Source organism: Tursiops truncatus, chromosome 17 (genome assembly GCF_011762595.2).
Source record: "Tursiops truncatus isolate mTurTru1 chromosome 17, mTurTru1.mat.Y, whole genome shotgun sequence".
NCBI lineage: Eukaryota > Metazoa > Chordata > Mammalia > Artiodactyla > Delphinidae > Tursiops > Tursiops truncatus.
In genome coordinates, this window is record NC_047050.1 from 23,636,974 (window position 1) to 23,925,331 (window position 288,358).

General features: G+C 41.6%; 1 protein-coding gene and 1 long non-coding RNA gene across 7 annotated transcripts; one reads left to right on the plus strand and one right to left on the minus strand.

Annotated features, from left to right (window-relative positions):
- Nucleotides 1-17,328: 17,328 nt before the first annotated feature.
- ZNF704 (zinc finger protein 704) lies at nucleotides 17,329-237,274 on the minus strand. Of its 6 annotated transcripts, none has more exons than XM_073794552.1 (11): nucleotides 236,202-237,109; nucleotides 196,602-196,649; nucleotides 191,859-192,100; nucleotides 175,260-175,325; nucleotides 67,194-67,297; nucleotides 62,174-62,406; nucleotides 48,856-48,956; nucleotides 41,022-41,289; nucleotides 38,742-38,846; nucleotides 31,039-31,136; nucleotides 17,329-30,326 (listed from the first exon to the last, which is right to left on the minus strand). In XM_073794552.1, exons 1-11 carry the CDS (start codon nucleotides 236,703-236,705, stop codon nucleotides 30,215-30,217), a joined length of 1,881 nt encoding a protein of 626 aa, XP_073650653.1. In that variant the 5' UTR covers nucleotides 236,706-237,109; the 3' UTR covers nucleotides 17,329-30,214. The 6 variants fall into 6 exon arrangements, with proteins under 6 accessions (XP_073650653.1, XP_073650652.1, XP_073650654.1 ...); XM_073794551.1 differs by lacking the exon at nucleotides 196,602-196,649 and adding an exon at nucleotides 235,884-235,967; XM_073794553.1 differs by lacking the exons at nucleotides 175,260-175,325; nucleotides 196,602-196,649 and adding an exon at nucleotides 235,884-235,967 and having other exon boundaries at nucleotides 236,202-237,106.
- An 8,711-nt stretch (nucleotides 237,275-245,985) lies between these two features.
- LOC141276901 (uncharacterized) lies at nucleotides 245,986-251,638 on the plus strand. The gene is made up of 3 exons (XR_012327229.1): nucleotides 245,986-246,560; nucleotides 248,224-248,459; nucleotides 250,466-251,638. It is a non-coding gene; the product is annotated as an uncharacterized lncRNA (long non-coding RNA).
- The last annotated feature ends 36,720 nt before the right edge of the window (nucleotides 251,639-288,358 follow it).

Genomic DNA, 288,358 nt, shown 5'->3' on the forward strand with positions numbered 1-288,358 from the left:
TGGTTTCAACATGGGGTAAATGGTTCTTAAAGCAACATATCTTAGGTTGAAGAGGGTGTGTTTGTTTTGTAGTTTTCAAGATGAAAAAGCAATCAAAGGAACTAAAAACAATTTAGGTGGTACTTTACAAGGGCTGGATTGATCCCATTGGCTTGCTAAAAAGGAGTTTGGTTGTTTTAACTCAAACTCCAACACACTATTTACCCTCCCTGGGAAACCATCCAAATTTGGCTGCATTCCATATGCTAGAAAAAGCGCGGAGCCGAAGCCAACTGTGGGTTTGACTGAGGTGGCAGAATAGTGCAAGGAGAGGTTGCAGCCTGCTTCCCAGGGGCCAGAAACATCAGAGCCACACCCCTGGGATAGTAGTGACTGGGAGGTGGCTAGGAGGTATGCCTGGCTCATAGACATTAGTCAGTGAAAGTTGGTTTTTCTTTTATTCACGTGCTATGCAATTGTATCTGTCTTGTGGTGCTGCTTAACTTATTACAATTTTAAAAATTAAAGAAACTCACGCACATGGTAAACAAACAGTATAAGATGGTGCATGATTAAAAATGTATTTCTAGTTTCCCTGGTGGCGCAGTGATTGAGAGTCCGCCTACCGATGCAGGGGACGCGGGGTCGTGCCCCGGTCCGGGAAGATCCCACATGCCGCGGAGCGGCTGGGCCCGTGAGCCATGGCCGCGAGCCTGTGCGTCCGGAGCCTGTGCTCCGCAACGGGAGAGGCCACAACAGTGAGAGGCCCGCGTACCGAAAAAAAAAAAAAAAAATGTATTTCTGACCCCACAGACCAGATCCATGCTCCAGAGGTAACCACCAGCAATGATTTTTTGGTATAGAAAATGTTCGTGCAGAAAGATGCTTACATAGGCATATGTATATGTCATACAAATAGGAGCAAATTATATAGACATTAGTCTATACCTTGTTTTTTATGTTCAATAATGCATCTTGGAAATCTTTCATATCTTATGGCTTAGCTTTTTGAATTTTATTTCCCCAGTGACATACTTCTCAATGGCAGGAACTTCATTTTTTTTTTCCCTTTTCCTTTTTGCCTCATAGTGTCAGAGGGAGTACATCAACATTCTAGGTGTTTAATAACTATTCTGGGGATAAAGAAGATGTGGGGTATATATATATATATATATATATATATATATATACACAATGGAATATTACTCAGCCATAAAAAGGGAAGAAATACTGCCATTTGCAGCAACATTGATGGACCCAGAGATTATCATATTAGGCAGAGAAAGACAAATATCATATGATATCACTTATATGTAGAATCTAAAGAAATGAACTTATTTACAAAACAGAAATAGACTCAACAGACATAGAAAACAAACTTATGGCTACCAAAGGGGAAAGGGGTGGGGAGGGATAAATTAGGAAGCTGGGATCAACAGATACACACTACTATATATAAAATAGATAAAAAACAAAGACCTACTGTATAGCACAAGGAGCTGTATTCAATATCTTGTAATAACCTATAATGGAAAAGAATGTGAAACAGAATATATGTGTGTGTGTGTGTGTGTGTGCGTATAAATGAATCACTTTGCTATGCACCTGAAACAAATATCAGCTATACTTCAATTTAAAAAATTTAAAACAAAACAAAACAAAAAGTAACCATTCTGGGATTGATTGGCTGGAATGTTAGTCTGCTCCTGGTGAGGAAGGAGAAGGAAGGATTATAATCACATTGAGGAATTTGTTTTATTCATTTCCAGAAAACAAGAAATGGAAAGAGTACATTGGGTCAACTTGTCTAGTACTTTTCTCAGCTTCTAATACTTGAAACTGACCTCAAAAGCCTTGTATTATTTTGGCCTGTGGGTTGTCCCAGCTCCTTTCATTTGTCACTCAACAGTGAGCTGTGCCTTCGAATTGGCAGGTGTTCATAATCTCATTATTATGACTGGATGCCCTGTGATGACAGGGTATAAAGGGATCCTCAGAAGTCAAAGATGACATTCATGTGGGTCTAGCATTTCCGTGCTATAGAGCACTGATGATGGTCCTTCACCTTAAAGATTGTGTTTTAGGATTTCAATACATTTGCATGTATTGAAATCACATGCAAAAATTGTAGTATTTACTTTTTACATTTTATCCTTTGTTTAGCTTTTATAGCATTGACTTGAGGAATCTTTTTTTTTGTTCCCAAAATATCTATGAATTTTATCATTTAGAACTAATCTTACCTAGAGACTTGATTGTGGTATAACCTCTCAATTTTTTTTAAGTCCTTGCATAGGTAACTAGAGGGTGTTGTGCTAAGTGAAATAAGTCAGAGAAAGACAAATACTGTATTATGTCACTTATATGTGGAATCTAAAATACAAAACAAATGAACAAACATAAAAAAAACAGAAATAAAGACACAGAACAAAGAGGTGGTTGCCAGAGCGGAGGGGGGTGAGGGAAGATTTCGAGGTACAAACTTCCAGTTGCAGAATAAAGGAGCCATGGGTATGAAATGTACAGTGTGGGCAATGTCGTCAATAACTATGCAGTATCTCTGTATGGTGACAGATCATACACTTACCATGGTGATCATTTTGAGATATAGAGAAATGCTAAATCGCTATGCTGTGTAACAGGAACAAATATAGTGTTGTGGGTCAATAATACTTCAAAAACAAATGAATAAACAAACAAACTCATAGAAAAACAGATCAGACTTGTGGTTACCAGAGACGGGGGAGGGGGGATTGGATGAAGGCAGTCAAAAGGTACAAACTTCCAGGTATAAGATAAATGTGTACTAGGGATGTCACGTACAACCTGATAAAGGTAATTAGCCCTGTGGTATATTGTAAGTGAAAGTTGTTAAGAGAGTATATCCTAAGAGTTCTCATCACAAAGAAAAAGAGTTTTTCTATTTCTTTAATTTGGTATCTATATGAGATGATGGAAGATCACTAAACTTTTGTGACTGTCATTTCATGATGCATGTAAGTCAAATCTCTGTGCTGTACACCTTAAACTTATTCAGTGCTGTATGCCAATTCTATCCCAATAAAACAGAGGAAAAAATAAATTAAAGTATTCTGATACCACTTCAAAAATAAAAACAGTGAGCCACAAACACTTCCTACTGGATGAAGACAAAGTCTCTTGGTTGGGGCGGGATCCTGCTGAATTTGAAACGTCTATTTTCTTCCAAGGACCCATGTGTCAGAAAACTGGACTATTTCCTAAATGCGCTCCCACTTTCTTGCTTCTGGGCCTTTTTCTGCTTGTTTGTCCTCAGAAGTTCTACTAGTTTCTTAAGGCACAGCTTCAGTGCTACCATTTGCATTAGAGCCAGCAGACTTTGAGGGTCCTCTGTGTGCAGGGAAGCACCCATGGAGGCCTGGCCCTGGGGTGGACAATACAGATAAGGCTCAGTTTCTTCCCTGAGCAGCTCTGTAGGTGATGGGGACCACGTGGCCAGTGCTGCAAGGGAGGCTGCGAATGCGCTTCAGGAAGAGAGAGAGGAGAAGACCAGTTCATACCGGGGATGACACTGTGGTTTCGCTGACAGGATGCTTAAGTTGGTTTTTCAAGGGTTTGAAGGGCTTGGTTGACCAGCTGCAGTCAGTGGAAGGATCTTCCAGGTCTGGACAAAGGCTGTTGGTATTTTCTAACCATGGCACGTGGGAGAATGACTAACAGTCTGTGTCTAGAGGGTCGGGTGTGTGGAAGAGGCCGGAGGCCAACCACGTCTAGATTCGGAAGAACTCTCATTGTTATGCTCAGGAATTGGGGATGGAAACCATGGAAGAATGCCGTGCAGGGGGTGATTGGATGGATGATGACTGTTAATCAAAACCGGGAACATAGGGACTTCCCTGGCGGTCCAGTGGTTAAGACTCAGCACTTTCCCTGCCATGGACCCAGATTCGATCCCTGGTCGAAGAGCTAAGATCCTGCAAGCTGTGCAGTGTGGCCGGAAAAAAAAAAAAAAAAAGGTGTCCAGGGAGGGAGACAGGAGAGAATTACGTGGATGGGTCTTGTACATATTGAGTTTAGGGTGCATCAGAGACTTCTCATTCGTGGTTTCTGATAAGATTTGGGGAGCTCAGAGGGGCCAAGAATGGGGGTGAGTGAGTAAAAGGTTAACAAAGCATGTTCTTCTTTATGAAAAAAATGACCTTGGGTTACCTTTCTAGCTGTTTGCCGGGAAGTCTGACAGAAGTGAATGCTAGCTGTGTTACCAGGCAACACCGCTTCTGGTAAGAATGACCCATGGTTGGTGAGCTGCATATAGACTGGGAAGTCTGCAAATGAATATAACTGCCTGGTGAGAGGGCACAGTTCTGGGCTTCTCCTCACTGGGACCGGGAAGCTGTGGCTCTAGGACTGTTACAGTGGAAATGGTTCCTTATGTATATGGGGCTTCTGCACCCACCCGCATGTTCTTAGGCTCTCATCTCTGACCTGTGAAGTACACCCTTAAAACCAGCCCCTGGTCAGCTGGGAGCATCCCTACCAGTACGCTGCTTCCTGCGCAGGGACCCCTACTGAAGCCAGCATCAGGTGAGGCTTCCTGGGTTCTGTTTTAAGTTCCCTTAGCTGAGCCTAAGACTACAAAGAATGGACACTGCAGGAAGCAAAGACTGGATTTATTTATACGTGACATGCAAAAAATGTAATCTCTTCTTTTTGTCCCTAAAAGAATATTCTGCCTTTGTGTGAGCAACATTTTCTTCCACTGAACCCCAACAGTGACCCGGGTATATGTCCTTAACATCTAGCACAGTCAGTGCTGGTCTCATGGCAGTTGCTCGGTCAATAATTGTTGCATAACTGACATCAATACTTGCTAATCATTGTCATCTTCCTCCTCTACATAGTTCGCACTTACTGAGCACGTATCTGCCAGGACCTGTGCTTGGGGCTTCATGCAGATTATCTAACTGGATCCTCATAGCAGCCCTATAAGGTAATTACTAAAAATATCCCCATTTTACAGATGAGAAAACTAAGTTGGTCAACCAGGATTCAAAACCCGAAGTCTGACTCCAGAGCCCAGCTTCTTTTTTTTTTTTAATCCATTAAAAAAAAATTCAGGTATACTTGATTTACAATGTTGTGTTCGTTTCTGGTGTACAGCAAGGTGATTTAGTTACATACGTGTAGATATATATGTATATATAAATATTCTTTTTCAGATTCTTTTCCATTATAGGTTATTACAAGATATTGAATATAGTTCCCTGTGCTATACAATAGGTCCTTGTTGGTTATCTATTTTATATATACTAGTGTGTATCTGATAATCCCAAACTCCTAATTTGTCCTCTCCCTTCCTCCTTTAGTAACCATAAGTTTGTTTTCTATGTCTGTGAGTCTGTTTCTGTTTTGTAAATAAGTTCATTTGCATCATTTTTTTTTTTAGATTCCACATATAAGTGATATCATATATTTGTCTTTCTCTGTCTGACTTACTTCACTTAGTATGATAATCTCTAGGTCCAACCACGTTTCTGCAAATGGCATCATTTCATTTTTTTTTATGGTAGATCCCACCTTAATCACTCCACCATTCTGCTTCTTGCTGCCATCACTTCAGTGATATCTCAGTGAAATATACTTTAGGCATTTATCTGCTTGGGCCATAAAAAGGACAAAACCACATCTTGCGTATGTCTAGAAGTAAAGTAAAGCCAATTATTCTTCAAATGTTTCATATGTACAGTGGATTTAGGACCGATGTAGTGAAAAGGTCTAGTTCTCATTTACAAAACTGCTAAGTGGGAAATCACTTAAAATCCTGTGTAGGGCTTTAAAAACACACACAAAGCAAAAAACCACAAATAATCCAATTTTAAAATGGGCAGAGGACCTGAATAGACATTTTTCAAAAGAAGATATACAAATGGCTAATAGACATTTTTCAAAAGAAGATATACAAATGGCTAACAGGTATATGAAAAGGTGCTCAATGTCACTAATCATCAAGGAAATGTAAGTCAAAACCATAATGAGACATTACCTCACACCTCAAAAGATGAAAAATAGAAGTACCGTATGATTCAGCAATCCCACTTCTGAGTATGTATCAGAAGTAAATGAAATCTGTATCTCAGAGAGATATCTGCAATCCCAAGTTCATTGCAGCTTTATTCATGACAGCCAAGATACGAAAAGAACTTAAAAGGGTCCATGGATGGATGAATGGATAAAGGTGTGGTAAGTATATACAAGGGGATATTGTTTAGCCGCAAGAAAGAAGGAAATTCTGCCATTTGTGACAACCTGGATGAAGCTGGAGGACAGTCCGCTAAGTGAATAAGCCAGACAAAGACAAATACCGCATGATCTCAGTTAAAAGAAGAAGGCAGAAAAGGAAGAAGAGGAGGAAGGAGAAGGACAAGGGGGAGAAGAAATTTGCTAAGGGAGTAGATCTTAAGCCTTCTCACCACACACACACGCACACACACACACACACGCGCGCGCGCACGCACGTGCGACAAAAATACACAAGAATAAACAAAATGTTGTATCCAAAGTTAGAAATTAATGACTAACTTTTATATTTCAGAGAAAAGCTCAGGATTTAGGACTTTTCAGTTTCACCTTATCTTCCACGTGCTAGTTTGGTTTTATTATATACTGGTGGAAATCTCAGATGATTTTATTCTAAACTTTAATTATGCCTTGAAGAATTTTACAAGCGCTGTTATGGGCTTAACTGCAGTAGAGCATTCTGCATACTAATACTGCATTTTATCAAGCACAGGAAACTGGAAAGATTTTAATCAGTCCAATTTTTATTAGTAATGCTTGAAAATGCCAGAAAAACTCGAGTTCTCTTTCCTTTTTTGTAACCGGCTCTCTCCCACCTCTTCTGTCTCGCCTCTTTCACCCTCCTCTAGTGTACTTGGGAAAGACAGTTTGATCTCGCTTCTGTCCTGGCCAGGCCCATGTGAAGGCTCTACCATGTTCTTTGGCTGCTCTGCTCCTGGCTCTGTGCCACCCCCCACTCCCCCAGCTCTTGTACGAGGCTGCTGGGGAGAGGCGACAGGAAGTCCGAGCTTCTCTGCACATTCCTCTCCTTAAATCTCTATGGTACTGTGACTACAAGGCTGTGTGCTTAGGTGGGGCGTCCAAGTGGGACACTTTTGAGAGTGAAGCAGGGCCTCTTACCAGTTACACCAGGGCATCACACAAAGTGGCAGTCCCAGGCCAGCTGAGATGAATGGTTACCTTAGTATAGGAGGCATTTCCTGAAGGTTTGTGGACAACAGGAGGGAAACACAGGGCAAGCAACAACTTAAACTCGACTCTCACTCACTCATGGGCTTCCTGAAAATCCTTTAGCATCCCTACCCTGGGAGCTTTCTGGTTTCCTCAGGTCATACACTGCTGTTCATGGCTCAAGTTTGGGGAAGGGGAGGGATTGATGTGAAGGGGCCTCTTTTCTGCCATGTCCAATAGGGTGGCCATTAGCCACATGTGGAAATTTAAATTTAAAATAAATAAAAAAAAATTCAGTTCCCTGGTAATATCATCACATTTCAAGTTCTCAGTGGCTACATGTGGCTAGTGGCCACCATGTTGGATGGCAGAGATACAGAACATTTTCTTTGTTTTTTAGATGTAGAACATTTTTCATCATCTCAGAAAGTTCTGTTGGACAGCACTGTTCTCTCCTCATATCTCCCTACTTCCATTCCTAGTCCCAGGTCTCCACTCACTTACACACACACACACACACACACACACACACACACAGCTCAACTGTGCAGATTCCATTCGTTTATTATGTAGAAAACTTGGCCATTCAGGCTTGCCCAAAGGGCCTCTTTTCTTTCTACTAAAAAGAACTATCAATGCACTCTGAGGTGTTTTTCTCAAAACCAAAGACCTACCTACCTAGAGATGAATGACCCCTCTCTCCCAGAGGGCAGAAATATCTACAGACGTTCTGGTTTCTCTAAAGTTATGACACTGATTTTCGAATGTGGCGTTTGGAAGCAATTTTATTACTTTATCATTGTATGGTGAATAGAGACGTAGAAGAAGTTCTAAAAGTCAGATCCTTTGTTTATTTAGCTATAAAAAGCAAAGAAAAGAAAATGAAAAAAGAAATACAGCTCAGGCTTCGGCACAACATCAACTTTTAAATAGAAAATATTTGACTTGTACAGGGGAAGCGTCTGCACTGTGTTAAATAATCTTGCCAGATGGCCATCCAAACAAATGAAGTGAAGCAAAACAGGCCAGAATTATAGTTTCATTGCAGTCAAAAATAACTTTCCTATTATTAAAATAAGTAATTTCGTGTTAAGGTACCGTGGTTTACGTAAAAATTTGGGGTCATGAGATATGCTAGAAAATATAGTGCAGAAGATGGCAAATATTTGCCTGAGAAAAGAGGCTATTCCTTTCCTCTAGGCAATGCCAAGGGTGTATGCTGATAATGCAGTTTTTCCAAATGATTTTCAGATTGTAAAAGTTCTAGGCTTTAAGCTTCTGTTCAGAAACATCTGTTGCTTGAGTTTTCTCAGGAAATCATCTTCCTTCCATTGCTATCCCCTCAAAAAAACTTAGAGGGGAGAAGCTGCTCTTCATGTTTTCTTTTTTTGTAACCCATTTTTTCGAGGGAAGATCAGACTCCATGTGACTGAAGTAGCCTTGCAGTTTTATTCTATTTATTCATTTAATAAACTTTCAAGTGCATTTTGATGTCTCTTCCTCCCAAGTTTCTTTGGAATTTACACGTCCATTTCTGCTTTTGGTAGAGTAGGTAGACAGAAGTTATGACATTATGTCCACAAGGCAAGACATATGCCCAATTCACCACTAGAAATTTTGATCAACCACCAGCTGAGTGTCATAAGTTAAGGTGCTGATTTGGGAAAATAACATATAAGAACGGATGATCGGATATTGACTAGAGACAAACACTTCAGGTATTTAAGACTTAATTCATGTTTCCCACCTGGATCTCCTGCATCCTTCCTTTGCATTCATTCATTCATTCATGACCCATTGTATGCTACCTACCAGAGAAGTACCAAGTAAGGTCAGCATAGTTGCTGCCTCCACAGAGCTCTTAGGCAGTGACTAAGAGAGACCTAACCTCTGGCATGAGCGGAAGGCTTCCCTGAGGAGATGGTGAGGAATTAGCCAGATGAAAGGGTGTGGGTGGAGGTGAGGGCAGGGAAAAGGACAGTAAGCCTAGGGGAAGCTCTCTAGGCAGAGAGAAGAACAAGGGCAAAGGCGCTGGAATGGGAGACAGGATGTGTGTGTAAGGGGCTGGAGGGCCAGCAGGTAGGCGGGGTGCCTTTGAATACGGCTGAAGTGGGCAGGGACTCACATGCGCCAGCCCAGGCAAGATCTGGAGTTGTATCGTGAGGGCAAAGGAAATTTGCCAAAGTGCACAAAGGAGGAGTTACACGATCAGATTTGTGTTTTTAAGATCTCAGTGGCTTATGCGAGGAGAATGCATTGAAAGGATGTAAAAGTGGCCGAGGGAGATCTGAGCAAGTACAGGTGATAGAGGATGGAGGCTTCCACCTGGGTGAGAACAGTGGAAACAGAATTGAGTATATTTATGAGATATTTATGAGGTAAAATCCAATGGACTTGGGAACAGATTTGCCACAAGGAGTAAAGGAGAGGGTGGTGTCAAAGATGACACTGGGCTGGGAGAAGCATATGACACTATAAGGTAGAGTCTAACTGGGGGAGGGGAAGAGGAAGAGTTCCAAAGAGGCAGAAAGGAGAGTGAGAAACAAAGCTCTGGTGCAGTCTCACCAGAAGTCCTATAGGAGTGGGAGGTGTGAGCAACACCAAATACATTTAGGGAGATTTCAAAGTAGAGTGGGCCTGTGCCCTGCTCTCTAGAGGATGCTGCAGACAGACAGCAGCCATCATGGCACCAGAGAGGCTATGTAAGGGAGGTAGTGTGGCATGCCAAGGCCTGGGCTAGCTTAAGACAGCCCTCCAGTCTCCCAGGACCCCAGGAGAGAGGGAGAGGGGTTGTAACAAGGCCAGGAGGCTGGAAGGGTCCTGGAAGGAGTGACATGGGGAACTGTCAGTAGATGAACCGTGGACTGTGTCAACTAGAGTCCACAGCAGAGTCATGATGGGATGATGAGTCAGGAGTGGATGATGGTCAAAAAGAATGAAATCATGCCACTTGCAGCTACACGGATGGACATAGAGATCATCATACTAAGTGAAGTAAGTCAGAAAGAGAAAGACAAATGCCATATGATATCACTTCTATATGGAATCTAAAATATGATACACATCAAAGTATCTACAAAACAAAAACAGACTCACAGACATAGAGAACAGACTTGTGGTTGCCAGGGAGGAAGGGAGGTGGGGGAGGGAAGGACTGGGAGGTTGGGATTAGCAGAGGCAAACTATTGTATATAGGATGGGTAAATAACAAGGTCCTACTGTATAGCACAGAGAACTATATTCAATATCCTGTGACAAACCATGATGGGAAAGAATATGAAAAAGAATATATGTATTAAAAAAAAAAACAGAGCGATGATGGGATGGTAGAGACAGGAGTCCAAAGACCAGACGGAATTAGCAGAAAACAGCACATGACTTTCCAGGACCAGAAACTGTCCACCTCACCATCTTCATGCCTGATCATGTGCAAATGTCCAAAGAGAAAGGAGGCAGGGATAACTTGGGTTAACTGAGTTTAATCAGGAACAGAAGAGCCTTGAGAAGATCCATGATTTTATAACAATTCTGTAGCTAATGATAATCAGATCTGGAGAATGGATGGGTTAATTATAAATGAGATTGGGATAATTAGCCAGCTATTTGGGAAGAAAAAAATACATTTTAACCTTTACCTATACCCAAATAATTCTAGATAGCAAGGGAAAAAATAGCACAAATAAAACCTGAAAGAAAATATAAGGGAGTATTTCCTGATACTTGAACGTGAGGGCCCCATCTAAGCTATAAGCAAGAGGTAAAATTTTAAAGAAAAACATTGACAGACTTAATGATATAAAGATTTAAAATTTGCAAGCAAAAATGTCTGAATTGAAAATGCACAGAAATTTGATATTACTCAGCCATAAAAAAGAATGAAATACCGCCATTTTCAGCAATGTGGGTGGACCTAGAGAACATTATGCTTAGTGAAATAAGTCAAAGAAAGACAAATACTATATATCACTTACATGTGGAATCTAAAAAATACTACTACTCAATGTAAATGCAAAACAGAAACAGATACACAGACATAGAAAACAAACATGGTTACTGAAGGGAGGAAAGAAGGGGGAGGGACAAATTAGGGGTATGGGATTAACAGATACAAACTACTGTATATAAAATAGATAAGCAAAAAGGATATACTGTATGGCACAGAGAATTATACCCATTATCTTGTAATAACCTATAACAGAATATAATCTGCAAAAATACTGAATCCCTATGCACTACATTTGAAATTAACACAATATTGTAAAACAACTATAAATCAATCAAAAATGCACATAAATGGAGAAAACTATTATAGCAAATAAGACAGAAGTTTACAGCCTAACAATCTAAAGAATGCCACTACATAAGGAAAGGGTAAGATTTCAAATGATAAATAAGGAAAGGACATGAACTAACATGTTGTAAATAGAAAATGTAAAGGGTTGACTTAGAAAAAATGTTTAATATCATCAGCTGGTATTCAAGAAATATAATTTATTTTTTTAGTTTAATTTTATTTTTATTATTTTTTAATTTTTTTTAATTTTATTTTTTTAATTGAAAAAAAATTTTTGGGGGCCTCGCCGTGGGGCATGCAGGATCTTACTTCCCCGACCAGGGATCAAACCTGCGCCCTTTCAGTAGAAGTGCGGAGTCTTAACCACTGGACCCTCAGGGAAGTCCAAGAAATATAACTTAAAACAACAATGACATGCCTTTTAATATCTGTTAACTTAGGAAAGATTTAAATAATGATAATACTCATTTCAGTTGAGCATACAGGAAAACATTCATTTTGCTGATGGGAGAGAAAATTGAGCCAGATCATTTGGAGAGCAATTTGACAATCTGGATTAAGGGTTTCAAAGAGTTTAAAATTGGAAATAACTTATGTTTTCCAAATAGGGGACTATTTTAGGAAACCAGTATATATCTACATGCTGTACTATTACCCAGCCATTAAAATACAGGCATTTGAAAATATTTAATGACATGGGAAAATGCATATGCTATAATGTTAAGCGGTTAAGAGCAACATGTTAAATTATATATACAGTGTGATCACAACTATGCAAATAAATATGCATGGAAATAGTTTGAAAAAAATGCAGCAATCTACCCATGCTTATTTTTCTTTTTTTTTTTTTGGCGGTACGCGGGCTTCTCACTGTTGTGGCCTCTCCCGTTGCAGAGCACAGGCTCCGGACGCGCAGGCTCAGCGGCCATGGCTCACGGGCACAGCCGCCCCGCGGCATGTGGGATCCTCCCGGACCGGGGCACGAACCCACGTCCCCTGCATCGGCAGGCGGACTCTCAACCACTGCGCCACCAGGGAAACCCTGAACCTCACAGTTTTTTATTAGAGACCCTCCCACCTGACCCCTGACACCACTCCTCCCCCAAGCCTAGCTGATGGGAGCAGGGGAAGATATCTCGCCCAAGCCTGGCCAATGATTCCTGAATTCGGGACTGGTGCTCCAAGAATCTAGCCCACTCGACCACATGTGCTGCAAGTTCAATGTGGGCCTCTCGTGGCCATTTTTCACCATGTGCTAGAGAAGCAAAGAAGGCAGCTATGTAGAGAGAGAAGAAAAGAGACCTGTTACAGAGAAGAGAGGAATCCTGATTCTGCCACCCCAAGGAGGCTGGGTGAGGGGACGGGCCTGACAAGGTGGAGAGTGTGGCTTTCTTGTTTCCCAATGGCTTTCTTGATCTTGATTCTAGGACTCCACGAGATCTGGCAACACTGTCTGACCTTGGATCCTATGAGAGACCTTGTCTCAATAAATCCTCCACTTGTGTTTGCTTAATATAGTTCGAATGGGATTATTACTTGCTTCCAGCCATGTGAGACACATGTGTGCAGCTGGTCCCCGAGCCCTTTTGCAAAATCTGACTTGACATGTTTTCCTGTGATGATCTGGGCATTATCATGAAATCAACCAGAATAAGGAACATACTGAGAGCCAGAAGTGGCAGTGAAGATGGTATTAAAAGAGATGGCAAGGGATCCACTAGCCAGCTTGTTGGCTGAAGGTTTTGGTCAGGGGTCCAAGGCTAGTTTGCAGGTTTAACTTGGAGCCGAGGACTCTTTGTTGTTTTCAGGTTACCCAGGGCTCACCATGCTTTGGGGGGGTTGATTCATGGCCATCTCGTGAGAGATCCCTGGATCATCCAGTAGGGCAGCGTCTTGGTGCCCAGGAAGAGAGAAGTATGTGTTACTCAGAACTTTACATCGCAACTGAGCCCTGTGCAGAGACCCCCTCGGAGCAGAGGCACTGACCTGTGCCGGGCACTTTGCCAGTCCCTGTGCCTCCTGCAGCATCATGCCAGGCCTTGTCTCTCTTGCTTCTGATACCGTTGCTGCCTCGGCCTGGGCTGGTCTTTCTGTTTGCCCGGCAGCACTTGCATATAATTCAGAAAAAATAGAATCAAGTTAAATGAGTTAGAAGTGGCTGCTTTTGGGAGTGTGATGAAGGGGTGGAAAGGGGCAGAGCAGCAGGGCTTGCTTTCAATACAAGCAGTTTACTGCCCTGACTTTTTTTTTTTTTTTTACTGTGTACATATATTACCTGGATACAAGCAATCACTATCATACCCAGATCCCAATCATAAAAATAGTGTTTATTTTTTAGTGCCAGCCTAGATTCTCTCTCCTGTGTTATTGACTCAAATCCTATTGGCCTTGTTCCGTTTACTCTGCATGATTTTAATGGCACAGACCTATGCTGCAATTTATTTCGTTTAGAAGCATTCATTTCTTTTTCACTTACCCGTTTATTGAATTCTTGCTATGTGCAAGGAACTTCTACATAAAAATAGTGTATGTTAACTGGACACTTTGTCCTATATGAGCTAATTACTAGGTAATCAATAGAGTCATTTGGAGTTGGTGATTTTGAGAATGTACATCTTCTAAAGAAACTTTAAAAATGCCACTTAAGACCAAATAAATGTCTATGCCAGGCTTCAGAATGTTCACTTCTTGCCTCTGTGCTTTGTTCAGGCAATGGTAGATGGAAAGCAGAGAGTGTATCTACAGCCTGAAGAAATGATCCATCTGAACAGTTTTTCATTCATTCACTTAAAAATTTACTGAGCAGGGCTTCCCTGGTGGCGCAGTGGCTAAGAATCTGCCTGCCAATGCAGGGGACACGGGTTCAAGCCCTAGTCCGGGAGGATCCCACATGCCGCGGAGCAACTAAGCCCACGAGCCACAACTACTGAGCCCACGCGACACAACTACTGAAGCCCGCGTGCCTAGAGCCCGTGCTCCGCAACAAGAGAAGCCACCGCAATGAGAAGCCCGCGCACCGCAATGATGAATAGCCCCAGCTCGCCGCAACTAGAGAAAGCCTGTGCACAGCAACGAAGACCCAACGCAGCCAAAAAAATAAATCAATAAGTAAGTAAATTTATTCTTAAAAAGTTATTGAGCACATACTACATGCCGGTGTAAGAAGTGTAAGATCTTGGAGGGTATTTTTTTGCGGGGAAGGTAGCTTTCATTTTTTTACATTAAAAGAATCGATTACTGGAACTTCCCTGGTGGTCCAGTGGTTAAGACTCCGTGCTTCCACTGGAGGGGGCACGGGTTTGATCCCTGGTCGGGGGACTAACATCCCACACGCTGCGAGGTGTGGCCAAAAAAAAAAAAAAAAAAATCCATTATAGGGCTTCCCTGGTGGCGCAGTGGTTGAGAGTCCGCCTGCCGATACAGGGGACACGGGTTCGTGCCCCGGTCTGGGAAGATCCCACGTGCCGCGGAGCGGCTGGGCCCGTGAGCCGTGGCCGCTGAGCCTGCGCGTCCGGAGCCTGTGCTCCACAACGGGGGAGGCCACAACAGTGAGAGTCCCATGTACTGCAAAAAGAAAAAAAAAAATCCATTACTTCATTAGATGTTTGCTGCAGCGTCTCTTCAGATAGCAGGCATTTGGTCAAAACTTGTTTTGCAAATATGACTGATACACAACTTTGCAGGACAACATCACCAGTCCAGATTCCCAATATCTTCTTCTGCTCCCTACCCCTAAGGGCCATGCAGCTTCCTGGGTGACTCTCCGAGGAGCTGAACTTCCTGGGACCTTGGCAGGAAGGCCTGGAAGAAGCTGGAATGTGCAGTTTGAACACCATTCATAGAGGTTGTTACGTCCATCCTCCTTCCTGGCAAACATGTGGGCACTAAAAGTCAACTGTCCAGCAATCATCTTTAAGAACCCTCAGGCCTGAGGATGACAGTGCTTTGTGGGGAAGGATGAGGCATCTGATGTGGTCGCAGGCTTGGCAGACATGCCGGGGGAAGAACAGGGAGAAAGAACTCTTACTGATGGATATGAATACAGGGCCGTGCTTTCCCTGCTTGTGGGCAGAAACCGGCCAAAGAAGTGATAAGAATGGACAGCGGCAAAGAGGCAGGAGGACAGGATGGAGAGGGAAGGCGGCCTGGGGTGAAGAGCAGCCCTCACCTGGTTCAAAGGTGGAGGAAACCAACGAGCAGCGGGAACAGAGAGGAGAGCTGCCTTTGATCACGCGCAGCAGACCCACAGGTGATAGCCCCTCGAAACACAGAACGTCTACTGGGCGGTGTCCTGGGGGATGTCCACTTCCATCCTAAGCTCTGTGGCCTTGGCCTAAGCTCTGCATAAAATGGGGATAGTGGTTTCCCCACACAGAGCTGCTGTGAGCGTAAATGATATGATCACATGGAAGCATCCGGCACATCGCCTGGCACTGTGCTGTAGGAGCAAAGCAAGTCCTATCTCCCATCCCACTGCATCTCAGGAAAGGTCAAAGGGCTCAGGGACCCTGTGCCGAATACAAGGGAATCACAGATGTTCAATGATGGGGAGATGGGCTGGGGCTGGGGTTGGCGTGGAAGAAAGCAGCGGGTGTCCAACTGCACAATCTTCTAGTTCTTGAATAGGCTGGGCTGTGAAACTGTCTCCACTGCCCAGTCTATTAATTGATGAAATAATGGTGTAACCAAGAAATCATTCAGATGTAGTATGTAAGCTACTTACTAAGGCCGGACATTTTTATCTTAAAGAATCTGCTTAAGAAATTGAAAAAATTCTGAAGGCGCTCATGAGTTTGAAAGCACTCATCCTGGATCTCTGAGAATTCCAGTATTTGAGTATTTTGGCTTCCATTTGGGGAATTCTTCTCTGTGAGTGACGACATGTTATTTCAAGTAATTCTCACAATAGCCGCATGAGGTAGGAACTTCTTGGAAGCAGGCAGTAGACCATGAGTCATAGCTCTCCTAACCCCAGCTAAGGCAGATTGGACTAGGATATTGTCCAAGCCCGACTAATTAGTTTTCATCTCTTGTATTATCATTCCTAATATAAAAACAAGACTTAAAAAAGGTTAAATCAAATGTCCAGTTATCTATCTTGCAAGAGGCAAAACTCGGATTTGTGTCCAAGACTGTTGAACTCCAAAGCCTGCTGCCTTGCTACACAAATACATATGCTTGGTCTTTGCAGGTGAATAGGTCAAGTTCTAGTGGACATGGCCTTGGCCTAGAGGAGGGTCTCCAGGCTGGCTTGGCATCAGAATAGACATTGCCTTTCCTCTGTTTGCCAGCTTGTGTTTACATGACCCAGGCAACAGGACCAGCGGCGTTGCATGAGCAGCTAATGCATCTGGGCAGTCGTTGCCAAGGGAATGGGTTTGAGTTGTAATTATCAGGGCTGAACTCTAGACCGGGGGTCTCCGATCCCTGGGCCTTGGACCGGTGCCGGTCTGCGGCCTGTTAGGAACCGGGCTGCACAGAAGGAGGTGAGTGGCGGGGTCCAGCAAAGCTTCATCTGCCGCTCCCCATCGCTCGCATTACCTCCTGAACCAACCCCCTCCCTCTGCAACCCTGTCTGTGGAAAAATTGTCTTCCATGAAACCGGTCCCTGGTGCCAAAAAGGTTGGGGACCACTGCTCTAGATGAGAGATGTACCTACAACCGGTTTCTAAAAACAGCCTTCATGGCGAGCAGTTGACATGGGGAAGATATCCCTTTGGTTTTAAATTATTTTTACAACTGTAGGTAAAGCCTCAAACCCTCTAACCCCTGTGAACCTTTCTTGGATACCAGTTAGTTATCCTTTACTCAAATAAACAGCCCCCAAGTAGAAGCAGATACACAAAAACTTTTATTAAGTGGAAGTCAGACTTCATGGTAATTAACCAGTTACAAGTGCATTTAAATGCATGTGTGTGGACACCGTAGAAGTCAGAATGGTCTTCCTGAAAGTCCAGTGTTCTGGCTCGGCACGTGCCAGTGCAACCCAAGGTAGAACCATACACGCAGGAAATACAGGGCAACGATGACGTCAGACTAGATTGCAACACCATATTCATTGTTACAGCTAAGCATTACAGAACATGAAAGTCCAAAGACCAGAAGACTATTACTAAAGTGATTCTTACTACAGACTTTTACCTCTACTTAAATGCTTCCATAGGACCGACGTAGCAAATCCTCAACTCTGGGGGGACAGCACCATTTCTATATTTTATGCTTAAATGGGCCACAGAAACTGTAAACATTCAGTGGTCCTCGTGATGCCCACTGCAGGTAGATGCCAGCTGTCCCCTTGGGAAAGTGCAGTTTAGTTTAACTGGTGTCAACATTTTATATTGTCAATCTTCCATCTGAACTTTTTCTTCTCTTTCAATTAGCACCAGTTTATTTGAAATAGTTTTCCTGGTGTTAAATATTTAGGAAACATTTTTTTGTTTAACCAACACACAAAGTCCCAAACAATGGAAAGCAAAAAACATTCAAAAAGTTGTTTTAGAGAACAGCATTTAGAAAAACAACATCATTTAAACATTCGACAAATCTATGTACAAGGTGCCCAGAGCTGGCAAGGAGCATGGCTAAGAACAGTCACATGAAAGGTTTATTAACCTGAACCTCGTCAGGCTGTATTTACAGTCGGATAGGTATTCAGAAACGTAGTATCAGAACATCTGAATTTGGCTAAAAATCATATAAAAAGACACATCCCCACCCCCAATAACTTCTAAATAGGTAGCGAACATATCCAGTATAACCACAAGTACCAGGTGTAGAAGTGTGTTTTTCCATATTTTACATACAAACAGCTGAGAAAATATCTCAGTGGACACAGAAGAGATCCGGAATGGCAGGGAAATGGAGTTCTTTATTTCAACATTGCCAGATGAAGGAAGGAATTTTTTTCATGCTGAGTAATGTAGGAAAGTACTGATTAAGGAGCAAAGATAAATTATTAGCGAAAAAGTTTTCATGGAAATACAAAATCTAAAAGAGGGCTGAAGAAATGTGTGTATGTTTTATATGGACTTTCCAAAAAATACAAGTAATGATCTCCAAATAATTTTGAAAAAAAGACCAATGATTTTGCTTTGCTGGACAATATTTTGATGTTTTGTTCTTCAAAACTATATAATCCAAACCCTTTGGAGAATAGTTTTTTCCCTTAGGTCGCGACTTAAAACACAATAGACACAACCTATGCTATATTCATCCAAGGCAATACTCATTAACTTCATGTAGTTTTGTTTGCTTGTTAATCCAGTGTTACTAGAACAGTCACCTCTAAAAGAACTGGGCCCATTTTTGTAACAGCCCACATTTCCCATTTCTGCTGAAGAAGTAAAGTATAAACCGTTTCTCCTTTATTCACCTTCATGGCTGAATTTGTTTAGAGCCTGAAATTTCAATGCACTGTCTTTAAAAACATCAGTTAGAACTATATAGATGGAAGTCCTACAACCCCATAATGATATGCATTCAAGTGTGTTTTGAACAATTTTCAGTTGTGGTAAGTCTCTATGAAAAAAACTGACTTGGATTGGATACAAAATAACATTACTCTTTGAAAATGCATAGTTTGTAACTTTTTACATTCATTCACTAATATTAAAGTCTTTTGTTAAGCCAGTACTTACCTCCAAATGGTGGTAAGATTGCATTTTGAAAGATCTCTAAAAATTGGAGAGCATTGTCTCATTGCTTTTGAATTAGTGCCCGATTCCGAGTTAATGCCGGTCATGTTAACACCCGCATCGTACAGGAAGGGCTGCTGCTTCTGTCTTTCTCTTTTTTGTTTAGCAGGCACTAAAAAGCAACGCTTTCTACTCTCAGCAATTTCCATTAAATACCCCATTTTAGCTATTTTATAATTTCATTTTAATAGGTTAGATTTGGTGTAGAAGACAATTTGAAAGATGGCTTAATTCTTAAAAGTAGAATGTTTTTAAACCCTATCATGGATGAAGGGCAACAGAGGTTTTGTATTGACTGTGGTTCTCTCACTCCCCGGCTCCCTCGTTTGAAAAAGATGACCGCTGGCCACTCGGCTGTTGTATTTGATGATAGTCACAAACCCTTTGGGACCTAGCGATTTTTTCTTATCCTGAGTTCTTCCTCTAAGTATATAGATTTTGATATATGAAACACTTTGGAAACTACACTAGTGTCTGGTTATTCCAGAGAGCTTATGTTTCAATGGCTGACTATCGCCCAACCATTCATTATAAAAATAGGAATTTAAGGTCATGTTGTAGGAAAATACTGATTAATGGCATTTTTAAAAAACGTGTATGATCCGCACGCCTGGGTTATTTTACACCCAGGACATTTTCAGTTATTGAAGTCACAGAATTAGTATATTTGGGGGGGGTCTTGAGTTCTTCCCTAAAAATCTAAATCTTTTCTAAAGCTTTCTACCAGTGATCACAGAGGTTCCCCCAAACAGTCGGGATACTTTGGAAGAAGAAGCTTTGCTATCATCACAGGGCTTGGTCAATTCACAGTCATTGCTTTCCAATTAGCAGAGTGTAGGGGAAAAGGCATAAGCAAAGCAAGCATTTGTAATCTGCAAAGTGATGCACCTTTTTCTTTTGGCCGCACTGCACGGCACACAGGATCTTAGTTCTCCAACTGGGGACCAGGGATCGAACACATGTCTCATTGGAAGAGCAGAGTCTTAACCACTGGACCGCCAGGGAAGTACACCCCGTGATGCATCCGTTTTTTTTTTTTTTTTTTTTTTAATTTCCCTTGGGTGGGAGTAGTTTATGGATTATGCTACACTGTATATCCCTGAGGGGTAATCCCATCTCTGGAGCCACTGGCCCCCAAAGCTCTGCCTCTTTCCTTTCTGTCTTGGCCATCTGTGCCCAAAACACGGGAAGGGGGCTCCACCAGGGTGAGAGACACGTGCTTCACAACACGAGCAGATTGGATGAGTTTTCTCTTTGCATAAATATAAACGTAAAACAATTATACCCTGCAGGAGCCACTACCTTTTCACATAATAAAGGTCAATTCCATTTTCATGCTCTGTAATCCTGGGCAGAGGTCAGGGCCTAGAGCCATGAATGTGAAGCTCTCTTCCTCTGCCCTGATCACTCCATTGGTTTTGCTCTGGAGGGGACTGGTGGGGTGGGGGACTTGGGAGGGGGGCTTTGAGTCAAAGTGAAAGGATTAGGTATCTGCCTTGTCATTCTTTATCAGTTAGTCTGACCAAATCTTTTGTGATGAGTGTGGCAGGTTGCCTGCTGACCGACCTGCTCTCTGAATGATCACCCAAAACTGTTCAGACAAATGGAAGCATTTCCTGGAAGGAAGGGAATAGCCTCATAGGCTACGCCTAACATACCGGTCCCGGTAATATTTATTCCCTTGGACCTTAATGAAGAGTGAGAAATCGGGAACACAGAAGCGAAAACGTTTCATCCAGCGCTTCTGGAAGCAAACATACATAACAGCATGGCCTCTGGCTTGGGTGGATAAAAGCAAAGAGGAGAGGGTAACATTTTACTAGCGAATTCGAGGTGGATGCCAAGATGGGAAAACAAGACTAGTAACTAGAACGGGAACTGTCCTTTCTCTCCCTTAACGCTCAATTTCTTCTTCTGAATGCTGGTTTCTCCTCTTAATCGGAGACGTAAAGAGAATTCAGAAGAACATAAATGAGCCACTTTTTAATTTTTTAATAAAATTATGTTCTTTCATGATAGTGCCCTTGCCTTTTTCAGGAGTTGTTACTTGCTCCCCTGGCTAATTTTTCTGAATTAAAAATTGAGAGAATTGCCCCTAGTAAGTATGTAAATGTAACGGTTAATCAGACTTGAGAATTAATTTTTTAACACTTTCATAATATAAGTAAAGGGGATCTTTCCTTTGGAAGCTCGCAGTTAATAATTATGTGGACGGTGCTCAATAGGAAAGAATATTTTTAAGAAACAAGGACTACAGTTTAAGTGTTGAATTCATCATCTCCACCTTCTTTCAAAAATCTATAGTTTGTTTTTTTTTTGAGTGGTAGCTTCTTTCTTCTTCCCTAGACCTTGGGTCCTTTGAAGTCCTGCGGCTGTCATGGCATTGGTGCTTACCACTGCAAAACGGGCTTCTTTTCCAGCCGAGGAGGAAAGCTCACTGCTCCTTCCTCTAGTACTGTATTGCTTCCGAAACGTAATAAAAGTATCTTTTATCAAAAAGCCTGTTAATGAAGCAGGTGATGGGCCAAAAAGGTTTAGGCCCCATGACTAAACTTGGGAGGGACTTTACCCTAAACTCAGGATGTGACACCTGGGAGCTGATGGGAGAAGGGGAAGATGAAATACGTTCATGGACTGGTCAACCTTTTAATCACTCACAACGACAGAAATCTCAGGCACTGCCCATGTTGTTGAAACTGTATCCATATTTAAACTTGACCTAACCATATTACCGGGTGTTTCCAACATTGAGCTGACAGTAGTTTGCAATGTGATCATTACAAATTGTAAATCTGAGCTGTTTTCAAATTTGGGGGCATCAGTGTAAGTTTACATGGATAACAAATGTCGAATGCTAGTGGCAAAATAACTTTCTTCCAAGGAGTCAAAAGTTTTACTCAGAACATGGCACCAGCTAATCAACTCGTATAATTAATTACTTAGATAGTTGGAATTTAGGGAATAGGGGTCTGGTAGGTACGCTGAAGGGATAAATTCGGGGGTGATTGAGTGTGCATTTGACAATGCGAAGGAGTGGGCTTTATTTCTATGCTGAAGTACCTGGATTGTAAGGATGGGTGAAGAACATGGGTCCCTGGGTCTTCTCAGGTCTAGAATCATTCTGGAAGACTGAGGTCTGAGCGAGGTCTTTCACACGCCCTTTCCCTCCTCCCTCCAGGCAGTAATGGGGCCGAGTCACAGGTTGAAGACCACTTGAACCAGGTTGGCCTTGGAGGTGGTGATGGTAATCTTAAATATTCTTATTTTACACTGGGTTCTAGGGAAGGTCAAATGAAGTCATGTATCTGAAAGAGACATACTGTCTTTTATATGTGAAAGGGTTAGTGATTATCCCAACACCGTCAGGACTCTGGTGTAAGACACAGTCTAAAATAACTTAGTTCATCCAAATGAAGGAAGCAACGTCTAATTTTTTTCCATGACACATTTATTCCCATTTTGTCTTTGCCCTCAGGGAAAGGTGTTAAGGTTTTCTACGTGGAAAAACTCCATTTCGAGGTTACTGGACACTCTAAAATACCTAAGTACCTACCAGTTCTGAAGCAAGGATTTTGCCACGTCAGAGGTGAAACAAAGGAACTTTTATCCTGGGATGCAAACTCACGAGGCAGGATGGAGTGGGAGAGGGTGTGGAAGGGTTGGCGACGGGCTTTGGCACAAGGAGGCAATGTGCGCTATCTTAAACTGCAGGGGCTCCTGGCTGCCTTCTCCAAAGGCACAAGGCTGTTCTTTGCCAGCCCTCATCACAGTGGTCACGGCAGTGAAAACAGTAAGCAAGTTAGGATTACAGTCATTCCATGCTTTGGGGCCTGGCCTGGGCACGCCAGGAGGCAGAGTGACAGCTGAATAATGTTTCCGTATATTTTGATCAGAGGCAAGGCTAGTTTAAGGATATTGTATTTTTATCTTCAAGTCTTCCATGAGAATGATTTCTGGGGAGAACTGGCCTCTTTCCCTTCTTTGATTTTAGTTGCCCAGATGGTACCCATGGGTGAGTTTGTAGGGCTGATGGAAGAACTTGGCCTGATGGCTCTGGAAGGTGAAATCTGCTTTTCCCAACAGTTGAAACTGGTGGCCAAAGGCTGCATCTGCCCACATACACGTTCTCTTTGGTCTGCACACGGTTGGCCAAGAATTTGAGTTTAGCTTAAGTGTCAGGTAACATTATATTTCCAAGTCAGAAGATCTAGCAGCCCCAGGCCTGATTTCTGCATGGTTCTGATTGTCTAGAGCTGGGATGCCCCTTTACAGGGGGTGTGTGTCCTCTGGTTCACCATGATCTCCGTCATTCTTTAGGGTCCTTCTTCTGCCTGATCTGAATCGCTCATTTACAGAATCTGCCTGTTCTTTCCAAGGCATCTGCTTAGAAAGGATTAGGAAGCTTCTATTTAAATAGGAAGCAAGACTCATTTGGTTCAAAACCATGCAGCAATAAACACTTCTTGGGAACTTTTAATGCCAACATTAGAGATATTCCAAGAGAATGAAGATAGAGATTTGGGCTGCTTCATCTCAAAGATGAGGCTGTATACATCTTCCCCTAACTCCGTGCATTTCTAGTCCTCATGTGTGCAGATTCTAAAGCCTATTAGAAAGCAAAGTCAGAGTGACCCTCTGACCACCTTATAGGGGCTGCCCAACGGGGGGACGACCATTCTATCCCAGCTTTTCTTCTGATGCTATCTGCATACTTGACTAATTAGTCTAGCTTTTGAATTACCAAAATCTTAGAAAGAAAAGATGCTTTCTTGCTTTAACAGTGAGTGGGCTAGAAAAAACTGTAGAGCATTATGAAATGGTTTTGGCAAAGCTCAAAATTATTTGTATGGTTAATCAACTCTCCACGGCTGCCTTTCTTGTTTCCCGACTCTTGGGAATACAGTGACTTTCTGATCTCAGACTTGCCTGTCTGAATTCTTCATGTGAAAAATCAAGCACTTGTTCTGGTAAGGAATTTCAAGTTATTTAGTTAGTGCTGAGGACAAAATTATTTTAAACATCGCTGATCACCTAAGAATTCTATCTTTGGGCTTTACACACCATGATTTTAGAAATTTCCATCAAATGATACTTGCCGGTTAAAAGCAGCTTTGTGGTTCTGGTTAGGTTGAGGAATAAGTTTGTCCTTGTGACAGGAATCTATCATTTTATACTAAAGAATTTACAAGTACATTTCTCCCATTGCCTATAAGCATATCTATTAACATTTTAAATATTTAAGATACATAAGATGATTCTTAAAGTTTTTTTTTCCCCCCTAAGTACTTTGAAAACACACTGGTAAAGATAAAAGGAGTAGCTGTTGCCATCTTGATTCTCTTGTAATAATCTTCCAACTGATCTGCATTTCTACCCTTGCTGCAGAGGGTTAATTGAAAAGATATGCATCAGAACACTTGCTTAAAAGAGGCATAGCCCTTTGTTTGGAGAGCAGGAATTGCTTATAATATTAACACTTCCTGTCTGGTAAACTACTGTATTTTAAAAAATAAGCTACAATGTATAAAACCAAGGTCATTTCCCACAAAATGTTCATGTTCTTTGTGATTACAAAACACTGCATCTTGTAAAATATTTCCAGTTCTGTTAACTTGAGAAGTACTAATGCTTATTTATAAAAGTGTCACATCTCTCAGAATTGTAGAAGCCTATGCAGTATATTTCTTGTCTTATTTGGAACATTACGTTATAATTATTATGGTATTTAAGATTACATTTTGACATAACACATTACCATTGTGATTCTCAGACTCACAAGAAAAGTTATAAAACATGAGATTGTCTTAAAAAAAAAAAAAAGGAACTATTTACAAAAACAGGACCAAAAGTAAAATTCCCATTTTGATTTCTGGTCCTATGATAGATACACCTTTTAAAGCATGTATATCATTGATTGGATCTGGACTTTTTCAAAGTCAGTCAAAATAAGCAAACCCGTCGGTTTTAAATGCATTTTACACTTTCTTGCTCTAGTGGTGTGCATGACTTAGTGATACAATTGGTGCCTAAAAGTGCTAAGCTCGTTTTTATGTACTGACTTTCGGTTTGACTAGTTACAATGCAAAAGACACAAGGAAGCAGTTCCACTCTGGAGGAATTCCCACAGGTATGGGGAACAGGGAAAGCGTGTATGCTGCTGGTTGGGTTATTTTCTTAGAGAAATGAAATTTCCAGTTGACCCGTGTGCCCAGCGCTTTCTCCAAAATGATTCACATCCTCATCCATATTCATGAATCGTGCTCTGTTTCTACTCATTTGTATGCACAAATTCTTCCCTGCGTTCGTACAGGTCAGAGCTACAGTTGATGTGGTTGACAGAAATTCTACAGGGTCATGAGAAAAAGCAGCACCTTGTCCACAAAAGTCCACGGAAGTTTGCTCCTTAACCTGCTGTTAAAGTAAAATGCACGTCCTTCACGTCCCTCACCTATAGAATTCTGTGTACAGCTAATAACCGGTCATCCAACCGGCTGATTATAAAAGGGAACACCAAGGTGTCATATTCATAATGACATTCACAAACAGCCTTGACATGAGTCTGTAAAAACCCACCAGGGACTGTGCTGTGGTTCAGATGTCAGCCTTAGAACGCAGGTCTAAGAAACAAAGAAACTGTTCTGCTTCAAAGAGCATTCCTCCACACCTCAAAAAGTCGGTACTGTCCAGTTCATGGCAATTTGCCTTGAAATGGTATCACGTTCATTAAAAGACAAACAAACAAACAAAAACTGTTCTGACTAGAAAAGATGCTGGAGATCATAAAAACCTTTCTAGTCTTAGGATCCTCCAGATCTATTTTTCACATACCCTTTAGTTTTCCCTGAGGAAAAGAATATTTTTTACAGTATTTTGCTACTATTCTCAAGGTATTCTCTCCCATATGTACAGGTTCTGTCACTTTTCTCTAACCATTCACAAGTGAATGCTGCGCTTTCCTTTTCTATTGAAGTCGGACGAAGGCGGAAATGGGTTTTAGCAGTGCCGGCTAATTCAGAACCCAGGGCTGCTTTCAAGTGTGGCTAAGTGTGACACCGGCGACAGTGGACTTCAACTTAAGTGATCTTGAAATTTGATAGAGGGCATGTCAGTTTCAGAAATCTTTTGCAACATACACGTAACTATTTTTGTAAAAGTTTTGTTGGAAAGCCCAAGAACTGTAACACACATCGTATTGAAAGTTTTCATCTGCAACACAGTTATGTCTGGACAAAGAATCGTCTCATAAAGGGCACCCACCCTGTTGGTGCACAGAGCTGCTGACAGGCATGCACATTCTTGCCCACTGCCCTCTTCCTGACACTGGCTTTTGCCAAACAAGGGAGGAAACTTCCCAGCAAGTGAGGAGGAGAGCAGTCTGTGCCCACCCGAGATGCGCACAGCAGTCCTGCATCCCTGGCCTGAGTGCTTCCCGCAAAGGAGCTCTCTCCTTGCTTCAATCAGCTGCTCCCAGAGCGGGAACCTGGCAGCTCCCTCGGAGGTGCCCAGGGACAGTCACCACCAGCTGATCGGCTCTAGGATGGGGAGCCCGAGCCAGGTGTCCACAGCCCTCCTGTATCTCCTCTGTGGCTCCCCACCCACTTGCTACCCGGGTGTTTCCTCCCGGTTGTCACACTGCCTCCCATAAACTGGTTGCACGTTCTCTGGGAAGAACTAAGGCTTAAAATGACTGTTCTCTGCTGTGCAGCTATCTGGAGAAGCCTGTCCATCACCAGGAAATGCCTTCTTTGGAGAGAGATGAGAAACAGGAAAGGGTAACGGGGAGAGAAAAGTCAAAGGCTACCACATGCCTTCTTCAGAAAGACTCTGGGACCAGAACCCACTGCGTTGCCGTTCCTTTTGCACAGACAGGTGCCCGTGATGGGTGAGGCTTCGGTTAAGCAGCCACATGCCCTGGGGCTTCCCTTCCCACCCATACTCCCCTCCCCCTGCCAAATGAACACAGAAAAGAACGTGGTACCACAGAGAAGGCATAAAACAGGGACTTCCCTGGTGGTCCAGTGGTTAAGAAAGACTTTGCCTTCCAATGCAGGGGGTGTGGCTTCAATCCCTGGTTGGGGAGCTAAAATCCCACATGCCTTGGGGCCAAAAAACCAAAACATAAAACAGAAGCAATACTGAACAAATTAAATAAAGACTTTAAAAATGGTCCACATCAGAAAATCTTTAAAAAAAAAAAGAGGAGGCATAAAACAAATCTTGGACTTAACTTTGCACTTCATTTAGTTCCAAAATGTAACAAAATAGCTCTACATTTTTTTTTAATTTTAGCATTTATAATCAGTGCTTTATATTGCAATTTGTAGCTTTCTGGGTGGCTTAAAAGAAGTTTCATCCCTTTTCTTCAAGGCCAGGCAGGTGAAGCCTGGTAGTTCCTTAGTCATTACATGCCTTGGTACAGGGAATCAGTGTCTGTGTGCAGAAAGTACTGAGGGTCTGTGCCCACCTCAGAGCTAGAAAAGAGGACACAGAGAGCCCCGGGCTGGCCAGCAGAAAGGAGCCCCGCATGAGTGTGAGATGCAGAGAGTGTGTGTGAAGAAGGCTTTAGAAAGGAGAAGAAATCCCAAGGAAGCTGCATCCAGTTCTACCCTTTGCTTGTATCGGTGCATTGGCTAATACCCAGGCAACCAGGCCAGAGCCTAGCACTAGTCATGGGCTGTACCTCTGGGGTCAGAGCCACAGAGCCTCACTCTAGGACTGCTCCACAGCCTCCATCTCTCCCTCCTTGTGTCCCAAAGTTCGGGGAGTAGGGGATGGATTGAGCCCCTCGTCACTTTAACCTCTTTTGATTAGTGACTTAATCCAAGGATCAAGGGCCATGGAACTTTGCTGAAGAGAAAACCCTCTGCTCCACTACTGCACCTCAACCATCACTGAAGTCCACGGTGAGCCTGCTGAAATGGCTGACCAGCCTTGGACTCACTGTGGCCACTGGGCAATCCAGCCACAGTGCAGGGCCATCTGGACCAGGCCAGAGCATCACCTCCCAGCAGAGACGCTTGTGGGTGAAGCTACAAGACACCAGGGAGGAGAAAAGACAGGCTGGGGTAGAGGATGCAAATACGTTTCTGCACTTAAAAAACCCTTTCCTGGCTGACTTTTAGTGCTCAAACATACATTATAGCTGGTGCTGTATTGATCGGTAATCACGATGTGATATTAAATGAAGCTCTTTCTCTGCTCTTAAAATAAGCGTTTTTAAAGAAAAAAATAAATGAAGGAGGGAAACAGGATCTCTTTCAAGGAATAATGCTTCAAATGTCACGTGAGAGTTTAAAAAATAAAATCGCCAAAATATACGAATGCACAGATTGCAGATGTTACACTGTAGAACCTCCTTCTTTTTCCCTTGCTTATTAAAAAAAAAAAGAGGACAGTTCTTATGACTAGATGACTTCTTTCTACTCTTTCCAAAAAAGCATATGTACAATCTCTAAATATATTAAACTTTGCTCTGTGCAATTTCATTTAACATTCCTATGGCTAATCCTAGGCCCCCGTCCCGACACAGTGCATCCTATAAGGTGCTCTTACTTCTTTGCATAGGTATAGGAGGAATAACTTTAGCAGGGCAATCAAGAGTAGGGTAGACAGAGAATGAGCTTATTCATAGGGCTTGACAACTACTCCCCTGTCCCCGCACCACTACCACCAAGACAGACAAACAAACAAATACCACGCTAGAAAGTCTAATAAATGGAACACAGTGCAAGCCCTGGTCCTATTAAATTGAGAGATTCCTATACCAACACGCATTTTCCTTTTGGTGTTCTGTATCTTCCCTTCTGAGCAAATTCTTAATGAATAGCTCCAATATTTTGATAAGAAAAATAAAGGTTTGGACCTTCCTTTTCCCCATATAATCTTTATATTGTTCATTAACCCATCTCCCAGACATGCTAAAGCATAAAACCTATAAAAGTGCACTCAGAATGGATGCTGACCTCACATAACTTTCTGAACACATAGGTACGTGGAGGCTGTGCTCTGCTGTGTGAATAAAGCACGCCCGCCGGGATGGTCTGGAGTTCTCTACCTTTTCTGAAAACAGTCAGTGGTGGCGTTTTGAGGGAAGGAAGGCCTGATGAGCCACTGACCTGGCAACAACTGTCAGATAAGCAGTGATGAAGAGATCCGAGCTGTGGTTGGCGTCGCATCCCTGAAGGAAGCTTTGAGGCTTACCCAGATGGCAATGCGTGCCAGGTCTTGAGTGCATTGTGGCCGGGAGAGAGTGGGCCAGGCCACCCCTCAGGGAAGGCTTCCGAGGAAGACTCCCAGACGTTTCCCAACAGTGACAGCGGGATGTCCTGAACTCAGCTGGGGCTGAAGTCTGCTGGTGATGTCCATTGTCAGTCTCTTTTCAAGCTTATGCCCTCCTGGGCCCTTCAAGCTAACGGCTCTACCGTGGTTCCGTTTGGGGCCATTCTTTAAAACAAAACAAACAAACAAAAAAAGACATAGAAAAGATACCCAGAGTGCTGCCGTTTCCTGGCAACACATCGTGATGTGTACTGCTCCCAGAAGTCCGATGGAGAACAGGCAAAAGACTATTCACAATGAAAACAGGTATCGCTCTTTGTACAAATGCTACTGGATAACATGTAGCTTTTTTTTTTAAGTGTCAAAAAAAAACACCAAAAAACCTCAGAAACGGCATTATCCAGAAAGGTTATCAAAATAGGCCTCCTTTCCAGGAAAAATGGGCTTGGTTGGTTTGACTGCTACAGAAGTCCATAGTTTTCAGAGCTAGACATACAGCAAAAAAAAAAAAAAAGTTGATTTTTTAAGGAAAAAAGTAGTTACAGCTGCTCTCGGCTGGGTTCTCAGCAAGAACAGTGAGGGTGGTGACCTTTTTTTGTTTTTTGCTGTGATTTCACCAAGGTTCCCGGAAGTGCTTTCCCTGGGTTTCAAGTGTGTTTTATTCAGAAGGAAAAGCGCTTTCCAACACCCTCAGCACAAGTCAAGGGCAGGAGTGTCTGGGCGACGATCAGGGGTCTGTGCATTAGTCAATGAACCGCTGGCAGGCCTTCTTCCAGCGGCAGGCCGTGCACCACATGTCACGGTTCTCCATGCCGTACACCTTCCGGCACTTCTTGCCCTCTCCCCGGGGCTTCCTGTAAGACAGGCCAGGAAACAGTATTCAGTGTGAGGGATTCAATGGGCATCCTTTGCGGGGCTCAAAATCCCTGGAAAAATCTAGAAAAAGTTAGGAAACATAGTAGGGGGTCTCTCTAGGTTCAGCCGTTAACCTGTGTGGGATGTTTTCACAGCCACGACACCGAACTGTTAAAATTTGCTACTTATAGTACTTCCAGTACTCTTCAGCTTCTATTTGTCCATTTGTAGACATGTCCATTTGGGCATCTTCATAACACTGAATTAAATAAGTAAATATAAGAAATACCAGTAGAGAGCATAATTCTTTCAAGTTTTTAAATATGTACTTTCAAATGCTCTCTTGCTTCTCAAATTTCTAGTCTTCTGGTTAAGGGAATCCTGGCGAGGACCTCCTTGATCTGGATTAAAAACTCGTATTTTGTACTTCATTTCATACAGACATTAATGCAACACGGCTTTAAAGAGACCCTGTAATCAGCATTACCTATTCTGCAAGAAAATTTACTGTAAACTGTGACCCCAGAAAAATAACAAATCTTTATCAAGAGTTAATAGATGGGGAAAACCATGGGAACAAAAGAAAGGGTGTTTCATCCATTTCAGGGGAATTTTATGAAGATTGTATCTCTGGTTTCTCTTTTCCTCGCTGTTCTATTTTTCAGCTAATTCCCTGGAGAGGAGGCATTGTGGGGTTTCAAGCAGTCATACCTTAGGCTGACCGTCCCTCTGGGTGGGGAGGACAAGACGGTGTGAGTGTGCTGTCTCTGCTCTCCTGTGCCCACTGGGTGACTGTGGGTTGGTGACACCTAGTAAGCACATGGAAAACAAAGTTAACAGGGCAGGCTCTCCTCACCATGCATTTCGTTAGCCTTTGCCACGTGGGCAGGGGTACCCAACCATCAGACACGGAGAGGCTGTGCTTCCTTCACAGAGACCACATGTTAAAATGGATGGGGTGATGCTCATGGTGGAATTTAAAGGCATCCCCCAACAGAAAAGACCCAGCAACAATGAATACTTTACAAATCTTCATGACTTCACAACATCTCTGCATTCCCAGTTGCCCATTTTCACTTGAATATTTTAAACCTTAAAGCAAATTCCTATTCCAAGCCTCATCCGTCTCTCTTTTAAAGAAGAAAAGAAGTTAAGAGAATTCTCTGAGATTATACAGCTAGTCAGTGGCAACACACAATGTGGATCTCCGCCTTCTGTTTATTCAGTTAGATCATTCGCAGCCAGTAAATAAATGGCTTCTTGCATAAGACGTCCATATAGCAAACTCTGGGGTCTGAACAGGGATAATGGCAAGAAGCAAAGATCCCGAGCAAATCAAGAATGAATGTCAACCTTGCAGTACTTAGTGAGCATCCACTATGTGCCAGGGTCACTGACAACAGCTTTACTTTTACATCTACTCCACCTGATAAGTACTCACTGTTCCTATTTTATAGACGAGGAAACCAAGCACAGGGAGGTTAAATAACTTGCCCCAGGCCATGGAACTTGCAATGGCCAGGGCTGCAGTGAGTTCTCCCTGATGCCAGAGCATGTGTTTAACCCCCTTATGCCCCACCTCTCAGTCATAATGATGGGAGGGTCCCCTTTGTTCTCCATTCCTCTTGCATTTCTCACTTACTCTCTTTGTATCACGTGCTCACCTAGCACTAAATATCTTCCCAGCAAATGGGATTCTCAAAAGCTACACAAAACTAATTTTATAACAAAAGATAAATGATGTTTCAAGTAAATATACAATATTGCCATATACAAAAGAGCAAACATCTAATAAATTGATCAACTTAATCACTTAGAAGCCAACATGACCACAGAAATACCAGTACCAACCAACAGTCATGGGAACATTCCATAGAAATGATTTTCTCTAGTACAGGGACCAGTATTTTCTATTTTCTTTCAATGTAAAGGAATGTACATAAGTGTTATTTTCCTAGTCATTAATTAAAAAAAAATTAAACACGTAAGAAAAAAAAACCCTAACATTTTAAACCATTATTGCCATGAGTCTCATTTATTCTGTACCATTGGTCTTTACTTTTTGCTAAAGTTAGGTGGATTGAGGGCCAGCAGAGGTGAGTGACATACATAATTTTTTAAAAACCAAAGCTTTGGAGTTCAGTGTCTGCATTTGATGTGGGTTCTTCCAGAAGCAGAATCCCCACCTCCCACTCGCATCCCCCATCCCATCGGGACCAGGATGCATATTAGCACAGTAGAGGGCGTGAACGCTTCAGAGTTTACTACCACTGTAGATGATCTAGAATATCCTCATATGACTTGTTTTTAAGTGCTCAGGACAATGAAAAAAATTTTTGTTCTAAAAATTATTGTAGAACTTGTAGAATCCCAAGAGTACCTCTTTATTCAGTCAGAGAACTGGAAATGTTTAGGTGACACGACAGTGACACTGTTTCCATCAGCCAGGGATAACGTGGAAGGTTCTAAGGTTGCATATGTCAATTTTGTGTGGGGTGATATGAGATTATAAAATGCTCTTCATTCAACAAATATTTATTAAATACTTACTATGCCCCAGGCACTGTTCTAGATTGTGGGGATACAGCACTGAACAAGACAAAGTCTCTGCCCTCATGGAGTGTACATTCTAGTGGGGAGATAGACAATAACTACAAAAACAAGTAAGGGCATTTTAGTGGTAAGTGCCTGAAGAAAATAAAATAGGCTACCAGGCCAAGCGTGATGGAAGGAGAGGACATATTTGTTCAGGGTGGTGAGGGAAGGCTTCTTGGGGAAGTTACCTTTGATCTACAGAGCACTCCGGGGAAAGGGGGCGGGCAAGGGCCAAGGCCTCCCAGGTGCAGAGTGCCAGTGGGGCCGGGAGACAATGCGTGGGAGGCAGGAGGAAGGCGGGAGGACGGGAGGTGGTGGGTTCAGGTCATGTCTTGGAGCTGTGATGAGGAATTTGAAGGTGATTCTAAGTGCAAAGGAAGCCAGTGGAGCGTTTTAAGAAAGTGAGACATCTGGTTAACACTTTACAAAGATCGTTCTGGCTCCCTGGAGAATGGGTTAGCAAGAGCCTGGACAGGAACCCCGAGGACCGCTTAAGAGCCTTTTGCACTGTTTCAGGAGAAAAACGTACTGGTGATTTAGATGAGAGTGTGGCAGTGGTGGAGATAAGGGGCTGGATTCGTATCCTGTAGAGGCAGAGTCCGGGACTTGCTGATAGATGGGATATAGGACAGAAAATAAGAGGACAAATCTTTCGATGAATCAAGGATGCCTCCTAGGTCCTGGCCTGAGAGGCTGGAGGGATGAGGGTGCCACTTAACTGAAATTAGAAAACTGGTGACCTCATAGGTTTAGGGGAGGAATAAGGGGCAGGTTTGGACCCACTGCAGGAAGAACCCTTCTCTACCTTCTTCATTTCTGCTAACGGCTTTCTTAAGTCTGGAGTTGAGGGCACACGTGTTTCGTGTCTAGTCCTGTCTGATGGCAGCCCCTCCCGTTCTACAACAGACCTGGGTTTCTACAGGCTGCAGCATAGTGGAAGCCAGGACCCTGTTCACACACCAGCGTACGGCTTAGTTCTGTGGGAGGATCAATATCCTCCGGCTATTGATCGGGAGCTTTCCTGGATATTTTTTTTTTTTTTTGCAGTACGCGGGCCTCTCACTGCTGTGGCCTCTCCCGTTGCGGAGCACAGGCTCCGGACGCGCAGGCTCAGCGGCCATGGCTCACGGGCCCAGCCGCTCCGCGGCATGTGGGATCTTCCCGGAGCGGGGCACGAACCCGCGTCCCCTGCATCGGCAGGCGGACCCTCAACCACTGCGCCACCAGGGAAGCCCTCACTTCCACTTTATGGATGAGGAAATGGAGAAGTTAAGGAAGTTGCTGAGGCCACGCAAAAAGTAAATGGCGGACCCGGGATTTGAATATGGGCTGTCTGACACCAGCCGACCTTGGAACTTGGTTCTGAATGGTGTCAAAGCCCTGCTTTTTCTCTCTTCCATCCTGCCTCGTAACTGATGGCAGTATTGTGTGCCCTGGAATAAAGCCCTGGAAAACATGATTCGGCTCTTTCTCCCACTGGCCTCCACATTCCAGAGTTATTTGTTTTACATCTTAACCATTTTTAAGTTCTATTTGGGGACATGGTTTATAAGGCATATAATACACTTAGAGAGAGTGCTGTATGGTATTATTTCTAAATAACTAAAATGCGCTATATGCCTGTAATTTGTCTCCTGATTAGGTGTGACCTCAGAAGAGTTTAAGGAATTCTAAATCATAGTCTGCAAAAATCGTGGCTAATTTTTCCCATATGTTGAGTATATTTGTGTTATATGAGTCAACCCCAGATAGGGAGAATCCACTTTCTCTGCCCCCGGTTTTACAGTAATGAGACATGTCACAGATAACAACACTAGGAAGTACAACATAATGTCAGCCAGTGCCGGGCACTGTGTTCAACAATACAACGATACAAGGTGGTTGTCGTAGAGCTGAGTCGAGGGCATTGCTTGAAAGAGGTCCTGTGACCGGCTAGAGGTCACGGCTTGTAAATCCCAGTCAGGACTTGCCTCACACCAGAGCAGTAATACAGAGGTTGTGTCCTTCTGTAACGATGTTGGAGAAATTTCTTTTCTTTGTGATGTTCTATCTCCCAAATGGGGAAAAAAAAGAAAAAGAGCCCCTTGTCTTGCTTTTAATCTCTTCTAACATAATATTCTGAACCCTCCATCAAAGTGTTAATAAAAAACAAACCAGCTAAAGAGCTAACAATTAAGCACTACTATTTTAGGTCTGGAGACTGTCTTTCTGGCCTGAAGCCTCTTGGAATGGCCCTTGGATAGCAGGTTGATTAGCTCCTATTTGCTTGCATGGGGCCTATTACGGACTGGATTTTGTGTCCGCTCCACCCCCCTTCACATGTTGAAGCCCTAATTCTCAGTGTGGTTGTATTTGGAGATGGGGTCTCTAAGGAAGTAATTAAAGACAAATGAGGTCCAAAGGGTGGGACCCTGATCCAATAGGATTAGTGCCCTTAGAAGAAGAGACACCAAAGGGCTCTCTCTCTGTCTCCCTACCCCCCAAAAGAAAAGGCCATGTGAGGACATATCAAAAAGTTGGCCCCTGACAAGGCAGCAGGAGAGCCCTCACCAAGAACTGAATCAGCTAGCACACTGATCTGAGACTTTTGGCCTCCAGAATTGTGAGAAAATAAATGTGGGATGCTTAAGCCACCCAGTCTATTATGGTAGACTAACACACAAGGGCCAAGAGCTCTCAGCTTTCTGCCATGAAAAGAGAGGGAAAGAAATGGAGATAATTAGGGGTCATTGGGGGAAAACAGGTCAAAGAAAGCAGTAATTAACCATGGTCTTCTCCCTACCCCTAGGTCCATAGCCTTGGGCTAGTAAAGACTGAAACATTCCATTGGTGAATATGCAGATCGACCTTCTGGGCTATACACCTCTGGGAAGAGGTCTTACCCAGGGAACTTATTAAAGCCCCAAATTCAGGAAGTCCAGTGTAGGCAAATGAATAAATAAAATTCTTCAAACCTTGGGATTTCGCAGAAGGAGATTATTTCTACTTTCTAGGAAGCATACAAAAGCATCCCCTCTTCAATACCAGGTCTCAAAGACATGGGAGAAAAGGAAACCTTAAATGGGGTTGACAACCTCAGAGTACTTGCTTTGGAGTACAACAAGAAATGTGTTCTTTAATGAGGATTTAATAAAATGGCAACTGCTCTGTTCTTCAGTTGGGATAAAGTTGAAGCCACCACGGATACTAGTACCTTATCATTTAAAACTTTTAGAGGTTCTGTCTGAAAATCCTATTACACGAATTTAGGAGGTGGGGATTCACATGTTCTCAGAGTCAGCCTGGCTCCCTGTCTTCTAGAGGCGGGACTAGCACCCCTGGAGAATTCAGGGATGGTTGCTGGCACCCAGCCAGTGGACATGTGACAGTCCTATGCCTGGGTGGTGTGGAGTTGCGAGATCCAGCCCCTGTAGAAGGGGGCGGACAGCAAACAGCCAGTTTTTTTTTTTCTTTTAAAAAAAGCATTGATAGAGAGTAGGGCAACATGAAGAACATTTTTAGTAGTAAGCCTCCTTGTCTTCTTTCTAGAATTAAACAAAAGCCTTCGAAAATGGCAGCTCCCTCCATCCCCTTACCTTTATTTTTAGATAGCGATGGCAAGCTTAACTGCTGAAACAGTCTAAAACCAGATAGATTGGGAATTCTCTGGCGAAAGGATAAATTAGAAGCTCACATAGGATTTTAGTGGGATACCTAGTTAACTCAGTTACTCTATGTACTTTCTGTCAAAGCTCTAGTCCAGAACATCCCTGGTAACCAATCGATAGCAAAATGAGGGACTCTGTCCACAGTGTCCACAGAGAGAAGAGTTTTAAAATTTCACTGTTAAAAAAACTAACAAGAGGAGGTATCCTGGCTGGTATCCTACTGTGTAAGACATTTAGGAACTTTGGAGGACATGGAACTAGTGAAATGTCAGAGAGAGAAAAACAAACATCGTATATTAACACATATATGTGGAATCTAGAAAAATGGTAGAGATGAACCGGTTTACAAGGCAGAAATAGAGACACAGACGTAGAGAACAAATGTATGGACACCAAGGGGGGAAAGCAGGGGTGGTGGTGGGATGAACTGGGAGATTGGGACTGACATGTATACACTAATATGTATAAAATAGATAAGTAATGAGAACCTGCTGTATAGCACAGGGAACTCCACTTCACTGTACAGTAGAAACGAATACAACATTGTAAAGCAACTATACCCCAGTTTAAAAAAAAAACAACCACACGGCGTGATGTCACACTATACTTCAGAAGGAGATGATTTAATTAATAGAACAAAGGGGAAAATACTCCATTTGGGCTGGTCATAGAGGTAATTTGAAAGGAAGTCTGAACTGGGCTGTTCTGTCTACACACTATACTTGTTTTTAAACCAGACGAGCTTTAGGGAGATGCTCTTGAAAATTCTGCTCAAATCGAAGAAGGGAAGGAACAGAATTCAGAATAGCAGGTCTCTGTCGTTCTGTGATTGTAGCTGCCTTGCTGGCTTAGAAGGGTTGTCTCAAATGTCATGTCCAGAGCCACTCTGGGTCTTTTTATGTCTATCCAAAAAAAAAAAAAAAAAAGTCGCCAAAAGGGCTGACTGTTTACCTCTGACACCCACCTTAGGGGATCACTGTTCCTGCCAGAAACAAAACTAATACCTACATGTCTAAGCTATTCTTTTTAAATGTTGACTAACAGGGCATTCATCGTATTCTTGCTTTTTGAGAACAACCAGCACTTCCACTCTTTGTGAAGGAGGCACCTTTCATAATTATTCCAGATCCATGATCCTGTTTAAAAATCCTATTCTAGGAGTATTTTCTGGAAGCCACAAATTCTCGAATTGCTGCCAGCAGGATGCTTTTTATTGTTGACTATTCCTCTAGGGAATTTAATAAATATTCATTGACAGAGCACAGCGTAATTGACTGAGCCACTTTCATTTTTATCAGCTCCACAGGAGGCCTTGGTATTTGCTGGAAACCTCTGGGAGTTGCCAGTGGTTGCAATAAGCAGCTTTTGTGAGGTCCATAGGGAGAGGGGTGGAGAGGAGAAAATAAGGTTAATGTCTATCATCATAAGCCACTTTCCTGAACCTTATCAGGAGTTATAAACCCCCTTGAGCATCAGCGGTATGGGGGTCTATGGATATTCTGTGATAAGCTATAAAAGACCCGATATCTTTTGAAATGAATAGTTAAGAATCAAGCACATTCATGCTGAGTTTTCAGACAGTAATCATTTACCATATCAAATCAATTCTTATATACTACTTAAACCCGATGGCATATTTCAGCACTCATTTATTTGCAAATTACCCCTCAGCATGGGATATTCAGGCTTTGGAAGAAAAAAAGTGATTTCAATTTTTACTATTTGAACTTGCAAAATGACATACCCACAAACAATAATTTCAAAGTCAAATCTTATAAAGTTACTCATAATGATAAATGCCATTTACGTATAGGATCTCTTTCTTTTATGTTCAGGGTCTGAGTTCAGTTATTAATTTTATAAAGCCTTTTGGAAACATACAAATACGCCACCCACACAAAATATCTTGATATATTTCCAACAAGTTGTTTATCAACAGATGAAACTGTCTTTTAGTTTCTAAAATTCCAGTCAAAACACCTTTTTACAAAGAAGTTGGGCCTGTCTGGACCACGAGACACCTCGCTGAGTTTACAAATATCATTTAAAAAAAAAAAAAAGCATTCTTCTGGCATTCCAATTTTCATCTTTTTCTTGCATGTTTCTACAATTTGTTCTCTAAATATACGTTTGGCTTTGACCAGATTTCTGGCTTTTTGCTTTTCTACTTACTGGAATGCCTGTGAAGGTAACTGGAGGAGACTGCCAAGAAATGCTGAAGCTGCTGCCATTGGGGGTGAACTTGGCCGATCCTGGAATGTTCACAGGGGGCGTGGCCTGTTAAATAGAAAACAGAGGAAGTTGTTATGAAAGAACATTTCACCTCAGAGTCTTAAGCTGTCATTTCCAAAGTAGGGCCTCAGAACTAATCTCAGCTATATTAATGACTAAATTATAATAGGAGGAAATTAAACACAGTCAAAGAGAGTAGCTAGAGATAAACTTTTTATCTATCTAAGCAAATGAAGGTATAAAAGGAGAAAGTTTTTGACTACTGATTTCTGAAAAGAAATTTGCTTATACAAACATATACCTATTTTAGGACATCTGTGGTATACCATTCCTCACTATCAAGTTGGGGAGTCACTTTTTTATGCAGTGATGGTAGGTTGTAAATTACAACACTTTGGGAGGGTAATTTGGCAATACATATAAAAATTCTTAGCGTTCTGTATGTTAGCTATTCCACTTCTAGAATTTATCCTCAGGAAATGGATATAAGGATGTTCATTGCAGAACTATGTATTATATTTAACAAAACTGGAAACACATGTCCAATAATAGGGAAAAGGGTAGATATATCATGATATAGCCACGGAGCCATTAAAAATGATGTTGTTGAAGAATACTCATTGGCGTGGGAAAATGTTCATGGGATATTAAGTGGAAAAAACAAAGCACAGTGAAAACAGTACTACAATAGATTCCATTTTTTTTAAAAAATGAGTATACATACACACATAGAATACTTTTGAAGGACATACCAAAAATATGAACCAAGGGGCTTTCTTGTTGTTGGGACTAAGGATGGATTTTCTTTCTTTGCTTATGTTTCTAATATTTTTATGCTGAGCATTTATAATATCTGTAAACAGAAAAATCCCAATACTGTGAATATATGGTTTGGGAAGGAACTTCTAGACCCCTTAGTGTGTGTTCCAACTCTCATTATATAGATAAGCAAAATAATTTAATTAAGTTGGTTCAAGCCCACGATTTCGGACCTAAATGCAACACTGACAAACAAGAACAAAGGAATGAATAATTCTTTTGACCGCCGTTAAGAAGAGTCAGGAATGAAAGCTATTGCATCAACTAATTTAATAAGTAGCTCTATTCCATTGCTCTTGAGTTGAAGTCTACTACATAAATGGCTGAATTCTTCCTCTACAGCTTTAGTTTTTCTACTTTTATACGTACAGCTGCTAGTGACAGTGGTTTTGTAACTGGCACCACTGGAAAGTATTTTGGCAATACATAGCTGTTCATGTTATAGCCTAAGATTCAATAATTACTCTTCTGGAAATCTAAGGAAAAAATAAAGCTACTGGCACAGAGGTATCCTCTGTAGATTTACTAATGACAATTAAAAAGCTGGATAGACTAAAAAGTAGATCCCTAACAAAAGAATGATTAAAACCATTTAATGTTTTTATTTAATTGAATTCGGTTATATATTCAGTTCTATGGAAAGTGTTTATAAAACAAGGGTGGGAGAACACAATTACAAATATGTACAGGAGATTTTTCTTCTAAAAAGTTACATAAGGTGGTTGATAATTATGGGAAAATTTTCTAAAAAATCTGAGTGTATTGAAATCTTACTAAATCAACACTTAAAAGAGTTCATAATTGCTGGGGGAAAAGGCGCTTTAGCCGTGTCCTGTATTTGCAGGATTTGTCTCTAAGGTCTTATGAGACTTTGGAGTGAAGGAGAATCCCCTAGAAGGTCTGTTAAACACAGACTGCTCAGCCCCACCCCTCCTTCTGGTCCCACAGGTCTGGGGCAAACCCAAGAAATATACATTTCTAACAAGTTTCCAGGTGATGCTGACACTGTTGGTTTGGGGAACACTGACAACCACAGCTCCAGTCTGAGAGAGTGAGTTACCAATTCAGAAGGGAGTGCACTAAGTCCCAGACTGGGGTGCAGGACGAAAGTGGCATTGTGTCAGCACTTTTCAATGCTCATCTTTTCACTTATTTTATTTTTTATTTAACAGGCACTTATATCATGTGCCAGGCTCCCTTCTGAGAGTTTTACAGTATTAAGGATTTTAATTCTCATAACAGCGTCTCAGGGATCAGATCTTCAATCAGTACTGCAAAGTCCAAGGACCTACAGGGTTTCATCTGTGCGAGATTCTGGCTTTAAAAGGAGAAAAAGAGTCAGAATGCTACTGCTTTTGGTCAGGAGTAAAGTGATTACTCTCACGGTCCCTTGCCAGTCACCTGGTAAGCGTGGTCGGTGTGCACGAGGTAGAGGGTGGTGGGAGCAGAGCGGCTCAAGGGTGTCATCAATTTTGTCTCAGTTTTGGCACAAGGAGTTTCTGTTCTGCTGGAATCTGGGATGGGGAAAGTAGGAGGCGAAGCCAGGGACTGGGAGGGCGAAACCGGGGCCAGGCTGCTCAGTCCGTCTGCCACCGAGTCTGTGTTGAGCTTGATTTCAGTGTAGTAAAAGTCTTCTTCTCCATCACTGTAGTCAGACTCCCCAACACGCCTAATGCAAAAGAGAGCAGAACAATCCTACTCACCCAAGCCATTTTCTTGCCTTGAAATCTGGCACATCACATGCTGGTCCTTCTGTCTGGAATGCTTTTCCTCTGTTCTGTCTGCCTGGCAAACTCTTACCTATCCTGCAACACTCAACTGTCCACTTCCAGGGCAGCCTTCCTTAACTTCCTAAAGCAATTAACCAACCAATCAATCAATTATTCAACAACAATTCACTGAGAGTCTACTATGTCCTGGCTCTTTTTTTAGAGTCCCACTATTACAGTGAACAAAACATAAATAGACTCTGCCCTGATGGAACATACAGTCTAGGGGGAGAGGCAGACAAGAAACCCATAATGGAACACATCAAAAAGAACAAAATACGTAGGAATAAACTACTTAAAGAGGTAAAAGACCTGTACTCAAAAAACTGTATGACACTGATGAAAGAAATTGAAGACAACACAAACAGATGGAAAAATATACCGTGTTCTTGGATTGGAAGAATTAATATTGTTAAAATGACCACACTCTCCAAGGCCATCTACAGATTCAATGTAATCCCTGTCAAAATACCAATGGTATTTTTCACTGAACTAGAACAGATAATTTTAAAATTTGTATGAAAACACAGAAGATTCCCAATAGCTAAAACAATCTTCAGAAAGAACAGAGCTGGAAGAATCATGCTCCCTGACTTCAGTATAAAGCTATAGTAATCAAAATAGTATGGCACTGGCACAAAAGCAGACACATAGATCAACGGAAAAGAATAGAGAGTCCAGAAATAGACTCACACACTTGTGGTCAATTAACCTGCGACAAAGGAGGCAAGAATATACAATGGAGAAAAGGCAGTCTCTTCCATAAGTGGTGCTGGGAAAACTGGACAGCAACATGTAAAAGAATGAAATAAGAACACTCCCTGATACCATACACAAAAATAAACTAAAAATGGATTAAAGACCTAAATGTAAGACATGACACCATAAAACTGCTAGAGGAAAACATAGGCAGAACACTCTTTGACATAAATTGTAGCAATAAGTTTTGGATATGTCTCCAAGCAAAGGAAATATAAGTAAAAAATAAAGAAATGGGACCTAATTAAACTTGAAAACTTTTGCATAGCAAAGGAATCCACTGACAAAACAAAAAGACAACCTATTGAATGGGAGAAAATATTTGCAAGTGATATGACCGATAAGGGGTTACTATCCAAAATATATAAATAGCTCATTAACTCAACATTAAAAAAAAAAACAACCCTATTAAAAAGTGGGCAGAAAATCTGAATAGATGTTTTTCCAAAGAGGACATGAAGATGGCCAACAGGCACATGAAAAGATGCTCAACATCACTAATCATCAGGGAAATGCAAATCAAAACCACAATGAGTTATCACCTTAAACCTGTCAGAATGACTATCATCAAAAAGAACAAAAATAACAAATGTTGGCGAGAATATGGAGAAAAGGGAACACTTGTACACTGTTGGTGGGAATGTAAATTGGTGTAGTCACTGTGGAAAATAGTATGGAGGTTTCTCAAAAAACTAAAAATAGAACTACCATATGACCCAGCAATTCCACTCCTGGGTATATATCTAAAAAAAAAAAAAACAAAACAGTAATTCAAAAAGATATATGCACCCCAATGTTCATAGCAGCATTATGTACAACTGCTAAGATATGGAAGCAACCTAAGTGTCCATCAACAGATGAAGGATATAGAAGATGTGAGACACACACACACACACACACACACACACACACACACAATGGAATACTACTCAGGCATTAAGAAAGAATGAAGTTTTTGCTATTTGTAACAACATGAATGGACTTGGAGGGTATTACGCTAAGTGAAATAAGTCAGATTGAGAAAGACAAATACTGTATGATGTTACTTATATATGGAATCTAAAACACACAACAAACTAGTGAATATAACAAAAAAGAAGCAGACTCACAGATATAGAGAACAAACCAGTAGTTATCAGTGGGGAGAGGGGAGGGAGGAGGGGCAGTATATGGGTAGAGGATTAAGAGGTACAAACAATTATGTATAAAATAAGCTACAAGGATATATTACTGTACAATACAGGGAACATAGCCAATATTTTGTAACAACTATAAATGGAGTATAACCTTAAAAAATTGTGAATTACCAGAATGTACATCTGTAACTTATAAAATATTGTACATTGACTATAACTCATAAAAAAAGTAAACCCATAAGGAAATAGACATTTAATACATCAGGTAGTGATACATCCCAGAAAGAAAAATTAAGCAGCATTAAGAGCGTCCTTAATCAGCTTAAATGACGGGGGCATTATTTTAAATAGTGTGTTCAGAGGAAGACTCTCCGAGGAGGTAATATTTGAGCAGACGTCTATATGAAGTGAGGGAGAAACCCATGTGGGAACCATGTGGGAAGAATGCAGAGTCCTGGGGTGGGCCGTCCTGGCACTTTCCAAGAAGGGCAGAGAGGCAGGTGGCTGGTGTTCGGGGCACCAGGCAGAGAGTAAGGAGAGAAGCGTGGCAAGGAAGGCAGAGGCAAGATCGCACAGGGCCTTGTAGCCCTGGGGAAAGACGGGATTTTGTCCTGAATGTGATGGAAGCTTCCAGGGATTTTGAGGACTCTGAGTTACTTTTTATTATTTTTTTATTTTTTAAAATTGAAGTATAGTTAATTCACAATGTTGTGTTAGTTTCAGGTGTACAGCAAAGTAATTACATACATATATTTTTATTATATATATATATATATATATATATATAAAGCATATATATATTCTTTTTCAGACTCTTTTCCATTATAGGTTATTACAAGAGATTGAGCATAGTTCCCTGTGCTATACAGTAAGTCCTTGTTGTTTATCTGTTTTATATACAGTACTGTGTATTTGTTAATCCTAAGCTCCTAATTTATCTCTCCGCAGTTCACCCCCTCTCATGCTATGCCCTGTGGTAGCCATAAGTTTGTTTTCTAATGCCATCTAATGCCATTTGTAACAACATGGATGGACCTACAGATTTTCATATTAAGTGAAGTAAGATAGACAAAGACAAATATCATATGCTACCACTTATATATGGAATCTAAAAAAATGATACCAATGAACTTATTTACAAAACAGAAATAGACTCATAAGTTACTTTTTTTTTTTTTTTTTTTTTTTTTTTTGCGGTACGCGGGCCTGTCACTGTTGTGGCCTCTCCCGTTGCGGAGCACAGTCTCTGGACGCGCAGGCTCAGCGGCCATGGCTCACGGGCCCAGCCGCTCCGCAGCGTGTGGGATCTTCCCAGACCGGGGCACGAACCCGTGTCCCCTGCATCAGCAGGCGGACTCTCAACCACTGCGCCACCAGGGAAGCCCTCATAAGTGACTTTTTAAAAGGATCACTCTGGCAATTGTCTGGAGAGAGAATAGAGGAGAGGAGGGCAAGAGGGGTGGGAGGCCAGCAAGCAGACTGTGGAGCAGTTGACAGTGGCCGGGCGAGAGGTGGGAGGCGGAAGTGACCTGAGCTCTCAAATCGGGGAAGTATTTTGCACGTTAGGTGTTAGGACTTAATTCCGAACTGTTAGATCCTCTGAGCTCCCTGTGAGGTGCGTTCAGTTTCTTTAATTCACTTTATGTAATGACATTTCTGCAATTTTTTTTAAAACCCCTGTCGCCTCCCTAAGACTGATTCTCTAGGGCTATGTCTTGTTCATCTTTGTGTCACACTACACATATCAACGCATCTGGCCTACAGTAGGTGCCTATTAAATGTTGAATGAATGAACGAAGGAAGCTGATGTTATAGCACAGTGATTCCCAGCATGAATTCTGGAGTCGGATCTCCTGGGTTCAAATCCTGACAGCTTCTAGCTGTGTGTGTGATTTTGGCAGCCTGCACCCTTATATAAAATGACATACCGGTCCGGGAGGATCCCACATGCCGCAGAGCGGCTGGGCCCGTGAGCCATGGCCGCTGAGCCTGCGCGTCCGGAGCCTGTGCTCCGCAACGGGAGAGGCCGCAATAGTGAGAGGCCCGCGTACAGCAAACAAACAAACAACCAAAAAAAATGACATAGCACAGCTGGCCCACCATATCTGTGGGTTCCGCAGCTGCAGGTATGGAGGCCTACTGCATACGTGCTTAGAAGTGTACCGCACACATAATAAGCACTGAGTGCGTATTAAATAAAAATAAGGCTGATGTTAAAAGGCCTCAATGTTGTGACTTCCCTGGTGGTGCAGTGGTTAAGAATCCGCCTGCCAACGCAGGGGACGCAGGTTCAGTCCCTGGTCCGGGAAGATCCCACATGCCGTGGAGCAACTAAGCCCGTGAGCCACAACTACTGAGCCTGCGTGCCACAGCTACTGGAGCCCACGCGCCTAGAGCCCGTGCTCTGTAACAAGAGAAGCCACCGCAATGAGAAGCCTGCGCACCGCAATGAAGAGCAGCCCCCGCTCGCTGCAACTAGAGAAAGACCACAGGCAGCAACGAAGACCCAAGGCAGCCAAAAATTAATAAATAAATTTATATGTATAAAAAAAAGCCTCAATGTTTACTATCACCAGGAAAAATATCTTCTAGTACTTCCGCAGTTTTTCTCCCTGAGACATGGAAAATTGTACTTTTCCACAGAAAGCTTTGCATAAAATAACTGTCGAGTAAATAATAACATTCATTGGATTTATGAATTTCTAGGGAAATGGTGCACATCTGGCCACTTGGTTTTATGGGATAGCCTCTGCACATCTCCCTTCCCTGGGGCATCCCCAAATTTCATGACCACATCCAGCAGGCGCAGGACACTGACTCGGAATAAACTTTTTTCCCACTTACAATCCCTGTATAGAACTTAAAACACAAGTCTCCCCTTCTCCTCGGCCTTTCGGTGTAGCCACATCGGGGGCTTCTCCCAGCCTCGTTCCGTTTCCCCTGAGGTCTCAGGCGGAGGCGTCTAGGGAGGTGTCTGCACTGTACCAGGTCAGGCTGGGCTTGGCTTTCCTACAAGCAGAGCACGGAAGACCCCAGAGAGTGGGCTGAAGAATGTGCGCCTGTTCTATTCCTGTCCCCACTTCCTCTCCAGTAAAGGGCAGGCCGAGTTGCTACTGGCTGCCTGAGTGCCACTAATAGACACACAGGCCTGGGGGAAACTGTGTGTCCTACACGGGGATAAATCAGGCTCAGCCCCTGGTGTATAAGAGTGGAGTGAGACTTAAGAGAAAAACAGTGTACTTTTTATACTGACATGGTGTGCACTGCAGCTACATCAGATGCAAGACACATATTTGGGGGTCTGGAATGCCCCCTTCTTCCCCTAGGTCCCACAGCCAACACTCATTAAAAATGCCCCATCCTCCTACAGTCACATCATGGAGGACATGGGTTAAGGCAAAGGCGGTCCCCTTCCGAACCCTACCCGGGTCCATGAGAGCTTCACATACAGACAGAGCAGCCTTGGAGTCCTGCTAACGCAGGCCCATTCCTGGGCGATGGCTGGCAGGGATGTGAATCCTAATTCACCAAGGCGATGTGAAGCACACAGAGTAAAAAGGGAATCCCAGGGCAGTGAATACAGCAGCTGCACGCTGAATTTCACCCACCACGAGAGCACCCCAGAAGCTCAAAGGAAAATCCTGTGATGCCGTTTTTAGTCTATAAATACATACATGTGGCATGTGTTTCTGTGTAGTGCTGAATAGGATTCGAATCATTGGGCAGAGGGACCTTAAAACAAATACCCCAAGTCCTGATTATAGCTTCCAGATTATAGCTAAACCTTTAAAGAACTCTGAGCTATTTACTCTGTGAGCTGTGCTGACAGTGAGGTTTGAGGGGAGAAGCTGCAGGATCTCCTTCTCCGAAGCCTTTAGGAATAGGAGGGCATTCTGCCGCGCAGTGTTTCAGTGTGGTGTTTCCTGGAGGATGAAGTGGACCCTCAGGCTAGCGGAGCAGACTCCCTGCTTTGCTGGGCCACACCCACGGCGCTTGGTGACTTTCCACGTGCTGTGCCCTGGAAGGGTCTGGCTGTGTCTCCAGCATCCCAAGCCTACAGGTTAGGGAGATAGATCTCTGCTTCTCTCCAGTCACTGAAGGGGCCGAGCCACACCAATCAGCAAAATCACCTTAGAACCAGTTCTTGTTTTCTTTTTCTACCACTTTTTTTTTTTTGCGGTACGCGGGCCTCTCACTGTTGTGGCCTCTCCCGCTGTGGAGCACAGGCTCCGGACGCGCAGGCTCAGGGCCATGGCTCACGGGCCCAGCCGCTTCGCGGCATGTGGGATCTTCCCAGACCGGGGCACGAACCCGTGTCCCCTGCATCGGCAGGCGGACTCTCAACCACTGCGCCACCAGGGAAGCCCTCTACCACTTTTTTTAATGGATGATGCATTCCCTAAATTTATCCCTTGCTGGGCAAAGTGACTGTCGTGTTGATTTCTCAACACGCATCTTTTTGAAAGGGCTCCTCTGTGTCCAAGCATTTTGGGGGCTGGTTATGTATTTGGATTTGCCTTATACACACTGGTTATGACTTACAGCTTCTCAAGGTCTCTTCTCAGTCCCAGATTCCTGGACAAGAAAAACCCAGAGACTAGAGCACAAGGCAACTGAACTACCATTGCCCCTCTGGAGTGGCCCCCTAATCCCTGTTGCTAGAAACTTAGTTTCATCTTTCCTTAGAATGGTTTCTATGTAACACAAGGAAGTGTCAGTTGTACAAATAAAGGACTTATTTGGGCAACAGAAAATGATAGAGCAGGTCATCAGGCATCATAAGAATAGCAACAGCAGGACTGATTGTCACTGTGGTTCTTAAACCCTTTTCAGGTTATATCTGCCTTTGAGGCTCAAAGTCACGAATACACTCCACTGGGAAAAAAGTGCACATCTAACTTTACAGACAATTTCAGGGGGTTCAAGGACCCCTTACCCTACCCTACCCTACCCTACCCTAGTGGTCCATCTTTTACAAATTATTCTAACATACATTTTAGTTTTGACCCTCACACATGCCGCTGCAGGGCTGATATAATTAGCCTTATTTTCAGAAGGACCTGAGGCTCCAATCAGTGACGTGTTTAATGTCACTTAGTGCAGCGGTCCCCAGCCTTTTCGGCACCAGGGACCAAAGTTTCTGGAAGACAATTTTTCCACAGAGCGGGTGGTGGAGGAGGATGGTCCAGGCAGTAATGCGAGCAATGGGGAACGGCTGTAAATGCAGGTGAAGCTTCGCTCACTTGCCCGCCGCTCACCTCCTGCTGTGCGGCCCAGTTCCTAACAGGCCACGGACGGGTACCGATCCTCGGTCCTGGGATTGGGGACCCCTGACTTAGTGAGTATATTAGGGAGGCTTTACAAATGTGAGTCACCTTCTTTCCACTTGCCATACTGGCCTATGTTATCTGCAGTGGGCATCTCCATGGTGATTAGGAAGATCCAGCTGGCTGAGTCCCTAGTCCTGTGTTCAGAATTTTTAAGGCACAGTGTGGTGTGTAAATCTGAGTGCAAGTGACCTGGATCGAACTGATGGAGACACGCCAAGCTCTGAAGGGAGGGCTGCCTTACCCAAGATGAATGGTCCGGATGTGCTTCTGCATACCCACTGCAGTGCTCAGAACCTTCCCACAGTTTTTCCAGAGGCATTTGAACATCACCTTCATGGAGTTCTATACATGGGAGAGAAAGTTACATTAAAATGAAAACTAACCCAACAATTTTAATTTTTTCCCTCATTAGAAAAGGAGCTGCGTCCCATTCTCTTGACTATAACTCAGCACACCATTCTAGGAAACCCCCTGGCTGGGGAGGATCTTGGTGACCTCAGAGATTTTCTTGCATCCTTCATGAATACTGAGTCCTGCTGGAACATTTAGTTCACTTTCATTGAGGTGGTCACAGTGTCATTTAGGCATCAATGACAGTGTCTAACGTTCACTGAGCACTTACCACGTGCCAGGTGCTAGTCTAAGAATTTATCTCACTTAATCCTAAAAGATGGATGCTATTATTATCACCATTTTACAGATTCATGGAAAGCTTTCAGGAAAACTTGCGCTGGCTATGAGCCAGCTTCCAGAAAAGCTGGTATATGAAGTTTGGGAGTCTGGTTCCAGGAACCACTCTCTCCACCAGGATACGGTTCCATCTTCTCTTACAAGGATCTCAGAAGTTTTCCAAAACAGTCCAGCACAGGGATTGAGAGCACCAATTCTGGACTGCCTTTCTCAAGTCCTGGTTTCCTTATTTATCAAGTAGGAACAATAGTACCTGTCTCATAAGGTTATTATGAGGATTAAATGAGGTCATGAAAGTGAATCATTTAGCGCAATACTGACGGGAGTAATTATTCAACCAATGGCAGCTATTATGGTCTTATTATGATTATACTTCCCGGAGTGAATTTGACAGGGAGTGAGTTTTCTCCAGGGAGGGTGCTTGTCGTTGGACTGCTGTCTCTTTGCTACTTGTTTCCATGGGCACGGTGACAATCACTTCCATGTACTCACCAAGCCCCATCCCGTTTTCGCCTGGGAACAGACTAGACTTCACTTCCCAGCCTCCCTTGCAGTTAGGTGGGGTCAGGGCCAGGGGAACATGGGCAGAAGTGACACACATTCCTTCTAAGCCTCGTCCCTAAACTACTTCTCAATGTCACCCAAGCCCCCTCTGCTGACTAGAGGTAGGGGATACCCAAGGACTTAGGGGACAGTAGAACCACTAGATCAGAGATTTTTAAATTTTCAATATTTTTAAAATTGAAGTATAGTTGATTTACAATGTCGTGTTTACTTCTGCTGTATAACAAAGTGATTCAGTTTTATACACACACACACACACACACACACACACATTCTTTTTCTAAATATTCTTTTCCATTATGGTTTATCATAGGATATTGAATATAGTTCCCTGTGCTATATAGTCAGACCTTGTTGTTTAGATCAGGGATTTTTAATCTTTTGTTTGCCATGAACCCTTCTGGCAGTCTGTTAAATTCCATGGCCCCCTTCTTGAATAATGTTTTTTAATGTTTAAAATAAAATACATAGGATTACGAAAAACTGCAAGAGTACTGAAACAGCTATCAAAATATTTAAAAATTTTGTGAAATGGTAATATATGTACTCTTTAACCCATTAAATAACAAGATCTTTAAGTGAGTCTAGTAACTACCATAATTTCAAAGTAGTGTTAAGCATAAATGATATTTCATGATATCTGCTAAAATTGAAAGGTGATTTGAAAATATCCATGATTTCTATTGATACTAAAGTCACAGGTGGCATTAACTTTGTTGTGGTTTGATGTCTTCGATCATAATTGCAGGAAATGCTATATTATAGTTAAAAGGTTCATGACAATAAAGATATACTTCTTCTCCCATCCAAGTTCACAGACTCCCTGAATTCTGTCCACCCCCTTTCCGGGACCTGTGGACTCCAGGTTAAGAACCTCTGTACCAGGAGGAAGGAGCCTGGGTCCCTGGAGGATTGTGTGGGGCAGAGACACCCCTTCACCACCCCCGCTGACCTGACTGGATTGTGACACGAGAAGTCCTTTACGGGGTTAAGCCACTGACGTTTGGGAATGGGTTATTTCAACCGTAAGCCTACCCTGACCAATCAACATAGTAGTCATGACACCTTCCTTGAACTGACAACGGAACTGATGTAGCTTTGTTTACAAGTCTAGTAGGATTTCTGCCCTCAAGCCCTGTTCTAGAAAGCAATCATTTACACATTTAGAGGATGATTCATCAGCTATTATGATGGGATTAATATCCTGATCCAGCCAGCCACCCACCCGCACCCAAGTCTTTCTCTAGGTTTCTCAGTTGAAACAAGGTACCTGGCAACTTCCCGGAGTGAGGATACCCTGCGTGTTGGGAATGGTCACTTACAGCGTGGCAAGTGGAGGACAGAGCGTGGTGGCACATGGCCACAGTCTGCTGGGAAAGATTAGTGACAGCAGAAGGAGCCCATGCCTCCTGTGGGCTTCATGAGCCCAGTGGCCTAGGGGTCCCAGGGGCTCTGGCCAGGTGGCCGGCATTCCTGACACAGCAACCTAGCCATTCCCACTGTAGCTCCCGGGCATCTCAGACAGCCTGCCTGTGCTCCCCGCTGCGATGGGCAGTACTGAGCCCTAGGAGCTGCAGCAGCAAAGAGAGGGAGCAGAAGGTGAGAGAGGGATATGAGGGGAGCTGAGAAGCAGAGACAGAATTAGGAGACTTTAAAGTACATGATCCTGATGCGTCGGTGTTTATTCTAAGGAGACAGTTCACAGATTTCAGGCTCCCTGATTTCCTTGAGCCACTGATCCAAATGCCTGAGATGTAAGATAAACCAAAGGGGGAGAGTTTAAATCTTGCCCTGCCCCCCACCCCAACCCCAAGGTTCACAAAAAAGAATTCTGCTTGGTGTTTTTTATTCAAAGCATATGACAACTTAACAGTATGAATGAACAAATCCTCACCCTAGGAATGCTTTCTGCCCGTTTTTGAAACAATGAAGCTATACTATTAAAAATTATCCTCCACTTAAGGGAATTAATGACTCGAACCAAAATTACAGGTATCTGAGAGTCCAAATATCCTTCTGGAAGTGAAGTCATGATAGATGAAAACACTTTCTGATTCATTCCAAGCCTTTTTGCTGATGGTAGTCCTTTATTCATTAAACCAGGTAGCTATTTAGCAAGGAATAGTCCAGTGGCTGGTGACAGAAAGAAATCTAAGAAGCTGTGTGCCAGGAACTTAGATCCTAGTGGGAGAGACAGAGAAATGATAATAAATGACGATGGTTTCAGGTATGGTAAGGTCACTGGAAATGGGGGTGGGCTGCGTTAGGTCAGACAAAGCCTCTAGAAAGTGACTTCTGAGCTGGGACCTGAAGGTTGGAGAAGAAGCAAGTCATGCTATGAGCTAGAGTTTTCCAGGCAGAGGGAAGAGTTAATGCAAAGGTGTGAAGATGGGGCAGAGCTTGACATATTGTAGGGCTAGAAAGGACAGTGAATTTAGAGGGAAAGGAGAGAGGCTGTGACCTGTTTGAAATAATGTGGAGAGACAAGGAGGGCCAGATCATGCAGGGTCTTGCAGGAGAAGGTAAGGAATTTGGATTTTATTCTGAAATAAAGAAGCTACTGAAGGGGTTTAAGGAGGGGAACGACATTATATGATTTAGGCTTTAAGAAAACATCACTCTCTTCCGGGGAGAGAACATTAAGGTCCCCAGTGTGATGCTCCCACAGGTCAGAGAAGAGGGCGGCTGAAGGGGTTTAGGCAGTGAGAATGGAGAAAAGTAGACACATTCAAGATCCATTCTGGTGCTCTGTAATGGCCTATACGGGAAAAGAATCTAAAAAAGAGTGGATATATGTATATGTATAACTGATTCACCTTGCTGTACACCTGAAACTGACACAACATTGTAAATCAACTCTCCTCCAATAAAAATAAAAAAAAAAAAGATCAATTTTTGAGGCAGATCACACAGTACTTGCTGTTGGGCTGAGCGTGAGGAATGTTAAAAGGGGTGGTGTTAAGGATGACTTCTACAGCTTTGTGAGTCGTGGTTCTGTTTGGGATATGCTAATTTTGAGATACCTGTTATTGATCAAGAGGAGCTGGCAAGTAGGACCGTGGATCTATGAGCCTGGAACTGAGGGGAAGTCAGGGCGAGAGATGTACATTTGGAGTCAGGAGCTGAAGGATTTCTTAGAACAGACCTGGATGAGACCCTCTAGGGAAAAAAATGCAGCTAGAGATGATGAGAAGGCCCAGGATCCAATATTTCATGTAGGAGATGAAAGGGCAGCCAGAGAGAGAGAGGGTGGGGAAAGTGGTAGTAATCCAGACAGTGTAGTATTACCAGCACAAACAGAAGAAAGTGGTGTAAGAAGGGATATGTGACTTATCCAGTATCACTTGATGATTCCTACCAATTAGTCAGTTAGATAAAGTCTTTGGAAATGAATATAATAGTATTACACAACATATAGAACCAAATTCATTCTACATCTTCGGAATTTTGTAAAGGGTCACACTGCTGATCGTTTTAGGAACTGACAATCACAGTGGTATTTTTGTGCCATAACAAGTATTATGTGTAACATTCTGTTCCTAGTCTTTGCAATAATACGTCAAGCATTTGCTTCTTGAATTGATTACTAAAGCTTGGTACTGATTATAGAAAAATAAATGTCATTGGTATAACTCCTTTCCTTAGTTAGGAGGAAATAGCTGGTATAGAGGTATTGAATTCCCAAAATACGATGAAGCTGGGCCAACATCCTCTCTAAATCCCTTGGAATTTGGAGACCTACCAATTGCAAGTGTTTGTGTGTCATCTCCTCAATTACGCCCACACTTTTTTGGGCCCCTGCTAAGGGCTCCAAAGAAATCTGTTGCCCAAAGAAAAGTAGGTAATGGAAATGAAGAAAAATGATCAACTTTGCTTCCTCCCTGCTTTTCTCCTTTGCCCGTGGGGCACCACACCATCCCTTCTGATTCCTTCTAGCCCTATCGACACCTTTACAAAGAGCCTCTTCATTAAACTCTTCTCAATCACCCCACTTGAGAACACCACCAGCTGCCCCCAGGACCTTGATTGAAATGGGGAAAAAGTAGGTTATAAAAGAATATAAACATTATATATTTGGGAGGGTATGTAATACAAATAATTACGTGGTAGAAATTGCATGGTAGAAATATTGGGGAAGGGTATCTTATTTTGACATTAATTTGCAAACATAAAAATGACCCTATTTTAAATTTAAAATGAAAGTCACCCTGTAACACTTGCTTGATTCATTTTTGGAGAATGAAAGTATACTAACATGAGCACCTTGACTTTAATGAAATCAAGTGACTTCTCTCTACCTAGGTGAAGAATGCTCTGGGTGGAACCAGAGGCCCCTTAAACGGTGCTTAAGTACTTTTCAAAGTCCCCTGACTACATCCAATGGAGACAAATCCTTTGTCTACAGACTACTCACTGTTATGCTAAAGGAAAGCCAGCCATGGGAGGAGGAGAACAGGGAGAAAATAGCTAAATAAACACCCAGAGTGCCACATGGATCCAAGCTTGCCCAAAGAGCCAAACCAAGCAAAGCTGCCGGGGGAGCTGCAGCCTCCAAGTCTGAACGTGCCCCTCTGTGCTTCAGTCCTGGCTTCTCCTCTCAGCTCGAACAGACGTTCACAAAGCTGGGATGTCCGAGGGAGAGAGAGGTCACTGTCGGTTGGGAAGCACAGCGTGCTAGGGTCCTCCACACATCTGCCTGATTAAGCTGAGGTTCCTGGCAGTTTACAAGCAGACTCGCGGAATCTCACACATGCCCAATGCGATATTCACAGCATCACCCAGGAAAGCTCTTTAGAACCACCCAACTTTGGCCTCGTGGGCTACGATGGTTGGAAAGAACTTCCTGGGGACTCATCACTTTTGCAGCAGCTTCCAGAATGTCTCTCATACCGACTGCTTTGGGGCTCTAGGTTTCCTTCTTTGGCCAAGAAAGATCTTTGACCAAGGCTTCCTTCTTCATCTTCTCTCTGCTTCCCTTTCCATGGCAAACATCCATGCTGGTTTTGAATTATTTCATACTCAGGGTACGTGGAGTAGTTTCTATTTTCCTGATAGAACCCAGACTGGTACACAGGACTGACAAGATGACTGCTGAAGGTCACCTTCAGTTCCAAGGGTGCAAACACAGCTGGATTTTGGAGTGTTATATGACACGTCCAGGGATAAGTTCAATTATAGCTATATTCCAGGAGGTACATAAGCATGGCTTTGAGCATCACATGACCAGTTTACCAGACAGCTGCCTGGAGTTAACGTCAAGTTGCCTTTTCTAAGGCAACTGAGAAGATCCTGATGTGTTTTGTTTTTTTTTTTTTCCGTACACGGGCCTCTCACTGCTGTGGCCTCTCCCGTTGCGGAGCACAGTCCCCGGACGCACAGGCTCAGCGGCCATGGCTCACGGGCCCAACCGCTCCACGGCACGTGGGATCTTCCCGGACCGGGGCACGAACCCGTGTCCCCTGCATCGGCAGGCGGACTCTCAACCACTGCGCCACCAGGGAAGCCCCTGATGTATGTTTTATTTGGCAATTGGGGTGTGTGTGTGTGTGTGTGTGTGTGTGTGTGTGTGTGTGTGTGTGTGTGTGTGTGTGTGTTGGGATGGGCGAGGGGTGGACACTCATGCATCCAGGCTTCCCAGAGAGAAGAGGGTCCAATTATTCTGCACAGGTGAGTGTGCTGCCTCACACATGCTTCCTCAGCCTGACTTATGGGAAGCCACGCCCCTGGCAGAGGCTGCAATGGCTCTTTCAGAACCAACACCTCTACTCAGACCTTCAGCAGGTTCCAAAGGCTGATAAATGCTGTCCTAAAAAAATCAGTAACTGTTAGAAGTTGTAGGGATTCCAATTCTTTTCTTTACTGGGAGAGCAGCCTTATACATGTCACCTCACCACCTTGGGACTTTCTTTATTCGTAAAACAAGAGGACTGAACAAGATTAGTGATTTTGGATCTGTGAGGTGTGTGGGTAAATTCCATTGTGCACCAAGCAGGGATCAAACATCTCTCACCTGTATGTGCCATTTATAGATTCTGTGGTAATAAAATTTAAAAATAACAAAAAGAGTTTTGTAAATGGAATAATAACAGAATGTATCCCCTTGTATCTGGCTTCTATACCTTAGCTTAATTTTTTTTGAGATTCACCCACTGCTCCTTATGTCAGTCATTAGTTGCCTTTTATCGTGGTGTAGTATTCCATTTTATAACATACCACAGGTTTCCAGTTTGGGGTGGCAATGAATAAAACTGCTATGAAATTTGTCTACACGTGTTTTTGTGGACATCCTTTCTTATCTCTTAGGTAAATATCTAAGAGTGGAATTACTGGGTCATATGGTGAATATATATTTACCTTTTTAAAAATTTTTTTAATTTTTATGTATTTATTTTTATATTTACCTTTATAAGAAAGTGCCAGACTGCTTTACAAAGTGGTTGTACCATTTTACATTCTCAAGAGCAATGAATGAGGGTTCCTGTTGCCAACATCTGGTATTCTGTACACCAAAAAGTGCACACCGTATGATTCCATTTTCAACAGGCAAAATTAATCTCTAGTGACAGAAGTCAGGGCAGTGGCTGCCTGTCTGGGGTGGGGGGTGGCATCTGACTGCAGAGGACACAAGGATTGCTGGCCTGGATCACAGTGGTGGTTACTCAGGTGGAGACATTAGTCAAAACTCACTGAACTATATACATTTAAAGCGAGTTCATTTTATCACGTGGAAATGATACCTAAATATAGAGTAGATTTAAAACGATTTCTAAAACCACATCAAAAGTATTCCTGAATTAATAGAAATCCCTAGTCATTATATATTTTCTCGATCAGTGATTTCTAAAAGTGCATCTCACCTTTGGGGACATCTGTACATTTCCAGACATGATCAAGCGGTCCTGTAACTTGGAAAGGTTGAGCCTGGGCTCGATGATTTCTGAAGTCCTTCGAGCTCCTGGACCACACACTGCCCGGCAGACTATTCTAAGATGCTGTCATTAAATTGCCTAGATCTCTCTTCTTTACCCTGATCCTCCCTGAGGTTAATCAGCTCCTGGGCTCTGGCTGGCAATGCTGTGTCATCACCGTGAAACCCCGTACAGTGGGACCCTGAGCTGCTTTTCTTAGCACCACCCTCCCCAGCAGTTCTAACAGACGGGTCTATTTCTGGAGCAGCAGTTCTTCTCACAGAAGGCACCTCTCTACTCAAAATTAGTGGGTTAGGAATTAAGTCCGTGCAGAGACTGGCAACAGGTGTATTCGTGAGGGCCTTGAGGGTCTGTTTTCTTTCCGGAGCAGTCATTCACAATTTAAAGTGATTCGCTGCTCTCTGATTCTGAAAGACGGAACACGTAGAATGGAGCAAATGATTAATTCTACTGTTTACTGTTTACTACTGTACAACTATGACCGAAGCAGCTTATGTGAAATGAGCTGTTTTTTCTCTGACTCGAGATTCTCTCCAGTCCACAGGTAAAGTGGTTCATGGTCAAGACACCTGTGAAATAAATGAAAATGACAAAGGCTGGAATGTTGTGATGGCTTTTGATTTGTGCTGATGTTCTGAAATGCAGGGTCCTGAGTCAGATTTCCTCACAGGGCCCTGATTTCTGCCACTGTCATTGCTTCCTTCGCCCCTCACCTGACGTCGTCTGGCCTCTTCCATTAACCCTAAATAAGCCCAAGGTGGCTGAGATGGCCGAAGGGCTGCAGCGGCCCTGACCTGGTCAGGATGGGTCAGGATGGAGGACGGAGGCAGGCAGCCTTCTCTCTCCACACCCACAGTTCTCAAATTCCATTCGGTCTGTTGTCAAACGGGTAAAAAGGAAAGCAAAATATTAGCAGCCGGCATTTACTGCTCACACAGTCCTCACAACAACATGATCAATATGGTGCTATCATTCTCCATATTGTACAGATGAGGAAACTGAGGCTTAGAGAGGTCAAGGGATTTGCTAAGGTCACACGAGTACGGCAGCTGGGGTGCTAATTCCAGAGCCCGAACTGTTTTATCCTGTTTAGCAGTGGACAAATCCAAAATCTGACTGAATTAGGAATCTGACATGGAAAGAAGCACGTTAGTAATTAGCTATCAGCCCCTCTTGATTTTTCCAGAGGTCGTCAGGAATTGATGGTTAACTCTTGGCCTTCCAGAGAATTGTTTCCTCCCAGACGCCTGGAACGGCTGTATTTAGGGCCATTGCACCACCTTGTGGTCATGATGGGAACTGCACCTTCCCCGTAGTCCCAGAATCCTGGCTCATACTACCAGGCTTTTCTCCGAGCAGCCTCGAAGTACTGTCAGTCTGAAATTCCAGAGGAAAAATTCTTCTAGAACGGGGCTTGACGCAGTTGACTGGCTGATCTCCAGAGCCGGGAGAAAGAAGCCTTTCATTTCCCCTCCTCGCACCCCACGCACCTTGGCTGAAGGGCCTGTTAAGAGCGATGGGCGCTTCCTGCGGGAAGTCGCGCCCCCCACCAGACAGCCTGGAGTGCCTCTCTCTGTCTTCAATTTCTTTGCGAACCCTTTGCACCCCGCTCCCGCCCTGCCATGTAATGTTGGCTGTAGCTGGGTCTGTTTTCTTTCCATGTTGTTTTCTTCTGGGCGGCAGAGGGATATGTGGATTCCTTCAATTAATTTGCCTCCAGAGTCATCTTCGCTCTTTCAGCGAAACTGATCTTATTTCTAACACATTTAAGATACAGGATTTGGGGCAAATCACATAACCTCAGCGAGACTCTTCTGCACAATAGGGATATGACTAGGCCAAGGATTTTTGTGATGATTAAATGACATGCTGCGCTTAAAAGCATTTTGTAAACTGTAACAAAATATGCAAATGTAGTTATTGTCAGCAATTGTTGCTTGCTTACTACTGAGAGTAGGAGATAACGCCTTGTCTAGGCAACGGGTCTCTCTTCCTCTTTACACAAGTGGAACACGGATCACGTAAGAGGTGACAGTGAGGAAAAGCGATAAGGAGTTTCTATAATGTGGAGGAAGATGAGGGTCATTGCTTCATAATCAGTATAGGGTATGCCTCCTCCCCCTTTGTTCTGGGGTCCTAAAATGTCCATTACAAAGTTGCTACATTCCTTCCAGTACATGGGGTTTTAGGGCTTGTAAGCCCTTTCTACTTATGGTTGGTCACACTTAATCTTCGTGATTGTCTTGAGAGAGGTTTGATAATGCCTGTTTGCCTGTTTGACAGATTAAGAAGCTGATGATGAGAGGGATGAAGTGTTTTCCTTAAGTTCTCAGGGTAGCAAAGTTGAGTTGAGAATGTGGATCTTTGGATTTCCGATCAGGGCTCCTTCATTTACCACTTATATGTTCCCTCTTTTTTTTTTTTTTTTTTTTTGCGGTACGCGGGCCTCTCACTGTTGTGGCCTCTCCCGTTGCGGAGCACAGGCTCCGGACGCGCAGGCTCAGCGGCCATGGCTCACGGGCCCAGCCGCTCCGCGGCATGTGGGATCTTCCCGGACGGGGGCACGAACCCGCGTCCCCTGCATCGGCAGGCGGACTCTCAACCACTGCGCCACCAGGGAAGCCCTAGGTTCCCTCTTTATAATAAGGAACAGGGGCTTCCAAACTTTTTTGACCAGGAGCCACAGTAAGAGATACATTTTGTACAGTAGACATGTAAGTGTACAACTGAACCAAAGCGTCAAGAAACAGTACTTATCCTGACTATGTACGTTGCACCCTATTCTGTCCTATTCATTAAAGATGTGCTGTTCACGGCTCATTAAACCGATTCACAACCCACTAGTGGATTGAGACCTGCAGTTTGGAAAATACTGATCTAGAAGGTTCTCAAACAATCCCCACAGGATACGTGACCATCACAACTGCCCATGGTCTCAAATGGATATTATGAATCTGAGGGAATGAAGAGGAAAATAAAATGAATTCAGAAAGTTTCACCAACTAGAACATATTGCCTAATGGATTACACAATTAACTCTCAGAAATCTTGTGAAATATAATTTTTAAAACTCTAAAATAGCTGCATTACAGTTACTGTGTTTCTACCACATCGTGAGCACAGCATTTATCACTCATAATTATTATTGCCTCTTTACACATTAGTGTCCACCCACCCAACTTTCAACCTTGAAGGAAGGGGCTACGCCTTAATCTCAGGGCATTGAGCACTGTGCTTGCTGGGTGCTCAATAAATATTGGTTCACCTAACACATTAAAAAAAATGAATTGCAACCATCCTACTTTCCTGTTACGCTCACTATTCAAAGTACCATTAAGTTCAAAAGGCAACGACTAAAGCGGCAGGGGGGCGGGTGTGATGAATTGGGCGATTGGGATTGACATGTATACACTGCTGTGTATAAAACTGATGACTAATAAGAACCTGCTGTATATATATATATATTAAAAAAAGGAAACGGCTTGGTCTATGTAAAATCCTCTCGTTAAAAATTAGAGTCTATTAGCTTCATCCTGTTGGTATTACGGGGTGGGGGTGGGGGGCGGAAATCCAGAGGGAGAAGTCGTAAAGAAAGGAGGAACTTGGTTTTCACTCGTTCATGTATCCCTGCTATCCCGACTCCTGCAGAGTGGGTCTGTGCCTTTCAAATAAATGCCACTAGGTAATGATTTTTTTTTTTTGTCTTTTCCCTTGGTGACTTGACTATCCCCTAATTGAGTTGAAGCCTACAGACCTTAAATACGAGTCTGACTAATGCAACCTAATTGCGGTGCAAGAGTATGAATGTTGGCTCGTGGCTAGAGTAGAAAGGAAAGGCTGTGATGGGCCTTCAGCAGCGCATCTTCCAAGCATTGGGGGTTCCCTGTGCTGTGAGTCCTTGCCACAAGGCTGGGCCACGCTTGCTGAGAGCCAAGGCCACACACTCTGAAGGCCCCAGAGAGAAAGTCTGTGCAGCCTGAAGCAACACAACAAGACTCCAGGTCCACGCAGCCGTCTCGCCTATGGGTTCCCACTGATAAAAGTGCTAGCCTCTCTCCCCGTCTAGTCAAGCGAAGACGCAGTGTCTGTGGGGACCCACGGGATGCCGGAACAACTCCAGGCCCCCTGCCCCATGGACTGGAGTGTAAAACAGCAACTCTTCATGCCACTGCCTCCGGGAAGGATAGCAGACTACATTAATGCCCTGTTCTCTGGGCAGAGAGAGTGCGTACACCACCTCCCCTGCTACACAAGCTGCGTGATGCTAAGAGAGACGCAGGGAGGGACGGTGTTGGATCAGTGCCATCTCTTTGTTTTTCTCTTTGAAATGAACTGGGGGAAAAAAAGGTTGCACTGCAGTCCTCGGGGTTTTCTTTGGATTTTTGTTTGTGAATAGTCATTAATAATGAAGCTGCCAATTGCAAATTAAAAGAGTAATAGATAATAACAGTTTCATATTTACACGGAGATTTAAAAAATATTGTTAAAATGTTTTCTAGATAGAGCAGTAGAACTTCTTTATTCAATGAAACAGAAATGCTTTTTAAAATTGTGAGTGAACATAATGATTTAAATGTATGTGAAGAGAATGAAAAGAATATGAGTTTTCGCTTAAGGCAGACCTGGTTTGAATGGCGGCTCTGGCCCTTCCTAACCTGCAGGACAGGAGAGACTTAAACGTATAGTCTCCCTGGTCCTCAATCTCCTCCTCTCAAGACAGGAAAATAATACTTACCGTACAGGACTGCTGTGAGGATTAAATAAAAGTGTAATCAGTTAATTTATTAAATCAATTAATTAGACCTCCTTTTTCACTTCTAATTTAATAAATGTATAATTTGGGGTATATTACTTATATACTACCTACGTTTATATGTTAGGTTTCATGTATGTTTCACACCTGGTTTTATAAAAATAAGATGCAAAATATTCTTTCCAACAACGCTTCAGGGCTCAGTGAAGCGGAAAAGAGAAAAACATATTACTTTTATTTTACAGATGAAGAAGTTAAGTGCCAGGAAGAGAGTGAGTTAATTACCAAACCAAGCCTGAAGTCCAATTTTCTGACTTCCAAATACTGGTAAGTCCCAGGTTATCTGATGTTAACTCTTAACCAGTGCAGCAACTTACAACCAGGGGAGAGCATGGGGATGGGATGGGGGGAATGCGTCCTTGGAAGAAACATATTAATATTTTAGTCGTTTCTATCTGTCTTTAGCCACGACCCTTAATTTATTTTGAAACTTCAAGAACATTAGAGGGGAAGAGAGGAAGGGGCGTGGGTTGGAGAAGTAGCAAAATCGCCACCCCAGGATCAAACCCGCCCTTAGCGGGCGGAGGGAAAGCACCGTCCCGCAACTGAAACCCGAAACCAACCTTTCGTTTCCTGGGAATGGGCTCGTCAAAGAGAAGGTTGCTGGCCTCCGCCTCGTCGATGCCATCGTCCGGGGGCGCGGGGCTGCGGAAGGGCTTGAAGCTGTCGGCGGACAGCGGCGGCGACGGCGTGGACGGGTTGGACTGGTCGCTGGGGGCGCTCCAGCTCCAGTAGCCGCTGCTGCTCGTGCTGGAAGGCACGCCGCCTCCCTCCTTCCACGATCCGCTCAGGCCCTCTGTCCGTTCACACAAGCACAGCGTCAGTACCCAGTCCCGGACCCCGGGGAGCCCAGGCATGGGTAAGAGGGGAAACGGGGGCCCGGATTCCATGACGGTGAAGGCACCTGCAGCCCACTTGGCAATTTGCAACAGCTGCGCATGTATGTTTTACTCTATTTATACTTCCAAAAAAAAAACCCATTATAATTTATAAACATTTATTTTAGCCACACGATAACAGGTTTCTCTAAGAGTTTTCTGATGGGTGTTGCTTTGTGCAACACTAGTTCTTTCGGATGAGAGTGGAGATTACATAAAAACGAGGGGAAAAAAAGATGTTCTGGTTCCGTAAGTTTGGGAAGACCGGCGTTTATGGACTGTATCCCTAAGGGAGAAGTCATTTGCGGTATTTCCCCACACGCCACACCTCCACATTTTAACACTTTAAAAGGAATTTCTTACAGGACTGTGATTCTTGGAATACATTTTTAGAAAGAGTTAGTCTAAGATTTAAGAACCTAAGAGAACGAATTTCTGATTAGTTACCTAAAGCCATTTACCATCCTGCTTTTTCTAAGAAATAATCGTGCCTTACGTTTGGTGTGTGTTTTACATCTTACAAAGCTTATTCACACAATCTCCTGCATTCTCACAATATCTTTCAGGGTAAGGATTATCATGCCCCTTTTACAGACAAGGACCCTGAGTCACCAGGAATTTAAGTGATTTGCCATTTCACCATGATTAGTATATAACTTGGACGGGCCAGGGCCCCAAACCCTGGTATACCAGTTGGCCTTCTTTCTCCTTCAGGGCATGCAGGCCCTGTGTTGTGAGCATCCTCCCTTCTCTCTGGCAAAGCTGATATCGTAAAAGAAGTTATTGGTAATAATTACTGATAAGACTGGTGTTGAATTTTACCTTTCCACTTGTGGGGGAAAACATGAAATGCTTGCTAATATAGAGAGATCTTTCCTCAGTTTAATGTCTTCAGGGGGCTATTTTAATCACAGAAGATGTGCTTTACTTTTCAAAATGCCCAATCTTAATTAGCATTTGTATAAATTTGACTTTCTTTTTGGATAATTTCTTCTCCATATTAATGCACATTTTGAATATATTAAACTATATTTTAACTCCAAGGAGGAAAAAAATCCCAAAATGACTCATTAAAAAAATGCTGTTAACATCTGTGTAATTAGTAATGAAGAGAAGACAAATAGCAGACTAGCATTCATGGAAAAATTTCTCAACTACCTTCACCTAATTATAGGCTTCCAGAATATTCCACAACTTATATCAAGCAAAAATTTCAGTTAGATGAATGAAGTTTTAAGTTGAATAGCAGAAGTAAGTTGACCATCTCCTTAAAGCCAGGCTCTAACAGAATTACATGGTCATTTATGCAGGCTCACACCTTGACAGCAGCAACAAAACCAAATCAGCATCTCAGTCCCTGTAGTCTCCACAGAGACTGATATACTCCCTGGACCCAAGTTGCCTCTGATAGCTCCATTCAATACAACATGAATTCAAGAGGAGCCCAGTGTAAGGCCTTAGGTAATACTACCTGGTGTGACCAACTCACGTGGCAGGCCCAGGAGGCTTACAAATATATCACAGCATGCACTTGTAAATAAAACAAGTGCATAGTGCAAGATCTGTAATCATGTCAAGTATGAGGAACTGAAATTATTTTGAGAACCAACAATTGTTACAGTGTGGTTACACTGCTTCATGCCAATGCCAAAAGTTAATTTGTTTGTTTACCCGTGAGTGACATTTCCTTTAGAAACACTATTTAGGGACCTCCCTGGTGGTCCAGTGCTTAAGAATCCGCCTTCCAATGAAAGGGACTCGGATTCAATCCCTGGTTGGGGAACTAAGATCCCACGTGCCATGGGGCAACTAGCCCGCATGCTGCAACTACTGAGCCCACGCGCTCTGAAGCCCGCGCACCACAACTAGAGAGCCCACGTGCCAAAACTACTGCGCCCATGCGCTGCAACGAAATATCCCGCGTGCCGAACTGAAGATCCCAAGTGCCACAACTAAGACCCGATGCAGCCAAATAAATATTTAAAAAACAAACACTATTTAATCAGAAGGACAATGGAATCTAGAAATATATTTTTCAGAAAATTCTTCAGAAAAAAGTCAGAACCAATTCATAATATTTTTCAGGGAGCAGTGTCTCCTTATCTTAAACATGTGTTTGCTAAAAATGCAGACAGGCATTTCGCTGAATCTCACCCTCTTTGCCGACCCACATCCTAACAAAATGATCCTTTTCCAGCACAGCAAAGGATCACAACAGTTTCCAAAAATTCACTGATATACAATCATTCTGGAGATAATTTTTATTTCTAAAAAAAAAAAAGCCTTCATTATCATAAATTGCTTCCCCTTTTTAAGAATTTCCTCCCCTTTGCAGAATAAATGAGAGATATCAGAAATCTGGGATTACTATTTGGATAGTTATTTTTTAAGTCATAATGAACACTTTCTTTATAACTATGCTAAGAAAACTTTGTATTGAAGAAGCAAAAGGTTTATTTTGATTCTAACATTTCAATACAAAGAAATATTAAAAATGTTCTCAAATTAAAAATATTCAATGGTAAAAAGAACGATTACATCAAAATTACTGTTTTCCCCTGAGGATTCCGTGAAATTCTGTAATTCCTTTTTCCTAGAATAGGTTTTGGGGATGACTTCACTTTTGCTTTTCCTATCATCTTTCTTTAGCAGCTCTGCCACGCTGAGAGGGACATCAGGAGAAATCTTGCTCATCTCAAGAGCACGGTGTCTACTCTGTGTGAGGAGGTGACATCACCCCAGCTTGAGGTGAATAATGACGGTGGGCCCTCCTGATTTCTGGTATTCATCTGAATTCCCAGTATCTTGACCATTCTTCCCACTTACAAATGGATTGGAGTAAGTTTTGGTGAGGATTCAGTGGACGTTCCACAAATTTATTTTAACACCTCTTGCTTACAACCAGATTACGGGTGAACCCTAGCGCTAGCTCATCATTGACTAGGCTGGTCTTTGAGAGAAGGTCTTCCCCGACAGTTAAGTTCCATCCGGTGGTCTCAGTACATTACATTCACTGGAGTGCAGTATGGCTTCTGCCATGGGCCATCCACTGTGAATGCTCTTGCCAAAGCCACAAAATTCTTTGTGAGGCAGAACTGAGTCCTTCTCATGCTTAACCTTCTGAAGCATCAGAGGTTGCTCCCTGAAACAAGCTTTTCCCTTGACTTTCAGGAAGTCACACTCTCCTAATCTCTGCTTCTCCAGTTACCCCTCCCTCCGCCTCTCCCTGGGTTCTTTTCCTTCCATGATGAGAAGGCTCACGACTTCCCTCTTAGCCACCTTCTCTTCTCCCTCCACTTCTCTACAACCCTCTCAGGGTCATTTCATCTGTGCTCATGGCTTCAAAATGTTGCCTTCCAATTCCACATCAGCCCAGACCTCTCTACCAGGCTGCGCCCAGATCCCCATCAGATGCTGCCTCTTGAATGAATGATCCTCAGGTACTCCGCACTAAACGTGTTTCAAGCTGGACCTATCATCTTCTTCAGCAACCCCACTTCTTGCTCCAAACATTCACTAACAGGTGTCTTCTTCTGCCTTTGTTCCCCATCTCAGGGAATGCGCTTCTTTGCGGAAGCACAGCAACTTCACAGAAGTCACCCTTATCACTCCCCCTCCTTCATCCTCTCTGTCCATCACCAACTCCTGTTGATTCTGCCTTTTTCACATTTCTCAGTTATGCCCTATATGTATCCACACTGTGACCACCAAGATTCAGGACACCCACATGTGATTTTCTTGTTTATTTTTTGTTTTGCCCTGTAAATCCAGTTATAACTTTCTAGTGCCTAAATCATTTAATAGCTCTCCTATGGCCTCAGATTAATGTCTAAACTCATAACCAGGCATACACGGCCCCCTGATTTCCTGCCAGGCTCTCCAACTTCATCTCCTACTGCCCTCCTGATTCATCATATTGAATTATGCAAGTCAATATTATATCATGACTAAGGAGATCTGGAATCAGGAAGATAGAATAGAATTTCAGCTCTGCTCTTTACAAGTTAATTAATCCCCAAGTGCCTCAGTTCACTCATCTGTAAAACAGTGATAACATCTCATAGAATTGTTGTGAGAATTACATGAGATAAAGCAAACTTAGTACTTGGCACATAGTAAGTGCTCAATAAATGCTAGCCATTAATACAGCTGTGATCATCTTTCCCGCCCCCCCCCCCCCCCCCCGCAAAGAGACTGTACACTACCTGGGAGTATGGACACTGTTTCAGTGATGTATTCAAACCATCTATTATGGTACCTAATAAATATATACTGAATGAAAGAACAGATTAAGAAGCCTAGGATAATGCTTTTTCAAAATATTTAATCTTCAGAGCTCTTTGGTCCAACTCCCTCTCCAACCAAACAGAAAGAAAAAGCTGGGGAAGTAACTTCATTAGACCAGTCTCCATTTACCTGGGGGGAAAAGGAACACAGGTTCTCAAAGACGTGTTCTGGAAAGGTGATGGGGATCAATAAATGGGTAGTGAAAGGATGGACGCATGAATGAGATGCAGTGGGGTCTTTGGGATGACGGAGAGGAGGCTGATAGCTCTGGGGTCCACTTCTTCCGCATTTCTCCTCACTTCCTACGGACGGGTGAGCGTTAATTGTTCACTGCGTGTGGCGGGAATGAGACCCCTCAAAGAGAAGCTCTGCTCTCGGGGTCAGAGGGTCCTCCCTGTGCCCCATACCCCAGCCTCACCGTTCTGCCGCACAGGAGGGCTCCGAACCAAAGGGCTGGTGGACAAGCTGGTTAGTACCATCGCTGCTGTCACCTTGTCCATGTCCAGTTCCTCTGAGGATTTCCTGGAAAACAGGGAGGGGCGTTGTTAACTGTGCTCATTCTGCACCTACCACGCCAAGGACCACAGGCTACCATACACATTTACTCCTTTAGCTTGTCCCAATGAAAACCCAGTGTTTTGTTAGTTTTATTGTACGGGTAAGGAAGCCGAACTCCATAAGTCAAAATCGTGTAGTATCAGGGGACTTCCGTGGCGGTCCCGTGGTTAAGACTCTGCGCTTCCACCGCAAGGGGCGCAGGCGCAATCCCTGGTCAGGGAACTAAGATCCCACATGCTGCGCGGCGTGGCAAAAAAAAAAATTAAATTAAATTAAAAAAATCTGATTTATTAAAAAAATCCTACAGTATTAGGAAGTGATGGTTTCATTCACTGGTCATTCATCTAACAGGTGTTTACTGAGAGTACAGTACCGGGCTAGGCACTTCTAGGCATAGGTGATGCATGGTAAACCACACACAAGGCTGGTGGGAAGAGACACAGTGATCAGTAAACAACCAAAAAGGAACAGAATAATTTCTGAGAGTGACAAGTGCTATGTAGGGCACAGACATTTTGACATGACGATGGCTGTGGGCAGCTGCACTTATTGGGGTCAGGAAAGGTTCTCCGAGAAGGTGATGTCTGAGGTGAAGTGTGAAGGGAGGAGGGGAAGGGGAAATGGACCCCAAGCAGCAGAGACAGCTGTGTGAAGGCGAGGCAGCAGGAATCAGCACCGGAGATCTCAAGAGAGACCCACTGGTGTGAGAAGGAGAGAGTGGTGGTCTTGTGGGGTTGTGTGGCCATTGAAGGTGTTTCGGTTTTATTCCAGGTGCAACAGGAAGTCCCTAGAAGGCTTGAATCAGGTCTAGTGACATAAAATGATTAATATTTTTAAGTTCATGGCCCAAGCTGCTACACGGAGAGCGGATTTTAGGGAAGGCAGAATAGAAGCAGGGAGGCCAGTTAGGACATGATTGCTAGGAGTCCAGACAAGAGGAAACAGTGGCAGGGACTAGGTTGGGGGCAGTAGCAGGTGGTCTGGCAGGACCGGCTGCTGTACTTGGTGTGCGGGGTGAGAAGAAGGGCAGGCACCCAGGTCTTTGGCTTGAGCATTAACTAGAGCCATTTACCGAGATGGAGAGAGTGGAGGAAAATGCAGTTAGGGGTGTATAAACTCCAGTGCTCTGCTTCACAACACTCTACTAAAGAAAGGCTAGGTCAGGGGGTAGTTACCGTGTGGTTAAAGTGAAGAGCCGCTGAGAAGCAGAGGTTACTCTGGTTCATTAATCTTGGCCAGTTAACCCCGAATAAAGGTTCATCAGATAATGATCACAGTGAACTGAAGCCAGCTGGAGTTGATTTCAGTAAAGAAGTTAATATCGAGAGGCAAAAATGTATGCAGTACCTTGACATCAGATAAATTGTACCATTTCCTGAGAGATGAACATTTCGAATAAGGGAACAGTTGAAGAAGCCCCAGAGGATTAATGAGGCATATCGACAAAGGAATTGACACTTTGACAAATGTGGCTTTCATTCACAGGTGTGCTGTACAATTTGTAAAAGCGACGAACCCTCAGAGAAACTTTATGGCCTTGCTTCACAACAACAATGGGAAAAGAGATTCCCGAATCGGAGAAAAATCAAATGGTTCCCAGTTTAGGTGGGTTGGATTAATTTCAACATGAAGTTACAAGAATTATTACGGTTTGGCTCTCGGATGTTCACCAAGGTGCTGAATTACTAAGCAAAGCATACTCTTTCAATCTAAGGTACCAAACATGGGAATCTTTGAAATTTTCTTCTAGAGTTCTTCTCAAAGTAACTTATGCTCGCTCTTGGCCAACGGATCCATCAAAAGACAAATTACTTGTTTCAGAGAAAAATACTTCTAGAAAGCGAGCTTGGGAGCACACAATGAAATTTATTGCACAGAAGTTTTCAAGACAGTTTCATACACTTAGGGAAGAAACTAGTCACTCATTTGGCATACCATGAAAGGATGTTACAGTACCCACAATTTATAAGATCCTTGGACTTGGGAGTAAAAGTGATGCCATTTCCCCCCTGCCCCCAGAAATGAGGGCTCCTGAAACAGCCAGGGAAAGAACTTAAAGCACCTTAAGGTAACTTGGAGTGTTTTATGGCTCAACCTTCCCAGGTAGTCATGGTCACAGGGGGACTGAGTTACTTGGGGGCCTTGAAGGAGAAAGGCTTGCTACAGAGACTGTTCTGTAGATGGTGGGGCTCCTCTGACCGGCCACCGGCCCAGAGCCCAGCTGTCAGGATCACTCCAGGCTGGCGGCGGGGGGGGGGGACGCACCTGAACAGGCTGTCCTGCCATCTCTTCAAAGACTGAATTACAGGAGCTGCTGACTTCTCTTTCCCACTGCCAGTCTTCTCCTTCTCTTTTGTTAACAAAAGGTGTAAGAACCTGGGAAAGAGGCCCATGAGCCTGGCACAGGGAAATGGCATGACTCTGTAGGGAGAAGGTCCCCTTGCCACCTGCCCCGATCCCTAATGGGACCTGCTATGCAGTCATGGTTTTCCTCTCTTGGTTTCAGGGACCTTCATTTTTCCTTCCTCAATCTGCTCTGTAGCTTTTTTGATTTTTCCCATCTAACATGCACATTTTGTTTTAGACTCACTGATAATTAACTTAAAAGCTGATTTGTGTGTTCTTTAAATATGGAGATCAATAGAGCACATAGCATTACAAAATATGCATTTTTATTTCGCATTTCCAAAAGCTGGAGTTTCAAAATAATTATTGCCTGTCATAGAGCGTATTTCTGATGAAGAGCAGAAAGGGGAGGGCTTCCCTGGTGGCGCAGTGGTTGAGAGTCCGCCTGCCGATGCGGGGGACACGGGTTCGTGCCCCGGTCTGGGAAGATCCCACATGCCGTGGAGCGGCTGGGCCCGTGAGCCATGGCCACTGGGCCTGCGCGTCCGGAGCCTGTGCTCCGCAACGGGAGAGGCCCGCGTACAGCAAAAAAAAAAAAAAAAAAAAAAAAAAAAGAGTAGAAAGGGGAATAAACATTAGTATAATCAGAGTGTTTCTGAATTTGGATTACCTTTAAGTTTCCCATTGGCATTGGAGTTTATTACCAACAACAACAAATCAAAGGAATACATTGCTAATGATTCAGTTAACTTGTCTTTCTCAGGAAGTATTTTTATCCTGCTACATGAAACATTACCGGATGATATGGCCTTGTGCTGAGCTGTGTTTTTGTTTTTATCTTTAATTTCTTTTGGTACAGTACTATCTAATTACTGATTCATTGGTGCTGTAAATTCAAATCCTTATAATTGAACACAAATAGATGATATACAAAGTAGAATTTGTTACACTTTGAGAGAATCGCTACAAAGGCCTTCTGGTAGATTTAGAGTTGTTGAGGCTGGAAAAAAAAAAATCACTGGAGGTGATACTACATATTCTCTCCTAATTTGAAACTGAATCTACTGTTGAAAACCTTACTAATCACGTGTTTACAAAAGGTTGAGACCTTTTTCAATTAATCTTTTCTCTCAGACTTAGTTGAGTAATATGGGACTTAATAACATTTAGAATTTTTTTTTAAAAATAGTAATATTCATTGTTACTCTATATGTGATTTGCCCCTCAGGCTGACCTGGCTTCGATGGATGAATAGGATTTCAAGAAGGGAGAATCACATTTCAGGCAAGGAATTAGGCAAGTCCTTGCCTTGTAATCCACTTAGGAGTCCTATTTGAAGGATGGGAGATGAGAACACAGAGCCTGGGCCAGTTCATGGGGCCTCATGTGCCAGGCTAAGTGGCTTGTCGTATTCTTGTAAGCAGAGGGAAGCCATTGAACCTTCATGAAACTGGCGGAGAGACAGATGATCAATCTGTATTTTAGAGAAGGGTCAAAATGGAAAATGTAATGGAAAGGGAAGAAGCTAAAGGTAGGCTGTTTAGCTATTTTTAGTTAAACCGTAATTCAAACCCAAAGTAATAGACTAAGAGACATCTGTTGCTCGATGAACAGATAGCATTTAGTCTTTGAGGACAGACTCCCTACATATCTGCTAAAGAGGTGTCCTGGGCCTCTCTGGGAGAGGCAGTAATGGTAATGGTGAAGAGCACAGACTTTGGAATGAGTTAGATCATGTGGCTTCAAATCCACTCTGCCATTACTAGCTGTGTGACCTTGGGTAAATTACTTAACATCTCAGAGTCTCTGTTTCTTTATTAGAAAGAGGAAGATAAAAATAGATCTGTCGAGAAGGTTAAATGAGAAAACGTATGCAAGCACAAGCACACAGCCTCACTACAGTAAGGGTTCCGTGGATGTTAGCTATTATTAACCTTCAAGTTCATGAACACGCCCATAGCACATAACCCCACAGCAAAGAGGAAAGTGTTAGGTTACTTCACTTGCTCTTCCTATTCACCACCAACACTAGCAGTTATTACTTTTCTTTTCTTTTCTTTTCTTTTTTTTTTTTTTTTTTTTTTTTTTTTGCGGTACGCGGGCCTCTCACTGTTGTGGCCTCTCCCGTTGCGGAGCACAGGCTCCGGACGCGCAGTCTCAGCGGCCATGGCTCACGGGCCCAGCCGCTCCGCGGCATGTGGGATCTTCCCGGACCGGGGCACAAACCCACGTCCCCTGCATCGGCAGGCAGACTCTCAACCACTGCGCCACCAGGGAAGGCCTACTTTTCTTTTTTTGCGGGGGTAGGGTAGGGTGGCTTGTGCTGGTGGTGTTATTTTTCATAAAGACACAAACTTCACAAGAGTAAGAGGTGGTAACACTGGCGCGGGGAAGAGCAGCTGCTGGGTCCCTCGCTAGAGCTTCACACTGGAGCCTTGGCAAGGATACAGCTCATGACATCATGGCTCTTGAGGACGGTCCACAAGTTGCCAAAGCCTTGAGTGCCCGTTTGGATTTAATTTTGAAAAACTTTCTGCTTTCAACCCTCACTCCTGCGGTAGTAGCTGTGTGCTCAGAGCTCCTTTAGTTCCTGGAAAGACAGTCTCAAGAAAATTCGGCAGAGTCTCTGCCCTCCGGAGCTCTAGTCTGTTGAAGAACCAGACTTTCATCGGATACACACAAATAAATGTAAACTTACAGACGTGACAAATGCCAGGAAGGAGTGGATGGATTCGGTGCTCCTGGCTAAGGGGAGAACTCCCGGCTCAGGGGGGCTCGTAGGGGCATTGGTGTTGCCTTGCTGAGGCCGTGGACGAGCCCGGGGCTGGGCAGTGCGAGAGTGCAGGCCAGGCTGCCGTCAAAGGAATGACAAGGCCGAGCGGGGTGGCCCTTGCACAGGTAGGGCCTGTGAAGTTGTGTAAGGCCCTTATCTTAAAGGCCCTGGGAAGCACTGAATTGTTTCAAGTGGGGTGGGGTTGGGAGAGGTCAGGTCAGCTTGGGGTGATGCTATCAGATGTGCTTTTCAAAAAGCTCACTCTGGTTGCCATGTGGAAAATGAGTTTCTGGGGTTTGACAACCGATCTTTTATCGGAAGAATTGATTGCCTGGTGACTGTGGCAGCAGGTTGGAGAAGGACATCACTTGTGACATAAAGAGGCAGTTGCGGGGGTGTGCAGCAGCAGGGGACACGGCCCCGGGCCCGGGGTCTCCCGCGTGGGTGGGCGCTGCCGGTGTGGCCCCGAGCGCTCGGCCGTGGCCTGCGCCGAGAAGCCCGGCTATTGTTCACGCCACAAGAAGCATTTTTCTTCTTTTGATAACACTTCATGCCTGAATGCCATCTGCTTGCAGGGTGCATACAAATATGGTCTCCCCTGGCTAACCCACCAGCTAAGAGAGAAGTGTTTTACACCCAAGAGAGCCATAAAAGACATTTAACTGCAATTAAAGCGTGGTAGTAATAAACGGAAATAAAAATGAAGAATACATTTCTTAGATTAGCACCGATCCAGCTCCTTAGCAACTGCCAAAATCTGCTGTCTAGACCGAGTTCAACTACTTTTAAAACTTGTGGTAACCTTCAAACAAGGAATAAAGTCTGAAAATAAAGTCTCTCTCCCTGGAAAGGCCACAGTGACATCCCCAATCTTGGAATTCTGGGAAAGCTTTTCCTGAGAGTTTGGAAAACTGGATTCAGTAACTGTTAAACGTGATTAAGCACAAAAACTTCATTTTCTTTCTAAAGGGATCTTGTAGCAAAAGTGGTCAGTGTTACCTCCTCCAATTTCATTTCAGCTTTTGTTTCCTTTAAGACTATAGGGAAGATCAGAGAAGCTGCCTCCAGTGCACTAAAGTGTCCAGCGGCCTTGATTAAACAAGACGGAAAAATGAGAGCAAACACATCATAATAGGTAAGGCAACACAGGCCAGTACTTCTGAGACGACCTGGGGGGAAGGATCATTTTTAAGAAATTTCTAATCTGTCATGGATCAATACTTTCGTAAAATACAAGGGAAAAAATGGGCTGTGGAAGATGTGGCCACGTTAAATTTCTATGTACATTTCTAAACTGCTGCTTCCTCTCGATTTCCGTACCCAGCTCACTGCGGGCTGGTAACGGAGTGCAGACCGGCACCGGTCCATGGACTGCACGTTGAGTACGTGGAACTAGGCAATTGCTTTGATGTCCATCTCACTTTGCCTGAAAAGACGGCATCCAGTCCTGTCCCTCTGTCCCCCACTTGCCGCTCTGCTCCTCTTGGGCCCCTCCCACCACTGACTTCTCTCTCTCGGCCGTTGTCACTCTGCACCCTGGGCCCCTCATCCCATTGTCGATGATCCCTCACCCTCTCCCCTGTACTGTACGTGGGCTCTCCTCTGAAGTTACTCCTCTTTTCCGTTGGGGTTACTTCTCCTGTCACCCCCCACTGATGTCAGGAGAGGATGCTGGCTTTTGCCCTGCCTCCTAGGAGACCATCCCTCTTTACCCTCATGCAAAAACTCCTGGGTTTCTGAGGCTCGGCTGTGCAGTTCTCTCTCCCTCTTCCTATTTTAGCCATCACCAGCCTTTCCATCGGCACCTCTCTCGCCTAATAGTCATTGAATATTTTGGCACATAAATTATAGCCATTATTTTTACCTTGCCTAGGAGATCCTAGGAGATCTACTGAAAGCACCCACTATCCTAATTTCTGGCCCCTTAGCCCCCAAAACATGCAGCAGAGTGCTGGCTGAACTTGAGGGAAAGACACTGCAGTCAGAGAGACTGAGGTTTAATCCCCAGAAACTCCATTTACTAGCTGAGTGATTTTAGGCAAATCTCGTAGCTTTGTGTAGCTTCATTCCTCATGTATAAGATGGGAATGATAATAATACTGACCTCACAGGGTTTTGGAAGAATTAAATAACTTATGTAAAATACCTGACATATACTAAACACTCAGTGAATAATAATTATTATTATCATTATCCTTTATCCAAACTCTTATTTCAGTGAACTTTTCTCAGGTTAAAAACCTGAATTATACCTACTGAAGTATTTATAGGTGAAATAACACGGAAACTAGGATTTGCTTTAATATACTACAGCCTCCCTCTCCCCCATCCCCAAAAGTGATATAAGATGGGCAAAATGTTAGTACTTGTTGAGGCTATGAGATGGGTATTGAGGGATTCATTAGACCATTCGCTCTACTTCTATGCATATTTGAAACTTCCACAATACAAATCAAAAACAAGAACACAAACCTGGATTTGGGCCACGATTTGTTATTTCTCTCCCCCAGCCTCACACTCCCCTGCTCTCTAGCTCACACTGCCTTACTGCCACCGCACCTGCTCTTCTGCCCCCAGAGACAGCCGGTCTCTTGCTTCTTCCGATTTCCCCCAGGTTACCAGCTTGCCGCTGTCTACCCCTTCCCTACGGTTGGGTTCACTAGTTGATGCCCTGGACGTGTCTTTTATCAGCATCCTTGAATCCCTGGCCTTTCTAGCCTTTTGCTTCACTGGCCCAGAAGAACCAAACCCTGGTGGGATCCTCCCTGGCTGCTTTTTACTCCCTCGCTGGGGCAGCCAAGTGCTGATGGAAACCACCAGAGACCCTGCTGAGTGGGTCCAGCCTCAGCATAGATCCCACCTGTGCTTCTCCTCAACAGGCCCTTCATCTGTCCTTGGTCAGCACACGCTCCATCTACACCCAGGATTATCCTCTATCTTTACCTCTCTCTTCAAGGTTCAACTCCTGCAAACCCATATAGCAGATACTCTTTTTTCTGCCAATACTACACGGTTTAAAAAGTTTTTAAAAATTTTTATATAATTTTTAAAGGTTACACTCCATTTACAGTTATTACAAAATATTGTCTATATTCCCCATGCTCTATAATACATCCTTGAGCCTAACTTTTTTTCCTTTTTTTTTTTTTTTTTTTTTGCGGTACATGGGCCTTTCACTGTTGTGGCCTCTCCCGTTGCGGAGCACAGGCTCCGGACACACAGGCTCAGTGGCCATGGCTCACAGGCCCAGCCGCTCCGCAGCATGTGGGATCTTCCTGGACTGGGGCATGAACCCGCGTCCCCTGCATCTCAACCACTGCGCCACCAGGGAAGCCCCTTGAGCCTATCTTACACCCAACAGTTTGTACCTCCCACTCCTCCACCTGTATATTGCCCCTTCCCCCTCCCCACTGGTAATCACTAGTTTGCTCTCCATATCTGAGTCTGCTCTTTTTTTCGGTTATATTCACTCGTTTGTTGTATTTTTTAGATTCTACATATAAATGATATCGTGCAGTATTTGTCTTTCTCTGTCTGATTTACTTCATTTAGCATAATGCCCTCCAAGCCCATCCATGTTGCTGCGAATGGCAAAGTCTCATTCTTTTTTATGGCTGAGTATATTCCGTCATATCTATGTACCACATCTTCTCTATCCATTCATCTCCTGATGGTCCGTTAGGTTGCTCCCATATCTCGGCTATGGTAAATAATGCTGCCATGAATACTGGGCTTCATGTATCTTTTTGAATTAGTGTTTTTAGTAAACAGCAGATACTCTAACCTCCTACATTTTAGAGCAAATTGAGGCCTACAGGCAGGACCTCTCTCACACTTTGCCTCTTCACCTCCTTTCCTCGGCCTCACAGGTGGTTCAAGTGTTGCTTTTCCTGCTTGAAGCCATGCCTCCATCTGTACCAACTTCATCCCCCTCTTCATCCTGCCCCTTCTCCTGTGCCCACTTTGCTTTTTCTCAGTCCCCTAACATGCTTAAGTGTTTCTTCCCACCTGCGCTCAGGGACACTGAACAGGAATTGACAGGGGTAGAACAGGAGTGAGGGCAGTGGTTGGAGAACACAAGAGACAAGAGACTCTCAAGGAGGGACAGGTTCACAGTATCAAAGGAGGTGGACACCAAGCCCATCAGGACCAGCGGGTCGCCGGGCAGTAGCAGAAACTTTAGCAGGAAAGGAAGTGGCATTGCTGTGGGTTGAGGAGTGAATGGTTACTAGGAGGTGAGAAATTGGAGGCAGGGATCGTAATCGACTTTTTAAAGAAGCTTGGCCATGATGGAAAGAAGACTGCATTTCCTGGAGGAAGTTAGACGGTCTTTGTTTTTTCTTCAAATGAATGGGACTCTAGTACATTGAGATGCTGACAGGAAAGAGCCAGTGGCATGGAGAGGTTTAAGATCCAGGAGAGGATGGACAATAAGCGGACAAGGTCTTTACTGAGGCTGCCCAGAGCGGGGTCCTGGGCTCAGGTGGAATTCACTTTACACAGAAGGAGGGGCATCAGTCCCCTATAACTGGAACGACGAGAACAGAGGTGGCCTGGGCGTAGGCACATGAGTAGGCGTGGGGCTCGGGCACTTGACGATGTCTCTTTTTGGAGGTTTCTGCTTTAATTCCTTCCTCAGAAGCAGACACGTTTCTCCGTGGGGAGTGGGGGAGGGGACCCTGGAGGGCGGAAGGTTTGACATCACTGTTAGGGGTAACGGGAGAGAAAACTGAACGGGACACCCAAAGACAGGCAGCAGGGAAGGCTCTGCTGAGGTTGGAAACTTTAATCCTCTCATGATGGTGACTGGAGGTGGGGTGGGGGGCTGAGAGCTGGAGCTGGGATGCGTGGGAGCAGCCGCTGGCTTTTCCTGGGGGGACAACGAAGAGGTGTGGGAGGTTTTGGTAAAACTGCATTTGGAGAGAGTGTCGTGGATCTTGGCTGGCTTAGGAAATGAGTGAAGGCTGGAGGGGACCAAAAGATGGGAGAGCAAATGAAGAGAAACCAGAGATCTTAATGAGGTCTGAACACAAGTGTGGTGGGAGCAAAAGAGAGAAAGAGCTGGAAGAACAGGAGGTTCTGAGCAGGAAGGGAATCCCAGAGATGGAATTCCAGAGACAGAAAAATCCTGGGAGATGGCAGGGCCAAGGCTCAGCCGCAGGAGGAGAGGGCAGAGGCGGGGGAGGGGTGGAGGTCACTGCATCGTGCATGGTGAGGCCACGTATGTAATGGTCACTCATGTCATCCAGGATAGGAAAGCTGTGAGCAGGTGGCTCAAGCTTTTAATAAAGGGTGAATGACCAGGATGTCTGGAGAGTCAAGGAAGGGGATAGGTGGAGGGGCAGCAGGAGGTTCACAAGAGAGTTCAGGAGGTAACAGCTTGCGGACAGCAGTGGCGACGTGGAGACATACGCTCTTGGGAGGTTCCCACAGCCTTCAGGATAAGATTCAAAGCCCTGTACAGGAAGCACGTGGCCCTCTCTAGCGGAGTCTCCCCATCTTGCCCCCATTTCAGCACAGGTGCGCTGCAGAGCAGCTCCCCACTCGTAGCAGCTCTCCACAAGAAGACGCACCTTCCTCTCCGTACCTGTGCACAAGCTACGCCCTCTGCTTTTGGATCAAGCTTCCTCCCCTTTCCACCTGGCCTGTTTCTCCTCACCCTGCCGTCAGCAGCTCCGTCCCACTCCCGGGGAGCCTGCTGATACCCACCCAGCCATGCCAGGTGCCCCGCTGTGTCGTCTGAGTTGCTTGTGCTCGCTCCTCCCCCGTGCATCACGACTCAGTCTGGCATCTGTTTCCAACATCTAGCATGAAACCTTGCTTAAAGTAAATTCTTTTTTTTTTTTTTTTTTTCAGAGGCCTCTCACTGTTGCGGCCTCTCCCGTTGCGGAGCACAGACTCCGGACGCGCAGGCTCAGCGGCCATGGCTCATGGGCCCAGCTGCTCCACGGCATGTGGGATCCTCCCGGACCGGGGCACGAACCCGTGTCCCCTGCATCGGCAGGCGGACTCTCAACCACTGCGCCACCAGGGAAGCCCTAAAGTAAATTCTTGAAGGGTTTTGGGACAAACTGGCGTTAAGCAGTGGCGGTCGGCAGCGGCTGAGGGTTGGCAGGGGGCAGCACAGAAAGCAGATCTGAAGAACTTCTGCAGATTTCTTCTGTCCGCTCTCCCTCAGCTCATTAGACCTGGTAATGCATTCAGTTCCTCGTGTGGAAAACAATTTCTCAAAAATTCAGCTATTAAATAAATCATTCACATGAATTTTCTTTTTTTTTTTTTTTTTACTGGTCCTAACAAGATATTGGCCTATCTCTGCAGAACTGATGTGGTTCCAGTGTCTGGGCTCATTCTCCTGTATTCACCAAGGCTCACAGACCCATCTGTGAACTCTGGAACGGCAGCAATAACATTATTAAATAATAAGTTCCAAATCCCCTGAAAACAATTCTGTGGGATTAGCTGGACTTCTGGATGTGAGTAAGCTGCGGAGTGTAGCTCTGTGAAGCGTCGTGAACATCCCTGGCTGGCCTTCTTTCTGTGTAGATTTGGCGCTTTTGATCGCAGCCAACATGTTCTCCCGGGAGCCACGAGTCTGGTCTTAAATCCACGCAGTTTTCTCCGAACACAAAGCCTTGTGTGAACATGGAAGTGCCCTTCTGGGATGGCCCTTTAGGCAGCAGATGATAGAAGACCAGAGGGCACACATCAAATCCCCTCTTGTAACCTGTGTGTATGTGTGTGTGTGTGTGTGACTATGTGGGCTTACGTCCTGTGTGGGTCTGTGCGTGAGTGTCTCTCTGTGTGTCTGTGAGTATCTGTGAACCTGTGTGTGTATGTGTGTGTGTATCTTCGTGTCTGTGTGGGTTGATGTCCTATGTGGTTCTGTGTGTGTGCGTTGATGTCCTATGTGGGTCTGTATGTGAATGTCTCTGTGTGTCTGTGAATGTGTGAGTGTATGTGTGTCCTGTGTGTATATCTTCGTGTCTGTGTGCGTTGATGTCCTGTGTGGGTCTGTGTCTCTCTGTGTGTCTGTGAGTATCTGTGAATCTGTGTGTGTGTGTGTGTGTGTGTGTGTGTGTGTATATCTTCGTGTCTGTGTCTGTGTGGGTTGATGTCCTATGTGGGTCTGTGTGTGAATGTCTCTGCGTGTCTGCGAATGTGTAAGTGTATTTGTGTATATCTTCATGTCTCTGTGTGAATCTCTGTGTGTCTGTGAATGTGTGAGTGTGTATGTGTCCTGCGTGTGTGTTTATCTCCGTGTCTGTGTCTGCCTGGGTTGATGTCCCGTGTGGGTCAGTGTGTGTCTTTCTGTGTGTCTGTGAGAGAGTGTGTGTGTGTGTGTGTGTGTGTGTGTAACTTTGTGTCTGGGTCTGTGTGTGAGTGTCTACATGTGGACTCATGTGCACTCTGTGCACAGAGGAGGAGATGCAGGGAGCTGCAGATGACCATGGCCCCAGACCCTGTCTCCTGCCTGGGGCCTGCCGGTCTCTTTCTTCCTGGCCTCCGGAATGGCAAGGTCCTTGCCGACCCTTTACATCCCATGAAGCACCTGCCTGCTACTCAGCAATGGCCAAAGCAAGGTAGTCAGACTGTCTGGAAAGGGCTCATGGATGTTTCAGCCAGCTTCTGGTTGGGCTGCTGTGGGCCGTCAGCTGGTCAGTCCCTGAGCCCTGGGGAGCAACTCGTCGGGCGGGGCCTGCCCTGTGTGCAGAGGCAGTGGGGTCCAGGCTAATGGAGTTGAAGCCCCGAGTCATTTGGGCCATCTGCAGGTTAACAGGCTGCAGGTCAAACGTCACAGCTGCCCTCAAGAAGAAAACTGTAATCACAATTGCATCTCTCACTCTTACTTTTATGTCCAAGTCGGGTCATACCAGACTTTCTGGTGGGCTTAATTATATTATTGCTCTGAGGCCTGAAATCCATTTAGGTCTCAATAATGTAAAGAACTTCTAGCTATCTTTATGGTGATGAAAGTTATTTCACAAGGGCAGTTGGGAGAAAACAAATCTAGTGTTTTCTGCTTTGCCAGTTAAGGGGAAAAGAGGTGATTTTTTTCTCTAGATTTTTTTTTTAAAAATAAGGTTAAAAAAGACTTTCTTATTTCTGTTACTTCTCCTCTTTCATTATGGAGACATTATTATGGTGACATTACTATGGTGACATTTTTATGTTGGCAACAGGCCTAAACGTGGGCTAGGAGTGACCGCTGTTGCCATCTTACCTGTTTTTCCAAAGACAGAGGTTCATATTGTTCCCAACCAAGCCGCCCCAGCAGGCTTCCTGGGAGTGAGAGAGGGAGCCCCCTCGTGGGGAGAAAGCAGCTCTGGAGCCATCACTGCCCACGTACTGCAGGCGCTGGGGTACGTGCCCTGCCCTCCAGGGGCGGCTGCTCAAGCTAGGCAGAGGAGAGCTGTTAGCAAGTCAATGGGCTAATCTGCTCCCCTGCTCTAGGCTAAGGGGGAATTTAGGGCTTGTTGTTATATTTTAAAATTTTGGTTTATTTCATGTTTAGCCTGTGTGGGACCTGCTTGCAGACTTCGGCTACACCTTTGGCAGGACTGGTGCCTCCACTGTCTTATGCTATAAAGAGGGGACCAACTGGTATGGGTGTAACTGAATTAACTCCTTTTTAAGCTGCTCAAGTTCCAGATTTGGCTTAAAAAAAGAAAACATGTAATCAATACTTTTTTAAAAAACTGCATCTTCTTTCTAATAATAGCTAATATTTATTGAGCATTCCCAACGCCAGATGCTGTAGGTACATTATTTTGTCACTTAAATTTATTGATGCTACTGCCCCATTTTACAAGTGTGGAGACTTTGGTAATTTCCTAAGAGCACTTGGCCATTCTGCTAGCCCTACCTTATTCCAGTGACCCAGTGGGGTCTTCACACCCCACACTAATGCCATTTTCATGGTCTTCTTTATAACCTTGTTTTAAATTCAAGACATGCTTGTCATCTTCTATAATTGAAATATATTTGTGAAGTTAATGCAGTATGTTTTAGAATATACATTTTTTTTCTGTATTACACTTGAAATTATCTTGGGCTTCCCTGGTGGCGCAGTGGTTGAGAGTCCGCCGGCCGATGCAGGGGACGCGGGTCCGTGACCCGGTCCGGGAGGATCCCACATGCCGCGGAGCAGCTGGGCCCGTGAGCCATGGCTGCTGAGCCTGCGTGTCCGGAGCCTGTGCTCCGCAGCGGGAGAGGCTACAACAGTGAGAGGCCCGCGTACCGCAAAAAAAAAAAAAAAAAAAATTATCTTAAGATAATCCTTGAAAAGGATTTCTTTTATATACATGGGCGATTCCACATTAATGAGAACATAGAATATAAAAGTTGAAGTCGACAAAAATAGATTGAATTTAAGCTTTTTACTCCTATTAAAAAAAGTGTTTTGCTTTCAAAAAGATTCTCTATGGATTTTCTTTAAATAGAATTCTTACAATATTCTTAAAATGTTTTGAATGATTAAATTTCAATTCAACTCATCTACCCAAATTGTAACCCCTACCCAAATAAATACCTGTTTTATACTGTTAGGTTAAACCATATGAAATTGCTGATATTCACTCTTTATTTAATCTACAAAAGTGGTAGTTTCATATGGTTCAATCTGATATTTGCTCTTATTAAACATTTATCTTTAGTTTCAAGGCTAGAAACTAGCCTTTTAAATTGATTGTTTCAGATCAATGAACCAGACAGTGGTTCTCTTTCCTGAGTTATGTACTGTGGGTAATTTTATTTCTGGAGTTGGCTTTTATTGAAGATAATCTCCTGTTAATATAATTCAAACAAGCTTCAATTCAATGTCTACTATGTGCAAAGTACTGCTTTAGGCAGAATTCCTTGCCCCATACCTTGTCAATGTTCTACATGAGACACTTGGAATGTTGAGATTCTGGGAGATGAGTGGAAGCACCTACACCGCCCTCCAGAGGATCCTCATTCACACACACACACACACACACACCCCAACATCAGTGGCTCTGTTTCCTGTGTTCTCTCGTTTATATTTTAACCATCTTAAGGTTATATGTTTCTGTCAATTCATACGGCTATTATTTGGTGACAGATCAATTCAAACTGTCAGTTAGGTATCTTGTCCCTAGAAAATGGTAACTCTATCATTCTTAAAGTGTTTATAACAGTACAATCTAAGCACTATGAAATCAAACCTATTTATTGAACACCCAAAGGCTGAACAACTGCACATTCAGCTGTGTCTACTCTGTGTACAAGGAACATGACTTCCCCAAAGGAATAAGCAGGAGAAACTGATACAGTCAGGAACACAATGCAAAGGTTACTGCTGGACATAACAGCAGATCAGTAACATGGCTGGATGGCTACTGGCCAGGGCATATCCAGTTTCCTGTAATAAGAGGTGGATGAATACAGGTTAGTAATGCCAAACAAGGCTTAGGCTAAAGCCAAGAGAAGTCTACAGTGCAGGGGAAGCAAAGCATTGTAGCTACTCTTTCACATTTCTTCTGAAAACAATATAAATGGCTTATAAGCCTAGGATGCTGGAATTAATATTTAATGTAAAGAGCATTACTGAAAACAATTGTATAGCTATCAGGTATAAATAATAATTTCCACCTCTGCTGGTCATTTTTCACTCGTTTAAATTGTCATACGAGCACAGCAGCAGTTTATAGGTGCACTTACTGTAATAGCATGTTGATTAAACTACGGTGGAATTACCCATTCAATATATCTTTCAATTCTGTGCTATTATGAAGTTCTAAATATTTCACATACAAATAGGCCCCTATTAGTCAACAGCTCAGTGGTTACCTATCTGTCTTTTTTCCTTTTTTTTGAATCATTAGGAAGGCTTATACATTTGCTTTTCTACATACTTGAAATGAACCAATAATCTTATGATAAGGAATTAACATGCATACGGACTAAGAATCTGGGTTTATTTGAAATCTGATGAGAAAATGAGCCAATTAAAATGATTATAAAATTGTAGAGAAAAACCCTTTCAGTATGACACGTCACTTACTTCATGGACATTTCTTTTCTCACTTGGTATGCTATTTCTATGAAGGTTCAACCAGCACAGACAGAAATAAGCACCCGCTTTCATTCGTAGGCAGGTAAATCTTCTAGAAGTTCAGAGAGGTAGTAATAGCTGCTCTGTCAGTCTGAGTCCTCCCAGAAGCGGTCACCGAGACAAGAGCAGTTCTGTAAGTGACTTACTAGGGAAGATGCCTATGAAGGGAGAGGGGGTGGGAGCTCGAGAAGGCAGGGGAGCCTGCAGGCCACCCGCCAGGTCTGACACCTGTCAGGAAGGAGTGAGGACAGAAGGACTGGCTGGGAAGTACTTTGGAGCAGTTCTAAGAAAGTCTCAGCTCAAGCTGATGGCGCCCTGAGCAGAGGCTGCTCGGTAGAGAAGCCCCGTGTCGGGCAGAATGACCCAGTTCTAGGAGCCCTGCTGTGCCGGGTCCTTGGAGACGAGCAGCCCAGGGGGAGGCATGATCTTACCAGGTGCGGCGGATTCAAAGTAGTGGCAGCAAGACGCTGGCCGGCAACTGTGCTCCCTGCAGCTGCAGCTTCATTTTGAAAGAAGATCTGAGTGGTGTATTTCCATGCCCTCCACAAGTACTATTTCTTTTTGGTGATTATGCAATTTAACACAGGGATCTTGTTGCTTTCAGACAAAGCTCGAAAATCCCCAGGTTGGACACCTGCCCTGAGATACATTCCTTGAGGACCAGCTGTCTACCTATGTGTTTTTCCTGACCTGGCATGGGTTACACTTGCTGTCATGGTACAGAGGAAAAAGACATTCAAGTTAAATAAAGCATGTGGGAGGATTTCCTGTCTCCAGAACTGTCCAAAGACCACTCTGATATTTGCCCCAAAATTACCTTTATTATAACTCCTTTGGATTGTGGCCCTACAGGGTCAAACCCAGGGTATAACCTACCTCCTTAAATAAATCATAATATTTAACATTTATGTAGCAGTTGCTATATGCCAGCCACTGCTCTAGGTTTTACTTTCATGAACTCCATTAATCCTCATAATAAGTCTATGAGGTCAATACTATTATTACCCCCATTTTTAGGGATGAGGAAACTGAGGCACAGAGAGGAAAGGCAAAGTAAGCGGTGGACACTGCATTCCCATCTAGGCAGTTGGACACCATCGTCTGTGTTTCCGACTGAATGTTTGTGTCCTCCCCAAATTCTTATGTTGAAGGCCTAACCCTCGATGTGATGGTATTAGGAGGCACAGCGTTTGGGAGGTAATTAGGTTTAGAAGAGGTTATGATGGTGAAGCCCCATGATGGGATTAGCGTCCTTATAATAAGAGAAAGAGACACAAGAGCAAGAAGGCAGCCATCTGCAAACCAGGAAGAGGGCCCTCACCAAGAACTGAATGAGTTGGCCTCTGGAGCTTGGATTTCCCAGCCTCCAGAACCGTGAGAAGTAAATGTCTGTTGTTTAAGCCACCCAGTCTCTGGTATTTTGTTAAAGCAGCCTGCAAAGGGGTTTCTGGACCCAACTCCAATGTGTAAAGGTGGAGGCTTCCCCACACCAGCAGGCAGTTCTCAGGTGCCAGCAGGGTGTCTGAGAATTCAACTCAATTCTGACACTATCTACCTGGGCTAGAATCAGCATCCACAGGTAAAGGGCTCAGTCCCACAAGACCCCTCCAACTCAGGATGCCCACTGCAAGTCCAGGTAGTTACTGACTAACCAAGTGTTTCTGACTAACCTGCTACAAACTGGAGGCTCCCATGACCCCCTCCTCCGGTTTGACTAATTTGCTAGAACAGCTCACAGAACCCAGGAAAAGGCTTTCACTCACTAGATTACTGATTTATTCTACAAAGATATTAGAGGATCTGAATCAGCAGATGAAGAGACACATAGGGCAAGGCATGGGGAAAGGGCACAGAGCTTCCATGCTCTCTCCAGGTGTGACACTTTCCCCAGTTTCCACGTGTTCACCAACCTGGAAGCTCTCTGAACCCCCATTCTTCTGGGTTTTTATAGTGGCTTCATTACATAAGCACAAATGATTAAATTTTGACCCTTGGTGATTAGTTCAACCTCCAGGCCCTCTCCCCTCCCTAAGGACAGGGTGAGACTGAAAGTTTCAACTCTCTAATCACACAATTGGTTCTCCTGGAAGCCAGCCCCCATCCTTTGCTAGGATCCAAAAGTCATCTTTCCTGAAGCATTTTCAGGAAGTGAGGATGACAGCCCAAATATTATTCCATTGCTCTTACTGCTCAGGAAATTCCAAGGGTTCTGGGCATTGTGAGTCAGGAACAGTAGGTGAAGACCGAATATATGTGAGAAACATATATATTTGGTCATCTGAATGACCAAATATGTATATTTCTTATAAATTACGATATTGCACAGCCTGAGCTAAGACAGTGTTTTTACCCAGTATGCTAGGGAAAGGGTTGGCAAAACCTCAAGTGGATAGGGTGCCAGACATGTGAGTGCAGTGTGCCACAATTTGGAGACCAGTGACACACTCACTGTACAAGCTGGGCCAGCTTGGCAGCAGGGAGGGAAAGGGCTCACCTTGATGAGCTCGGGGTGCACGGCAGCACTGCAGGGCAGGCACCTGGAATCTTAGGCCAGGGCAAACACAACTCTTCCTGGTACCATCCAATGGTGGTTCCCAGTGTACTTTTGGCCACAATCTGAATTGCCTCGAGAGCTGTGCATGTTCTAGCCTGCTAGTGACGGATGTCAGAGACTATAAGCAACTGGGAAGATGGAAACTGACAACAGTCCTGATGACAGTGACAGTTTTGATAGTAGCAGCAGTGGCAACAGAAGAGAATAGTGGCAAACAGCCACAGTCTCGTGGATAGTGGGACTAAATGAGAATAGAGAAATCCACTGTGAATGGCAGGTCAGGTGTACACTCTGCATCAGGAAAGAAAAAGGGATATATACATGTGCACAAGATTTTGTATATTATTTCAGTGAATCGATGGATTCCTTGAAATTGATCCACAGCCTCCAGCAGGTTAAAAACTCACTGTTTAAAGAAACTTAAGAGAGAACCTATGGAGCTCAAGATATATAACCTGTCTTTAACTGGCCCTGTGCTAAAGGGCAGAATACTAGTATAACTGTTTTGTAAGAAGGAGTCCTGGGGGTTGTGGAAACCACCGACTACTGAGGGTCAGCTTTTTTATCTTTTATGCTGGTGAAAGTAAAAGAGGACGGCCACAGAACCCTAAGCAAATGACATGACTTCTGCAAAAGCAAATTATGCCTGATGCACCTGTTATAAATCCTTGAGGAGATGAATATGCACATGGGTAGAGGGGAGGCGGTGAAGGTAATAATTCACAGCCCTCCATCTTCCCTACTGATGTTTAGCGATAGTATCTAGTGGGTTAGACCCCACACGGCTTCCAAACCACTTCAAGTTGGCGGCAGTAAAGATGCTGAAGGTAACCCCCCCTTCAGTCTTTAAAAATGCCTTTAGGGCTTCCCTGGTGGCGCAGTGGTTGAGAGTCCGCCTGCCGATGCAGAGGACACGGGTTCGTGCCCCGGTCCGGGAAGATCCCACATGCCGCGGAGTGGCTGGGCCCGTGAGCCATGGCCGCTGAGCCTGCACGTCCGGAGCCTGTGCTCCGCAACGGGAGAGGCCACAACAATGAGAGGCCCGCGTACCACCAAAAAAAAAAAAAAAAAAAGCCTTTAGTACAATTCCACCTCACGGACTATTTTTAAAAAGTGGAGTTATCAGGGGATTGAGGGAGCCTTGTCATGAACAGAGAACCAGCTTACAGACAGGAAACAAGGTGGAAATGAATGGACACCTCTCTGCGTGGAGACATGTTAACAACCACGTTCCTGCGAAGCTGCTGCTTAGACCATTTTATAAATGATCTGGATGAGGGCACAGAAAAATGTTTGGATTTGCTGATGATCCTGACTTCTAGTTGACAAGGATGGATTTCAGAAGATATTTTAAGATTATGTTAAATAGACAAAAACATTGGTACATGTGAATGTGAGAAACTGCAAGGTAATAAATGCATTTAGAAAAAAAAAGTATCACAAACTTCCAGGCATATGAGATCTGAGCGATCAGTTACAACCCACAAGAGTTTCCTGGGATTAAATGATAGAATCCATTCAAAGGAAAATTATCTCGGGGTCAGCCAGTCCGACCTGTCATCTGAAGCCGCAGCCACCTTCCATAGCATCCTGATCGCATGAACTCTGACCCCTTGCTCTCACGGTGAGGAACTCCTCATGCCCAGAGGGAGCCCCTTCTTCATTCAGACAATTCAATGTTTCAAAAGTTCTCCTTCGTGTTGAGGCAACACCAGCCTTTTCCTTAGGTAGCTCAGTGTTCCAGCATAACGGAGCGCAATTCTGATTCCTCTCCCACAGAAATGTCACCCAAATTTGAAGAACTAGCATGTGTCTGCTGTTTTTTTCTTTTTTAAACAGGTTAAACATCCGGTATGTCTTCAATGTTTTGCTCAGAACAAGTCTAAATGTCCTAATTATTGAAGCTGCTTTTCCATTGGTCAGATAGTTTTACTTTGCTTCTGTCCTATGCCCAGGACTGAATTCAGTATTTCAGGCAGGATGTGACAAGTGCTCTATGAAGGGGACCTTGTTCCGGGGGACTCCCTTTTGTATAACAGCTTTATTAAGATATAATTTATATGCCACAAAATTCATGCTTTTAAAATGTAAAATTCAGTATTTTTTGTGGTTTTTAGTATGTCTACAGAGTTATGCAGCCATTACCACTTCCAGAACATTTGCATCACCTCCCAGAGAAGCCCCATACCCATTAGCAGTCACAACTTATTCCCCACACTCTGGCAACCACTAATCTTTTCTGTATAGATTTGTCTCTTCTGGACGTTTCACATAAATGGGCTCATATAACATGTGATATTTGGTGACGGCCTTTTTTCACTTAGCAGACTAATATTTTCAAGCTTCATCCACATTACAACCTGTATCAGAACTTTGTTGCTCTTTATTGCTGAATAATATTCCATTGTATGGATATATCAGGTTTTATTTATCCATTCATCAGCTGATAGACTTTTGTGCTGTTTCTAATTTTTGACTATAATGAATAATATTTTTATGAATATTCCTATCCAAGTGTTTGTGTGGCCATATGTTTTCGATTCTCTTTGGTATGTACTTAGGAGTGAAATTGCTGGGTTGTATGGTAACTCCATGTTTAACCTTCTGACAAAATGGAAATGACAATGTTTTCCACACTGGCTGGACCATTTTATAATTCTATCATCAATGTATGAAGGTTCCAATTCCTCCATACCCTCCCCAACACTTGTTATTATCTTTATTTATTTATTTATTTATTTATTTTTACCTGTACGCGGGCCTCTCACTGTTGTGGCCTCTCCCGTTGCGGAGCACAGGCTCCGGATGCGCAGGCTCAGCAGCCATGGCCCATGGGCCCAGCCGCTCCGCTGCATGTGGGATCTTCCCGGACCGGGGCACGAACCCATGTCCCCTGCATCGGCAGGCAGACCCTCAACCACTGCGCCACCAGGGAAGCCCTATATTTTTGATAATAGCCATCATAGTGGGTGTGAAACCACTTTTGATTTGCCTTGATTAGTCCCAAGTGACTAATGATGTCGAACATCTTTATGTGTGCTCATTTTCCATTTGTATACCTTCCTTGGAAAATGTCTATTTAAGTCTTTTACCCTTTTTAATTGGGTTGTATTTTTATTATTGAGTTGTAAGAGCTTTTATAAATTCTCAATATTAGACCAGGATCAGATATATGATTTGCAAATATTTTCTCCCATTCTGTGGGCTGTCTTTTCACTTTCTTGATAGTGTCTTCTGCAGCACTAAAGTTTTTAACTTTGATGAAGCCCCATGCATCTAATTTCCTTTTGTCACGTGTGTTTCTGGTGTCACACCTAAGAAACCATTGCCTAACTCAAGGTCATGAACTTTACTCCTATGCTTTCTTCTAAGAGTTTCCTAGTTTGACCTCTTACATTTGGTCTTTAACCATTTTGAATTAATTTTTTTATATGGTTGAGGTATGGGTCTAACTTTATTCTTCTGCATGTAGATACTCTGTCTCAGCACCGTTTGTTGAAAAGACGATTCTTGAATTACCTTGGCCCCCTTGTGGAAAATCAGTTGACTGCAGTGGGGGGCTCATTTTCTAGTAACGATATTGGACATTTGCTTTTCATGCTGTTGACTCATACTGAGTTTATTGTCAACTAATTCCTGTAAGTGTTTCATAGGTACTGCTGTTAAGCCAGGCTTCCCCCATGCTGCCCTTGTGCAGATGGAAATTGGGGCCCAGATGAGAGACTTCATCTTTATTGCTCTTAAATGTCACCTTTTCATTTCAGCTGGTCATTCCACTAAGTTGAGAGCGTTGCGATGTGGAGTCTGATGTCCCTCCCAGGTTTGTATCCTCTATATCATCAGTTATTCAGCTCAGTCATGGAATATTTAATAAAGTTCTTACCAGGCAACTGGTCTAGGTTGGTGAAGAAGACAAGGTACCTGCCCTCATGGAGGAGGCACAGAGAAGACAGATAACACAGAAGTAAACTAACAAGATAATTTCAAATAGTGAGCTTCTTCAGTAAGGGGTCATTTAGGGAAATCTCTTTAATTTACAATTGCTTTTGGTTGCAATTATGTCTCTGCTATCATCTTAGGAGACAGTCATGTCTAAATGCCATTGCTTAAGATTCATTTCAGAGAGTGGTGCACTTTGAGAAGGACTTCCTTGTATCTGATGCGGATATGAAGGAGAATATCCTCTCTGGTATCACTCAGAAGGGCACATGGCAGGGATGGCTGGTCCACGAGCCTCACTCAGCAGAGTCTTGTTTCAGATTCTAGAAGAATACACTGCAATCCTAAAATGACTCCTTCAAATCGTTATATTAGAGAGGGCCTGATAACACTGCTGCCACTTTTTCCTGGATAAATGATACTAGCCGACTGGAGCTTTGGTCCAAATTTTTTCACAGGCAACCACAACACTACAAGCATATTCTTCCTCTCTGTTGAAAATACCACTTTGCGGGAAGTTTGCAGAGTCAACAGAGAATAATATTCGACTTAGGAGGAAGTCCGACTGAAGCTAATACAAATGAGATATACCGAGGGAAAACCTACTCCTAACCTCTCTCACGTCTGGGATGAAAGTCTATCAGTACTGAAGAGTAACAGCCTTGTCCCTAGAGCTGAAAATAATACCTGATGCATTCAACAAATATTTGTTGAACAAGCGAGGGAATCAAGGAAAATTTCTGCACGGTTCAAAACTTTGGCCTCTTCTGTAGGTTCTCGTTCATGTGACTTCTTTTTTAAATTAATTTTTGTTGGAGTATAGTTGATTTACAATGTTGTGTTAGTTTCTGCTGTACAGCAAAGTAATCAGTTATACATATACATATATCCACTCTTTTTTAGACTCTTCTCGCATATAGGTCATTACAGAGTATTGAGTAGAGTTTCCTGTGCTATACAGTAGGTTCTTATTAGTTATCTATCTTATAGGCAGTAGTGTGTATATGTCAAACCCAATTACCCCACCCCGTTCCCCCTTGGTAACCATAAGTTTGTTTTCTACATCTATGACTCTATTTTTGTTTCGTAAATAAGTTCATTTGTACCATTTTTTTAGATTCCACATATAAGTGATACACATGATGTTTGTCTTTCTCTGTCTGACTTACTTCACTCAGTATGACCATCTCTACATCCATCCATGTCACTGAAAATGGCATTATTTCATTCTTCTTTATGGCTGAGTAGTATTCCACTGTATATTATGTATCACCTCTTCTTTATCCATTCATCTGTTCATGGACATTTAGGTTGCTTCCATGTCCTGGCTATTGTAAATAGTGCTGCAATGAACATTGGGGTACATGTATCTTTTCAAATTATGGTTTTCTCTGGATATATGCCCAGGAGTGGGATTGCTGGATCATATGGTAGCTCTGTGTTTAGTTTTTCAGGAAACCTCCATACTGTTCTCCATAGTGGCTGTACTAATTTACATTCCCACCAACAGTGTAGGAGGGTTCCCATGAGACTTTTTTTTTTTTTTTTTTTTTTGCGGTACACGGGCCTCTCACTGTCGTGGCCTCTCCTGTTGCGGAGCACGGGCTCCGGACGCGCAGGCTCAGCGGCCATGGCTCACGGGCCCAGCCGCTCCGTGGCATGTGGGATCTTCCCGGACCGGGGCACGAACCCGTGTCCCCTGCATCGGCAGGCGGACTCTCAACCACTGCGCCACCAGGGAAGCCTCGCATGAGACTTTTTAAAAGTTCATCTGAGTATCAAGCTTTCTGGTTTTTTTTTTTTTTTTTCAATTTTGTTTTTAAATTCCTTCTTGATTAATGGACCATTGACTACTCCCAAGCCTCTAAGAGGGTATTAGTGACTGTCTGGGAGCTTTTGGTACCTTTAGACAGTCTCTTTCCGTGAGATTACTGGATGCTATTTAATGGTCTCCTCTGGGTACCTCTGAGCTTTTTCTTCCTGGCTTCACATATTTACATCAGCAGTTTTCTGCAAGAAAAGAGGGCTCCAGAACTGAGTTTCTCTTATCAACCACTGGTTTCCATTTGATTGATGTCATCTCATAAAGCGCAATTGTGAATAACATACCGGTCCCACTGTTGGTCACATAAAGTGGATGGCAATAGGAGGCTGATAGAGCCACGACTGTGATATTTCAGTAAGTATATATTTTGTTTAACAGAAAATCTCTCTATTGCCACTGATCTTTCTTCTCTGCCATTTTGCCTCCATGCACACAAGGAGAAGTCAGATTTAATATTCATCAATTCAACGGATTCCATGGAAACAATAGTGATTTCTAAGATGAAAAAGAATTATGGATGCATGCTGATCATACTTCTTGGCTGCGAAAACCAAAATTCTGACTCATCAAATTAAATCACTCATTAAAATACAGGCCAGAAACGCATACCCTGCATTCAGGTACTGATGTCTATCAGGGCAGGGAATGAGATAATATCACGAAAGAAGAATTCACTCCCCTGCTCTCATGGGCAGCAGTACAGGATGCATTTCTAGGATCACTATTAATTTATTAAGCCCACACAAGATGTGAATTAAATTTGACCTTGTCCTTTGTTTTCCATGAGACTGTCTGAGATGCACGTTTTTGTGCTCCCCTAAGACAGGGGCACTGAGACCCCATAGGAGGGCTCTGTGGGCTTCAGAACAGGTTCCTGTGGGCACAGTATTTTGGGGACAATATCCCCAGGCAACAGCTCATTTATGGCAGTGATTTTGCTCTTTGGATTAAAGTGGCACACTCCTAGGCCCTCGGTACTGTGGCTTCAGACTTCTGTTTTTGGGGGATGTGGGGTTACAGGGGAGCATAAGGCCCAAGGGAGGGGGTGAGGCCAGAGGTTCATCCATGCCCACCTTTCAGAGTCTTGCTTATAAAACTGATCTAATCCTGCATTCCCCTTACCTTCATGCACATTAGATTCCTTTGTCTAGATGCCCAGCTCCATCCCAGACTAATTAAATCAGAATCTCTAGGGTGGGCCTTGGGGCACTGACACTTTTAAAACTTCCCAGGAGACTAATGTGTGGCTTAGGTTAAGAACTACTGAGTCTGATTCAGGGGTTAACAGATGAGGAAATCCTCATGACAAGGGGCTGGGGACTTCTACCAACTCCTTGCAGAGGGACTCTCTTGATATCATTTCTTTCCTCTTTCATTATAAACAGGAATAGGAGCATTAAACCAAGTCACGTGACACACTGGAATTATGGGAGTTTAATTGCAAAGGCCTTGTTGGTGCTTATAGGTCAAAAAACTTTAGGATTCTCTCCAATACTTAACAGTATCCATATCCTTCTGCCCAGCCTGCTTTCTAAAAAAAATATTTCTTCCCCTTGATAGGGTCAAAGGAAATCAGATCAATTAAAAAGAAAGCAGTGACTCACAGAAGACATCTTAGTTCGTCTGAGACCCTCTACCCTTGGATCACCCAAAGACGTCTTCCCTTAGCCTTCTAACCTCTGGAGCCAAAGTATTCAAGAAGACATTGACCATCCTTAAACACTACAGCTGATACCGACTGCTCTCAGGAAACTTACTATGTCAGGACCTGATTCACAGGAGGAGTTTTGGGACAGATGTCTAATTGCATGTCCAGAAAACTTCAACTAATCCATTTTGAGTCATTTAATCTGTTTTTGCTCATAACTTAGCAATTTCAAGCAAAAGAGCTACATTTTTGGCACTGGTCTCTGTTCTGTATCCTTAAGACTGCACGTCTGTTCCTAAAATCTGAAAACAAGAAAGAACTCAAGAGTCTATTCAAACTGGGATTACAATATTCATCAGTTTTATCTACTGAGGGAGCTTTATATTAAATTCTACATGGTAGGCCTGTGCTGTCAGGAGCAATACCTAAGTGCCAGATCAGCGAGATTTATTACTTGCTGTTATTCACTGTCAGCTTCTTCTGATGGTTTGGTTTATCTGCCTCAGGGAAAACTAAGAAAGGCCAATTAAAACACTGCTTAAACTTTATCACACATCCATTTTTAAGTTGCAAAGGCATTCCATACTCTTTAAATAACTCCAGCAGTTAAAGACTCTCTGAATACTTTTAGCTAATGTGAAAGCCTCCTTGGCAGGGAAAGGTTTAAGCAGAAAAAAATATATGTGCAATGTCTTAAGTCCAACTACAGTCCACCCATCATTCCATAATTCCTGCCTTAACAGCAGGGCTATTACTTAGCGTTGTGAGATTCAAATATCCTGTTGCACATTATAGAACTGTCTCCTTCTTTCTCACATATTTATAGGGCTGAACTTGCATACGTTTAAGAGTGCATTATGTGCATTTTTCTAGTATAATGCTTCAGAGCATGCACAAAGTTGCACATGGTAGGGACCAATGAACAACAAATTCTCAAATGAACTTGGGTTTTGGAATGTTTACAAATGGCTAAACTGTGCCTGCCTTGTCTTTGTTCTCACCTTCCAATGATCCCTTGCTCTAGCCACCCCCAAAAGATTTTTCATTTGCTTATTAAAGTCAGTGTTAACCTATGATGTTCTCCATGGAGTCCACTCTACCTGGAGTGCACACACCCCCAGCTTGGCTTATCTAGATCCTACCCACTCTGTAAGGTTATCTCAAATTCCATGTTCCTCAGAAAGTGACAACTGATTCCCCAGTTAGAATTAATTACTCTCTCTATTATGCCCCCTGACACTTTGAACTTAGTTTATATTATTGTGATAGTTTGCAACATTCTTCCCAGTCCCTCGCTTTTCCCTGTGTCCATGCCCTTTTTGAGTTGACCCTGTTTTCCTTACTCTAGAGGTCGAGCATTCTTCCTCACCCCATTGTTTTGGGTGTGTCAGTTCTGAACCTAGGCTTCAAGGGCCATCGCACGTTTCCATTCACCTCTGTGGCACTTCTGTCATCGCTGTGAGAAGAACACGCTCTGGCTAACTTGCTGGTCCAAAGAGGATGAGAGTCATGTGAAACAAACCTGAACTCAACCTGCACACTGACGCCCAGCCCTACCAAATCCAGTCTAGACAAACGGACCCCCAGCCAACTTACATACGAATGAGTGAGGATATACAACTGTTGTTTCAAGCCACTGACTCTGGGGTGTTTTGCTCTTTGGTATTGCTGTGCCAACAGCTAGCTGATATAGTTTTTGTATTTTAGCTTTTCATGTACACAGGTCTGTTCCTTCCGGTAGGCAGGAACCACACTCTTCATCTTTGTATTCTTTAGCGACTCAGATTCTTGCACCCAGTGGGCATTCTATACATTGTTGTTGGTTTCAATTAGATAACAAACAATTCATTAAGGTTTAAAATCAACAGAGGGAGCTACTGGTTAGTGATGTCTTGATTATCATCAAAGACTACCTAGTGTGCCCCGCATGGTGGTACCAAAACAATCTGACAAGCTTCCATGGAACGCTTCCAGGAAAGATCAAAGTAACAATAACTACTGATTAGTACACAAATAACTCTTAGTTGCTAGGCCAATAATGGCAGGGTTACTCTTTTCACAGTGTGACATAGGTCAATTATCACAAAGCTTTAAGGAGCTGGGACAAAGGAGCCACGACTGGTCTTATAAATTGCAGATTTGGGGGTCTCTGACATGTGCTCAAAAGGGTTTCTAGCTTCCACAGATCTTTTTTGGTGGGCATTTTCTTCCTTTTCACCAAGGATTTGGGCTAGTTCATGGCTGTTTAACTCAAAAGAGGTCTGTTTACCACTTTGTTTTTAGGAAATGTGTTAGGTGCTGAGGGCTGGGAGAAAGCAGGTCACCGTTGCAGCTGACAGAAGTAGGTTACTGAGTACTTGAGCAATGAGCCGACTCCAGACTGAGAACTGGGTCTGCCTTCCAGCGCAGACTGGCTTCCATAGAACCAACTGACTCAGGAAATCTCTTAGCTTACTTGATGTGGAGGGAGCTAGTACTGATGGGATGCAGTCATTGGTCTAGTATTCTATACACACCGTCTCATTTCATCCTCACCCTAATACCATGGGAAAAGGGAAGAGCTTTATTTTTTTAATTTTTTTTTCGATTTTTTTGTTTTGATGTGGACCATTTTTAAAGTCTTTACTGAATTTGTTACAATACTGCTTCTGTTTTATGTTTTGGTTTTTTGGCCATGAGGCATATGGGATCTTAGCTCGCAGACCAGGGATGGAACCCGCATCCCCTGCATTGGAAGGTGAAGTCTTAACCAATGGCCCGCCAGGGAAGCCCCAGGAAGAGCTTTAAAGATGCTAATTTATCCAAGGATGAATGAGTATTAAACGGTAAAGCTTGGGTTTGAATTCAAGTCTGTCTGTCTGCCTCTAAAACCCATGCTCTTCCCAGGACACCACTGCCTCCCATTGTGATCCCTGGTGCCTTCTTCTATCGCCAGATGTGACTCCTTGGATAGCAGCCTCAGCCCAGGTTGTCTCTGAGGTTTTCAAGCCCCCTACAAGGAGATGTATATTTCTGTGCTCCACCTCCACTGGAAATCAGCCCTTAAGTCTTTCAGACCCAGCCACCAAGCCACTTTGTCTTTCCTTCCTTTTTCCTACCAGTTCTCAAAGTTTCACAGCCAAGATCATGCAGGTTATGAGAGAACTTCCTTTTTATACATGTTTGTACATAGGAAATGCTAAAGTACGAGGTGCATTTTCAAGACTAGTTAATAGTCTCTGTGCTGTGGCCACAGGAACTTTCTATATAAATTTCTTCCTGCATTAGTTCAGAATGTTCCACTTCAGTAACTCAGCATGGAGGAGGCTAAGTGTCTGCGTGAGGAAAGGAGTCATTCTCCTGCTGTCTGTGGCCTTTTCCTTTCAGCCACACGTAGCAGCGGCAGTAAGAGCTGCCAAAGCCATGAGGGAGGAGAGGAACCTGCAGAAAGCTCTTCTCATTCCCCTCAATGGCAAAGTAGGAAATAGAAGGACAGCTTCCGTCAGCCCTACGTTCTCATCCAGAAGGGAAAACTTAAAAGCTGGGACCAAAATCCTGCAACGAGCCATTCAAAGGTTAATCAGCCACTGCCCTTTGGTTAGTCTCATCAATCTCTGTCAACCAACTAGTCAACAAGGGAGTTAGTGAACTCATCAGTCAGTCAACCAGGCAGTCAGATGCTACTGGGCCAGGCAGGGGTCAGGCATTTACAACACAAAGGCTGATATTCGATGCCTCATCTTCTAGGCCCTGCCAGGGCACCTTTCGCAAAGTATGCCCACTACCCATCTTGTACCAGTTTTCATGTATTTGATTGTGGCTCAGTTGCTCACACCTTCTTGACTATAAGCTCTGTGAAGGACAAAGCACTTTCTTTTTTGTTCCTTGCTCTATATCCAGAACCTAACAGAGTCTGGCCTGTAGGTAATGCTTGAATAGAGAGTTGCAAATTAAGTGTTAAATTTTGCAGAAACTAAATTTACTTGGAATGATGTAACTTTAAGGAAATAGAAAGAGGAGGAAGCTTGAGCTTCCTTAATATAAAAAGGAAGGAAATATGCAGATGTTACAGTCTGAATATCTTAGTCTAAATGAAAGCAGGGAATTAGGGAAGGCATGGAAGGTGGAGTAGAAGAGGAAAGAAGTGGTCTCAGATGCTTTGTATTAGAAGTTGCACTGGGGTTTGTCTGTTTAATTAAAATATATTGATATTTACAGTGTCAACCATACTCTGTGATGTGCCTAAAGGTACCCTGAGAATAGTTTTTCGAAAGGCACACTAAAATGAGAGGAATAGATATCACTCTGGGCAAAAATTAGGAGAACTTGTTCAGAGTTGCAGAAAATACTTTAATATCCATTTTCACCATCTATACAATGATTTATTATGCTGTTGTAACCAAACTGACTAAGCAGTTTTGGGACACTAAGAGATGCCCTGCATCATTCCTGACTTGCAGTTTCTAAAATAATAACCATAGGTTATTATTTAATATTTATGGTCCAGTGGAGAACCACTTAACATGCTTGCTCGATCAGTTAATCAAGAAAGCTTATTAAAGGGAAAAATCGGGCTTCCCTGGTGGCGCAGTGGTTGAGAGTCTGCCTGCTGATGCAGGGGACACGGGTTCGTGCCCCGGTCCGGGAAGATCCCACATGCCGCGGAGGGGCTGGGCCCGTGAGCCATGGCCGCCGAGCCTGCGCGTCCGGAGCCTGTGCTCCACAACGGGAGAGGCCACAACAGTGAGAGGCCCGCGTACCGCCAAAAAAAACCCAAAACAAAACAAGAAACAAAAAAAAAAAAAAAGGGGGGAAATCACAAAAGTGCTATATATGGACCTTATACATTTTATTTTTAATTCAAAATCAAGATCTCTGCGCTGAGGCTTGCTGATTAAGAACATAGACTCTGGAGCAAGACTGCCTGGTTGTATCACTATTAGCTGTGAGATCTTGAGCAAGTGACTTTCTCTCCATCTCAGTTTCCTACCTGTAAAATGGGACTGAAAAGCTATCTACCTCATGGGTTTGTTGTGAGGATTACATAATGAACACAAACAAATTAACTAGGACAGTTCCTGGCACATGGTAACCTCGTAATAAGTGTTAATTATAGTTGCATAAATCATGCATTGTATAAAATATGTTGTTGTGATTTAAAGGGAAACAAGAATGTAAAGACATTTACCAAGCAAGAGAAGTGCCTAATTTAAAGATTTTTCCAGTCTTCTATAACGTTTCGTAGCACCTGGTTTGTCATCAATTTTTAAAGCAACTTGCCTTTTTCAAAGCAATCAACTTCGTTTTTATAGAAGTGATTTGTTACTACAATCCTTAACTTGTATGTACGTCTTCTACAGCTGGTCTGAGAATATATTTGCTATTGGGAAGGGTGAGTTCTTTTTGTCTGTACCCCAAAGCGCCTTCTCTCACTTTATGAAAAAAGGCAACTTTTCATCTGTTTTCAGTGTGGTAAGACCTCCTAGGTGGCGACTCGAGTCAATTAGAAAAATTAGCGTCCGTGTCAGAAAAAGTGAATGACTCTGCGTATTGGATTTAAAAAGTTCTTTTACAATTCAAGTGGTTTCCAGTTCTTTGGTTTCAAGAGAACTGAAGGAGAACCTAATCAAGTTAGATCATTAAAAATAGTTTTTGATGATACAGTGCTGTGATATTTGCCACTTATCTCACTTGAAAGCAATTCAATTCATTGAGTGACACTGATATAATGAAACCCTTTTTCTTCCCATCTACCTGTGTGTACAAGCGTTTTTTCAGTGTTCACATTAAAAATGAAAAATGGGACTAAAAATGATGCTGAATAGTGTCTCATTCTAGTAATATGTAATATTTAAAAACAGATAAATAATTTTTTAAAAAATCCTGTATCTCATTAGAGATACAGTTTTAATAAAAATTTTTTTTATATTCACTTGCTTATCAAAATTTTAGTGTGTTGTGTTGGTCAAGTGTGCACTACTAATAATTTTAAGTATAGCTTATACCAGACAAAATGTTAAGTACTCAGAATCATACAGTCACACGAAATGTAAACTATTTCAATTTAAATTTATAAATATATATATATATATTTTGCAGAGAATTATGGTAGGGTGATCAATAAAAACCTTTAAAGCATAAATATATTACGTTAGGATAAAGTTGTGTGGAGAAGGTGGAATGGAAACTGAGTTAAAAAGAAAAGGAACAAGTAGACTTTCTGCCAGTTAAAAAGTTTATTTGTGTATTGTGAAAAATGGATGATGGTGGAATCAAATCTCTATGGTATTTAGATTTTATTGGATATTTTAAAAGTCATGCTACCATTTTTTAATCAAAATATCCATATTATTATTTAAATTACTAATGAAATTAAATTAAATTCCTACTTAAATCTATTATGCACAATTTAAGACGTCACCTTTAAAATGTGTGAGGGGTGCACAGTTTTCAAAATTCTCTAAACTTTGCTTAGAATTCATGAGCAAGAAGTTTTGAAGACGATCATCCCGAGAGTAGCCTGTCAGCTTTGAGTTTTCAGTATCAGAACGAAAAACACTGGTTAATCCAGGGAGTCAGTTCAAAGACATTCTACAGTTCTAAAGTTTCAAAAGACCTTTATCATCATTACTTAGTTATTAATGAGGGAAATGCTATTTGGTGGTGACTCACACCCTGATTCTTATCAGCTTTTACACTTCCAAAGCCATTACAAGCCTTTAGGTGGAACTGTATTATATTTTGCATGTACATAAAAATAGGGCTGCTTTGAAGATTCGTAGAAGGGATTGCTTTTAAATAATATTTTATCGTCATCAATAATTATCTTATGATTTTGGAATTTTCATTTTTTTCTCTCCCGTGCTATTCAAAGTACTTTGTAGACTGTATTCAATCCGTCTTTAACAAAGCCTGATGAAATATGTAGGAGGTAGTCAGAAAGGGGTTAAGTGATCTTTCCATAGGAAGTCAAAGATGGTGTCAACAGTAAATCGAATAAAACCAATGACTCTTCCTATTTATAAAAACATTCTGGATATAGAATAGCAAGGCCATATTAATGACTTGCTATTCCCTTTCCAAGCTGATGTTAGGTTTGGGCTCATTCAACCATATGCAAATACATAAATATATATATATATATATATATATATATATATATACACACACACACACACACACACACATGTGTGTGTGTGTGTGTGTGTGTGTGTGTGTGTGTGTGTACATGACAAATACATATCTGCAAAATGGCATTCCCCAGGCCCCCTTCTAATTTAATTTTATATACTCTCTCTGGCTGGCTTCATCCATCATCATGGCTTAAACTCTCAATAGTCACTGATGATTTCCCCCAATATCTCCTGTCCAGATGTTCTAAAACTGTACTCCTGTTGTGCCCTAATGGAACCTTTTTGTCCAGTCAGTTGTAGAAGCCAGAAATGTGGGAGCTGTCCAGGCCTTGTCCCCCTTCTTGACCCCTTAGACCGAACTGATCCAACCTTTTGTTGATTTTACTTTAGAAATAACCCTAAAATCTGTCTCCCATTTTGATATTTCACCACCACCGCCTAATACTGGCCCTTGTCCATCCTCCCAAAACAATAGCCACTTAGCTGGTCTCCCTGGTCTCCATGCCATTTAACCTATTGTCCCCAATGCCATCCAAGCAACCTCTTCAGAAGTTAAATGGAATCGTGCCACTCTAGGTCTGAAAATTTTCCAGTGTCTCGCCAATGTTTATAATTTGAATTCACATTTCTAAGTATGTTTTATAAAGCCCTTCATCATCTGCCCATTGTCTGCTTTTACAGTGACACTTCCCAGCTTTTAGCCCTGGGTCATTCCAATCCCCTTTCTTTTCCCTGAGTACACCATGCTTGCCTTCATTCATTCCTTCAACTATTTATCAAGTGCTTCCTCTGTGCCCATCACAAGTCAATGCATGGGGACATATCAGTGCAGACATGACCAAGTCCCTGTCCTTACAGAGGCTCTATTCTGGGCTTTTTTAGTCCATTCCTTTGCATGTGTCCAGTTTTCTTCCTGAAGTGCTCATTTCCCGCCCCTCACCTGTCTAGCAAACTCCTACTTTACTTTAGGACTCAGCTATTCATGGGAAGTCTTGGAAGGTTACCTGGAAACTCTCACTCACATCTAGCCATTGGATAGTCCTTCTTCAGGAAATGAACTCCAGGAGAACATGGGCTTTCCTTGTGTTGGCTGCACGCTCAGTGCCTAGAACAGTGCCTGACATATACTGGGTTTTTAATAAATATCTATCAAATACATCATACCTACCAAAATACCTATCTAGTTATGTGCTTCTACCTTGAGACCATGAACTGTGAGTTTCTAATGGTCAGAACTTATCTAATTTGCCTCTTTACGTCCACTGCTTATCACAGTGCCTGGTACATTGTTAGGAATCAATAATGGTGAATATAGGCCATACAGATTTACATGAAGAAAACAAAACAAAACAAAAAAACCCCAAAAGCACTGGGAAAAATGCTGTGAGGGGTTAATGTTATCCAACCTCTGGAGCAGGAAGGGGGAGTGGGGTGTAAATGCTAAATCCCAGAACTCTAGGATTAAGACACGGTGTTTGTGTTATAAAGTGGTAAGGAGACACACATACATATGACTAGTTAAAAAATACTGGGGTGCTTCTATATGTAATTAGAGGTTCCAGCAAAATGCTGTGGTAGCAGGGTGGCACTCAGGAAGGCTACTTGGAAGAAAAGCCAGCCCTTGAAAAGTTTCCTTAGGTTAGCATCACCAGACAAAACCCGGGACTCTGTCAGTTAAAACTGAATTTCAGATAAACAGCAAATAACATTTTTGTATTAGTATGTCCCATGCAATACTGGGGATATACTTACACTAAAAATGTATTCATTGTTTATCTGAGATTCAAAATTAACTGGGCCTCCTGTATTTTTATTTACTACATTTGGCAACTCTGCCTCAGGTATGTGGAATAGCTTGAGAAGAGAGCAGGGATGGAAAAGCACAAAGAGAAAGGCCAGTTGTCCAACACAGCTGGAGTCTTAGGTATATGGGGGACGGGGGAAAGCGGAAGTTATGCGGGATACTGCTAGGGAAGGAATGAGGCCAGATCACAGAGGCTTTGAGTGACCTTGACTTGTCAAAGAATATGATGTCATCCTGGGAACTTATGTTCAGCAGTGAGAGACTCTATCCTTTATGAAAAATAGAGCACACACATAAATTTTTGTGGACATAACTCATGCCTCCCTGGAGATGTACTGTAACACTGACTATATGAATTTTAAACACATCAGGAGTCATACAGAGCTTCCCCTTAAATGGAAAAAGATGTATTTTCTGAAAGTTAAATTAAATGTTTACATTTAACCAAGAACAGCTATTGGCAATCTGAACGTTAAAATACCTTCCAAATAAATTTCTACTGTATAGTGATTCACAGACATTAAATTAAGATGAAACAAGCTAGTATCTGCAGCAAAAAGAATAAATTATGATCTTGTTTATACACCAAGTGTTGGTTTAAGTAAGATTTTAAAGTCACATGCTTAGATAACGAGCACATTAAAATACTGGCCGTCTGAATCACAGATATAAAATTAACGACTAAAAAATTAACACATATTCATTATTTATTTAGTCATTCTAACCAACACAGAGCCTCTTACTTTAAGACAAATCATTCAGATTAACAATTAACAAAAGCAAATTAGTAATCTGTTTTGGTCCTACTGCATGAATATCAATATCTGTGTTTATTAATGTTTGAAATATAGCTCTGAAAAAGCCAAGAATTCACATATTTAGAAACGCATTGAGGAACATTTTCTGTGATTTTTTTTTAGGTAGAAGAAAACACTTTTGAATAATTGTGGAAATTTGAATATGGACCGGACATTAGATGATAACAAGGAATTATTTTACGTTGTAGGGTTAAATTAAAAATAAAATCCTTTTCTGTTAGAGGCGCACACTCAAGTATTATAGGTACAATGATATAATATCTGGGATTTGCCCTTAAAATACTCCACTTGAAAAGAAAGCGTGTGGGACTTCCCTGGTGGCGCAGTGGTTAAGAATCCGCCTGCCAATGCATGGGACACAGGTTCGATCCCTGGTCCCGGAAGATCCCACATGCCGCAGAGCAACTGCACCCGTGCGCCACAACTACTGAGCCTGCGCTCTAGAGCCCATAAGCCACAACTACTGAGCCTGTGTGCCACAACTACTGAAGCCCGTGAGCCTAGAGCCTGTGCTCTGCAACAAGAGAAACCACCGCAATGAGAAGCCTGCGAACTACAGCAAGGAGTAGCCCCCTCTCTCTGCAACTAGAGAAAGCCCGCGTGCAGCAACGAAGACCCAATGCCAAAAATAAATAAATAAATAAATTTAAAAAAATGTTTTTTTAAAAAAAGAAAGGGTGGGGAGTAGATGAAACAAAGCTGCCAAAATGTTGATGATTTTTGAACTGGGGTGACGGGTATGTGAGGGGTTGAGTATATGATTCGATTTCAGTGTATGTTTGAAAATTTCTATAATAAAAGGTAAAAAAACAGGTCTTTTTCATGAATGAATAATTTCCTTGGAAGTATATCTTGTAATACATTTACATCCACCTTCCAATCTATATTTTAAATATATATATTTGTACATATATATATACTTTTGCAGTGACTAGTTAATAGAGCAGTTGAGCATGTTTATCTTATTAATGATCACTCACAATTTACTGAGTACATTCCACGGACCAGGCACTGTGCTTAGGGATTACCATGCAATATTCAGTTAATATCTGCAGCAGTCTTTTGATCTAGTCTTCACTATTATCCCCATTTTGCAGGTGGAAAACTGAGGCTTGCAGAGGTGACAGTTCTCACTGTCCTAAAGACAGTGCATGTGTCTGTATTGAGATCCCGGCTCAGGCTGCCTGACTCTGAAGTCTGTGTGTTTAACCCTTCCCTATACTGCCAGGTAGATTAGCAGGAGTATAACTATACTCACAATACATATAATAATGAAAAGAAGGGGAAATGGCTCGCATGTTTCACCCTTGCCACAGCTATGGCTCAGGGCCAGACTTGTGATCCTCTCAGATCCAGCCTGGGTTCAGCCATAGATCAAGCTGTTGTGTGAAGCAGAAAAGCGGAAAGATGCTGCTCTAGACAAAGACAAGCAAAGACAACCAACACAAGTCTCTTCTCACTGACAACTGTTCTGCAGTTGTGTGTGTGTTCTTTCTAAAGTAATACAAAATGACGAAAATGCACAGTTTGCCTTTTTTGTGCCTTCTGATGCCTGAGTATATTTTGCAGGACTTCACCTCCCGTTTTAAATCATTCATCACGCAGTGCCTCTTGTGTGGCGCAGGCGGCAGTGGGTGGGTGGGGCGGGCAGCAGGGAGAGGCGAGTTGGAGGACGCACATCCCGCAAGTGAGGAACCGGCACAGCTGCAGCCCCGTGAGACCCCGCCCCATGAGCTCATCCCCTGGCAGTGCAAATTAGGATGACGTAATGCTTCTGGAGAGCTCCTTCAGCCCACCACAGTGGGAGCGCTCTTGCTTTTCCTGAGCTCAGGAAAAATTAGCATCGGTATTTCTAGCTGTTCCTGAGGAAATGGCATTTTATTCAAAGGTGTCGTGGGAAACAGAACACACTGCCTGCGTTAGGATCAGCTTCTGTGCCAAAGGAAAACAGAGCTTATCAGTAAATAAGTCACTGATTACTGCCCTTATCAGACTAGGAAGGTAAGCGGCTTTCTTCAAAAACAGGGTCCAATTAAAATGGCAAGAGATAGTCTCGGCATTTCTTTAAAGTTATTTTAGCCGAAGAGTATAAAAAGAATAACCATAGCAATAATATTAAATAATAGTAATAATCATTATCATTTATTTAGCTCACTGTATACTGGGAACCGTACTAAATGTTTTATATATGTTATTTAATTTAGTCCCTGTTACAACCTTACAAAGTAGGCATATCCCCCATTCCCTCCCTCCCTACACTTTAAACATGAGCAAACGGAGGCCTGGAGAGGTAGGTAATTTGCCAAGGTCAGACAGCAGCAATTGGCAAAGCCAAGGGATTCCAGTCCAAAGCCCATATTGTTAATCACTATGCTACCTTGCTCTGTAGGCCCCAGGACAGGTCTGTGTAATAACAACTCAATAAAATAGAGAAGAGAGGATTGTTTCTCCCAAGAAATCACAGGCCAAAGCTGAGGTATCTGCCATGCTTGGCATTTCTCACCTCATTAGACACCCCATCTTGTAAAGGGGAATGGCGGGGAGAGGAGTATTTATTAAGAACCTACTGTGAAATAGTAGGAAAAATATATATTCATCTCTGCCCCTGGCTCCTAGCACAGAGCTCCTAAATCCCTTGGAATTTTCTGGGTGATAGGAGTGTCTTTTGCTCTAATGGGGTAACTCCTGGTGGGCTCCTGGGTGGGCTCCGGTCACCAGAAAGACCGAGCGATGATTAGGGGCTTGAAAATTTCAGCCCTACCCCCCAGTGTCCAGAGAGGGGACGGGCTGGAAACGGAGTTAATAATTGATCATGCCTATGTGAAAATAAAAATAAAAATCCCCCAAAGTTCAGAGAGCTTCCAGGTTCATGAACACATGGAGATGCTCCTCACACCTCCCCACACACCTTGCCCTGTGCATCCCTTCCATCCGTATCCTTTATCTGATCCTTTTATTTATTTATTTTTAGCTACATTCTTTTTAAAATTACTCTTTTCCATTATGGTTTATCACAGGATACTGACCATAGTTCTCTGTGCCATACAGTAGGACCTTGCTGCTTATCCATTTCATATGTAAAAGCCTGCCTCTGCTGACCTCGACCTCCCACTCCATCCCTCCTCCAACCCCCTCCCCTGGTCCTTTTATAATAAACTGGTAAACAGTAGGTAAACTGTTTTCCCCAAGGACTGTGAACTGCTCTAGCAAATTAAAGGAACCTGAGGAAGGGCTTGTGGGAACCTTTGATTTGTAGCTGACTGCTTAGAAGTACAGGTAAAACCTAGACTTGTGATTGGTGCTGGAAGTAGGGGGGCGATCTTGGGTGACTGAGCCCCTTGCCTCACTTCAGATGCCAGTGGAGGAGAAGGAAGAGTAGACAGAGAAGGTGGGATGAAAACTACTGAAAGGAGAGGAAATGCGATGTGGCATAATGGTTGTGTGCAGGGTTTGAGGGTCTGGAGGATTTAGGTTTGGGTACAAGCTCTACTACAAAAGTTCGGTGGCCTCGTGCAATAGACTCAAAGGCTTTGAGCCTCAGTTTTCTTATCTGTAAAATGGGGGTGATAATACACTCCTCATTGTGTCATTGTGAAGATCAAAAAAGATAAAGCACAGTTCTGAACCTAGTGCCTGGTGTGCTCAGTAAACAGCAGGGCAGGATGACTAAGGGTAGAAACCTAGAATCCCCTTCTTGGTGCTGGAAACCTGGCGTCCTCTTGGTTCGCAGAGAGTAACCATGTTTCACTGGATTAAGTGGGAACCGATCACTTTTCTGTGAATCTGGGGGAAGATTTTTTCCACCAGAAACACTTTCACTCCCAGCCCACTCTCTTCCAAGCATTTTAGTTCCAACACTGGTTACAGTGTGGAAGCATCACCCAGTTGGCAGGTAACTGAGCACTTCAGTTCAGCTGTAGAGCTGATCACTGATCAGAAGCGCAATCATGGCTCTGGGGGATTCCAACGGAATACAGAATTTATACACTATGTGTGAGATTTCATTAAATCTGGGCTGATTAGGTATAATGAAATCTCACGCATGGAGAATAGATTTTGATTACTATGGGAACCCACCCAGAGCCAGGATCAAATTTCTGATCAGCCCTATAGCACAGAATCACCTGGAGGGCGACTTCTTATCTGTGCCTAAGATATCTGTCTATAAAATTACATGACCACTTCTAACACCTATTAAACTAATTAGGCAGCTTGATTTTTAACAGCACCAAAATCTGTGCCACAGGGTGCCAGAAACAGAACATTCCTGGGGAGATGCACTAAGAAAGGAACTTTAAACTTCAGTCACATGGCGAGGAAGTAGACTTAAAAAATGTAATTCCTATGAAAGCATTTCTTCTCTTACACTTAAAAGGAGAAGTACACACCCTTCCAGAAAATATTGTTTGTACACTTCATGATATCTGAAATCATGCTGTATTGGTTTGGCAGTCCTTCATAACAGTTGTGGATTTAGCTATTTGTGGTCTCAGATGATAAAGCATAATAATTACCAACAGTAAAAAATGTACTTTAATTTCTAATTACAAAGGTTAGATTTATTTTCTCCAACTGTGGGAGCATCTCCTTCCCCACTATTTTAAACTGGATGTTTACAAACAACATTACTTCTGAACTTTGCCCTGGTACAGTAAAGCTGGTGGTTTATACTAGGATGAAGTCATTCTTTGTAATGAAATTGAAAACCGTCAAACAACATGAGTTGAATTTGTTACAAATTGGGAAATGAAAGGTGTAATATGGATGCCTCATATGCCCAAGTTTTTTTATTAAACTTTGAAGAAACAAATAGAATCATATAGTTTGATAACGGAAACTGACTTCTTAAGACACTTATTTTAAATGCTCTTATATTTAGAGAAAATCAAGTTCATCTGAGGATTTTTTTTTTTGAATGAAAGAGAGGCCAGTCTAGGAGATAATGGGCTAAATCCAATCTGTTTTAAGGTAGTTGCTTCCTTATGACAGCCACCAAATTACTCGTTAAGCTGGAATAGCCATCCCTACCTGTCATGAACAAGAACCAGATGCCATCTCAAAATGGACAGCATCCTCTAAATGGACACTCCGTACCAATCCCCCCAACATTTCGGGGGCTTGATGTTAATCAATTTCTATTGTTAAATTCTTGCCATCACTTAAAATAATTGCCATTTGAAAACAACTAGTAGAAGCAAGAGTAGCAGTGTTTCTAAACAAAAGAGTCAGGTATATAGCAAGTTAACTGTTGTTGATACAGCATGGCCAAGGAATGGTGTCTGTGGTTATTCAGATACTCAGTTACTAAAGTTATACATACGGTCAATTTCTAACCAACTGGATTACATGATGATGTATTGAACCTCCCAAATATAATAAATGCATCATAATGTTAAAAGAAAGATTCTGATGGGATTTCAATACTTCAAAATCATTTTCATAAATTTCAACTGTCACCGCTTTCTACATGTATGAAAGTACCAGTTAGTAATAGTTGAATGCTAGATAGCTAGATAACATCAAGTTAATGAGAGTTTTATTCTTTGTCATAATGTACATTTTCCCTTTATATAGTGCTTCAGGCTGATCCAAAGGCTAATAACCAAGGACTAGGAACAATTAAGAATGAAATACAAACAATACCAAACCCTCACATCATATTAAGGCAGGACTCTTCCAAAATTATAAAAATGAACAACGCATTCAAACCAGCAATAATGTTTTCAAATAGAGGCTAAAAATTTTAAGCAAAGACCAATTATATGTGCATATAGTGTGGGAGAGACAATGGTTTTGCACTTTTATCCTGCTTGGAATTCATAGGGCTTCTTGAATTTGTACCTTCATATCTTTCATTAGTTTTGGGAGATTCACAGTTGTTATCTCTTCAAATACTGCTTCCGCCTTAGTCTCTCTCCTCTCCTCTGAAAATCCAATTACATGTCATATCCATACCCCCTCTTCTGGATTTTCTATCCTTTTGTTTCTTTGTATTCTAGTCTGTTCACTAATTCCCTTTCCCTGTTTACTAATTCTTCTGCTGTGTCTACTCACAGTAGCCAGTTAACAAGTGGGCCCTCCAACCCCCAAAACTCTCACCATCTAGTATTTACACCCGTGGGTAGCTTCCTCTTACGTTAGATCAGTGCTGATCTATATGACCAGATAGGTATGATAGAATATCATAGGGTATATCAGAAGTGGTGGTGTGAGAGTTTTGAGGCTAGGTCATCAAAAGCATTCCATCTTCTGCCTCATGCTATTGGATTTCTAGTTCTGAGGAAAACCAGCCACCATGTCATGAGGACACTTGAGTAGTTCCTTGGAGAAGCTCACATTGAAAGGAACCAACTTCCGATCCATATAAGTGAACCCCCTCAAGATGGCTCCAGCCCCAGTTATGTCTTTAGATAACTGTCCCCCAGCCAATAACTGATGGAAACCTCATAAGAGAATTCCTGAATTTCTGACTCACAGAAACTATGAGAAAGATTAGGTGATTATTGCTGCTTTAAGTTACTAAGTCTTGTGATGATTTGTTACATAGCAATAAATAGCTAATCCACCCATCAATCAAGTTTTAAAATACAGTTCTTGAATTTTTCAGTTGGTTCATTTTGTATCGTTTCTAGTTCTCTTCACAAATTTCCAGTCTTTTTAAAAATCTCACAGAACATGTTAAGAGTATTTTTTAAAAGTCTGTGTGTGCTAAATTTATTATGTGGAGCCCCATGTTTCCATTACCTTCTATTTTTATTGTTTTTTTCATCCGTCCTGTTTTATCTCCTCATGAGCCTGACTATTATTAAAATAGTGGACATGGTATGTGAACATTTGTAGAAATAATTTGAGACCTTGATGACTTCTCTTCCTTGAGAGAGACTTGACTTTGCTATCAGCAGGTTTAGAAACCAGCAACCTGAGATCAGCTTGATTCAATTTCAAGGATTAAAACTGACTTGAAGTTGAGCTTTAGGTTCTGAGAGGACAGTCTACTTACAGTTCATTCTTACTCCTAGTGGGTAGCTATGCAGTGTCTCAATCCAAAGCCTGGGGTATTTACCAGACTCACCCCAGCTTTGGAGGGTTCTAGACTCCAGTTTTATTCCTCTATTTCATAGGGCTGTCAGGAGCCCTGTTCAGTTTCTCAGCCTTTCAGGTATGTTTTCTGGGGTCAGCAGACATCTGAGTGAAAAAGTCCTGCCCCTTATGGCAGGCTCACCTCTCTAGATTTTCTTATTTTCTATGTCTTTCCCATAATTCTGCCTTGTTAGATCTCTGATGTCTCCAAGCAATTCCAAGCAAGTATATTTTGTCCAGCTTTTATTGTTCTCAGTAGGAGGACTGGCCTAAATTTTGACCCTTACGAGAAGTGGAAGTTCTCGCATTGTTTTATTAGCTAATCTAGAATACAGTTACATCAGAAAACAAAAACAAAAGATGTACTTTGTTTTGCTAAGGGTCTAATAGCATTACTTCTTCAAACCACTTTCATACTACAGGAACTAGTATTCTTTAAATAAAGTTGTAAACAGCTGCCAATCCACTCATTTACGACAAGTCAGCTGGTCAGAAGAGAATATGAAAAAACCCCTATTGATAGAAATAAACCGTTTCTAGAGAATGTTAAGCAAATTCCTCCAAGGCCAAATCACTAGACAGGGAGGCCATTGCTCTGCACATTTAGCCTTCAGAAAAGGGCATAGGCTCTAGCTCTGTGGAGAACCTAGTAGCCATGTTGTGAGGACACTCAGTCAGCACTATGGAGAGGCCTACAGGCCACTGAGAATATTCCCCACTGTTTTCTGGATCATTTGATACTATCATTACATCAGAAAGCCTACCTAAAAGTTAGTTACTGAGCAAAAGAAATGTTTCAAACACATAAGGAAATCTTATTTTTATAGTAATATGACTATTAATAACAATATACACTTCTTGTAAGGGACAAAATTTAGACCAACCCTCCCACTTAGAGTACTAGATGTCTAGCATAAGATCAAACAAGATAAACTAGAACTTAAAATGTCAGGTACTTTTGATTAGGAATGGAGGAAACAAATTCCTACATGTAACAATGTCATTTTAAAAGGAATATTTTAGGTATGTATCACAGTCGAAACCTTTTTTTCTGCTGAAATATAGCTTATCTAAAAGAGAAAGATGGACATTTACTGAAAATGTCTTTGGAAGTTTTTCCATGTATTCCAACTGAATTACAGGATTTTACAAGAATTACAGGACTACAGAATCACACTCCTGATTTATAGATTTGTGACTCAAATGTTCAAAGTAGGTTATTTGGTTTTTCTTTGTTTTGTTTTAACTTTTTATTTTATATTGTAGTGCAGTTGATTAACAATGTTGTGTTAGTTTCAGGTGTACAACAAAGTGATTCAGTTATACATATACATGTATCTATTCTTTTTCAAATTCTTTTCCCATTTAGGTTGTTACGTAATATTGAGTAGAGTTCCCTGTGTTATACAGTAGGTCCTTGTTGGTTCTCCATTTTAAATATAGCAGTGTGTACATGTCAATTCCAAACTCCCTATCACTTCTCCCCACCCTTCCCCCCACCCCCGCCCCTGGTAACCATAAGTTCATTCTCTAAATCTGTGAGTCTGTTTCTGTTTTGTAAATAAATTCATTTGAATCATTTCTTTTTATCAATAGATTCCGCATATAAGCAATATCATACTATATTTCTCTTTCTCTGTCTGACTTACTTCACTCAGTATGACAATCTCTAGGTCCATCCATGTTGCTGCAAATGGCATTATTTCATTCTTTTTAATGGCTGAGTAATAGAATAGAAATATAGATCAATGGAATAGGATATAAAGCCCAGAAATAAACCCATGCACCTATGGTCAATTAATCTATGACAAAGGAGGCAAGACTATACAATAGTGGAAAGACAGTCTCTTCAATAAATAGTGCTGGGAAAACTGGACAGCTATATGTAAAAAAATGACATTAGAAAATTCTTTAACACCATACACAAAAATAAGCTCAAGATAGATTAAAGACCTAAATGTGAGACCGGACACTATAAAACTCTTAGAGGAAAACATAGGCAGAAAGAACACTTTCTGTCATAAATCGCAGCAATATCGTTTTCAATCCATCTCCCAGAGTAATGGAAATAAAAACAAATATAAACAAAAGGGACCTAATTAAACTCAAAAGCTTTTGCACAGCAAAGGAAACCATAAACAAAATGAAAAGACAACCCACAGAATGGGAGAAAATATTTGCAAATGATGTGACCGACAGGGATTAGTCTCCAAAAATTTACAAACAGCTCATGTGGTTTAGTATCATCAAAACAAACAACCAATCAAAAAATGGGCAGAAGACCTAAATAGATATTTCTCCAAAGAAGACATACAGATGGCCAAGAAGCACATGAAAAGATGCTCAACATCGCTAATTCTTAGAGAAATGCAAATCAAAACTATAATGAGATATCACCTCACACCAGTCAAAATGGCTATCATCAAAAAATCTGCCAACAATAAATGCTGGAGAGGGTGTGGAGAAAAGGGAACCCTCTTGCAGTGTTGGTGGGAATGTAAATTGGTACAGCCACTATGGAGAACAGTATGGAGGTTCTTTAAAAAACTAAAAATGGAGCTACCATATGATCCTGCAATCCCACTCGTGGGCATATATCCAGAGAAAAACATGCTCCAAAAGGATACATGCACCCCAATGTTCATTGCAGCACTGTTTACAATAGCCAAGACATCAGGGACTTCCCTGATGGTCCAGTGGTTAAGACTCCACACTTCCAATACAAGGGGCTGGGTTCGATCCCTGGTTGATCATCAGGGAACTAAGATCCCATATGCTGTGCAGCATGGCCAAAAAACAAACAACCCCCCCCCAAAAAAACTTACAGTAGCCAAGACATGGAAGCAACCATGTTGCTTCCATGGATATGGATAAAGAATGGAATGGATAATGAAGATGTGGTACAAAGTAAATTATTTGTTGATTATATTTTTATCTCCATCACTATCTATTGATGGCTACTGGCCACATGAAGCTGGTCCTCAGAGTAAAACATACCCACTAAAGGGAGACTATTTATCTAATTAAATCAGCAAGTCAAGTTTCTTGATTCATCTCTACCATGTCTGAGATTTGTCTCTCTCTCTCTAATTTTCTACTCTTTCCAAATCATCCAGCATATTGATTACTCCGCTTACCCTCTTCTCTGTACACATCCCCCCAATTTCAATCTGTTCAAGAATCTTCAGTGACTTCTGGGTACTCAGCCTGGTCTTCAAGGCTTCAACATCATGTGGTCTTGGTCTCCTTATTCCTTACTCCTTTTCAACTAAACTTCTACTTTATATAAGTCAGTCATTTCACTACTCCCCACGTGATGCTTATTTTTGCTTTTGTGATTCTCTTCCAGCCTAGATGCTCTCCTTTCTCCTTATTTATTCCAACTATATCATGATCTGGTCATCAAATACCAAGGACCTAGCACTCTTACTTATTAGAACCAAATACTGCCTTCTCCTACTTACCTACTCTATCAAATTTGATCCATGCTTGTAATCCTTTTCTTTGAAATTATATTTTATTCATGGTTTAAAATGCAAAAAGTTGAAGTGCATTACATACCAACTTTCATTTTGTCAATGGTGTTGCAAACCTGCTGAGTCAGGGGCAGAATCTTCATAATCTAAAGCGCCACCCACAAAATCTACATTCAACAAAATGCCTTTTAAATATATGCAACTTAGTGTCCAAATCTTAGTAACAGACTTTCATTGGACCATAATGAGCCTGCTTAGCCCAGGAATTACCATATGATTCACTCCTTTGCCAATGAGCTACCCAGATGACAAGATAGAAAGGTAAAAACTCATTTTGGTAGAGACCTGACTCCTGGTGGATTATTTCTTTCCCTGGGTTATGCAAGGGGATGAAATGACAAACTCTTCTATGTTAATTATAGATTCCCTATTTCGTGGCTCCGTATTTTCAGTATGAAATATGCAGACCTTTTTTTTTTATCAACTAAAAGATATTTAAACAAATTTGTAATTAATTTTTTCCTAGATGCCTTAAGCAGATAATTCATATTCAGCAAATGTTTCTTTGGTACTTATGCTTGACAGAGAGAAAGAAAATATAAACAGGAAAGAAGGAATTCCAGTTCAGCACATTAACCAAGGAAAACATTAACTGTCCTTTGGAATACAATCCACAAATAGTCCATTTTGCTGCTGCAAGGTCAACAGAATTATCCTGTGGTCTCTCTGCCTAGTTGATAAACTCCTCTAGTTAAAGATTGCTTCATTCCTTTCAAAGGAGGCTGGCTATAAGATCACATGTTATTTCAGTGGACAGTTTTTAAACTGTTTTTTTTTTTTTTTGCAACACATTTTCCTCAGTGTGTAAAGCCTATTTTGATGAATTAGCAAGAAATACAACTTTATGCTCTTAAGTTCAGAGGTCATAGAATTTTAGCAGTCCTTATTTAAATGTTACTGTTTCTATAGCAGTGGCCCTTTACCCTCCCTGTCCATGAAAACTGCTACAGTTAATTTTCAAAATATATTGATGTGTGAGCCCATCCAGAATTTTTCATTTAATTAATCTGGCCTAAGGCTTTGGGCCCTATGGCTTTTTTTAGTTTTGTTTTTGTTTTTGGTTTTTTTTTTCTGTTTGTTTGTTTTGTTTTGTTTTTTGATTTTAATGTGCAGTTATGGTTAAGGATCACTGTTCCAAGTGGAGAGAAAATGGGAAGACTAGAATAACAGGGGAAGAAAAATAAGTTTCTTAACAATAAGAATAAAAACTATAATTTATTCAGTACTTATATATGTATACCAGGCAGCATGTTAACCATGTTTCATACTATATCAATTATCTATTGCTGCATAACAGATGACCCTAAAGCTTAATGGCTTAAACAACAAGCATTTGTGTCTCACAGTTTCTGTGGTCAGAAATTTGGGAGTCACTTAGCTTGGTGTTCTGGTTCAAGGTTTCTCTTGAGGTTGTAGGCAAGATATCAGCCATGACTGCAGTCATCTGAAGGCCTGACTGGGGCTGGACAGCCCTTTTATAGAAAGGCTCAGTGGCAAGGGGGTTGGCAGGAAAATGTAGTTCCTTCATGACTGCTGGCAGGAGGGCTCAGTTCCTTATCAGGTGGGCCTCTTCACAGAGCTGCTTGAGTGACTCCACAACATGGCAGCTGGCTTTCCCCAAAGCAAGTGATCCTAGAGACAGCAAGGAGGAAGTCACTTGCCTTTTATGACGTAGTCTTGGAAATTACGTATCATCAATTATGCCACATTTTATTCGCTAGAAGTGACTCACTAAATACAGTCCACCCAAGGGGAAGGCAGTCAAACTCGGAGGTATCCAAGAATTTGTGGATATATATACGTTTAAAACAAACACAAATTTGTTAATTATAATAATTCTGGAAGTCAGAAGTTCAAAACGCATCATCAGGGCTGCATTCCTCCTGGAGATGCTAGGGGAGAACACGGTTCCTTTCCTTTTCCCGCTTCTACGGGCAGCCTACATTCCTTGGCTTGTGGCTCTTTCCTCCATCTTCAAAGCCAGCAGCCAGTGTAGCATCTTCCAGTCTCTCTCCCTACTTCCACTGTCACATCGGCTTCTGATTGACCCTCCTGCATCCCTCTTATAAGGACCTTTATGACTACATTGGGCCCACCCAGATATTTCAGGATAACCTCACAACTCAGTATCTTTAAATTAGCACATCTGTAAAGTCCCATTTTCAATGTAAGGTAACATATTCACATGTTTCAAGGATTAGGGCATGTACATTTTGGGGGGACCATTATTCTGTCTGCCACACTAGCTAAGCTGCTGGATAGAGATACCTCCTGAAACCCATTCCAGCTGAGTCTAAACATGCCAAAATATGTTAAAGTTTTGTTTTATTATACAAATAATAGTGAATATGTAAATGTAGTCTCATTGTAAAATATGCAAATATTATGATAAAACTAAGTCTTACTTCACCATCACATTTAATTTCCAGGCCCTTCCCTCCAGGTGACCATTATTATCAATGAGCACCATGTATGATATGAGGCCTTTCTATATATTTGCATAAAATAAACAGACATATGTTTTTTAAAATTAACTTTTTATTTGGAACAATTTTCCAAATAGATGTATGGAAAAGTTGAAAAAACAATACAGAGGTTTCCCGTACACCCCTAGTTTCACTTACCCGTAATGTTATCATCTCACAGTACTCTGGTATGTTTGTCAAAGTTAAGAAACCAACATTAGTACATTACTACTAACTAAACTCCAGACTTTATTTGGATTTCCCGACTTTTTTCATGAATGTCTTTTTTCTCTTCCAAGATCTATCCAGGATACCACATTGCATTTAGTTGCCATGTTTCCTCTGACCTGTGATGGTTTCTCAATTTTTCCAAGTTTTTCAACACCTTGACTGGTTTTAAGAGGTACTGGTCATTTATTTTGTAAAATGTCCCTCAATTTAGGTTCGTCTGATGTATTTTCTCATGATTAGACTGCGGTTATGCGTTTTTGGAGGGATTACCACAGAGGTAAAGTGCTTTTCTCATCACACCCCTTCAGGAGGGAGATAATATCAACATGACGTCTCTCTCATCATGTCAGCCTTGATCATTTGGTTAAAGGGGTATCTACCAGGCTTCTCCACTGTAAATTTACTATTTTTCCTTTTCCATGCTCTCTCCTTTGGAAGTGAATCACTACGTCTAGCCCATACTCAAAATGAGGGGAGTTAACATCTACCTCCTGGAGGAGGGGTATCTACCTAAATTATTTGGGATTCTTTGTAGAGAACATTTGGGTGGACATATTTTAAAGGTGTGCACATGCAGGTGTGCAAAGCTAGTAAGACCTGGCCTTTAACATGAGGTTGGTTTGACTGCAGAGTCTACGTTCTTTTACTGAGCCCCTTAAACTTTGCACTACTAAGAACTTGTTTTTAGTACCATTCAAACATATTTTTAATATTCTACAAAATTCCCAAGAACTTGTTAGAAAGGGCAATGCAGGGCTTGCTTGTTTATACCTTGTTGCATATTGTTTCCCTGATGTATGTCTGACTTTCTCAATCAGACTTTGAAAGCAGGGACATAGTTTTATATACTTTGTCTCCCCTGAGCACCTAATACACAGGTACTCAGGAAATACTTCCTGCCTGAAAAGAAAGTGACTCCTTTTCCTCACTGTTTCCCACACTGTCTTGAGTGGCTACCAGGAGACACCAAAACTCACAGTGGTTGATCCCTTCATGCCCAGACCCAGGGCTAAGAGCCGAGATACGACAGGTTCACACCAGAAGGACTGAATAGAACCTGGGGATCAGGCTAGAACTGTAGGAAAAGCCGCAAATGTTAAAGTTTTCCCTCTTTCTGTTGCTACTTTAATGAGCAATTATGATGAGAGCAGATACCAATTTGGGTTATTTAACGAATGCTCAGCCCAGAGATCCACTCAGGCTATGAGTATAATTTTGGGGTTTCTATAGTAGGGCATTGTTTTCATCCCACCAAGGATTAGGAATCATGTTTCTGGGTCATATATAATAAGTCATTTTCTCCAAATCTTGGGTATTTGGGAGTCTAGATTCCAGCAAACCATTAGTCTTTCTGTCAACCTTTCTTACATGGCAGGTATCCAGATGGCTCAGGTGGGTGGGTGTCCCATACTTCGGTTTAATTGGAACACCCTGTCTCCCTGGGATGCAGAAGCGAACCTTTCCTCTGGAGAGGAAGGCAGCAAAGCTCCAATCTTCTCTCCCCATCCTTCCTGACCTTGTCCTGTTTGCTGTGTAGATGGACAAACGGAAGTAGTCCAAAGGAAGGGGCCAGCTGCGGATACGGTTAACGTGCTAACGAACTTAGGGAAGTTCATCAGATCAGTTACACTGCAAAATGTTTTCCTTCTCTTCAGCCTTTTAGCAGGAAAGTATGTTCAGAAGCCACGTCTGGTTTCGCTCTCTCTCCTGGAGCAGGAGAAAAGGAGGGGGAGGTTACTTCCTCGCCTACGTCTATAGTTAAGAGACTCTCAGGTCTACATACTAACAGACTCCAGAGAAAGAGAAAAAGCCTCTCCACCAAACAATGTGGGGTGTGAGGACTGAGGAGAATTTATAAATATGCTTAAGGACGTGTCTCTATGATGTTAGTGGGTAAATGTCCTTCCATGTCCCACTAAGTAAATACGAACTAAAACGTGGTCTGGACAGAGAGAAGCATGGGCCCAGGGATGTTCAGAAAAGCTGGTAGGTTTCAGAGCTGACCTAGCAGTTCGCTCAGCTGTGCTGTGCCATTCTGCACCCTCTCCGTTCTAGCGGATATCTGAGGGCTCCTGGTAGCTCAATCAGCCCGGAGTCTCCTCTCCAGCCCATCGCTGTCAGCACAGTGAGCTGGGGAGGGCCCAGCATACTGAGGTTCCAATCTTGACCCTGTCACCTACTACCCAGGTGACCTTAGCCAGGTGAATCAATCTCTCTGAATCTCAGTTTCCTCGTGTGTAACACAGAGATATCGGTGCCTAACTGCATAGGGTCACATGAGAGTAAATGAGATAACTAATTAATGCAACACATGCTTATTAGCACAGTGGATGGTTCAGTATGTGATGGCTTGTATAATTATCAAAACGTCCCTTTCTAATGATCTTAAGACTTCAGGATAGTGAAATGTGGAAAATTAAGGAAAAAAGTTAGGAATGTTCAGGACAAAACCAAGTGAGTGGCTTCCAGGCAGCAGGATAGGGAGATCTTTCTAGACTTGAAATGAGGCTAGCCTAAACGGAGGTGTGTTGTAAGTATAAAATAAATGCCGGATTTTGAAGACTCATTTTGAAAAAAAAAAAAATCTAAAACATCCCATTAATAATTTAAAAATATTGATTACATGTTGAAATGATAATGTTTTGGACATGTTGGGTTAGATAAAATAGAATTTATTAAAGTTAATTTCACTTGTTTCTTTTCACTTTTTAAAATGTGGCTACCAGAAAACTTAAAATTACATATGTGTCTTGCAATATATATTTTTGGACTGAGCCATTCTAGAACACTGAAATAGCATTGAGAGAAATACTTCAATGAATTATACCCTCGGCCATGTAAGAGTTAATGCAACTCCCTAAGATACTGCTTGAAAGTAACTCAATTACAAGGGAGCATGAAGCCAAATATGCACAAACTGCTTATCAAATCATTAAATATAGTCTCCCCTGTTGCAGTGCGTAATCACTTATGAGAGCAAAGAGCTTAGGGACTTTCAAATCACGGAAAATTTCAAATATCCATTCAAGAAATGTTCTTGTCATCCCTGCTATATTTGTCTTGATCTAATCTGGCTGCAATTTAATGCATGACATTTTTATCAAAATCCACAAATGCACTCAACTGACACAAATACACTTATTTATGCACAGAGCCAGGGAAAGGGTTATCTTTGCTTAAAATAATGTGCTTAACTAAGGGACTGTCCCTTTTACTGTTGGGGAGGCTAGAGGTAATGGGCAGACACACATGGACTAACCAATATTAAATATTCACATAGCTAATTACATGGTTTATTTGAACTAGAGGATAAACAGATGCATCTCCCTTTTTGAGGGACCCTCAAAACTCAGTAGCTCCTAAACTTTTAACTTATTCCCTTGTGGTAGTAAATTGCTATAAAAAGTAATCAAAACAATACAAAACAAACAGACAAAAAGAAACAGCCCCTGTATGCATTGACAAACTCTCTTTTAACGAAATCTATGGCCAATCATTTAAGAAAAACATTTACATTTGGAATGGTTAACTTTTAAAAGGTGTAACTAAGTTTAGAATAAAAATTGTGGGTTTTTTTTTTTTTAAAGGAGACCCATCTCTTCCATTCCTATCAATCACAGCATGTAGTATTCTGTTTCTGATTTTTCCATAATATAATTTAAGTATAGGTATCACCATCTCAACATACTTAATATAAAAAATTTAAAATCCCCAAATTAATAATTAAGGAACTAAATAATTTTACTTCTTTTGAGCCCCTGTGGAATTTTAAAGCGGTGTTAACGTTATATTTCTGATGGCATCCCTTACTTCTTCAATGTTATTATCTACTGTATTAAATTTCAAAGACAATCAAGATAAAAAGAGAAATTTCAATTCAAAGAATCCCCTGAGCACAGAGGGAAATTCCTTAGTTACGGTTGATAGGGCTGTGGCAATTATGCAGCTAAGTTCCAGCACCAGAAAACTGTTCTAAAGAGCAGTCTAACTACAGATGGGCATAAAATCTTCCAGGACAAATAACACTGTGTGTTGATAATGTCCAGTATCTTAATATGTCGACCACCCATGGCAGCCAAAGTTTATTTAAATGAGGGCGATACCTTAAACTTATAATATTAGTACACAGAATACTCTAAAAAATTTACATGCGGGCTTCCCTGGTGGCGCAGTGGTTGAGAGTCCGCCTGCCGATGCGGGGAACCCGGGTTCGTGCCCCGCTCCGGGAAGATCCCACATGCCACGGAGCGGCTGGGCCCGTGAGCCATGGCCGCTGAGCCTGCGCGTCCGGAGCCTGTGCTCTGCAACGGGAGAGGCCACAACAGTGAGAGGCCCGCGTACCGCAAAAAAAAAAAAAAAAAAAAAATCCTTTAGGCGGATCAAGAACTCTTCCTGGGTGGGCAAGTGAGTTGAGGCTAGGAGTTCAGAGCGCTCTTTCCCGCTCAACCAAGGTATGGCCCCATATTCCTCCCCAACACACCCCTCAGGCAGCTGTGACACTCATCAGGGTTGGCACAGGAAATGATCCCTTGGGGTCACTTAGATCCACCCAGTCTACTCCTAGAAGAGGCAACGAGTGCTGAGTGGTGTCGAATTGGGGGCCAGCTATTATTCCTCACTCTCACTGACTTGGGGTGGGGGGTCTCCTCATATTCTCAGGCAGCATTCAGTAAACATCTGTCCAATAGAAAAACAACACAAGCTGCATACGTCATTTTGAATTTTCTAGCAGTCACATTACAAAAAAAAGGTAAAGGAGGAATTAACTTTAATAATGTATTTTATTTAGCATAACATACGTAAAATATTGTCATTTCAACATGTAATTAAGATAAAAATTACTGAGATATTTTTCATCCTTTTTCCCTTACAAAGTCTTCAGAACCCACTGTGTGAGCACATCTCAGTTTTGACCAGCTACGTCTCAAAACTCAACAGCCACTGAGGCCCATGGCAACTGTACTGGAGAGCTCAGCTCTAAGGAGTTTAGTGAAATCTCTCAGGACATCTTGTTCAAAGATAAATTTTTGTATAAACATTAATTTAGGAAAAATAAAGTGTTTACAAAATAATAGCTCTAATAAATTCCGTGTGGAAAACTATTTTTTGCAACATTGATTACTAACTTTATTTGGACAAAAGAATGCTATTGTGAAACTTGTGCGCCTTTTCAGCCACTAAAATCTTAATATCTGGACACATTTGAGAAGTGGCAAAGCTGAGGACGTTTTTTAAACTTTCAGCTGGCAAGCACAATAATGATCACACTGCCAAGTGAAGTGGGCAGCACGATGCTTCTCAGCGCTGGGGCATTCTGCCCTGACCAAAGGATGATTCCGTCAGCCTGCCCACTGCTTCTTTCTGGATCTTTGTTTACAGTGGCAAGACAAGAGCCCCAGAAAGTGGCACAGAAATAAGACTGCATCCTGGTTTCCAACCTGTGGGCCCTGATGCGTTTAGAGTCTGCCTGGACACTAACTATTGTCCCTTGACTGTATAATGTTCAATTTTCAGTCAAAACGATTTACTGACTGCTAATTATGAGGTGAGCACTGTTTCAGGGGCTGCACGTTGTCTCCCACGTATTTGTACTATTTCCCAAATACAGATGGAAGATATTATAATGAGTAAGATAAAAGTTAATGTAAAAGTATTAATGAATTACTAGCAGTTATCTCTCCCTTGCATTTCCTGCAATTGATGGAATCTAAAAGTATGTGTGAGGATTTGTGAAATTGCCTGATGCTGAGGTGTGGCCTTGCGGTATCACAAACGACTATTTACCGAGTTGGTCCGCATCAGATCACAGTTTCGCTCTCCTTCAAGTTGTACAGCTCATTGTCAGCCAGGGTTCTCTTGAGATGGGAACCTCCCACTGCTTCTTTGTTATTGAGTTCATGTTTCTGGTTAAGAAACACTGGTTTAGGACCAACAGCATGCTGAGATTAACTGCTCAATGCTAATACATTCAACATAGATGATTGCATTATATAACATGTACCTGCTACTTTGCAGTATTTCCTTAGGCATAATAAGCTTTTACCAAAACCGAAATCAACGTTAATCTGCAAGCTGTCATTTTATGAACGTTGATTTTAAAAACCAAGTCCACGTTAATCTGCAAAGCTGTCATTTTATGTCCACTGCCAAGAGAAAAATGAAAAAAGCAATGTGAGATAAAGTAAACCTTTAACAAGAAACTGGACCCAAACAGTTATCAAACCAGTTTTCTCCATTCCCTCCGGGCAATCTGATTTATAAACTGAGGTTCTAAATTATATTTTATTTAATTGCTGAGGGCAAGAGCTCGGGAGGTGTTTTTGAGCTAAGCTCTTTATTGTACTGACCTGCTCTGCTTTTGGGGAAAACTGAAAAACAATCTTTTAAAGTTGGCACTTTCAAGCTGGTCTACTAATCCTGCTAGCTCTATTTCCTTTCAACTGCATCAAGAGTAAATAGGTAGGAAGGATAAAAAGCCACCCTGGAGAACAAGAGAAAAATAGTCAAGTTTCACAGGTGGCTGGTAGACAGTAGCCAGCAACACCCTCCTGTATTGCCAAGCAAACACAGGCAAAGCAACATTTTTTCTACCTCTTATAAACAATCTGTGTTTAAACAAGGCATCCACAATACCTTCTCCCCAGTCTCTAAAAGCTGGCCATTGTTACGTGTTTAATTACTTGTCTCAATCCTGAAGAGTAAAGAAGCCAGCTAGGTAGTGATTGTTTGATCTACACCCCTTGGCTGGAGATGCGAGTGCAAAGCAAACCTGTTCAGGCTCACGTTTCTGTCCTCTGCAGTCAGAAGAAGAGCCCGCGTCTGGAGAGCAGCGCAACTAAAGCAGCCCCTTCCCACTGGAGGGTAGTGAGGAATACTCAGCACACACCAGTTGCATTCATGAGGAAACAATCTGCCTGCCCACCCAGCACTATATTTAGAGCCATCTCTTGGCATGCAAACTTATATTTCTGGGCTTTCTGCCACTCAGACAGGAAAAAAAAAAGGGGGAGACAAGAAAAACTGGTTTGGTTCCAGCGCTGAACCCAAACAACAAACGTTAAATGTGCCCTTCCCCACTGATGCATTTCTGTGTCAAACATCACTCCTTCTTCAAAAGCAGTGAGTACTGGATGTGGCCCTGAAGAATGCTTTTTTTCTCGTAATTCTAATCGGTAAAATGTGTCCTACACTCTAAAGGAAGCAGTGAAGCAAATTTCTATAAAAAGGACAGAATGTTTTGAAATTTTTTAAGTAATATCATCCAGGCTGGCATTGTCGACTTCCCCAAAGATGTGTTAGCCCCTGCACAAAGTTACATGCCAAAGCTAGCTGCAGAGCTGATGGGAAAAGAACATGCAGTGCTAACTTGCCAGGCCTCTCCAGACCTCAAATGCAGACCCAGCGAGAAACACTCCCTAGTATTCTGCTGTTTTGCCACAGGAACATCTGGCATTTGGGACCATCTGGGTTCTTTACCAGGAAGAGAAGTGACATGGGCAGAGGCCTTGATACACACCGCCTGAGCTAGTAGCTGCAAGTCCTACCCACGCCCATTCCAAACCGTGGAATGCCAGGCCGTATGAGAAATGAGCAAAGCAAACAGCTCTCTCCAACCTAAAGGCCCTTCCCGACTTTTTTCTTCCAGTGTATTTTTTCTTACAATCGTATTTACTGAGTTAATTTCAACAATTCCTTTTGCTCAATATCCTGCCATGGCACTCGCTGCCTAGAAATGTAGTAGCAGGACAGCCGAGCTCGTCCATAAACACAGCGTCAAGCAGCACAGCCGTTCAGTGGTTTGAGGGAGTATTTCCTCCACGTTGGCGTGGGCCATCACCTCTAATGACTTCAACAAATATACTAAAGGAAAGAAGATCTGCAGCTCTGCGGCCATTCTCCCACCCTAAAATTAATATTATGACAAAAAACTAAAATAAGTATTAAATTAAAAAAAACTCTCCCCCCAATTTCTTAAAAATACTAAATGATATGGATGCAAGATAGGCTCACTGGATGTGAAGTGTGAACACATCTGAAAGTTATAGCTTTATATAAAACCTCTTCTAGTTTGGGATTTCATAAGTGGACAAATGCAAAGGAAACTGACTAGCTGTCAAACAAAAAGACACTCTCAGTGTCTGGGTCTTTGGGACTGTTCACAAGGCCTCCTTCCTCCAGGCCCAGGGTGGAATTCAAGCCCTGCCCCCCTGAAGCTGGGCACGGCACATGATTTGCTTGGGTCAGAGGAATGTGAGTGGCAGCGACACATGTCACCTTTCTAATACCGGTGCTCAGGCCTCTGTGCTCTCTTCCTCGCTACATTTACCCGAGTCCTAGACGGACATGAAGCATGTAAGCCAGAAATAAACCTTTGTTGGAATCCAACGAGATTTGGGGGTTGCTTGTTACCACAGCAAACCAAGCCTAACTGATCAATATAGTAAATGAGGAAACGATTAATAATAATTAGCAGAAGATAATTGTGTCACAGGTCCTGGTACCAAGAAGGCACCCAAGTCCATCCTTACAAGGGCCCCCAAGCCACCACAGCTTAATATTCATAGCTAGTCAACTTCTATGATATCTCCTAGCAGCTCTATCGAAACTCAAAGCAGGGCTTCCCTGGTGGCGCAGTGGTTGAGAGTCTGCCTGCCGATGCAGGGGACGCGGGTTCGTGTCCTGGTCCGGGAAGATCCCACATGCCGCGGAGCGGCTGGGCCCGTGAGCCATGGCCGCTGAGCCTGCGCTCCGCAATGGGAGAGGCCACAACAGTGAGAGGCCCGCGTACCGCAAAAAAAAAAAAAGAAAAAAAAAACAACTCAAAGCAAATAAAACACTTAAGAAAAAACAAAACAGAAAGGGTCCAGCTAAGGAAAACAGACATGAATGCTGAGAAACAAAGTGATTCCTAGAATCTCTAAATCCAATGTTCTCAACACTGAGTGCTCATCTGGGCCCAGCTCCAAAGATTCAGATTTACTTGGTTCCAGTTAGAATTCAGGCATCTGTACTTCTTCCTAGTCTCCCCCTGTGGTCTCCCGGCTTGAGAACCATGGCTTCACATTTCTGGGCTCTGGTTATTTTCAGTCCTGGGACATTAAATATTCCAGGAAAGAAGGAAATACACCAACAACAGTGCCGTTAACTAGCATGTTCATGTTACATGAAATGAGTGTCCTTAGGTACTGGGGTTGTCACTTTTCCCCTAGTCCAGCAGCAGAACACATTCCCAATCCATGGTTCATTGGTCATCTCATCCTGTTAGTATTCCATCCCTGGAGTAACGAGAAGCAGTAGTTCTAATTCCTATAAAACTACAGTATGTGACTGTTTTAACAGTCAGGGAGTCAGGGGTCCCACTCTGAGCACAAGGTCAGTACAGATTCAGGGTCGGGGTGGAAAGTCAACTGGGCTAAGGGACACTATAGATATATGGGGTGTGTTAGCAAGAGTATCATTGGAGTCCCTCAAAGAACATCAGAAACCCAAGTCTTTTGGATACCAGGAGAGAATATTCAAGGGCACCATACAATCTCTCTCCCCCTAAGAACATCCGAAGTCTCTTTGTACCCAGATATATGAATGCATGTGTTTCCACTGTGATGATGATATGTTATTTACCATTCACTCACTGCTTACTATGCACCAGGAATAATATTAGGTGTTTTAAAGATACGGTTTCCTTTTATCCTCACATCAACCCCATGAGGAGGTATTATTATCATTTCCATTTTAGAGACTAGGCGATTCAGACTACAAGTTTAACTGACCTGCCCACGATCACATGGCTATGAACATCACTGAAGAACAAGGAGAACAGAGGTGTTCACAATCTGCCCCATCACCTGGAGTAAAGCTGAGGGACAGGTGGTTTGCAACAATTCTCTATTGCTCTTCCCATCGTCACAATACCTATTTCCCAGGAACTTGCTTTAATCGAAAGAACATGCCTTAATGTAGACCATAACGCAGAATTTTGACAAATACATATTGACGAATCCTTTCTGTTCAAATTCAAATGGATTTATTTTAAATTGAAGTTTTGACAGAGTTTGGCATCATTATACATTATTCACTCCTCTGCTTAAGGTTAAACAGTATTCAATCAATTATCCAGTGAAGATTTTAGAACCTTCTGAGTGCTAGTTACTGCAGATAGAATGGGAGCAGGAGAGACACAATCACACCCCCCTCTGAGCTTAGAGTCCAGCTAGACACACAGGCAATTAAATAGCAAGAATCGTGTGCTTAGGGGTATGATGGGACAAGTATTATGAAGTCTTTCAAGGTGTCCATGGAGACAAAGAATGGTCAGCTGTCCTTCCATACACTTGAAGTGCATTGGGCTTTGTTTCTTATAACTGCAGTCAATTTAACATACACTCTCTCTGTCCAGGCTTTGTCCTTCTCTGGTGCTGTCTTATAGCTCTACCTTCAGAGCAACTGGTATCAATATCATGTTGCTTCAAACAGCTCTTCATTGTCATTTGAAGCATTGCTGGCTTTGGGCATAAAGGCCTTCCTGTGGTTTACTGTGGAGCAACTGCTCAGCTAGTCATCAAATTATCAGCTATCACAGGAGCAGGCAAGCAGAGCAGAGCTGCATTAAAAGCTGGCTTTCAACTTGTTGAGTTACTAAGCATAATTTGGGCCTTTATTCTACCTTTGTTCAAGACATGAAATGTGGGAAGCACACTTCCCACCAAAAGCCCTTTGTCAAGTGTCACACTTAAGCTTTTTGGACAGAATCACAGGTCTGATACAGACATTTTGCTGATACCTCACTCCTTATTTGCAAAAATCAACACTGGCTCTGTAGATATGTTCTGCAACTTGATTTCAGATATTAAAAAAGAAAACAACACACAATGATTTGTTTTAGGATTTGCAAGATGACCATAATTGCTAAGGATAATAGCTAATACTTATTAGGCTCTTACTATATGAAAGGTACCATTTGCTAGGTGTTTGATGCATGCCATCTCATTTAAACTTTATAAAAACCACATCAGGTCAGCACCAGCACAATACATCAATTCTAAAGCACACATGTTTTTCCATATTCTAATGTGTTTGCAAACAGGGTACATCTTATAATCAATCAAGTTATATCACAGTTTAAGACGCATGGACATAGAGAAAAGACTTGCGGTTGCCAAGGGGGAGGAGGGTAGGGGAGGAATGGATTGGGAGTTTGGGGTTAGCAGATACAAACTATTATATATAGAATGGACAAACAACAAGGTCCTACTGTATAGCACAGGGAACTATATTCAATATCCTGTGATAAACCATAATGGAAAAGAATATGAAAAAGAATGTATATATATGTATAACTGAAGCACTTTGCTGTACAGCAGAAATGAACACAGCATTATAAATCAACTATACTTCAATTTAAAGACAGTTATATCATAGTTTACTTGGTAGCAATTTTTCTTTATGAATTACACATAAAATGATGCTATATTCTAAAATCCATGGTGCCTCAGATGAAAAAAATACGGTATGATTAGCCCCATTTCACAGATGAAGAAACTGAGGCTTGGAGAATTTGAGCATCTGGCCCAAGGTCACACAGCAAGTAAATGGCAGAGCAAGGATGTGATCCCAGCTTTTTCTGGCTCCGAAGTTCGTGCTCTGAACTGGTACACTATACTGCTTCCCACCACATGGAAATGCAGGCTTAATAAACATTTATTCTTTCAGCACTTAGCATCCACTATGAGTTAGCCACCAAGCTGGGAATGCTGGGGGTACAGAGATGAGTAAGACAGCTTTTCATAGGACTAACTAGGGACTGTGGGTATCTGAGCCGTTAACTAGAATGTTTAGCTTAGTACCTTTTTGATGGACTCTAGAGTAATAGCAGATCTAAGCCTGGACTTCCTTTACAGGGCTATTTTTTTTCCACTAAGCACTGTTTTTTTACTAGCTAAATATCTCACTCCTAGCCTTACACTGGGTGAGTACTATTTTTTTTTTAAGATGTTGGGGGTAGGAGTTTATTAATTTATTTTATTTATTTTTGCTGTGTTGGGTCTTCGTTTCTGCGTGAGGGCTTTCTCTAGTTGTGGCAAGTGGGGGCCACTCTTCATCGTGGTGTGCGGGCCTCTCACTATCGCTGCCTCTCTTGTTGCAGAGCACAGGCTCCAGACACGCAGGCTCAGCAGTTGTGGCTCTCGGGCCTAGTTGCTCCGTGGCATGTGGGATCCTCCCAGACCAGGGCTCAAACCCGTGTCCCCTGCATTAGCAGGCAGATTCTCAACCACTGCGCCACCAGGGAAGCCCTGGGTGAGTACTATTTAAATCAACATTTTGGTGGGACAGACAGATGCTGAGATGGCCGCCAACGGTCTTCCCCTCCTACTATTCACACCCTGTGTAACACCCTCCCCATGAGTGTGGGTAGAACCTGTGATTTACTTGTAACCAACAGAATATGGCAAGAGTGATGGACTGTCACCTTAGTGATTAGCCTATTTAAGATTGTGAATTCCATCTTTTCAGCAGACTCTCCGTTTTACTGCCTTCAGTGAAGCAATCTGCCATACTGGGGAGGCGCACATGGCAAGAAACTGAGAGCTGCCTCTGGACAACAGCCAGCTAGGAACTGAGGTCCACAATCCAGCAACCCTAAAGGAAGTGAATCCTGACGATAACCGCCTAGATGAGCTTGAGAGAGGATCCCTCCCTAATTGAGCTTCCAGATGAGACCTTAGCCTTGGCCAACACCTTAAATGCAACCTCACGAGAGAGTCCCCAAGCAGGTGGCCCAGCTAAGCTGTGCCCAGATTTCTGACCCACAGAAACTATGAGATAAAAAATGTGTGTTATTTTACACTGCCAAGTCTGTGGTAATTTGTTCTGCCGTAATAAATAACTAATACACTTGGTGAAAAGGTAAATTTCTTTGTGTCGTGGAACTTTACGATGTTCTCAAATAGTTGATACCAAAATATTCCAATTGTGATTTTAATGTCTTGGTTACATCTGAAAAATAACAGCTACCACTTACTTATTGAGCACCCACTACCACTTACTGAGCACCCACTACCACTTATTGAGCACCCACTAGGTAAATTCTAGCATGGTATTAGCTAATATTTAATATTTCTTGTATATGCAGTAACTATACTAATGAACTCATTAGTATAGTTACTGCATATACAAGAAATATTAAATATTCATTTCATTTGACAATTTTTCAAAAAGGTTAGTGGACTTTATCATTTTATTGTCTAACTACTCCCCTTCTCTTGGTAAACGTAACCTTTCCTCCTAGAAAATGCTACTTCCGCTAACTCCAGTCACGTTGTTCTAGTGGGTCTTTATCTTATCTAACTCATTTCACCGATCACAGTGACTGATCCAAGGTTGGGCACCTCATCAACCAAGGATGGGCTAACAAGAATCTTTCTCCGAGATTTTGTTTTCATGTGAGGCAAGAGAGAGTAACGGAGAGTCCTTCTTGAGTTCTAAAGCTGTGAGAGACCAGCTTGAATTCTCAATGGCCATGCTCCCTGCAATTTGCAGGAAAACATTCTATAGGAGGAGAGAACAGCCTGATACTCAGAAGCAGAGACAGGCAGGGACAGCCTGGTTCCTTCCAGTCCCTGCTGATGGAGTTCCCGAAGTCCAGCTGCACCCTTGCCCTTTCTCCAGGTCACAGAAACCTAACTGTAAACTCACTCTAAGATCCTAGCAAGGATCCACTGAGATTCAGTCACCTCCACTGAAAAAGACTTAGGTAATACATGGATGAAGATTTTTCACTGTTTCAGACTGTCCTTTCCTGATCTACGTTATTGATGTTTTCAAATATCTGGGCCCCTCATATTTGTCTAAAAATAATTGTTCTATTGCTAAATTACACCACACCCAGCTGATTGCTGTACCACAGAATGTTAAAGTGAGAGAGACATTAGGGGTTATATGGTCTGATTTCCATTTATAAAGGAGGAAACTGCACCTCCTTTATAGTGAAGCTACTTTCCAAGATAAAAGTTAGTTCATGCCAGAATTTCCTAAAACTTGACCTTCTGTACCCATTCCAGTGAGTGATGTCTATCATATAGCATTACTTTGAAGATTTTATAGAGGCTTAATTTAAAGAATTTGACTTTTGTTATAAAGCTCCCTCACAAATCTGTCACCTTTCAAAGACTTGTAATTAACTTGGTTAATTAATAAATAACATAAAACTTAAGAACAGTTTATTTGATTTCACCCATAAAAGTACTCATTCCTGATTCTAACCACATGAAAAACACATGGTCACCAGTTTTCAAATTAATTAAATATAAGGGACTCTGTGTTTACTAATCTATACTCTGGTTTACTTTAACCATTTCACTTCTAGACTGTGTAATATTTGCTACACAAATAATAAGAATAATTACATTTATTTAATAATCAATAATGCTGTTTCTAATTTTCTAATCATGTATGATTTTAAATCATAAGATACTACATATTAAAGGAAATACGAAAATACAGAAAGGCAGAAAGAAAACAATGACTCATGTCTTAGGTCTGAAGTTGATATAAGCAATGACCTTGAATTATGTAATTCTTAGGCTAGTTTTTTTTTTTTTTTTTCTTTTTTTTTTTTTTTTTTTTTTTGCGCGGTACGCGGGCCTCTCACTGTTGTGCCCTCTCCCATTGCCGGAGCTCAGGGGCCGTGGCTCACGGGCCCAGCCGCTCCGCGGCATGTGGGACCCTCCCGGACCGGGGCACGAACCCGTGTCCTCTGCACCGGCAGGTGCACTCTCAACCACTGCGCCACCAGGGAAGCCCCTTAGGCTAGTTTTTATACACTTTTTAATACTGAGCAGTTAAAATCCAATCTCCCAAAGAAACAGACCTTAATATGTTAATCAACACCCTGGGTGTTCTCTCATAACCGTGTTTACAAAGAAATTCTCCCACTTCCCTCTACTCAGCTGTTTTGCTGCTTTCAAAATTGCCCTCTCAAGCCAGTGTCAGTAAATCACACTTGCTATGGGTTCCTTTGCTTGCAGCACAAATTTTAAGCACAATTTTTAGTATCCAGGTCTGTTAATCACCTTGAGTTTCAGAAGATACTAAACTGCCTTCTCTGAGGTTTTCTTGGACAGTTTAGCTGACTTGAAGTCTCTATAACAACCCCAATGTACAGATACCTTTGGAATAGATAAACCATGCCAAAGCAAGCAGAGACTGTGGCCCAAGGGCATGTGTGATGCAACACAAGCTTTGAGTGTAGATTAGGTAGCAGCTGCAGGACAGAGTGAAGAGAAAATACTGTTTCTGAAACACTTTTCAGAAACATTCAACAAGACTGAAAACAAGCAGAAGGTAAGTGCGATTACTCAGATGTTAGAAGTAAGGCTTTAATATTAGAAGTAAGGCTTTAATACTGAGAAACAAACCGACAGTACAGAGCCGACAGGAGATTTCTCCTTTTTAGACTCCTTAAAAACAGAAAGCTTTACATTGTATGTCCTTTTAAGTACATCATCCATAAGTAATCACCCCCAAGAAGAAATCAAAAGGCTAAGCAGGAAAAGTTAGCCTGCTTCCACCGTAGCTGGACTAGTGTAAATCGCTGTAATTCACACCTTTCTCAGCTCTCCACTCAAACATCCTATCCATCATGAAAAGGTCTGTATTCACCAACAATAAGCCATGTTCTTTTCTATTTTTATTTGCTAGGTGGAGATCATAGGTTTACTTTGAGCCAACTACTTACTAATTCTCATTGGATCTCTTAAACCAACGTAATATCCTTGTGGAAGAGACTAGACAATAACCTGACACCCAGTTTTCTCTGTAATTTTAACTGGACGACACAAGGTTGACATCAGAAAATAAGGGCACTTAGCATCACACACTATCCAACTCGGTTCCACCCAGTTCATACTGGCTCATGAAGGGCGATCATTAACACCTCTTCCTGACTTCGTGTTTAGAGATTGTGAGTTGGCTGAAAATGGCCAAGTAGGAGTATTTACACCAGAGAAATCAGCAAATGATGCAAATCAGGGCTTTCTTTTTCTTCTGGAGTGCTAATTATTAAACATTTACCAACAAAACACGGCTTTCATCCATTCATCCATCCATCTAACAAGTTTTTATTGAAGTCTAATGTGTGCAAGCTAGATCTTGTGATAAACTTTGAGGGTACAAAGACAACCTACAGTCTGTGCCATAAAACAGCTTATAGCTTAGTTTACTAAAATGTATGGACCAGTTAAAATTCTAGTCTATCCCAGCTGAGTTAGATAGTCCTTGATGGTGTCAGAATCTTGACAGATTCTAAAAAACTCTATTAGACAATGAAATGGAATCTAAAAAAATATGCCCTTTTTTTTGAAAGTATAAAGACTAACTGTTGAAATATTTGATTTGGTGATTTAACAATAGCGTGGCACACTCACTCAGCTATTTTTTAAATTAAACTTTTATTTGGAGATAACTGTAGAGTCACATGAAGTTGTAAGAGAGAATACAGAGAGACTCCATGTATCCTTTATTCACTGCCCTTTACTACTTTATCATACTTTGCAAAACTATAGCACAATATCACTGCCAGGATGTTGACACTGATACAATCAAGAAACACAACATTTCCATCACTTCAAGTCCCTCATGTTGACCTATTACAGCCACACCCCCTCACCTCCTACCCTGACCCTCTCCTTAACCCCCGGCAACTACTACGTAGTCTGTTTTTCATTTCTGTAGTACTGTCATCTCAAAAATGTTAAATAAATGGAATTGTACAGTGTGTAACATTTGGGAATTGGCGTTTTTTTTCACCCAGCATAATTCACTGGCAAGTCCTTTTTATTGCTGAGTAGTATTCCATGGTATGGATGTTCCACAGCTTATTTAATCATTCATCTACTGAAGGCTATTTGGCTGTTTCCAGTTTTTGGCTATTATGAATAAAACCGCTATAAAACATTCATGTATAGCTTTTTGGGTCAATATAAGTCTTCATTTCTCTGGGATGAATGCCTCTTAGTACAATTGCTGGGTCACATGGTAGCTGCATGTTTAGTTTTTTGTTTGTTTGTTTGTTTAAATATTTATTTTTATTTATTTGGTTCAGCCGGGTCTTAGTTGCTGCAGGTGGGCTCCTTAGTTATGGCTTGCAGGCTCCTTAGTTGTGGCATGAGAACTCTTAGTTGCAGCATGCATGTGGGATCTAGTTCCCTGACCAGGGAACGAACCTGGGCCCCTGCACTGGGAGCACAGAATCTTATCCACTGCACCACCAGGGAAGTCCCACATGTTTAGTTTTTTAAGAAATTGTTTTACAGAGTGGCTGCAACATTTTACATTTCCATCTGCAAATATATGAATGATCCAGTTTCTCTGCATCTTCTCCAGCATTCAGTGTTGTCACTATTTTTTATTTTAGCCATTCTGATAGACATAGTAGTATCTTATTGCAGTCTTAATTTGCATTTCCCTGATGGCTAATGATTTTGAGTATCTTTCCATGTGTTTATTTGACTATCTGTATATCCTCAATGAAAGGAGGTCTGTTCATGTCTTTTGCCCATGTTTTACTCTGATCACTTGTTTTTTTTCTACTGTTGAGTGCTGAAAACTTTTATATATTTTAGATATTAGCCTTTTGTTGGGTATGTGGTTTGCAAATATTTTCTCCCACTCTTTAGCTTGCCTTTATATCCTCTTAACAGAGTCCTTTGCAAATAAAAGTTTTTAATTTTAATAAAGTCTAATTTACAATTTTTCTTTTATTAACTGTACTTTTGGGCCAAATCTGAGACCTCTTTGCCTAGCCCTACATTGCAAAGTTTTTCCCCTATTTTTTTCTAGTTGTATATTTTACATTTAAATTCATGAGACATTTTAAGTTAATTTTTATATGAGACTTAGGCTAAGGTCCTTTTTTTTTTTTTCCTTTGGATGTCCAATTGCTCCACCACTGTTTGTTGAAAATGTTATCTTTTCCTACATTGAATTGCTTTTACACCTTTTTCAAAAATCAAGCATTTTTGTGTATGTCTATTTCTAGGTTCTCTATTCTGTTCTATTGATCTATGTGACCATCTCTCTGCAAATAGACACATATGGATTACTATATGACTTGAAATTTATTCTTCTACTTGATCCTTTTTTTTTCCAAAATTGTTTTAGCTATTCTAGTTCCTTTGCCTTTCCATTTAATTTTAGAATACTATTATGTACAACTACAAAATATCTTGTTGGGATTTTGACAGTAATGTTAAACCTGTATCTCAATTTGGGAGAATTGATCTCTTCATTTATTCAGATATTCTTTGATTTATTTCATTAGTTTTGTAGTTTTTAGGACATAAGTTCTATGCATGTTTTGTTAGATTTACACTTAAGTATACATGTTCTGCTTTGAGCAATTGTAAGTGATACTGTATTTTTAATTTCAGGGTCCATTGCTAGCATACAGAAATACAATTGTATGTTTATCTTGTATCCTGTGATTGCACTTAACTCACCTGCTAGTTCTAGGAGGGTTTGTGTGTGTGTGTGTGTGTGTGTGTGTGTGTGTGTGTGTGTGTGTAGATTCCTTGGAATGTACTACATAGGCAATTATGTCATCTGCAAATAAGGCCAGTTCTTTTCCTTTCCAACATGTATGTCTTTAGTTCATTTTCTTGCCATATTGCATTGGCTAGAACTTCCAGCAGTATGTGGAATAAGAGTGTTGAGAACAGACATCCTTGTCTTGTTTCCAATTTTACAGGGAAAGCAGTTTCTCACCATTATATATAATATTAGTTGCTATTTATCAGGTTTGGGAAGGTGCCTCTATTCCTATTTTTCTTAGAGTTTTTTCATGAATGAGTGCTGAATTTTGTCAAATGCTTTTTCTGCATTGATATGATATGATTTTTCTTCTTTAGACTGTCAATGTGGTAGATTGCAGTGACTGATTTTCAAACATTGAATCATCCTTGCATCCCTAAAATAAATGCCATTTAGCCATAATGTAAAACTTGTTTTATATATTGCTGAATTCTATTTGCTAATATTGTGCTAAGGACTTTCAATTTTATATTCATGAGAGATATTGCTTGGTAGTTTTCTTTTTTTGTACTGTCTTTGTCTGGTTTTGGTATCTGGGTAATATTAACTTCAAGAGCAGAAAAGCCTATTGTATTTACACATATTTTTGCTCACCATGTGCTTTCTTCTTTCCTGATGTTTCAAGATTCCTTCATTTATTGTTTAGAGAACTTCTTTTAGCCATTATTTTAGGGTAGATCTGCTCACAGCATATTCTCTTAGTTTTCTTCCACTTAAGAATGCCTTGATTTTCAGTTCATTACTGAAGGGTATTTTTGCTAAGTATAAATGCTGGGTTGATAGCTCTTTTCTTTCAAGAGATGGAATATATTGTCATTTTTTTCTTACTGGTTTCTGCTGAGAAACCTACTGTCACTCAGGTTGTTTTTCCCCTATAGGTAAGGAATTATTTTTCTCTGGCTACTTCCAAGATTTGTCTCAGACAAAGAAAACTTTCAGATGTGTAATTATGGTATATCTTGATGTGACAGTTAATTGTATCTGTCAACTTGGCTAGGCCACATTACTCAGACAGTTGGTCAAATATTATTCTAGATGTTTCTGTGAAGATATTTTTCTAGATGAGATTAATATTTATATCAGTAGACTTTGAGTAAAGCACATGAGCCTCCATAATCCTCCATAATCCTGATTGGATGGGTAGACCTTATCCAATCAGTTGAAGGCCTTAATAGAAAAAGGACTGACCTCCCCTGAGGCAGAGGAAATTCTGCCAGCAGACTGCCTTCAGACTTGAACTACAACATCCACTCTTCCCTAGGTCTACAGCCTACTGGCCTACTGTGGCAATTTTGGACCTGTCAGCCTCCACAGTCATGTGAGCTAATTCCTTAAAATAAATCTCTCCGAGAGACAGAACCAACAGGATGTGTGTGTACGGGTGTATGTGTATATGTTGTATATGTATTCTCTCTATGTGTGTGTATTATATATACATATGTATTTGTATGTGTATATATGTGTGTATTACATATATAATACACACATATACATACATGCATATAGGTTACACATATATATTTGTGTTATATATACTTGTATATATAACACACATATATGTAAAAAAATATATATATATAAATGCACACACATTCTATTAGTTCTGTAGCTCTGAGAAAGAGAGAGAGAGAGAGAGATTTATTTTAAGGAATTGGCTTACATTATCGTGGATATTGTCAAGTCCAAAATCTGCAAGGTAGACAGAACCAATAGGATGTGTGTGTGTGTGTGCGTGTGTGAGAGAGAGACAGAGAGAGAGAGAGAGAGAGAGAGAAGCGGAGAGAGGGAGGGAGGGAGAGAGAGGGAGGGAGGGAGGGAGGGAGGGAGAGGGAGGGAGGGAGGGAGGGAGGGAGAACCTTAACTAATACATTTGGCATGGATTTTTTTAGATTTATTCTATTTGAGGTTCGGTGAGTATCTTAAAGCTGTAGGGCTAAGTCTCTTGCCAATAATGGTTTTTAGCCATTATTCAGCCTCTCTCTCTTCTCTCCTTCCAGTGATCTGATGACACAGATGCTAGATCTTTTCCTATAGGACCATAGGTCTCTGAGGCTCTGTTCATTTCTTTTTAGCCTATTTCCTCTCTGTTGTTCAGGCTCAGTAATTTCTATTGTTCTACCTTCCAGTTCACTAATTCTTTCCTCTGACCCCTCCAGTCTGCTCTTCTGTCCATACACTGAGCTTTTTATTTAGGTTATTGTATTTTTCAGCTCTGAAATTTCCACTTGGTTCTTTTTTATATCTTCTATGTCTTTGCTGAGGCTTTCTATTTTTCTTTTGTTTCAAGCATGTTCATAATTTTTCACTGAATCATTTTTATCATGACTCCTTTTAAATCTTTGTCAGATAATCCTAACATCTCTGTTGCCTTGGTGTTAGCCTCTACTGATTGCCTTTTTCATTCAGTTTGAGATCTTGTTTTTTTTGTAGTATGCGTGACTTTCAATTGAAACCTGGACATTTTTGTATTGTGTGATGAAACTCTGGATGTCATTTAACCCTCCTGTTTTAACTGGCTTTTCTTGGCATGCCTCTGGCGAGGGAAGTGGGGAGGTCCTGTCTGGTTACTGCAAAGTGGAGGCAGAAGTCAAGGTCCCCCAAAGGGCCTGTTGACATCTGAGGTGGAGGCTCCTGCTGGTTGGGGGTGGGAGTTTCAGTTCTCCACTTGGGCTCCACTGCGGGGGGTCATTACTGCCCAGTGGGATGAAAATCTAGGCCCCCTACCTGGTCTTCTCTGGAACACCCCGGTGGGGCCCTCATAGCTTCACGAGGGTGGAGGTCTAGACTCCCCACTGTCCTTGTGTTGGTGTGGGTGGGGCTGGGCCCACAGTTTTTTCTGTGGTGTTCGGCTGAAGTAGAATGGTTATTGTCTAAAAGTTTTCTGTCTTCCTAGGTTGTCCCTTTCCTGTCTTTGGGCTAAGAGAGAGCGGCTTTTTTGTTGTTTGCTAGAACTTTTTTTGTCTGTGCCGTTGGCATCTCCTGTTTGCCAGCTTCTTCAGCAGCAAGTCTGGGGTATATGAAGCAAAAAGAAAACCCAGGGAATTCACCCCCATTATTCCTCTGGTCCAGAGGTCTCTAGCCAGTCTGCCTTGTCTCCATTGTTCACCTTTATGTTAGTTTTATATAAAATGTCCAGAAGTTTTAGTTGTTCTTAGGAGAAGGAATAGGCAAAAGTATATTTACCCCATCTTCTGGAAAGCTGGACTCCCACTCAGCTATTTTTTTTTTTAACTACTTTGTCACCTTAGGAATAAAAAACAAAAAACAAAACCCCCCAAAAAATAAAAACAAAAAAACCCACCACTGGATCCCAACAAATCAGTTGATATTCTTGCCATAATTATGAAGCATCAAATAGTTTGCTTATAAAAACATGATTTTTCTTAGATTAACTGCAAAGAATTTACTGACAATATCTGTAGAGAAGATTTTGGGTTTTGTGATCTTTGCTTCATTCTCTATTTACATGACATAGAATAGTTTTTAAATTAGAATATAAACTTCTCTACCTACAGTTAGATAAAAGCATGGATGCTAATGATTTGGGTGTTCTATCATTCTGCCTTTCTAAATGTATAGTAGTGGCACCTGAGAAGCCACAAAAAGAGCTTGAAGGCAAAATAAATCATAAAGTTGTTTTCAACAAGTTATTTTTCAGTTTCCAGAGTAGCTTGGTACAGACTATACTCAGCTGTATAGGTAGACCTGTGTAGTCTGTACACAGATGGGGCCAAATCTATGGTAGGCAAAAATGTTAGAATAGTAACCCTTATTTAGTGGAATATTCCAAATATATCATTCTCTGGGAATATCTTCCCTCAGTCTGCTTGTTGATTTACTCAGAGTGTGGTAAAAATGATAGGGTGGAAAGATGAGAAAATTATACAGCAAGAGCGACAGTAAAATATAGTCGTTTGAACACTTATCTTTCTGGACAATTCTAGCGTGAAATGGCAAGTGATAAAAATTTGCTCTAATATATAGATAAATGACTTATGTGGGAGATTTCATTGAATTATTTTTCTTCCTTGATTGGGGAAAAAGATATACCTTTAGGGAAAAACTTTGGTAAGCTGAATGAAGATTTATCTTAATGATAAAGAGCAGTTCATAAAGTTGGCTTTAAAAATATCATTTGTATTATACATGTAATTTTTCAACATTTTAAAACTTCACATTTCAAAATAATTTTTTCATGCAATCTGTATAATCATTATTTTTAATAGCTGCACAATATTCCTTTGGGCAGCGTATCATAATTCATTAAATAGTCCATTATTGCTAAACATTTAACTCACTTGCAACATTTTACTTTTATAAATAATAAAATGAGTGGCAAGTTTTTGTACATAGTTTTCACCCTACCCACTACTTTGGATTACTTTCTTAAGCTAGAGCCCATGAAATAGTATTACTGAACTGATGGTATGATGGTTCTTATGACTCATAATAAGAACTGCTAAATTATTTCCCAACAGACTTGAATGGCTTTGTAACACCACCAACAATGTTAAGAGAAGAGGAGCTTGTCTGCATCCTTTCCAGCAAGTCACTGTTATTGAAAAACAGAAAGTGACTTTAGAGTTGAAATATTAATTGCTTAATTTGTAATGCTTGAGTTGGCAGTTGTTTACTAGTTTTATTTCTTCTGTGTAATATCTGTGGTTGGCCTTTGCCATTCATCTCCTCGGATTTGGGGATTATATTAAATCGATTTGAATGAATTCTTTATAATACTTAAAATATTAACCTGAAAATTGTTTTCCAAATCAGTCTTTAATATTTCTTAATGTAATAAGGTTTTCATTTCTATAAAGTTAAAATTTCTGATTCTTTTCTTTGCGATTTGTTCAGTTTATTCTAGGCTTAGAATGTCATTCACTATAATTCTGCTCTTCTTTTTCTTTTTATATTTATGTATGTTTTAAACTTTCTATCCAATATAATCTAGTTAAGTGTTTGTTTTGAATGGAAGGGCAAAGTTGATGGAGTGTTTTTTGAAAATTGCTAAGAATTTATCTCACTATGATTTCATGAATAATCCTGCCCTTCATTCTTGATTTATCATGTGAGAAATTCTTAGTTCTGCCAAGTCCTCTGCCTGTCTATTTCGGCCCACTGATCCCTATTTAACCTTGAGCCATTACTGTTTTAACTACTGCAGCAATACAGAACATAGCATGCAGTCACTGACTACTTGTTCAATGAATATAGAATCTGACAGGGCTAGTAGCCCTCATCACTAATGTTTAAGAATTTTCCCTAATATTCTCTCTCATGTGTGTTAGTCTCCACCCTCCCCAACATTTTATTTTGAACAATTTCAAATCTACAGAGAAGTTGAAAGAAGGTTACAATGAACACCTGTATACCCTTTATCTGGATTCAACAATTAATAACATTTTGTCACATTTTATTTTCTCTCTACATATTTGTATACAACAGTACATGTAAATACACTTTTTATTTTTCTGAACTCTTTGAAAGTAACCTGGAGACATCATGACACCTCATCTCTAAATATTTCAGTATACATCTCTTAAGAACAAAGCCATTCTCCTTTATAACCACAATACATTATTATATTCAATATCATTATCCACTAAACAGTCAATATTTAAATTCCCTCAATTCATCCACAGGTAACTTTACAGCTTAAAAAAAATCTGACCAAGAATCATCCATTACATTTAGTTGATGTCATGTCTCTTTAATCTCTTTTAATACAGGTCCTCTGACCATCTTTCTTCTCTTTCTCTCTTTGCCTCACTCTTTTCCCCCTCCCTCCCTTCTCCTCTTCTCTTCTACCTTCGTCTCTCTCTCACTCTTTCTCTCCAACTCTCTCTCTCTCTCTCTTTAACTTTCATGATATGACATTTTTTAAAGGTCCAGGCCAGCTGTTTCACAGAATATTTTAAACTTTGGATTTCTCTGACAATGTCCTCACTTGAGTATTATTTTTAATAAATTTTGGAATTATTCTAAGCTCCAGTCTCATCTCTTCCTCTCTTCATGTGCAATTCTACCTTCAAAATCCTATTGGAATTTGGATCCTACTGTAATTATATAAATAAAATTTTGAAGTAGTCCAGAGAAAACTGCACTGACTCTTAACAACAAATTTATGAAGAATGGGTATTTTTATATAATTTAAAAGTCTTCTTCTACATCTTCTTTTGTAACTCAAAAAATTTTTTAAATTCTTCATATAGATCACATACTTAGTAGTATTATTTTGTAACATTAGTTACATGATTTGGCTATTGAGAATTTTTTAAAGTTATATTTTCTTACTAGTTATGAACTGGAGTCACCCTCTAACTAGAGGGCGACTGCTTTCTTCTTTGTATTTATCTTATTTGCAGGCACTTTACTAAACTCTAGAATTACTTCTATTAATTTCTTATTATTTAAATTTTTCTAGGTATGCAATCAAAATATCTGTTTACAATAATAATAATGTTATCTCTTCTTTCTCATATACATATTATCTATGTGACCAAAATTTTCTAAAACAATATTAAATATGAATATGATAGTGATCGTTCTTCTCTCTTAAAGACACTGAGAAAAGATGCCTCTAAAAGAATTCCAAAAACATTTTGAACAAAAGCAGCCTTTCTGAAAGCCAGGAATTACAATTACTTAATAATCATACCAGTATTTTAATTTACAACTCTCCTTTGATGGAATAAATTCTTGTATTTTTTTGTTTAAACGTTTAATTTTGGATACACTTCATATGTCTATTTTAGCCGCAATCCAGCACATTTTTTTCAAAGAACTTTTAAAATAAAAGTAATGCATGCACTGAGAAAACAAAGTATTTTGTATTACTTTGTGTCTATAATCAGATGTACGTACTTATAGACAATGCCCAGGGTGTAAGTCAAGTTGCTGACAAAACAAGTGTTAGCAGCTGCCTGGCACACGGCCATCTCTACCCCCATCCCTGCTCTACCCCAGCCCTACCTCTCCTGTCAGCACTGCTGCCCCAGAATCCCACACAAGCCACAACACCTCTCTTCCTTACGTCACCATTTTTTCTACCTTAAACAGATCATATACAAGCCATGTTTTCCCTTCCAACAAACACAAAGCATCAAAGTCATCACAAGAGGCTGTTACTCAGGGCATAAGGGCTTCACACAGGTTCTGCTTCCACGCTTTCCTATGTATCTCACGAAAATCACTCCTCAGCTCACTAAGACAAGTACTGAGAAGACTGCACTATAAGAAATGAAGTGAAATGAGATCTAATAAAGCTTCAGTTCTTTGAAGCTTTATGTCATTGAAAAAAACTAAGTTTCCTGTTGACTCTCACAAATCCCTCCCTACATTCTCACCCTACATGTTCCTCTGGTTAAACTCGTTTTTCTTTCCTTATTAGCATCAAGAGTAGGAAAGTTCAGGACTTCCCTGGTGGTCCAGTGGTTAAGACTTTGTGCTCCCAATGCAGGGGACATGGGTTTGATCCCTGGTCGGGGAACTAAGATCCTGCATGCTGCACGGTACAGCCAAAAAAAAGAGTAGGAAAGTTCATCTTCTTAGCTCTTTGTACTGTTTTGCTTTCTTTGAATAAGTGGTATTAAACTGGTCCAGCTTTGGGTATCAGAAGGGCTAGGGGACACCACATCATCACCTGCATGACACAGGCCTGGAGGGGAGGAAAATGGACATGGACGAGGGACAAATAGGAGAAGCTGGAGTTTTGGAAAGTCCATGGCAAAAGCAGCGGCTCTGGGAAAGGGGCAACATCACCAGTCACATACAAACAAGGGGCAGGGCAATGCAAAGGCCAATGGCAGCTCCAGGTAATGCAGTGGAGGGCAGTGGGGCATCCCTGGGAACGGAACATGTGTACAGCTCATTTCCTGAGGTCAGAGTGTTATATGCAGAGTACAGCAGTAACTAGAAAAAAGCATCTAAGGTTGCCTAGAGGAATGAGTGATGGTCAGACAGTGTCTAGAGCTTGGACAGTGGGGATGGATGGCCTCAGTTGGAATCCTGGATCTGGTTTTGTTAGCTGTTTGATCTTAGCATCTTTCTTAACTTCTCTAGTGCTTTGGTTTCCCATATCCAGAAAATGGTGAAAACAAATCTCATAGAGTTGTAGAGACTAAATGAATCTCATAGAGACATATGTAAAGTGTTTGGAACCATGCTTGGTGTAGAGTAAGTGCTATATGTGTATTAGTTATTATTTCTAAAATCATATAATAGTTATTCTTTAGGCACAGAGTTTCCAGGTTGAATGAGAAACGCCATATATCAGACCTGGGCACAAACTGTGCAAACAAAGCTACTATTTTAGGGACATTGTCCCTAAAATCTCGACAGCTTTAGTTTTTAACCAACAGACTTTCCAGAGCCCAGTACAAGGAGAGAGTTGGAGAGAAAGCTGAAAATTATCTACTTGTCTATTCTTCCCTGGTTTCTGAGGGGTGAGATTCCTGCCAAGAGGCAAGATCCTCCCTGTGGATAGGTAGGGTGGGGAAAGACTGACAAATAGTATGTTTTTTTCTTTTTTTTTTTTTTTTTTTTTTGCGGTACACAGGCTTCTCACTGCTGTGGCCTCTCCCCTTGCGGAGCACAGGCTCCGGACGCACAGGCTCAGCGGCCATGGCTCACGGGCCCAGCCACTCCGCGGCACGCGGGATCCTCCCAGACCGGGTCACGAACCCGCGTCCCCTGCATCGGCAGGCGGACCCCCAACCACTGCGCCACCAGGGAAGTCCAATAGTATGTTTTTAAGGATACATTTTATTGCCAATGTATTACATTTTGGCTACATTATGGGTTAAACATGGTTTTGGTTTTTTTTATTATCCTTTGAAGTGACCTTAATAACTTTGCTTCCATGGGAAAAACATACATTGAATTCCATAATAAATGATTCATAAATAAGGACAATCCGTTTGTTGGGGAATTTATGTATGTCTGAAAGAAGTTTAATAATATCTAAAAGGGCCTGCAATAGGATTGTTCAGTAAAATTCCAGAGAACTTTCAAAGAGCAAAATCCTGTGAAACCAGAAAGCCCAACACCAGAACCCAGTATCAGCTTAATCAGGTCCTTTCTTTATAAACTGCAGTCTCCTATTGGGGCAGATTGACCTTGGCAATCCAACTGTATTGCCAAGTTCTATAATCAGAGCAACTCCTCCAAAATGTGTTCAAAATTTGGTTCTAAGCCACAGCTCTGCCCACATTCCTTTACTACTTCCGACCATGACACCCAGAACTGATGTTTTGGAAAACACATTTTAAATCCTCTTTGTAACCATGGTCATCAACTAGGCTAAAAGTCTTAAAGACCAGCCACCTTCTAAACTCATCCGGCCCCAGGGTTTGCCAGAGCTGGGCACCCCCTGCAGCCACCAGGAGTGTCCTCTACCTGGAACCCCTGTCCTACAGAAGAGCTTGTTAGATCATGAATCATGAAGCAAGTGCAGTATTCGAGGGCCATATTTAGTGGGACTTGCTACAAGGGCACTCTTCCTTATGAGTATCACTACAAGGCTGAAAAGAAATCTATACATTAATAGTAACTGGCAGGTATCATAGGCCCACAGTCCCTTTCCTTTTCCCAGGCACTTGCTCCCATCAAAGAACTTCATAAAAATGAAAGTCTCTACCCTTTGGTTACTTCAGGCTATTTGTTGTTTGGCTACAAACTAGGCTGTATGATAGAGATCACTAAAAAATGAAAACCATATTTAACCACCAACTATCCATTTGTTGAAAAGAAAGAGCATCAAAAAGAACATCGTAACAGAATTTTAAGAATACTCATATCCAGCAAAAGACAGAAAGTTGGTTTATTTATGTTGGTTCTTGCTAAAGACATGTCATACCTAGAGATGGGGTTCCAACAGAAGAACTCAGGTCACTGTTTCTGGTCTCAGGTTTGAATTTTATCAGTTAAACTCTATAAGCATTTATTCAGTACCTACTTAGAGAAGTCCTTGTATTAGCATCAGGAAATAGAGATAAGACAATAATGACAGCTAAATTTTGCATGTTTACTGTATTCCAGGTACTCTACAATGCATTTTCTCATTTAATCCTTACAGTAATCCCAGGAAGGAGTTATTATTATTATCCCCATTTATGATGAAAAAACTATAGCAAGGAGACCTTAAAAAACCTGCCCAAGGATACATGGCGGTAAATGACTGGAGGTCTATCAGGCAGTCTGACTCAGAGCCCTAGTTCTTAACCACTGAGTAAGACTGTCTCTCACAGTCCCTGACCTAAGGAGTTTAATCTAGAGGAGGTTTACATCTAAAGCCATGACAATGCAAGTACAGACACTATGACATAAGGCGGGATAAGCTAAATACTATAAAAGGTGCAGAAGGCTCTGAGATTCACATCCAGTGTGAAGAAGCAGTGACGCTCCCATGGGGAATCAGGACCGCAAATGGACTTTAAAAGATGCTTAGGTCTTAGGTGATGCAAGGGTGGTGATGATGATGGAGGAAGAGCCGGTCTCCCAGTCTTCTAGGAGGAAGGAACAGTGTGGGTGAGTTCAGGAAGAGGGCGGGAGCAGGGAGGGTGACAGCAAATAGCACAGTGTGGCTGGAAGTTAAGGGACACATAGGGAAAAAGAGGGAGAAGGAAATGGAAAATACCGCTGGCAACATGACTGCAGAAAGCTCCCAATTCCAGGCTCAGAAATGTATCTGGAATTTTGCAAACAGTAGGACACCATTATAAACTTTGAAGTCAGGAATTCCTGTTGACAGAATGGAATCATAATGGTACTGGAGAAGGTGGGACGGAATCTTCAAGATTTGGAAATTGAATGGTTGTTGGGGGGAGGGGAGGACAATGGCACCTGTACTGGGTTGAATGGTGGCGTCCCCACAAAATACATCCATGTCCTAATCCCTGACCTTATTTGGAAAAAAATGTCTTTGTAGATGCAATTAAGTTGAGGATCTTGAGATGAGATCCTTTTGGATTATCTCTGCGGGCCGAATACCCAACAATAAGTGCCCTTATAAGAGCAAGGCAGGGCAAGATTTGAGACAGAGAGAAAAGATGTAGAGAAGAAGAGGAGGCAAGGTGGCCATAAGGCAGAGGTTGGAGTGATGAGGCCACAAGTCAAGGAATGCCAACAGCCACCAGACTCTGTTAGAGGCAAAGGATGGACTCTCCCCTGAGGCCCCCCAGAGGGAACACAGGTCTGCTGGATATTTGGAACTCTGGCCTCTAGAACTGTGAGAGAATATATTTCTGTAGTTTTAAGTCATCCGATTTGTGGTAATTTGTATGGTGGCCCTAGGAGATGAATAAAAGCATTCTTACTATAAGATAGAAAAGTCTGCAAGAGAGCTGATTTTGAGAAGTGCTTAAAAACTGACCAATATGATTTACACAGTTTGTAGAAAAAATATGGCCCATAGGATAAGACAGTAAGTTGGGCAGAAAAAGCAGGGCAGAATCTCTTCCTTCCCCATATCCTAGTTCATTATCATTAGTTTTGCCTTAGTGTTCGTCTAGCTGTGCAATACATGAGCTTGCTTTAAAGGCACATTCTTGGACCCCATATCTCCAGATTCTGATCCCTTTGGTCAGGGGTGGGCTCAGAAATACAGTTTCAAAAGCATCCCATGTGAGTCTGACGCAAATGATCCTTTAACATAGAAGTCAGCAAACTTTTTCTATGAAGGGCCAGATAGTAAATATTTTAGCATTTATGGGCCATAACGTCTCTGTCGCAAGTACCTGAATCTGCTACTGTGGTTCAAAAGCAGCCACTGACAATACATAACAAATGAGAGGGGCTGCATTCCAATCGAATTTTATTATGCACACTGAAATTTGAATTTCATATAATGTTCATGTGTCATGAAATATTATTCTTTAATTTTTTTTCCCCCTCAACCATTTAACAATCTACGAAAACTGGTGGTGAGCCAGATTTGGTCCATGGGCCACAGCTTGCCAATCCCAGCTTTAACATGCTGTAGTTGGCAAATTGCTGCTTTAAATGTTAGAGCTGAGATTTTTCTAGCCAGTGGCATGTCACGAAGCAGCAGGAGAGAGAGGAGAGGTGAACATCTGATGCACCAGGATCATCCCCAGCATGTTGGCAGCCTATGCTAAAGCAGCAGCCGTGATGTGCAATCACACTGAGAAAGGGTGCCACTCATGCGAACATGATCCTCCAGGCGTGCCATGGACTTAAAAATAGACTGAGGGCCATTGTGCTGGAGCAGTGATGGGCAAACCCAGCGCACAGGCTGGAGCCTACATGAGAAAGCTTGGTTTCCAATGGTTTCATTCCACCTTTCTCTCCCATTGAAGAATGTCTTGGAGAATGCAAGGGAGTAGGAGGGATGACAGAGATGGTCCCAAGTTCACTCTAATTTTTAAGTCCTTTATAAATTTCAATTTGTTAAATGCAATTAGCAACAAACGACTTTCAATATATTTCACAATGTCGAATTGTAACCTGTCACTAAAAATATTAGAGAACTGCTACTTTGTTAGAGAAGGCAGGTTGTCTTCTCCCTTCCTGGGCAATCATCACTGCTGTCTCCTCTCTGTTCCTCTGGCTTTGAGTTAGTCCAGCTGCATAGATTTCTTTGCAAACTTCCTCTATACGGGTTGTAGACAGAAGCAAGTAAACATAACAGAAATCCATGACCGAACGAAGATTCAGTAAGATCTCAACAGGCTGAAACTCCCGGCTCAAAATAATAAGATGAAATTTAACTAGGACCAATGTAATTGTCTGCATTTACATTTAAAGAGATTTGATTATAAAAGCACAAGTTGGAGGAGAGACTTTATGAGCAGCTGTGTGATGCACCAGTTCACAGGATAAAGGCCTCAGGGATGTTTTTAACTGCAGTCTCAACAAGAGCTAGTGAGATGGGGCTGCTAAAGTACTTAATATAATTTTTGGCTGCATTAATGCAATTACAATGTCCAGATGAATACAAGAGTCCACTGTACTCTGAAGTAATCAGATGACGTGTAGAGTCCTTTGGCAATGCTGGGCATTAGGTTTTAAAAGGAACATTAAAATAAAATAGTAGGAAAGGTATTTAGTAATAGGAGTGTAAACAAAGGAGGAAGAATAGGGTAAGAGAGAAACTGAAAAATATATTTCATTGAGAATATTTGAAGGGGTTGGAGCTGTCAGCAGTGCTTTTGAGGAAGCACTTGGAAATATTTGGAAACAAAAGAAACATCACATTTTGAAAGTTAAACTACACAATCAAAGCATAATGGGTCAAAGCCATAAATGCATAAAGTCTATCCATTTGGCTCCTGGAAAGCAGACCTGAAGGTACAAGGTAGAACATAATGTGTGCTCCAGCAGAGGTGTGGCTGTCTACCAGGAGGCAGGAGCAAAAGGGAGCCACAGAAGCAGACACTCGTCTTGCCCATCCTGCACTGCACAGGGAGAGAAGGTCTGTCCGTCAGAGAAAGATGAGAACATTCTATTATTGGGGTTTGAAGTCATTTCACAATTTAAATCATACAACTTAAGTCTCTTCTTGTCCTTATTCCATGTTCTAGCAACCTGGTTAAGCCGGGGATGATATGACCTTGATTCAGCTTGCCTACCAGGAGAGAATGTAATACACTGCTTATTTGAAAAATGAATAAACTTTATTTTTTAGAATGGTTTTAGGCTCACAGCAAAACCAAGTGGAAAGCACAGAAAGTTCCCATATACCCTCCACCCCACATCCTACCACACGGACAACCTCACCCACTACTGGCATCCCCTGTTACAGTGGTACGTTTGTTACAATCGATGAACCTACACTGACACATCATTATCACCCAAAGTCCACGGTTTATATTAGGGTTCACACTTGGTGTTGTACATTCCTCATGGGTTTTCACAACTGCATGATGACCCGTATGCACCCCTGTAGTATCATACAGTACAGATTTGTTCTACAAATCCTCCGTGCTTTGCTTATTCATCCTTCCCTTACTCTTGGAGACCACTGATCTTCTTACTGTCTCCACAGTTTTGCCTTTTCCAGAATGTCCTATAGTCAGAATCACACAGTATGTGTGATTCCTTTCAGAATGGCTTCTTTCACTTAGTAACATGCATTTCAGGTTCCTCCACGTCTTGTCATGGCTTGAGAGCTCATTTCTTTTTAGTGCTGAATAATATTCCATTGTCTGGATGAATCCCAGTTCATTTATCCATTCACCTACTGAACGACATCTTGGTTGCTTCCAAGTTTTGGAAATTATGAATAAAGCTGCTATAAACATCTGTGTGCATGTTTTTGGGTGAACACAAGTTTTTAACTTCTTTGGGTAAATACCAAGGAGTGTGTTTGCTGGATCATATGGTAAGCGTATGTTTAGTTCTGTAAGAAACTGCTAAACTGTCTTTGAAGTGGCTGTATCAGTTTGCATTCCAAGCAATGAACGAGAGTTCCTGTTGCTCCATACCCCGCCAGCATTTGGTGTCGCCAGTGTCCCAGATTTTGGCCATTCTAATAGATGTGTAGTGGTATCTTATTGTTGTTTTAATTTGCAATTTCCCAATGACATATGACGTTGAATATCTTTTCATATGCTTATTTTCCATCTATATATCTTCTTTAGCGAGGGGTCAGCTAAGGTCTTTTGTCCATTTTTAAATCGGGTTGTTTGTTTTCTTATTATTGAGTTTTAAGGGTTCTTTGTATATTTTGGATAAAAGTCCTTTATCAGATGTGCCTTTTGCAAATATTTTCTCCCAGTCTGTGGCTTGTCTTCTCATTCTCTTGTCACTGTCTTTCACAGAGCAGAAGTTTTCAATTTTAACGAGGTCCAGCTTATCAATGATCTCTTTCACGTACTATGCCTTTGATGTTGTATCTAAAAAGGCTTCACCATACCTAAGATCTTCCAGGTTTTCTCCTAGGAATCTTTTAATATTTTTTTAAGTAAACTTTACCTTTTAGAACAATTTGAGATTTACAGAAAAATTGAAAAGATAGTACAGAGCTCCTCTAAACCACCTCATCCAGTTTCCCCTATTACTAACTACTTACATTAGTATTATACTTTTGGAACAATTCATAAACTAGTATTGATACATTATTATTTACTGAAGTCCATAATTCTTATTCAGATTTCCTTAGTTTGTCTAATGTCCTTTCTCTTTTCTGGATCCTATCCAGGATACCAACACTGAATACAGTCTCGTCTCCTTAGGCTCCCCTTGGCTGTGATAGTTTCTCAGACTTTCCTTGTTCTTGGTGACCTTGCAGTTTTGAGGCATACAGGTCAAGTACATTATAGAATGTCCTCATCTGGGATTTGTATGATGTTTTTTGCATGATTATACTGGGGTTATTGGTTTGGGGGAAGAAGACCACAGAAGTATAAAATGCCGTTTTCGTCACATCATATCAAGTGTACAGTATGCATAACATGACTTATCCCTGTTGACGATGACCTTGATAACCTGGCTGAACTGTATTTGTTAGTCTTCTCCACCAATTACCTCTTTTTCCTCCTTTCTATACTGTACTCTTTACAAGGAAGTCACCTTCTAAGCAGTTTATACGGAAGGAATGGAAGAGTATATTATGCTCTATGTCCTTGAGGTGGGAGTATTTACATAAATTCTTTGGAATTCTTCTGCCAAGAGATTTGTTTAATTTCTCCCCTGTAATTTCTTTATCAAATTGTTTCTATATATATATAGGCTCATGGATATTTAGCCAATACTTTGGGTTATCATCTGACTCTGCTTTATTTTGCTGTTTAAATTGTTTCCGCTTTGTTTTTTTTTTTTTTTTTTTTTTTTTTTTTTTTTTTTTTTTGCGGTACGCAGGCCTCTCACTGTTGTGGCCCCTCCTGTTGCGGAGCACAGCCTCCGGACGCGCAGGCTCAGCGGCCATGGCTCACGGGCCCAGCCACTCTGCAGCACGTGGGATCTTCCCGGACCGGGGCACAAACCCGTGTCCCCTGCATCGGCAGGCGGATCCTCAACCACTGCACCACCAGGGAAGCCCCGCTTTGGACATTGGAAGTACGTTCTGTTGCATCTGGGCTCTTCAACGTGTACCTAGCAATGTGGTTTTTTGTTTGCTTCTTTTTTACTTCTTACCTTCTTGCATGATGAGAGGCTCCAGGCTCATCTGGTATATTTCTTGCCTCAGTCCTAGCATTGGTCATTTTTCCAATCCTCTGTTCCTTTTAGGAGAGAACAGTATTGAAAACCAAGATCCGAGTGTGCGGTGTGCTTGCTGCTGCAGGAGTGTTGTTGCCTCTCGGCCATCTCAGCTGACAGAAGAAGGAAATATATGTGTGTCTACTCACTCACGTATACAGACATATCTATAAATGTGGCATCTGCATTTAAACCGCCTTCTCATGTGAGCTGCCTAGGTGCTGCGTCACATGCAATTACCTGGTTAATTCTAAAGAGATCCAGCTTCTGTGTCTGCCTTAAGCCTACTGGCCTTTACTTGAAAAAATGCCCTGCTACACACTACTCCTCCCTTGCTTCAAACACCATGGGGATTTTCAGTCTGGAGAAGAAAATATTTAGAAAGATATAATAGTTGCATTCAAATATCTGAGTAAGTGTTGCATAAAAGAGAGATCATGTGGGGTAGCTCCATAGGACAGAACCAGAACCAACCATTAAGCTTTTTATGGAAGACAATTTGAAGTTAACATTAAGAAAAAATATGTACAAATCAGAACGTTATTTTAAAAAGGAATGAGCTGGTCTTGAAAGTCATAAACTCTGTATAAATAGATGTGCTCAGAGGCTGGATCACCACTAGCTTGTCCTGGACGTTATGGTGGAGATTCTGGTACTGGGCATATACTGGACTCACTGAGAGCCATGAGTCTTAAAATAAGAGCTGCTTTTATAAAAATGGTGTTAAATTCTAAGACCAAAATCTAATCCCCAAAGATTGAGATTTATTATCAAGAAATGAATAAATGAAACTCCTGATTATTATTATACAAAAAACCCCCCATATTTTAGTAAGTCTCCTTTAGTTGTTAAATATGGAAGTAAAATATGCTAAAGAATAGAAGAGGCTTGTTTTTATTGAATAAGTGTGACTGAAGTAGAGGTGGATAGTATGTACTTTAATTGCTAAGATTACAGCAAATATTTGAACCATTGCAATAACCTCATGCAGAGAAAAGATTTCAAGCGTTATTTTACATCTGCTGTACGCTGTGTGCTAGTTCATCTGATGAGAAGCTTCTGGGAGAGCATCCAAGGAAATCAGGTAATTCTGAACACCTTTTCCAGAAATGCTGCCAGGTTTTTTTTTCTCTTTACCTCTCCTCCTCCTCAAAAATTACGCATATGGGAGCACGTGTAGGTGCAGGCACACACATACACTTTCACTCTCCTTAAGTAAGTGATAAAGATCTAATCATGTCACCAACACATCACTAGCAACCCAGATGTTCCTATTCAGGAAAAGAATAACACAAACCCTACAACAGGAGATGAAAGAGCTTCCTAAGGTAAGCTTTCAATAAACACGGCCATGGCATCATGTAGAGGGTAACTGTATTTACACAGGTACCTATGTCCTTATGAACTATGCAGGATGAAGTCGTCAGGAATTTAAATGAAAAAAAAAAAAGTACTTCAACTGAGTCAATGAGAATGGCTGACTCATCTAATTTTCCTTCTTTTTAAATTTTTTAACAGCAAGGCAAATTTTTATTGCCTCGTGTTCATCCCTTCCCAGTATATTTTGTGGTGACAAACTCAGTTCCACTCTCCATCTTTCCAATAACTGGGGTCCAAGGGCCACAATGGAGCTTGCGACTGAAAATGGCCCATGGGTACCACCAGTATGTTGTAATGAGAGAAGAAAAAAACTATAAAGAAATTTATTTCTTTAAAAAATGATCTTTTATAAAATCTTAACTACAATAGATTTCCATCTAAAAATGCCCACTCTGTTGAAAGGAGAGAAACAGTTTCTTTGCCGTATTGTAGCCATAACGAGTCAGCAGGTTCCTATTTTCCCATATTAGCAGGGATTTCAAGAATATTTTCAAATCTCAAAATCAAAACACCAGGCACTATGAATTTAATGACACATTTTATTTTTATTAATAAAATTCCATGCATGACGATAATCAGAATTATGTACAAATGCAGTTGACATGATTTTTAAAAAGTTTTGGAACAATTAAAGTATTTGGATACTTCTATAAACATAGAAAAAAGGAAAACCAATAGAGTAAAACTCTACGCAGTTGAACCCAACTCATTTATAATTTATAAAAATCTAGCAAATGCCAGTCTTGAGTTAATAACTCTTTTAAGATGATAAAGTTCATAACTTTTAGCAACAAATTATGATAGAAAAATTAAAATAATCAATGAAATAGAAGACACTGCCAGCTACCAATTCTATAATCAGTCTGCCCTTCTTTCTTACTACCAGGATGTTTGGCTTATTTGAGACGGCAATGTTTTCAGCTAAACAATTACATTTCCCAGGCTGTGGAAGTGGCCAAGTGACAATTCTGTCCAATGAGATGTAATTGGAAGGCACAGGGTAGCCTTCAGGGAAGGGAAATTCAGGGAAAGTTGTTTAAAAGAGCAAGCTCAACTTTTCACCTTTTGCTCTCTGCCTTTCCCCTTGTCTCTGCCTGGAAAAAAGTTCAATGTTGGAAACTACAGAAAGGATCTTGAGTCTAGGAGGATGATAGCCACCTAGGAAGGAAGGTGGAGAGCGACGTCAAGAAGCAAGGGTCTCCTATGACATCCTGAGCTATTGTATAAACCATGTAGTGGTTCTTTAAGATGTCTTATTACATGAAAGGGGGAAAAAACTAATTTGTTTAAGCCACTCTTAGTGAGATTTCTACTGCATGTTGCCAAACCAATTTTAACTATAAAGCTAATGCCGAGCACCCTCAAGTAATTTAAAAATACCCACTTGAAAGCAGCTAATAGACTAACCACTACCCAACTGTTCTCACAGCAGATCTCCTGAGGACCTCTACTCTGAAATATTGCTGGCTGAGTTTGAATAAATATGTGCTCCTGAAAGTAATGTACTGTTTCCATTAAGAATATTTTAAAATTAAAATTGTCATTGTTTGAGGGATGATGTGTGCCAAAGCATTACACAGTGAAATGCTGTGTATTTCAAGTAAAATGAAATACTGTTATGTGTGCAGTAATTAGTTTCAGTTATTGAGCTTTTCCTATACAATGACACGATGCTAAACCCAAGAGAAAACATCAGTAAACATACTCCAAAAACACTCATTAGGGAGAAACCAGAATGAGTCTGTGAAAGAAAATGCTGTGTTTCACAGCATTTTTGATGAGCATTTTAAAGTGAAGAGATAATTAAAAACTGGCCTAACTTTGTGGGGAGTTACACTGTGTGTCTATCAACACGTGCTTCTGAGAGGGTCTCAGCGAAACTGTGTCAGGTTCTTGGTGGGACAGGAACTAGCTATTGATTATCACGTCTAATTTTAGTTATCATACTTAGATTGGCGTATCAACAAAGATAGAATATACTGTAAATTTAGATGAAGTACTGTAACGGGCTAAATTAAATTGATTGTTAAAGATGGCAAACACCAAGAACACTACAAAGATCATATATAATAACCAAAACCAAGCCCTGGGGTTCAGGTTCAACAATTAATGCTGGACGAATACAATGAAGTGTCCTCCAAGCTTCTGCCGTTCTCCCAAGGTTGTGCTTCTGTTTGATGGGGATAAAGATTATTAGACTCAACAAACATGGTTGAGAAGAAATAGTCAGAGGAAGGCTAGATATTCACAAATGTGTTATCTGTATGTTAAAATCAACATGTCGATCAACAGATATTTACTGACAAGTAGGCACTTCAGCATCTGGTCGGAGAATAAAGGTAAATAGGTGGGGAAAAAAATCAGTGTGGGGCTGCGTGGAGCTGCGTATAAATGCCACAGCACTGCCAGCGTGTTGTATCAGCTGGAAGCTGCTGTTCTCATTCCTGAGCATGCGTCAGCATCACCTGGGGGGGGATGTAGAACAAAAACAAAGATGCCTGCATCCCACACAAGAGTTCAGGTTTCAACTGTTCCAGGACCCAGTCCAGGTAAAATATTATTTAAAAAAACACCTCAGGTGATTCTGATGTCAGTTAGGGTTGAGATTCCCTGGGCTGGAGTGTTAGGGGATGGGCCTTGAGCTGGACCTTGGGGATGGGCAGCACAATAGATCAGTGGGGAGAAGGAAGATGAGTATTCTAGAAGGGGAAATAGAAAAGGGATGGAGGAAGGAATGACCAAGGGCAAAAAACAGTGATGAACAGTGGAGAGAGTGTATTAGAAAGTTCTGGGAAATAAAAAATACATATGATACATACATATGTAAGATGGGACCAGTTCATAGCCATTTTTAAAAACAGTGGTAGGGGGCTTCCCTGTTGGCGCAGTGGTTGGGAGTCCGCCTGCCGATGTGGGGGACGCGGGTTCGTGCCCCGGTCCAGGAAGATCCCACATGCCGCGGAGCGGCTGGGCCCGTGAGCCATGGCTGCGGAGCCTGCGCGTCCGGAGCCTGTGCTCCATGACGGAAGAGGCCACAGCAGTGAGAGGCCCCCGTACCGCAAAAAAAAAACCCAAAAAACAAAAAAAACACAGTGGTAGGAAATGGAAAATTCTGGGAAAGGAAGTGACCAGGTGACAACAATAGTAGGGCGAGGAGCATAATGGATTAGGGCCAGTGCAGAGATACAGTAGCAGGAAGAGCAGCGTCCCAGGTGGAATGACTTGAGCGGGGGCAAACTAGGCAGAGTGGGTAACCTGGAGAAAAGAACCTTTGGGGGCATGGAACCAAGATCACTGGAGGATGCTGGGGACACCAAAGGAAAAGGGGGAGGAACAAAATGAAAAGAGCCATTGAAGGAGCTGCAGACAACTAAGAAAGAGGGAACCAAAAATCCAGGTTGAGAGAACCCTGTGAAAAGGGAAAAAGAAACTGTACATTGCAAGGACCCTGTCTCAGCGGGGAGGGAGGGTGAATGAAGGAACAGAGCCCACACAGTATTTAAAGATGCTGTATGAGGTTGGGGGTGGGAAGGGAAAAGTGGGCACTCCAGCAAAGAATTACAGGTTGGAGTGGAGCTGGTTTGGTAAATGCATGAGATCTTACAGCTCATGGAGAGTGAAAAACGATTGCTCTGCCCAATATATACAGGTGAAATGGAATCAAGATGAGAGTACGGGATGTAAAAGAATATTTTCCATGTGCAAACTTACTTGCACTTTGGGGTGGAAGGAGATAGATAACAAGGACCTTCTGTTCATGCTCGGCCCTTGTGAGAGAGGAGCATGTATAGGGGTGAAGCGGGAAATTAGTGTGTCATTAGTTAGTGCAGTCCCTGTCCCTGGAGATCCTTAAGCAGAAATAAATACAGAATCTTCCCTGAAAAGGGTAAAGAGATTTTCATCTCCAGCCAGAGCAGGTGATAAGTGCGAGATCCAGAGTTACAAATTATCAGAGGTGAAGGCTACCCCAGGGGCAGGAGATGATAGGGCGCTTGGTGGCTCACCCATGGGCGTTCAGCCACAGGAGCCCATTACTGTCTTATTAGCAGACTGATTCACAGGCCTACAAGGCTCACTGAACTCCCCTACCCCAAGAGGGACTCCTACCTAAACCTCAAAACACTTCCTTACTCTTTGCAGGGAAAATCTGCTGAGGCCCCCCGACCCCCACCCCGCTGCTGTCTTCTGTGTGCAGTTACCTGGGCTGGAAGAATGGTGGCAGCCCTGTCAGCAAGGCAGCAGGGGACAGGCCAGGAAGGGAAGCAGGTTTCGTGGGGAGGAAGGACCAAGGAAGTGATGCGCTTAGTTGGAGAGGTTAAGTCTAAGGTATGTCCAGAACATCCAGGCAGGCACAGCTGTAGGTGGTCAGAATAATAGGCGCAGAGCCCAGGAGAAGGGCCAGGCTGGACTTCTGCTTGGGAATCTGCTCTCAATGGGGGCTCCCTGTCCCATGAGTGGGTGAGCTTACTACAGGCACAGCACATTGTGGGCCCTCAAACACCTGCTGAATGACTGGAGCAGATGAGCCTCGGGGCACCTCTAATGGGGGCGGGGGGCGGGGGAGTAGAAAGAAGAGTTAAAGAAAAGAGATGGAAAGGAGATGGTCAGTGGGTGGGACTTCTGGAAAGTTCAACACCATGAAAGTCAAGGGGAGTAATTCTGGGTAGTCCCATTTTCACTTATTAGATTGATAAAGATTGTCACTAGGGAGAACCGCTCAGGTTTTTGGGGAGTGCAATGGCTGCCGGGGATGTGAGCCTGAACAGCGTTTACAAAGCCATCTGGCAACAGACATCAAAACCTTCCCAACGTATGCACAGCTTTTACTCAGGCATATTTTTTCTTGAGTTTTTCATTTGGAAGTATGAAAGAACATGCACAAGACTTAGCTACAGAATAGTTAACGTGGCTGGGATGCTCTAAGATGAATCCCAATGATCTCCGCCTCCTGGTATTCACACCCTTAAAATACCTTTCTTTCCCTTGAGTTCGGGGCTGCACTAGTGACTTGCTTCTAACAAAGAGAATGCGGCAAAGGGGATGGGATATCACTTCTTTGATTAGGCTACGTAAGACTGTGACTTCTATCTTGCTCTCACTCTCCCCAGCACAGTAAGTGCATGCTATCATTTGAACACGTCCAGGGTAAAGAAGGATTCCTCTTGCTGGCTTTGCTAAAGCAAAGTGGCATGCTGGGAAGACCCATACGGCAAGGAACTGAGAACCACCTCCAGCCCACAGCCAGCTAGGAACTGAGGTCCTCAGTCCAGCAGCCTTTGAGGAAGTGAACTGTGCAACAATCACATGAGCTTAGAAGTGCATGGGTCCTTGGTTGAGCCTTCAGATAAGACTCAGTTCTAATAACACCTTAATTGCAGACTTGTAAGACATCCTGAAGCAGAGGGCTCAGCTAAGCCATGCCCAGATTCTTGACCCACAGAAACTGTGGGTTCCCTTAAACCAATAGGTTTTAGAGTAATGTTTTATGCAGCAATAGATAACTGAGTTAACTACAGTGCTATTTGTAATAAGAAATAAATGGAAATAAACCAAAATGACCAGGTATTGGTTGAATAAAAAAGTATACAAATATGGTATAATTCACCTATTAAAATTATGCTATAGATGAATATAAATACTTATGAAATATGTCTGCAGTGTATTCATTATATTTTTTAAAAGTCCAAAATATTCTGTGCCACAAAACCATTATTTGGAATAAATATGTTTTATATATGTGCAAATATAAAGGAGTGAGTAGAATTATACATAGAAAGGTGTTAATAGTAGTTATCATCAAATCATTGCCTTAAGCGTGTTTTGGGTTTTTTGGTTGTCTTTCTTCTGCTTATCTATACTCACAAATTGTTTAAAATGACTGTGGACTGCATGATAATAAAAAGCACAATTAAATGTATGAGTAAGAGGAAAAGAACAATAAATGGGGATCATCAAAAACATAGAATACCATGATAAATTAAGGACGTTTCATTCATTCTTTTTATTGATTGCCTTCTATGTGCCACGGTGAAAACTGAGAAGAGTTATTTGATTTGATTTGGCCGGAAAGAAACAACTGGTTAACTAAGACAATGTGGCATCATCTCTTAATCAGTGGAAGAAGGGTAAGTGATTAGTTCCTACTGGCTGGATGTACTTGATGGTATATAATATAAACAAAGAAATAGAAGAATTTCAAAGAATATTACAGAGACATCATAATTGCTACAAATGGATAGGATTACATGGACAACATCTAAAATTGATACATGGTATAAATAATAAGAAAATTGACATCAATTGGACAAAACAGAGGTAACAAAGTTACAAAAATGAGAGGAACCAGGCAGTGCAAATACAAATAGACAAGATGTGTACACACCACAGAGGAAGAGAAATGTGTTGTTGCTAAGGAAATCTTAATACTGTTTTGATTTTTTTTTTTTTGGGGGGCCTGGCTGATCTCTTTCTTCAGAATACAGGTAATTTTAGGGCAGGAACTTGAGTTTCTTCCATTCTATTGGCCTTATTAAAAAATATATCCGTACAGTAATCATTCAAAGTTTGATTCTAATGATAATTATGTAAGAAAAGTATTAGATCAAGTTAACTATCAAAGAAAACTGTTGTTCATTTTGTAGCTCAACATTTCAAAAATTTTTCTAGGAAACAGCCCATAAAAAAGACCACCACCCAATATAAAAATACTCTTCAGGGGCTTCCCTGGTGGCGCTGTGGTTAGGAATCCACCTGCCAATGCAGGGGACACAGGTTCGAGCCCTGGTCTGGGAAGATCCCACATGCTGCGGAGCAACTGGGCCCATGAGCCACAACTACTGAGCCTGTGCGTCTGGAGCCCGTGCTCCGCAACAAGAGAGCCCGCGCTCCGCAACAAGAGAGCCCGCGACAGTGAGAGGCCCGCGCACCGCGATGAAGAGTGGCCCCCGCTCGCCGCAACTAGAGAAAGCCCTCGCACAGAAGCGAAGACCCAACACAGCCAAATAAATAAATAAATAAAATAAATTTATAAAAAACTCTTCAGGAGACAAATCAACTCTTTGGGGCAGCAAGATATCACACTGAAAAAAACTAAAATGTTATTTTTTTTTTGCATTAAAAAAATTGAAGTACAGTTGATTTACAATGTTTCAGGTGTACAGCAAACTATGTACAGTTATACATACATATATATATATATTGTGTATCTATATATTCTTTTTTTAAATTCTTTTCCATTATAGGTTATTACAGATACTGAATATAGATCCCTGTGCTATACAGTAAGTCCTGTTGTTTATCTATTTTATATATAGTAGTGTGTATCTATCTGTTAAGCCCAAACTCCTAATTTATCCCTCCCCCTTCTCTCCCCTTTGTCTTCTGTCTATTTCCCTTTTGTAAATAAGTTCATTTGTATCATTTTTTTAGATTCCACATATAAGTAATATCATATGATATCTGTCTTTGTCTGACTTGCTTCACTTGTGGGATAATCTCTAGGTCCATCTATGTTGCTGCAAATGGAATTATTTCATTCTTTTTTATGGCTGAGTATAAAAAGTAATTTTAATTTCCCAACCTGTCTCCCTTATTCTCAGGGAGAAAGCTATGAACCTGAAACAACAGCTCCTAGACCAAGGAACTCAAACACTAAAACTACCAAGGTCTTTGCAAACAAATGCAGAGTTAATTACAGATTCTGCTTCTGTTTAGACACACACAAAGCTGTGTCTGGGTACAAACCAACAAGTGGATGTGAATAAGTTTTGAATAAGTGAACCATTGATGGTAAACATGTAAAATGATGAAACTGTAACTAAGGCTTAGGGCTGGAGGAAAATTTTTAGGATTATTTTCCCTGCCTGGTTTCTATGGTCCAATGAGTAGAATTCTAAGGAACTTTTTTCATGCAAGTTTATGAAAACAGAAGTGAGGAACCACGGCATAAATGTATGGCACATGAAGCATCGCATGGGGACAGAACTGCAGAGGGTGAACACAGAACTGAGCGAGTCTGCATTCAAAACCGGGAAATGAGTGACATATCTTACTTCCCGGATGTAGAGAGGATCCAGCTGTCTTTCCCCTAACCCCCAACACACACGGAGAACCTACATGAATAGCAGCCAGAGATAAGCAGCTGGGACAGCCAAGAAGCACCAGCACCAGAAAAGACAGACAATGCAAATGAATGACCCTTGGGTTTCTGAATGAAACTTTTTCTTTCTAAAAAATGCTGTTCGCTCTGTTTAAATGGTACAGTATAAAAATGGCACTGTAACTTGTAATTTTGAGATATAAAATGTGAAACAGAAAACAAGGGGTTATAAATCAGCGGGAGACCAATTAAAATACTTAGACTGTCATTCAAAAACATTCCACAGAATGTAATAAAATGAGTGGGTGGTTGGTTCTATTTTAATAACTGAAGGCTGCAGGAAGATTTTATTTCTTCAAACTATCAGCCAAATATATCTAGGACTGACTGGAACATGGAAAGCACAGTTTTACGTTATGTTAAGCTAAAAAATGAAATGTCTCAAAAGACTGCATCTGTGTTCTGATTCACAGCAAGGCTCACCTGACAATAAACTACCCTTTATGCTCAGTATTTTGTGCAGTTAATTTCATAATCAAATTATATTCAGCTGTTATTCTACCATTTCGTCATAAATATGAAAGCAACCAATGTTCCTCAGTGAGGGTGGGCTGGTATTTGGGGCAAGAGAATTCCTCCTTGTGCCGGACTATTTTGCACAACCAAAACTGCCTCCTAAACATTTCTAAATGTTTCCTGAGTGGAATGAGGTTTTGTGGTAGGGATGACAATAATCACCTATCGAAAACAATTGATTTTGACTGTTGTGATATCTGTGTTCTTTAACTGGCATAACCATTTGCTTCTTTGAAAAGTGGATCCATATTTAGAAACCAAATAAAACCTGGAAATACTGTTAACATTCCAAATTGTAGGCTTCTAATAATACGTATAAAATTTGCAAGGAATAATTATAATAATGCATTATGCTGAAGTATTCAATCATAAAATGTTTCAGAGTTTAATTGGATTTATCTTTTAATTTATAGGCCTGAACCGTAAGGTAAAGGCTGATTTCTCCTGAAACAAGACAGTATTTAATAAGGAATCCTGATGTTTCTTGACTCTCCATGCTGGAAGGGATTTTAAGAGCTCAACTGGTCCAACTGCCTAAGACATCTGTAGAAACAGGTGACAAAGTGGGGGTTCTTATAAGCCAAGGGTATGCAATCAACAAAACGGAAGAAGTCTCTTGACTTTTAGGGGAGTTCTTTCCTTTAGTTTACAAATTTTGGGATTTCAAGACCTCACCATATTTTAAAAAATTGAAAACTAACAAGAGGTCACTAAGCTGTCCACAGTTTAAAGATGAAAAATACCCTGTCATCTATCATGATGATTTCATAAAAGAAAAGCCATTCTAACACCAAAAAATGTAGCAGCTACACAAAAGACTGCCCATTAGGCTGAAAACTTCATCATGGACCAGTGTGTATAGGCTCCAATATACCACTTGATTATTTTACCAGTTCCTTATTTCTGATCCCCACTGCAGGCATTCAGTCAATGACCACTAAGGTTTATTAGGTCTTCTTTTAAAAATGCTACTGGGATGTAACTATCGGTACATGACCAAATAAAAATTAAATATCTTACCACTGAAGAAGGCCAAGTCTAGGTATATAAAATTTCATTCTTCCTCAACAGACCAGTTGCCTGCTGTGGGAGTTTCAAGCTTGGGGATCTACCTTGTCATTTAACTAAATTATCATTGCCTTTGAAGCAGTCATCCCATGCTTTTCCTCAGCACTTTTGGCTTGTGATGTGCAGCTCTGGCGAACGTGGAAAACAAAGTGGAGCTAGGAACTCCCCGCTCTCTGAAAAGACACTGCCCTGCGTTCCTGAGTCTACAACCTGGGACCAGCACCAACTCAACAGCAGAGTCTTTAGTGGAATCATGAGGGACCTAGCCTTGATCTAACATCTCCTCTTAGATAACACAGGAAATGTTTCTTGGGAGTACTTTCAGTTAACTAAGAGAAAGAAAGTCCCCGAGAGAAAAGGAATGAACGTTAAAACTAGAGTTTGGAATTAACATAAACACACTACTATATATAAAATAGATAACCAACAAGGGCTTACTGTATAGTACAGGAAACTATACTCAATATTTTGTAATAACCTATAAGGAAAAGGAATCTGAAAAAGAACAGGTATAGGGCTTCCTTGGTGGGGCAGTGGTTGAGAGTCCGCCTGCCGATGCAGGGGACACCGGTTCGTGCCCCGGTCCGGGAAGATCCCACATGCCGTGGAGCGGCTGGGCCCGTGAGCCATGGCCGCTGAGCCTGCGCGTCCGGAGCCTGTGCTCCGCAACAGGAGAGGCCACAACAGTGAGAGGCCCGCGTACCGCAAAAAAAGAAAGAAAGAAAAAAAAAAGAACAGGTATATATGTATGTATAACTGAATCACGTTGCTGTATACCTGAAACTAACACTGTAAATCAATTTTTAAAACTTCAATTAAAAAAAACAAAATAAAACCAAAAAAACCTAGATACTCCATCTCTCTCCCTATAGGTTTACAAATTTTTTTCTTTCTCACTGAATTTTTAAAATTTGTTTCACTTGTTTTTAGTGTCCAAAGGTACAGGAATAAGAGAACAAAGATAAGTGTTCTATCCATTGACTTAAACAATCCGTTTTCCAAGAGATGGATCATAATTCTAAGTAGAGTAACAGTGGCCTTTTTAATATTACCTAGAATGATCAGATTTACGTGAAACTATAGCCTGCCTTTGATTTTCAGCTTTTCTCCTTTACTCTAGGATTCTCGCTGGGCTCCCGTGCATCTGCATGCTGCAATGCATCACACTGCTTGCATTGATCACCCCTTAAGCTGCCACCTGCTATCGCCTCCCACCTTTGATCCTTTGCCATCAACAGTGTAGTCTTCAAACAGCACTGCTGTGTTCTAACTGCAAAAACAAGTGCCCTCCTCAGTGGAAAAATACCACATTCCAGCTTGGTAAAGCAGGTGGTGTGTTTCAGAGGATGGAGCAGAAAGTAGTATCTCTTCCTTTCAAACAAGAAGGAAGACTATTAGCACATCAGCAAATAAAGTCGTGCTCGATGAATTTTAAGTGCTGCCTCACAAATGAAAATGTGGCAAAATCTGAAAAATCAGCTTTTAGAAAGTGTTTCAGTCCATTTTTCAAACCCAACCTCTGAGCTTTTTTTTTTTTAACCGGTTTTCCCATCTTTCAAATAATGTGGAGAGACCAGATGATTTTCAAGATGCGCATACATCTTTTTGCTCTGTGAGATAGAAAACCTGACATTTGTGACAACATCCTGGCATAACATGATGACCATCACACACAGCACTACTCTGGCACATACAGTGCAGATGCCTGACACGTTTTAGAGGTATCATCCAGACGAAATAGCCTATTTCATTTCTAGCCCAGGAAGGCAGAATAAAGGGCTTGTGTTTTCGCTTTCTGTGGATAATTAGAATTTATATAATTAAAGTACTCAGAGTCTGGGAAATAAAGAGCAAGCAACAATCATATTTGGACTTTGAAGTTTCAGCTATAGACTCAGAAAAACTTAGTGTTTTTTCATTTCTGTTCTTGAAAGAAGGTTTTTTTCCCCCTACTAAGGTCGGTTTCTCTGAAGCCAAATAGGACACGTGAACTTTCAATAATGTGAAGACAAAACACCATAACCAAGAGTGGGAACTGTCCCTCTGCCACCAACAGATCCCTGCAAATGCAGGGAATTCTGCCAGTTTTGACTGGGGCTAAGAAAGAAGAAGACTGACACCAAGTAGAGTGATGCCCTTCTCGGCAAACACCTCTGCCATTGGGTAACTTCCAGATGTGACAACTGCTACCGAGGGCCATGCTGTCATCAGCTTGATGCCATAGACACACAAAGAAATTGTTTTCCATGTTTGCACATAGTTTCACCATACACTGAAGGAATGGCTGAAGCAGAAGTTACATTTTTTTTGCCATGGATGCTGGAGCAAATTTGCAAACTGGTGGATTCACATTTGAGATCAAAGGAAGCCAACATTAGACTCAGTCAGCTCCGCGGGGCATGATTCCGAAGGAAATGCAAGCAGCTTTATAATTCCAGCGTAAGAGTGCCTCCCTCTATTTACAAGGGTGGTAACAGAAGGAATGATTCAGTACATATAGAAAATGCTGAGTCCGGAAACTTCAAAAACATCAATGAAAAGCTGTGGAAACATGTTCCTTACTGGATGTGTTGCCCTGGCCTCCTACTTGTCCAGAGAGTAGGCAATAACCTTGTCCCTGGGTGGCACATTCAGGTGGGTTCAGTGGCTGCTACTCTTTGCCACTGCTAAGTAGAGTTTGCCATGATGTGATGAATGACCAGGGAGCCCTCATGGCCAAGAGCAATGGATAAGAGCCCACTTAATCAGATTCCTACAGAACACCTATTCAGTGCAGAAAAGTGTGTTTTTTTAAAAAAATTGAAATATATTAATTGATGTATAATATTATGTTAATTTTAGGTGTAATACTTGATGATTAGACATTTGCATATATTATGAAATGATCACCATGGTAAGTCTAGTAACCATCTATCCCCAAAGTTATTACAATATTATTGACCATATTCCTTATACTGTATAGTACAAACCTGTGACTCATTTATTTTATAACTGGAGGTTTGTGTTTCTTAATCCCCTTCACCTATTTTCCCTACTCTCCTACCCCTCCCTTCTGGCAGCCAGGCATTTGTTCTCTGTATCTATGACTCTGTTTATGTTTTGTTTTGTTTGTTTGTTTAGATACAACATATAAGTGAGATTATGTGGTATTTGTCTTTCTCTGTCTGACATTTCACTTAGCGTAATAACTTCTAGATCCACCCATGTTGTCGCAAAAGGCAAAATTTCATTTTTTTTTATGGCTGACAAAATTCCACTGTGTATATATGCCACATCTTCTTTATCCATTCACCGACTGATGGACACTTAGGTTGCTTCCATATGTTGGCTATTGTAAATAATGCTGCAGTAAACACTGGGGTGCACATATCTTTTCAAATACTGCTTTTGTTTCCTTTGGGTAAAAACCCGTAAGTGGGATTGCTGGATCATACGGTAGCCCTATTTTTAACTTTTTGAGGAATCTCCATACTGTTTTCCATAGTAGCTGCACCAATTTACATTCCCACCAACAGTGCACAAGGGTTCCCTTTTCTCCACATCCTTGCCAACACTTGTCATTTTTTGTTTTTTGATGACAGCCATTCTGACAGGTGTGAGGTACTATCTCATTGTGGTTTTGATTTGCATTTCCCTGATGATTAGTGATGTGCATCTTTTCGTATGCCTGCTGGCCATCTGTATATCTTCTTAAACGTCTTTTCAGGTCCTTTGCCCATTTTTTAATTGGGTTGTTTGGGTTTGTTTGTTTTTTGATGTTGAGTTGTATGAGCTATTTGTATATTTTGGATATTAACCCTTTATCAGTTATGTTGTTTGCAAATATCTTCTCCCATTCAGTAGGTGGATTTTTGTTTTGTTTAGAGTTTGCTTTGCTATGCAAAACATTTTTAGCATTATGTAATCACATTTGTTTATTTTTGCTTTTGTTTCCCTTGCCTGAGGAGACAGATCCAAAAAAATATTACTAAGACCGATGTTAAAGAGCATATTGCCTGTGTTTTCTTCTAGAAGTTTAACGGTTTCACATCTTAGACTTAGCTCTTTAATCCATGTTGAGTTATTTTTTGTACACAGTGTGATAACGTAGTCCAGTTTGATTCTTTTGCATGTAGCTGTACAGTTTTCCCAAAACCATTATTGAAAAAGCTGTCTTTTCCCCATTGTATATCCTTACCTCCTTTGTCACGGATTAACTGTCCATAGAGTATGAGTTCTTTTGTGGGTTCTCTGTTCTGTTCCATTGAACTATGTGTCTGTTTTTGTACCAGTACCATACTGTTGTGGGTTTTTTTGTAGTTTAAAAAACTCATTAATTTTTTTATTGATGTATAGTTGATTTACAATGTTGTATTAGTTTCAAGTGTTCAGCAAAGTGATTCAGTTATACATACCTACATACACACACACACACACACACACACACACACACATTCTTTTTCAGATTCTTTTCCCGTAGAGGTTATTATAAAATATTGAGTATAGCTCCCTGTGCTATACAGTGGGTCCTTGTTGTTTATCTGTTTTATATATAGTAATGTGTATATGTTATTCCCCAAATCCTAATTTATCCATCTTCCCACCTTACCCCTTTGGTAACCATAAGGTTGTTTTCTATATCTGTGAGTCTGTTTCTGTTTTGTAAATAAGTTCATTTGTATCATTTTTTAAGATTCCACATATAAGTGATATCATATGATATTTGCCTTTCTCTGACTTAGTTGTATGATAATCTCTAGGTCCAACCATGTAGCTGCAAATGGCATTATTTCATTCTTTTTTTTAAGGCTGCATGGCATTCCATTGTATACATACACCACATCTTCTTTATCCATTCGTCTGTCAATGGACATTTAAGTTGTTTCCTTGTCTTGGCTATTGTATAAATAGTGCTGGTATGAACATTGGAACTCATGTATCTTTTCGAATTATGGTTTCCTCTGAGAACATGCCCAGGAGTGGGACTGCAGGATCATACGGTAGCTCTATTTTTAGTTTTTTGAGGAACCTCCATACTGTTCTCCATAGTGGTTGTACCAATTTACATTTCCAACAACAGTGTAGGAGGGTTCCCTTTTCCTCACACTCTCTCCAGCATTTATTATTTGTAGACTTTTTGATGATGGCCATTCTGATTTGGTGTGAGATAATACCTCTTGTAGTTTTGATTTGCATTTCTCTGATAATTAGCAATGTTGAGCATCTTGTCATGTGCCTTTTGACCATGTTACCATACGTTTTGATTGGTGTAGCTTTGTAGTATATTTTGATATCAGGGCTCATGATACGACCAGCTTTTTTTTTTCTCAAGATCACCTTGGGTATTCAGGGTCTTTTGTGTTTCCATGCAAATTTTAGAATTATTTGTTCTAATTCTGTGGAAAATGCCATTAGTATTTTCATAGGGATTGCACTGAATCTGTAGCTTGCCTTGGGGAGTATGGCCATTTTAACAATATTAATTCTTGCAATTCATGAGCAAGGTATATCTTTCCAATGTTTTTGTCGTCTTCAATTTGTTTCATCAATGTCTTTTAGTTTTCCGAGTACAAATCTTTCACCTCTTTGGTTAGATTTATTCCTAGGTATTTTATTCTCTTTGATGCAATTGTAAATGGGATTTTTTTTTTCATTTCTCTCTTTGATAACTCATTAGTTAGTGTACAGAAGCACAACATATTTCTTCAACTTTATTGAATTCATTTATTAGTTCTAATAGTTTTTTTGGTGGTGTTAAGTTTTTCTATATATAGTATCATGTCACCTGCAAACAGTGACAGTTTTACTTCTTCCTTTCCAATTTGAATTTATTTTATTTCTTTTTCTTCTCTGATTGCTGTGGCTAGAACTTCCAATACAATGTTGAATAAAAGTGGCGAGAGTGGACACTCTTCTCTTGCTTCTGATCTTAGAGGAAATGCTTTCATCTTTTCACCACTGAGTATGATGTTGGCTGTAGGTTTGTCATATGTGGCCTTTACTATGTTGAGGTATGCTCTTCAAGAACTCTCTTATTCCTTAAAATTATACTCTTCCCAAAGTGATCTGAAAGTTACGGCAGATTTTTTTTTTTTTTTGAGAATTCTACTTTATTTTGTTTAAATGGCCTACAGAGACAGGGAGAGTTATTAATTGAATGTGAAGATGGATTTGAGATAAAATACTGGTGGCAAATCACAAAAATTCATTTCTTCTTAGGTTTGTAGCAGTTCCTCTACAAATGCAAATGTTAATTTTCACTCTGTGTCATTATCTGCAGATATGTGGAAAATATGATGGCACAGTTTAGTTGTTAGGAACGAATCAAAAGGGAAGCTTATTAGCCCTGAAAATTAAACATGTGAGGAACACAACTCTTAAATATAGCTTTCAATGGGGGTAATGCTTTCTATGAAGGTTACGAGGCACAATACAGGCTAAATGCCATGCTCCCCATGCCCCCAGCCCTCCTTATAAATGTGGTGCAGCTGTCTGGCACTTTTGCCAGTGATAGTTCTGTATGATCATTAACGCTACCTGCTTAGTATTTGTGAAATTACATTGCATGTGCAAAGAACTGAGGTGATATTTTTGAAAACCACATGGTTAATGTATTTACCAACTGTGGTTAGAGAATACAGTTTTTCCAAAAACAGCTCACAATTACCAGTGTCTAAGATTCAGTGTTGTGTTTTATTCAGTGGCTTTCGCAGAACTTGGAACAGTCTGGTCACGTCCAAGTAACATTAAAGATGAGAGTTATCCTGATGTAATCAATCCCAGGGAACAAAAATGAAAGTTTCTAATGTGATTTGATGAAATCTCACTTTCTGAAGATGAAAGACACATTTTATTTAATTTTTAGTATGTGGTCGCAAATTGGATATAGAAAATAGCAGATGACCTTATGAGATATTCTTCTTACCAAGGGGCAGTGAAATTAGGCAAATCTATCATGTGACTGAACTTGAGGGTTCATTTAGGAAAGGGGAGTTCATGCGCTCCACTGAAGAAGTGAACGTTTGCCAAATCAAGTCAAAACAAATCCTGAGTGGGGGAGAGCCATCAAAATCTTTTCATCAGGGGCTTCCCTGGTGGCGCAGTGGTTGAGAGTCCACCTGCCACTGCAGGGGACACAGGTTCGTGCCCCGGTCCAGGAAGATCCCACATGCTGTGGAGCGGCTAGGCCCATGAGCCATGGCCGCTGAGCCTGAGCGTCCGGAGCCTGTGCTCTGCAATGGGAGAGGCCACAACAGTGAGAGGCCCGTGTACTGCAAAAAAAAAAAAAAAAAAAAATCTTTTCATCAGGACTTTCCTCATGGCGCAGTGGTTAAGAATCCGCCTGCCAATGCAGGCAACACGGGTTTGAGCCCTGGTCTGGGAAGATTCCACATGCCGCGGAGCAACTAAGCCCATGGGCCACAACTACTGAGCCCGCATGCCACAACTACTGAAGTCCGCATACTTAGAACCCATGCTCCACAACAAGAGAAGCCACCACAATGAGAAGCCTGTGCACTGCAACAAAGAGTAGAAGCCTGCGTGCAGCAACAAAGACCCAATGCAGCCAAAAATAAATAAATAAATTAATAAAAAATCTTTTCATCATTTAGGGATTAAGCTGTACAATTAAAGCTCGCCTCAAGAAAAGCCACATATATAAATCAAAATGTAGGGAGGTAGTATTTATTTTAAAACAAAATTTCTTAAACTAGCAAGCACTTTTAGTAATGTGTTTACGTTATGATTATGTTTTGACTATTTAAGTTGGTCTATATACCATTATTCATAAACACATTTATTATGCATATGACTTTTGCTTAAAGCGTGCAAGTCTTTGTTACTACAGTTTTATTTCTAAAGGCAACTTGGATTTAGCATGTCTAAAAACAAACCCCTTCCCTCCACCCAATCTATTTTCTTTTGTATTACTTCTGAATTACTTCTTTTTTTTAACAGCATTACCAACCACTTTATCCATCCAGATGCCCATGCCAGAAATTCTGGAACCATCCCGAGTACTTACTGAGCTTCCCATCTGCTTTATTCCCCCAAGTTCTGTAGAATCTGCACTTCACACTCTCTTGAACACAGCCCTCTTCTGTGATGCTTCTGTACTAGTTAAAGGTTTCACAATGATCTCTCTCAGATTTCTACATCTGCCTCTTCTTCTTTCTGCCTTTGGTGTCAAAACTGATATACACATCCTCCCTACCTCCTCATCTCCACAGATACCAGAAGACTTTTCTGAAATGTCAGTCTAAGTTATCACTTGAATAGCTCTCCATAACCTAACAGATAAAAATCAAATTCTGAAAGTATTCCAAGTTAAGCCTAACTCTCCAGCCTTATCCCTTAACACTTCCCCACCCTCTACTCTAAACTCTATTTAGGCTGGGGTGTGGAGTGGGGAAGAACATAGGTTAATATTTAAAAGAAGAATCAATAACAGTTTAAGCTAGAAACAAAGTAAACCCATTGTTCCTAGGAGTCTTTCTAAAAAATGTTTTATCTGTTGCATTTCCTACTTACAAGTAGCATGTATTCATTAACTGTTTTGTTACTATATAAAAAAACATAAGAAATGCATTAAGTGTGACAACCCACGTCCAAGCCTAAAGTCCTTGACTTGGCCTGTTAAAACTGGTAACAGTTGCTACCGTAAGGAATGTCAGAGTATCTGGTAACAAGTAAAGAAGCCCTTTCAAATTCTGGAAATGAAGCTGCTTTCATATTTTTTAAAAACGAGAACTGTGGCTATATCACTTTAACCTTTCTTTTACTTAGATGAAATTTAAACATCTTCATAGTAATTATAATTGTACAAAAACGTCAGTTATTCACAAGTGGGACTGACTTTCCTTTTAGGACACATCCTGGAATTGTGCTGTAGATTTTTTCCTGACCCACAGATGCTGAAATGTCTCTCTCCTTACATGGGATACTCCTTCCTCCCTCCCTAACCCTTAAGAAACACTGCCTTAGAAAGCTACTATTCCACCCTATCAGTGTGAGTGAGGCATTTTCTTCACGTGTGTCGTCAGAGCAGAAAAAAAGAGAAAGCATCGTCTTAGGGATAAATGATAAGCTGGACTGAAATGTATAATTAACCGATGCTTTACTCTGAACCTGCACCATTCAACAGTCGTCACTAACCATTCTGGCTACCTTATACTGATTAACTGAAATAATGATATTTGGGATATGTTGAGTTAAATAATATACAGTATTAAAATTATTTTCACCTGTTTCTTTACCCTGTTATTTTAATTAATTAATTTATTTATTTATTTATGGCTGTGTTGGGTCTTCGTTTCTGTGTGAGGGCTTTCTCTAGTTGTGGCAAGCGGGGGACACTCTTCATCACAGAGCACGGGCCTCTCACTATCGCGGCCTCTCTTGTTGCGGAGCACAGGCTCCGGACGCGCAGGCTCAGCGGCTATGGCTCACGGGCCCAGTTGCTCCGCGGCATGTGGGATCTTCCCAGACCGGGGCTCGAACCCGTGTCCCCTGAATTGGCAGGCAGATTCTCAACTACTGCACCACCAGGGAAGCCCTTTACCCTGTTTTTAAAGCAGCTATTGGAAATTTTAAAATTACATATATAGCTCATTAAATTTGTATTGTAAAACGCTGCTCAAACGTGATTCTTTTGAAATAAGTGAATGACAAACATCTTGTTTATTATTTGCCTTACTGTGATAAAAGCAGAATATAGAATTTATACTGGCAGGAGGAGGTGGGGAGTGGAAGGTAGTGGAAATCCAATTATTTCTACTACCTGTTTAAATTTTGAACAGAAGTAGAGAGAAAAAAAGATGTGTAAAATCTAAACATAAACCAATTCTTCAGAGGCAACCAGTGGCGTCGGGAAGGCAGAATAATGGCACTCCTAAGCATTCTGGAATATCCCCATATACCCAACCTGTGCAACAAAGTCAGCGGTCCACTGTGGCACAACAGAGCTACTGGTCCACCTGAAGTTTCGGGGGTTAAATTTTCTCCATTTTGCTGCCATAAATGATTTAGACGGAAGAGCATTTATTAACTATCCAAAGACTCTCTGAAAGTGATGCCTGCAAATGCCTGAATGTCACACTTTTTAAAAACCGAAGTATAGTTGATATACAATACAGGATTAGTTTCATATGTTCAGCATAGTGATTCTGTTTGTTTTTTGTTTTTGTTCTTTTAGGAGTATACTCCATGATAGATTATTATAAGATATAGGGTATGATTCCCTGTGCTATAGAGTAAATCCTTGTTTTATATCCATTTTATGTATAGTAGTTTGTATCTGTTAATCCTACACCCCTAATTTATCCCCCTCCCCTCTCCCCTTTGGTAACCATAGATTTGTTTTCTATGTCTGTGAGTCTGTTTCTGGTTTGCATATAGATTCATTTGTATTATTTTTTGGATGCCACATATAAATGATATCATACAGTATTTGTCTTCTCTGTCTGACTTATTTCAGTAAGCATAATATACTCTGGGTTACACTTTCAGTATTTTATTCAATACTACCCAATTGAAGCAGAGAGCATATCCTTTATTAATAGCAAAGTGACATAAATTATTATTTTAAAAATCCATATTAATAACCAAAATTCAAAATGCAATTATAAACAGGTGGTACATTCTAGTTTGGTACTAATGTGTGCTTATAATAAAGGGATATAAAACAAAATGATTGGAAATAGGTGAATTTTAAATGTCGAGGCAAGAACATACAATGGAGAAAGGACAGCCTCTTCAGTAAGTGGTGTGGGGAAAACTGGACAGCTACACGTAAAAGAATGAAATTAGAACACTCCCTAACACCATACACAAAAATAAACTCAAAATGGATTAAAGACCTAAATGTAGGACTGGATACTATAAAACTCTTAGAGGAAAACATAGGAAAGACACTCTTTGACATAAACCACGGCAAGATCTTTTTTGACTCACCTCCTAGAGTAATGAAAATAAAAATAAACAAATGGGACCTAATGAAACTTAAAAGCTTTTGCACAGCAAAGGAAACCATGAACAAGACAAAAAGACAACCCTCAGAATGGGAGAAAATATTTGCAAATGAAGCAACGGACAAAGGATTAATCTCCAAACTATACAAACAGCTCATGGAGCTCAATATCAAAAAAACAAACAACCCATTTAAAACATGGGCAGAAGACCTAAATAGACATTTCACCAAAGAAGACATACAGGTGGCCAAGAGGCACATGAAAAGATGCTCAACATCACTAATTATTAGAGAAATGCAAATCAAAACTACAATGAAGTATCACCTTGCACCAGTCAGAATGGCCATCATCAAAAAACCTACAAACAATAAATGCTGGAGAGGGTGTGGAGAAAAGGGAACCCTCTTGCACTGTTGGTGGGAATATAAATGATACAGCCACTATGGAGAACAGTATGGAGGTTCCTTAAAAAACTAAAATAGAATTACCATATGACCCAGCAATACCACTACTGGTCATATACCCAGAGAAAACCATAACTGAAAAAGACACATGCACCCCAGTGTTCACTGCAGCACTATTTACAATAGCCAGGTCATGAAAACAACCTAAATGTCCAACAACAGATGAATGGATAAAGAAGATGTGGCACATATATACAATGGAATATTACTCAACCATAAAAGGAATGAAATTGGGTCATTTCTAGAGATGTGGATGGACCTAGAGTCTGTCACACAGAGTGAAGTAAGCCAGAAAGAGAAAAACAAATATCGTATATTAACGCATATATGTGGAATCTAGAAAAATGGTACAGATGAAACTGTTTGCAGGATAGGAATAGAGACGTAGACATAGAGAATGGACGTGTGGACACAGTGGGGGGAAGAGGAGGGTGGGATGAATTGGACATAAATACACTACCATGTGTAAAATAGATAGCTAGTGGGAACCTACTGTATAGTACAGGGAGCTTGGTGCTCTGTGATGATGACCTAGATGGGTGGGATGGAGGGGGGAGGGACATCCAAGAGGGAGGGGATATATGTACACATATAGCTGATTCACTTAATTGTACAGTAGAAACTAACACAACATTGTAAAGCAATTATACTCCAATAAAAAAAATAAAGTCAACACAAACAAGTGTGTAAAGTTTTCTCTCAAACACACACACATAAACTAACTGAGCCAAATTTATGTCACAAAACACAAGCTTTCCTAAGTTATCACTAAGAAAATAAAGATAATGTCAGTCAACGCTATAGGTGTCAGTACGGGAAAGAGAACTGCTGGTTTAGAACTGCTGGTTCTCTGACTCACCTTATTAACTTCCTTCATAATTTTTTAATCATTTTTTTTAAAATTGGAGTATAATTGCTTTACAATGTTGTGTTAGTTTCTGCTGTACAACGAATTGAATCAGTTATATGTATACATATATCCCCTCCCTCTTGAATCTCCCTCCCATCCCCCCCAACTTCCTTAATAATTTTGTAGAATATTATGAGAGTAGAGTTGTAGCATATGTTCATTTAAATTACAGAAATTCAACTATAAGCATTTGGAAGGAGAGAAGAGAGAACTTTAAAAAAACAACAGGGATTCGACTTTCTATCCATGTTCAGTCTCTCTCAATTCTTAACTCCGGGTCACTTGGCCTCAGACCAAATAAAGGAGTAAGTAACTTGCTCTCTAGCCTGATGCATAGCTGTGTGTAAAACATTGTGAGACAAGATGTTGTTAATGAATGTTCTGTAAGACTGTGGTCTCAAGGCTATAACTCATAACAGACCTCCTGTCTTTCCTTAAAGGTAGGGAGGCGTCCAGGAACAACACCAAGGAGCTTCCTGTAGGGACTTTTCCTGGCCTATGGTTGCAGGAAAAATCTCTTCTCCACTCACCAGACTTCTTTACACAAAGCCAAATGCCAAGGCTGTTCCCTGAGAATCTGGTCATTTCCCATCTCTCTGAAATGATTTTAAGAAAAGGGACACTGTTAAGGAGGTTCATACCAGTGTTAGGGCTTCGGGGGGCTGCCCCTAAATATGCCACAATGGCATATTGATTATTTTGAATTACAGTTACTTAAGAATCAGCGATGGAAGGATTGGGAGTTTGGGGTTAGCAGATGCAAACTATTATATATAGAATGGATAAACAACAAGGTCCTACTGTAGAGCACAGGGAACTATATTCAATATCCTGTGATAAACCATAATGGAAAAAAATATGAAAAAGGATATATCCTTATTCATATTTTTTCATATTCTTTTCCATGTATATTTCTGTCTTCCTGAAAGTAGGAAATAAATCTTGCACATGAGAGGTATACTCCTTGCATCTGGAGGTAGAAGGACACCCTTTTTGCCAGAGAGAGGGAATTCCGGGCTTAGAAGCCTATATAAACAAACCTTGTTACTTATTTTATTTACCACCTCAGGCCCAAACTCTGTTTAGATTCTTCACGAATCCAGCACCCCAAACCTAAGCTTCTTTGTCCTATCAATTCCTCTCAAATGTATCGTTTCTTTGTCTAAAAAGTATAAAAGCTCCCTGCTTTGACCACTTCTTAGGTCCCATTTCTATGAGACCTCTGTGCACATGAATTAAAAATTATTTCCTTTTCTCTTGCTAATTTGTCTTGTGTAAATTTTAATATTAGTTCAGTCACAAAAACTCAAGAGAGGTCAAGGGGAAAATTTCCCCTACCTCAACACCAGATACCTATATATTTTTTAAAAAGCTTTAATAATTATTCTCAGCTTTATGGCCCCAAACATCCTTTGGAGAACATGGGCCTTGTCAGTCTCACGGATATTTACAAGTTTTCCCCCTAATTCACTTCTTCCTTACGTTACGTTATTAATTGTTTGAAAACACAGGTAAACTAAAGGTGCTCTGATCGTCCACTTCCTGTTGTGAACTCTTGGTCAGCACTGATGGTATGCCGCCTCTCCTCCCTGGTGCTTTCCCCGGGCCCCCCGTATAACTGTCTCCATAAGCAGAGGTGGGGTGTGGGTGGCAGAGCTAAGATCGTGTCTTCATCTGAGATCTTATTCAGTCCTGGACTGTTTTCAGAGCGAGGGTTATGAGTATTATTTGCTAGAACTTCACTAAGATGTTTAGTTCAGGGGCTGTAACAGGGTATACAAGATTTAAATTGAGGAGATATTAGAGGAGTGAAACAATCCGAGGGAAATCTTAGACTGAACCTCATCCCCAGAGACCTATGGCTCAAGGCTGCCCCAGATTCTGCCAAGAACTAGAAGTTCATATGATAGTAAGTTGAAGAGACAGCATAAAAACGATCAACTTCATCAGCATCCTACCATGTCTTCTCATTCTTAGCTCAGACTTACAATGGACAGAACATTAGAAGAGAGACCATTTCTAATCTAGAACTTCATGGTTCTTGCCTCTAGAAGTAGAAAAGAAATTAGCAAGCCTCAAATACTTCGGAACATCATGTTACATGGTTTCATCCTTCTTTTATTCAAGTTGTACGTCTCTTTTACAGATGCTAATAAATGAATCCATTCTTTTACTAAAAAAAAAAAAAAGGCATAAATTCCACCATTCCGTTCAATGAAATTCTGAGTAGGAAGGGGGAGAATAATTGTCTTTTTTTCAATTGGTTTCCAATCTCAAGTCTTTCATAGTGGGTTCTGGACTCACAGGTGATCAAAGACGTTGTAAATAATAATTTTGTTTCTACTGAATCTTGATTTATTTGTTGACTTTAGAATCAAATCCCCAGCAAGAGGTGACTTGATTGTGTTCTGATGGCACAATGTGTTTCATTAAGTCATAATGTCAATTATGTCGGTTCCTAGCAATTTCCTGTTTCCGTCCCTCTATCCACATGATTATACTTGTGCTTTGGGAAGATCATTTTGGCTGCTGTGTAACAAACAGACAGACTGAAGCAAGAAAACAGGAACAACAGTTACTTGCTGACCTGAATTACTAAAAGGATGGGAAGGGATGGAAGTGGATAAAGGTTTCCTGGAGGGGACTTCCCTCATTGCACAGTGGTTAAGAATCCACCTGCCAATGCAGGGGACACAGGTTCGAGCCCTGGTCTGAGAAGATCCCACATGCCGCGGAACAACTAAGCCTGTGCATCACAACTACTGAGACTGCGCTCTACAGCCTGCGAGCCACAACTACTGAAGCCCGCGTACCTAGAGCCTGTGCTCCGCAACAAGAGAAGCCACCGCAATGAGAAGCCCATGCACCGCAACGAAGAGAAGCCCCTGCTCACTGCAACTAGAGAAAGCCCGCATGCAGCAACGAAGACACAACACAGCCAAAAAATAAATAAATAAAAAATAAAATAAAAAAAAAAGTTTCCCGGAAAAGATGGTCTTCATAGCTACTTTGAGGAGATTGCTTTGGTTCTTAACAATTACATAGTATTAGTCTTTCTCCAACACGGGTAGGTACATTTATATTGCCCTCCCAATTTTGTTTTGTTTTGTGGTATGCGGGCCTCTCACTGCTGTGGCCTCTCCTGTTGCGGAGCACAGGCCCTGGACCTGCAGGCCCAGCGGCCATGGCCCACGGGCCCAGCCGCTCTGCGGCATGTGGGATCCTCCCGGACCGGGGCACGAACCCGTGTCCCCTGCATCAGCAGGCGGACTCCCAACCACTGCGCCGCCAGGGAAGCCCCCAATATATTTTTTTAAAAAGAAAATGTTCAATGAGATAAGCTTAGAGACCTTTTAAACTTTTCCGTCTTTTCAGTAGTTTCATATTGGTTACAGAGTTTGTGACCTAAAAAGTTTTTAATACATTTAAACATTAAACATTTGCTCCAGAAACTGCTATGCTTCTGGAGATTCAGAAATAATGATACCAATTTTGCCTTATCTCTCACTTAATTCCAAGTCTGACATAAAAGACTTTTCTATAAGTAATATATAGTACATAAAAGACAAAGGAGAAAATGTAGAGAACACCACTGAAAATGGTAGCCCAAATAAGTTCACAATTTTCCATTGTCAACATGAGATATTGCTTGAAGCTCGGGTCATTTCCTAACTTTGAACTCAAAGGTTAATGAGTTTCTCAAGTTCTTTCTAAACGATACAGTTCCCAAAGAGGCATTCTATAAGGAGAAGATGACTTCATTTTACCCAGCAAGTGATATATATGACATCACTGTATTTTAAAACCCTGCAAAACAAACAGTGCCGTATGGTTCAATTTTTTTCCAACAGCAAACTAACAATCTGGAGTATTCTAATAAATTGTTGTTAGGAATATTTTTGGCCAAACTTTTCTTTTTCCCTTGTTACAACTGGTTTGCTAATAGATTTCTTTAGCTTTAGAGTTATAATTAGAAGACAGTTTCTACTTTGCGTAATCAAATTGTAATTGCTGTTTGGGTGAAATCCAACCCGTTTAAGCATCAGTACTTCCAAAAAAACAATGTCTGGCAAAAAGAGGATAACAAATGCCATGCTCTAATGATCCAGGTTATCTAATAATGTTTTCCTAACAGTTGAGTTTTTATTGTTTTTTAGAGTCTGGACAGCAAGTGATATTAGAATTATCAATGTATTTTAAGGCATCACATTTGCAACTGACAATAAATTAATGTTCTCTGATAAACACTAATGATGGTAATAAGAAACAAAAATTCACTTGGGGTCAGAAACCTCCCAGTCTTAGGTCTGTCGTTTGTTAAATTTGTGCTCCAATGCCTGAATTTATTTCCAGTGCCCGGAGAATTTCCAAACACATACATCTCTTGCTTTAGAAGCCAAAAAGCTCAGTTGCAGGCCCTGGTAGAATGAATGAACATAACTGTGTTTCTAGCTCCCCACCCTCCTGCCCACTTTCTAACCGCCTCCCTAGAAACTCTGTAAGTCTTTCAGAAAACTCCATCCTTTGTTAAATCAGCTAGTCATTTTCTGTTGCTTACAACCAAGAAGCCTCACGTCTACTTCAAAAATGCATCTCAAGTCTGTCCACTTGTCTTCATCTCAGCTGTCACCACTCTATGCAGTCCAGACTCCCATGACATCTGTTCTGCACTAAAGGAGCAGCTTCCCGACTAGTCTCCCTGCACCCACCTTGTCCTTCTCAAACCCAATGTACATGTAACAGTTAATGTGATCAGTCCTAAATACAAAAGGAACATTAATCATTCTTCTCCATAAAATTCTTCTAATTGATCTAAATATATACTTTAAAAATCTTTAACACAATCAATATAGCTCAATATGACTTGCCTCCTGGGTGCCTCTCCAACCTCATCTCTTGCCGCTCTCCCCCATTCTCTGTGCTTCAGCCACACTGGCCTTCTTTCTTACCTTGAGGCTTGCAGGCATACTCTCCCCTACCTGGAATACCTTCCTCTCTAGTCAGTCTGTCTAACACCTCCTCATTCTTTAGGTCTCAGTTAAAGTGTACTTGCATTAAAGAGGCCTTTCCTTATGCCTCATTCTAAAATAAGTCTTCCTACTTATGGACCTCATAACACCCTGTACATTCCATCTATTAAAATTATTATAATGTATAATTATGTGTTTATATTTGTGTTGTTTAGAATCTCTCTCTCTCCTCAATTCTACCAGGGCAGGAAATATGTCTATTTATTTTACCTTGTATTCCAGTAGCTGGCACATAAAATCCACTTAATTAATAAAGATGTTGAATAAATTTAAAAAATGCACATTACTCAGTGAAAGAAGCCAATCTGAAAAAGCTGCATATTATATTATTCCAACTATAGACATTCTGAAAAAGGCAAAACTATGGAGACAGTAAAAAGATTAGTGGTTTCCAGGAGTTCAGGGTAGGGGAAGGGATCAATAAGCAGGGCACAGAGAATTTTTTAGGGCAGTGAAAATACCCTGGATGGTACTATAATGAGGGATACATGTCCTTATATATTTGTCCAAACCCATTTAATATACAACACTAACATTTAGGGAAGTAAACTTGAGGACAAAAACGATGACAGATGTTGATAACAGGAGGGGTGCTCTGCGTGTGTGGGGACAGAGGGTATATGGGAAATCTCTGTAACTGCGTCTCAATTTTGTTGTGAACCTAGAACTGCTCTGAAAAATAAAGTCTTTTAAAAAATAAGGTATTGAGGAACAAATCTTAAAAAAAAGAAAAAAGAAACAGAATATGTAACTTTCTAATCAAGCTAGATCAATAAAACAAAAGGTAGGAAAAAGAAAACATAGTAAAGCATGGTTTAAAAAAGAAAAAAAGAGGGCTTCCCTGGTGGCGCAGTGGTTGAGAGTCCACCTGCCGATGCAGGGGACACGGGTTCGTGCCCCGGTCTGGGAAGATCCCACATGCCGCGGAGCGGCTAGGCCCGTGAGCCATGGCTGCTGAGCCTGTGCGTCCGGAGCCTGTGCTCTGCAACGGGAGAGGCCACAACAGTGAGAGGTCCGCGTACCGCAAAAAAAAAAAAAAAAAAGAAATAAAGGACTTCCCTGGTGGCACACTGGTTGAGAGTCCACCTGCCGATGCAGGGGACACGGGTTCGTGCCTCGGTCTGGGAAGATCCCACATGCCGCAGAGCGGCTGGGCCCGTGAGCCATGGCCGCTGAGCCTGTGCGTCCGGAGCCTGTGCTCCGCAACGGGAGAGGCCACAACAGTGAGAGGCCCGCGTATCGGGGGGAAAAAAAAAATTAAGATGGTGAAAAATTCTAAACATATCAGTAACTATAATGAATACAGTGAGTAAAATATCCTATTTCAAGAATATACTCTATATTTCTATTCTCTGGATTATTTTCTCAATTATAAATAATAAGATGAAAAATGTTTTGTATCTCTTACTTTTTAAAATAAAATCTAATTATAATAATCTAATATTAAAAATATTAAAATATTAAATAATCTAATAATAAAAAATATGAAATCTAACAATCTAATATAAAAAGATTAAATATTAAAAAATATTAATAATCTAATAAAAAATATTAAAAATCTAATATTAAAAAATCTAATATTAAAATATCAACCTAACAAAAATTGGGAGGTGCATATAAAGAAGTGCTTAGGAGTTATATCATTAAATCCTTATAACATAAAAGAAGAAAAGTCTACAATTAACAGTCTAAAATTCTACCTTAAGAAACTAGAAAAAGAGGAGGAATTTACACTCAAAATAAGCAGAAGGAAGGAAATAATAAAAGAAGAAATCAATGAAATAGAAAATGGACAAACAATAGAGAAAATCAATATATGTGAAAGCTGGCTCCTTGACAACAGCCATAACACTGATAAACTGCTAGTTAGACTGGTTAAAAAAAAAAAGATGACACACTGACCAATATCAGAAATGGGAGAGGGAACATTACTGTAGATTCTCCATCTTTTTTAAAAAGGCAATATTATGAACAACTCCATGCTAACAAATTTGACAATTTATATGTAATGGATAAATTCCTTGAAAGACACAAATTACCAAAACTGATTCAAAAAGAAACATGAAAGCTGAATAGCACTACAGTCGACCCTTGAACAACGAGGGGGTTAACCTGCGTATAATATAGTCGGCCTTCCGTTTTCACGGTTCCTCCACATCTACAGATCTAACCAACTGTGGACCATGTAGTATTATAGTATTTACTATTGAAAAGATCTGTGTATAAGTGGACCCGCACAGTTCAAACCTGTGCTGTGCAAGGGTCAACTGTATATCAATCTTAAAAATTGAATCTGTAATGAAAAACACTCCCATAAAGAAAACTCCAGGTCCAGATGGCTTCATCAGTAGACCTACCCTTTAAGGAAGAAGTAATACCAGTCCTAAAACAAATTCAGAAAACAAGGAGGAGGGAACACTTCCTAACCCATTTTATGAGGCCATCATTAAACTGATATCAAAACCACACAACAATATCCAAGTAAATAAAATGATAGGTCAGTGGATGGAAATGAATGAATCCTTAATAGAATTTTAGCAAAAATTGATCCTTTGATATTTAAGGGGGTTTTAGCTCCGGAATCCAAAGCTGACTCGACGGTCGAAGACCAATCAATGTAACTCGACACATTAAAATAATTGTTAAGTATGCTCACGTAGATAGATGCATTTTTTTTACAATATTCAATATTTATTGATGATAAAAACTCTCATCAGCTAATTAGAAATGGAAGAGTACTTCCATGCTCTCATAAAGAAAGAAAACAATCCTGCAGCTATCATCATTCTTAACAGTGAAATATACTGAGTGCTTTCCCCTTGAAGAACAAGATAAGGATACCCATTTTTGCCACTTATATTCAGTCTTACGTTGGAGGTGCAAGCCAGTGCAAAAAGACAAAACATAAATGAAAGGTATACATATGGGAGAGGAAGAGTAATGAGTTGTCTTTATTTGCAGGCAGCATGATCATTTACGTAGACCCTCCTAAAAACAAATCTACCAAAAAAACTAAAAAACCTAATGCCTGAGTTTAGTAAGTTTTCCGTATAGTTGGTCAAAATATAAATTGTATTTCTCTGTATCAGCAATGAATAACTTGAAGTTGACATTTAAAATAATATCATCAGGCTTCCCTGGTGGCGCAGTGGTTGCGGGTCCGCCTGCCGATGCAGGGGACGCAGGTTTGTGCCCCGGTCCGGGAGAGTCCCGCATGCCGCGGGGCGGCTAGGCCCGTGGGCCTTGGCCGCTGAGCCTGTGCATCCGGGGCCTGTGCTCTGCGGCGGGAGAGGCCGCGTACCGCAAAAAAAAAAAAAAATAATAATAATAATATCATTTGGTGGGGGAGTGGCCAAGACGGCAGAGCAGGAAGACCCTGAGTTCACCTCTTGCCACGGGCACACCGAAATGACAACTATTTACAGAGCAACTATTGATGCGAATGACCAGAAGAAAAGAGGAAAAGATCTGCTACAACTAAAGATATAAAGAAGGAACCACAGTGAGATGGGTAAGCAGGGCAAAGATGTGGTACAGTCAAGAGGCCATAACCCCGGGTAGGCAACCCACACATGATAGGATAATTACAACTGCAGAGGTTCTCCCCAAGGCGGAAGGGGTCCAGGCCTCACACCGGGCTCCCCACCCTGGGTTTCCGGTACCAGCAAGACGAGCTCCCAGAACATTTGGCTTTGAAGGCCAGCAGGGCTTACTTTCAGGAGAGCCAGAGGGCTGGAGAAATAGAGACTCCACTCTTAAAGGGCGCACACAAAATCTCACACGTTCTTGGACCCGGAGCAGAAGCAGTAGTTTGAAAGAAGCCTGAGTCAGACCTACCTGCTGATCTTGGAGAGACTCCCTGAGAGGCAGGAGGCATCTAGAGCTCAGCGTGGGGACACAGACACTGGTAGCAACCATTCTGAGAGCTCATTCTACCAAAAGGACATTGGGGCTGGCAAGTGTCACTTTGGAATCCTCCCTCGAGCATGTGAGCACCAGGATCTTGCTTGCCTCACCCACCAGCCTGCAGGCATCAGTACTGGGACACCTCAGGCCAAGTAGCTAGCTGGGCAGGGACAGAGCCCCACCCACAAGCAGGCGGGCTTCTTTAAGACCCCCGAACCCACAGCTGCCCCAGGACCCAGCCCTGTCCACCAGAGGGCCCAAGACCTGAAACTAGGCCTAGAATCCCCCAGGGTCCCACAGCCAGCCATCTCCACAGCTGGCCCTGCCCACTGGCAGGCTGATACCAACCCCTGGACTCACAGGGCCCTGGCTCCACACTGGACCCACAGCCTGGCTCCACCTACTAATGGGCTGGCACTAGCCCTGGGACCAGCCTCACCCACCAGTGGACAAGGCATCAGCCCCAACACCCTCTGGGCCCTGGCCACACAGAGTAAACTTAAGAAAATAAAAATCATATCCAGAATCTTTTCTGACCACAATGCCATGAGACTAGAAATCAACTACAAGGAAAAAACCGCAAGAACACAAACACATGAAGGCTAAACAATATGCGACTAAACAACCAACGGATCACTAAAGAAATCAAAGAAAATTTAAAAATACCTGGAGGCAAATGAAAATGAAAACATAATGATCCCAAATCTATGCGAAGCAGCAAAAACAGTTCTAAGAGGGAAGTTTACAGTGATACAAGCCCACCTCAGGAACAAGAAAACCTCAAAGAAACAACCTAACCTTACACTTAAAGGAATTAGAAAAACAAACAAAACCCAGTTAGTAGAAGGAAAGAAATGATAAAGATCAGAGCAGAAATAAATGAAATAGAGACAAAAAAACTAAGAGCTGGTTCTTTGAACAGATAAACAAAATTAATAAACCTTTACTCAGATTCATCAAGAAAAAAGGAGACAGGGCCCAAGTCAATAAAATCAGAAATTAAAAAGGAGAAGTTACAACTGACACCACAGAAGTACAAAAGATCATAAAAGATTACCATGAACAATTATATGCCAATAAAATATTTGCAAATGATATATCCAACAAGGGGTTAATATCCAAAATAAACAAAGAACTCATTGAACTCAGTATCAAAAGTTGCCCAACAACCCTATTAAAAATTGGGCAGAGGAACTGATTACACATTTTTCCAAAGAAGACATACGGATGGCCAACATACATATGAAAGGATGCTCAACATCAGAGATCATCAGGAAAATGCAAATCAAAACCACAATGAGATATCACTTCATACCTGTCAGAACGGCTATTATCAAAAAGGCAAGAAATAACAAGTGTTGGTAAGGACGTGGAGAAAAGGAAACCCTTGTGCAGTGTTGGTGGGAATGTAAACTGTTACAGCCACTATGGAAAACAGTATGGAAATTCCTCAAAAAATTAAAAATAGAACTGCCATAAGATCCAGTAATTCCACTCCTGGGTATTTTTCTGATGAGAAAACAAACACTAATTCAAAAAGATATATGCACCCTGTGTGCATTGCAGCATTGTTTACACTAGCCAGGATATGGAAGCAACATAAGTGCCCATCAATAGATAGATGGATAAAGAAGATATCACACACACACACACACACACACACACACACACACACACACACAGGAATATTACACAGCCATAAAAAAAGAATGGAATCTTGCCATTTGTGACAACATGGATGGGCCTAGAGGGTATCATGCTAAGTGAAATAAGTCACAGAGAAAGAAAAATACTGTATGATTTCACTTATATGTAAAATCTAGAAAACAAAACAAATGAACAAATATAACAAAACAGAAATAGCTATAGATACAGAGAAAAAAACAGGTGATTGCCAGAGCAGGGCCGGGGGGAAGAGGAAAGAAATAGGTAAGGGAGAATAAGAGGTACAAACTTCCAGTTACAAAATAAATGAGTCACAGATATTCAATATGCAGTGTAGGGAATACAGTCAAAAACTATGTAATGTCTTAGTATGGTGACAGATAATAACCAGACTTATCACAGTGATCATTTTGAAATGTACAGAAATATTCAATCACTCTGTCATGTAGTAAGAACTAACATTGTGCTGTAGGTCAATTATACTTCAAAAACAAACTCTCTCATAGAAAAAGAGATCAGATTTGTGGTTACCCAGAGGCAGGTAGTTGGGGAGGGAGAATTAGATGAAGGCAGTCAAAAGGTACAAACTTCCAGGTATAAGATAAATAAGTGCTAGGGATGTAATGTACAACATGATAAATATAATTAACACTGTTGTATGTTATATATGAAAGCTAAGAAAGCAAACCCTAAGAGTTCTCATCCCAAGGAAAGGTAATTTTATATTTATTTAATGTATCTATATGAGATGATGGATGTTCTCTAAACTTATTGTGCTAATCACTAGATTTCTAATCATTTCATGATGTAAGTCAAATCATTATGCTGTACATCTTAACTTATACAGTGCTGTATGTCAATTATATCTTAATAAAACTGGAAGAAAAAAGATTACCAAAAAAAAATTAAATATTATTTAGAACAGTATCTAAAAACATAAAGTACATACAAATTAAGTTAACAAAATAATGCAAGATCTAAGCACTGAAAACTACAAATGCTACTGAGAAGAATAAAAGAACTGGGTGAATGTAAAGACATATTCTATCTATAAATTGGAAGATTTGATGTTTTTATGATATCAATTCACCCTAAACTGACCTATAGATTCAAATGTAATAACAATTAAAATTCCAATAGGCTTTTTTGAAGGGTAGAAAATGGTAGAATATTCTAAAATCTATATGGAAATCCAGCAAACCTAGAAAGATATGTTTAAAAAAGCAGAACAAGGTTGGCATACTCATACTACCTACTATCAAGACTTACTACAAAAAAAAAAAAAGACTTAGTACAGCAATCAAGAGGGACCTAGAGTCTGTCATACAGAGTGAAGTAAGTCAGAAAGAGAAAAACAAATATCATATGCTAACACATATATATATGGAATCTAAAAAAAAATGGTTCTGATGAACCTAGGGGCAGGACAGGAATAAAGACACAGAGAATGGGCTTGAGGACATGGGGAGGGGGAAGGGTAAGCTGGGATGAAGTGAGAGAGTAACACTGACATATATACACTACCAAATGTAAAACAGATAGCTAGTGCGAAGCAGCTACAGAGCACAGGGATATCAGCTCGGGGCTTTGTGACCACCTAGAGGGGTGGGATAAGGAGGGTGGGAGGGAGACGCAAGAGGGAGGGGATACGGGGATATATGTATGCCTATAGCTGATTCACTTTGTTGTACGGCAGAAACTAACACACCATTGTAAAGCAATTATACTCCAATAAAGATGTTAAAAAAAAAGAGACTGTAGTACTGGCATAAGGATAGACACACAGATACAGAACAGAGGAGAGTCCAGAGCTAGACACGCACATATATGGTCAGTTGATTTTGAAAAAGATGTCAAGGTAATGCAATGGGGAAAGGCTAATCTGTCCAACAACTGTAACAATTGGATATCCATATGGGAAAATAAAAAGAAACCTCAATCCTTACCTATAACCAGGCAGAGTTAAAATGAGTAGAAAATTTCTCCTCCAGAAGTGGCTCTCCTGAGTCCTTTATGTTTTATTTTCTGGTACTTACAGGCTTTACCAACATGCCTAGTTTACCCATCAGGACAGGTCAAACACTGAAATGAGCATTACTTGGACTTTGAAAGAATTTGGTGTTACCAACGGTATTCAGTCAGGCCAATTCACAGAAGTCTCGTGCTACTGCAATAGCTTGGCACACATCCCAAGAACTGAACAATTCCTTCCGACTAGTTCTACGCCCTACATCCCTGGAAAAATCTTTAAATTCCCTACTCTGGATTTCAAATCTTTCTTTCTTTTCCCCAAATTTCCACCACTAAACTGGGCATGTTTCATTGATTATCTGGGCCCAGGCTCATCATCTTTTTCCAATAAGGCTAAAATACTGTCTTGGCTAATGGACCACTGAGCTCTGCCCACAGGAAATCTCTGACTGGCCTTTGTCTTTACTGACCTTGGCCTCCTATTCACTTCTTGGGCCAAACTACAGTATTGGATTTTCATTCTGGCTCAACTCTTCACACCCCCGTCTCTTTGTATTCCTCTCCTTATCCTCTTAAAGCTCATTTTCCTAACTCGCCATAGAGATCACTAAAGCTAGTATTTTCCCTGAAGATTAAAAAATACTTAAGATAACATGTTTATAATTAGTAACTCCTCATTTTCAATTCACAGTCTCTTTCGGAGGGAGCTGTTATCTTTTATAACCAGACATTACTAAATGAATAAGTGATGAAACCTTCAGAGAGAGGGATCAGTCATTTAAAGGCTGCTCTCCCCACTGTTAGCACTGACACGCCTCGTACAGGTCACCTCACGCCCCACCAACTTATTCCTCCTCCATCATCTTTAAAATTGGAAAGAATTTTTTTCCATCAATGATAGATCTTTAGGTCCAAAGACGAACACTGCTCATTCGCATGCTCTCTTACATACTCTTGTGCTCTTCCTATTTAGTTTTCTCCCCTGAAGAACCTGGAATAATTCAAGGGATATTTTTTTTTTGAGGACCTCACCTTATAATGCATTCACCCCTCTGCACCACCCCCCGCCTGCCCCCCACCGGAAACAAAAAAAGAAAAAAAACACTGTTTCTTCCTGAAATCAATCAAGCAACATCCCGTGGGTAAGTGGACTCTCTTGCATTAATATAACTCATGTAATTAATATAATGCAGGAGTCCCGGTGGCCTGGCGAGGCAGTCTCAGACACTTCCATCCAGCCTTCCCTCAGCCCTCTCCCTCACTGGGCTCAGACCTGCACCTTAGTCTGACTCGCACCTCCTGCCTTCCCTGCCTCCACCCACCCCAGGTGTTTATCCTAATAAAACACTTGCACGTTCAATCCTATCTTGGCATTTGCTTCTCAGATGACCCAGCCTGACACATCTGGATTAATAACTTACTTAAATTTATGTTTTCCTGAAACTAGCAGCTCTTAAGTGCGTCCTCAGAAAATGGGTAAAGAAACGGATTTTGTAATGCAGATCTCAGATACAGAGTTCCTCCTCTGTTCCATTTATCCCCATCTTGAAAAAGATATTAATAAAAGGAAATTAGGCTTTTAAATAGTTGTGTCACACTAACAACTTTCCTAATACTAAGAGATTCTCCATTACATACAAATTCACCCAGTTCTAATGAGAAGAGAGCAAGTTATTTGATATTAACCACTTAGGTGTCTGGCTCTCTGATGGTAAGGTCCTGGAGGGTTAGCATGCTGCCTCATTCACTTTTTTACTGAGTACTGAGTTCATAGCAGGTACTCAATAAATGTCTATTGAATGGAGATGAAATCAGTGATGCTTAATTGCAGTGAGGTACAGTGATTAAAGAGGGGCGTGGTTCTCAGAACTTTCTAGGGATATGAAAAAACATATAAAATATACCCATTGTTTTCATTACACAAACCATAGAAAAAACTTCATATTTCATCTTACAAACCACAGAAAGTGAAGTTCAACAAAAATCCTGTTAGCTACAGTGGCAATAAGCAAAATATAAAGTGAGAAATATTATAGAGAACTGATTTTAAACCAATGAGGAGCTCTGCACCAGTCATACTCTATTCACCTAAAATCGTTGTCCTGCCCTTCTAAGAGCTGGCCAATACCTAATGTCTGGATTTAGAAGAGTAATAAGTTGCAATAACCATGTGGCTAGATATAGCGATACAGAATATGTATATGGGGTATATATAATACACGTGTGTTATATATGATATACTATATAAGATATAGATATAAAGGTTTACTCATACCAATATTCCCGTATACCCGTAGACTTACTCAAGTCTCATTATTTACGTACTGCCAACAGATATAACGATTTCTTCTAAAAAAAACAAAAAGAAAAATCCTGTATCTTCCTACATGTCAAGTAAAGGAGTTTCTTTAAAACAAAATATTGATCTATTTAGATGACAGTGGAAAGTTTACATTTACAAAATAACTTGATAACAGTAAAAGAAAATAGAACAGAAAGAGTGGAGAGTTAGATGAACTCCACAACTTCTGATTCCTTCATCATCACTTTAAAAAAGAGTAATTTATTTCACCAACTGTTGGCATATTTGTGATAATTAAACTCTTACTACAGCAATGAAAATAAGTGTATCACTGGAGATCTCAAACAATGAAGCTTTAACTAGTCTTTCCCATAATAGATTAACACATCTAAGCTATACCTTGTCATTGGGGAATTGTTGCTGCACATTAACTGGGTTTCCAATTAATGTCCCAATATTGTTTAAAGAACTCCATAATAACACTGGCTTGACTTTTAAGTGCACTCAGTGAATTTGAGAGGGAAGAAAGAATATTCCACACAACAGAGCCAGAAAAGGCAGAAAACATTTTTCTTCTTCCTCTCTTCATTATTTTCCCCAGAAACTACTGCAAGTGGGTAAAAATTAAAGACTAAAGATATACCTAAAACCATCGATGACAAGTTAAAATTATGAATTCCAGGTCTTTCAACATATAAAATGGTCTAATGAAAATTTTATGTAGAGTAAGTTCTACAGAATTGCAAGTTGGCCCTAAACTATGTAATATTGGGAAGTCTAATTCTTGTCCTACAGGCTTAGCAAAAAAATAAAACCATAGCTCTTCACATTTCAAATTACATGTCATTTTACCTATGAGTCAACCAAATAACGGATATGAACTGAGGTGCCTACCAGGTTCAGGGCATGATAAGACATTTCATAATGAACCCCCAGTTAAAGGAACTAATCCTAAAGAATTCAGCATGTATTTTATATGAATAAATGAGAAAAGCAAATAATTCCAAGTAGTTAAACAGAGGTAATGAATATATGAAAAGTTTCAATTAAAAGTTAAGGAAAATAAAGAGGCCTATAATTTTATAAAGTTTGACAAATTTGGTAGAAGAATAGAAAAATATGTATTTTTCTAGAGAAGATACTTTTGATTTCATATAAAAAGAAATGAAATTCTAATTACAAAAAGTGAATCAGTAGAAAAGGAACATTTATTCCTTTTCTAAAGATACTATTTTCCTAGTTAGCTATCAGAAACCACTCAAACAAACGCAGAACTTCTCAAACAACTGCTTATAACGTTTCATTATAGATGTTTTTTGGTAACAAAATATATTTCACATATTAAAAATAAGCAAGCTTTCATGCTACAGCATCTCCTTTCTTTTCTTCATTCAACAAATATTTATTGAGCTCTTAATATATAATTCAACATGGTTTTAATACTAGGGCTACACCACTGAACAAGATGGACTAAAATCACGGCCAACATGGAACTTACTTTCTAGGTGAGATAAATGACAGGCAAGAAAATAAGTAAAAGGTCTAGCATGTATATTCTACTACTATTCCACTGTCATTCTGCCATAATGTTGTCCTTTGGTTCAATGGCGCTGGATGTGGTTTAAATAGAATTACAATGTAATAAAAGCCTTTTAATATTTCAGATAAACCCTCTTGGCCCAGTTCTAAGCTAGATCTGTCTTAAAAGGATTACCATGATATAAACCTGGGATCACCAAACTTTTTCTATAATGAGTCACACATAAATATTTTAGGCTTTGCAGGCCATCTATGATCTATATCCCATATTCTACACTTACTTTTCCCTTTAAAAATGTAAAACTATTCTTATCTGGCAGGCCAAACAAAAACAGGCCAGGGGCTGAATCTGCCCTACAGCCACAGCTCTCCAACACCTGACCAAAAGATATGAGTATTCTTGCTTTTAAGTGGCTACGCTCAGTCATACATTTCATGTTTCTTTTATTTTTTTATATTTATTCTTTTGCTCTTGTTGTTCATTTGCCAAAATCTAATAAAACATTCTTTTCTAGAGCCACAGTAGTTCCAACTACTACAGCCTGAGTCAGTTCTGAAGAGCACGGCCACCTGCTCTACTTCACACAAGCAACAGAAAAATGTTCTTGGCAGAAAAACCTTCCTAAGTCTATACTTTAGAGAGATACGGCGGAGACTATACATGCTCTCCACTGACTTCCTGGAGCAGACACATATAAGGTCTAACGGTCCCTTACCTTGCTGGAGGAACGTCAATATTGGAAGAAACAACTTTTCGTTTTTGTTCAAGGAGACAGATGGAGCGAGTGTTTTCTTTTTCATGGTCAAGGACTCGGTTGACTTTTTTGGTGTCTGCTGTTTTCACATCCTCCTCCATGGCCAAGGGGAACAAGTGTTGATGAGACAGTTTTTTACTAGAGTCACGTTTTAAGTCCTCTGGTTGAAATGTGAAGGCCATTTCCCGCTTAATGCTCCCCACCTGTGAAATGAAATGCAAAAATTCTTAGTCACCCAAAATATCAGCTTTGCATGACTATGTGCAGATGGCCATGACGGGAGACCACAGACTCTGCTGTCCCTGTTCATCTTGAAGATTTTATAGTTTAAATGGGAAAAAAGTCACACAGAAATCAAATAACTGACATTACAAAGTAATGCACAATTGAGGCACCACCTGTCATAATGCAAACAAGAAGCATCGCAAGCACGAGAAAAGCCTTTCAGATGTGCAAAAACTTCGAAGGCTTGAAAGCGTGAGACTTAGAAAAATCTAAAAATTTAAAACATTATTGTTTTCTCTTCTACAACTGAGAAAACTCAATTAAGTAAATAAATTCTTAAATATTTCATGCTGATTATGTTTAATGAAGAGAGCTATATATATAAAATCAAGCCTTATATCTTTGACTATGATACTGATCTTAACCACACTCTTTATCTAATGAAGAATTGTTTTTTATCCTTTATTTATAGCAGTTAAGATCTTAATGAAATCCTTCATTAGTATGACAATTAAAAAGTCATATTAATTTTTCTTATGATTTTTTACTAAATGCAATGGTGATTAAAGTTTAAGACTAATATGAATTTAGACCTCAAGGAATTAAAACTGGTTAAGGAAAATAAAGAGGCCTATAATTTTATAAAGTTTGACAAATTTGGTAGAAGAATAGAAAAATATGTATTTTTCTAGAGAAGATACTTTTGATTTCATAAAAAAAGAAATGAAATTCTAATTACAAAAAGTGAATCGATAGAAAAGGAACATTTCAGATTTTAGGACTGTGATGACTGAAAAAGGAGACTAAAGTTAAAAAAGAAAAAGGATTTTGTAATGTCATTGGTGCTGTAAATGAGGTCTGGAGTGAACTTGTTAAAGTCCTAAGTATACAAAGAAGAACCAGACTATCTGGCAACCCAGAGCCTCACTCATCAGCAGAGTATGTTTCAAAATATGGGCATCTATAAGACATTTCACAGGTCCAGAGACAGTCTCTCCCTTTCATGAAGTCAGTGTACATAGTCAGTAAAGCTTCACTCGCCCACTTAAATAGAGGATATGCTTATTTGTTTCTTTTTAATTTTAGTTAGGAGGAAAAGCACAAAGCATGTGATCAAACAGATTTAGAATAATAGGAGCTAAAGCCATAAACATACAGCATCTTCAGAATAAAATGAGAATATGTGGGCCCAGTAACAGCAGAGACTGGCAAAGTATGGTATTAATGACTAGAAACTCTCAGACTAAAGGAAAACTCTGAAGTATATGTGTGTTGGGAGTCACAGGACCTGCTCACATATGTATTCTTCCCGAGCCCAGGGATGACTTGTGCCTCAGGATTGCCTTGGCTGGAATGTATCTTTCACAAGAACACAGAGCCCTAAACTGAGCTCCCTGCTCTCCTTGGCCTGCACTTGTCAGGAAAAAGAGAGTATCTTCCATGGTGTTCCTGCCAGACCGAGCCGCAGCTCCACAGGACAATGGTCAGCCACCTGGGTCTACTTGCAACTCATTAAAGAGTTACCATATTTCTTAGAATGCACTAGTTAATGAAGCAAAGTAAGAGTCCAAGAAAAATGAGTGCTTTTAAGAGCTAACTGTTTAAATGACATCGATACTCAATAGAAAGGAATAAGAAAATATTTCACACTTCTAAAATGCAATAAATTTTCAATAAAAACGTAGTTTGGAAAACTGACTAATGTAATTATAAATTTTTAAAATATCCATCACTAATCACTTTCAGTGCAACTTCTTCTGCCTGGAGGTGGAAGAGAGAGGGAGGCATTTTTTCCACCTCTAGAGCAGCTCATTCCCAGCGATGTTACAACAGGAATATGCCAAACGCCAGGCATGAAAGATGAAAACAAAGGCGTGGTTTTGATGATTATAAATAGTTTCTCCCTAAGTGTCAAGTGTTACAGTAATTAAATATTTAAGTAGTCATTAGTATTAAGTTGTAGCAATAATTGACATCCATACCTCCCTTGGGGTCAACTGGACTGGTTAAATGAATTCAATCCAAAGAGAGGAGGGTTGAGGGAGAACATTACAGAAAGTTTAGCTTTTAGCTCCAAATATTTGGGGAAAAAAGCCAGCATCTAAAGCAAATTAATACAAAGTAGAATAAACTTCCTATAGAAATGATATTATAATTGTATGTCATGCTCTTAGCTGAGACTTCATAATAAAATAAATTATGGTAATATTCAACAATGTAAGCTATAAATCTTCCATAATACATTCTAAACATAAAATTAATCTCTCAATAATAATCAGGAAATTTTAGCAATGTAATGAATTTCAAAGACTACTTAGCCCAGACTCCTTTTTAAAAGTGGAATTAAAATGAGTTAGAAATGATCAAAGAAGAGAAAAAAGTGTAGAGGTGAGCAAGAGACTTTAGATACTTTGAGTCATAGGTTCCACTGTTTGTAAGGCTGGTGGAAGGAGTGGGTCACAGGTGTAGATGTTCATTATATCACTATGCCTTAAATGTATATGTATATTACATGTTCTCTTTTTTAAATTTATTTTATTTAGTTATTTTTGGCTGCGTTGGGTCTTTATTGCTGTGCACAGGCTTTCTCTAGTTGCAGTGAGCGGGGGATACCCTTCGTTGTGGTGCGCGGGCTTCTCATTGCGGTGGCTTCTCTTGCTGCGGAGCACGGGCTCTAGGCGCGTGGGCCTCAGCAGTTGCAGCATGCGGGGTCAGTAGTTATGTCACTGGGGCCCTAGAGAGCAGGCTCAGTAGCTGTGGCGCACAGGTGTACTTGCTCCATGGCATGTGGGATCTTCCCGGACCAGGGAATCGAACCTGTGTCCCCTGCATTGGCAGGCGGATTCTTAACTACTGCGCCACCAGGGAAGCCCCTATAGTTTCTTTTTAATGTTCTTTTATTCATATCAGATATTATATTTAAAAATATTTTTTAAAAGGAGAGTACACGGAGAGAAGAGAATGGAGCAAGTATATGAAGTCAAATCTTAAGACATGGGCTCAGAAATGGCCCAGAGAAATAGGGTGGTGGCTGGGTTGGATGCTGGACAAAGGAGAATGCTCTAAGATGGGAGGTAATAGAGCCCATTTGAATGCTGAGGCAGGATGGAAAGGAAGGGATGAGTGAGGGTTTGGAGGAGGAGTAAAAGGGGGCAGCCATTGCACCTCCAGCAGATCAGCTGAGGAAAGCAGATAAAGGAAGATATGAGCCCATTTATATGAGATTTCCGGAAAAGGCAAATCCATAAAGACACAAAGCAGACCAGGGATTGCCTGGGGCTGGGGTTGAGAGCAGGAACTGATTGCAAACGGGCACCGGAGAACTTTTTGCCATGATGGAAATGTTCTGGAACTAGACTGTAGTGATTTGTACAATGCTATGAATTTATCAAAAATCCCTGAACTGTATTCTTACAATGGGATGAATATTATGGTATGTAAATTATACCTCGATAGTACTGTTGATTTAAAAAAAAAAAAAGGAAAGGAGGAAAGAACCAAACCAGGAGTAACTGGTGTAGAAAGTATATTCCCCAAGAACCACCTGGACCAGAAACTGGGAAACGGTGCCACAAAGAGGCAGCCACGAGGTGCTTGACAACCCAGGCTGCTGCAAGTAGCTGTGCTGTTATACCCTGCACACAAGAAAGATCAGCTAAAATCCAGTCCCCACTCAAGCCAGGTCCCCAGGCCTCTTCACCCATGGAAAAGGGACATTTTTCTAATTCATCCACCCGGAGAAGAACTTTTTGTACTTCATCTGCCCAGAGAGGGCACTCTTACTTATTTTTTTCCCAACTTGCACAATGCCCTGGTGACAAAAGGAAACCCTTCTGGTGATCTGCAGGGCCTGGGCCGAGTTAGCTTCCTTCCTTGAAGCCGGTATCAATTAATGATGTGACTCACATGAGCTGATATTTTTGTTAAAAGAAAAGTTGGGGAAATCTGAGAAATCTCTCTGTGAAACAGCTCAAGGGGAGGCAAAGGTTCAACAATAGAAGACAACCAGAGAAAACAAACAAATGCCCCAAATCTAGAAGCCCTAGGTGGCAAATAATGAAGAAAAAACAGCAAAACTCTTAACCAGGAATTTCGAGGAGAAAATACAAGGCAGAGGTTTGGGAATAATCTTAGTCTAGATTTTTTTTAAAGTGTCTCCTGCATGAGGAAGGGTTAATCTGACTGTATCCCACAGTGACAAGACTGTAAATTGGAAGGCAGTAGAATATGATTCTGGTTGTCAAATTTCAAGATGGACATTGACAAATCGGAATAAACACAGCAGGGTGATCAGGATGACAAAGGATCTTATTGGGAGAAATCTGGGCATATTTCATCTAAAAAACAGAAGGTTTAAGGCCCCCATAGCTTCTCTTAAATACGTGTTAGAGCCCTTTTGAAGAGGAATTTGAGTTCCGTGCTCCTCCGGAACCAGGATCAGTGGTGCCCACTCTTGCTTCTGGCTGACCGCATTCTGACCTTATGGTTTACTCTCTCTTCCTCTTTTCTTCTCACTCTTCCACCACACTGTGAATGAGACATTTTGTATCTATAAGAAAGATTTACTACTTTTTACTTGACTGTGATTTCATGGACTCATAATCTGTTAAGCAGGTGGAATCTCAGAGACTACCTAGTCTCACATAAACATTTTATTTTGCACTATTCCTATAGAATCTGAATGCACTTTTCATTTTTTCAAATGTTCATTTACTACAAAATATATGCTTGTTGTTAAAATTTCAGTAAAAATGTGTATAAAATAAAATGGGGACAGTTTTCTATTCTTCCCCACCCTCAGGTCTAACCCCTAGAAAGAATAGCTTTTAACAATTTACTGCAAAACTTCAACTTACTTAAAAGGCATTAAATACCTATCTGCGTATATATACTGTCTGGAGTGTCTAAACATGAATGTGCTTATACTGCATGTATTGCTCTGCAATACACAATAAATCATGGGCATCTTTTCATGTTAGTTGTACTATATTAAAAATTTTTGAATACTATAACATTTCACAGGATCATATTTTTTAACCCATCCCTTCCTCACAGACATTGAGGTATTTTTCAATTTTTCATCGTTAAACATAATGCCACAATGAATATCCTTGTTGTATGTATGCATGTACCTTTATACTTGTGCAAGCATTTTTGTAGGAAAACGTGGAGGTTCGAATTGCTGACTCAACCAACCAAAATTTTCTTTATGGGGGAACAAACTATGGAACGCCCATACAATGGACTTAACCATGAAGTCACTAAAAAGAAGGGCATCAGAATAAATCCACAATCTATTAAGAGGAACACATTTGCTCATGATCTACTAAGAGAAACAGGTAAGTTGCAGACTAGCATGTTAGGCGTGATTTCACTGCTTTTCAAAAACAAAGTAGTTTGCTAAAAAGCTACACACCTTCTGGGCCAAGAAGGTTCTTCTACTTCTTTTCTTGTATAATTAGATACACGCGTACACACATACAGACACACACACAACTTCCAAGTGGTGAGATTATGGGGGATTTTTTTACTTTTTTAAGGTTTTCAAATTTTAAAAATTAATACAAAGAGAATTTTTTAGAGGTTCACAAAAAGTAGGAGGAATAATCCTCCGTGCTGGTCAACATATGAGGGAACTGGCACTCTCAACACCTGTTGGTAGGGATATACATGTTGAAGGAGGACAGCATGGCAAAAGGCAGCGAATTTAATGGTGCACCCCTCTGATTTAGCAATTCTACATCTAAGGGGAAAAAAATTACCTAGAAAAGCACACAAGAATATTTAGCACAGAATTTCTTACAATATTAAAAAAATGCAAATTCCCTAAACATCCATCAATAAATTTGGGGTTAAATATGAACAAATAAAATGTATAGTTAAAAACAAAGACATATTTCTTTATTTATTGAAATGGAAAGACATTTAATACATTAATTGAAAAAAGGAAATCCAAATGAGTTTATGCAATATAATCTCGGGGCGGAGGGATGTATATATATAAAGAGGAAAACAATTCTGAAAGGACATTCCAAAATGTTAAGAATGGTTCTCCTTGGAAGCAGAATTACAGTCCAATTTTGCAATTTTTACAATGTTCGTGTATAGTTTGGTATTTTAAAATTTATAAAGTTATTCTGTTCTAAAAAAAATACACATCATTTTTACATAATTAAGTTTCTCAAGAATCTGGCATTTATATAACTAATACCTTTTTCTTCTACTTAGCTTTCAGTTACTAGTATATATGCACATACTAAAGGGGAAAAATGAATTACTTAAAATGATCCATCCAACTGCACTATTACTTTCCTTGCTTACCAGCACCTCTCAGCTATCCTGTATTACAAGCACTACCATTGAATTCCTTCTTCCTACCCAACACAGAAGCCCTTCAATAGCACATCACAGACACACGCTTTATCCAGTGTAATTTCCTGCAAGGGGACAAAGCTTGAGCTAACTGACAAATAAAACTCAAAATTTTTATTCCAACGAACAGCTTTTGTTTTCCTAAATGAAGATAAACAGCCTAACTGTAAATATGATATACTGGGGAAAATTGCAATTTTTTAAACAAGAAGTTAACAGTATCTATTTCAATCCTGAATTTCTCTAAATGGTGTCCTTTGTAAACTGGACTGAAGCTCGTCAGCTTTTCTCAATACAAAAACATCTGGTTTCCATAGGAGGATTCTAACAGCACATCAGAAAACAGAATGGCTTCTAGCATCAGTCCACTTGCTTGGTCAATCCTTCCTTCTGTCTACACTCAAGTGCATTCCAGGCTACCTTAATCCCAACACCCTCCCCATGAATATACGGTAATAAGATGCCAAAACACATGTGTCAACACTCACTCTTGGAAACTGTCCTCACTTACTCATCTCAACCCAATAAGATTTGAGGAATTGGCTCTGGAGATTAACTGGATTTCCAGGAATAATCTGCAAAAAGTCAACCCATTTGCCTTCTGGGGCTTTCTGAATAGTAAGAAAGTAGTATAGAAATTTTGGAAAAGGAAATGAAATTCAGGCCACAGCAAAAACCACTCTCGGAGAGCGAGCCACGGGAGGCAAGTGAATGGTCCATTTGGCCAAGCAACGCTTTAAGACTCTTGCATTCACCAGGCAACCACACAGTCCCAGCTGACAAACTATAAGAGAATTTTCCCTATTTCAGATTGTGTTTCCCCACCTTAGGATTTATTTTTTAAACTTGCTTTCAAAACACATAAATATACATATTTAGTAACAGATGACAATGACACGCCAACTACAGTGTGGAGCACGTAATCAGACTCCCAGAATTCGAAACATGCTACAAAAGAAGCAAAGGTTATGTTAATAATAGGAACAATTGATTTTTAAGTTAATTTAAAATATTACTACTAAGGGTCATGGTCAAAGAAAGACCAGACTCTTGAGTCGACTGACAAAGACTGTGTCCAAAAACAGTCAACAGAACTTTACTCATCACTTCAAATTAAATGCTTCAAATTTCATGCTATGTACACAGAAAAATAAGTTGGATGGCAAATCTATCCAGTCCTAATGAATAGCTGTAGTAGAAACACTTTAAAAATAATTGCTTCCAATTGCTAGTCCCTTGATTATATTATTCCCTTAGCCCTCTGAAAACAATGAAGTGTTTTTTGACTGCTTTACCCTCAAGTTTATTATCTCTCTATACCAAGACAGAGTAACTAGCTGGTGAAAATCATTCTGGTTCGCTGGTGTGATGATGGTGCGAGAAGTAAAACTCAGCACGACAGTGCCGAGACCCTCACCGTGATGGCAGCCACACAGCTACACTACCGCAGCGATCAGTGTTGTTAACGCCGGGTTTACTACAGCACGTTTCACCTCTAATATCTTGACAGTTTAATATTCAACAAAGCATGACTTGGTTTGCCTAATGGCAGATGAGTCAGACACACATTTAGGAAAGTTATTGCAAACATTTTTGGTGGACGACTACTTGGCTGAAGTTTCAAGCCTTCTATTAACATGATGCAAGTGAGAACAAACTGCGTATTTTAAAAAATCCTTTCTACAATCCTGAATGGAAATACCTATTTCTATAAAGTTCAATATTAACTTCAAGCCGGGCTAAAGTCACCTGTGTATTTTTTCCAACCAGGTGTAAGGAGAGAGAGGAAATATCAATAGGGATCTACCTCACTGGATTTAACTTTAGTATAGAGAATTTTGAACTTAATACAGTAATTAGGTATTCCATTTATTTTACATAAGTCAGAGTTTAATTCAACCAATCACACCCAATCATGTGAAAACCCTGTGGCCTTTACCTTCAGAATATATACAGAATCCAGTCACTTCTTATCACCTCCACAGTTACCATCTTGGTCAAGCCACCATTATCTCTTGCCTGAATGTGTACAATAGTCTCCTCCCTGGATCCCTGTCTCCTTCCTTGCCATGCCTTTCCCACCCCCCAGTTCCTTCTGAATAACAGTAGCCACCTTGTCCCTTACCAACCAGAGTCAGATCATGCACCCTCCAGTGGCTCCCCATTTGACAAAGAATAAAAGCCAAGGTCCTGGCGATGGCCTCCAAGGCCCCATTTGGTTTGGCCCCCCCAAATCCTTCTTTTTACCCTCTCCTACTTCCTGCCTCCCCTCTTACCTCTCCCTCGACCCTTGCTGGCCTTGAGCAGGCCAGGCACACCCCTGCCTCAGGCCTTCTCACTGGCTGCCCCATCTCCCAGGACTGTTCTTCCTTCGTATCAATACATCCACACTGCTGGCTTCCTCACCCTTTCAGCCTTTGTTCAAACATCTCTTTCTCAGTGAAGCCAACTCTGACCCTCCTATTTAAATTGCAGTGTGCATCTCCCACTCTTCATCTCCCATATTCTATTCTACTGTTGTTCTACAGCACTTACAACAAACTGCATAATTTATTATCTATTATGTTTATTGTCCAGGCTGCATTGCCAGAATCTTGCTCTACGAGGGTAGTTTTATTTTGTGTACTGATGTTTCCAGTACCTGGAAGAGTATCTGAAACAGAGGGTGCCCTCAATAGGCATTTAGGGAGTCAATAAATGAATGCATTTTTAGGTGATTATATGTGCTATAGGGTAGCACCTACTAATAAAATCTGAGGAGGATGGATGCCAAGTTCCTGGACCTGCAAAGAGTGGGGTCATATTCAATAGAAATTTCCTAAGCTACCAAGAAGGAAAGAGTGAATTGTGCTATAATTTGGAGAAGAGGTGAGAAGTAATTACAGGATGGCCTATATTACTCCTTTCCTTATCAAGTGTTGAATTTTATTTCATGGAGGATTTTATCTCCAGGAATGCGATCTTTATTGTATAATAAAATCTATAAAGAAAATAGGGTTTGTTTTACTTTTAAATTAAGGGACTCTGAACTTTCCTTCTACAAATATCGCCCAGTTAATCCAGGACAAACCTGTAGAGAGATAAGGCAGAATTTCACAACCAAGTCACAGTTAGAAAGTTCTATAATTTTCAAAACTCCTGGGGAGTGGAGATTCCTATAAGGGGCAGGACATGGAGCAGTCTGGTCCCCAGGGATGCCCAGAAACACTTCCCACACCTATCTGAGGCTCATAGCAAATCCAGGCCACTTATTCTCCCCATCAATTCTAACATTTATAGTCAAGAATAACAATATGGGGCTTCCCTGGTGGCGCAGTGGTTGAGGGTCCGCCTGCCGATGCAGGGGACACGGGTTCGTGCCCTGGTCCGGGAAGATCCCACACGCCGCGGAGCAGCTGAGCCTGTGAGCCATGGCCGCTGAGCCTGCGTGTCCGGAGGCTGTGCTCCGCAATGGGAGAGGCCACAACAGTGAGAGGCCCGCGTACGGCAAAAAAAATAATAAAAATAAAAAGAATAACAATATGAAATTCAATGTCATCTTTCATTTCTTCCACATTTGGTTCATAGTAACTATTTCTGCTGATAGGGTTTGGGTCCCACCTGAAGTATTTTCTTAGAAGTTTCTTTCTGAAGGAGAACAGACAGCTGTTTTGCTGAGGGGCAGCTAACCTACGGAAGACTTGTCCATATCAATTGCTATGACTGCCACATAGAGCCCACGATTGCCACTGCCCACCACCACTGCCAGGAGGACCGGGGCCCCTGGGCACAAAATAGGCATCACTGTCTCTGACCTTTCCTCTTTGTAATTTCGCCCCAGGCGAATCTCACAGTCTCCTCTCACTGGAACCTTCCTCTGCCCATCACACGAAACAGAGAGCTACTCTGGAGACTGTATACTTCACAGAGCCTCTTCTGTGGCCGCCTACTGGAGCCCATCCCCATCTCCCTGAAGTCTCCTCTCCTCCCCTACTGAGGGTCTCTGAGCAACCTTGTCCCCACCTGGCCTGAATCCTAGGCACAAACATACACAGCAAAAAAGAAGAGATTCTTGGCAATTCAAGCAATGTGTTTGAGTTCATTTTCTTCATGGGTTTATATGGTTGTTTGCCATTGACCTGGGAATCAAATGAGACTTTAAAACATGATTTTTCTGACCAAACCACACATTTCCCAGAAGTGGTAGGAACAGAACTTTTTGGTAAGTTGGAGAATGTACTCCTGATACGTATAAATTAAAGGACAAATCAGTTCTCGAAAAGGACAATGCACAATTTCTCTGGGCACAAACAGGACCAAGAAAATCCTTTCTTTCAAGAACCTAATCTGAGAGACCAGAAACTGATGTCAATTAGTACTAGTGGCTGGGAGTGACAGCATGGGTGACCAGGTCAGGCCACGGGCATGTGAGAAAGTAGAGGAAACCAGGAAAGAGTGAGGAACACTTTGGAGAGAAATAGGAACAGAGGGCAGGAAGGTCCTCAGACAGACCAGGCGTCTGACAGCTGCCTCATCCCCCCGCCCCCCAAGTCCTTGTCCACCCTGAGCCTGAGTGGACTGTCTGTAGGACGCCTCTGTGCCTGGACACCTGCATCTCCCGCCTCATTATCAGAATCTCCGCCCCCCCCCTCACCCCACCTTTCTTTTTTTGCAAAACCTGAGCTGGTTTCAACTTCTTGCAACAAAAAGAGTTGGACTAACTAACCCAATGCTTTGAATTCCTCTGGCAATAAGAACTATAAATGCAGCATTTCCAGTTCATCGGTGGTTGCCACAGGCTAACACAACCTCTTTAATTTTCAGAGCAGATTAAGAAGCAGCTTTTAAGTAAAAAAGAATTATCAGTTGCTAAGTGTTCTTCCTTAAATATACATTTTATTTAAATACAATTTGTCATTCCTTTGCGCAGTAAACAGCAGGTGAAATTAAGAACTCAAGTTGAAAGCTAATGAATTCACATTTTAGATTGCATGTGGCTCTTAATTCACAGACAGCCAATTACTTCTACTAGCTGCACAGATGACTAAATAAAATCTGCTAATAAATGCAGCTAGAGTGTATTCAAGAAATTAAACAGTACATATTAGAATAAATCTGTAAATCTGCTTATCATAAATTTAATTCTTTAGAATAAAGGTCCAACAGGTGTATGAGAGAGTAGATGGAAACATGAGAGAGAAATACGTTCCACTTCAACACAGTCCTTCATAAGAAGGTAGATGGCTCAACGGAAGAGCTGGGCTAACCCATGACAATGAGCTTTAGGAAGACCTTAAGATAGAAAGGTGTGCTCGTGGGGTTTCAGTCTGGTCACGATCCTTCCTTCCTGCCTTGCTGGCCGTGGACTTCAGGCTTGCTTAGCCAGCTATAATAAATAAGCAAATGTGTGCCTGTATGTGTGTGTGCATGCATGTACGTACAAATGAAAAAATACAACACACATACACACACCCACACATACCTCCTAGCAGTTCTGCTCCTGTTAGAACCCTGACTGATACAATATAAAACTTGTATAAGGTAGTCATGCTTCCCCTAGACCTCTCCTCTAGTGGTCCAGATGCTACTTGGATGCAGAGAACAAGTTTTGCTCAGTTTTGTATCCCAGACACCTGATGTATGCACACTTGGCACATTCAAGGTGCTTGGTAAATGTTTGCTTAACTAATGTAATTACGTGATGATAAGACAGCAATGGGGCCAGCCTATAGGAGCCGAAAGGAAGACTTGTAAAATCTGGAGACAGAAGTGATTCCATACTCACAATACTCTGAAGTATACAGAAGACAATAACAACAGCAAAAGTAGTAGGAATAATAACAATGGCCACATTTATTAAACCCTTACTAAGTACAAGACACTGCATTAAAATTTCTTCATATACATTATTTCATTCCAGTCCCAAAATATCCTAAGAGGAAGATCTTATTAACCAAACTTTATAGGTAAGAAAACTATAGATAAGAAAACTAAAACTAAAATTACTACGTAACTGACTCGAGGTCTCACAGGTCTTTGCCCTCATTGCTCTCTCCTCTCTCCTGGATACTTCCCATCAGCAGTCAAACATTCTCCAGTATCCCCTATCTTTAAAAAAAGAACCCACCTTATTTGGACTTCTGATCCTCCTCAACGACTGCACCTCTGCTGTATGCCCTGTTGAAGTCGAGTTATCAGTAGAGATGTGTACATGAGCTGTCTTCACTCCCTGCCTCCTATTTACTCTTCAGCTTATTGTCATTGATTTCTACTTCCTCCAAAACAAAAAGAAAGCATGCTTTTGCTAGAGTCACAGTGAACTATACAGAGTACATCACTAAATGTAATAAATGCATACTTTAAAATTTCCATTCTCTCAGTACTAAACACAACTAGCTTCCTTGAAGCATCATCTTCTCTTGGCTTTATGATAGCAGGACCAGTGCCAATTCTTTTTTTTTTTTTTTTTTTTCCTATACGCAGGCCTCTCACTGTTACGGCCTCTCCCGTTGCGGAGCACAGGCTCCGGATGCGCAGGCTCAGCGGCCATGGCTCACGGGCCCAGCCGCTCCGCGGCATGTGGGATCTTCCCGGACCGGGGCACGAACCCGTGTCCCCTGCATCGGCAGGCGGACGCTCAACCACTGTGCCACCAGGGAAGCCCCAGTGCCAATTCTTATTTGCAGAGCAAGACAACAGACTCTTTAAGAACCCTGGAGAGTCAGGCTGGGATGTTCAACTGCACAGAGCCGGGAGGAAGGTCTGACCACATCCCAAGTCTGAACTAGCAGAAGTACCACGCGACAACAGGTACCGAAAGCTACAACTCCCACAACAGATGCTCCTGCAGCGCCAGGAAACTCTGACACTGTGTTTTGCCAGAAGGTCGATTCTGTACATGGCTACCCCTCACTGCCTTATTTGTGCCTAGTCACATGCCTCAGGTGGGTGCATTGCTTTGACAGAACCTAAGTCACACAGAATTCTAGCTGCAAGGTATCTGGGAAGTTCCAGCTACAGCAGCACAGAAAAATAATATACGAAGGGGATACAGAGGTGTTGAACGAGCCAATGTACAGTATTGCCATGCCACCACACGTTTCCGGATTTCTTTCTTTTTTTTCTTTGCAGCCGCCTCTATCTGCTACCCCCAACACATATTTTTAATCTATGTACTTTTCTCTGTTTTTATTGCCACCATCATTTTTGTTTTGGACTACTACAATAACTTCTGGTCTAATCTACCCACTTCTACTCTTAGCTCCTCAGAATGTTATTGAGAGAATAAAATAAGAAAGAAGATTTCATAATTTTAACATACCATTTAAAAATTAATGCTAATAAACTAGTGTTCTTAGTTATAGCTATAAAACTTTTAAAAACATCATTTAATTAGGCAACTACCTATGTGATACAACTTGAAGATGCCATAAAGATACCTGGTTGAGATATACGTTCCAATGGCTAAGAATGCCAGAAATATTATCAATAGGGTTAAATCATAGGGTTCATTATATCATTAACCCAGCATCCTTGGTTAAACTATAACTAAACCAGGAAAAGGAGTCTATGTTTGTTGTGAAATCATGTACAACTGAAATCAAATCCCAGTCCTGCCACTTGTTAGGTAGTTGATCTGGGGAAAGTTTATTAACCTGTCTGCACTTCAAGGTCTGGTCCTCACCTATAACACAGGGATGATAGGTTGGTAGAAAGGACCAAAGGGGAATATCTAGTAAAGTGACTGATGCACGGTAAATAGACATCATTTCTCTCTGGCAATACCTTACTGAGAATTAGTTTGTGAGACTAGTTAATATCCAGTGTGCTGGGAAGTGAAAGACAAAGTACTGTAGCAATCTGACACAGGTTTAGTGCATCAGAGGACACGCAAACATACAAAAACAGGAGGTTCCGGTGGGGGAGATGGGGCTCTGCTCAGAGAGAAGAGTTTGGGTCACCAGGGGCAGCTAGAGGTAGGTAAGGCTTCTGGAAGCCTTGAGTGGGAAACGGGTCATAAGAAAAACAGAAATAGCAAAAAAAAAAAAAAAAAAAACCCAGGAAGAGATAACGAAACCCATCTCTCCCTTAGAAGTTTTGCCTGGAGTGAGCCCAGTGGGGTGCCATCAGTGTCTCTGACCATATGGTCCAAACCATCCCACTTCCTCAACTCTAACCTTACTCAGGAACGCACAGGAAGGGCAGGAAGAAGGAAGAGGAAGTGTTCAGTGATAGCACATCATCCCTTGCTCTGCTCTACATCCCAAACCTTGTTCAACAACAGTAGCAATCTTCTTCACATCAACAGGATCCTGCACGAGTCTCCCTAACAGACACAGAGGGCAAGCCTACAAGCTAGAAAACATGCCAAATAGAGGTTCACTTCTCACCTGCAGACATCTGCTTTCATCTTCAACTCAAGAAATGAGCAAAAAGACAACTCTACTTTGGCTGTTGCTAAAACGTATCTCGTATATTAAAACGTATCCATGGCTGTTTACTGCTGCAAATCATATGGAAGAAAATTTTTAAAAAATATTTAGCCTATGGATTAATTCAATTTATAGTTTTTTTTTTAAAAAACAGGAGCTTTGTGTTAGTATAAACTTTACTAAGTTAATGAAAGAGGAACGTATATTCTAGAATGGTGGCATCTAATTTACTACTTTCAAAGACAGAATTTGTAGACGGCGGGATTCTGTAAGTAGTTTGACAGGCGTGGTATACTAAAATTCACCTGATAAACACAACCATGTGGCCCTGACACCCCTAGTAGAAGAAATGAAACTTGGCTGGCAGCCAAATACTACTTATCACAGGACCCTACACAGAGCAAATGATTCATATGTCATATGTTTATGAATGTCAAAGAGCACACATTCAGGTTTTTAAAAGTTGAACTCTTTTGTTCATATGTTAGCTATTTATAGGATATTCTGTTAAAGGAAAAAGGTAAAATATGAATAAGCCACAATTTATTCTCTAGCTTCAAAAGGCAAATAAGTTGTTTACAGCCAGAAGCATGTACATTCTTCCAGGAAAACAGCAGACCAGTGATAGACACTATATAAACACCTTCTGTATCTCTGTATAACACACAATTTTAAAGTATATGTTAATACATTAATTCCCAACTAAAACATCTCTTAATTTTCTTATTTAAAGATCATTTTCCTGGAACACTTTCTAAAAGAGGTTGTATAAAAGATTTTAAAGGAGATAAAAATTCGAAAGCTTGAATATTTATTCCAACCCACACATAAATCCATCTCCTTTTTCCTAGTGATAATAAGAAAGAAAGGTATTTTAGTAGACCTTTGAGAAGAGTGTTTGCTTGAAAAGTAGGCATTCATTTAACACATATTTTTACCAGGTACTGTAGGCACAAGAGATAAGAGTGATAAATACACATAGCCATACATTAAAAAAGGACAAAGGTCGCTATACCCATGGAGCTTGAGATCAGTGGGAAGGGGGGTCAGAAATAAATGAACCACACAAACATAAATAATATTACAACTGCAACAAATGCTCTGATAGAGAAGTATATGAGCTATGAGCACATGAAAGGTGAAAAATCAGAGAGGTCTGGGAAGACAACTCTGAGAAAGCGTCTTTGTCCGTTTGTGCTGCTATAACAAAAATACCATAGGCTGGATGGCTTAAACATTTATTCTTCACAGTTCTGGAGGTTGACAAGTCCAAGATCCAGTCCCTGGAAGGTTTGCTACCTGGTGAGGGCTAGCTTCCTGGTTCATAGACAGCTGTGTCCTCTGTGGCAGAGAGAGAGAGCGCCGGACTTTATAAGGACATCATTTCCATCATGGGGCTCTACCCCAAGGCCTCATCCAAATCGAATACCTCCCAAAGGTCCCATCTCCAAACACCATCACATTGGGTATTAGACTTCAACATATGAATTTGGGGCTGGGGGCGGAGGACACAAACACTCAGTCCGTAGCAGGAAGTGACGGATGGACTGAGGTCTGATGAGAGGTGGAGCTACCAGGTGATGGGTGGTTGTGTCAGGAAAGCACGGCGAGCTTAAGAACTTGAAAGAGAGTCAGTAAGGCTGGAGACCAGAGTAAAGCATGGTGTGGAGTATGAGATGAGGACACGAGAGAGAGGGGGCTAGACCATGTGTTAGGAGCTGAATTGTGTCCCCCCATGCCCCAAATTCATATGTTGAAATCCTCATTCCTAGTACCTCAGAATGTAGCTGTATTTGGAGACAGGGCCTTTCAAGAGGTAATTAATACAAAATGAGGTCTTATAGGTGGGCCCCAATCCAATATGACTGGTGTCCTCCTAAGAAAAGGAGATTGGGACAGAGAAAACATGCAGACCAAAGGATGAACATGTGAGGACACAGAGAGAAGGTGGCCATCTTCAAGCCAAGGAGAGACAGAGCTCAGAAGAAACCAAACCTGCCAGAACCTTGATCGTGGATTTCGAGCCCCCAGAAGTGTGAGAATAGAAATTTCTGTTGCCTAAGTACCAGAGTCTATGGCATTTGGTTATGGCAGCCTTAGCAAGGAATGGTAAAAACTATGGTCTTGATCCTAAGATCATGGAATTCATGGATGGGGTTTAAACTGGGAAGAGGAAGGGTTATAGATCAGATGTGCCATTTGCTCTGGCTGCAGTGTCAAGGTGAACAGCAGAGAGGCGAAGTGGATGCAAGATACGGTAGGCTGAATAATGGCCCCCAAAGACATCCACATGCTAATGCCAGGAACCTGTGAATGTTACCTTATACGGCAAAAGTAACTCTGCAGATGGGATTAAGGATCTTGCAACCCCTACAGCCTCCAGAAGGAACCACCCCTGACAACACCTTGACTTTACCCAAGTCAGAACCACTGTGGACCTCTGACCTCCAAATCAGAATACATCTGTGTTGGTTTAAGCCACTAAACTTGTGGTCCAGTAACCTCTTACAATGGCAGCAGAACCCTAATACACAGGGAGATCAGCCAGGGGGCTGTAGGCAACAGCCTAGTGGAGAGATGCTTGGATAGTGATGGCACGGATGGCGAGGAGACTGACTTGAGAAATACTCAGGAAGTAAAATCAACAGGAGTGGGTGCCGGGTTTGATTTGGGGGAGAAGTGAAGGAGAGGGAACCAGTGAGAAGGGTTTGTGTTCTTTACTTCCCTCCTACAACCTCCAAATACGGGCAGAGCGGTGGCTCTACCATCCCACTTTGGGAGTCAGGGATCTGACAAGGCATTTAAAGATCTGAAGGCAGGAAACAAAAGCTGTTTTTCTCATTTTACTTCATCTTGGAGTTTAAATTTTAAAATGCTACCTCCAAGCTAAATAGGCTATTAAAATTTTATGTGGAGACGATCAAAACCCTCAGTTTAAAAATTATTTCTGCATGTGAAATATTTCTTGACTTTGATTTCAAGAAAGCCTGGAGCCCCTGAGGTGCTTACCATAAAGATTTACAAATGGAATCTACAGAGGACCTATATTCTTCTCTTCTGTTCTATTTGCTTATCATATATTTATGCTCTCCTCAATAAACTTTTAGCCTCTTAAGACCACCGAAACCTAATATACATAGAAGAACACATATTACTTCATAATATATAGCCCTACAGCACCTATGCCACACCCTTCCTCGCTTTTGTAGTGACTCTGATCCCACTGAGCTCTAGGCAAACACAGTCATCAGTAGGGCCTTCTCGATGCCAAATCTAATGCAGGTCATTTCCTGCACTTGCACTTCAATTTCCTCACACCGGAAGCTGACCCTGCTGATAAGAAGGGTCTTGGCTACACTTAGGAGGTTCAAGCACTTGATGATTAAAAGTGGTGCTGATGTGACTTGTGCTGTTTGCGTCTCTCTCACTAATTGCCTAGCTTATATCAGAACAAAAAAGAGCTGGTATACTCCAATACTCTGCGTTCCTCTTTTAAGGACAGAAGTACGCCACACGTCTAGACACAGACTTCTACAAACATCACCAAGAATTTGGAAGGTCTCTCAGCATTGAGAAAGGAACCATCAGTCTTCAAGACTGTGGGCTTTACTGTTAGTAAGATGATAAGAAACCATCCTCAGAATCATGAATTTAGACTTGATTATCAAGTAAGATTTTGAAGCAGAAGAGGCACAACCAAATACCCCCAAAGGAAGAACACACAAAAAAAAATCTGCAAAATTTAGCAATTAGGGGCCATTTCACTCAGATGTTAATAACTCTGAATGACATAAGAGTCTCCACATTAAAACCCCAGTACCTGATATTCCTAAGTCACCATGTTCATCCTCAGTGGGGAGGGAAGTATGTGCTTTAATTTTAGAAGATTTTTTTTTAATTGCTAAAGTCAAATGCCTGAACCCCTAACCTCTGCGACACCAAAAACTGTGTTGCACTATTCGTTTATAGTAATACTAAATAAATGAAATAAAGAATGTCTTGTTGATTTCTATATTGCTGGGTTTATGTGTTGGATGTTCAAGCTTTCGAAGGACAGGACGAAGCTACCTTGGACTGTTATCAGGAAACGCTGTTCATGAATCATGCATGACTAGCTCAGCCTTTTGGTTTTGCAGAGATCTGCATCCCTACCAACGTAATCCAGGGCCATACTGAGGGACTCGTTTCATGGACAACGACTTACATACTCTTCACTGGTGTTTTTTAGCAGGTGCTTGTGAGTGAAACGTGCATGTAGTTTCCAGCAGCAACTATTTATTTCCTAAGCAGAAACTTTAAAATATAATTGATATTTATTTTGGAGGGTACAACTAAAAAACATTCCAGACTTACTGAGTAACCCAGATTTTAAAGTAAAGAGACCTAATACACACACACACACACACACACACACACACACACACACACATATTCAAGTCTTAATTCTCCTACTTTGAGGATACTGTTACCAGACCATTTTTAAAGGAATCAAGAGATCTTTGGGGTTTACTGGGGAACTAAATAGATTATCTAAAGCCAAGCAGTATGTCTTCCATGAAAAGCTAACTATAGCACTGTCAAAACTCTCAGAGAAGGAGGCATTTTCTAGGTGGTCTATTGAAGTGGTCCTGTTTTTGGTTAATAAGTTCTTCTTTGGTTGGACTTAACCTGGTTTCCACTCCAGAGAAACTCAACTTGGTTTCCACTCATTCCATCTTCATTGGAGATGAAGAATAATTAGTCAGTGTACTTTTAGATTTTCAGAGCTAAAAGGACTCCAAATCTAGCTCACCAAGATCATAGGATACAAGATTAACAATGCAAGAAACAATCACATTTCTATATACTTAGAACAAACACATGGAAACTGAAATTTAAAACACAGTTACACTTACAATCACTCAAAACGAAATACTTAGAAATAAATCTAGCAAAAACATATACAGAATAATCTGTTTCCTGAAAATTCAAAAGCACTGCTGAAAGAAATGAAGGAAGACATAAATATATGCAGAGACATATTGAGGCAGTGGATTGGAAGACCCAACCTAGTAAAGTTGTCAATGTAGGTTTATCAAAATCCCAGCAAAGTTTTTTTTTTTTCATTTTTTAAATTAATTAATTAATTTATTTATGGCTGCGTTGGGTCTTTGTTGCTGCGTGTGGGCTTTCTCTAGTTGTGGCGAGCGGGGGCTACTCTTCATTGTGGTGCACGGGCTTCTCATTGCAGTGGCATCTCTTGTTGCAGAGCGTGGGCTCCAGGCGCACGGACTTCAGTAGTTGTGGCTCACAGGCTCTAGAGCGCAGGCTCAGTAGTTGTGGCGCATGTACTTAGTTGCTCCACGGCATGTGGGATCTTCCCGGACCAGGGATTGAACCCGTGTCCCCTGCATTGGCAGGCAGATTCTTAACCACTGCGCCAGCAGGGAAGTCCCTAATTTTTTTTAAATTGAAGTATAGTTTATTTACAATGTTGTGTTAGTTTCAGGTATACAGCAAAGTGTACACCAAATTCAATGTGTACATGAATGTTCACAGTAGCTTTATACATAATAGCCCAAAACAGGAAACAAACCAAATGTCTTTCAATTAAACAAACTGTGATACATCCGTACCATGGAATACCACTCAGTAATTAAAAGGAACAAACTACTGATACATGCAACTACTTGGGGTTCGTTCAAAACCTTGGGGGCTTCCCAGGTAAAATCTGGAACTGGTCCCCATATACAGAGGGCAGGGAGAGACAGAAGAAAGAGGCAGCCACTCCAGATTGTTGGGTGGTGGTTTTAATAAGCGAGGAAACTTACACAGGAGGCTTCCCTTGGGCGACTGCAAGATGACTAAATCTCCACACACCCACCAGAATCTTAAGAGCTTGTACAGAGGCCTTAACTGGGTTCAGCCACTATCTAGTCCAGGTGGTCTCAGCAACACCTTTCTCTCTTAAGGCTGCATTCTTGAAACAGCTCCTAGTGTGCAAACAGTGGGCAGAATGTACATCCCAAGGACAGGGGCGGGGGTGAGGAGCCTCCAATGGCCCAGGTCCAACTCTGGGGTCAACCGGTGGTCACATCCTCTCAATGACCTCCTCCAACACTTGGGTGGATCGCAAGGGAATTATGTTGCATGAAAAAAGCCAATCTCAAAAGGTTACAGACTATACAATTCTATTTATATAACATTCTTGAGTGATAAAGTTATAGACATGGAAAACAGATTAGTGGTTTCTAGGGGTTAGGGATTTAGAGGTGAGAAAGAGGTAGCTGTGGCTATAAAAGGGCAACATGCCACAACTAAAGATCCCACATGCCACAAATGAAGATCCCACGTGCCGCAACTAAGACCACACATGGCCTAAATAAATCAATAAATAAATGGCAACAAGAGGGATCCTTGTGATGGGACTGCTCCTTATGTTCACTGTGGTATCGGTCACATGAATCTACACATGTGACAATGTTGCGCACACACACAGATGCATGTAAACTGGTAAAATGTGAATAAGGTCAGTGAACTGTTATCAATGTCAATTTCCTGGTTGTGATATTGCACTGGAATTATGCAAGATGGTCCCACTGGAGGCAACTGGGTGAAGTATATACAGGATCTCTCTGTATTATTTCTTAGAACTACTGTGGGTGAATTTACAATTATCTTTTAAAGCTTTTTTTAAAGTTAAAAAATGTAAGAAAGAAAAATATATAGTCTACTCCCATTTTACAGGTGAACAAAGGAACAAGCAGTAAAGAAATTTACTCAAGATTACAGTGTAATCTTTTAGTTAAGAGCTAGGTTAAAAATAAGATTTAGGCCTCTGAATTTCCCACTATGCCACAGTCCTTAACACAAATAATAAAATAATCAATCACTACTGTCCCACCCCATACTGGGGGATTAAAATAATAAAGGTACCTTCAAGCAGCTAAAACTGTAGTTGAGGATACATGGAATAATATTAAGGGGATAAGTGAGTACTACATTTAAGTATTATACGGTTCTATCTTAAATATAATAAGAATATATATAATAAGAAGAATATAATAACTCAGAGAAAAAAGGTACAGACTTATATTTGTCACACAATTCTGCAAATCTGAACAAATTCAAGGCAAGTAACCTCATTTATATGCAATAACACGTATGAAAGAGACTTCTATTCAGATGCCCAGATTTACCTCCAAATATGTTCTATGCTTAGGATACCATGTTATGGGCAGAAGGTGGACCGCCACAGGAGATGGTAATCACCAGCTACTGGTTACCAGACACCACTGCACTACCCTGCCCCTGCCCTCCTCAGTGGCAAGCCCAGCAACACAAAACATCCTAGGAAAGACACAGGTCGGTCCTTTTCTTCACAGAAATAAGCCACATGCAACAAATAAGTCCAGCTCATCTGAGGTGGAATTAATTACTTCCCTCACACTTAAGATTTAAATTTATTACTATTGTAATCTGTGGCCCAAAGATGATGACAAAGGCATTACTATAATACTCAGTTCCATCTTAACAGTAGAAACTTTGCAACAAAACACTATAAGGAACTGGAGAGTGGTAACCTGCATAGGGGGCTGACTAATTTTGCACTGCAGTGAGTTCCAATAATGATTTGGATTTTGGTAATGATGGTGGATTTTCAGGCTCTGTTTACCTGGCTCTGAAGATGATGGACTTTTCAGCTCTGAGGATGAAGATTAAAACTTTTATGATAGTTCTGTTACCATTTTAGGAGCTTGTTATATAGCTTTAAAGTTCACTGAAATATGTTTCTTTTTAGAAATCAATTTTTCTTGCCCGATAAAATATGTGTTTTTATTGTTCCATGAGCATCACATACCAGGATTCCATTCAGTTTGTTTTGCTGTGTTTCACATCAGTTTTTCCTGAAATATTTTTTTTCGGAAATATTTTTTTGCATTCATATTCAATGGTAACTTTCAGGTTCCTACTCATTTTTTTGGTAACTTTGCTGACTTTGTACCTTTATATTTGCTTTTCAATCATGTACTGGATAGAAATTCATTCTTAATCTTGACTATTATTGTGGCTTGCTTTTAAATTACAGCCCCATTATTTGCTTTATATCACATGCATGGTATGGGATTAAACTCACCACACCATGAGGGTTTTTTTGTTTGTTTGTTTGTTTTCTGTTTGTATCCTCTAACATAGAAACTTCACTGTTTGCACATTGTTGGGTTTTTTTTTTTTCAGAATTGACAGGCTATCACAATCTTTCCACGGCTCATTATTTCTGTATTTATAGAAACACAACTTAAAAATCATGTATAATACATGCATGGGATAAAAAGTACTTAAGCATCCCCCTCCCTCCAAAATTAAAAAAAAAAAAAAATCTCCCTATAACCTCGAAATGCTTCTTAGATGATGGCATGTCACCGGTAAAGTCAGCAAAACGGATGCAGTCTGGCTCTAAGGCCTGCCACCCTCACCCTGTCCTTCCACCAGGCTCCTTCCTGTCCCCTGGTCTCTGCACTTGCTCTGTGCTTCCCGCTGTTGTTTTATTTTGCTTTGCTTTTCGCCTAGAGTGGCATTCTCCCCCTTCTCACTTTACAATCTCTTTCTCACCCTTTAGACTCAGTTCTAACATCATTTACTCCAAAGCCCTCATGGACTCCCGTGAGTAGTCATTTCCCCCTTTCTGTGTTCCCAGAACACTTCTGAGCTTGTTCTTACAGAACTCAAAAGGCTGGACTGTGAATATCGCAAACATGTTTGTTTCCCCTATTTGACAGAAACACCTCAGGTGGGGACCGTGGGAAAGCGCCTGACATAAAGCAGGTGACACACTGAGCAGGCTTGCTTCCTGATTGGCCCCAACCATTGGCCTGATGGATTAGGCTATTGTTTCGTTTTTGGAAAACAGAGGCAAGTTTATTCTCATGATCTAGGAAAAAGGCATGCGCCAAGTACACAGGCTGGGACATTTTTGTTTTTTTCCAGCTGACCCAGGCAGGGATCTCTCAGGACTCCCATTTAGAAGTAAGAGCTGAGAGAGAAAAGCCATGCTTGTTCAGAATCCTGTATGCTAGTAGCTATGTAGGGTGGGACTTACTTTTCTGGTAGGTGAATCTAGAAGGCAATACAACTTGGGAAGCAATAGCTAAGAAAGAAATCCAGTGCCCTCAGTCAATAGGGATCCTCTTGAAAAAACGCACTCCATGTTATATGTCCAGTGTACTCTGGACACTAAGGTTAGAATATCACCTCTTGTATCTTTAAGATCTGCACCTGGAAAGGAAGGGCAGGGAAACAACATGGGGCTTTGGTGACAAGGACCCTTAGACAACTGTTGGGGATGAATGAAATTATTTGGGGACGTACCTCCATACTGATGTACTCATGGTAAAAATGAGAAGCCTAACAATGTTAGTACACTTATGCCACATAAATCAATTTTTAATAGAGGAAGTTTCTACTGCTTTGGCTGATAAATTTTAATAATTTTTGTTGTAAATGTCTCAGAAATGTATTAGTTGCTTTCTTGCTTCTCTACTGAGCATAACAAACTTCGCTTGATGGTACAATGTTATAGAAAGGTTATTAAACTGTAACATAGAGTGATATGCCCTCAGGAACTCCTTGCCACTATGTTAAACGGATCCAGAGTTTTAAAACTTTTTATTTCATATGATCTCTTGCACAGTGTTTTTAATATAGGTTCCATATGCTCCATCAACATCAGTTTTACGCTTGCTGCTCTCAGGACACTGACGGTTAATGGAGAGATGTATTCTCTTTCTGCTCATTCCCAACTTTTCATTTGCTGTGGGCCAAGAAACCACATAACCACATTTGTTGGGACTGAGTGTTAAGCGTGAATAAGGCAACAGGCTGGCGCTTCTCACTGGACTGACTATTCCTAGAAAATAAATAATCGTTGCTACCTTTGAGCCCTCAAAGTGCCTAGCATGGTGTTTTGTATACCATGGCCCTAAATAAATGTTTTCCGATTTGAATTAAACACATATGAGCTGTATTTTTACATCTATTTCAGTTCCTCAGGCATTGTTAGCTTAATTTTCTTTTAAGGTAGGTCACCAAGAATAGAGGTTGCCAGATAAGTGATCTCCCTATAAATGATATCATTTTTGTGGTCCGGAAGAATATACACAGCAAGGTGAAAGTTGAGTGGAATTCTAGGTGATTATTAATTCCTTCCTTCTTCTTATGGGGACTTGTGAATTATAAGGACAAATATTACTTCTATGATATGAAAAAGTTACATAAAACCCAAGATTATTTTAGCAGGTTTGTGGAAAACAGACTTTAATGAGGAGGGAATGGAAGCAGAAAGTACGCAATGAGGATACTATAGGAATAAAGAGAGTAATTATTAGGGAAGAAAAAAACATGGTAGAAAACATAAATATGGCTTGGTAATAAATGAGATACAGAGAAGGAAGGTGGTAGAGGAAAATCAACAGAAAATGTACAATGGCATGCTTGTTCTTTCATTTTCTACGCATATAAACGTTTATTGAGCAATCACTCCTACTCAAGTATCTTTAATGGGGTCTGGTACCACTAACAATGGAGAAAGTCAGAATAATACGACTTTTTGGAGGAAGGAAAGACGATGATGGCTTGGAAGTCACTGGGAGACAAGATAAGTATCACTAGTTCGACATGGGAAAACAGAAGACTAAAGCAAGAATGAGTCATAATGAAACATGAAAATCTACAAATATATGGCAGATGAGACAAAAACAGGGGGAAAATCAGAAAGAAAGGATTCAAAGTTGTTTATGAAGTCATCCTGAAATAGCCATTTAACCTCTGCCCAGGGTTGCCTCATGATTAAACTGAAATGATGGTGACTGTCAAAAACATAAGAAATACAAAAGGTACTGTATGTGAAATGATTCTAAAGAGTACAAAGCACTGTAAGAGCACAAGACACAATAAATATTTTGTTGTCACAAATGCAAGGGTAAAAAGGACGACAAAAGCATGCATTTCCCATTACACATTTACTTTAAAACGTAAAGTCTTCTCTCCCAAGTGAGATGCTCCAAGTCCTATATTTTTCTCTACTTCTGCTTCCCAGCACCTTCCTGTTAACTTTGCCAACTTTTAAAAAAAGGATACACCAAAACTAGTTACCAAAGCAAAGATCAGACGGGCTGCCTGCACAGAGCTCTCCTTTGCAACTCACTGGGCACTATACAGCAAGAGAATATCCTTTGAGAAACTTGCCTAACTTTGATGTCGACGTCATAGTCTGAAAAACTAACTTTAAAACAAGGCTTTAAAACAGCAACATTGAAATGGAATTTCTTTAAATAGCTACAATTCCATTTCTCTTCCTAGTATACTAAAAGCGTGAATACCATTTGCTACTTGATCCTGGCCACTAAGCTTAAGTTTAAAATTCTGCTCCCTTTGCTTAGAATGGAAAGAAAAAAAAAAAAGGTGGAGGGCAAGGGGGAGAATAGGAGTCAGCAAGTATGAGCTAAGACTGCCTTTGCAACTTAGTAAATTCTTAACCACTGCCAGGTTTCTACATTTGTAAAATGAAAACCATAATATGAGTGTTATACTTTTCCCATCCTTGCAGTTGTCATTTCATATTGTAATTATTTATTTGGTTGTCTATTTCTCCCACTAAACTGAATGTTCCATGAGGACCACATCTTTCTTGTCCAACAGTATATCCTCTGCATCCAGCAAAGGGACTGGTACAGAGTAAGCAAAAAATCAATGCAATGTTTGGATATTCCCAGGTAAAAGTAATAAGAGAGGAAATCTATTTAATTATTAATCTATTTTCTTAATTGTGTCCTTTGATGGTCATACATATTTAAATTTGATAACATCTAATTCATTAATTTTTTCTCTTTTATAGTTAGTGCTTTCTTGTCTAGAAATTCTTCACCTACCCTGAGGTTGAAAAGATTTCTCCTCTATTTTCTTCAAGAAGTTTATAAGTTTTAGCTTTTATATTTATATATATGATTCATTTTGAAGTAATTTTTGTGTATGGTGCAAGGTGGGGATAGAGGTTTTTTCTTTTCTCTCTATGACCGTTAGTTGAAAAGACTTCTCCACTGAATTTCTTTGGTGACTTTGTTAAGCCATTTCTATGTCAGTCTGTATTTGGCCTCTCTATTCTGTTGCATGACTCTACCTTTCTATCCTGTAGCACCAGTTGCACAATGTCTGGATAACTCTCACTTTATAGTAAGTCCTGAAATCAAGTAGAGTAAGTCTTGTAATTTTGTTCTTATTTTTCTATTATATATTGATATTTTGTATTTCCACAGACATTTTCTATTAGCTTGTGAATTACTACAAAAAGTCCTGCTGAGATTTTCACTGGGAATGGCACTGAATCTATACATCAATTTGTGAAGAACTGACATCTTAACCATATTGAGCTTACTAATTGAACATGGTAGGTCAATTCATTTGTTTAGGTCTTCTTTAACTACTCCCATCACTGTCTAATAGATTTCACACATATTTTTTGTATATTTTCATTAATTTTATCCATGAATGTTTAGATTTTGATGCCATTATAAACATTTTTTTAAATTTCATTTTTTCAATGCGGTACATGAAACTGATTTTTCTAAACTGACCTTGTATACTGTGACCTTTCTAAGTTCACTCATCATTTCTGGTAGTTTTGTTATTCCTTAGGATTTTCTCCATAGATGATCATATCATCTGCACATAGAGACAGTTTTACTTTCTTTTTTTCCTAATCTTTATGCCTTTCATTTATTTTTCTTGCCTTATCACACTGGCTAAACCTCTAGCACTATGTTGAACAAAGGAGTTAGAGCATACATCCTTGTCTTGTTCCTAATATTGGTGGAGGAAATTGTCTTTTGCTGTTAAGTGTGATGTTATAGGTTTCTTATATATGCTCTTTATCAATTCGAGAATTTCCATCCTACTTCTAATTTGTTGAGAGGTTTTTGTTTTTTTAAATCACGAATAGGTGTTGAACTTTGTTTTCTCTACATCTATTGACATGATCATGTGGCTTTTTCCTTTCTATCTAATTAATATAGTTAATTACACCAATTGATTTTCAAGTATTTAACAAAAATTATATTCCTGGAAGAAAAAAAAGAAACTTTGGTCATAATGTATTATCCATTTTTATATGGCTAGATTTGATTTGCTAATATTTTGTTTAGTATTTTTGTATCTATGTATATTAAAGTTCTATAATGTTCTTTATATGTAATGTCATTGTATGTTTTTAGTATTAGGGTTATGTTGGCCTCATAAAATTTATTGGGAATATACCATCTTCCTTTTTTTTGGTAAAGGGTTTTGTAAGATTAGTATTACGTATGTCTTCCTTAAGTATTTGATAGAGTTCATTAGTGAAGCATCCAGGCCTGGAGTTTTCCACGTGCAAAGGTTCTCAATTATAAATTCCATTTCTTTAACAGATGGTAGGTTATTCAAACATCCTGTTACTTCTGGTGGTCAGTTTTGTTAATTTAGGTTTTTCAAGGAATTTTCCCATTTCATCCAAGCTGTCAAACATACTGGCATAAAGTCCTCTACTAACATAAAGTAATATGTCCTAATTAAGCTTTTAAAGTCTGTAGATCTGTAAGACATCCTCTCTTTCATTCTGGATTTTGGCAGTTTGTGCTTTCTCTCTTTATAAAATCGGTATAACTAGGATTTGATCTTCTCAAAGAATCAGCTTTTGGTTTCATATATTTTCCCTATTGTTTTTTATTTCTTATTTCATTGATTTCCCACCGTACCTTTTTTTATTTCTTTCCTCTCCTTTTTCTAGCTTCTTTGGATGGCAGATTAGATCACTGAATTAAAGCTATATATTTCCCTCTAAGCTGTGATTTAACTTCTGCAAACTTTGATAGGATGCATTTTAATTTTCAATTAAAGCTCTAATTACCACTGTGATTTCTTCTTTCTTCCAAGTGATTATTTAGAAGAATACTGACCAACTTTCATATATTTGGAGATTTTCTAGTGACCTTTTTTTTTTTTTTTTTTTTTGCGGTACGCGGGCCTCTCACTGTTGTGGCCTCTCCCGTTGCGGAGCACAGGCTCCGGACGCGCAGGCTCAGCAGCCATGGCTCACGGGCCCAGCTGCTCTGTGACATGTGGGATCCTCCCGGACCGGGGCACGAACCCGTGTCCCCGCATCGGCAGGCGGACTCTCAACCACTGCGCCACCAGGGAAGCCCTCTAGTGACTTTTTAAATGATTTTTAAATTTAATTCCGTTGTGGTTAAAGAATTTACTCTGTTTAATTCAATCCTTTGAAATTTACTGAGACTTGGCTTTCCCTCCAGTATACAGTATATCTCTGTAAATATTTATTATACAATTAAACGCAGTATTTTTCAATTATTCAGTGTAGTGTTCTATAAATGTTAATTAGGTTAAGTTGGCTGACAATATTGTTCAAATATTCTATATTCTTATATTTTCTTGCTACCAACCATCAATAATTGAGTGTAATTAAAATATTCAGCTATAACTGTAGATTTGTCTATTTCTCCCTTTGGTTCTGTAGGCTTTTGCTTCACATATTTTGAAGCTGTATTAGGTGTATAAATATTTAGGGTTTTATGTCTTCTTGATAAATTGACTCTTTTAACTTTATGAGATATTCTCCTTTATCTCTGATCATAGGTTTTAGGTTCTAGGCTAGAAAATGGCCTAGATAGGGAAGCTGTTTTCCTTTTGAAGAGGGATCTATGTCCTATGCTAAAGTGTCAATAAAAAGATAAAACGTTAAGACCAGGTTAATAGGTTCAAGAAGCTACTACTTTGTGTGATAGGGACTCTCTCGGGGTAGGGCAGGGTTCTTCCGTGTCTTGTCTCCTCTATGACCCACTGTTGGTACAGGGTTCTAGGAACTATCCTAAGCCACGGGTTATGATAGTAGAAAAAAGGGTGTTGGGGGACCACCTGAAGGCCTGCTGCCACGAGGGTTCACTCCCCTGCCATTCTGATCTATTACAATTTTCTTTGCTCATAACTCTAACTTGGGTCATGCTTCCCCTCAGGATGCCAAAGTACTAGCTATGTAGGAATGACATTTGTTGTGTACTTAAATCTTTTTCTTTATTTTTCTTAACATAACTCTTTTGGCTTTGTATTTTTGAATACACTATTCTGAGAGGCCCTCATTTGCACACTGTGTTCTCAGGTATAGGAGGAATCTCAGGGCTCCAGAGCAGGAATAACTTTACTCTAAAGAACGACTTTGACTTACCTCACAACCGGATGACTGTAAATCAGCCCTGAACAGGAAGGTGACACAGAGAGGTTAAAACAGGTCAGAGTTGACCAAAGGGTCTGAGTGAAAACAAAGAGTAAGGCCTGTGTGTGTGTGTGTGTGTGTGTGTGTGTGTATTATTTTTTTAAGGATTCCTGACCAAACCTTTAATTCTGGGACACTGGCTCACTTTCCACATGAGATCTTATCTTCCGTTGGATTAAGCTAAGTCTACACTACACAAAGGTGTGTGTAGGGGTGTGTGTGTGTGTGTGTGTGTGTGTGTGTGTGTGTGTGTAAGCACACGCACTCTTGCATGTATAAAAATCTCAAGATAGTGTTAGGTAAGCAAGATTTTAAGAATGAAACTTCTGTACTCTCCCATGCTGCCTGGGATGTATGCCTGGAACAAAATTTAGAATCCTTAACCTTTCAAAACTCTGTACTTCTGTGTGGCTTCCAGATGGTCCTCTAAACAAGAGCTTCTTTGTGGTTCCAGGGCCAGTGTCCCCTGCTGCAGGGGTAACAACAGTGCCCGGGTAGCTAATGGAGAAAAGAGAACTCTACTGACAAATCGGGAGAGCAGCACAGACCTACCTCGCCGAGCACTGTGTGCTGAAATATGGCAAATGTAATAGAAAACAGTGGGCGAGGTGTATCATCCTGGGTGCAGTCTTCCAAAATCGAGCTCTCTCCAGTTTCTGGATTTATCCAAGCTTTGTAGGACATCACCAGTGGCTGGTTTGGTGACTGCTATGTGATCTAGTTTGTGTAAATATAATATGTTGGTCTTTCTTATGTTGTTTTGGGGTTTTCTTGTTTACACATTTCTTTTTGTATTGAAAGAAAAATAATCCAAGCATTTTTGTCAAAAGAGTCTGCACCAGGCCAGAAGATGTGAACTATAAGCTCAGTGCCACTTTTCACAAAGCAGGACTTCCTTGCCCATTTTCTCATCCTTCTCCTTCCCTTACTTCCTATTTTGGACAAGTTCTGCTGTCCTGAAAACTTGCCTCCTGTCCCACCTTTAGCCAAAACAAACAACAAGACACACATACATATTTAATTCTCGGGATGACTCTAAACCCTAAAAGACTTGCATAAAACCTGAATAAACTAGGAATTCTTTAGCCCTCATTTCCAACCCATAGCAAGGGGCTTCCCCATAGAAACTCAGAGTGGGAGACTGAGAAGGGAAAGAAAGTCTATCCAATGCACTCAGGGACTCCTCTGCTGATGCAAGAATCCGACGTCAAAGTGAATGCAAGATCATCTAATAGGATGTAGACTGGATGTAATTCAACTCCATGTTTACTGCTAGAAACCAAAGTTTTATCTGGAATTTACAAGAAGGAAGAGAGTGGGGGAGGAAAATGAGGACCTGTCTGTGTCCTTTCTCTGATTCCTTTCCCCTTTTTCCTGAACTGCAGTAGACTAGACTCCCTTGGGCTGTGGTGACCCCATCATTGGGGTTTATTCATTAAATGGTTGAGTTTGCTGTACTGGATTTTTCTTTTCTCTCCCTCCTCTTACTGTTTTCTAACGCATGTTAACCCTTCTCTCCCTCCTGCTTTCTTTTCTTCCTGAAGAAGCACAATGAATGAATAAAGACTTACTGGCACTGAAAAATAAAGTAAAACAACACAAGTATAGGTGCATACAAAGCAGTACGGAGTAGTGACTGCTAATGGGTACAGTGTTTCTTTTTGGGGTGACAAAATATTCCAAAATTTGATTGTGGTGATGGCTGTACAGCTCTGCGACTGTACTAGAAAACATTGACTTGTGTATTTTAAAAGGGAGCATTATATGGTATGTTACCTGAATTAAATCATAAGAAAGGTGTTGAGAGAGAGAAATAGAGAGATGGAGAATTACATTTGAAGCGTTCCAGGGCCCAGTCCTAGGCACCTTCTCTTTCTACCTGCGCTGTAGGTATTCTCACCCAATCCCATCACTTTAAATATTGTCCATGTGCCCATGACTTCTGATTTTTATCATTAGTTCTGTCTTCTCCACCTACCTCCAGCCTACCTGACATCTCCACATGGGGGTCTTACAGGCATCTCACACTTAACATAGTTAAGACAGAACTCGATTCCCCTTTCCAACCCAACTCTTCTCTTCCTCCATGCGTTCCGAGCTTAGCAACGCACAACCGTCCGCAAAGTTTACTGTCTGTCTCTCCAGCTAGAATGTGAACGGGAACCCTTCCGACGTCTCTTCTCTCCTGTGTCCTTGGAGCTGACAAAGAGTAGGAGCTCAGTGAATAGTTGTTGAATGAAATAACCATGGGATTGAATGAAGTAGCAACCACCTGCCACACAAATTTTTAAACAATCAAACCATTAACTTGTCACTGAATTTAAAGAAGATCTCTGAGATAACTCAATTTTAACACATAAAGATAGCCATAGTTCACAAGCAGTGAAAACTACATTATTTCTATGATAGTTTTTAAAGTAAAAAGAATTTTCTCTTATAACCTCTGTGCTAGATTGCAAGAAAATTTCAAGTGACAAAATCAATACAGAGAGTTGAGAGACCTATTTAAATAGAACTCTCTTTTAGAATAAGAATAAAGAGCTGAAGAATATTGCTGTCACCCAACAGATGGCTAAGAGCACATTTTCAGAACCTCATAAACATCCACCAGGCATGGCAGTTCCTCTTCCCTTTCCATAAACCCTACCTTGGGTCATTTCAAACCTTCTAGTGGCTCCTCCCATACTGTCCACCTCCTCTTTCCCACTCTAAGATGCTATAGTGTGCGGTGGATGCTTACATAGGCTCAGAGGCCCATTTTCCTCCTTTTTCTGAGATAATTTTTATTGCAAGTAATATCTGATGAAAAAGACAATTTTTCCTTCAGATACTCTCCACATATTCATTTTTTTGTAAGTCGTAAGATCCTTATGCTAATATTTCTACTATTTTTCTAACATTTTGTTAAACTAGTTTTGAGTTGTAAGTATACGAACTTGTTCACTGAAACACTGTCAAAAGCTTACATTTAAAAAAAAAAATGTTCTTTAAGTTAAACTTTGGATCCTAACCCAAACTGATACATATTAGTGAGGTTTGTTCTTCAGCAAGCACTTGTAGCGACTTTCAAAGAATAAATAAGCTACATGAAAGTGATTATGGCAACCTATGAAAATTGTATTTCATGTTCTTTTAATTTAAAATTTACTGCAAAATAAAGCCCTTCTTTCCTTAAATTTCCATTGTTGCTTAGGTAACAATTCCAATTATTTTTTAAATCTGTTGGCCCCAAATGTTTTCTGAAATGTTTGACAAATATGTCATTTGGTAAAAAAAAAAATTCTCTCTCTATTTTTTTGTCCACAGAAACTGCTCCATTCTTCTCCAACACTTATTTTCCACATGTATAGCATGGAGATAATAAAATCCACCTTCCAAGATTACCAAGTTAGCTATGAGAGCCCCCTAAAAATTATAATGCATTAAATGTTGGGTAATACTGAAATAAATGTTGAACAATAGCTAGTAAAGAGTCCTTACACAAGGTACTGTGTTCACAAATGCTTAACCCCTTTATTTGCAGTAGTCATACTGTTGTTGACAGAAAATGTGTCAATCCTAGTCTCCTACTGAATTTATACATTCTCTTCATTTAAACAATTGTGATACTTTCAATCTTTTTTCTTCTAGAATGTGGAAAACATATTATTAAATATACCTGCCTGAGTATCAGCACCGTGTGTTTTTCTGCTCCCTGGGAACCTTGTAATTCTGTCATGATAGCACTTCCCATACCTCCTATCTCCTCCACTAGACCCATCATGGAGCCTGATTTGCCAAGAGAAGTAGGGTTTGCTACCGGTTTTTAAATTTCACCCACAGGAATGGTATTCACGGATACACAAGTGAAAATTCACCACATAAAATACTCCTTTTTTTTTTTTTTTTAGAAACTTGATACTGAAGAAATTAGCAGCTTTATGAGAAAGAATATTTCAAAGCTTGCTGGACCCACTAACAATATTTTAACCTTTCTCTGTGCGTATGACAATTTATTTCTTTAATCATGTAGTTTTAGTAAGTTATCCCAAGTATAAGCCACTTATCCATGGGTTTCCCATTTAGAAAAATAATTTTAAACTGGTATTTCCCAAAATGTATCCCAAGGGAAAGACGTTCTAGGAAAAAAAAAAAAGTCTCTGTAGTCCAATAAATACATGAATGCCACAATCTATATTCACCTTCTTAGAAATTCAAAATGGCCCTTGGCATCTATAGTCAATAACTTCTTCATAGGTATATGGGTGTTGTACTACTCATTCAATTTCCTCTATGTTTAAAACATTTTATAACTTAAAAAAAAATCTGTATCTCTCTTTTTGACTGGAATTTCCCCATGCTGTTTAACCAGAGTCCATTTCTCCTCCATCTAGATATCTTCCAATAGTAGAAGCAAGTATTTACAAGAGTTTAGAAGTATACTTTGGGCTCTGCATCCCCATCTACCCAAAGAACAGTGAGTTCTTCACCAAACAAAAGCACAACAGGTCGTAGACACCAGTGCAGAGGAGGATGGAAAGGGCGAATTCACACCTCAGGGGTTCTCAGCCACATGCAAGTTAGAGGTGAAAGGTGACATCACTGTATTTCCATCGCAGGCTTCAACGACACATAGACACATAATTCAACGTGCGTGGTAAGCCTTTTCCCACCTGTATGGCTACTAGCCAGGTTTTTTCCAATATAAGAGCTATAGATCTGAACAGACTGATGAGCCTGAGAGCTAGAATGTTTCTGTCCTCTTCGCACAAGTAGATAAATGACTCACAGCTTCCTGAGATGAAAGGGAAGATTCAAGCTCACCACCGATACAATGGAACACCCCAGAGTTCAGATGAACGAAGTCACTTCAGGAAGCAGCTCTCTGAAATACCTTGGTAGTGTGGAACAAGCAGGCGGTTGTAACGGTCAAACTAACTGTAGGATTTTGAAGCCTTGAACGAAGTTTTACAAAAGATTCTTTTCTGGAACCATAAAGGCGATAAATTGCCATCCATGTCTAATTGCAGGAGGTCTGTGGGCCATATTTAATAACAATAGGCAAAGACAGAACAATATTATACCAATTTCCTTTGCTAACACTAAAGCACTGAGACATCAAGTTACTTGATAAGGCCATGCAACTAGCAAGGGGAGAAGCCAGAATTTGAACCCAGGGCCTGTTACCTCACAGAGGAAATAGTGGGGAGGGGGCCAGATAGAGGAATCATCTGCTTTGACTCAACCATGTTCCCTCCCATCTTACTAACAAGCCCACTACACAGGTCATATTAATGGACTAAAATTATCCTGTCTGTACGTTTTATTAAATGATATTTCAAGGCACATTGCCTTGAAAAAATTGGATTTAATTTAAAATGTTGGAGCACTTTTTTTTTTTCCTCCAGTGGTAACTCTTGCAAAATAATAGTACAATATTACAACCAGGAAATTGACATTGATATAATCTACCAACCTTATTCAGATTTTTCCAGTTTTACGTGTATTCACTTGTGTATGTGTGCAAGTGCATATTATTTAGTTCTATGCAATTTTATCACATGTAGGTATGTGTATCCACCACCACAGGCAAAATACAGAACACTTCCATCACCACAAGGAGAGACCAGCCATCCCCAATTAGTTCGCATCAGTGAGGCTTTACTTTCGCTCAGCCTTCCATTATGACAAGAACGTAAGGAAAGCAAGTGTGTCACTGGAAATTGCCATGTGTAGCATGGAGACTATACACTCTTAGTCCTCATGGAGCCATGGACAGGCAGAATCCTTTTAATTCTTTGCACCTCAAGGCTCCATGGTCTTCTGCAAGATGAGATCCCCTCTTGTATGTTACTGCAAAGTTCTTACCCTAAAACTACAGACTCTCCTTCAAAACTCTAGAGCCAAGCCTATTTCCCCTATGTATAAATTATAACACTGGGTTTTCCAAATAGTATCTTCAATGAAGTGTGAGAACTGAATCACTCTAATTCCACTACACGAATCTCAGAGTTATATTCCGTTCCACTTCATCCAGTAAATGAGACCAACTGAAGTTATGTGCCAGATTTGGTGATCTAAACTCATCCTTTGACTAGCTATTCAGGAATTACCTCCTGGCCAGCCCATATAATCTTCTTCATATAGACTGGCTACAAATGTTTTAGGATATGCATCAAAATTACATCCCAAACTGTGGTAGCCTAGCAAGGTCTCTTGGCAGATGTAACCTTCATCTTGGGGATAAAGAGGAAAAGGGGCTTTGAACTTCTTTATCGACAATCTGGCAGGAATTTGCCAGGCTGTAGGCTCCCCGGAAGTGGAAGTCGGCCTTATGGACTGCTGTTTCCCACATGCATATCAGGAACATGGCAAGCCATGGCCCATAATAAACATCTCCTGAGGGAATGACCAGAAACATGGACAGCAAACCCAAAGAAAATCATTCTTATTTCAGAGATTCGACTAGGCTGGAAGGTTGGCTATAAGGGTCTCTAAGTATTCTCAAATATTTCAGAAAGTCTAATGGAAACCGTGCATTTACCTTCATAGAGATGGGACAGGACAATTAAAGGTCAAGTTTCCTCAGCTTTAGCAGACATTGTATCAAGCCATGGTACAAGACTGGTTGTTGTGTGCAGACCAGAAGTTCTGACTGCGCACACTGCAGTGGGCAGGGAGAGGCTCCCACTCTTCTTCCCTTTGAGCACCCATGAGCAGGAAGACAGGGTAATGTGACCAGGGCCCATTTACCAATGAATAGGCTCCGGGGGCTCTCAGAGATCAAGGACATCCCAGCGGTAGCTCCCTGGCGCCTCCTCACTAAGCTCAGGTGAGGGGATTCCAGGCAGGGCTGACTTCTCACTTTTCCTCCTTTTCTAACCCTTGTGCTACGGGGCACTGCAGGCCCAACCAGCAGTCAAATCTGGTGGAGGAGAGGCCCTAGTTAAGGGCTGAGTATAAACTACGTCTTCCAGGCCAGTCTACCAGGCACACCAAGCCAGAGATGAAGGGAACTCGGTTCACAATGAAATGGGGCTCATTTGCCATTCTCTATCATCCTCTGGGCACACGTGTCCCCTGGGAACTGCACAGGGAGGGGGACTGACCTGGACAGGATTCACAGAGGGTCCTGCCCACCTCCCACAGCCAGAAATGAGACCACCTCTCCCTGAGGTACTTTAGGAAGGAAGAGCATTCCGAAAATAGAAGTTGATAAGCAGTGAGTGGTAGATGACTTCAGGAAACTGTGATTTCTCTCACCACAACTCTAAGGCAGTGAACTAACCGCAGATCATTCCAGGCACAAAGGACTAACCCAGCAAGGAGGGCGAGAACTTGGGGTTGGGCAGACCAGGGTGCTAATCCTGGTCCCACCTAAGTGGCTAAGCAGCCCTAGCCAGACAAGGCATTTCACCTTCCCTAGTCCCGGTGTCCTGAGCAGTCTAAAGGGGGTGTCAGGTTACCAGATAATCTCTGTTTCCCTTCCAAGTCTGGCAGTCGACAATTCAGTGAATGACAACTTTGCCTGGTATCAGATGCACATGCCTTCCCCTCGAGCCAACGCAGACCATTTGCAACTCACATACTTATCAGCAAACTGGAATTCAGTGCTTGCTGCACGGGTCCCTGCCAAAGGCTTCTTAAAGCCATCTGATAGCCCAGAGACAGTCTAATAGATGTGCTAACCACCCCAAAGAGCTGGCACACATGAAACAGATTCCTCTCCGTTAATATTTATTAAGCACTGAAGGTGGGCACTCTGACATATATTATCTCACTTAAAAACCTTTCTTCCGGGCTTCCCTGGTGGCACAGTGGTTGAGAGTCCGCCTGCCGATGCAGGGGACACGGGTTCGTGCCCCGGCCCGGGAAGATCCCACATGCCGCGGATCGGATGGGCCCGTGAGCCATGGCCGCTGAGCCTGCGCGTCCGGAGCCTGTGCTCCGCAACGGGAGAGGCCACAACGGTGAGAGGCCCGCGTACCGCAAAAAAAAACAACCACCTTTCTTCCCTTGGACTTCTCTGGTGGCGCAGTGGTTAAGAATCTGCCTGCCAATGCAGGGGACATGGGTTCGAGCCCTGGTCCAGGAAGATCTCACATGCCGCACGGAGCAACTAAGCCCGTGCACCACAGCTACTGAGCCCATGTGCCACAACTACTGAAGCCTGGGTGCCTAGAGCCCACGCTCCACAACAAGAGAAGCCACTGCAATGAGAAGCCCGCGCACCATAAAGAAGAGTAGCCCCCGCTCACCACAACCAGAGAAAGCCCGCGCGCAGCAACGAAGACCCAATACAGCCAAAATAAATAAATAACTAAATTTGTTTTAAAAATTTAAAAATTAAAAAAAAAACAAACTTTCTTCCCAGTTTTCCAACAGATGTACTCTTGATAGAACTAATAGCGGTCTTTCAGGTCCAGGTGTCTCCTAACCTTATTATGACACTACACTATCAATCCCTTCAGACTCTCTGGCTCTTGTCCATAACTAATACACAGCATCGCAGAGCACAGCTCTGAGCCTAGTTATCTCAGCCCCCTACTGTTTTGCCCACTGAGTAGCAACTTATTTTAGAATCCTTCCTCCGTTTGACAGTGTCCTTGTATTTTTTTTAAAATTTTATTATTAAGCTCTGGTTGGAGACATTATTTACCTGGTGTTCCTCATTCAAGGGCCCAGGAGGCTATTTTTTTGTTTTTTGGGGGTGTGTGGAATCTTATCACTGCCCATAAATATGTAAGCTTCCTCGATCAGAAATTGAAAACTGTGTAATACCCAGTTTGTCTTCTTGTCTCATTTAAAGCCCAAATTAGCAGCCATTACAGTAATCAAGCATCTCAGATACTTAGTAGCATCTATTCCTCTATTTCTTCAGCCTTCCCAAATACTCCTGGATATAAGTGGGCATAAACATCACAAATAAATAGAGGGAGATTAAAAGCACAGGCTATGGATGTGAACCAGGGCTCTGCTTGTGCCCATACAGCCTCAGGTGTGCTAATTCACATCCAAGTCAGTATACTCAGCTGGAGAATATTGATTCCCAAACCATAATTTCTCATAGATCCTCCTTCATAGAAAGCATTTAGTGCAGCTCTTGGCTTATAAGTATTCAGCAAATATTCATTCATATTAACATTACCTTGGAACCCAAGTTGTCCTGCATTTCATTCCCATTCTTTTAATGATTTTATTGATTCCTCTTTGTTTTCTCCAATCCACTGACCCCTGACTTTTTTACCAGCCCATGGCCCCTTCCTGTCCTTACTTTTCTTAGATCCCATAGTCCATCGTTACAGTCACAGCAGTGCCAACTTCGTCAACAGTGTGTTCTCTCTCTTGTCATTGCTCACCCACCTGGCTAAACTGCATCTCTGCTGAATCCAGCTCTCTGCTTTGTCTCCAAGAGACAGTGAAGTGTAAGGCCTCATGGTACTAGCTCTGGAGTGAGACTGCCCAGGGCTCAAAACCTTGCTCTGCCACCTCACACCTGTGTATCTTTAAGTAAACTGCTTATCACTTCAGTAAAATGAGGATGCTATAACAATGCCTGACTCAGGGATAGGTAATGAAGTTTAAATGAGACCGTACACTTAGACTTGCACTAGCATGGTAATTAAATAACTTAATAAACGTTAGCTGGCATTCTGTTTGTTATTATCACTCTATGCTTGAGCTAATGGAATGAAGGTGGGGAAAATCACATACCCAGACAGACTGCTTACACTGTACAAGTAGAACCACAAACATCAGATGGGCCCTTGATACCGTCTAGCAACTCTATCTGATTTCCCTGGTACATTTGCTCTCCCACTCTCCCACAACACTATCTCTTTAGCTCTTATCCCAAATCTCTTTTGCTCTCAGCTGATGGCCTTCCCTCCTGCTGCAGGGGGAAAACAGAAGCCATCAGGTGAATACTACTTCCTCTGACCACCATCCAATATACAACTGCCCACATCTGGATTTACTTTCTCTACCTTCTCCCTAATGGAAGAAGGGTCTTTGCTTCTGTCAAAGACCAATCCCTATACTTGGGTTCCAGGTCCCCTGCCCTATGACTTTTCTAAGGACCTTCCTCCTGAACTTATCCCTCTTTTCTCTGCATCTTCGGTTCCTCCCCACGGTAACCCCTGACGACCCTCACCTCTTGGTATTCATGCCCTTGCATATCTCCCCCGCTTAAGTGTGGGTGGAACCCATGATTCACTTCTAACCAATAGAATATGGCAAAGATGATGGAGTACTGCTCCTGTGATTACAGTGCCTTATATGAGTCTCCATCTTGCCAGCAGACAGGGGCTAAGATTCTCCTTGCTGACTTGATGAAGTAAGAGGCCATGTTGAGGAAACCATGTAATAAAGTACTGCAGGAGTAGAGGTGGGGTGGGGGAGAGTGGCTGGGGGAGAGGGGCTCTAGGAGCTGAGGGCAGCCTACAGGTAACAGGCAGCAAGAAGCTGGATCCTCACACCTACAGATGCAAGGGAATGAATTCTGCTAACAACCTGAGGGAGCTGAGAAGTGAATTCTTCCCCAGTCAAGCCTCCCAAAGAGACCACAGCCCACCCAACATTTTGACTGCAGCCCTGTGAGACTCATCAGCAGACCCAGCCAAGCCTGGCCCCGACTCCTAACCCACAGATACCGGGAGGATGGTTGTGAGCCAAGAGGTTTGTGGTGCTTTGTTACACAGCGACAGAAAACAAATACACTTCCTACACACACAACAGATCATTCCCAACATGCTGTAGTCACATTAGAGTCTACAGTATCCTATCTTCAAAACAATCTAAACCATATGCTCTCTCCCCCTTCTCTCTGTTCTCCTTTCCAACAAGAGAGTTTTTCACTATGTCCTTGCCTCTACTCACTGCTCAGCCCACTTGGGTCGCATCCCTGACTTCACATTCTTTGGTTACGGATACCCATACGTTCCATATTATCGAATCCACATGAACATGTCTCTGTCCTTATCCTACGCATATCCCAGTGGTATTCAACACAGTTCATTACTCCCTACTTCTGGAACTAAATGGACTTCCCATTTTCTAGTTTTCCTTTGACATGTTTAGCTGCTGCTTCTCAATCGTCTTTGCTGGCTTCTCCTCCCACACCCAAACTTAAACAGTGCTGTGCCCCAGAGTCCGGCCCAAGGCTGTACTCTCCTCTGGCCTGCTGTACTCTCCTTCTCATCCCCAGCTTTAAATGACATCAACACATCTCCCAAATTTCTCTCTCTAGCCGTGGCCTCTCCCCTCAGCTCCACACCTTACAGCCATCCGCCTACTTGAAGTTTCCATGCCGGTGTCTAAGCGTCATCTCGGACTTAACAGGCCCCAAAGAGAAGACTTGATTTTTCTCTTCACAAAAACCTGTTGTTCTCCCAGTTTGCCCAATCTCAGCAAATGGCACATTTGGCCAACCTTTACGCTGGGGCCTCATCCTGCATTCCCTTCTTTCTGTCACCCTCCCGCCCCGCCACATAATCCATCAGCAAGTTATTGCAGGTGGATCTTCACGATCGATCCTGAATTTGTTCCCTCCTCTCTAACACCACTCCTAGTCCAAAGTGCCCTCGCCTCTCACGTGGACTTCAACGATCGCCATCGAACTGGACCCCTGCTCCTCCCTGCTGTCCTCTATACTCCACACAGCGTGACCTTATTAAAAATACAAAACATTTTGCATGTTTAAAACATTCCAAAGACTTCTTACTCTACTTTAAAAAGGTCCACCAGGCTCTACGTCGCTGGCCTTTACCTGCCTCCCTGACATATCTCCAGCAAGATCCAGCCATACTCATCCTCTTCTCCTTCCCACATCAAGACTTTTGCAACTGTTATTCCGGAAGGATCTTCCCAAGTTGCATGTCTCAAATCTCAGATCAAATGTCCCCTCCTCAGAGAGGCCTTCTCCCTACAAGCTGTCTCCTTCCTCCTAGACACTGAGGTATCATTATTTCCCTCATGGCATGCATCACAATCTCAAGCACCATGCTTATTTATTTGTCTGTTTGGTTGCTTCTTGCTCTGCTTCCAGCTTCTCTTGCTGGATGTGGGCATCTGGAAGGTGCTTACTGCTGTGTTCTAGAATAGTCCTTGACACATATTAGGTGCTCGATAAATATGCGAATAAATGAATGCCTAAATATATATAAGATATTGACATTCATCTATGCATTCAAATAAGATGATACTATTTTATTCATCAGAAAAACCTCTTCAGATGCAGTGTCAAGATGGCTTTAAAGCAGGAAAAGATTATAAAAATTATACCTCAAGCTACTCAATATATAAATTCCTGAAAAGTTGTGGGCAAACAACAACAGTATAAAATGAAGCCCCTTTTGAAAGAATTAAGCAGAAATTTGCTCGGAGATGTGAAAAATCTTTTCTGATAGTGTGAATGATCACACCCTAGTTCTTTTATTCTTATATATTTGATTTTTTTTTCTACATTGAGTTTGCTTTGAGCACGGACCATAAATTTTAATCAACTTTTCTATCACAAGCTGTGCAACCACCGTCCAAACCACAAGACATCTTTTCAGTATTTCTGGACAAAAATGCTAAGAAGTCCTACTTTTGTTCCTTAATGTCACTGATGTCATGTGATTTAATTCCAAACCCAGCTATATCCTGTAGCCATACGATGCAGGCTTTTTATTAGACCACGGTAATGATGGTGGTCATGGTCTGAATTCCAACAAGCAACTGTCAAAAACTATCATCCCAAACGACTACTTGCTGAAAATTTCTCACTCCCAGAGTTGGTATTTCCAGGGTGGTCTAGGAAAGAAGTCTGTGCCCATGTCTACTCTGGGGCTATTCTAAATGCTGACGTTTAATATTTCTTTGGAACTGCAATTTCATGCTTTGAGGAGCTGACTTTTTTCTGCAAGCCCCTGAAGATTTTTTTTTCATAGTCTCTAACTAGTAAGCTCATTTGTTTATGTGTTTTTCTTCCTGAAATACCAATATCTTCTGAAAACTCCGATCAATAGTTTTATCCAGTTGATTTTAAGCACCACTCTTCAGAAAAATCACTCTCTCCATTGCTTCCCACTTGCTGCCCTCAAAACTTCTTAGCAACATACACTGTGCAAGAACCTCAACGTGGTTTGCGTTGGCCAATCACATGCCTGAAAGCCCAGCCAGTCAGTTGTGTAATACTAAAGCCCTTATCTCCTGAAGATATACAAACGGAAAGATCTCTCGGTGCTTCAGTACACAAGGGCCTTTGCTTGAATTCTCAGCAGAAACTCACGTCTATTTTAAATGGCAAATTCCCCCCCACTTTCTCTGGTTTCCTATTTTTTTTTCCCATTTGCTATGTTGAGGAGGGGAAAAAAACCCCAATGCCAAACAATGTCGAGTTTTAAGCCGCGGGTACGGGGTGGGCGGGGCGGCATTGCCAAAAGCTGCCAGCAAAATGCATGTATACACCGGGACTTGGTTTTTTGCTCTTCTGGGTTTACCGGTTCCCTCACAGGCGCTTTTGACGGAAACTCATCCACAATTGTTCTTGGAGGCAGGAGGGGTTGAGAGATTGAGAAGACAAGCTGTTTGCTAGTTCCTATGAGCTTGACTAGTCCTCAGAATAAGGGGAAGGGGGCCACTCGTGCTTCCTCGGGAAGGACTACAACCTCACTGCCTCCCTACCTCGCCCGTCCCCACCGGGCGCAGACCGGCGCCTACCTCGTCCCATCGCCAAGTTCCCCGCCTCGCTCGGGAGAAGCGTCCTTTGCCCGCACCCACATCAGACAGCACGCCGGCCTCGGCCTTGGAGGAAAGAGGGAGCGGCCGCCCGGTGAAGGTGCTGGGGCCCGAGCGGTGAGCTCATCAGCCCCCTGGCTCTGCCCGCGCGGCCACCCGAGCCGCCGGACACACCCCTCCCGGCCCGGCCTCTGCGGTCCCCGGTACCGGCCTCAACCCGCTCCGCACCGGGCCCCCGGGCCCGTCCCCTCACCGCGCAGGAGGGTCCCGCGCGCGCTAGTCCCCGCAACCCGCACACACCTTCAATGCTCCCCGGCCCGGGCCCTTGGGGAGCTGGCGGCCGGGGCCGAGGGCCACGAAGCGCTCCTCGCCGTCCTCGTCGTCGTCGTCGCCGTCCACCACCTCGACGACCACCTCCTCGTCCTCGTCTTCCTCGTCGTCATCCTCCTCCTCCGCGCCCCCTCGGGGCTTCGGCTGCACCCGCCCGAGCCCCCTCCGCCGCCTGCTCCCGCCCTCTTCGTCCTCGTCTTCCTCCCCCAGAAGCAGCAGCACCGGAGACGAGGCGGCGGCGGCGGCCCCGGCGGCCCGAGGGGGGCCGGTCCCGGCGCTGCGCGGCGGCGGCAGTGGCGGCCTCCAGCTCTCCGGGACCGGGGCTGGGGCCGGCGCCGGGGCCGGGGCCGGGGCGGGAAGCGGGAGCCCGGGCAGCGCGCCTTCCCGGGCGGGCGCGGGGCCTGGCGGCTGCAGCGCGGCGTTCCCCCGGCGGCTGCCCAGGCTGGAGCGCTTGGCTAGACGCCGCGCCTGCATGCCTGACCGCGGGCTGCTTGCCGCCGCGCCGAGCCGGAGTTTGTCACCTCCCCCCTCGTCCTCCTCCTCCTCCTCTTCCTCCCCGGGCGGCCGCTGTGGTCGCAGGCGCCCGGGGCGCGGGGCTGCGGGGGGCTGCGGGGGCCGCCTCCCCGGGCCGCCGGCTGCCACTGGCTGCAGAGGCGCGGGCGCCGCCTTCGCTGGACCGGCCCGTGGGGACGCCGGCGGCCGGCGGCTACGGCGGGGCGGCGCGGCGGCCGCGGGCGGGGGTGGGTGTGAGCGAGCGGCGCGCTGCCGCCTTCGCCGCCGCCGCCGCCCCGGAGCCGCGGGCCGCGCTTCGCTCCATGCGGCCGGCTACCGGGCCCGCGCGCTCCGGGCCTGCAGCTGCCGTGCCCCGGCGCGAGCTGTTTGTGTTGTGTATTTTCCACTACCGCCCCCCTCTTCTCGAGCCATTCCTCGCAGCCCTCCGGTCGCCCCGCGCAGACAAAACCCGGACTGGATTTATTTTTCCGTCCCACAGCCTCCGAAAATCGGGTGCTTCCGAACAGTCGGCCCAGCCGCGAGGGCCCACGCTAACCCGTGGCCGCTTATCCCCTTTGGAGGGAGGAGGATCGACTTGGCTGGAAGTAAGGTTGGCGGTCAAAGTCAGACTTTTGAAGGAAGAGATTTGCCGCAAGTCATTTAATGGTCTCTGCCGGGCAAGGCGACTACTCTTGAGCTTATATGAAATCGGGGAGGGTGTACCAACCCGAGATTTGGCGTTAATTCCTAACCTGAATCATCAGACTCCTTTGGATTGTTGAGGTACTGTTTCAGGACATTGCCCGCCAATCTCTCCGTCTCCTTGAACACACCATTCTAGGCCCTTCCTATTGAGCTCTTTTGGCGCTATGCTAAGACTTGCAGCTTTTATTTCTGCATTTTTACCTTGAGTGCCTGATTATAAGGCTAAATTTCAAGAAGCCTTCGGTTCTCACCATTCAATGTGTAGACTGCTGGCACTGTCCGGGCCTTTGGAGAAACAAACCGGGGCGAGGGCTCAAGATCACTTGAGTTTGTTATTGTAAAAATTAATACGAAGTAAGATCAAACACAGAACCAGTTTGCCACATAACTAATGGCACTGTCACTTTCTAAGGATTTTTAGGTGTGACAAAGAAAAGTCATTTGCTACTGTTTGGGGTTAGGCTGTATGGTAAGCCGTGTCCTTTACATTCAAATCATAAGCCAAATTCCACCTCTGTAGCTGAGAGCTGGAGAGGATCTCACTCACCACACACTCTGGCAAGTGCCTCCATGAGGCCAGTGTAAAAGGTGACCTCACCCTCAGCTCCCCTTCATGGTAATTACTGTAGGAGATTTAACATCATGTGCCCTGTTAGACACTTGAAGGCAGCTCATTAAATGCTCACTTATGGTGTCTTCCAACTGTTGAACATTTCCAGTGGGATGATGACAAAAATTCTAAAATGAACTTTTTCTTCTTCCTGAATCAGAGTAGCTTCCTGATAGACCTATTTCAAGTAACGACACTCTCATTATAATCATTCAGGCCCAAAATAGCGGTATCATGTTCACTCCCTTCTCCACCTTATTCCTAGAGGCAGTTGCCCACAAGTCCAATCCATTGTTCTTTCTGAAATGCCTCTTGAATCCACCCCTTCCTTTCCATTCCCAAAGCTCCTACAGAATTTCATGACCACAAAAGTTAAAGTTTCTATCTAACAAGCTTTCTACACCCAGTTTCTCAATAACACACCCTGCCCTGACCCCCTCCAACCATCAGCACTGGATTCATCTTCCCCAAACTTCATTCAGATCAAGGCATTTTCCGGTTGAACTTTCCATTTGCCAACATTTCATTGGAGAATGCAGAGAGAGAAAAGAAAATGGTCTGAGCATTTTAAGAGATGGTTGTGTTTGATCAAAGCATGGAAAAGCAGGGGTCAGCCAAGAAGTAAACTAATCAGCATCGGTGAGTGTTTGTGAAGAATGAAGGTCACTGAAATGATTTCAATTGCAAGAAATTTACCTTGGTCCATTTGAGGGATGATTTTAGAAAAAGGCCGCAGGGTCTTTCTCTGACCAGGAAGAATAAAGATCAGAGGCAAAGGGGCTTCCCTGGTGGCGCAGTGGTTGAGAGTCCGCCTGCCGATGCAGGGGACACGGGTTCGTGCCCCGCTCCGGGAAGATCCCACGTGCCGCGGAGCGGCTGGGCCCATGAGCCATGGCCGCTGAGCCTGCGCATCCGGAGCCTGTTGCTCCGCGACGGGAGAGGCCACAACAGTGAGAGGCCCGTGTACCGCAAAGAAAAGATCAGTGGCAAGGGGTTGGCTGATAGGTACAGGGAGGCTGGTGGAGAAGAACAAAGGTGAGACAAGTGGACTAATGGTTAAACACGTGGTCTCAGGAGCCAGAGTACCTGGGTCTGAATCCCAGTTCTGGATTTACCAGCTATATGGCTTTACTCACCCTCTCTGTGCCTCAGTTTCCTCATCTGTAAAATGGGGATAATAGTAGAACCTTCCTAATAGTAAAGTTGTTTTGTAGGATAATGAGTTAATATGTGTAATCATCTTAGAAGAGTGCCTGGCACAAGGAAGATCTATATAAGGGCTTGTTACATTAAATGTATTGATGGTGGTGTATAAACAAGGTAGTTTGGGGTGCTGTCAAAGAATAACAAGGTAGCTGTCTTTTAGCGAGCTCAGAACTGTCAGTGACTACAAGAACCTGCATTTAAAGCCTGACTACATCTTATCAAGGGGCTATGGGCAGGCCAAAGGTAAGCTTTTTATGTCTAAAACTGTCATAGATGATGGAAAGTAAGTGTTTTCCTGAAAACTGAGAGGAAAGACAGAGGAGTAAAATGAGTTCCTGATTGGTGTTTGTGGTTTAGTGGAGGAGGTACTAATTTACACCATTGTACTTTCTTTCAAAATTGCTACGTGTACTTTGAAATCAACTTGTTCTTTCTCTCAGGCCACCTCAGTGGAGCCCACACACATCCATTCCCTGGCTTCACTGGGCCCAAGATGCTGCTCTCTGAGCAGGAGAAAAAGACTGACCTTGATATTGGGACCACTAAGTTAAGGCTAATGTCACAAAAGAGGTTTGGTGCAAGCTGGGCTTTGAGAGAAGAGAAGGATCTAGATGGGCAGGGAGAGAAGGATCTAGATGGGCAGGGAGACCAGTATTATCCAGGCAAATTCAGGCCACTGCAGACCAACCTCATGAAATCAGAGCACGTATAGCGAGAAATAAACTCAAATTACCTGATTCATCAGGAATCAAGAAATGTGTCATTACATGGGCTCGTGGAGCACTGTTTATGGAACTCATGGCTCAGAAATCAAGAAATATCTCGTGATGCCAGGCACGTGGGGAGGAGCCAGTGTTGCTTCCCTCTCCTCTGTTCCCCAAACGTAACATGTTTTTACTTCTAGTACTGGGAACAATTGTCACTGAGGATGAGGTGTGCCTCTAAGTCATGGGACACAGAAGGCACGTCTTCCAGAGAATCTGGTTTAACATCATTTACAACACGCCACCAATTCATTCAATATGTATTTATTGAGCCCTGCTAAATGCCACGCATTGTTCTTGGCACTGGTGTGCAGCAGTGAACAAAATAACCCTCACTGGGAGGAGAGTAGACACCACCAAAGAACATAAGTGAACTCTATGATTTCCTAGATGCCATAAGTGCTATAGAGGAAAATAAAGCACAAGAGGGGTAGAGAGTGCTGGAAGTTTAATATAAAGAAGTAAATATTTATATTTAATATTTAATTTCTTATTTGTAATTTATTATATTTATTGATAATGATCTATAATTATATTTATTAAAATTTATTATGTATTTCTCGAATATATATTTCATATTATATTTAATATAAATAAATATATTAAAACAAACCTACGAACAGTACGGATCATAATGTAAAAGTTGATTGAGGGGCTTCCCTGGTGGCGCAGTGGTTGAGAGTCCGCCTGCCGATGCAGGGGACACGGGTTCATGCCCTGGTCCGGGAAGATCCCACATGCCGCGGAGCGGCTGGGCCCGTGAGCCGTGGCCGCTGAGCCTGCGCGTCCGGAGCCTATGCTCCGCAACGGGAGAGGCCACAACAGTGAGAGGCCCGCGTACCGCAAAAAAAAAAAAAAAAATTCGAGAGTCAGAAAAAGAATAATCACACTCCCCAAATCATCAAGGATAACCATAACCGCGGCAGAAATATAACAAATGTCTACCCTTCCACAAGAGCTCATTTGTGTCCTTGAGAACCTTAAATAGATGGATTCCTTGAGAGTGGCAGCTCCTTTCAAAAGTTATTTTAAAACTAAAAGTAAAAAGGTGCCCTTTAAACAAGTTATAAAAGTAAGATTAAGTTAGCTTTTCCACACTTCTGGGAAACGTAAAAATGATTTCAGATGATGACTGTCATCGCACCGTATGAAAAATAGATTAAGGTTTAGAGAATCATTCAGCTATTACACCCTTCAGGCTGAAAGCCTGTGTAAGTCAAGCATAAACCTCCACCCAGATAAATGTTTCTTCCATGAGCAATTAACTCAAACCCTCTTTAACAATACAATGTACTTTCTACACAGTTCTTTAAAATAGCTCCCAGAGACTTGGATTGTTTTTTCAATTTATTATTTTTTTTAGTGAGCATAAAACTGATAGAATTACTTTCTTTTTTATGTGACACATTTGCTATTTTGAGGTGGTGTGGGGTGTGTGTGTGTGTGTGTGTGTGTGTGTGTGTAGACGAGAGAGTGATTTTGTTTGTTTCCTGATCATTTTAGTCATCTCATATTGGCACTTGAAAGGCAATGGAAAGAACACTGGACTGGGATCCCAGAGACGTGAGTTTGAATCCAGATCTGAGGATTACTTGCCATATGAATAGTTAAGTCCCCTAATCTTGGCAGGGTTCACCACTGTAAGATTAACGAGTTGTAGTCTTTAAGGTCTTTCAGCTTTCGCGATCCATTATGTAAGATATGGACCCGGAGTATGATTTAAGTTTGAGATTAAGCCAAATGCCCATTATTAAAATCCACGAATGGAGTCTAACATGTATACCTACAAATGTATGTAGGATCTCATATAGACATCCCCTCTAACCCAATGTGACATGCTGTATTTTAGGACTGCCGTCTCTGTTCTATCAACCTCACCCTTAATTTCATTGGCCCTCGCTGCTTTGCTGGGAATGCAAAATTTTGAAACTGTGCAAACACTTGCTACCATCTTATTTTACTAGTTAATCTCTTTGGTGATAAGTTGCCCTAATGACTACAAACCAAGTAGTTGCTATTTTGTATTATTTGTATTAACATCTCTTTCTATAAACTGAGGATTGCCTCCACCCAAGATGTATATTTACTTCCTACTAATGGTATTTTCATATCTCTGCAGTTTTGCTCTCATCTTTCTTTTCCTATCGCTTTTTTTCATCTAAGATCCTTCTGGTACAAGTAACCGAAATCCCCACTCACCCAAAATAAAAAGGAGGGAAGGGGTTTATCAGTTTGGATAACTCAACCACAGATGGGCCTCAGTTTGGGGAAAATTAGATTCGGGGCTTATGTGATGTGTGGTCCTCTATCTTTCTGTGTGTGTGTGTGTGTCTGTGTGTGTGTGTGTGTGTCTGTGTGTCTGTGTGACTTGTTTCGTTATCTGGTCGACTAGACCCAAGTCATAGGCAGCTCTGGCCATACACCTATCAGCCTTGTGACCAGGAGGAGAGGAGTTCTTTGCTGCCTGCAGTAGTTAAGGAAATCCCTGCAAAGGACCCTGGGTGGCCCTCTGGGTTATGAGTCCGTGTCTGTGGCCAAGGGTGGAGTGCTGTGATTGGCAGCCTTCACCAAACCACATGGTTAAAGGGAAGAAGGATGGTTACTGTCCTGGGCAGAAAAAGAACATAAAAGGCCACCATGTCTTATAAATATAACCAATATTATCTAAAATCTGAAACGTAAAAATGAGTCAAAGGAAAAACAACACATCTAATCTAATCTCCCTACCAAAAGACAACTACTGGTATTGTTTTAAAAATTTTCTATGCATGTTTTTTTTGTTTTGTTTTTCCACCTGGTTTTATAATTTAAGCTTTTGCTCACATATGGCAATATAACTTGTAGATGGATTGTGAGCTAGTAGGAAAAAATAAATTGTGAAAATATTACAAGAAAATGTGCATGAATATTTTTATAAACCCTGGGGAATGACAGCCATTATAAACAGGATGTCAAGTCAGAGCCATAGCAAAAGGCTGATAAATTTGCTCACACACACAAAAAAAACTTTAAACTTTATGGCAAATGTACCATTAAAGAGTTTTAAAAGGCAAAAGATCATTGGTTTTCAACATAAAATCAAGGATTAATATACAGCCAAGTACAAACAATTCAGTTTCATTAAAACAATTAAGTATAATATTCACCTATCAGACTGGTAGAAATGTTAAAGCTTTGATAATATTCAGTGTGACTGACAGTATGGAGAAATGGGGCCTCATGGATACTGTTGCAGTATTTACCATAATTCTAAAATGCACTTACCATTGGAAACCAGTGATTTCACTTCTAGCTGTGGACCCTAGAGCAATATTGGTACATGAGCACAAAGGAGCACAGAGGGGGTCCTTGTTACGGCACTGGTTTTAATAGAATATTGAAAGCAGCGTAAATACTCATCAAAAGGAGAAGGGTTTAAAAAGAAGCCTTTGACAACAAGGGAACCACTATGCAGCAGCTAAAAAAAGTGAGGGAGGTCTCTCTGTACTAAAAGGGAAGAGGCTCAAAGTTTTAAATGGAAAAGGCAAGATGTAAAATTATATTTATACATGATCTCATTTGTGTTTAAAGCAAAATCCCACAGAGTATAATGTACACTCTACATAATGTGATTTCAGATGAAAAAGTAGATAGATAGATGGGAAAGTGACTGAAAGTTACCTCCCAGCCCTGGGAGAGGTGAACGGGACTGAGGGAAGAGGTAAAGGAGGCCTCCTACTTTCTGTATTTTTGGATTTTTTATAAACTTGAATTTGTGTTCAGATATTATATAGGTCACTTTAAAATAAAGAGTAAAAACTCTTCATAGCATAATTTTTACTACAGAATATTCTGTCCAGCTGTTGTGCTATGATTTCACCATGTCTTGCTATTTTCAACAGAGCACTGCCAACTTTTGTACAGAAAACATTATACATCTTCTGGATTCCTTCCTTAGGATCAGAGCCAGAAGTGGAATCAGTGGTCCCAGGGTGTGCACATTTTCTTGATACATTTCACTAGATGGCTTTCCAAAGGAGTTACCACAATTGACATTCTGACAACCATGGGAAAGTGGCCGATTTTCTGCACTCTCCCTTGCTTTGATCATATCATATCTCATTCTTTCCATCTTTCCCTCTCTTTGCTACTTTGATAAATGTTCCATCAAATCTCATTTTGGTTTAATTTCTTCCTTTGATCATTAACAAAGTATTTCCCCATGTGTTCAAGTTTTATTTCCTCTTCTGCAAATTCTTTTCTTATCCTTTGCCCATATTCCTATAAGAGTCTGGGTTTTCCGCTCCACTGGTATAAGTGCTCCACATTAAAAGTCCTCTCGTCATAGTTTTTGCAGATACTTCCCTAGCTTTGCTCTTTCTCTTTAAATTTCTTCATGTTTTCTTCCCCAAAGCTTTAGATGTATCTATGGGCCTTTCTTTTTCCTTCTTTGCTGATTTTATTTACAAATTCCTATCACTGTTTTCCCCTGAGGTTTGTACTAATAACCTCTGCTAGACTTCATCCTTTGTCATTTTCCTTCAATTCTTTTAATTTATTTATTTATTTTTGCTGCAAGTCTTCATTTCAATTTTGTTTATATGTTATCCAACATACTAACTTCCTTATACTACAGAATGTGCTAATTGATTATTCTTAAAATTAAGTTTTCAAATTTGATTCTCATTTACTTAGTATTGATTACATGCCTTCCTGTCTGTATTTTAAGTTAATAACTCTTGCTTAATCCTTCTTTTTTTTTTTTTTTTTTTGCGGTACGTGGGCCTCTCACTGTTGTGGCCTCTCCCATTGCGGAGCACAGGCTCCGGACGCGCAGGCTCAGTGGCCATGGCTCACGGACCCAGCCGCTCCGCGGCATGTGGGGTCTTCCCGGGCCAGGGCACGAACCCGTGTTCCCTGCATCGGCAGGCGGACTCTCAACCACTGCGCCACCAGGGAAACCCAATCCTTCATTTTAACAGAAATATTTTTAAGTTTAAATAATTATCATCCAAACAATAATATCTCTAATAAGTAATGTTTTTTAAAATACTAAACTTAACCTCTTTAAAGTATTCAACATGAATATAAATGTGAGCATACAATTGGTTCATCTGCTAGCACATTCTATAAAAATGGAATTGGTTTATATCTGCACTGTCCAATATGGTAGCCACTAGCCACATGTAGCAATGGAGCACTTGAAATGTGGCTAGTACAAATAAGAACTAAATTTTAAATTGCATTTAATTTTCATTAAGTTTAAATAGCCACATGTAGCTAGTGGCTATGGGGTTGGATAGTGCAGGCTCAGACCTTTCAAGGGTCATTTTCTACTTTACAGATCCATTTTTAGGTGAATGTGACTGAGCTAATGAAGGAAACAAATTACACTCATGAAACTTTGCTGCAAGTCTAAAATCCAAACTGTGTTTTCTCATCTACTTACCTAATTTTAAAAAGCTAATGTTTTGGGCTTCCCTGGTGGCGCAGTGGTTGAGAGTCCGCCTGCCAATGCAGGGGACACGGGTTCGTGCCCCGGTCCGGGAGGATCCCACATGCCACGGAGCGGCTGGGCCCGTGAGCCATGGCTGCTGAGCCTGCCTGTCCGGAGCCTGTGCTCTGCAGCGGGAGAGGCCACAACAGTGAGAGGCCCGCGTACCGCAAGAAAAGAGAAGGGAAAAAAAACCTAATGTTTTTGAACTGTTAGCTTATATTTAACAATTCTCATTTATTACCTTCATCAGGCTTCCAATTAGGCTATTTTCAGGTTGAAGGGTGGTGAGCTATCAAAAGCACCTAATGTATCCCCACTGCTTCCAGAATTATTTTTATCTACACCATTTTAGTTCCTATGTTTGTTATTTTATTCTCAAGCTATTCCAAGGAAAGAAGTACCTGAATTAACCCCAGTAACCTATTATAAGAGTCTTGAAAGCCATAAAATATAATGAGACATTAACACGTGTTGATATAAATGCCCCTGGGATTTCTTAAAAGCTAGTTGTAAATTTCTTTTTGTTGTTGGTAATATCATGCCTGTTAATATGAAAAATAAAAGACAGAATTTTGCAAACTGTCTAAAAATTCCTAGGTGCTCTATACCCTCAATACTAGGTCTAGAATTTTCCCTAAACCAGTGTAGATATAGAGACTGTCCATCTGGCCCACATGCCTGGAGTGAAGGAGGGCAGGGGGTGGGGAGTATCAGCCTTTATCGTCTTCAATTTCTTTCATTAGGGATGCAGAGATTACTTGCAAGTTTTTTCTGTCATTTCTTTAAAAGCGATGGCAAAACTTCTTGTCCCACCACCTTCTATATATAAACCCCGCTATCCGCATGCCCCCAGTAACTTCATCCTTACCTAGTCACAGCCAGTAACTGCCACTTGATATGTTACTTCCACACGACAAAGCTGATTCCAAGACCTTTGGCCTAAACTGAAATTTCAAACAAAACCTGGTATAAATACTGTTGTTTCTTGCTCCTTTCCAGAAGTTAAGGGAAGGGAAGAGAAGAAAAATGAAGAGAAACAGAAAAGGAAGGAGAAAAAAGAGGCAGGGACAAGAAGGGTGAGCAGCAAAAACTATGAGAATAGTCTTGGATCTTTGGTAATTTACTATGTTATATATAAAAATCCACACATAAAAGTTTTTCTTCTATTTAGCCTAAGTGTGTCCTTCAGAAAATTAGGGCTAATTTCCCTTATTCAATTCTCACTGAAAAGAAAAAACTGCTAGTTGGGACCTTGGATATAAAAATAATGATCATGGGCTTCCCTGGTGGCGCAGTGGTTGAGAGTCCGCCTGCCGATGCAGGGGACGCGGGTTCGTGTCCCGGTCTGGGAGGATCCCACGTGCCACGGAGCGGCTGGACCCGTGAGCCATGGCCGCTGAGCCTGCGCGTCCGGAACCTGTGCTCTGCAACGGGAGAGGCCACAACAGTGAGAGGCCCGTGTACCGCAAAAAAAATAAAAATAAAAATAATGATCTTTACTAGTTTTAAAATCTTTCCCTATGGGTTTTCAATACAGAGTTTCAGTCATGATGCCATAGTCATTTCACCCAAGTTGTTTCATGAGGTTTTTTTTTTTCACTACTTCTGTATTATTCTGTTAGTGATACTGTTTTCTTGTTAGCTTTAAATACCTCTCTCCCATTCTCACTTCATGTTCAATTTCTTGTTCTCAATGACCTCTGTATTCCTTTTAATACCTTGAAAATTATCACTCATTCCCTATCTTCTAGAATCTAAAATCAGATATCACCCTGGGTATATGAGCTGTCACCTTTTAGAAGAGCATTTAGCTTGTGTTACTTAGGACTGTAGATATTCCTGGCCGGGATTAGCTACATAATTTGCGGAGCCTAATGAAAGATACATATGCAGGGCTCCTTGCTCAAAATGACCATAAATTTCAAGACAGACAGCAGAGCACTAAACCAAACGTGGCATCTTCTAAGCATGGGGCCCTGGGTGACAGTCGGCAAGTGCATGAAGTGAGCCCCATTTCCAGGTTAGTCCTGTGACACTGGGAGGGGTGGGTACAATACACTTATGGTTTCTTCCACTTCCTGTTCTCCAGTTTCTTCTCTTTCCTTGGCGAAGGAGAATTCTGCGTTAGGAACTGAGAGCTATCTTGTGCTTGGGCCTGTGGGAGATTCAGAACCTACCTGTTCTAGGAGGACTTGGGAGCTTGTTGGGGACACTGAAGAATTTTTGAGCAGAGGAGGAATGCAGTTCAATGTGCATGTTAGGAAGGTTATTCCGGCAGCAGCCCAGAACATAAACTGGAAGGGAATGGTCGTAGAGGCAGGGAGTTCTTCCTTAGTCCAGTGAGAAACAAAGACAGTTGGAACTAAAGCTGCACCACAGGGTAAAGCGAGGAGAGGGTAGCTTTAAGAAATATGCAAAACAGAAATCAACAAAACCTCTTGACCAATAGGATTGGTCAACACGGGAGAAGAAGGAACAAAGAAAAATTGTTTGTTTCCAACGCATGGGACTAGGTTGAGCCTAGTGAGAGTCACAGTGGGTAGGGGAGCAGAGGGAAGCAGGCTTAGTGGGGAAGATAGTACCATTTGGGGAAATGTTGAGTTTGAGGTGCTCATGGGCATCCAGGGCAAGTTGTGTGATCATGTTTTGGGTATATTGACTTAGGAGCTTTGCTGATCCTTGGCCAATTTGCCATTGGATCCATTCCTCACTCTTCCCCCAATTTGCTCTTTATTGTAGGTTGTCAATCTCTGCAAGCTGTTTCTCTCAGACACTCTTTGCAGGGGCTGCTAACTGGGTTTAGCCAAAGAGAGGCATTGATGGGAGATTAGAGAGAAGGCAGAAGCCAGGAAATGCCTCCCCCGTCTCTGCTCTAGAGGTGTCCTCCCGCTGGGCTCGTCTCCTCCAAGGCTCCAGTTGCCCCACATAGACCAGCGGCTCCAGTTTTCACCAGATCACTAGAACCATTGACCACGGTATGGCCCCACCTCTTCCTGTCATCCCTCAAGCCTAGGGGATAGCAGCTTCCAGTCACTACTTTCTGGGTTGTCTCAACAACTCTTGTTTGTTTGCTCAGCTCTTCCATCACCAGGGGGGATGAAATTCCTTCTATATTAAAATTTAGAGTGTTTTCTCTTTCCCTGCTTGCATCCTGCCTGGTACAGGACTCATTAGCATATGTAGATGTTTGCTAATGTAATTGAACATGTTTTGTGATGGCAGATGAGGACTGAAAATTGCCAATTGAGTTTGGTAACAAGTTGGTGATATTAACAAGAGCATTTTTCAGGGGACTCCTAAAAATGAAAGTCAGATTGCAGTGGATTTAAAAAATGGCTGAGAATTAAGGAAGTAATTAGTGTACATTTCAGGTTTTTATTGTTTTCTAGAAATTTAACTCTTAAAGGAAGGAGGGAAGGAGATAGGATAAAGAGGATTTTTTGAAGATGAGAAAGACTTGGATATGATTAGAATAAAATAGAAAAGAAATAGGAATTAAGAGGAGTAACTGAAGACAAAAGACCCTAAGAGCCCAGTGGATAAACTGACTGCATTAGTAGAGGGTTACTTATTTGTCTCATACGAGAGAAAGAACCTCAAGAATGATATAGATTGCAGATATTTTTGTAAGTAGGAGGCCAGATAAGAATTTGATTTAGTTCAAACCCAAGGGCTTCTATTTTCTCTGTGCTGGTGGGTTTCCAAAGAGTGGTGGAAATCAGCACTGGTCCCTCAGGAGAATGGGAGAAATAGCAGATACAGGTCAGGGTCAAATCATGGCATGAGGAAGCAGCAGCTGAAATTGGCTCCCACAAATGGTGTTTCCACTGTTGAACTGTGGGAAGTTCTCCAGTTTCTCTCAGAGCTGGTGTAAGAGTGAAGAAGGCAAACACATTTGACATGTGCTGTGGTTCTCCATTGACCAGCAGCATTACCCGGAAACCTCTTAGACGCAAAATCTTAAGCTATGCCCTAGACCTAATGAATCAGAAAATCTGGGGGCAGGGTTTAAGAAGCCCCCCAGGTGATTCTGATACACTCTAAGGTTTGAGAACCACTGCCTAGACCATGGCCACCACGGTGTGATCTGCAGACAAGCAACTAATTTGAAATGCAGAATCTTAACCTTCCTGCCCCCAGAATCAGAATCTGGGTTTTAACAAGATCCCCAGGTAGTTTGTAAGCACGTTTCGTTAAGAAGCACTGAACTTGGAAGTTTATGCTCTCGAGGGGTATTTATAGATTAGCCAGTGGAGTTTAAATTAAGGGGTGACTTTTAATGGAGTAATTTCAGGTTCAGTTTAGATGGCAGGGGACATGTCACATTGGGAGGCTAAGAACCCTGCCTGACACCATATACCCACACATTTCAAATGACACCACATAGTACACATTCTGTCTCCTTCCATGGATTACACGAGACCAAGATTTGAAAATATGAAACCAAATCGAACCAAATGCAGCCATGAAGGCCAATCCTTTAAAAAAGGCTATTGAGTGTCTCCTGTGTGTGCCAAGGTCTTTGCTGGACTCTGAGATGCCCAGACCATTACCCAGTTACTGCACTCAGGAGCTCCTGGTCTAACGGAGGACACAGCCACGGGATCACATTAGTACAGTGCCTCTGGTAAAGACATAAGCATGGTCTACAAGGGTATTTGGGGATGATGGAGAAGGAGGAAGCCAGTCTGGGCAGGGTAGGTCAGAGAAGGCTTGTGGAATGAGGTCCTGCTGAAGCCAAGTGTTACAAGGTGAGTGGGGATCCACCAGATGATGAAGTGGCAGGAAGGACATTCCAGGGAGAGGCAGCATGGAGGCAGAGGCACAGGGGCAGCACAGAAAATTCAGGAACTCCACCCAGGGGATGGGAATACATGTTTGGCAATGCCAGGACACATCTCATTAAAATAACAGTTCTTTTTGATGTTTCCCCTCCAAAGTCTATGTCGTCTTACTTTTGAGCACAACTCTTTCCGTGCAGGTTTGTGGCTCAGCTGCCCGATGGAAGCCTTCAGCAGTGGCAGCGGCACTGCCATCATTCACTTCACACAAGGACCAACGGTCCAGAGCGGGGAAATCAAGACGTGTTAGATGGTCTGCGGAGGAACCCCTCCATTGCCACATCCTCTCCTCTTCTCAATCCGGGAACCATGATTTCAGTGCCACAGAGAAATGTGAATACTCATATTTGGAAACATTTGACAATCTCTTTTCTCCACTCAGTGTGGCTAAGGGCACCCTAATGTGTACCCAGGTGAGGGAAAGGGTTTCACATAGCAGCCAAATGGTCTTAAGTACAGAAAACAAAGTACGCTTCTCTCCTATCCAAGAACCTCCGATAATTTCCCATCAGACTCAGAAGAAATAGAAACATCCTTGAAAGGCCTAGAACACCCTGTAGAATCCCACCTCTCACTCACCTGCTCTCCTCTCCTTCCCTTCTGTCCACAGAGCCTTCTCAGTCTTTCTTGATCACACCAGACTCATGTTCATGTCAGGCTGTCCACTCTTCTAGTCCCTTCTGCCAGAGTGCCCTTCCTTCAGATCTTAGCTTGGCTACTGGCTCCTGCACTCCACTCAGGCGTCTGCTCAAATGTCATGTCCTTAAAGAGGCCTTTCCTCACCCCCCTGCTAAAACCGCCCTCCAAATCTGATGCTTTTTTTTTTCTTTAGAGCACTTATTACCAGCAGCTAGAAGACAAGCTCCGTGAGGTTAAGACATCATCAATCTTGCTAGAATAGCACCTAGCATTTGTAGATGCTCAAACATTTCTTTCCTGAATTTAAAGTCATACTCGACTCTTCCATCTCCATCCCTAGAAGAACGATTATCCAATCTAGTGAGCTGACAAACTGATTTTTGCATCTTTTTGTGGTAAGCTTCAGTGGTTCTCAAACTTCAGCCGTGCCTCAGAAGCACCCGGAGCGTTTATTAAAACACAGGTTCAAACAAACATAATGGGTTAGTAATACGTAGGAGTTGAGATTAGTAAAACCAGTACTTAATTATACTTGGAATTTTGTATATCTTTGAATCTCCATATAAAGTATGAACTGTGATTTAATGCTTGAGTTTTCTTTAAAATAAAATTTTATTTATTTATTTTTTTTAATTTATTTTATTTTATTTATTTTTTTTTGCGGTACGCGGGCCTCTCACTGCTGTGGCCTCTCCCGTTGCAGAGCACAGGCTCCGGACGCGCAGGCTCAGTGGCCATGGCTCACGGGCCCAGCCGCTCTGCGGCATGTGGGATCTGCCCGGACCGGGGCACGAACCCATGTCCCCCGCATTGGCAGGCGGACTCTCAACCACTGCGCCACCAGGGAAGGAAATGAAAAAAAAACCCCACAGGTTAATGGCACACAGCCTCAAAGTCTCTGATTCCGCAGATGGGGGTGGTGCTGATACAGGTACCACAGTTTCAGAACATAAGAGACATCTGCGCCAAACATCCCCTCCAGCGGTGTCCCTCCTTCTCACCTGTCTCTCCCAACCCCACTACCCTTTCTGCAATTGCCAGTAGCATCACAGAAAGCCAGGAGGATTTGTACCTGGGCTCTGCTCCTCGATAGAAGGGCATCTTTGTGATACGAAGCCCAAGGCCTCCACTTCTCACTCTCCGGGTTTTGCGCTGTAGTCAGATTCTGAAAGAAGTCTGTGGGACAAAAAAAAATACTTGTAGAAAATTATGCATTCTAATTATGTCAAAATTTGTAAAGGGAATGCTTTTCACCCTCACACTCTGTCAGGCTTTAAGCCAGTGCTTTCTGTGCCTTGTAGAATATGTCAGGGTCACCAGCACTTAAAGGCTGTGGTTGGCCATAGGCAATCAAACAGGGCTCTGCGGTGGAGATTGCAAGTCTAGGCATTGACTGGTTGTTTAACTTCTGACCCGTGCTATTCAGAGGGAACAGGAAAGAGATTCAGTTCTTGAGCTGCAGCAAATAGACTTCTTATTTGTTCCAATAGGTAATGAGGGTGGTGGTGAAGGGGAGAAGTTTCTGAAAGCCACCTCATTTTTTTTTTTTTTTAGAAGATGTTGGGGGTAGGAGTTTAGTAATTTATTTATTTATTTTTGCTGTGTTGGGTCTTCGTTTCTGTGTGAGGGCTTTCTCTAGTTGTGGCAAGCAGGGACCACTCTTGATCGCGGTGCGCGGGCCTCTGACTATCGCGGCCTCTCTTGTTACGGAGCACAGGCTCCAGACGCGCAGGCTCAGTAGTTGTGGCTCACCGGCCTAGTTGCTCCGTGGCATATGGGATCCTCCCAGAAAAGGGCTCGAACCCGTGTCCCCTGCATTAGCAGGCAGATTCTCAACCACTGCACCACCAGGGAAGCCCAAGACACCTCATTTTAAAGATGTATGCTATGGTCTGAATGTTCATGTCCTTCCCAAAGTTTATATGTTGAAACCTAACCCCCAAGGGGATGGTATTAGGAGGTGGGGGCTTTGGGAGGTGAATAGGTCATGAGGACAGGCTCCTCATGAATGGGATTAGTGCCCTAATAAAAGAGGGCTGAGAGAGCTCCTTCACCCTTCCTACTATGTGAGGTTGCAATGAGAAGACCTCTGTCTATGAGGAAGTGGGTCCTCAGCAGACACTGAATTTGCCAGTGTCATGATCTTGTGCTTTCCAGCTTGCAGAACTGTGAAAAGCAAATGTTTGCCATTTGTAAGCCACCCAATCTATGGTACTTTGTTGTAGAAACCCAAACAGACTAAGACTGTGTGTGTGTGTGTGTGTGTGTGTGTGTGTGTGTGTGTGTGTGTGTTAGCTTCCATTTAGATGGATCATTCTAGTACACTTCTGGTCCTATAAGAGACTTCTATGTTTCTTCCCCACCCCAACCTTTTTCATGCACATTAAAAGTCGATTGATAATTCTGAACCCCATTTTCCTTCTGCTTTCTCCCTTGATATTCTCCTACTGCTCAGAGCAAAATTATTGAAGCTCTCTCTGAGAATACAATGATCTTGGGGGTATGCTCCATTCAACAGTTATCATCCAATAATCCCCTAGCCAGAATTTATCTGTGATGGGTTACACACACTCTTAGCAGGTCTTTGACTTCAGGAGAGAAAAGTTTTGTGAAAATGGTGGGGAGGTGGGATCAGAGAAGGTCTAGGGTAAAAAGAGTGGCAGACAAGGGACCCTTGTGACAGAATTGTTCTGAATCTTGACTGTTGTGGTGATCATACAAATCTACACATATGACAGAATTGCATAGAACTAACTACACACACACACACACACACACACACACACACACAACTGCATGTAAAACTGGTAAGATCTGAATAAGGTGTATTGTATCAATGATGATATCCTGGTTGTAATATTATACTATTGTACTAGATGCTACCATTGGGGGAAACTGGGTGAAGGGTACACAGGGTCTCTCTGTGTGATTTCTTACAGCTGCATGTGAATCTACAATGATCTCAAAATAAGCATTTAAAAAAGAAGTGCTACAGAGAGGAAAGGTCTGGTTGATGTCAGAATGCAGAGTCCTGGGCAGCTGGGGCATCGAAAGGGCAGTAGGAGCCTAGAGAAAAAGAGAGGACCCAGATCTAAAGGGAAGAGGGGCACAGACATGATGGGACATGTTCCTAAGGAAAACTTCATTCTCCTCCTGTCCTTAAATTATACTACAAGGAAAATATAGTCTAGCACCAAGCCATAATTTCTAGAATGATCACCCATCAGATGCTGAAGATAGTAATAATAGCTGACACTTACTGAGTGTTGCCAGGTGTCAGTTTCATGAGTTATCTCACTTGATCCTCTCCGTGGTCCTATGAGATTGGTACTATTATCACATCCACATTACAGATGAGAAAATTAAGGCACTGGCAGAGCCAGGCAGAGCTAGGATCTGTCTGATTTCAGCAGCAGCGTCACCAACAATAAGTGGGTGCTCATACGTGCCAGGTATACTGCCCTAAATGCTTTTTTCTTCATGCGGAAGAATGTGCCTATCATCCTATCATTATCTGTGGAAAAGTCTCCATTATACATTGGCATCAAATAAACACATTCATTTTTTGTGCGCTTTCTAAGTGCCAGCCACGTTACATAAATTATTCTGTTAAACCTTCCCAGCAAGTCTGGATGTATTATCTTCACTTTATTGATAAGAAAATGGAGGTGAAGTCTTGTCCAAAATCACACAACCAGCAGGTGCAGAAGCAGCATCAGCCCTTGGGTGGGCAGACTACAGAGCTACCGTTCAGCCTCTGAGCTCTACTGCGTCCAACCCAGAAACTCCAAACTCACGATCATTTAATTGCCCCCAAAGCTAAATGCTTTTCAGTCTCCTGGTGTCCACTGAGTAGGCATGAATCTGTTTTATTTTGCCTGCTGTGTAACAGATACAGATCTTGCATATTCATTTTGCAAAGCACTCTCCGGGAACTTCCTTTGCTATGTTACTCTATTCACTACTCAAGGCTCAGACAAGTTATTGAACCATGTAAGTAAAAAGAACCTGTGGCTTGAGCACACAGCGGCAAACACGATTTAATGTTTAATAAGCATCATCATGATGATGGCAATGACATTCTGCTTTGAAGGGTTGCAGGAAGCAATCAACATCTCAAAACTATAAGCCATCAACTCCTTCAGTTTTCTCTCACCTGTGTCACTGCAGAGCACCTGATGGGGTATGGAGGTCTTAACTGGGTATCTATCAGTCCCTTCCTTCCCCCTCCCCTCCCCCGCCCCAGTGAAGAGGACACATTCTGCTACTCTATCGCCCTATAATCACAGAGACTGTGCACACGGAGTTAGAAGGATTTGCCAGGGAAATTGCTTGCAGGCGTTAACCAAATACACTCACAGCACCTTGCCGCGGGCCCGGGGTGACAACGTGGCTTCCTCGCGAGTCGCTGGCCGCACACTTTCACTTTTCTCCTGGGGCGCCCGCCCACTCCGAGCTACTCCACGTCCTGGTTTTCCCCGGGCTCCCTACCCGGCAACGGCTGCCTGTAAACACGCGGGGTTGCAAGCAGGGGTGCCTCGATTGGAGGAGCCCAGCCCGGCCTCCCCTCCGCCGGCTGCCGAGCTGTCAGTTACACGTACAGTGTGAGCTAGATTTTGGCGCCACAGCTGGGAGTGAGGCTTTTGTTCCATAACAAAAACAAGTGCCTGAATGGCAGGGCTGCCAGCGCCCAGCCCGACGAGGCAGGCATAAAGGAACCGCCTGGCGAATGTTCGTGACCTGTCATTAGAGACAGCCCCTCTCGCTTCCGACCGATGACGGGGAGGCAATGTGGCAAATTATGTGCGTACCCGCCACGACCTTGCTCAAGCCTCCAGGGTGAATATAGAGCACCAGGCTCTAATAAGCGGCCTGTGAGCTCAGGTGGAAAAGCACCTGGGTGGTAACCAACGGAGTCCTTTCCTGCGCTTTCTGCCTCTTCTGTCCATGAACTTGTTTCCCCTCTGCGATTGAAAGGCTGGCCTTCTGGCTGAAACAAGTTAAATGATGGATTCATTTATGCTAGGAAGAAAAGCTAGGCATTGAATGTCGTAACGCTGTTCACCTGATCTTTGCCCTCTTGTTATAAATATAGACAGACAGTCTCTACTATATGATGTGTTTGCTTTTTGCTAAGTTCGAACACATCCATATCCAAATTGTTACCTACTTTGGGAAAATTCCTGTGTGAAACTCTGAATCATAAACCAGATAGATTAGGGGTGACTATTCTCATTGCAGAAAGGATTCTTCAAGTTCCAAAAGCATTTAGTAAGACTTGAGGATTCCATCCCCCAACCACTCCCAATCTGGGGTGGGTGGGTGGTGTGCAGCTGGGCAGTGGGGTGAGCTCCACCTCAATGAGCCCTGCGGCTATTTAAAGTGTTACAATTGGGGGAGGGGAAGGGTAAGCTGGGACAAAGTGAGAGAGTGGCATGGACCTATATACACTACCAAATGTAAACTAGATAGCTAGTGGGAAGCAGCCGCATCGCTCGGGGAGATCAGCTCGGTGCTTTGTGACCACCTAGAGGGGGGGATAGGGAGGGTGGGAGGGAGATGCAAGAGGGAGGAGATATGGGGATATATGTATATGTATAGCTGATTCACTTTGTTATAAAGCAGAAACTAACACACCATTGTAACGCAATTATACTCCAATAAAGATGTTAAAAAAAATAAAGTGTTACAATTAAAAATTTATTTCTTCAGCTGTAGACTCGGTCTTGTTGGAATGAAGATGTTTTCGAGGACATTATGAGGTTAAAAGGTAGTCACTTACACCTCAGTGTGAATGAGTTTAATCACTTCTTCCTTGAGAGCAGGTTCTCAAGAAGGAGAGAAACTAGTTGCAGCTGAGTTCCTGAAAAGAGAGACAGAGGAAGAATATGAGTGGCAATGGAGGCAGAAAAAGAGAGTTTGGGTGCCTCAGAACAGAGATGTTTATTGCTTCATAATTCTGGGAAAAGTCAGCATTTTAGAGAGAGCAGTTTTTTTGTTTTGTTTTGTTTTTGCAGTACGGTCCCAAAGAACTTTCTGTGACAGTGGAAATGTTCTAGACCCACACTGTTCCAAAACGGTAGCCACTAGCCACATGTGGTCATTCAGCACTGAAATGTGGTTAGTATGACTGAGGAACTGAATTTAATAGCCATGTGTGTAGCCATGGAACTAACAGCTGTCAACAGCCACAAGACTGAGCTTGGGGGTGGCTTCTCTGCCATGAGAGCCGTGAAATGACTGCAGCCTTGTGAGCCCCGGAGCTAGAGACACCCTGAATTCCTGACCCCCAGAAAATAGGAGATAAGACATGTGTGTTGTCTTAAGTCACTACATTTTGAGGAAATCTGTTACACAGCAATGAAATTTGATTGTAATATGGTCAGGCCCATTTAAAATACATTTGTTCTAGTTAGGGCATCCCTAGGTCCAGAGAAACCTCCAAATATCAATGTCTGACGCAATGAAAGTTCCATTCTTTTAACAGTCCAATGTGGGCAGTCTTCTGATGGTGATTCAGGGCCTCAGCCCCTTTTTGCTTTCGGCTCTGCCGTCTTTAACTTACGGCTGTTCAGGTCGCCAGCCAGGTGAAAACTGCGGAGCGGAGCCATGGGCTTAGCTGTTTTGGTAGGGGAACAGACCTGGAGGTGGCGCCTATCATTTCTGCCCGCATTCTACGTGGCCAGACCTCAGTAAAACGATCCCAGCAAACTGTCAGTCAGACTGAGAAATGTAGCCTGACTCTGCGTGTGTCCAGGGTGTAGGGGAGGCAGGTTTGGGGGCCGCTGACACATTGTGCCACAACACACTCTCCTTTTGGGAGGTAAGCTCCTTGACAAAAACGGACCTTTTGGTGCCTTGCCAAACCCCAGGGTCACAGAGGCAAGGCTCTCTTCACAAATAGTGATGGTGATGAGAGAATGGGAAAGAGACTGACAGTGCTCCCCATCCCAAGAGGGGCATTCACCAAAACTGTCAGAACCTTCTAGTCCTGTAAGGGTCTATGACTCAGCCCAAAGTTAACCAAACCAAAATTGTTTATAGGAAAGCCTGGGCACAGTTCTGGAAATGACTATGGAAGAATCAGGAAAAGATGTCTGTGCTTGTTCAAAGGGGACTTGGGATCTATAGGGTGGGGGCTGGGATGGAATTCCATGAGCCGAGGCATCCCTTAGATGTGATTCCAAAGGTACCGTCAAATCTACCATTGCTTCTGAGGCCAACTTGGATTTTCTGGTTGCTGCCCCCAATGTCACCATCTGTCCTAGGGTCTGTAGACAAATGAAAGAAAAGATTGGTTTGATGGATTTTCATTGTTTTAAGTTGAGGGGTTATCACTCATACATTGATACTTTTAAAAATGTCACTCCTCCTTTCATCTCTCTGGGCCCTGCCATCCACCTCCCTTCACCCTAACCTGTAGCTTGTTCCCAACAAATGAGTCAGTGAAGATGGGAATGTTCATTTAACTGAGTATGTATCTGCCAACATTAAAAAAAAGTTTTGCCGACCTGAAGGAGTCACATAACCAACAGAGAAAGGAAGGAAGGAAGGGAAGGAAAAGAAAGAAAAAAAGAAAAGAGAAGAATGTTGGGAGCATATCCAAAGACAGATTTCCTTGGAGTGGAGTGAATGTAGCTCAAGCTTCAGGGCCCCTCACTGATCAGTGCCCCTTCCGAGGCTGCACGCTCTCCTCAGAGAGAAGCAAAAGAAGCAGTAGCTCTAGCACATGCCTGAGGACAAGAGTGCTGCCCTAGCCTGGGTTTCCCCTCTATATACACAATTTTTAACAGCTTTACTAAGATATTATACACATAACATAAAACACATCCATTTAAACTGTACAATTCAGTGTCTTTTAGTATATGCAGAGCTGTGCAACCAACACCATAATCTAATTTTAGTACATTTCATCATCCCGAAAAAGAAACCCAGGATCCATTAGCAGTCTCTCCCCATTACCACTCTCACACCCTTAACTCAGGCAACCACTGATCTACTTTCTCTTTCTATAGATTTGCCCATTCTGGACATTTCATATAAAGGGAATCATATAACATGTGCTTTTTTGTGACTGGCTTCTTTCGTTTAACATAAAGTTTTCAAGGTTCACCTATGTTGCAATAGGTACCAGAACTTTATCTCTTTTTACTGCCAAGTAATAGTCCATGGTATGGATAGACCACGTTTTCTTTATCCAGTCATCAATTGATGGGTATTTGTGTTGATTGTATAATCACTTTTGTGTCTATTTTGTATGTGCCCTACTGGTGGTCCAAGAGTTGTGGGTAGGGTTGACAGACTGCCAGCACTACCTTCATATCCACCTGGCCTCTTGTGACACCTTGCCTCTGGCAGTTGTCAGGGAGCATTTGGACTTCAATTTTGAGCCTTGGAGAAGGGTCTGAGACTGAGGCTGCGCTGCGCCCAGGGTACTTTAAGACCCAGGCTTCCAGGTGTCTTCCCTCAACCCCAGGACCAGCCCAATGTGGGTAGGAATATGAGGAAGAGGTGAAAGGACCTGACCAAACCTAACCAGCTGCTAGGGTACTAGTTGCAGGAGCCATGCCAACTATGATCAAAGAGCTGGAGTTCTCTGAGGGCTTGCTGTAGCAAGAAGCCCTGCCTGAACAAGAAACTGGAGGAAGTTATAAATGTGGCATTCCGCGTAGCTGCAAGAAATTGTTCTAAACTGTCAATCTTTTTTAAAGTTTGATCAACTATGCTAAAAGAAAGACTGGACTATCCTTCTAATTTTTCAATAGAAACACATTACAAACTTGTTTTCATATGAAGAAATAATAAAAGAGTATACAGAGAGAAGTGGTGGTGTCAGTGAAAGTGGAAAAGAATGCCAATATTCTTCTTCTCCAGAAAAACAAAGAAAAACCTGGGGGCTTCCCTGGTGGCGCAGTGGTTAAACATCTGCCTGCCAATGCAGGGGACACGGGTTCGTGCCCCAGTCTGGGAAGATCCCACATGCTGTGGAGTGCCTGGGCCCGTGAGCCATGGCCGCTCAGCCTGCGTGTCCGGAGCCTGTGCTCTGCAACGGGAGAGGCCACAACAGTGAGAGGCCCGTGTACTGCAAAAAGAAAAAAAAAAAGAAAAACCTGGCAAAAATTGTCAGAATCAACTTTTCCACAACCCTGGAAATTAACTAAGGGCTTGCAGTAATCAGGAAGTGCTTATTCAAGGAAAGTGGCGAATCTCAGTAGGAACAGTGAGCTTTGTGGCATTTTATTCTAGCCTGGGACCTTCCCCACACCCCAGCTCAGAGGTAGCCTTGAAAAAACAGCCCATATTTTCAGTACTGGAGGGACAGAATGGACATTATTTGCAAAGAATTGTAATTATTTCCTTTTTATCTGGTGGCTCCATGGAAGACCAGCTCAAAACACTTGTCTTTATTTGCCCTGATTTGGAACTGGTCCAGTTCAAAAGCTACTGGGAGGGAGTGGGGCATTTGTCCAAAGCATTTAAAGGCAAATGTTTTAGCTGCTGCTGCCTGAGGCTATAGATAACAGTTGGCATAAACCACAAAGCTTGGGAGAAAAGACTGGGAAATGAGATGTCCATAAAGGCTTTGAAAAGCTCACACATATTCCTGGGAACCTAGAATGCCCTGGGTGCTCAGGAACAACATGAGAAGGCTGTAGGATCTGACCTCTGGCTGACCTTGAGGTTCTACACTAGAGAAAGTGAAGGCTAAGGCAGAGTTGTAAACTACCAGGCTGAGTGATGAAGGCATGCCAACCACACACACAGAGCCCCTTGGCCAAAAACTTGAAATATTTTTGGTATGAGTTATTTAAGGAAATATCTGTTTAATCATTAGCTGACTACCAATCTAGCAGAACAGTGACTTCAGTGGCCACATATGACAAAGAATACAGAGTTTTCAAAATTAGTTCATAAAAGTCATTAAATAAATAGAGAAAAATAAGTAAAATAAACAGCAAACAACAAATCTTGAAAAGAGGAGAGAACCTGATTACTAGTGCTTCCACATTATAAGATACAAAATGCCCAATTTTCAACTAAAAATTATGAAGCATGCAAAGAAAAAATAATGGTGAAAACAGGAAAAGGAAGCATTAAAAGAAGCTGTCCCTGAGGAAGTCCAGACACTGGACTTACTAGTAAAAGACTTTAAATAAACTACTTGAAATATGTTCAAAGAGCTAAAGGAAACCATATCTAAAGAACTAAAGGAAAGTATCAGAATGATGTCTTATCAAATAAAGAATATCAATAAAAAGAAATTATATTTTTAAAAGAACCAAATAGAAATTCTAGAACTGAAAAGTGCAATGACTGAAATAAAAATATTTACCAGAGGAGTTCAACAGCAGGTATGAGCAGGTAGAAGAGTCAACAACTTGCAGACGCAAGTCAATTGAGATTATCCAGTATGAGGAACAAAAGAAAAAAAGAATGAAGCAAAAAGTGAATAAAGTTTTAGAAACCTGTGGGGCACCATCATATGCATAATGTTAGTCCTAGGAGAGGAAAAAGTGAAAGGATGAGAAAAGTATTTGAAGAAATAATGCTAGAAAACTAAAATTTGATGAAAAGCATTGTCTACAAATCCAAGAATCTCAATAAACTCCAAGTAGGGTAAACTCAAAGAGATCCACAATAATACACATCATAATTAACCAATCAAAAGCCAAAGACAAAGAATCTTGAGTGCACAAAGGGAAAAATGACTAATCATCTACAAGTGCCCCTCAAAAAGATAAACAGCAGATTTCTCATCAGAAACCATGGAGGCTAGGAAGCAGTGGAAGAAGGCATTCAAAGTGCTCAAAGAGAAAAAAAGTCAATGAAAAATTTTATATCTGGCAAAAGTATCTTTTAAAAATGAAGAGAAATTAAGATATTCCCAGATAAACAAAAAGAGAGTCTGTTGTTAGCAGACTTATCCTACAAGAAATGCTAAAGAAAGTCCTTTAGGCTGAAATAAAAGGACACCTAGATGGTAATTTGTAGTCATATGAAGAAATAAAGATCTCTGATAAAGATAATTACATGAGTAAATATAAAAGACGGGGGCTTCCCTGGTGGCGCAGTGGTTGAGAGTCCGCCTGCCGATGCAGGGGACACAGGTTCGTGCCCCGGTCCGGGAAGATCCCACATGCCACGGAGCGGCTGGGCCCGTGAGCCATGGCCGCTGAGCCTGCACGTCCGAAGTCTGTGCTCTGCCAAGGGAGAGGCCACAACAGTGAGAGGCCCGCATACCGCGAAAAAAAAAAACAGTATGACTGTATTTTTTGTTTGAAACTATCTTTTTTCTATCTGATTTAAAGGCAACTGCATAAAGCAATATTTATCAATCTGTTAATGGGCACACAATGTATGAAGATGTAATTTGTAATAGTAACAATGCTGAGCAGGAGAGAAGGGAAAATTGAACTAGGTAGGAGCAAAGATTTGGAATACTAAAATTCAGTTGACGTTAGGGACTTTCCTGGTGGTGCAGTGGTTAAGAATACACATGCCAATGCAGGGGACACGAGTTCCAGCCCTGGTCCAGGAAGATCCCACATGCCGCAGAGCAACTAAGCCCGTGCACCACAACTACTGAGCCTGCACTCTAGAGCCAGTGAGCCACAACTACTGAAGCCCATGTGCCTAGAGCCTGTGCTCTGCAAAAAGACAAACCACCTCAATGAGAAGCTTGTGCAACAACAGAAGCCAAAGCAATGAGAAGCTCGCACACCACAACAAAGAGTAGCCCCCACTCGCCACAGCTAGAGAAAGCCTGCTCACAGCAACGAAGACCCAATGCAGCCAAAAATAAATAAATAAATTTATTTTAAAAATATTCAGTTGATGTTACTCTAAACTAGATTGTTATAAATTAAGAGGTTTATTTTAATCCCCAGGGCAACCACTAGGAAAATAATTCAAAAATATGTAGTAAAAGGAATGACCAGGGAATTAAAATGCCATGTAGAAAATATCTATTTAACATAAAAGAGAGCAGTAATAGAGGAATTGAGGGACAAAAAATGTCTAAGACATATAGAAAACAAATAGCAAAATGGCAGAAGTTCTCCTTCCTTATAAGTAGTTACATTAAATGTAAATGAATTAAACTCTCCAATTAAGAGACAGAAATTGATAAAGCAGACTTAAAAGAAGATCCAACTATATGTCATCCTACAAAAGACACATTTTAGATCCAAAGAATACAAGTAGGTTGAAAGTAAAAGGATGGAAAAAGATATTCTGTATAAATGGTAACAAAAAGAGCTCAAGTTGCTATAGAAATATCAGACAAAATAGATTTCAATTGTTACTAGAGCAAAGGATATTTTATAATAATAGAAGAATCAATCCATCAGGAAGATATAACAATTATAAACATACATACACCTAACAATGGAGCTCCAAAATACTGAAACAAAAGCTAACGGAATTGAAGGAAGAAATAAACAATTCAACAGTAATTGTTGGAGACTTCCGTGTCCCACTTTCAATAATGGCTACAACTAGACAGAAGATCAGCAAGGAAATAGAAGAATTGATAGGTAGCAAAGAACACAATAAAGAACATTTATGACTCAACAACAAAAGGACAAACACCCTAATTAAAAATGAGTAAAGGATCTGAATATATATTTCTCCAAAGAAGATATGCAAATGGTCAACAAGTATGCATAAAGATGCCCAACATCGTTAGTTATTAGTAACATGCAAGTCAAAACAATAATGAGATGCCACTTCACATCCACTAGGATGACTATAATGAGAAAAAAAAAAACCAACAAGTGCTGAGGAAGATGTGGAGGAATTAGAACTCTTATACATTCAGGCAAGAACATAAAATGGTGTAGTTACTTCAGAAAATGATTTGGCACTTCTTCAAAAAGTTAACAAAAAATTACCATACGACTCAGCAATTCCACTCCTAGGTATATACCCCAAATAATTGAAAATGGCTACTCAAAGAAATCCACGTACACTTATGTTCATAGTAGTCCTATTTACAATAGCCAAAAGGCAGAAAAAAAACCATATTTCCATCAACATATGAATGGATAAACAAATTATGATATATTCATGCAATGGTATATTATTCAGCCATAAAAAGCAATTAAGTACCAATACCTGCTACAAAACATTACGCGAAGTGACAGAAACCAGACACAGACGGTCACATACAACACAATTCCGTTTATGTGAAATACCCAGGGTAGGTTAATCCGTTAAGGCAGAGAGTAGATTGTTGGTTGCCAGAAGTTGGGGGAGGGAGAAATGGGAAATAACTGCTTGATGTGTATGGGGTTTCCTCTGGGGGTGATAAAACTGTTCCAGAACTAGATAGAGGTGATGGTTGCACAACACTGAGAATGTATCAATTCCAAATCCCACTTGAATTTCTCACTCTAAAATGGTTAAATTTATGTGATGTAAATTTCACTTCAATAAAAATTTTAAAGATATAAAGTCCTCTACAACATGGATGAACCTTAAAATGTTATGAAAGAAGCCAGACACAAAAGACCACATACTCTATGATACCAATTATATGAAAGGTCCAGGATGGGCAAATCCATAAGGACAAAAAATAGATTAGTGCTCCCCAGGGACAGGGAGATGGGGGGATTGGGCCTGACTGCTAATAGTAACAGAGATTTTGGGGGAGTGATAGAAATAGTTTGCAATTAGATAGTGGTGATGCTTGCATGACCGTGAATAAACTAAAAACCACTAAATTGTATGCTTTCAAACAGTGAACTTTATGTTATGTAACTTTTACCTGAATTCAGAGAAAAGATGTAGGGGAAAAGTGTTGTAGGGGTGTGTCAGGCAGCTAATTAATAATAGTTATAATAGAGTTATGATGTCATTTTCTGAATTTTGTGGGGCTTTTCAGATGTCTTCTCTCCTTCTAAATGAATGAATATTCATTTTGTACCTATCTTGTATTTTTTTCCTAAGAGGGCTCTTCAAGTTAATTAAACTTCAGGTCCCAGAAAACCTGGATGCCACTCCTATATTAATAGGTGCAGAAACTCAGCCACCCATAGCTCTACAAGATTAAGGAATTCTGTCACCAAGCAAGCTGTGCATCTTCAAGGGGACTCACTGCCAAGTCCTCCACACCTGTCTGCCTCCACCCATGGGTCCTCAGTCCTCCTCTGAGATGTCCTTCTCTTCTCACCCTTTTCACTGCCACTGCCTTCATGTGGTTATTATCAGCCACATCACCTAACTGTTCTATAGTTTCACAAACCACTGCCTCCAATCATCCTCCAAACTGCTGCCAGGGAAAATCTTGTTGAAACACATATTCTCTCCTTTCTCATGTCTACCGAGAAGCCTTCCAAAGCTCTTTATCTGTAGGGTAAAGAACACATTTCTTAACGAACAGGTCCCAGCCTGTCTTTCCAGACCCATCTCATAGTCTTTCCCTCACTAAAATGTATCTCTGCATCACAAGTCACGTCCAACTTTTCCCTGCTCTCTTAACCTCCAGTTTTCTATGTCTCCTCTTAGCTTCTGTACGGTTATTCTCTCACCTGGGATGAAGCTTCTCCTCTTCTCCTTGGGAAGTTCTTCATCTGTCTATACCCAGCTCAGGTGTTGTTTCTGCAAGGTTTCCCAACCCCCTCAGCAGCTTTTATGATCTCTCGTTGTACTTATTGGTTCAGATATGTGTGCATTCTAAACATTCACGTATGTTTACAAATCAGCTAAAATTTTTGACCTATTTCCCATGTGTATATGAATATACATAAAACATTCATATATATATATATATATATATATATATATATATATATATATATATATTTCCTACAGAATTAGGTGTCTATCAACATACCCAAGGCAAGGAGTGTCTTTCCTATTCTAAAAATGTTTTCTTCGGTAGTTACTGTATATTCTGTACACAGTATGCCCTTAGCCATGTGCCAGGTCCTGGTACCATGGAATAAATGCTTTTGGAATGTAATTGAATTAGAAGTATCTGCGTGTGTGTGTGTGTGTGTGTGTGTGTGTGTGTGTGTTGCATGTGTATATAAAGATCCTTTTCTTTAAGGACTTCAGTCACTGAATAAAGAAACAAGCACATGAGAACAATTAAGAATCTCATGATTATAAATAAATGTCCAGGGCTTCCCTGGTGGCGCAGTGGTTGAGAGTCTACCTGCCGATGCAGGGGACACGGGTTCGTGCCCCGGTCCGGGAAGATCCCACATGCCGCGGAGCGTCTGGGCCCGTGAGCCATGGTCGCTGGGCCTGCGCGTCCGGAGCCTGTGCTCTGCAACGGGAGAGGCCACAACAGTGAGAGGCCCGCGTACCACAAAAAAAAAAAAAAAAAAAAAAAATGTCCAGTGGTCTACTGCAAACCAATTAAATGAGCACTGATGGCTCACAGAGCAGAGTGGATTGAATCATCATCATTGTCATCATCAGCATCACACGTAGGTTAAAGCTAATCAAAGGCAAACTTTCTGGAGTAGTGAGTAGTGAATTGTGCTGGTTCAGGGTAAGGAGGGAAAGTGGTCCTCCTTGGGAGGTAAAGAACTTGAAGTCTTTAACACATGGGAGAGAATTTTTAAGATTTTCAAGGGAAGACAAGGGAATTCTTTGATCCCGGTGGGAAGCACTTGAGTAATTAAGTGTGTTCTTTGGATATACTATCTTCTTGTACTGATATTAAAGACATACAGTAACTAAGAATTTTTACTACTCCAGTGAAAGTTCCCTTCCAAACCCCCAAAACCCATTTTGTGAAGGAGAAGGAGATGGAAACCCTGTTAGGTATACCAAGTCAATTATGGAATCAAAATAAAAAGAAGGTAGGAAAGCACACTTTGTTTTCCTCTCCTCCTTATTCTTTCTCACTCTCAGATGGAGCATAATAAGAGCTTCCCAAGGGAGGTGGCAGGTCATGCTCTGCCAGGGGCTCAGCGGTGGATTAGTAGAAAGTAGAGGGCTTCCCTGGTGGCGCAGTGATTGAGAGTCCGCCTGCTGATGCAGGGGACACGGCTTTGTGCCCCGGTCCGGGAAGATCCCACATGCTGCGGAGCGGCTGGGCCTGTGAGCCATGGCCGCTGAGCCTGCGCATCCGGAGCCTGTGCTCCGCAACGGGAGAGACCACAACAGTGAGAGGCCCGCGTACCGCAAAAAAAAAAAGTAGAGGACACTTTCCTCACCTTATTCTAATTCCCAGAAGACAATAAAAAAAAACCCAAAAAACAAAAAAAAAAAAACCCTCACACCATATTTCTGTGGGTGAGAAGAAATCACCTCTCTATTGATATGCTTATGGGAAAGAAATTTGTAAGCTCTTTGCGGAAGCATGTGGCTTATTTAGTATGTGTATTTTAATTTACTTTAGTGTCTTATGGTTCTCTCTGTTTCTCTCTCTCTGTGTCTCTCTGTAACAAGTGAGCTTTGGAAGGCTTGCTTTGATGCCTTTCCCCTTCCTTTCTTGCTTGTGTCCCCAAACCTGCTTGTGTTCAGAGACCCTTAGAGAGGACTGGTCTCTGTCTCAACGTGTGAAAGACGATGTACTGAGAGGAGAAGACGCTTGCTAACCTGGAAGGTCCGCTCTCTAATGGGAGAAATAAATCTAAAATCATGGGATGACCTAAGGGAGGTATTTTGGGGACTTAACAGAAAATCTCCAACCACAGCAAAATCAGTGACTTTGATATTTTCTTTCTTCCTTCCTTCAACAAACCATTGAGTGTGTACTCTGTGTTTGGCACTGGCCCAAGCATTTGAGCGACGCTGATGGGTGACTACACAAAGGAGTCAGACGTCAAAGAATCATATAAATAAATGTAAAGTTACCACCGTGCGCTAGAGAAGAGAAGTTAGGGCTGGAGTCAGGGGTGGAGGCACGTCTAGATAAAGAGGACATCACATGCCAAGGTCCTGTAGCCAGAGAGGACATGGCGAGTTGGAGAGATTAAAAGAAGGCCAGTGTGGCCATTACCAGATTTGATGTTTTTTTAAAAAAAAATCACTCTGGTTGCTCCATACATAGGAGCCAAAGTAGATGGAGAGAATTCTTCAGGAGGACACATGGTGGCTTACAGAACCCGAAGTCTGGAAGCACAGCTGGGCCTCAGGAAAGCCTGGAGCCTGGCCTGGAAAGCTACCCTCTCTGTGTCTCTGTCTCTTTCTTTGTTTCTCTCTCTCTCTCCCTCACATTCTTTCCCCGCCTCCTTCACATGCCCGTGAAGGCATGCTTTGCTGTCTCTGAATCCCAGATTGGACCTTACCTGATCTTCCAAGTTCGAAGACCCAGAGGAGACTGAATCTCATGGGGGGAGACTGAATCTCCCCCCACCCCACCCTTGTTAATTCCTTGCTGAATTGGCTGAGACTCACAACTTGGAGGGAGGAGCATGTGGGGGGGATCACACGTGACTCTAGCATCTCACCCCAGAGTTCTCAGGGAAGGGGATTGGTGGGCCAGCCTCCCCATGTTTTTCACTAATATGTAATGACACATCTACATGTTCTTATGCAGTGACCAAACACACAGATTTTTTTTTTTTTTTTTTTTTTTTTTTTTTGTGGTGCGCGGGCCTCTCACTGCTGTGGCCTCTCCCGTTGCGGAGCACAGGCTCCGGACGCGCAGGCTCAGCGGCCATGGCTCACGGGCCCAGCCGCTCCGCGGCATGTGGGATCTTCCCGGACCGGGGCACGAACCCGCGTCCCCTGCATCGGCAGGCGGACTCTCAACAACTGCGCCACCAGGGAAGCCCCACACAGATTTTTTAAACAGCCCTATGGAGTGGCAGTCTACTACCGTAAGACAGAACAGCCGTCATTCATCTGGCAACTGTATCACTTACTCAGGGCGTTCCTGGGCACTATGAACTAGGCTGGAAACCTTTGCTGGAGTATCTTTCCCTGCATTGTTAGGAATGGGAAACTAGTTACATCCAGGTTTGGGGGTGAAGAAATGCCGCTGTGAGTAGAGATTATTTCGTCAAGAATCTTAACTTTGAAGGCATGGAGAGAAAACAGTAAGTAGTTAGAAGGTGGCACTGGGTTTTGGGAAGCATTTTATGTGTCAGAGTCTTGAAAATGCTTATAGATGGAGGAGAAAGAGCCTGCTGAAAAGGAGACTGAAGAGCGAGAGGCTCTCAGAGGGACAGAAGGGGGTGGATTCTGAAGCACACAGTTGGAGACATTAATCTTCAACGAAGAAAAGAATGCATCTTCTCCTGAAATGGTAAGAATGGCAATGGACGTAAAAAGGTTGTGTGTATGTGTAAGGAAAATTTAGGAGCTTTAAAACCCAGTGGTTTCCATTACTCAAGAAGAAGGCCATTTTCAAGGCTGAAGAATCGAGAAAGAGGATAGGAACTGGAGGGCAATGTTGTTATACCTGCTGTGGACATTGGAGGAATGAAACAAAGTGGAACTAATGGGGTATTGGAACCACTGGAGAGATCATGGGTTAGTGGGGACACCTGTCAGCCAGCCATCCAGAGGTTCAAGTGCTTTGCTCATCTCACAGTACCAACCCGGGTCAGACACGCTTGACCTGGGTTAGTAGCCTGGTTTCACCACGCTGTCTAATTCCTAGAAGCTCAGGGTTCTTTCCCAATGAGCTAAGTATTCAAGTTAATAAATTAATATAAAACCAATGTCAAAGGAGTATGGCGAAATCATTGAATCTGTGGACTCTTGCCAGTGGTGACCAAAGGCAGGTTTTCCAGCATCAGGAGGACGCTGTCTAGCAGTTTGGTCTTCACTGAAGACAGGACAATAGAAAATGGTCTTAAATTGCAGCAAAGTGTCAAGAAAGAAGGATGTTCTAAGAGCGGGCTGAGAGAGCAACCTGCCCTCAGGTATAAATGCACCTCAGGGGGGTCTGATTCCACGCTCAGAGGATGGCTTATTTGGATTTTTTACATTCCCTTTTAGCTCCCTGCCACAGTTTGCTGTTAAGCATATAGTAGTACATCCCATACAATGGAGACAGAGTACTTTGTCTTTCTCTGCTTTACTTTTATCTTACTCTCGTCTCTAATGGCCACATGAGAAGTAGCTACTATATAAAAATAATCTGGACATTAAAGTTAAATAAGTCATATGTAATTATTAATTGTGTCATAGCCCCATCAAAAAAGAGAGAGAGAGAGAGAGAGAGAGAGAGAGATTCAAACCCCCCAGTCCTCTATCCTGCTTTGTTGGTTATCTCTAGCTTGATTAAAGGGAATGATACTCATTTGTAAATGCATTTGGCAAACTTACCCTGCTATTGTTTCCATTATTTTGCAAATTACAGACATTGAGATGAATGCTCTGTAATTTCCTAGCGTTCCCTTTATTCCTGCTTGGAAAACTGGTATTGCCCTGGCATACTTCCACTTTGCTGTTATTTCATTTGAATACAGCAAATTCTTTATTATGATTAACAAAGACTTCTGCTCCATTTCTCTTTGAATATCAGTCTGCTCTTGGAGTTGAGTTGATTTTGAGCCCTGCTGTCTCCTTGAATCTCTCTGCTTCGCTGATCTCAAAGATGTTCAAGACAGCAGACACCCATGTATTCCTAAATGACATGTTTTTTGTGTGCTCTCCCTTTTGAATTTGTTATATGTTTAGTAATTTTACCATCGTCTGGAACTTTTTTTCTCTTCTTTCAATTGCCTGATTCTAAATGTCTCCTTCACTCATTACTTAAAAGCCTGAAACAATGCAGGCAGTTGGGTTTGGTCATCTTGCTATTTTTAAGCTTCTTTCTCTTTTTATTTTTCAGTGTTCCTTTTTCCTCATACATACATCTCTCAAGATTTTACAATGTTTTGTAAACAGTCTTGATACCAGGCACTTCGGGGCATCTCAAATATACAGATGGTTTTCCCTGAGCACTACACGTTTCTAATCCAGTCATTAATCATTGCACTGGAATCACTTTTCCCCCAAATAAGGCTCTTCCTCCTTAAATCTTGCCCGGATGTCCATCGATTTAATACCTCTGTAGCAGTCCTCACACTTAGAGAGTACTAATTAAATATTTGCTTCCTAAGATCAGTCATATTGTTACCCGAAAGCTGGGTTCACCTCTTGGTGGGTGTTGACCCAAAAGACACAACCAAGCCAAAGACTGGGAGAAGAAAGGACGTATTGCTGGCAGCGAGTAAGGAGAACACCGAGGATTTTTCCCAAAGCAGTGTCTCTCCAAGAAGTAAAATTGGGGAAGTTTTAAGCTAAGGGTACATGCTTAAAGGGTCCTGAGCAGAGGAGAATTCAGCATAGAATTGGGGCAAAGGTTGCCAGGAGTCCAAGCTTTAGTTGATTGAAGTCATGAGGGCCAGATTATTATGTATATCCCTTAGGAGGAAATAGGACCCTGTTTATCACAGAACTATTGTTTCCTGACTGCTTTTCCTTTGTTCCTGCATCCCCTTACTTCCCTTAAGATCATTACTGAGAGCTCTTCAAGGGCAAACATTGTGGCCAGGCTTACATCACAAAATGGCTTAGGACACCATTGGCTTCTCTTAGGTCAAGAAAGTCATGCCTGGCTCTCTTTCTTCGGGGACCCCTACCCTACCTGCTTACAAACTTTAGAAAAAAATCACATTCAGAGGGCTCTTCTAGACTACAGGGCTTGGTGGAAAATGCTGGAGCCCAAACAGGTGCATGAATGTGACTTGGGGGCCCATCTCCCACGATCAGATATCAATGCACCAAGTTCTCCTCTTATCCCTCTTTGCCCTCATCTCCTCTGGCCTTATTTTCCCCTCTCCTCCGTGATGTCAACATCTTTGGTCACCCTTTGTTGCTTTGCTTTAACTCAGTGGGCCAAATATGGGGAGGAATGTACTGAGGTGAGGGTAGTGCAGCCCCTTTATTCATATTGGGTAGGTAGCATTGTGGAAAATAAGGGTAATACCAGAAGCAATAATGTCTCACATTATCGAGAACTTAGTATATGTCAGGCATTGTTTCATCTGCTCTACACGTTTCATCTCAGTTAATCTTCTCAACAAACCGGTGAGGTAAGTAAGAGCATGCAGGTGGACCCTGAGAACTCAGAGAGGTTGAGGAACATGCCTAAAGGCCCCACAGCTAGCTCCTGAGTAGCAGGTGCAGGATTTTGAAGCTGGGATGTCTGACAGCAGAGGTAGAACTACAGTCTGCCTGAGCAGAGGAAGCACTCATTGAGTTGTTAGCATTTTATGGTGATTATTATGCAGACATTTCTCTCCCATGTGTTGAGCATTACTGCATATTGGGCTGTGTTTGATCCTTTCATCTTGTCAACTGAAAAGATTATGCACAATGTAAGAGTTATGAGTTAAGGGCTTCCCTGGTGGCGCAGTGGTTGAGAGTCCACCTGCCGATGCAGGGAACACGGGTTCGTGCCCCGGTCTGGGAGGGTCCCACGTGCCGCGGAGCGGCTGGGCCCGTGAGCCATGGCCGCTGAGCCTGCGCGTCCGGAGCCTGTGCTCCGCAACGGGAGAGGCTACAACAGTGAGAGGCCCGCGTACCGCAAAAAAAAAAAGTTATGAGTTAAGTTTTATTTGGGGCACAATGAGGACTATAGCCTGGGAGACAGCATCTCAGGTAACTCTAAGGAACTGCTCTGAGCAGGCAGGCAGTGGGGAAGCCAGTGCATACGTGATTTTGTGAAGGGGGAGACGTGCAGTCAAGCACACATTTTCGTGGAATGTTGCTGCTAGTCTCCTGACGTTTACTGCTAGTCACAAGGAGCAGATGTCTCCGATAACGATTTTAGTGCTTTTCTAGATACGAGGAGATGCAAGAATTTGGGCTCATAAAATCTTCTGAAAATATCTAACTACCTAAATACCTGTTCTGCCAGTTTTTCCCAGAGCACAGAGTGCCTCATGCCTGATCTCCACCCTGAACTCCTTTCAGGGTGTGTTGAAGGTCAGGGACTGCAGCAGCGAGCGACTTAATCCTTGTAGCGGCAGATGGCAGGTACCAACTTTTAGCTGGCAACCTCAGTTAATTTTCACAATAACCCATGGGATTAGGGTTTCCATTTTACAGTCAAGGGAACTGAATCTCAAAGGCATTCTGTAACTTGCCCAAGATGACTCAGGTTGTAAGAAGGAGAGCCCCTGGGCACTCCAGGTAGCCCCAACGCCCCTTTCATTCCTCTTCAAAATTTTCTTTGGAGGACATATTGACTTTTTCCTCATTAGGCTTCGGAATCTAATGAGGTCACATTGATGGTAATAACTCGGATGTCAATGGCTGGCACTCCCACCTGCATGAGCCTGGCTCACACGCTTCTTCTCTTGCTGGGAGCTGCTCCTGTGCTGTGGCGGCACCTCTGCCTCCGTGGGATTCCCTCCCCCATGGGGCATATTGTCCAGTGGTCTGTGGCAAACGGGGAAGAGGGAGGACTCACATCAGCCTTAACTCAAGCAGTGCTGCTTGTGCCCTGGTACCCTGATGTCTAGAGCTGTAGTTCTAGTGTTTTCCTAAAAATGTAAGAAAAGCTCTTTTGCTTTTCGTTTACAGCCCATCTGCTGTCTGACTCAACTAGGAGTGCATGGGGACCAGGGTGGGGATCAGGGCCACATGACAGGTGCCATTCTGTATTCAGAATCATCCTCCTATCCACCAACTAAGATGCAGGTTTGTACTCAAGAACCCCTAATTCTTTTTTCAGAAAATTCCTTTCCCCCAAACGATATGGCCTGGGTGGAGAGTAATACCTGCCTCCTACTAGTGAAGATGAGGGGCCAGAGCCTCCTCTCCTGCAGCCAGGAAGTGAGCACATGACCAGGGAAGCCCAATATATGACCTTTTATGTAAAATAATCAGGGTGCATTTCTGTTGCACACCATTAACAAACCAGAATGAAATGCACATGGATTTACAATGTAACTGTAGCAAAAAACATTTTTGTGGCCCTTTTTTCACTTCTTTGCATTCCTCTCCCTCTCAGCTCCTCCTCTGCTCCCAAGTCCTCATGCGTCTGGTGCTGCCCTCACTGCACAGACCCCCTCATGGTGTTAATTTTACTAAGCTTCCCTCTCTAGAACCGAGAGCTCTGGGTTTCCTTCTCCACTTCTTACCACAATCCACATGACAACATATTTTGTGTTTTCTTCAGCAAGGCCGGCTGTCCAGCAGGTCTTCGTGGCTGTAAAGGAATACCATAAAACCATACATTTTAAATCATAGACTATTCCTGAAACAAAGCCTTATAGGGACAATATGTGTATGAGATTAAAGAGCAGTTGCTCTGGCCCACACTGAGCTTGAAAACCAGTGTTATAGGCCACGCTACGAATACTCCTACCTCCCCAAGAATATTCACAGCTGATGATGGCTCTGAAGAGGCAGTAGAAAGAGTATTTGACTGAGCAATGTCCTCCCATCTCTGCCACCATCCCACTGTGTAGTTTTAAACAAATCACTGAATGCTTTTGGGTTTCACTTTTTGAGTTTGGAAAAATAAGGGCATTATATTATATTTTCTTTATGTTTCTTGGGGTACTACGATTTGAGTGTGTATGCGTTCCATTGGTCTTTGCATTTTCATAGAAGACTTTTGAAAATTTCAAACTCTTGAGTTCCAAACAAATACATCATCACTCTCCAGGAGTTAAGCTTTAGGACAGGCTAGGAGGAGAAATCGTTTTGGTTTGCTTGGTTGGGGGTGAGGGAGAAGGGAAGGAGAAGAAAGGAGAGGTACCTCAAATTTTACTGTTCAGGTTCCTGGCAATTGCAACTCCACAACCAATTCCTTCTCTCGTTAGACTAAGAAAGCAGAGAGCCTAACCCCCATACTAGCACGGTAGGAAGGGGCTCCCTGGTGTCCTTCCGTATTTGGCCCAAGCGCAAGACAGCCGCTTTCCTGCTTGCCTGGTATTACTGACCAGGGCTCTTGGCCTCCTTAAGCAATAGAAATTGACAAGAAGCCAGACAAATTCCGGCAAGGCTTTATTGGGGCTCCTGCTGCAGCAGTGGGGGAGTGAGAACAAGCGACAAGTTCCCTTGCTCCCTCCCTGGGGCAGGGGCGTGGGGGGCGGCCGGGAGGATAGGGGTGTGTCCAGGGTTGGCCGGAGGGGTGTCTTAGGTTGTTTGCCCACCCCTTTGGTGGTGGTGTGTGCACGGGGCGTGCGCAGTACCCTGCCTTTGCTCCTGGCTCTTCAGAAGTGGCAGTTAGGTTTTTGGTCTTTTTGTACCTTGTTGTTCATAATTTGCCCCAGCTGGGCAAGCACACAGTTATTTTTAGTCCCTTAGAGTTTCTTTGTATTTTGTTCCAGGAGATGGTTGTCCAGGTACAAGCACTGCAGCAAAGGGTCCCAGGTCCCAGGTCCCAGCCTGTCTCACTGGTACTTGTGTAGCATTACCAATCATCACTCAAATGCAGCAATATCAACTCACCTTGGAGTCCTTTGGTTCCAAACACAGTAAGTGGGAAAAAAACACCAAAAAACCAAACAAAAAAAAAAAAACACAGTAAGTGGATCCACATTTTCTCCTTGAGGAAACAAAAACCCCTGCTTGCTACCCTGCATGGAGCGGGATGGTTTCTCTCCATATAGGTACACGTCTCTGTATTTCTGTTGGGGGTGTATTTATATTATTACCTTAGTTACAACTCATACCAATGAATGTTTGCTATGATTACACCAGCAGTAGTTACTATATCATCGTCAACATTTACCCTAAAGATACAATGCTTGTAAGTACTTTAAAATTCGTACCATTTACTTTCAACGTTTGTATGAAAGAAGTGTACTTTTATCTTCTTTGTAGATGAGGAAACCAAGCAATGAGAGTATCAGTAACTTTCCCAAAGTCCCACAGACTCTAGGAGGCAGAGCTGGTTTATGAACCAGTGCACATCTGTCTTAAAGCTCTTATTGTTGAAAAACACCTTGAAGGAAAAGGAGATTTTCCAGAGCTTGGGCAGATCCTCTCAGGAACTGGAGGCAGACAAGCACCTATTCATCTCTATTCATTCAGACTCAGGGCTCTCTAAAAGCAGGAAGTGGAAGGCGCGAGGGTTTGCCACAATATTTGCAGTTCATAAGTTAGAAATAAGCAATCAGCCCCTTTTCACATAGGGCACTATAATAAACACTGGCATCGTCCCTGCAATTGGGTTATGCAAAGAAAACAGGAAATAAAGGCATTTTCACTGGGGTTTCAGTCTGAGGAGGGTTGGCATCTTCTGACAGGCGGGCTAGATTTTCTTGTCAATACCGTATTTACTATCCTGGTCACATGAGCAGAGAAAGGAGGATGAGTCACAGTTAACTGACTGCTAAATTAAGAAAATGTAATCTATTTGTTTCTTTTAAATTAGATCTCCCCCAAAGCATTTTAAAGCTTTTTTTCTTCAGCAATCATAATCACAACCTAAACAGCTAATACATTCTCAATTTGGGCTAATCTAGCTTTCTATTATAAGTAAATAAATTACCATTCTGTAGCTTTCCTTTCCTATGTGAGGGCAGGATTTTGAATATACAACTTTTCGTCTACAAATGCCAAAACACTGTAGACTTCCTGACTTTGCTTTTCTCATGCCCGCCCCTCACTACTTACCTGCAGAGCCGTCGAACTACAATGCGTTACTTTGCACGTTACATTGCTAGCAAACAGCACTGCAGTTCTTAACCAATAAGAATCACAGATCAGCAGCTCTGCAAGGAATCTAGGGGGTCTCTCGATGTGACTTCCTTACTTTATAGATAAAACTGAGACCCAGCAAGGTTTAAGCAATTTGATGAACTCAGATCTCTGGATGCCTCATTCCCCAATAAAGCCCCTTTCTCCCTGTTGCACACCTGCACTCCTGGAAAGCAACACCACTCAGGAAACCCTGGTTTGAATGAGTGAAGTGTATGGTGGTCAAAACAATCAAACAAATAAAACAGCAGGTCCACGCACCATGCCAGCGCATCCGTCCCTCAGGAGGGGTACCAGGGTAAAGTCACTGGCCGGAAGCTCTTCCATAGAGAGTAGTTCAGTTTAATCTCTTGACCTGCACCCATTTGCTTAATTTCCTTTAAAAATTTGCTGACTTGAATCAGAACCTGCTTTCTTGTTTTACCCAAACAGCAACGAGGTCCGAGAGATCTGGATTTATTCAAGCATAGACACGAGACGGCCTGTTCTGAGCTTTATTTTCAGGGCGTGCTGCCACTTTTTGGAAACCTCTGATTGGTGTTTCTCCAAATGAACAGAGTTGTGAGGAGCACTTACTAAGCACCAAATAATTGTTGTCGATGACGGTATTGGCCGGGATAAAGGGAGCTAAATGGGAGAAGAAAGAAAGGGCGGGGGGTCAGGTAATTCAGGACTGAAAAGGTGGATGAGGGAAGAAATAAGTTGAGGCTTGGGTGGCCAGGCATAAGAGATGAGCCCAGGAATTATGTAGGAGGACATAATAAAGGTGATGCGAATGGGAAAAAAATGTATGCGTGTGTGTATTAAATGAGAGGGAGATAGAGCAACTTTTCCATTAAATTCTAAGCAATGGACTAGTTTACACAAAGCCATCTTAAAGTCAATGGCATGGTTGATACTCTGTGGTGGGAAGAAAGTCAATAAATTTAGTGCCACATGCATAGCTTTGCAAGCCCTGACTTGTGAAGTAATCCACGTTTCAGTTTTAGAGAGAATGTTCACATCAAGGGGCCTCATCTTTTAACATTCCTGGGTGCAATAAAGAAAGAATAGTCAGGGCACTTTGGTGAGTATTGACACATTTACCAGACAGTACAACAGATTTCAGGACATGAGGCTCTAATATTTGGCTCTACCTCTGTGGAGCAGCAGGTCTGATTATAGAGCGTTCTCAATGAGCACCTTCCAAGATGTGATTCCGGGGGAAAGAGCAACAAGCCCAGTGACTGGGATTGCCACCCAAATTGGCTCGGAGGGTCCTTTAATGAAAAGATTTCCACATCTCCTCTACCCTCCTTCACCCTCCCCCCCTCCCCCAATATTCTGGCCATGTTAGATTGGGTGTGAATTCCATAAATTGCACACAAGAAAAAACTGTAATTCTTAGGGTCAAAATGCAGAAGGGAGAAGGGGGAGGAAAGAAGGTATGAGTGGCTACAGACCCTTGGGATTCACAGCTATCTTGCTCCTTGCTTCTTGGTGCTTAGAAGCTTCTTTCTGGCAGATGCTCCCTTGAGAGGGGAAATAGAATACAGATTTGCAGCAGGTTAGGGTCCAGGAGGTTTTGATGGGTGCTCTAGGATCTGGGGAAAGATGGTATCAGCTGTGCTTGCAAGCTGTGCTTCTGTCTTGCAAGTGCGGTGGGTGGAGTTTTTATGGACAAATGTATTCAGTTTCTTCCTTCCCAGGCCCTCAACTTATCCATGGATTTCTGCTTCTCCCTTCCCACCTACTAAGTGAGAATCCAGCTGGGTTCCTGGATGGTTTATGAAGAAAACTTGGGAGAACGGAAGAGGGTAGACTAGATAAAAAAGGGATCAGAGAATTGAGGGCTGAGATGGAAACGTTGGTAGAAAGGGAGGAAGATGGGGCAAATTTCTTAGCATGGCAATGCAGAGCTACACAAGAAGAAGAGGGCAGAGAAGGTGCAGTGGGCTGTGCTGGAGAGGGGATTCTGGATTTTGCAGGCTCTGCAGGAGGTACAAAACCTGTGGCTGGGGAAGAAGGGGCTTGGGGCTTCTCAGTTAGAACCTCTGAGAGAGATGAAAATAAAGATTCAAATCCTCTTAAATTGCTACCTGGCAGCTGGACTGGTCCTTTGAATATAGAGATGAGACCACAGGACATCTGCTTATATTTGGGTTACACAATAAATGTAGAGACTTGAATACCCCCTGGTATAAATTCTATTTGTTCTAAGAAAGAAACCCAAATGATTCAAAGATCATTGAATGAAATAAAGATCGATGAGAAGCCAATAGCTCTGAGAAGCTGAACTCTCCTGTGAGACATTGGAAACTTGTTCTGTATGATTTAGACTGAGATGCTTAAAGGGGCTGTCTCTGCAGGAGCCCTGGTTTTCTGTGGTTCAGTCAGATGGAGCTGTATCTCTGCAAATCACGTTTCTTTCAGAGAAATTGCCCCTCCCCTTCTGTGAACATGAGTTGAAACCTACCCACAGTTGTAGAAGCAGCCAATATCCTGGGAAGTTCGAAAGCTAAGAGAACTCTTAAAAGGACTTGAGATCAATTGATTTAGGAAGATTACATTCCAGAGGCATTCATTCATTCAACCAGCTATTTCCTCCTTGCTTTCCAAATGAAATTTCAGGGAAATTGAAGGTCTTGTCATAAACTAGGTGAGAGTTTCATTTAGTCCATTTACCATGACCATAGTTACAAAGGGCTCTGCTCATTTTAAGGTATCCTTTTTTTTTCTTGTTTTCAAAAATGGATGTTTTCTAATCTAAGAAAATAAAGACAGCCCCTCAGAAAGTAACCCTCTAATTACTGCTTTCAGACTTTCAAAAGGTTACAGTGTTATCATCTGAGCCCCTGTTCTGGTGAAATCATCACTTCTTCAAAGATTATTTCTAGCTGTTACCTCATCCATTGTGTGATCAAAGGGATTGTTCTAGGGGTACTTGTTTAAAATGGGGGGTAGGAAGAGGGAACCACAAACTGCCCCAGATCATGGACCCTTTACAAGGCCACAGTATAACAGAATTGCCTGAGTGTAACTGAACATTCCTGTTTATGTATGAGGTAACATTTCTTAAACCTTGGCTTTAAAAACAGTCTGGGACATTAAATCTCTCAACGTCCCACCGTCTCCTTCCTTAATGAACTCTGAGGAACAGCTACCAAAGCAAACCAAACCAAACCAAAAACTGTGCTTTGAATTCCCTTCTGTTTCAAAACTTCCAAGTCAGAGGAAATTGTTTAAAATGATTTACCCCAACATAAATGAGTGTGACCGAGAGGGAAGGAAGAAAAACTTGCCAGTTCATGAGATCACTTTTTCTCTGCTAACTGCCTGCTTTTGCTTATCTGACAAATTAGAAATACATTATTTCCTCACAGTATTTCAGACCTACTTGTAGCAATGTTTTGAAAGAGGAAAAAGAGTCCTGTTTGCTTCCATACACAGGCCTCTGGGACTTTGGTTCCCTGAGTATGATCCTGGGTTTGGAAGCCTTCCAAGCGACAGAAAATTGGCAGGTTCCTCATCATTGATTCCTCGCTGGCTCTTCGGGGAGAAAAGGCGTTCTGCTCAGGACTTGGCCATGTTCTTAGCTTGGCACCCAAGCCAGTGACTCAAAGTTCAAGGAACTTGACAGACAGAGGCTGCTTGTCTGGCGAGAGATGTCAACTGGCCAGGCTGAGTCTGCCATCTCATGCCGGAATCATCTGTCCCCTTCCAGGGAAGCTTGTTTCCAACTAGGCTTACAATGCTCTGTTCTATGGGAGAAGACCTTTGCCCATCATGGGTGGCAATGGCCCTGAATTGGGTGAGGCCTGGATCCCTCTGGCGTCCTAATCCATACAGCTTCATACTGCACCACAGGAATAGTGGTACTGTGGTGTGTGTGTGTCTGTGTGTGTGTGTGTGTGTGTGTATGTGTGTGTGTGTGTGGTGTGTGTGTGTGTGTGTGTGTTTTATCCAAACAGTTAAAAAAAAAAAAAAGACAGAAGGCTTAGACACATTTCCAGGAAACAGACTGTGTTAGTCTAGACTAGTAAAATCCAGCCAATTTAATTTCTGAATTTGTGACCGTTATTTCTTTCTTTTTTTTTTCCACATCTTTATTGGGGTATAATTGCTTTACAATGGTGTGTTAGTTTCTGCTTTATAACAAAGTGAATCAGTTATACATATATACATATGTCCCCATATCTCTTCCCTCTTGTGTCTCCCTCCCTCCCACCCTCCCTATCCCACCCCTCTAGGTGGTCACAAAGCACTGAGCTGATCTCCCTGTGCTATGCAGCTGCTTCCCACTAGCTATCTATTTTACATTTGGTAGTGTATATATGTCCAAGCCATGTGACCATTATTTCCGTATTTATTTTGTATTTAACCCTCTTAAAATGAGTTAAAAAATGAGAAAAACTATGTGCACTAAGCTTTCAAATGACCAACCAATTTCAACTACCATACTGGCATCAAGAGATTTAAAATTCCAAGGATTAGATTTATATATTATATCTATGAAAAAGAACCTTTGCGTGAATCTTTTAAAAGCCTACTTTTTTTTTAAATAGGAAAAGCAACACATGTCATTGTTGAAACTTTAGAAAAAAATAAGCCAAAAGAAGAAAATTAAAATTTTGTATTCTATCTAGATATGATTACACTGTTAGGTAAGAATTGACTTTGAGTTAGGTAGAACAAAATTCAAACAACAGCTTTAACGGTATGATTCAGAGCAATGTATGCTCTGAATGTAGCATGATTCATCTACCTTAGCATTAATTTTCTCTCTGTAAAGTGAGACACCTGTGTTATAGAAGTGTTGGAAAGCCGTGGCAAAGTTTTGGGGTACAAAATAATCACTGATTGATAATATCTGTGTTTTATCCCCTGAACTAATGATAATAGCTTGCTATTAATTTGGTACCACCGACAGTTTCAGAACATGAGCTCCTTTCTATGTCTCATGCTCCTTTCCTATATTGCTATGACATGAATTATGGCTCCAGTATTCTGGTTACTGTGTCTATTACTTATACTTACCTGGGAAAAGAAGTATACAGAGCCATATTTTGTAGTGAGCAAATCGAATTTCATCATTCCATTATTTTTGGCAGTAAATGAGTTTGAGGCAAGTCTGAGACCAACTTGATTTTCTTCTTTATAGGTGATTTATTTTTCCTGGTAGATGCTGAAGATTTTCTTCAAGTTCAGTGGTGTACTTAGAATAAACTTTGATATTGATATTCTAATTTAAATGTTTCCAGAACATGGTATTCACTTTTCATCTATAGTTTCAGTAATATCTTAAAATTCAGACAATTCTCTTGTATTATATCTTTGAATATATCTCCTATTTTGAGGTTTTTTTGACTCATGTATCAATTATTCTTATATTGGATTATGTTTATCTACATATATATTGTTTTCTGTATAATTGTTTTGTTTTTTTCATTTGCATTCACTGGGTCAGTAATTTAATTTTCAGCAGTTTTTATTCTGTCTTAATTTTTTTAGCTCTAAAATATTGCTGTTTTGTCTTTCAACTTGTTTACTTCATCTAGAAATTGTCCTTTTAAAAATCTTATTGCCTTTCTTACGGATCTGATGTTTTTATTTGGTTGTGCTATATTGAGAAGGGAGTTGAGTAATATGCTTCTGTAGCTTGAGTTAAATTTTTATCTAGATTAGACTTTTTGTCTTTTGCACGCTATGATGTCTTTTTCTCCCTTTATTTTCTTCTGCTTAATGTTTTTTAAGTCAAAATTTTTATTTTATTGTATATTTATTTTATTGTATTCTTTTATGTATTTTTAATTAACCTTTTTATTTCAAGATAATTGTAGATGTACATGCAGTTGTAAGAAATAATACAGAGAAATTTAAGGTATTGTTTGTCAGTTTCCCTCAGTAATAACATCTTGTAAAAACTGTAGTACAATATCACAACTAGGGTATTGACATTACTACAACCGATTTTATTCTGATTTCCCCAGTTTTTCTGGTATAGGCATATCTCAAAACTATTTTGGGTTTGGTTCCAGACCACTGCAACAAACTGAATATTGCAATGAAGCAAGTCACATGAATTTTTTGGTTTCTCAGTATATATAAAAGTTATGTTTATATCATAATGTAGTCTATTAAGTGTGCAAACCATTATGTCTAATAAAACAATGTACATACCTCAATTTAAAAATACTTTCTTGGGCTTCCCTGGTGGCGCAGCGGTTGAGAGTCCGCCTGCTGATGCAGGGGACACGGGTTCGTGCCTCGGTCCGGGAAGGTCCCACATGCCATGGAACGGCTGGGCCTGTGAGCCATGGCCGCTGAGCCTGTGCGTCCGGAGCCTGTGCTCTGCAACGGGAGAGGCCACAACAGTGAGAGGCCCGCGTACAGCAAAAAAAAAAAAAAAAAAAAAAAATACTTTCTTGCTAAAAAATGTTAACCAACATCTGAGCCTTCAGAGGTGATGTAGGGTCTTGCCTTGATGCTGATGGCTACTGACTAATCAGGGTGGTGGTTAAAACAAGAAAATAATGAGGTTTTCTGCATTGATTGATTTCATAGAAGATTTCTCTGTAGCATACAATGCTGTTTGATAGCATCTTACCCACAGTATACCTTCTTTCAAAATTGAAGTCAATCCTCTGAAACCCTGACACTGCTTTATCAACTAAGTGTATGTAATATTCTCAATCCTTTATTGACATTTCAACAATTCACAGCATTTTCACCAGGAGTAGAATGGTATTCCATTGTGGTTTTAATTTGCATTTCTCTGATGGTTAATGATATTGAGCACGTTTTTATGTCCTTTTTGGCCATTCATATGTCTTCTTTGCCCAAATATCTATTCAAATTTTTGCTCTTTTTTTTTTTTTTTTTTTTTGCGGTACGCGGGCCTCTCACTGTTGTGGCCTCTCCCATTGTGGAGCACAGGCTCTGGACACGCAGGCTCAGCGGCCATGGCTCACAGGCCCAGCCACTCTGCGGCATGTGAGATCTTCCCAGACCGGGGCACGAACCCGTGTCCCCTGCATCGGCAGGTGGACTCCCAACCGTTGCGCCACCAGGGAAGCCCTTTGCTCATTTTTAAATTGGGTTATTCTCTTGTTATTGAGTTGTGAGTTCTTTATATATTCTAAACACAAGTCTCTTGTTAAATCTCATGATTTAAAAATAATTTCTCCAATTTTGTGAGTTGTTTTTTCACTTTCTCAATGGTGTTCTTTGAAGCATAAAAGTTTTTAATTTTGATGAAGTCCAATTTATCTATTTTTTGTTTTGTTGCTTGTGCTTTTGTCATATCTAAGAAATTACCGTCTAATCCAAAGTCATGAAAATTTATGCCTGTGTTTTCTTCTAAGAGTTTCTGGGATAATTTTTGTGTATGCTGTAAGTTAAGGGTCCAATTTCATTCTTTTGTATGTGAATATTCAGTTGTTCCAGCATCATTTGTTGAAATGACTATTCTTTCCCTGTTGCACTGCCTTGGTATCCTTGCCAAAAATCAATTGACCACAAATATGAAGGTGTTTTTTTCACCCCTGAACTCTCAGTTTTGTTCCATTGAGCTATATGTCTATTCTCATGGTAGTTGCTGATGCCTCTTCCCTGGGCCTATGTGTGTCCTGTTCCTCTCCCCTGCCACCCCAATTCACCCACATACATGACTACTTTTAGATGTCATAATTTCCCTTAGAATCTCACTTTTGCTTTTTCTCAGGGCCTTAGATATTCTATTGCACTCTTCTGCCTGTAATCTCTTGGGCTGCAGTCCTCCTGCAGCTCTCCCTATGGCCACTGCTTTCAGCCGCCTCCAGTTTGATATCCCAATTATAGCACGATTCCTAGCAGCCCTCTGTGTCAGGCAAGAGTGAAACCAGTCACTTTGGTAACCCCCAGACAAGCCTGAAGGGTGCAAACAAGTTCCACTTTTTTTCATTTCATCCTGAGAAAGGAACTGGGAATTGGGTGGCTTCCTCCTTATTTCATCACGCTGGGATGGAAATGGGGCAAGGGTGAACAAAAACACTGAAATTTCCTACCATTCTGACTGTGGCTTCTTCTTGTTTAGGGATTTGCCTTGTTGGTGTAGATCCCAACTGATGTCTACAGTTCCCACAAAAGTGCTTTGATGTGTATGTTGTTTACCTGGTGTTTCTATGGGAGAACAGTGCCTGTAGCTTCCTAGTCTGCCATCTTGCTGATGTCACTGCCCTGTTCCGTCATTTTTCAGTCTCTCACAGCCAAGTGTGCTTCCTGGGCTCCAGCAACAGTGTTTCTCACCCTTGACCGCACAACAGTTTTAAGAAAAATCCCAATGTCCAAACCACACCCCAGACCAATTCAGTCAGAACCTACAGAGGTTGGATGTGGTCATCAGGACTTTTTTCTTTTTTGAGACCTTTTTTCTTAAGGTGGTGAAATAAAGATAGATAAAATTTACCACTTCATCCATTCTCCAGGGTCAAGTTCATTAATCATTCACTTAAGTACATTCATGAGTTGTGCAACCATCAACAACATCCGTATCCAGAACTTCATCATCCCAAACAGAAACTTTGTTCCCGTTGAACACTAACTCTTCCTTCCATTTTCCTCTCCAACCTGGTAACTACTATTCTACTTTCTGTCTCTAAGAATTTGCCAATTCGAGGTACCTCACAGAAGCGGAATCATACATTCGTCCTTTCATGTCTGCCTTATTCACTTAGCCTAATGTCTTCAAGTTTCATCCATGTTGTAATATATCAGAATTTCCTTACTTTTTAAGGGTGAACAATATTCCATTGTATGTATTGATATATACCACACTGCCTGTTGGTGGACACTTGGATTATTTTTACCTTTTGGCTATTGTGAATATACTGCTATGAACATTGGTGTATGAATATGTGTTCAAGTCTTTGCTCTCGTTTCTTTTGTGTATATACCCATAAGTGGAATTGGTGGATCATATGGTAATTCTATGTTTAATATTTTGAGGCCCCTACATCAATATGCCTCAAAGTTCCCCACATGACTCCAGGATGCAGCCCAGTTGTCTTTCAGTGCCATAGAGCCTTATCTGATTATTTCAGCTAAATGAAACCTCTTCCACTTCTGAGCTCAGTTAACATCTTAATGAACTTTTGTTATGACACCTGTTTATTTCTACGTTATGTTATTTATATTGTTACACATATTATTTGTGCTAGATGCTGAGTATACAGTGACAAGCACAAGCCCGCAAAACTAACTGCTTTCATGAAGCTTGCAGTTAAGTGGAAGAGACAGATATTAATTACACAATTATATAAATGTATGATTACAAACTGAATTATCTGCTATGAAAGAAAGAAACACGGTTCTATTGAAGGCAAATTAAAAAATAAACTGACCTAGACTGGAGGTGGGGGACAGGGAGTCTTCCCTGAGGAATAAATACTGGGGTTTAATTCTAAAAGATGAGGAGTTATGTAAGCATTTAGTGAGAAGGAAGATCATTCCAGATAAAATGAACACAGGTTTGGGTTTCCCTGGTGGCGCAGTGGTTGAGAGTCCGCCTGCCGATGCAGGGGACACGGGTTCACGCCCCGGTCCGGGAAGATCCCACATGCCGCGCAGCGGCTGTGCCCGTGAGCCATGACCGCTGAGCCTGCGCATCCGGAGCCTGTGCTCCACAACGGGAGAGACCACAACAGTGAGAGGCCCGCGTGCCGCAAAAACGAAAAAGAAAAAAAAAAAAAAGAACACAGCTTTGATGGATGAAAAGGAATTCAGTCTGTCTACAATATGGGAAACAAGGGGCCAGTGTTACACGATAAAATTGGCCATTTGCAGGGGATGGACCATTCAAGACCTTGCAGGTATTTTAATGATTTTGGTCTTTATGTAAGAGAAATAGGGAGCCACTGAAGGATTTTAAGCAGTGGGGTGACAAACTTGGATTGGCATTTAGAGAAGATCATTCTGCTTGTGTGTGGAGAAGGGATTGGATGGAGTTAGAGTTGTTGTGGGGAGATCACAGTGGTCCAGGTGAGAGAGACTGATTCCTTGGACTAGGGAGGTAGCAGTGGTGATGGAGAAGTGTCAGAGTTGAGAAATACTTAAGATGGATGATCCTGGATGATGGATTGGATATAAGCAGCCAGGTGAGGGCACTGTCAAGGATGATGTCTACTTTTCAGACTTTCCCAAAGCTTTGAGATTGTAACTATGCTTGATTAAACTTTGCATATCTCCTGAGTAGCCTGCACAAAACATACGTTCACTGAATAATAATCTTCAAATGAATGAATGAGTCAATAAACTAACCATTATATTATATTGGGCACAGTCATATTAAGCAAACTAATAGTACTGGCCTCTGGATTCTTTTTTTCCTACAAATGGATATTTGCACGATTATCTCAACTGAATTAAATTCAGAATTTTTCTCGTTCTGCTACAGCTAGCCTTGTGCTAGGCACTGGAAATACATATATAAGTAATATATTGTCTGCCTATGGGTAGTTATAAATACAGTGGAAAAGAAGACGTACAAAGAAATAATTACAGCAAAATATAATTGGAGTAATAAATGCACACTTTAATAGTAGAAGGAGTACAGAGGAGGCAGTGATGGATTTTTTTTTCCTAAGAGAGCTAGGAAGCTTCCCAAGGCAGAAGTGGAAGTGCAATATATTCCAACCTGTGTTGTTTTTTTTTTTAATGTACTTGGATATTTTGGGGAGTGGCAAGCTTAGTGTGGTTAGAGCGTGGGATACCAGGCAGAAAATATTACCAGGGTGGGAAAGGAGGTGAGAAAGAGGAAGGAAGAGGGATATTTGATCAGAAGCCTCATCATCATGAAAGCATAAAGACTGGGAAGAGTGAGGAGGCCAAAGCAGATTCCATGGTCCATTGGCCCTAAGATATTTTTGTAAATCAAAGAATTTCATGGTCAGATAACTTTGGTAAACACTGATAATTACATCTTGGAGATTTGTAGGCACATTGGTATATCAAAGGCTCTGCAGGATAGAAATTGGTTTAACTTTGTTCGATACAGTATTTCTCAGACTTATTTGACTGATGAAACCCCTCTTCGCCCATGTAACATCACAAATATTGACATCCTGCAGGAGATGGCTGTTTGGAAACTGCCATATTGGGTTATAGATCAAAGATGGTTTATATGGCTTTGCTGTCATTGGGGTCAAGGTGTAGAGTGTGTTTTTGCTACTAACGAGTATGTATGGTGAGGCAATAAATCTTTTAAATGGAACACTGAGCTGAGCAGGACACGATAGAGAGCGGGGTTCAACTGTCTGCTAGCAGGAGGCAAAAGGAGAGAGCCACCAATTGAACGTTTACTAAAACACCCAAAATGCCACTTCAAGAGTAGAAAAGACAGGGCGGTTAGCCCCCTAAATCCTTGTGACCCTGTAAGTAGTGGATTGTTTTATAAACACTGTGAGACATTGTTAAACTCTCGTAGGGATGGTGTCGTCATTATTACTAACTTGTTTAGTGTTGTTTTGAACTACTACTCCTTTTGAGAGTACTGCCCACAATTCTAACATTTGAAAGGATTCCATGAATAGAAAAAGTTGAGACTCACTGCTACATCCTTGTCAGTGCCTAAGGGACACCAGAGTGTCTATCCTAATTCTCAGTGGCCAGCCATTGGGTGGGGGCAGGGGGGCTCCAGTCAGATGAGCAGAGAGCTCAGTGGCTAGAGAGCATAAAGCTATTGTTTTCACATGTCCAGCACCTATTTCCCCTTCTGGTAAAACCCCCTGATTTTCCTTTCAGGAACGGTTTCCTGAAAT

What these genes read in the sequence shown, in the direction of transcription:
- ZNF704 (XM_073794551.1), bottom strand. Translation starts at nt 236,705, where the DNA reads ATGCAGGCGCGGCGTCTAGCCAAGCGCTCCAGCCTGGGCAGCCGCCGG. An exon ending in CGGGCCGGGGAGCATTGAAG is followed by an intron (nt 235,968 to 236,201) that starts GTGTGTGCGGGT and finishes CTTTCCTCCAAG; the next exon opens with GCCGAGGCCGGCGTGCTGTC. An exon ending in AGAGGGACGGTCAGCCTAAG is followed by an intron (nt 30,327 to 31,038) that starts GTATGACTGCTT and finishes CCTGTCTTACAG; the next exon opens with GAAGCCCCGGGGAGAGGGCA.